Source organism: Salmo salar, chromosome 19 (assembly GCF_965601325.2).
Source record: "Salmo salar chromosome 19, fSalSal1, whole genome shotgun sequence".
In the NCBI taxonomy this organism is placed as follows: domain Eukaryota; kingdom Metazoa; phylum Chordata; class Actinopteri; order Salmoniformes; family Salmonidae; genus Salmo; species Salmo salar.
In genome coordinates this window covers 14,876,268-15,164,625 of record NC_138309.1, presented here as the reverse complement: position 1 = coordinate 15,164,625, position 288,358 = coordinate 14,876,268, and the positions used below count along the sequence as shown (strand labels likewise).

Here is a 288,358-nt window from a genome sequence, read left to right as displayed (position 1 = left end):
ACTGATGTTGGGCGATTAGGCCTGGCTCGCAGTCTGTGTTCCAATTCATCCCAAAGGTGTTCGATGGGGTTGAGGTCAGGGCTCTGTGCAGGCCAGTCAAGTTCTTCCAAACCCATCTCGACAAACCATTTCTGTGTGGACCTGACTTTGTGTACGGGGGAATGTCATGCTGAAACAGGAAAGGGCCTTCCCCAAACTGTTGCCACAAAGTTGAAGTACAGAATAGTCTAAAATGCAATTGTAGGCTGTAGCGTTAAGATTTCCTTTCACTGGAACTAATGAAAACCATGAAAAACAGCCTCAGACCATATTTTCCTCCACCACTTTACAGTTGGCACTATGCATTCGGGCAGGTAGAGTCCTCCTGGCATCCGCCAAACCCAGATTTGTCCTTCGTACTGCCAGCTGGTAAAGCATGATTCATCACTCCAGAGAACGTGTTTCCACTGCTCCAGAGCCCAATGGCGGCAAGCTTTACACCACTCCAGCCGACACTTGGCATTGTGCATGCTGATTTTAGCCTTGTGTGCGGCTGCTCTGCAATGGCAACCCATTTCATGAAGCTCCCGACGAACAATTATTGTGCTGACTTTGCTTCCAGAGCCAGGTTGGAACTCTGTAATGAGTGTTGTGACCGAGGAGAGACGATTTTTACGCACTACCCACTTCAGCCCTCAGCGATCCAGTTCTGTGAGCTTGTGTGGCCTACCACGTCGCAGTCTGAGCCGGTGTTGCCCCTAGACGTTTCCAATTCACATTAACAGCACTTACTGAAATAGCCGAATCCATTAATTTAATTTGAGTATCCACATACTTTTGTGTATATATAGCGTATATATGTGTGTGTGTGTGTGTATTATTGTGATACATATTTTATTCATTATTGTGTCCATTGTTTTCAGTCTAATACCGGTTAATAGCTCAGACCAACATGCAAAGAGATGGGTCACAGTCTGTCTTTTCCTAGAATGATTAATCAGATCTGTTCCAGTAAAATGGCCATAACATTGTTTGTTAAAGTTTGCTTAACAAATTAGATATCTCTTTAAAATGTATTCTGTTCCATTCTGTTACTCTTGTTTGTAAGGTTAGTTGCAGCTGGCTATGTCTGGAGACTGGGGAGACCCACCAGATGTTGAAAATGGCTGTCTAGATTATCTACAACGAATTGAATAACTCTTTGATTGTTATTTATCACATTTCCAAATGTCCAAACTTTTAGTAGTTTATAGGTCTGTGTTGTCTGGCCCAGGAGGAGATTGCAACAAGGTCCCAAAAGCTGAGCGATACTCTGAGGTTTTATATTACATACAACATCTCCCCTTAATCAGATTACAGGATATTCTAACCCTAATCTGGATAGGTTTTTTGTTGTTTGCTTGATAGCCACATCATACCAGGGTAACACTGTTAGCCTGAAACAAGCAATGTTATTCTATATGTGAATGACTTGATATGAGGCATATGGAGTAGTGATATTTGCATGAATGTAAATATTCCCTGGTCTTTATGGTGTCATTGCCTGGCCTCTACCTCTCTCTGATCTTCTCTCTGAGTGATAAGGGAGTCATATCTGTGTCTCGTCTCTTCGTCTTCCTTCACTACCCCTCCACACCTCCCCATCCCATCTCCTCCCTTCCCCACCTCCCTCCTCCTTCTCCTCCCTCTCTCATCAGTGCTCTCTCAGACAGTGCCGGCTGGAGTCTCGGTAAACTGGGCGTTTCATCCCATTCGCTCATTATCGCTAAGCCTTCATTGCCAATAATAAAGATTTCTCGGGCTGCTTCACTTTTGAATTTAGAGGAAATTACATTGAACAACAGGGAGCCCATGGCTCTAAATGTTTAATTAGAGTTGATAAACACAAGGGGATCAATCACGACTAGCGAAAAGGGGCTGAGAGAGAGAGGCTGAGAGATAAAAAGAGAGAAATGAGAGAACGAGAGTGGGAGGAGAGAGCGAGAGGGAGAGGGAGAGAAGAGAGAGAGAGGAGGGAGAGAGAGAGAGAGAGAGAGAGAGAGAGAGAGAGAGAGAGAGAGAGAGAGAGGAGAGAGAGAGAGAGAGAGAGAGAGAGAGAGAGAGGAGAGAGAGAGAGAGAGAGAGAGAGAGAGAGAGAGAGAGAGAGAGAGAGAGAGAGAGAGAGAGAGTATATAGTTGCAGTGTTCTTTCTCCCTTTCACCAGTAGCATACAGCTGTAGTGACGTTGAGATACTTCTGCCATCCACTATGGACATTAAAATGCAGCTGCCTTATAGACTCAGACTCTTATAATAAAGAGTGTAAAGAGATGTTGGAAAGGAAAGGATAAAGGGATACAAGGCCAGATGGAACACAATCTGCAGCAAATGATAAAACTGCATGCAGGGAAGTCAGTTGAGGAACTAGATAAAGAGTGTTGGACAGAAAGTAACAGAGAGGAAGAAGGTATTTGCATTTTAAAGATACTTGTACCTGTATTGGCTTGAAACACTTACAGTACATCTACAACATCCAACATATTCATATGGCAGAAATACTGAGAGAGAAAGGAAGGTGAGAAAGTACCTAAGAAAGTTGAAAGGAGCAGAGCAGATCTAGGATGGAAATACTTTTTACAGTCGGTAGACAGAAAGGCAGACAGGCGGGCTGTTGTAGTATATTGCAGGGCGGATGGCACACAGACATGCAGACAGGCAGAAAGACAGAACAGGCAAGCAGGCAGGCAGACAGACAGGCAGGCAGGGAGACAGACAGACATAACAGGCAGACAGGCAAGGAGTTGTGGAGATGGCTGGCTGTGTAATCCTCCAGGGTGCCATGTTTCTGTCAGCCATCATCTGGATGAGTCACAGCTGTGTTCCGGTAAGATGCCGTCACATGCACTCTCTCTCTCACCGACATCACCGTGATTCACCGTGCCTCACAGTCGCAGCATCAATTAGGAGAGAGGTTATACCATGGCCCACAAAATCATGTTCACACTATCGTGCCGAACCTAACCATACAATACTGTATTGGCTCAAATGCCTTCTCCTCAGTCGACTCAGTAGTGTGAAAATGGTATTAGACTCAAACGGACACAGATGTGAAGAGTCTAGCAAGAAACAATCAGGGAGGGACTATATGTGCAGGTAAGATAAACTGTATATCTGGATTAGACATGGCTGTACTCTGAGCAGGTATTAGTCCACAGACAGTTAATACTGATCAAATGATCAAATCAAGTACAGTGGATGACATAATGATGTCAAATTAGGTCATTGTGATTTGAATGTTGTGTCTGCACAATCTGCCGGCAGGGTGGAGATAGAGGACAAGTTAGATAGGTTTGCATTCCAAATGACACCCTATTCCCTACATAGTGCACTACTTATGCGCCCTGGTCAAAAATAGTGCACTATATAGGGAATAGGGTGCCATTTGGGACACAGCGGGGAGATGTGAACTCATCAGTCCAAATGCAGAAGCAGCCGCACTGTTCAGTGTCTCATTTCAAGTGCATAGAGCAGCTATTGGCATTTCTTTGGCATGTTTAGGTAGGCTACCTCCAGGGAATTGACTGCACAACCAAACCCAACAGTAGGCCAAAATATAGTTGGGTGATATGGGGTGACACGTGAAATGCCATGTGTACAGTCGTGGCCAAAAGTTTTGAGAATGACACAAATATGAATTTTCACAAAGTCTGCTGCCTCAGTTTGTATGATGGCAATTTGCATATACTCCAGAATGTTATGAAGAGTGATCAGATGAATTGCAATTAATTGCAAAGTCCCTCTTTGCCATGCAAATGAACTGAATCCCCCAAAAACATTTCCATTGCATTTCAGCCCTGCCACAAAAGGACCAGCTGACATCATGTCAGTGATTCTCTCGTTAACACAGGTGTGAGTGTTGACGAGGACAAAGCTGGAGATCACTCTGTCATGCTGATTGAGTTTGAATAACAGACTGGAAGCTTCAAAAGGAGGGTGGTGCTTGGAATCATTGTTCTTCCTCTGTCAACCATGGTTACCTGCAAGGAAACACGTGCCGTCATCATTGCTTTGCACAAGAAGGGCTTCACAGTCAAGAATATTGCTGCCAGTAAGATTGCACCTAAATCAACGATTTATCGGATCATCAAGAACTTCAAGGAGAGCGGTTCAATTGTTGTGAAGAAGGCTTCAGGGCACCCAAGAAAGTCCAGCAAGCGCCAGGACCGTCTCCTAAAGTTGATTCAGCTGCGTGATCGGGGCACCACATACAGAGCTTGCTCAGGAATGGCAGCAGTCAGGTGTGAGTGCATCTGCACGTACAGTGAGGCGAAGACTTTTGGAGGATGGCCTGGTGTCAAGAAGGGCAGCAAAGAAGCCAATTCTCTCCAGGAAAAACATCAGGGACAGACTGATATTCTGCAAAGGGTACGGGGATTGGACTGTCCAGAGAAGACAAGGTGAGAGCTACCATCAGTCTTGTGTCATGCCAACAGTAAAGTATCCTGAGACCTTTTCATGTGTGGGGTTGCTTCTCAGCCAAGGGAGTGGGCTCACTCAAAATTTGGCCTAAGAACACAGCCATGAATAAAGAATGGTACCAACACATCCTCCGAGAGCAACTTCTCCCAACCATCCAGGAACAGTTTGGTGATGAACAATGCCTTTTCCAGCATGATGGAGCACCTTGCCATAAGGCAAAAGTGATAATTAAGTGGCTCGGGGAACAAAACATCGATATTTTGGGTCCATGGCCAGGAAACTCTCCAGACCTTAATCCCATTGAGAACGTGTGGTCAATCCTCAAGAGGCGGGTGGACAAACAAAAATCCACAAATTCTGACAAACTCCAAACATTGATTATGCAAGAATGGGCTGCCATCAGTCAGGATATGGCCCAGAAGTTAATTGACAGCATGCCAGGGCGGATTGCAGAGGTCTTAAAAAAGAAGGGTCAACACTGCAAATATTGACTCTTTGCATCAACTTCATGTAATTGTCAATAAAAGCCTTTGACACTTATGAAATGCTTGTAATTATACTTCAGTATTCCATAGTAACATCTGACAAAAATATCTAAAGACGCTGAAGCAACAAACTTTGTGGAAATTAATATGTGTGTCATTCTAAAAACTTTTGGCCACGACTGTATGTACATTTGATAAAAGTATGTAAGCATTTCAAGACTGCCATTCAGTTTGTGCTTAGCTGCCATTTCACTTTTTTCAATCTTAATACTAGGGGATAGTTTCATGTTTTAGACATACTTTGAAAATGTTTAAGACATATTTTAGATGTTGATTTCCTTCCAGAAAGCCTCTGATCACGCTTTGCTTGGCGACATCGTATCATGTCACCCCAATCGCCAGCACATATCAAAGACGCGTCAAGAAATTGGTTGCAACTCCATTTTCTTCCTCTTCCTGCACGATTGATAACTGAACGTTCATGGGTATGAACATGACAAGTAAATGTGCCAACAAATAATAAGACAGAAATCATGCAGTCAAGGTAAAAAAATAAATACAAAAAATAAGAAATGAAAGAATGACAGGGTCTGTGACAGTAAATGAACTCTAGTGTTAAGCAATCAGAGCCAATGAGTGAGGTTGAGTTTTCTGTTATTTCATCTTCAGGGACAGACTCCTGAATCCAGTTGACTGAGTCACTAAGTACAACCATTCAAAGAAGCTTCACAAGTTCTAGCCAGAGTTAGAGTTACACCACGAGCGCGTCCCAAATGGCACACTATTCTCTATATAGTGTACTACTTTTTATGGACTCTGGTCAAAAGTAGTGCACTAAATAAGGTTGTGGTGCCATTTGGGATGCACACCTCTCTATCTACATGGAGTTGGCAGAGCTCATTTCTTGCTTGTCCGTCTTAAGAAAATGTCACCCTGGTTTCTGGGTTTCACACAGTATGATAGCTGACAAGTCTGGCTCCGGTACCGCAGTAATGAGCCATGGAGAGAGTGACGACACAATGCAGATTGTAGACACTGACTGGGTGATGCAGCTCTTTGCAATGGTTCGTTAGCTCAGTTTGATGGTTTACCTTGGTTTACCTTTTCAAAATGCCCAAACAACTTTTTTGTAAGCAGAATTCTAGCAATAATATTCAATGACAACCATACAATAGTAATGCATGCCAATCAAGGCAATATATTCTCACTCCGGCTAAGCCATGCATAAGAAGATATTTACATCCCACATATGTGCCTATGCATGTATGAAAACCCTACTCACACACTCATGCACATATATCTACGGAACCATTACACACATATTTGCATGGATACTCAAACATGAACACACCACACACACACGCATACACACAGCATGCCATTGTGGTTGACCTCACCCTGACACAAATCTTGATTAGCACATTCACTCAGACCACATCTCATCCAGACAGAGAGAAAATATAGCATCAATCAGAGAAGGGCCTTCTACAGGCCAAGCTGAGACTGTAAAAATGGCAGAATGATTAAGAAATGCATGCATCCGTTTCCCCAGTGGTGTGCCTCATTTTACAATGATACTATATTCTCCATGCTGGGTCCGAGCATGGAACACAGTACACACACGCACGCAAACACACACAATACTTCTTCTGCTGTGGCGGCTGGCTCTCTTAGTATGGCGTCAGGTTGGAGCCTTTTATATGGCTGATGATTTATGACTATTATCGCCCCAGCGACACCAGAGTTACGACATGTCTGAGGCAGCAGGACTTATGGCAGCTGGCAGGGGTCAATCCACGGGTCAATTGATGGACAGTAGACGCAAATAATATGGAACAATCCTGTATGCTTAAAGCTCTCTGGACATAAATATCTGGTGACACGTCATAATTCTTCTTTGTCAGTATTGACAGACGGAACCGGGGGATGAGATTGGTTGGCTCGCCCTGACGACCGTCACTGGGCGCTCAGACAACACGACTGATAGGTTACAACGCCAGACAGAGACATTTTGAAGGAAAGATTCTACTCGATTCTTGAGGTTTTATTTGACGTACCTGAGAGGTAAAAAATTGGATTCTTTGGCACAGATTCACCAAGGGAATTCTAAACTGAGTCAAATAAAAGCAATATTTTTCTGTATTTGGTTGTGAGGTTTTCCTCCGTCTTCTCTATTAAAAGCCTTCATATTCTCTGTAATCTAATCAAGAGGGAGGAGTGTCTCCCAGTCTCTTTTCATAACTTGCAAATCATTTGCATGAGAGAGCGACCAATTTACATTCCTAATTTGTGTGTGTGTGTGTTTGTGTGTGAAAAAACATTTTCTCCTGGTTCTACTTGATAGTGGTATAAGAAACAAAGGACTGTCTCTCTCCTCTCTCCAACTACTACCCGAGGTGAGTACACCCTCTTCTATGTATTGCTGGCTTCCTACTACAACTGTGTGCTGAGATCTAATGTCGTTCTATGGCACCAGATGTGCCATGACTTAATTGAGCTCTCCTTCTACAGGTCAAAGGTCAGAGGGAGAGGCAGCCCAAATGGCACCATATTCCCTACAAAGTGCACTACTTTTGGTCCTGGTCAAAAGTAATGCAATACAGTGTGTTCGGAAAGTATTCAGACCCCTTCCCTTTTTCCACATTTTGTTATGTTACAGACTTACTTAAAAATAAATGTGTTTTGTCATTAATGTACACACAATACCCAATAATGACAAATCAAAAACAGGTTTTTAAAAATGTTTACAAATGTATGAAACATAAAAAACATAAATACCTTATTTACATAAGTATTCAGACCCTTTGCTATGAGAATCGAAAATTGAGCTCAGGTGCATCCAGTTTCCATTGATCATCCTTGAGATGTTTCTACAACTTGATTGGGGTTCACCTGTGGTAAATTAAATTGATTGGACATGATTTTGAAAGGCACACACCTCTCTATATAAGGTCCCACAGTTGACAGTGCATGTCAGATCAAAAACCAAGCCATGAGGTTGAAGGAATTGTCCGTAGAGCTCCGAGACAGGATTGTGTCGAGGCACAGATCTGCTGCATTGAAGGTCCCCAAGAATACAGTGACCTCCATCATTCTTAAATGGAAGAAGTTTGGAACCCCCAAGACTCTTCCCCCAAGACTCTTCCTAGAGCTGGCTGCCCGGCCAAACTGAGGAGTCAGGGAGGTGACCAAGAACCCAATGACCCAAAAACCCTCTGACAGAGCTCCAGAGTTCCTCTGTGGAGATAAGAGAACCTTCCAGAAGGACAACCATCTCTGCAGCACTCCACCAATCAGGTCTTTATGGTAGAGTGGCCAGACGGAAGCCACTCCTCAGTAAAAGGCATATGACAGCCCGCTTGGAGTTTGCCAAAAGGCACCTAAAGGCCTCTCAGACCATGAGAAACAAGATTCTCTGGTCTGATGAAACCAAGATTTAACTCTTTGGCCTGAATGCCAAGCGTCACATCTGGAGGAAACCAGGCACTGCTCCTCACCTGGCCAACACCATCCCTACGGTGAAGCATGGTGTTGGCAGCATCATGCTGTGGGGATGTTTTTCAGCAGCAGGGACTGGGAGACTAGTCAGGATCGAGGGAAAGAAGAACAGAGCAACGTACAGAGAGATCCTTGATGAAAACCTGCTCCAGAGCACTCAGGACCTCAGACTGGGGCAAAGGTTCATCTTCCAACAGGACAACGACCCTTAGCACACAGCCAAGACTACGCAGGAATGGCTTCGGGACAAGTCTCTGAATGTCCTTGAGTGGCGAAGCCAGAGCCCTGACTTGAACCCGATCAAACATCTCTGGAGAGACCTGAAAGTAGCTGTGCAGCGACGCTCTCCATCCAACCTGACAGAGCTTGAGAGGATCTGCAGAGAAGAATGGGAGAAACTCCCCAAATACAGGTGTGCCAAGCTTGTAGCATCGTACCCAAGAAGACTCAAGGCTGTAATCACTGCCAAAGTATCTTCAACAAAGTACTGGGTCTGAATACTTCTGTAAATGTGATATTTCAGTTATAAAACCCTGTTATTGCTTTGTCATTATAGGGTATTGTGTTTGATGAGGGAAATTGTGTTTGATGAGGAAACAAACAATTGAATCCATTTTAGAATAAGGCTGTAATGTAACAAAATCTGGAAAAAATGAAGGGGTCTGAATACTTTCTGAATGCACCGTATATAGGGAATAGGGTGCCATTTGGGATGCGCAATAGAATGCAGTGCAGAGTGTGTTGATGTTGCTATGCAGGATATTACCATACCCAGTGTTTTGTTGTCATGAGGCTTTTTCACTGGTATCTGTGGGGTAATATCATCTAGGCCTATCTGTCTAGTGTGTTATCATACCCACTACCTACTGCAGGCTGAATATTCACCTGCTGCATTGGTAAATGTTCTAAGTGTCTGTTTTCAAATGTGTGCATTTTCTCTTGTTTATTATTGCCTCTCCCCTCAGCCATCGCCTGAGGCGTTCTTTCTCTCTCTTTAATAATGCAATGGAATGAATGTAAGGCCATTATGTTGCAGCTGCATTGTGTTTAGCCTTTGCGGCATAGTCTTCTCATCTCTCTATCCCTTGTGTCCGTTTAAATATGTGGAGCGAAGGCTATGTACCGGACCTGCAATGGTTTGTGTGTGTGTGTGTGTGTGTGTGTGTGTGTGTGTGTGTGTGTGTGTGTGTGTGTGTGTGTGTGTGTGTGTGTGTGTGTGTGTGTGTGTGTGTGTGTGTGTGTGTGTGTGTGTTTAACTATACATGTGGGGACCAGAAGTCCCCACAAGACTAGTAAAAAAAAAAACATTTGACTAACTGTGTGTGTGTCTGTGTGTGGGCCTGGGTGTGTGTGCCTGGGTGTGTGTGGTGTTTGTATGTGTCCTTTGTAAGTAATTTCAAACCGTTTATCTGTGTCGATACGCATTGGTAGCATTTGTGCTCATGTTGGGTGTTAAATCAAAACACTGCCAAGTCCCTACAGTATGCTTTGCATGAGTAGTGGCAGCCCAGCATCCTTGCATCTAGCATGATCCATGAGGTGAATTAATTGAGTGAATCAAATTTGAATATATAATTTCTAGTCAGGGGATCTGTACAGGTGCTAAAAGTGGTAATGTTAGCTGTAAATACAGGTAATCTAGTAATATGTATTATTAATAATAGTAAATAGAGATGGACTGACTAGTTGTGATAGTAGATGTTGTTGCCTAATGACCGGTGATGTAGTGGTAAAACAAATAGGTGGGTAAACTCTGATCACCATTCCTAACTACACTCTTAGAAAAAAAAGGGTTCTAAAAGGGTTATTTTGGCTGTCCCCATAGGAGAACCACTTTTGGGTTCAATGTAGAACGCTCTGTGGGAAGAGTTCTACATGGAACTCAAAAGGGTTCTTCTACCTGGAACCAAAAAGTGTTCTTCAAAGGGTTGTACTACAGGGACAGCCGAAGAGCCCTTTTAGGTTTTATATAACACCTAACGTTAGTATATATTTTCAAAGTAATTTTTCAGCAAAAGGTGGGTCAAAAGGTGGGTCAAAAGGTGGGCCCCCTCCACAAAAAAGTTGGTTAGCTGTGTTTACTTGCATTTACCCTTCACTACACCACTGCTTATGACAGTCACTAAATGACCCCCTACATTCCAATCTCAGGGTGTACACTCTAAACACGAGGCCACTGAGTTGGTATGCAAAGTGGTATTTCTGAACAGTATAGGCTGTGTATGAAAATACACCAAGGTCCTGCAGACTTACCTGTTGTATTGCATTATATAAGTATCTTCCTAATCGATGAAGAACAGTCAATTTCAATTACCTCAACTAGAGCAAACAAGGGGTTCAGTACAACAACAGAGAGCAGGATTTAACCCCTTACATTCCCCCAGTATACCCATGCACACTCACATTAATTGAGGCCATGTTTTTTTTTTTTAAGTGCCTTATGGATTTTTTGTGTGGACGTGAGGCGACACATTGTGCGGAGAAGAGACTTGGCCTTGCAGCACTTCAAATCTGAATGATTATGTGACTCGCTCATTCCACCATGAACCATCTCAAAAGTCACTCTTACCTCAAACCTTCTCCTTCCTTCTGTCTATGCCCTCACCATCTCTCTCCTTCCCTCTCTCTCGCTCTCTGCACCTCTCATTCTCTCTCTCTATCTATCTGCCCCTCCTCTCTCCTTTCCACTCCTTACTTTTCCAGTAGGAGAGAGAGCTTTCTGCATGCCTTTTCTTTGTTTCATTTGTGTGCTGTTTGTTTGTCTCCCTGAATGACTTTGCCTCATAAAGAATTATTTGTTATTCAGCTCTGTGTCATTCTGAATGCCTTCAGAATGAAACATCCTTTCATATAACAACGAGCAGAGCCTGGTGCTGCTGGGTCTGTGATGCGAGACCCACAGGGATCAATAGGGGGCAGTAAAGAGCTGTGCTCTGAGTGGAACTCTGCCCATTTCATTCTTTTGTCTGCTTTGTATGAGAATCATACTAGAAGATAATGCTTATATAATTTTTCCAGGTATCTTTAAGATTGGTGAACATTTTTTAGCCTCACACAAATAGTTTTTGTAGAGTTAGGCTGAAGCTTGCGTGTTTGTGTGTGACATTTACTTAAGGGGAATTCATCGAAATTAAGTCCCCAGATCTTGATTTTTTTATTTACTCACCTAAGACTAAAGGGTCGGTGTATAATGTAACAATCATTTATATGTGCTACTGATTTTCAAAACAGTGAATATTACACTGAAAATTATTAGATCATTTAAATCAATGGGAAAGCTTTAAGTACATGAAAAGTTGTCTTTGAGAGAAGATTTAGAACAGTGCCACATCAAAAGTACTTTTCCATTGATCAGCTTGAGTGTTTACAGATCTTATCTTCGATCACCAGGGAATCATCTCTGATCAGACAATTACCAAGAAAAAAAATCCCTCTTCAAATCATTTTAGGCCCTCGTAATTGAAATTCAAAAGGCAGCGCCATTGCGGGAAGTTAAAAGGATTGTTGGCGTTAAGACAACCTTACATCAGTCTGAAAGAAATGAGGTGTGTTTGTTTTTTCTCTCTTTTATTCCAGGGAAATGCATTGGCCTTGCGGTCCGTCTCTTTCTCGTTTTCTCTCTGTCTTTTCTCCCCTGTCTCTCTCTCTCTCTCTCTCTCTCTCTCATAAGATCGAACGACTCGTCATCACACTGAGGACGTCTCTAATACTTTCCTTTCCTCTTCAGCTGATGACAGTAACACACATTTGACTTATCTACCCAGAAGGAAATGAAATTAGAATCTTTACAACTCAAAGAGAAATGACCTTCTTTTCATCCCTCTCTTTTTTTAAATTTCAAACAACACATGCTGGTGATCAGGGATGGAGAAGGAAAGAACACAGTACATAGAACCATTTTCATGGTGGTATTTTTTCAGCTCATTGTACTAACAGCGGTCCCCAGGGGGTTACATGGCCCCTCGTGCACCCCCTACCCCCGTTTGGGAACCAGTCAACGTGGGGCCCATAGAGCGTGCAGCATGTCAGATGTCCCTCAATTAATCCACCATTAGGTGCCTGAGATCCGCGACCCACCACGACTTACTGCCTGCCTCCTGGAACCATATGTGAAGCTCAAATCTAATTATTCTCTCCTTTCCCTTCCTCTGAGCAGGAGAGAGGATCCAATGTCAATCCACAGACTTGTAGCTGTGGGTTTGCTGCGATTTCTCCCCTCTCTCTATCTCCCTCCTCCTTTCTCTCCCTCTCTAACCCCACCTCTCCTTCCACTCCCTCCTCTTTCTACCTCTCTCTCCTCCTTTCTCTCTCACACACACATCACACCACTCGCACACTCTCTCAGTCTCTCCTCTCTCTGTCACTCTCTCTCCCATCCCTCTCTCTTTCTCATCTCTCTGTCTCTCTCTGTCTCTCTCTGCCTCTCGCTCTCTAGCTGTAAGTTCATTCGCTGTGGCGAGCAACAACTGTGCAAAGAGGAGGTTTGATCCTGTTGTTGAGCATCGTCCCTCCCTGAGAGGCTGCTGCTGCTGATGCTGCTGCTACTGCAGCATCATCCACCTGCACAACCCCATGGCTGGCTGGCTGGCTGGCTGACTGGCTGGCTGACACGTTAGGCGCTACTGCTACACGCTGGGACTGCGAGGGGGCTGCCTGCGCATGGGGAACACCTGCCTGTGAACAAACGCTGCTGGTCGACGCGCAGGCTACTAACCCCATTGCAATCCACCGCTCTCCACTGTGGACAACACAAAAACAAGGTGATATACCTTACAATCACGGCATGTCTTCTCTGAGGCAGGGGATCAGACACCAGCCTGGCTAGTATCTCTGTGGAAGGCTGTGCCTGGACCAACACTCACAGGGTAAGAGCTTCAACACAAGTGGATATGCCACAATTCCCTCTTCTTCTTTTTTCATCCCAAAAAGAAGTAAAAATTGTGATCAATTTTTATTTTCTTGTTTTTTTTTGGTGCAGAAATGTTTTTTTTCTCTGCTGTATACTGACCAACAGTGTACAAAATTGATGTACATACAAAAGGAGTTTGGTGTTCATTTTTCTTGGTGTTTGTTTTTTTTGTGATTTGTCGTCCCGTTGTGTGTATTGGTGTGTTTGACTGTCTGGTGCCTTTCTTTTTTTCATTGGATTCGTCTCGTGTGGTGTGAGGTATTACCATATTCATGGGACTCCCGCAATTAAATTGCAATCAGAAAAAGGGTCCAGCAAGTAAGGGGGGTTTCATCTGGCGGAGGCGCGAGGCAAGAGCCTCTCAGACCGAAGAGGACAAGGAGGAGGGAGGTGTGGAGGAGTGAGGAAGAGAATACAGATTCATCCAGAGATACTCCGGCCGACCACAGCAGAAAAAAATCATCTGCACAGATTTTCACTCTTCTTCTCCCTCTGTTCCTCCTACTCATCTTTTCATCTCTGCCTCCAACGTATGGTGGTCTAAGTACAGTGGTATAAATCTGTGAGTATTGAAATAAATCAGCTGAAAAATGTGATTCAAGCCAAAGATACCTGGCAGAACTTTGAATAATGTGTGAAAAAAAGCACAGAATATCCATCTGTTAGTGAAAATGTATCTTAGAACTATTCATTGATGAGCATCATTTCTACGTAAAGACACTCTTGGTTCGAGTTTCTATAGGTGAATCAATGATCCTGGTAAGTTTATTCTGTGTATATCTAAGATGGGTGGAAACACCCATAGGGCTGGAGGGTGGATTGATGGGGGTGGATGGATGGGGTTATCCACCCGGATATGGGCTTGTGTGTGGGGGGAGGGGGGGGGGGGGGTACAAAGGCTAGTGTGTGGGGGGTATGTCCCAGCTCTCAACAGCACGGGGGGGGGGGGGTCTTTCAGGCTGCTTTAGAGACCAGAGAGAAGTGGTCCAGCCTAAGAGGAGAGAGGAGAAGCTGGAGAGCTGCTATTGTTGTGCCCCGTGCCTCAGCTTCCTAGTCTAACTGCTGGGTAGAAGAGAGAATGAGAGACACTGAAGGATATGCACCTCTTTCCCCCTCTTTCTTATTTTTGTTTTGTCTTTTATTTTTTCTTTCATTCTTTCTTTCTCTGTCTGTTTGTCTCCATCACCCTGTTTTCCTCAGTGTGGGGGCGAAATTGTGGTTTAGGTAAGCTGAACAAATTGCTGCATGGTTTTCCCTGTGTCATCCTGTTAGTTTTGTCCAGGATTTATTTTGTCTTGGAATAGTAGCTATAGCTGTAGGATGATTTAGCTAAGTACTGTAGGGTGATTTCCCAATTTCAGTTTTTTTGTATCTTTTTAGGGCGTTTTCTTTCAGGTCCAACCAAGAGTGTATTGTAAAATATCTATTTTTTTTATCTTCAAATTGGTTGCTTTGATTATTTCAGTGGTTAACTGTCTAAATGCTTTCCTTTTTCCATCGTTAGTTCTGGTATGACATCCAGGCAGTCATGCATAATGTAATTCACAGACATACACATTTTTTAAGGTTTGAACGGTGAAGTCGGGAATAACAGTTTCTTAATATGTATCTGGAGGTTGTGGAGATGCAGATGAAGTCTTTTTCTTTTACAAAACGATTAATGAAGTAATTGTAGATCTTGATTCAAAAAGATTTTTTTTTTACATCGAATCAATGGAATGATTTTGGATAGGCTTAGTTGGAGCCTGCTATTTGCATTCATGTGAGCAAATCAATTAGTCGGTTGGAATGAAATTGCTTTGACTTATCATACATTATTTATGTCTTCATAGCGGCATTTAATTATTACTTTAATTTGGAAAATGATCTTCAAAAATTCAGGGCCTTTGGTGAATTAACATTTCACAATAACACACCTCACATTTTATATCAACAACACATTTCAAAATGTATTTTATTCAGAATATTTTAAAGAATGATATTATTTCGATTCTGGTAAATTTGTGCAGATTACATTTTCCAATACAAAGATTTAATTTAATTTATTATATTAAATATAGGAATAGTTGGTGTATGTTTTGGAATAAAATCTCAAGTGACCCCTGTTGTCTCTGACATTCAGGACAAAATAATCTTCAAATAGTCCATGTTTTATACCTGCCTCCTGGCATTCTCTCAGTTTGTTTGATTTGACCAGATTCTTTAGGAGGAGGGGGTTGGGTTGACCGTGGGATGTTAATGGGATGTACTAGGGCTATGGTATTTTGGATGGTTTAAAAGGCCATGGGTGGTTGTGGGTGTGACCCTTAACCTCTACATCTCTGTGTTTCCAGGAGGTTTCATTATGTGTGGATATGCTGGTGTGGAGTGAGAGCGAAAGAGAGAGAGCAGGACAGGGCTAAAATGGGCATCTCTTCCTCCTTATGGATCGCTCCTGGAGGACAGGACCACCAGGACTTCCAAGGAGGGCAGGGCTTCAGACCACCTCTGGCCCAGGTAAGAGCATGCTGAGGGGGCAAACGTCCCCACATACCACCCCTTTACCTCTCCTCTCTTATGGAACTCCATTTATTTGACCACTGGCGTGTGTGAGAGAGAGAGATGCAGACTCTTGGAAGAGAAGATTGTTTACACCACTTTGTTCTTTTGGCTTTGGATTGAAAAATGCACTGTTAATTTCTATTTGCAGAAAAACCTTTGATGGGGCCTTGTGTTGTGCTTCAAGGCGTCTTCAATCAATTATGTTGATACAGTGTCTTTCTCTGTGTTGCTTGCCATTGGGACCGACTGAGGAATTTGATGCGGTCACGCTTGCTTGTGATTCCCATTATTGCCTCTCTGTGTTTAAGATTCTCTTCGGTGACGGGTATTCTTGGGTGTATAATACGGATCACGTTGTTATTGCTTAAGAATACGCGTAGTCGAGGAGAGTCCTCTTCTTCTTCTTCGTCTGTCTTCGTCTGCAGCTGAGGACTATTGATCAGATCGAAGCAGCTCAAAGTACCCCCCTACCTGTTTCCTTTTAATACTGAGGAGTTGGCACACAGAAACACAAACCGTAGAGACTGACTGACATCCAGGCCCATTTATCAAGCAAGGAGACAGAGCACTGCCGGCTGCCTATCTGTTTCAGTGATGATTGTGCTGTCCAGTCTTGAGATAGCGTCGACCAACCACTCTCGTCTGCAGGTTTTTTTTTTTAAACCGTCCCCCCCCCACCCTTTTTCATAATATATATACTGTGCTGTTGTCGTTTTGTCACAGATGTTTCAGATTTCACATGTTTATTTGACCATTATCATGTCCAGAATATGAAAGTGTATTTGCATATATTCATGCTGCATTATGTATTTGTATTGTGTGGTAGATATGCTACAGTGAGTGTATATTTCATAGGCTTCTGATACAACAGGATAGTGTTGTTGTGCAGTTATAGCAGAGGTTAGACAGCATGGCCCTGGTCCTCTCTCATGCAAATCTCTCGAGTCTATTTATTATCAGTCGTCCAGACCAAGCATTCTTTTCCTCCTTCTCCTTTTTTATGCAAATTGATTTTGAAATGACATTTATCGCGTTGGGTTTTCCACACGAAAGAGCTGCCACACCGGAGCCCAGACAACAAAATGTCCACCGCTCTAGCGAGAGCTCAATTTATGCATTGGAGGAGAGTGGGTCTCGATAACAATTACCACAGGCTCAAATGGACCATAACCGGGTTTTCCGTGTTATCATATGTATAGTATATGCCATGAATATGTATCAGAAAGTCCCCCTGGTTGGATGCAGGGTGCATTCTGAACCCTAACACCCATGTCAAATCCATTTAAACACCATATAGGAACAACTTAACTTATAGAGCCACACTCAAGATTCCCCTCCCCCCCAAAAAAAGTATATTAAATGTCATAAAAAACAAAATGTATGGTATTTATATTTTTTTTACAAGCATTCTTTGTCTTTTAAGAATAATGAAAAAATCTAGCTATACTAATACCATTTCAGATATTTAAAAGAACACAATTATATGTTAACTGCTTGGCTCGCTTGATAAGTATTACTCTATTTATAATGATAGAAATCCCACTGAATCTGTGTTTGAATGGGTAGGAAAATGAAAGAAACACCAGAAGCTTGGTTGGCCCCATATTTCACCACTATGGAAAGTACAGAGCTGATAAAGATCATATCAGAATGTACTTTGTACATCACCTTCTGTAGTGGATCTAAATTATTTCAGAAAATACATCTACATGGAGAAAGAGAGGGGGTTAGACATATGTCTGATATGTGCTTCAATGAATCTCTGTATTTTCTGTTTTGAAACAAACCAGGCCCTTGCTGCTGACACAATCTTTACCTAACCATGATCACGTGGTGTGGTCCTGATCTCTTCAGCTGCTGAACCATTCTTTACCTATGCCTGCTTTTTGGATTTTCTCTTGTCACGTTTACATTATATTACTAGTAGACAATGTCTATTATCCTGATAGACAGTAAGAATGTCATAGCCAACAGTCAAATGTATAGATTCAGTGAATTGAGCATGACCTTTATTGAACACATCTTCATTTACAAGAATAGTATTATAAATTGATCCATTTTATTTTTCATATATTCTAGCAATGTTCTGCTTTCCTACAAAGTATACTTGCATACATATATGACGTTATACATTTTTTAGAATTACTGCATTCGTTATTATAACAAATTATGAACATCTTTTAAATTCACTAAATATGTCACAGTAATATACATTGGAAATCCAATGACATTAAACCCGATATCTATCTGATAGTTGACATTATTTCCTTTTTAATTTAGGTGTGTTTAATTCATAGCATATCATTATTTTAGTGATAATGTATTACACAAACACAGCTGCAATGTAAACTACAATGCCAATGACCCATGTATTGTAAAAGTGCCTTATTTTATAAATAAAATTTCACAAAAGATACACAACATTGTTCATGTACATTCTTGACATCACATCAACCCAGGGCTGTCTTGCAGTCCTTCAGACAGAGCCTATCTCTGCTCCCTGTTCAGTGATAGCTGATCTACTGTTGGCTGCTATTCTGTTTAGATCCTCTTATCATCCTTCACCAGATTACCTTATTACATCCTATTTCATTTCTGCACCCAGCCGCAGGGCATCTTAGTATGTTTTATCTGTTGTAATCCTGTTAAAGCAGGGTAATTGGAGTACACACCTTACATTAGAGCCAAACGCGTAATGCTTTCTAGGGCCCTAACCAGTATACACCTCACATTAGAGCCAAACGCTTAATACTTTCTAGGGCCTTAACCAGTACACACCTTACACTAGGGCCAAATGCTTAATGCTTTCTAGGGCCCAACCAGTACACACCTTACACCAGAAAGGGAAAGGGGCCAAACGCTTAATTCTTTCTAGGGCCCTAACCATTAGAACCCTTCCTTTATGGTCTTACATGCAAAATACCCAAAGATAGATTTGAAGGTATGATCAGGGATGTATTATATTATGATCAGGGATTTATTATATTATGAACAGGGATGTATTGTATTATGGTCAGGGATGTATTATATTATGATCAGGGATGTATTATATTATGATCAGGGATGTATTATATTATGAACAGGGATGTATTGTATTATGATCAGGGATGTATTATATTATGAACAGGGATGTATTATATTATGATCAGGGATGTATTATATTATGAACAGGGATGTATTATATTATGAACAGGGATGTATTGTATTATGGTCAGGGATGTATTATATTATGATCAGGGATGTATTATATTATGATCAGGGATTTATTATATTATGATCAGGGATGTATTATATTATGATCAGGGATTTATTATATTATGAACAGGGATGTATTATATTATGAACAGGGATGTATTATATTATGATCAGGGATGTATTGTATTATGGTCAGGGATATATTATATTATGATCAGGGATGTATTATATTATGAACAGGGATGTATTATATTATGATCAGGGATGTATTATATTATGATCAGGGATTTATTATATTATGATCAGGGATGTATTATATTATGATCAGGGATGTATTATATTATGAACAGGGATGTATTATATTATGAACAGGGATGTATTATATTATGATCAGGGATGTATTGTATTATGGTCAGGGATATATTATATTATGATCAGGGATGTATTATATTATGAACAGGGATGTATTATATTATGATCAGGGATGTATTGTATTATGGTCAGGGATATATTATATTATGATCAGGGATGTATTATATTATGAACAGGGATGTATTATATTATGATCAGGGATGTATTGTATTATGGTCAGGGATATATTATATTATGAACAGGGATGTATTATATTATGAACAGGGATGTATTATATTATGAACAGGGATGTATTATATTATGAACAGGGATGAATTATATTATGAACAGGGATGTATTATATTATGAACAGGGATGGATTATATTATGAACAGGGATGTATTATATTATGAACAGGGATGTATTATATTATGGTCAGGGATGTATTATATTATGATCAGGGATGTATTATATTATGAACAGGGATGTATTATATTATGATCAGGGATGTATTATATTATGAACAGGGATGTATTGTATTATGAACAGGGATGTATTGTATTATGAACAGGGATGTTATTGTATTATGAACAGGGATGTATTATATTATGAACAGGGATGCATTGTATTATGGTAAGGGATGTATTGTACAGGGATATATTATATTACCATTGCACATTAACTATTGGAATTGCGTTGTCAGATACATATGTACAGAACATGATTAAATTCATGGAACAAACATTAGTGTTTTAGGTAAGTATGAGATCTAGTTCATTTGGATGCTAAATAATGGGAACTGTATTGATTTTCTCTGTCTCTAAAAGTCCTGTCCATACTATTTCTGCAGAGTTGGCGGTTTGACGATGGGACCCACCTAGGTATTAGTCAGGCCTGTTTTCAGCCAGGCCTCTCTCTCTCTCTCTCTCTCTCTCTCTCTCTCTCTCTCTCTCTCTCTCTCTCTCTCTCTCTCTCTCTCTCTCTCTCTCTCTCTCTCTCACTCATTATTTATTTAACACGCTATTAAGGATATGGACTTTAATGACAGGAAACAGTGGTGGTTCATCTGAACAAGGGTTCCCTCTAATTAAATATGCATTTTCATTACAGGTGGATATACTGTATAAGACTGAGGACCTCTAGTCATTTCATTGGATTGTCTAAAATTGGTATGGCTCTAAAGGCAGAGGCAATACTTAATGGATTATATAAGATACGAAAATAATGATGGTCATTGTATAATCATATCCTGAAAAGGATCTTTAGACATCTTTTTCTTCTTTCCTTTTTTCTCCCTCCGGTCTAGTGCATTATGGTAACGACTCCCCATCCTCTTTCCTCCCCTCCCTTCCTCCAGGAACATAATGTGGTTTCCTCAAACAAGATCTGCAGTATTAATCAATTAGAAATGTGCTGCAATAGGAAATGTGCTGCATTTCCGTTTGCCTGCCTGTGCCTCTCACAGAGATGGAGACAGCGAGTACAGGCATATATTCAGATATTATCCTGAGGTCTATTTACTCTAATAAAATACAGAGCTGAGCTTATAGACCAAATACCATTAGATTAATAACTCATACTCTTCTCAGACACACTTTTCTCTCTGAACATTTTGAAGTGTATTTTATTTTATTTTATTTACGTGACGGTAATATTCCCCCTTTTATTTCATGGGGATTCATTTCAGGTGTCAAGAGGAGCAACAGAACAAGTAGTCTTACTTACCAGTATCTTTAATAATGGGGCACTATCAAATTCACTGCAGCTCGTTTAAATACAAGCGACATGAAATGTATCCACATCAGTGGCTCCCCGATAGGAGCTAAGCAATCTATTTAAAAAGCAATTTATTTCTCAGTGTAGCCTATTGGAGATTGCACAGATTGAATGGGGGAGTCCGATCCTCAGTGGACACCCCTTCATCCCATTCCTGAAACGCAATTGCGCTCTCTCAAGTTCTTTATCGCACCCCACTTCACAAACTCTTGTGACTAATATTCTTCGGAGAGCAGCTCAAATAAAAAACCTTTCTCGCCGCATTCAATTCAAATAAACAATCCAAAAGACGATTAAAAACAAAGGCAATAACTCTCATAAACCCAACATTAATAATGCTTCAATCTTGTATAAGATGTCATCAATATACATTTACGGTTAATGCATTCGTCCGTTTATTACAATTTCAATCTTTTAAAAAAGGAAGAAAGATATATTAGTTACATATAAAATGTGTAAACCCAGGGCCCGTAGGTCAAATGCTGAGATGCTTGGCTACTCTGTGGAAGAGGTGGAGTAGACCAGTGGGTGTTAATTGCCAGTTTCAGCAATCATCTCCCGTGATGACAACAGAGCGGGGAGAACCTGCATCACTCTGGACGCATGGCTAACAAGGAGGAGGTGGTCTAATGTCTAGCATCAACCCCCACTCTTCTAACACAGTGGAGCGAAGGAAGGCGCAGAAGAGAGGAGGAGGGGAAGAGGGGAGGACCAGCGGCATGACGGGGTTGTCTCAGGGAAAGTAGAGGGAGGTAGAAAAGATGGAAGCAGTTGATGGCGAATTTGATATTCAACACGCCACTTTTTTTCTCCTGAGAGAATCTTTCAGTGTAGAGCAAAGTTCTTAGCCCTTGTTCCCAATTGGTTCAGAGTGCTCCATCATGGTAAAACCACCGTTGTCACTAAAAACAAACATTCTGTGGTAGCTACATGGGGTTACACTTAGCTACACATAGCCCTCCTTGCTTGGTGACACATTTGTATCTGAAGTGGCAATTTTGGTATCTGATTAGTGTAATGTTTTGCATCTCATAACAAGTCATCATCTTACCACTCACACTACCTGTGGTGTTGCTGAGATGTTTTCCCCAATCATTTCTATTTGAATTAGGTTGTATCATTTTGCACTCTTTTTCCATCACAATAAATTATGTCATGGGGTGAACATAGTCATTCCTATTAATCCTGTGAAAAGAAGGAAATATTTTTAAGCTGGTCTGCTAGAGTGTGTTAACTGGTCTGGTCGAAGTACATACATTTGCATGTGTGCCTCAAATCTGATAGTTGAAATTAGATATTACTTGGTGTTGATCTAACGTTAGATTAATGAACAGAGTTGGTGAGTCAATGTAGGTTGGCTTGTGCATCAGCTTTGGTGCTTTGTTTTGTTAGGTTTGCTTTAAGTTGGTTCCTTTTGCAACGGGACTTGGCCTTAGAGAAGCCATCTGTAAAGTCCCTAGACACCAGCCAGGCCACTTGGCCTTAGAGAAGCCATCTGTAAAGTCCCTAGACACCAGCCAGGCCACTTGGCCTTAGAGAAGCCATCTGTAAAGTCCCTAGACACCAGCCAGGCCACTTGGCCTTAGAGAAGCCATCTGTAAAGTCCCTAGACACCAGCCAGGCCACTTGGCCTTAGAGAAGCCATCTGTAAAGTCCCTAGACACCAGCCAGGCCACTTGCGGGCCTCTGAGCCAGACACCGCCAGGCCCTGGCCTGGGCCTCGAAAGTCCCTAGACACCAGCCAGGCCACTTGGCCTTAGAGAAGCCACATACACTCTTAGAAAAAGACACCATCTAGAACCATAGGAGAACTCTTCGAAAAGCCCTTTTAGGTTTCATGTAGACCCCTTTCCACAGATTGTTCTACAAGGAACACAAAAAGGTTCTACCTGGAACCAAAAGGGGTTTTCCTATGGGGACAGCCAAATATTATTTTTTTCTAAGAGTGTATAGAATCCCTAGACACAAGCCAGGCCACTCACTGGAGGTGTGAACATACACTACATTACCAAAAGTATGTGGACACCTGCTCGTCGAACATCTCATTCTAAAATCATGGGCATTAATATGAAATTGGTCCCTCCTTTGCTGCTATAACAGCCTCCACGTTTCTGGGAAGGCTTTCCACGAGATGTTGGAACCTTCTTCCTGCGGGGACTTTCTTGCATTCAGCCACAAGAGCATTAGTGAGGTTGGGCACTGATGTTGGGCGATTTGGTCTGGCTCACAGTCGGCGTTCCAATTCATCCCAAAGGTGTTCGATGGGGTTGAGGTCAGGGCCCTGTGCAAGCCTGTCAAGTTCTTCCAAATCGATCTTGACAACCATTTCTGTATGGCCCTCGCTTTGTGCACAGGGGCATTGTCATGCTGAAACAGTAAAGGGCCTTCCCCAAACGGTTGCCACAAAGTTGGAAGCACAGAATCGTTTAGAATGTCATTGTTTGCAGTAACGTTAAGATTTCCTTTCACTGGAATTAAGGGGCCTAGCCTGAACAATGAAAATCAGCCCTAGACCATTTTTTCTCATCCACCAAACTTTACAGTTGGCTCTGTGCATTGGGGCAGGTAGCATTCTCCTGGCGTCCGCCAAACCCAGATTAGTCCGTCGGACTGCCAGATGGTGAAGCGTGATTTGTCACTCCAGAGAACGCGTTTCCCCTGCTCCAGAGTCTAATGGTGGCGAGCTTTACACCACTACAGTAGTTGCTTGGCATTGCACATGGTGATCTTAAGCTTTTGTGAGGCTGCTTGACCATGGAAACCCATTTCATGAAGATCCCGACTAACAATTCTTGTGCTGATGTTGCTTCCAGAGGCAGTTTGGAACTCGGTAGTGAGTGTTGCTTTTCAGTCAGGCCATTCTACTGATCATTTTGCCAATGGAGATTGCATGGCTGTGTGCTCGATTTTATACACCTGTCAGCGATGGGTATGGCTGAAATAGCCGAATCCACTAATTTGAAGGGGTGTCCACATACTTTTGTGTATATAGTGTAACTGTCATCTGCTACCACCAAACCCCTCACTGAATTTTGTGTTCAGAAATCACGCTAATCATTTAAGGAAATGTCAGCATTAATATTGCATTTTTGTACGGAAAGCATGACAAATATGTTGATGGATGAGACTCTTGTATCCTCTTCACTTGGTGTGTTTTTGTTTTGTTCAGTTGGTGTTTGTTTTCTATCTGTTAATGAATTGTACTGTGTTAGTTTTGCGTGGTCTGATTGAAATGTTTCTGTAAAATTATTATTTTTATTATTACATTTGTTGAGTCTATTACTGTATTTGGAACATTAAACGTTATTAATAAACATGTCATTCAAAGAATACCGCAGCAACCTATGTTTATATTTTTTTGCTGGGTGTGAGCTCTGCTGAAGCATAAATCAGACATTGACATTCTGCTCCATTTCTGATACACAGAGTTCTGATATAGTGCATACTTAGAATGTATGCGTTTTTTATTTTATTTGACAGAATTTATTTGACAGAGGTTATTCTCCTGTGTATCGCCTGCACCACTCAGACATAATGATTATCTCTGTAATTCAACCAACCCACTCTCTGGACACATGGCACATTAGCTATATGACTCAAGTGTAGCTTGTCCCTTTGACCCTACTCATGTATTGAGTAGGGTGAGCTACTCTCCTGTAGTGGATGGACTGGTCTACTGTACTTCCTAAGCACCGGGAGTCACCAACAACCCTCTAAACACTACTAGTGTGTAAACTTACACACTGCACCTCCCCACTGCAGTCTACAGTACAGCACCACTCAGACTCTCGTGGCTATGGCTACGTCTCAATTGGTGTCCTATTCCCTATGGGCCCTGGTAAAAAAAAAAAGGAGTGCACTACATAGGGAATAGGGTGCACATTTGGGATGCAGCCTGTCTTTGAATGGGGTTTCACTGCAGTACCGAGTGCTCCGGGTGTCATGTAATGTGTGAGCATTTTCTGGATCAAGGAGTGACTCATTGAGCTGACCTGGAGGAGGAATTCAGTGGGAGGGATTTAATGAGACGTCTCCTCTGATGGCGCGTGCATTGACAAGGAGAGGGATGATCTATTCTACAAACATATCAGATTGGTTTGAGTCCCTGTTGACACAGTCACTAATACTGATACGACTGTCCAGGCAGGTATTAGAGGGAACATATGCCCACTCCAATCAATCGTAGGTAAAGAAAAACTGCTATTTGTTAGTCATGAACGTGATCGTGCGAAAGATCCGCCTGCACTGTTGGTTGAGGGACGAGCCTCGTGCACGAGTGACGCCACCTGTCGGAAGACAATGGTTCACACCTGTTAACAAGTGCCTACTCGTCATCCTGCTGGTGGCTACAGAAAAAGAACTGAGTATTGTTCTTTATCAAATCTATCAAAAGAAAAAGGATAACGCCTCACATCGACATAAAGGTTTCTGCTTCCCTCTTGTTGCATACATAAGTGTTAATTAAAGCCACACACCGTCGGTCATAATGGGACCGCAGCCGAGCAGCACAGCTCTCACTAGCAGGTTAAATACAAACAGATGGAGTGTGTGTGTGTGTGTGTGTGTGTGTGTGTGTGTGTGTGTGTGTGTGTGTGTGTGTGTGTGTGTGTGTGTGTGTGTGTGTGACCACACGCTTTTTTCCCAAGCTGGCAAATGAATAAGCAGTTATGGCAGCTGACACACGTTTCACACTGACCTGCAATTAACAATAATACTTCATTTTGGAGTAGGTACAGGAGCTAGGCTGGGCTATACCCTTCTTCGCAGGCGCAGCGGAGCTACAGTTGAGCTACTTGTGTTTAATGAATATTATCTTGGTCAGTGTTTTGGAGGTGTTGTGTGGTCTGCCAGTCCAGTGTGCACGTGGAATCTGAGAAGCTTGTGAAATGATGGAGATGGAAGACAGATTGAGCAAAGGGTTGTTACTTCTAACATGTATGTGACACATACTCTGTGATGTCAGAGGACAATATCGCTAACATGAAGATGGCTTTCCTATATTCAACTACGACAGTGGAGAAAAGGGCAAAAGACATGTTTGACATACACACACACACACACACACACACACACACACACACACACACACACACACACACACACACACACACACACACACACACACACACACACACACACACACACACACACACACACACACACACACACACACACACGAGAGAGAGAGACTCACACACACAGTGTCCTAATGTGCAATGTTGCAGGTTATTTCTGTAATGTTTCATCATGGCACTTGAGTGTGTGTAGATCTGTTATGGCGGATTGCTTCTGTTTGCGCAGGGAACACTTCCAAAATAGAACATTGAAATCCCACACTGTAAGGTTTGGTGTTTCCACAAGTGGTATTTCTGTTTGTCTTTACTTTCCAGCAATGAATTGAATTTTTAAAAAAATTTTCCATTGCTTATACCAGCAATTTAGCCTAGATTTAGGCTTACAATTCTTTCATAGTTTTCATATGTACTTTTGTTAAAACCCGCAACACTGCTCTCGTTCTCCCAAGGCACTCCAACCGTCACATGGCAAAGGGGATCCCAGAAAAGTAACCTTTTATACACTGGGCAACATCAAGCCACACCCTTAATGATCAATTATCGGAACCTCGACAGAGGCACAAGGCTGCAATCACAAAACAGCAAAAGTCCCCCCCACCCCCTTTATATGCTAATGTATTAATAAATGCAACATGCTATATATATATAAGCTTAATTAAAAGAACATCAAACAGACATTTCCTTCTCTTTATTATTTAGAATAAAGCAACTTGAGTGTCCAGTTGCATGTTTCATGGCTATGCAAAGCACTGCAACATATTATTATTGTATGTGATTTTATAGGTGTATACGTAACGTACTGCACAGTATATTCAAGTTGAGATATATCTATCCCTAGCTGTAATAACACTGATTTGATTTGAGGTTGGGGCTCATTTGTATAGACAGTTATTAACTATTCACTGGTGGGAAACAATATGGTGGGGATATTACATTTCTACACCACACAATTATAGTGCGTTTGTTAAATTGATCTGCCAAAAAATCTTGTTTAGCCATGTGCTGAAAGTGATCCTTCTTCAAATAGTATGACAGACTGTTGCCTAAAACTGTCATTGAATGGTTATCATATTTGAATCTAAATAGGAAAAAAAACAAGATTATTGAGGTGATTGTGTGTGATTTCAGTTGAATGTAAAGAAATAAAGAAATATTAGGTTTATACTTTCGAATACTATTTATCTATTAGAAATAAAGTCGTAGAAAGCTACTATGGACCTAGCCTATGTGTTCCTTCACTGTAATCTAAAATTCACAACACAACTTTCCTGAAATTCCAGCAATTATCTTTAGTAGGCTATATGTAGATTACATCCTACAGTACATCCTGTTCATCAGGAGAGGCTGAAATGAAAAAAGAAGTGCATTTTATTAACTATGTAGTTAGCAAGCGAGTAATGTGACACTTCTTTCTAAGTATATACAGTACCAGTCAAAAGTTTGGACACACCTACACTTTATTTTTACTATGTTCTAAATTATAGAATAATAGTTAAGACATCAAAACTATTAAATAACACAAAAAAAGTGTTAACAAATCAAAATATATTTTAGATTTTAGATTCTTCAAAGTAGCCACCCTTTGCATTGATGACAGCTTTGCACACTCTTGGTATTCTCTCAACCAGCTTCACCTGGAATGCTTTTCCAACAGTCTTGAAGGAGTTCCCGCATATGCTGAGCACTTGTTGGCTGCTTTTCCTTCCATCTGCGGTCCAACTCATCCCAAACCATTTCAATTGAGTTGAGATCAGGCAATTGTGGAGGCCAGGTCATCTGATGCAGCACTCCATCACTCTCCTTCTTGGTCAATAGCCCTTACACAGCCTGGAGGTGTGTTGGGTCATTGTCCTGTTGAAAAACAAACGATAGTCCCACTAAGCGCAAACCAGATGGCATGGTGTATCGCTGCAGAATGCTGTGGTAGCCATGCTGGTTAAGTGTGCCTTGAATTCCAAATAAATTACAGACAGTGTCACCAGCAAAGCACCCCCACAACATCACACATCCTCCTCCATGCTTCACGGTGGGAACCACACATGCAGAGATCATCCGTTCACCTACTCTGTGTCTCACAAAGACATGGTGGTTGGAACCAAAAATCTCAAATTTGGACTCTTCTTATTGGTGTCCTTTAGTAGGGGTTTATTTGCAGCAAGTTGACCATGAAGGCCTGATTCACTCAGTCTCCTCTGAACAGTTGATGTTGAAATGTGTCTGTAACTTTTATTTGGGCTGTAATATCTGAGGCTGGTAACTCTAATGAGGTAACGCTGGGTCTTCCTTTCCTGTGGCGGTGCTTATGAGAGCCAGTTTAATCTTTCATCTTAGCGCTTGATGGACCTTCATGTCTTAAAGTAATGATGGACTGTTGTTTCTCTTCGCTTATTTGAGCTGTTCTTGCCATAATATAGACTTGGTCTTTTACCAAATAGGGCTATGTTCTGTATAACACCCCTTCACAACACAACTGATTGGTTCAAACACATTAAGAAGGAAAGAAATTCCACAAATTAACTTTTAACAATTAATTAACTTTTAACAGTTAATTGAAATGCATTCCAGGTGACCATCTCACGGAGCTTGTTGAGAGAATGCCAAGAGTGTGCAAAGCTGTCATCAAGGCAAAGGGTGGCTACTTTTTTGGTTACTGCATGATTCCATATGTGTTATTTCATAGTTTTGATGTCGTCACTATTATTCTACAATGTAGAAAATAGTAAAAATAAAGAAAAACCCTTGAATGAGTAGGTCTGTCCAAACTTTTGACTGGTACTGTATGTGTACTGTGCTTCCCTTTGACACTATAATGAGCATAAGAATCCAAACATCTCATACATTGTGGACCACCACCAACCATTACATGACAATGTAAATGATGACAGTATGCTACACAAAATTGAGGCATCAGTGATTTACTAGTAGCCTCTCTCATCCCAGACCAGGCCAGTACCTGATCATAGGTATTGACGAGGCTCCTATATGAAACACCAGCCACCATGGAGGTGAGTATTGATCCATACAGTCGGATCCAGGACCCAGCAGTGGTACATAGAAGACATATAGCTCTGGGTCTCAGAGTAGGTGCTGATATATGATCAGTTTAGCATTTTAGATCATAATGAATAAGATTACATGGACAAGCACGGACCTGAACCTTGATCAGCACACCTACTCTGAGACGCTTTGTGGCTACAGGGCCCTGGCCTATAGAAATCCAGGTAATTGTGATTGACTGAGGGACAGGGAGGGTCGATGAGTGATTACTTTCTGAGACCCAACATCTGTTCCGTGGCAGGCAGAGGGGAGATCGCTGTGATAACATTTAATCTTGTAAAGGGTCGCACAACCAATTATATTATGTCTCAGTAACCACAGAGCAAGAGATGGATAAGTTAGGATAAAAAAAATATTGATTTGTGAGGAAGAAAATCACAATGTTAGTGGTAACGATGAGGATTAAAAAAATAAACCAAACAAGCTAATTGGAGTTTCTTTATTAGCATATCAGATTTTTTTTATTGTATGCAATATTTTGGATATTAATATATTTGGCTTTGCTCCATGATTACAGTATGTTTACTTTGTAAACACTATAAGACATAGCCATGGTCTGTGATTTATCTTGGAAATATATTAGATAATACAGTCAAAGCTCCAAGGACAACTAATTACAAAATCAATGAAGGAACTGGTGCATGTATCAGCAATTCAAACATTGTATCAAGAAACTGTTAGGTTATATTACAAAGATCAAATTAATTCCTTAAGTAAAGTCAATATCAAGACACTATTGGGTAAAACGCTTTGAGGCACTGTATGACCTCCTCTCCATACTCTATCACTGGGCTATAGTGTATGCAACTACATATTCTATTATATTGCTATATATTCAATCTGTTTCAAGAATGATTCTCTTCTTCAAGGTCACCATGTGCCTTTAGGCTTCTGTTTAGACACACAGATATGTACTTGAGAGGAAGAACAAAAGTATGTGTGTGTGTGTGTGTGTGTGTGTGTGTGTGTGTGTGTGTGTGTGTGTGTGTGTGCGTGTGCGTATGCGTGTGTGTGTTCATGCATGGGCGTGCTCTGTGTGTGTGTGTGTGCGTGCGTGTGTGTGCCTGTGTGTGTGTGTGTGGCGCGCGTGCGTGCGTGCGCGTGCGTGCGTGCGTGCGTGTGTGTGTGTGTGTGTGTGTGTGCGTGTGTGTGTATGTGTGAGGTAAGGTGTCTCTTCTCTTTGTGTTCTGAACAGGGAACGGAGGGGGGAGAGCAGTGAACTGAGCTGAGAGGGCCCAGAAGGACCCAGGGCCTGGGGCTAAGACACCACCCAGGTGGCCTAGGATAAAGCATGTCGTGGAGGAGCCGAGGAAGGGGTCTGGGGCCGAGCCTTAGAGCCCCTCACCTGCTGGGCTGAGAGCCAGGAAATGAGCTTCTGAGATGGGCAGAGATCTGATAGACCTGACCAGAGTGTCAGGAAACCACATGACGGACAGAAAGGAGAGAGGAACAAAAAGAGGGAGAGTAAGTTGATGATGACAGTTCCCTGTAGAGATGAAACTTCTGAAAAGTGTCTGGAAGAGAGATGACACTTCATCCCACATCGCTTGATGGTTTTCAGGGCAGGTTATGGATCCTGTCACACACACACAGGCTGTGTGTGTGTGTGTGTGTGTGTGTGTGTGTGTGTGTGTGTGTGTGTGTGTGTGTGTGTGTGTGTGTGTGTGTGTGTGTGATGAAGTGGGAAGACAGACAACTCCCTGAACACGTTTCTACCCCTCTAGACTCTACCCCTCACCAACCAGTAAATACCATCTATTATTGATTAGACTTATGTTCACTGCTATTAGTAGGCCTATCTCAGATTTTCTAAAGAACCGTAGACATTCAGATGGCTTCAGTGACATGTCTTTGAACTCCTAATGTTCTTTACACCAGCCAAATTAATTTCAGAATGAGATCAAACAGTCAATCAAATGTATTTATTAAGCCCATTTTACATACAGTAAATTGTTGTCAAATGTGCCTTCCAGTAATAAGATGACCCAGCCTGATCCCAAAGAGCAAGCAGTGGTAATTCAGACGGAACTGTTGAAAGGCATTTGCCATGGATTATCATCAATACCTTTCACCTATCGACCAATCAGTATCCAGGACCTAAACTACCCATTTTATAAATGGAGTGGCTGTGGTTCCCTCTTCCTGATAGCTAAAGATCTGAAGCTTCTGCGTATGTGCCAGATTCTCTACTTTACACACAGTCTCTGTTCAACTCCTTCGGCTGCCCAGAGAACAGGCTACTCCTGCGAATTTCACTGGTGAATGGAGAATGGTGCTTTTTAATTAAGTTTGATTAAAGCTGAATCAATGTCTGCAAGATCACATAGATAGTATTGTACATAACAGAACCAAATATAATAGCATAGTATATCTAACATTATAAACTAGGTGGTTCGAGCCCTGAATGCTGATTGGCTGACAGCTGTGGTATAGCAGACCGTATACCATGGGTATGATAAACATTTATTTTTACTGCTCTAATTACGTTGGTAACTAGTTTATAATAGCAAGGAGGTACCTCGGGGGTTTGTGGTATATGGCCAATATACCAAAGCTAAGGGCTGTGTCCAGTCACTCTGTGTCCAGTCACTCTGTGTCCAGTCACTCTGTGTCCAGTCGCATCGTGCATAAGAACAGACCTTAGCCGTGGTATATTGGCCATATACCACACCTCCCCGGGCCTTATTGCTTAATTACTACAAGACAAAAAACACCACCACATTTCTGATGAGATTTTAGGATGATTGTTTGACTGGTTGCATTTTTTTCTCATGTGGCCAAAACTCAACAGCGCGCGCCACTCAGTGGTGGAAAAAGTACCCAATTGTTATACTTGAGTAAAAGTAAAGATACCTTACTAGAAAATTAAGGGAAAGTTACCCAGTAAAATACTACTTGAGTAAAAGTCTAAAAGTATTTGGTTTTAAATATACTTAAGTATCAGAAGTAAATGTAATTGCTAAAATATACTTAAGTATCAAAAGTAAAAGTAATTTCAAATTCCTTATATTAAGCAAACCAGACAGCACAATTTTCTTGTTTTTTTAAATGTATGGATAGCCAGGGGCACACTCCAACACTCAGACATAATTTACAAACAAAACATTTGTGTTTAGTGAGTCCGCCAGATAAGAGGCAGTAGGGATGACCAGGGATTCTTATCTTGATAAGTCTGTGAATTGGACCATTTTCTGTCCTGCTAAGCACTTAAAATGTAATAAGTACTTTTGGGTGTAAGGGAAAATGTGGAATAAAAGTAAAAGTTTTCAAAAATAGAAATAGTAAAGTACAGATACCCCCAAAAAACTACTTAAATAGTACTTTAAAGTATTTTTATTGAGTACTTTACACCACTGGCATCACTAGGCAAAACATGTGCTTTGATTGAAACAAAATACAGGTATCCGGAAAAAAAAATATATAATTAAGGCTTGACACTGAGAAATGTGAAGGGAGGGTTACCACAAAAATGTGTGTGTAATGTCGAGGTAAAGAAACAAGCGCACAGAACACAGATTTTTTGCTCTGGGGAAGAACTTCCAGGGGGTTGAAGGGGGCTGTTACCTTCAGAACCGCAGCTTCTGCCTTTTATAAATTACAATATGTACCATGAAACAAAATGCTATGCAGCCTAGGGGAGGCCAAGAACATCACATCCCATCCCAGTACATTCAACAGCTACAGCTTCTGTTAGGCTTCAATCACCCATTTCAAAGACATATGGAAGACCTTGTTGTGCTTTCACAGCCTAGTTCAAAGACACTGTTCCCTCTCTGTACACTTCTACTGCACAGTTTACCCCCTAACAAGCACTGACACCTCCAACAACCAGCAGAACAACCACCATGGGCATAATGACTGAGAAAAAATGCTTTGTGTCAGCACGGGGCACACAGACTCTAATCTGGCTGCTTGTGATGATGATGATGTGTGTGTGTGTGTAGTCTGCTTGTAAGACTAGTGTCCCGATCCCCCATCCTACAGATTTATGCTTATTTCTAGTTTCTACCCTTTGATGGAAGACATTTATCATCTAGAGAGGGTGGTGCACTCCCTCTCTCGCTGCTCTAACTATGGAGTTCCACTTCCTGCACTGCATTAACCATTCAAACAGGGTATTTGCCCAGCGTGCTTTATTGTAGTTTGCAGATGTATCACTACCCATATGGAAAGAAAATACATTTAAAAATGTCCTGTTATACAAAATGTATTCCATATAGATTGACTTCTTTTTCCAAATGTATATCAGGCATTAATCTTTTCAAATCAAATAAAATTAAATTGTATTGGTCACATACATGTTAATGCGAGTGTAGCGAAATGGTGGTGCTTCTAGTTCTGACAGTGCAGTAATATCTAACAAGTAATCTAACAATTACCCAACAACTACCTAATACACACAAATCTTAAGGGGTGAATGAGAATATGTACATACAAATATATAGATGAGTGATGGCAGAGCGGCATAGGCAAGGTGCAATAGATGGTATAAAATACTGTATATACACTACCGTTCAAAAGTTTGGGGTCACTTAGAAATGTCCTTGTATTTCAAAGAATAGCAAATGTTTTGTCCATTCAAATAACATCAAATTGATCTGAAATACAGTGTGCACATAGTTCATGTTGTAAAGGACTATTGTAGCTGGAAACGGCAGATTTTTTATGGAATATCTACATAGGCGTACAGAGGCCCATTATCAGCAACCATCACTCCGGTGTTCCAATGGCATGTTGTGTTAGCTAATCCAAGTTCATCATTTTAAAAGGCTAATTGATCATTAGAAAACCCTTTTGCAATTATGTTAGCACAGCTGAAAACTGTTTTTCTGATTAAAGAAGCAATAAAACTGGCCTTCATTAGACTAGTTGACTATCTGGAGCATCAGCATTTGTGGCTTCGATTACAGGCTCAAAATGTCCGGAAACAAATAACTTTCTTCTGAAACTCGTCAGTCTATTCTTGTTCTGAGAAATTAAGGCTATTCCATGCGAGAAATTGCCAAGAAACTGAAGATCTCGTACAACGCTGTGTACTACTTCCTTCACAGAACAGCGCAAACTGGCTCTAACCAGAATAGAAAGAGGACAACTGAGCAAGAGGACAAGTACATTAGAGTGTCTAGTTTGAGAAACAAATGCCTCACAAGTCCTCAACTGGCAGCTTCCTTAAATAGTACCCGCAAAACACCATCGTCAACAGTGAAGAGGTGACTCCGGGATGCTGGCCTTCTGTCACGCCCTGACCTGAGAGAGCCATTTTTCTCTGTTTGGTTAGGTCAGGGTGTGACATAGGGTGGGCATTCTATGTGTGATATTTCTATGCATCAGGCCTCCAGTGCGCCTTCCCAGTCCAGAGCTTCTGGCGACAGTTCCCATCCAGAGCCCCCGGCGATGTCCCCCAGTCCGGAGCCTCCAGCGATGTTCCCCAGTCCGATGAGACCTGTTCCAGCTCCACGTAAAAAGCTTCCAGTGATGACCCATGGTCCGAAGCCTCCAGTGATGATCCATGGCACGAAGCCTCCAGTGATGATCCATGGCCCGGAGCCTGTAGTGATGATCCATGGCCCAGAGCCTGTAGTGATGATCCATGGCCCGGAGCCTGTAGTGATGATCCATGGCCCGGAGCCTGTAGGGATGATCCATGGCACGAAGCCTCCAGTGATAATCCATGGTCCGGAGCCTCCAGTGATGATCCATGGCAAAAAGCCTCCAGTGGTGATCCATGGCGCGGAGCCTGTAATGATGATCCATGGCATGAAGCCTGTAGCGACAGTCCCCAGTCCGGAACCTCCTGAGACGGCCTACAGTCCGGAACCTCCTGAGACAGCCTACAGTCCGGAACCTCCTGAGACGGCCCACAGTCCGGAACCTCCTGAGACAGTCCGCAGTCCGGAACCTTCAACGGCGGTCTGCAGTCCAGAGTCTTCAGCCACGGTCTGCAGTCCAGAGTCTTCAGCGACGGTCTGCAGTCCAGAGTCTTCAGCGGCAGTCTGCAGTCCAGAGTCTTCAGCGGCAGTCTGCAGTCCAGAGTCTTCAGCGGCGGTCTGCAGTCCAGAGTCTCCAGCGGCGGTCTGCAGTCCAGAGTCTCCAGCGGCGGTCTGCAGTCCAGAACCTCTGGCGATGATCTACAGTCCGGTTCATCCGGCGATGATCCACGGTTTGGAGCTTCTGGCGATGATCCACGGTTTGGTTCCTCTGGCGACACAAGAGCGAAGGGATCAGCGGGCGGAGTGGGGGCTACGCCCCGTAGAGGAGCCGCCACCATGAGTAGATGCCCACCCGGACCCTCCCCTATAGGTTCAGGTTTGCGGTCGGGAGTCCGCACCTTTTGGGGGGGGGTACTGTCACGCCCTGACCTGAGAGAGCCGTTTTTCTCTGTTTGGTTAGGTCGGGGTGTGACATGGGGTGGGCATTCTATGTGTGATATTTCTATGTTGTTTTTTCCGTTGATTGGCCTAGTATGGTTTCCAATCAGAGGCAGCTGTCTATTGTTGTCTCTGATTGGGAATCATACTTAGGCAGCTCTTTTTCACTCTTTCTGTGTGGGATCTTGTTTTTGTACAGGTCAGTATAGCCTGCAGAACGTGACGTTCGTTTTCCGTTGTTTATTGTTTTGTTTTAGTGTTCTGAGTTAAAATAAAGAAATATCATGAGCACTTACCACGCTGCACCTTGGTCTCCTCATTACGACGGTCGTCACACCTTCTGTTTCTCAAACAGCTAGCTGGTAATGTGTTGCATTCACGTGCTATCAATTGAGCAACCCTCCAAGTCAGAATTAGAAGAGGGAAACTCTGAGATAATGTTGTTGCCCGAGTTGCTTAGTTGTGACGTTTCACAACTGACCTTTTACCTTTTCAACCAAAAGATGACAACACATCCATTTTTGACAACTACAATATGGGTAATGAAGCTTGTTTGACCATATTGTCAATGTTAAGCAAGCTAGCTAACTTTATTATTATAAACAACTTTATTTATTATAAGCAATGTTAGCTAGCTTATCAAGCTAAAATCTTAGAGGTTGAAGAATTGTTACAACCAAAAAGTACATTAATGAAACAAAGTTGTATTTCTGACATCACAACTAGGAAATAGGAAGCTCCGACGAGCATGTGAACGCAGCAATAGTCAAAGTGAAAACATCAAGGATTTTGTCTTGAGGTTGGACAGCGGACACTACTGGGGTGTTCACATGTTATCGGAGTTATCGGAAGTTCATAGTTCTGACTGTGAAGTTTCACTTGAACGACACTCCAAGTTGGAATTACAAGTGGGAAATGTTATTACCCAAGTTGCCGAGTTGTGACGTTTCACCCCTGACCTTTAACCTTTTAAACCAAACGATGACAATAAATCCGTATTTGACAATTATAAACGTAGCTGTCAATATGAATAATGTAGCTAGTTTGACCATATTGTCAAAGTTAATCAAGCTAGCTAACTTTATTATTAGCAATGTATGCTAGCTTATCAAGCTAACTAATATATTTCTCGTTGAATAATAGTTCTGACTTCAAAAGCACTTGAACACAATCATGTTGGATTTATAACTTCCCACTACACAGTTTCCCACTTCCCACGACCATGTGGATTCCCCATAATGGTATCTGGCTAGCTAGGTAAAAGTAGAGCCATTTAATGCACTCTATGGTAAACTAAGGTGACCAGATGTCCCCGATTTTGGTGGCCTGTCGCTGGCTAGAGCTGTCTGCAAAAATGTCCCTGATTAGCCCTCAAAATGAAAAAAAGCTACTCTGAAGATAAATTGAGGCTGATATTTCAATAGTCAAATGCTGTGTCCAATTAGATGTGCATGTAAAAAATGTGTAAATCCCTGTACCAAACTCATTTATGAGAATGTTTGATCAGTGATAGCACCACATGAACAACCATGCCCATGGCCAGCAAGTGCATCCAACAGCATAGACTACCAAACTTCGGGGATCCTAAAATGACAAGATATGCTAAGATTAAGAACGCTGTGGAGCAGTGATCTATTTATGTGTTATAATTAATACAATTATTGAAATGGGGGCATCAACAATCATCAACCCTGGGCAAAGGGTACAAGTCCGACTTAGTAACGGCATTGAGTTTGTGAAGATCGGAACAAAACCCCAGAGACCCATCTGCCTTAAGTACTAATATACAGAGCAAACTCCACTGACTTTTGCCATGTTGTGCAATGCCGTGCTCAAGCATGAACTCCACCTCACTGCTGAGTTTCTCTCTCTTTTCATGATTCACTCGATAGGCATGTTGTTTGATTGGGGCAGAGTCACCAATGTCAATGTCATGCTCTAGTGCGTCTGAGTTGGCACATCTGAGGATAAACCCTGATATTCTAAAAGTAGCGCAACGATATCACCTTTTATCTCCGGAGGTAGGTGTGCCACAAAGACATCAAGGATTTTTTAAATCTCTGAGTTACTCAGCCGTCCCACAGACACAGGGTGTATTGGGCTTTCCTCGTGCTATTGAGGAAGATTATAGTCAACGGTGATGGCAGAGGCCACAGGAAGAACATCACTATCGGTTTCCACCGACTTCTCCACCCGTTCATAGCGGGTGAAGTATGGTTTCAACATGTTCCAGCCAGGGTTTTTTCCTACGCTCCGGTGTGGCTATGATGTAAGGGCCTGAAAAACAAGCTTGTGACCCCAGAACAGGCAACAAATCCAGTACGTGTGTCACCCACATCGAAAGTGCGACTTTGGGCCTGTTGATTGTACCAAACTTTCATTTGCGCCTTCTCCAGATTCTTTCTGGAAAACTCACAGGCTCCATGCAATCTGTATCGAAAAGCAGGAACTCTGGCATGATGTCCAAACACGAGCTCATTCGGACTAAATCCATTCCAGCTGACTACTGACTACCTCATGACTACCTATGGGCCCTGGTCAGGGAATGGCACCCTATGGGCCCTGGTCAGGAAATGGCACCCCATGGGCCCTGGTCAGGAAATGGCACCCTTTGGGCCCTGGTCAGGAAATGGCACCCTTTGGGCCCTGGTCAGGAAATGGCAACCTTTGGGCCCTGGTCAGGAAATGGCACCCTTTGGGCCCTGGTCAGGAAATGACACCCTATGGGCCCTGGTTAGGAAATGGCACCCTTTGGGCCCTGGTCAGGAAATGGCACCCTATGGGCCCTGGTCAGGAAATGACACCCTATGGGCCCTGGTTAGTAAATGGCACCCTTTGGGCCCTGGTCAGGAAATGGCACCCTATGGGCCCTGGTCAGGAAATGACACCCTATGGGCCCTGGTTAGGAAATGGCACCCTTTGGGCCCTGGTCAGGAAATGGCACCCTATGGGCCCTGGTCAGGAAATGGCACTCTATGGGCCCTGGTCAAAAGTAGTACACTATAGAGAGGGTGCCACTTGGATTGCACACCATGACCCTCTCATGAGAGGGTATAACATATAGACAGTAATATTTGTAATATAATATTCAGATCATTGTTCTCTAGCTTGTTGTGCGCTCACACACTGAGCCACCTCTCAACCTTATAGAAGGAGTGTCATCCCATCTCAAGCAGAACTTCAGCTGAGTCATCAGAAACAGCATGCCGTGATTGGAAAGCCATGTTGGTGAGTGGGTGGGTCAGAATCAGCAGAGGAGGTTGTGTGTGTGTGTGTGTGTGTGTCTGTGTGTGTGTCTCTGTGTTTGTGTACGTGTGTTTGAGTGAGAGAGAGAGAGAGAGAGCGAGAGAGAGTATGTGTGAGTATGTGTGTGGGGATTAATAAATATGCATAATCAATTCCTGACCTTCCTTTTGAACTTGAATAGGAAAGAATACATGTTATTCTGGTCTTGCAGCTATCCTCTCAGAAGCAACTTACTACATGTTTCAGTCAAAATAAAACTGAGTGAACAGTAAGGCCGCTTACTGTATTGAAAATGCATTATTTTTCAACTGCAGACAGTATGCATCGCTGTCAGTCAGTGAGTAAGCCTAAGCAACGTATGCTATAAAGTCCTATACAAAAAGCTTTTTATCGATTCCTGTAATGAGAGAAAATAAACGCTTGCAAATGGTCAGCCTGAATTATCTGCCCAGTCGAATGGTCCCCCAAACAATCAGCTCAGATATAAGTGTAGGTTAACTGCTTCAATGACACCTCATCCATTATTTGTTCACTTTATACATGAGCAGGGTGATGGGTAGGCACGGAAATGAACAGCCTTAGCGGCTTGCATTAAAACATCGGCCTTACAAATAAAACAGTATTGGACTCAGGGATGTTTCTGTCACAAAGAGATCTATAAGCAATGTGTTTGGTGTGCTGGACCATACACACACTGCCATGTTCCATCTAATGTGTTCTGCATTGTGTTTGTCAAAGAAACATGAGTTTGCAAAAAACAGGTTATCACTTCAGTGTGTGTGTGTTTCCTTCCAATGCAGTTTTGCAGAGAGGATATACTGTAGCTACAGTACATGGTCAACATAACTGCATGTTGAAAGTAAAGGTACATTTATTTAACATTTATAACGGACACACCACTGGAGGAACACAATGCAGCTGAATGTGAACTCAACATACAGTAGAAGTACAGTAGGTGATACTCCCTCCAATGTAGTAGCACTGGTTATTAAACACATAACATCATGATATAAATTATTTGCAAAGATTACACTGCAGTATTACATTTGCTACATTGATGTCAGAAGTTGGATGGTGCCCAATGGGTGCCATTCTACTACTTCTGACCACAATGTAGCAAATATTATATGCATAGTGGGGAAACAAATACAAACAGAAAGCATTTAAATGGACCCTGCTGACCAATATTATGAGCTTTGAATTTGACAGTTAGGCCTATTGACCTGATATAGCACTTCTAGTCCAGCACTGCAACAAGTGAGCATCCTGAAATGCTTTACATATTGTACCAGAGGAAAAAAGGAGACAGACGGGTTTGCACCTCTTTAAAATCCATTGGGTTGGTGCCTCCCAAGTGGCACAGCGGTCTAAGGCACTGCAATGCTTGAGGCATCTCTACGGATCCAGGTTTGATCCCGGGCTGTGTCACTGCTGGCCGTGACCAGGAGACCGATGAGGAGACACACAATTGGCCCAGCGTCGTCCGGGTTAGGGGAGGGTTTGGCTGGCCGGGAGGTCCTTGTATCATCGTGCTCTAGCAACTCCTGTGGCGGGCCAGGCACATGCACGCTGACACAGTCACCAGATGCACAGTGTTTTCTCTGACACATTGGTACGGCTGGCTTCCGGGTTAAGCAAGCAGTGTGTCAAGAAGCAGTTCGGCTTGGCAGAGTCGTGTTTTGGAGGACGCATGGCTTTCGACCTTCGCCTCTCCCGAGTCCGTACGGGAGATGGGACAAGACTGTAACTACCAATTGGATATCACGAAATTGGGTAGAAAAAGGAACTATATTTTATGACTTCTATTTTAGCATCGTACTCTTCTCATAGAAGGCATAACAACAGCCCAACATCAATGTAGATAATGTCTAAAATAAAATATATGATGAAGAGCATCTGGCTGGACATAAACTAATACTAACATATAAAATAATAGTTCTCAATTTCACTCTAATGCATCTATGTGTTAGTAGGCTAAGGTACAGTCAAGCGCTTTGCTACAATGTAACTTATACACTGTCAAATGCCTGACTACAATGTAACTGACCCTGCCTTGACTTGTTCATCACTTGCTGCACCCCTCCCCTAGTCAAATATCAACCATGCACTAGTCGAGTGTCACACCCTCTCTTCCATCCTCACCCCTCCCCTAGTCAAATATCAATCCTGCACTAGTCGAGTGTCACACCCTCTCCTCCATCCTCACCCCTCCCCTAGTCAAATATCAACCCTGCACTAGTCAAGTGTCACACCCTCTCCTCAAGCCTCACCCCTCCCCTAGTCAAGTATCAACCTTGCACTAGTCAAGTGTCACCCTCTCCTCCACCCTCACCCCTCCCCTAGTCAAGTATCAATCTTGCACTAGTCGAGTGTCACACCCTCTCCTCAAGCCTCACCCCTCCCCTAGTCAAGTATGAACCCTGCACTAGTCAAGTGTCACACCCTCTCCTCAACCCTCACCCCCCCAGTCAAGTATCAACCCTGCACTAGCCAAGTGTCACACCCTCTCCTCAACCCTCACCCCCCCCCAGTCAAGTATCAACCCTGCACTAGCCAAGTGTCACACCTCCTCCTCATACCTCACTCCTCACCCCTCCCCTAGTCAAATATCAAAACTGCATTAATCAAGAGGCACCTTCTCCTCAACACCCAAAATCTACAAAGAAATGGTTCATTTACCAAAAAAAAACTACTTTTTGCAATGGCAATCTCAGTCTCTGGACTTAACCCCATTGAAACCCTGTGATTTGAATTGAAGAAGGCAGTCCATAATTGCAGATGAAGGATATCAAGGATCTAGAAAGATTCTGTATGGAGGAATGGTTTAACATCCCTCCCAAAGTGTTCTCCAACCACATAAAACATTTAATAAAAATGCTCAGTGTCGAACAGGTGATCCAATACTTTTGACCCCTAACTTTTAGAGAATTTTTGTTATTACTTGTGAAACGAAATCTCTTTCTCTGAGTAAGTTTATTTGTGTATAGCTTAATATAGCTAAGTATTTGTCATATTTTTTTATAGTATTTTTTGGTCATCTTTATCAAGGGATCCAATTATTCTGGACCCCGCAAGCTCCTTGCATTTGTAGTTACCAGCCATGGAAGGGGGTGAAAAGACTGCATCTACAGCTGTCAGAAAAGGGAGACAGTAGGCTACAGGATAGGACAGGTCATTTTGTGGGAGGACTTTATGAAAAGATTATCCAGTTGTCTCTAATAAAGACAACTATTAGGACAGAGAGATAATAGCAACATCATTTTCAGTGTGTCACGTTCTGACCAGTATGAGGGTTATTTTGTTAGTGTAGGCTGGTCAGGACGTGGCAGAGGGTATTTGGTTTATGTGGTTCGGGGTGTGTGTATTATGTAGAGGGTAGTTGATTTATGTATTCCGGGGTTTTTTGGTCACTGCTCTATGTTAGTCTATTTCTATGTTCTTTCTAGTTAGTCTGTTTCTATGTTTAGTTAATTGGGGTGTGGACTCTCAACTGAAGGCAGGTGTTGTCTAGTTGCCTTTGATTGAGAGTCCTATATATTAGGGTGTGTTTGTAAATTGTGGGAGGTTGTCTCTTGAATTGCTGTCTTTAGCCTTCAAGTCTGTATTCGTCATCCATCATTTTGTTTTGTTTGTATAAGTGTTTTCATTAAAGTTAATTATGAGCACTCAACCCGCTGCGCCTTGGTCCATTCCAGACGACAACCGTTACAGAACCTCCCACCAAATCCGGACCAAGCAGCGGAGGAAGGAGCAACAGGTGGACTTTGAGGAGCAAAGGGAATTTGAGTTGGACCAACGGGAGAAATGGACATGGGAACAGATTATGGCCGGAGAGGGCCCATGGAGAAAATGGAGCGAAGACCGGGAACACTACAGGGGAACACGACTGGCATTTAAGCTGGAGAGGCAGCCCCAATAATTTTTTTGGGGGGGCACACGGGTAGTTTGGCAGGGCCAGGATTGAGCCGCAAGCCAAATCCCTGTGCTTATTGGGGGCAGCCTATTTTTAGTCAGGTCCCGTGCGTTGGAGTGCTGTGCACGGCGTCGAGGCCTAGTATTCACAGGCCGGTGTGCGCAGTACCTGCGCCCCGCATTTGTCAGGGGAAAGCGGGTATCCAGCCAGGAAGGGTGGAGCCAGTGCGCCTTCACGGTCCAATATATCCTGTTCCCGCTCCTCGCACTAGCCGTGAGGTGTGTGTGTTTCCAGGCTGGCATATCCAGTACCAGCACCAGGCTTCCAGTGCGTCAGCCCAGTCCAACCCGTCCTGTTCCCGCTCCACGCACTAGCCCTAAGGTGTGTGTTTCCAGTCTGGCATATCCAGCACCACGCACCAGGCTTCCAGTGCGTCAGCCCAGTCCGACTCGTCCTGTTCCCGCTCCCCGCACTAGCCCTGAGGTGCGTGTCCCCAGGCTGATACCTCCAGTACCAGCACCACGCATCAGGCTTCCAGTGCGTCAACCCAGTCCGACTCAGCCTGTTCCCGCTCCCCGCACTAGCCCTGAGGTGCGTGTCCCCAGGCTGATACCTCCAGTACCAGCACAACGCATCAGGCTTCCAGTGCGTCAACCCAGTCCGACTCGGCCTGTTCCCGCTCCCCGCACTAGCCCTGAGGTGTGTGTCCCCAGACTGGCAAATCCAGTACCAGTACCACGCATCAGGCTTCCAGTGCGTCAGCCCAGCCTCGAGAGTTCGGCAACAGTATGCAGTCCAGAGTATCCGGCAACAGTATGCAGTCCAGAGTATCCGGCAACAGTGTGCAGTCCAGAGTATCCGGCAACAGTGTGCAGTCCAGAGTATCCGGCAACAGTGTGCAGTCCAGAGTATCCGGCAACAGTGTGCAGTCCAGAGTATCCGGCACCAGTGTGCAGTCCAGAGTATCCGGCACCAGTGTGCAGTCCAGAGTATCCGGCACCAGTGTGCAGTCCAGAGTATCCGGCACCAGTGTGCAGTCCAGAGTATCCGGCACCAGTGTGCAGTCCAGAGTATCCGGCACCAGTGTGCAGTCCAGAGTATCCGGCACCAGTGTGCAGTCCAGAGTATCCGGCACCAGTGTGCAGTCCAGAGTATCCGGCACCAGTGTGCAGTCCGGAACCGAGGGGGTCTGCCTGCGACCCGGAACCGAGGGGGTCTGCCTGCGACCCGGAACTGAGTAAGCCTGACGATTTGGAATTAAATATGATTAACTGTATAACGAATGAGTCTGCCTTCAGCATGGAACGGAAGAGGTCTGCCGATGATCCGGAACGAGGGGAGTCTGCCTACGCCCCGAAACTGATCAAGTTCTGCATTCTGGAGGACAGTAGGCCGGAGCCAAAGCCACCTCCAGTATAGGTGGGTTGGGGAGGGGGGGTGTAGCACAGGTGCCGTCGTTGACGCCAGCCACCCTCCCTTCCCTCCCTTTTAGTATAGGGGTAATTTTCTTTTGTTGTTTTTTTGTGTGTGAGGTGCATCCGGGGTCTGCACCTTTTGGGGGGGGGGGGGGGGGGGGGGGGTAGTAATGTCACGTTCTGACCAGTATGAGGGTTATTTTGTTAGTGTAGGCTGGTCAGGATGTGGCAGAGGGTATTTGGTTTATGTGGTTCGGGGTGTGTGTATTATGTAGAGGGTAGTTGATTTATGTATTCCAGGGTTTTTTGGTCACTGCTCTGTTAGTCTATTTCTATGTTCTTTCTAGTTAGTCTGTTACTATGTTTAGTTAATTGGGGTGTGGACTCTCAATTGAAGGCAGGTGTTGTCTAGTTGCCTTTGATTGAGAGTCCTATATATTAGGCTGTTCGTGTTTGTAAATTGTGGGAGGTTGTCTCTTGAATTGCTGTCTTTAGCCTTCAAGTCTGTATTTGTCGTCCATTGTTTTGTTTTGTTTGTATAAGTGTTTTCATTAAAGTTAATTATGAGCACTCAACCCGCTGCGCCTTGGTCCATTCCTGACGACCGCCGTTACACAGTGCTGTCAAATGTTTATATAATGTAGCCTGTTTCTTTGATGTTTTCTGTCCTCAGACACAGTGGGCCGTAAAAGCCTGTCCAGAGACAAAAAGGTCCCAATGAGTGTCCCAAGATAATATTTTAATTTTATTTATTTAACTAGGCAAGTCAGTTAAGAACAAACTATTATTTACAATGACAGCCTCGGAACAGTGGGATAACTGCCTTGTTCAGGGGCAGAACAACAGATTTTTACTTTGTCAGCTCAGGGATTTGCACTCAAGCAACCTTTTGGTTACTGGCCCAGCACTCTAACCACTAGGCTACGGATTATATGTGTACCTATGTTAGCAAATGTTGTATACAGCTAAAAGTCACACACAATGTATAACCCTATCACAATTGTAGCAGGCCAACCCTGCTGCTGGAGGTCTGTAGGCTTCTGTTCAAGCCCTGCACTGACACATCTGATTCAACGTATCAAACCTAATGAGTTGACAATCAAGTGTGCTATTACTGGGCTGGAATAGAACATTTTGAAATGTTATGAAATAAAGTGTTGATTCTTTGAAGTGAAGTGTTTAAACTTGTTTTAATTGTTGAATCACAGATCACAATCCTGCAATGAAGAGGGGAAGGGGATCTGTCCCTAATTTTGTCTGTGTTGTATTCTAAAATGAGCATTGCCTTATTGTCCAGTTATATGCTCTCCAATCTGTTTTATCAAAACATCAGCCATGTGTACCCATTTTGCAGCTTGTCACATGGCATGCAACGCCAACGCAGCCATAGGCTTACAGCATGTCGGCATTACTGGCCTTATGGGCATGTGCAATGCACCCCTTATCATTGTACATCTGAAGCAGAGAAAAGCTAAACTCACACGTTTACACATACTTGAGTATATGTTGTCAATTTAAAATGATACAGGTAGAAAATATTTATGAGGCTAACCATACCAGATTCTTTCTGGTAATCATGTGGTCCTAGCAGTACCACAGGTTTTTTGACTGAGACTATGGTCCTGTGTTAACTGAAACAATGAAAATGAGTTTAAACCAATAAAACCTATTGACATACAGTACTGTCATTAAAAATACGATGGGAAAAAAACATGACTGTAAAGAATGAATTGTAATAACAAAGGAATTATATTTATATTATTTATTCAAATGTGCTTTTTCCCTGCCAACCAGTTTTGTTTTCTTTGAAAGTTTGTCTATGGCAGCTAGCCTCCCTCAAGGTCTTCCCCTCCACCCCGCGATGCAGACACATTACTTTCTCAGAAAAATATAAGTAAAGGGAGTATATAGATATGGGTTCATACACAGATGGAATTTCATGACTTTTCCATGACTTCTCCATTACATTTAACCAAATTTCCATGACCAAGTATACATGAAAAAGTAAGAATGAATGTGCTGCTCTCTGATTTCATGTACCATCTCCTGCAATTGTACCCTTGAGCAAGGTACTTAACCCTCCACAAAGTAGAATAACTGCACTGTAAGGTTACTGTATAAAGCACATGTAGTCAACCCTCCATCTGGAGAGCTACTGGGTGTGCAGGCTTTTGATAAAGCCCTGAAACACTCCCGAGTCTGCTTACCAAGGTCCTTGTGAGCAGCTAAGTTTTAGAATGTGTTGTGCTAGAATGATGCTGGAACAAAAGCCTGCACACCTAGTAGCTCTCCTGGAGGATGGTTGGCCACCCTTGACATAAAACATTGCAACATTACAACCAATACGACAACAGATCATCGAGTAGTAACAAAGGTTATTATTACTAAAGCATCATTTCAGGTTAAAAAAAATCCATACCAGCATTTGCCAACCTTGATACACTGATCCCTGATCTACTGGGTGAGCAGACTTCCATTCCAGCCCAGCTATCGCACACTTGATTATCAAGTGTTCTATTTGAAACATTGAATCAGGTGTGTTAGTGCTGGTCTGGAACAGAAGCCTGCACACCCAACAGACCACCAGGAGCAGGGTTGGCCTGCCCAGTTGTAATAGGGTCATACATTGTCTGTGACTTTTAACTGTATACAACATTTGCTAACATAGGTACACATATAACTCAAGGTATACAGGATATACCCTCAGTCTGAAGCGATATTCATTGGGACCACTTCATCTGCGGACAGGCTTTCACAGCTCTCCATATCTGTGGACAGAGAACATCACATAGAAGCAGGCTTCATTATAAAAAAAATTGACAGCACTAAATATTATGTTGCTATTATCTCTCTGTTCTATTAGTTTTCCTTACTAGGGACTGGAACTGGAGAATCTTTTCATAATGTCCTCCCACAAAAGGATGGAAGCAAAAGTAATTCCGCTACCTAAGAATAGTAAAGCCCCCTTTACTGGCTCAAATAGCTGACCAACCAGCCTGTTACCAACCCTTAGTAAAGCTTTGGAAAAAATGGTGATTGACATGATACAATGCTATTTTACAGTAAACAAATAGACAACAGACTTTCAGCACGCTTATAGGGAAGGACATTCAACAAACACAGCACTTACACAAATGACTGATGATTGGCTGAGAGAAATTGATGATAAAAATATTGTGGGAGCTGTTTTGTTAGACTTCAGTGCGGCTTTTGACATCATTGATCATAGTCTGCTGCTGGAAAAACATATATGTTATGGCTTTACATCCCCTGCTATATTGTGGATAAAGAGTTACCTGACTAACAGAACACAGAGGGTGTTCTTTAATGGAAGCCTCGCCAAAATAATCCAGGTAAAATCAGGAATTCCCCAGAGCAGATGTCTAGGCCCCTTACTTTTTCAATCTTTACTAACTGTCACACCCTGATCTGTTTCAGGTTTCCACCAGGTGTTTCCTATTTCCCCCCCATTATCCCCTGTGATATTTATATCTGCCTTTTCTGATTTTCTGTTGCCAGTTCATCTTGTTATGTCAGGTCTTACCAGCATTTTTCCCATTTCTCCCATTCTCAAGTTTTGTTTTCTAGTCTTCCCGGTTTTGACCATTCTGCCCAGTTTTTGAACCTGAGTCCGCCTGCTGCTTTGTCCCTGATTGACTTTGCCTTGGATTACGAACCTTTGCCTGCCCTTGACCTGCCCTTTGCCCACTCCTTTGTAATAGTAAAAATCCAGAGAATCGTACTATCCGCCTCCTGTGTCTGCATCTGGGACATATCCTGAGTTGTGATGCTAACGACATGCCTTTGAGTATAGCCAGTGTGTCTATGTATGCGGATGACTCAACACTATACACGTCAGCTACTACTGCGACTGAAATGACTGCAACACTTAAGAGGTGCAGTTCGTTTCAGAATGGGTGGCAAGGAGTAAGTTAGTCCTAAATATTTCAAAAACTAAAAGAATTGTATTTGGGACAAATAATTCAAATAACACTAATAATGTGGAAATTGAGCACGTTGGGGTGACTAAACTGCTTGGAGTAACCCTGGATTGTAAACTGTCATTTTCAAAACATATTGATTCAATAGTAGCTAAGATGGGGAGAAGTATGCACTATCAACAAGCCTGGTCCTACGGGCTTTAGTTTTGTCACACCTGGACTACTGTGCAGTCGTGTGGTCAGGTGCCACAAAGACGGACTCAGGAAAATTGCAATTGGCTCAGAACGGGGCAGTACGGCTGGTCCTTGAATGTACACAGAGAGCAAACAACAATAATATGCATGTCAATCTCTCCTGGCTCAAAGTGGAGGAGAGATTGAATTCATCAGTACTTGTATTTGTGAGAGGTATTGACATGTTGAAAGCACTGAGCTGTCTGTTTAAACGTCTAGCACTCAGCTTAAACACCCATGCAGAGGGGGCATGTCTTTTGGCGCCGGAGGGGATGGCTGACCTTTTACGTGCTCCTAACCAACTGTGGTATTTTGTTCGTTTTTTTGCATTGTTTGTAACTTTTTTTTTTTTACTTATTTTGTAAATAATGTTGCTGCTAACGTGCCTTACGACCAAAAATAACTTCTGGATATCAGAACAGCGATTACTCACCTCGAACTGGAAGAATAATTAGCTAGCGTAGGCTAATGCGATTAGCATTAGGTTGTAAGTAGCAAGAACATTTCCCAGGCCATAGACATATCTGATACTGGCAGAAAGCTTAAATTCTTGTTAATCTAACTGCACTATCCAATTTACTATTAACTATTACAGTGAAAGGATACCATGCTATTGTTTGAGGAGAGTGCACAGTTATTAATAAACAAATTAGGCACATTTTGGCAGTCTTGATACAACATTTTGAACGGAAGAATTTCTCTCCCCATGTTCAAGAATGGCCTTTTTCCCTTTATTCAGATTACAATCGCTCACTTTTGGTTATTTGAAATGAAATCAACTCCAAAATATAGTTATTTTTTAAACAAGCCATAGAAAGTTGGTAGTCATTTCTGTAAATAAAAAAAACTTCTCTGTCGGCCCTGCGTTAAAAAACAATATTGGTTTTAAAGAAAATTGTGATAAATAAAAATATAAACCACCATCTCTTGCGCATGTCATTTTCCTTTCCTAATGCAACCTTATTTACAAAGCGATTATTATTGAGTTTATGTTGTTCCAGCTTGGCACAGAAACGTAGATTCTGCTTACGTTAAGTTTTTACATGTCTAACAGTTAGCCTTATATTGGTCCAGCTTTATACATTCACATGCATCCAGCCTACGTTATGCTTACACATATCTGATGATTAACCCCATATTGATAATGCTCTCTACTTCTGTGAAAACAATATAGATACTGGAAAATCCCCATTATGTCATAGATTTTCTCCTACATCAACAGCCATCACTCCTGTGTTCCAACCAATGGCATGTTGTGTTAGCTAATCCAAGTTTATAATTTTAAAATTGATAATTAGAAAACCCTTTTGCAATTATGGAAGCACAGCTGAAACTGTTGTTCTGATTAAAGAAGCAATAAAACTGGCCTTCTTTAAACTAGTTGAGTATCTGGAGCATCAGCATTTGTGGGTTCGATTACAGGCTCAAAATGGCCAGAAACAAATAACTTTCTTCTGAAACTCATCAGTCTATTCTTGTTCTGAGAAATGAAAGCTATTCCATGTGAGAAATTGCCAAGAAACTGAAGGTCTCGTACAATGCTGTGTACTACTCCCTTCACAGAACAGCACAAACTGTCTCTAACCAGAATAGAAAGAGGAGTGGGAGGCCCCCGGTGCACAACTGAGCAAGAGGACAAGTACATTAGAGTGTCTAGTTTGAGAAACAGACGCCTCACAAGTCCTCAACTGGCAGCTTCATTAAATAGTACCCGCAAAACACCAGTCTCAATGTCGACAGTGAAGAGGCGACTCCTGGATGCTGGCCTTCTTGGCAGAATTGCAAAGAAAAGCCATATCTCAGACTGGCCAATAAAAATAAAAGATTAAGATGGGCAAAAGAACACAGACACTGGACAGGGGAACTCTGCCTAGAAGTCCAACATCGCCTCTTCACTGTTGACGTTGAGACTGGTGTTTTGCGGGTACTATTTAATAAAGCTGCCAGTATATCTAAAAATATTTTTTTTATTATTGTGCCTGCATCTCGTTCCTCGCCCTCTTCAACTCCGCAAATGCTGCCTGACTCCACGCCAATGACGTGACTCTCCGACAATAATTACATTTAGAGGATTGGAGGATTCTAAATTAATATCCAAGGGGCATTTTTCGTTAGTGCAAATCTGGTCTGTGAGACTATCTAAGGGGCTTTTATATAATTATAATGCAGTCCTGCCTCAGCAATAGAAGCACCAAGTCGGTCTCTCCAAATTTGAAACAAACTAAAAGATATTGGGAGCTTTTGAATTCAATAAATGCATGCATGAATGTTAAGGAAAAAGCTTTGGGGGTTACAATAGTTAAAGACTAAGTAAAAATATTTGTGTGGGCATTGTGGATTGGGAGTCGTTTGCTTCATTGGTGTCGGGTTGCTCAGTTGGGTGGGGCCGTTCACTTGCTCTGTTCAAGTGGTTCATTTGACCCGCATGATTGGCATGTTTGAGTCGGGATTGTTTTGTCTGATTCTGTTCTGCCGGATTTTTCTGTTCAGAATCTGTCTGCGTTTGTGCGCAAACACGGCCCATTCAGCTTGATCAGTCAGTCCGAGTTAGGTGTGTCATTCAGTTCATCCTGCTCGCCGGACCGCTCATGTGGAGAAATTGTTCAATCTGGTTCGGTGCATCTGTTTGCCCTGGCTGGCTGGTTTGTTTGGTTCGGTTTGGGGTGGCAACTGTCTGTCCGCATGGTCAAACACAAATTAATAGGAAAATCCTATGATAACGCTCTGACTCGATTTAGTGGAGGTCTGAATGGGTAGGTCACTCGCGATACTGCTTCGACTCGATTTAACCTTTTAGGGCTAGGGGGCAGTATTTACACGGCCGGATAAAAAACGTACCCGATTTAATCTGGTTATTACTACTGCCCAAAAACTAGAATATGCATATAATTATTTTTCCCGGGTTCTGAGAGCCTATGGGAGCCGTAGGAAGTGTCACGTTACAGCAAAGATCCTCAGTTTTCAATAAACAGAGCCAAGAAGCTCAAGGAATGGTCAGAGAGGGCACTTCCTGTATAGAATCTTCTCAGGTTTTGGCCTGCCATATGAGTTCTGTTATACTCACAGACACCATTCAAACAGTTTTAGAAACTTTAGGGTGTTTTCTATCCAAATCAAAAAAGTATATGCATATTCTCGTTTCTGGGCAGGAGTAATAACCACATTAAATCGGGTACATTTTTTATCCGGCCGTGAAAATACTGCCCCCTATCCTAAACAGGTTAAAAGCATATGTGAAACAACTAACTGAGATACACTAAGCTCCAGGAACCGAAGCAGGTGCCTGAACCAGGACCGGAGGGTCCTTGTCCAGTGATACCAGGGGATTTGGTCTACATCCGAGTGTTCCAGAGGAAGTGGAACCAGCCGAGGAGAGAAGGTCCCTATGAGGTGGCCCGAGCAACGCCAACAACCGTCCAGGTGAAAGGAAGCAACACGTGGTACCATCTAAACCACTGCACCAGAGTCCCGGTGAGGAGAAGGGGGCAACCACCAGGCCATGAGGAAGCAGAGGATGCTGATACACCAGACGGGTGTCCAGAGGGAATGGGGGCAGATGATGTCGATATGCCAGGCAGGGGCCAAGACATCGATGCGCCAGGCAGGAGCCAAGACGTCCATGCGCCAGGCAGGAGCCAGGATGCTGATGCGCCCAGCGGGAACCAGAAGGAAGCAGAGGACGAAGCAGGTGCAAAAACCTGCAGACAATGGATATTCTCTTCTGAGGGGCCAGTGAGTCCAGGGATGGGGGGGTGACATGCCTGTTACTCCTGTTTTTATACCTACTATGGCAGATACCCCTGACGGAAGCCCTTTCCAATGGGACAAAGAAATGCCAGCAGAAGAATGGGAAATACTCTTCCCTGAAATCGATGCTTTCTCTGACAGAAGCCCGTTCCAATTGGAGGGAAGAATACCGCCGGAAGAAGGGGAAGGAGATTTCCCTGCAATCGACTTCTCAGCCCTTGAATGGACCTCTGCACAGACAAGTGAAACCAGACCAGCTGAATGACAAAGGAATGCCCTGGACAGCAACATTGACGAACTTAGAAGAAACGGTAACTGACCCACCTACAGCCATACAGCATGCCAAACGTAGAATAAGAAAGCAGGTTTCCTCTGAATCTCCTTTGGAAAAGAGTAGGATTAGTGTTCTCATCTCAGCCCAAATAATGACAGGAATTGGAATTAGGAAATTGTTTACAATCAGGAGAAGCAAACCTTTACCAGAAAGAGCACTATGTGGATGGAACCATCATCCAGTGGTAGGTGACATAATTTGAAGTATTGAAGGGTGTAACTTCAAAAGTAAATAGAGGAATAGATTGACTGATAAATTACTATGAATGACATTAATCAACAGGAAGGGGAAGAATGCGTTATGAGAATAATTAATGAGAGACCAGAAGGAAACAATGTAATGATTATTCTGATAAACCCTAACCCAGAGCCCCTGACAAGACCAAAAAGAGCTACAGCATCAGTAAAACTAATGATAACTATCCAAACAACCCTTACTAGTGTTAGTATAACAACTAGGACAATGGCAGTGCCACAAGAAAGGGACACAAAGAAATTGGACTTCTGTTACCAAAAAGAATGGTGAAAATGAAAAAATCACCTTAGAATTAACCTTTTCACACTTACCAACACACAGGTGTGATCATTCTACAGTGGTCCCTGTAGCATACGATCAAACCGGTGTGATTAGAACGCTTATTTAGAAGGCTTATTTAGAACACTTATTTAAACGGCCAGTTTCGAATGACGCAACAATCAGCATTTGAGCTGGCCACACTTTTTTCAGAAACATTTTGCACAAACACAGTGCTTACAAAGTTATGTCCAAAATGTGAGCAATTTATTTTTGGATGCAAAGTACAGACATTCACAGAAGTGTCTACAGCATAACACAATCATCCAAACCTGAAAAATGTAGGCTACATTTGTCCTAGCACTAACTGAGGAAAGATTGACATAACACAAGCGGTCATTTTTGTATAACTCTCTGTGACAAACTACAATATGAATTAGCTAATATAAATTACTGTTTATAATTAATCACATCACGGGTGAGCTCACCATTGATCAAAATAATTGCGTAAAACACTCTAGAAATCGAAAGTAATCCGACGATGGGTAGTTTCTGCACGCTGCCATGCTTTTATTCCCTCACAGAAACCAAAGATTATGAAAGGAGAAAAGATGAGTTTGGTCTCTTAATAGTATGCATGTTCAAGGCAGGGTGTCGTCCACCATCGTTCACATCCCACCATTCATTTCCGGACGTCCTCAAAAAATGAGTGAACCCTTACTCACCTCATTTTGTTATAACATCTTTGGTCCAACAGATGATTACGTGAAACCCAGAATGCATTGTATGTCAACAAACATGGCTACACACAGCTGGAATTAGCTTAGCTCATCATAATCAGTACAACCTTCAAAAAAGTATTTTACACACATAATATGTGCCCATTACAATCTATGCAAGAATCGGAATGCATGAAAACAATTGGGAAGTGCTTGGGGAATTTTGTCCGGGTCAGAAATGTCCCAAAAATGTATTGTCCGCAAAAGTAAAAATGGCTATTTTTATGTGAATGAATGAGGAGGCGTAACACACCTCAATTCAAACTGTTCTTAGAAAATAAAACTTGTTAGAAAATCATTTGAAATTGAAGTTGAAACAGCCTATAAATAAAAACAGGCTAAGTGCCTTGGTTTGAGGGCAGCGCGGATTAAATGTACTGTTGAGTAACAATCACATTCTGGAACGGAGAGAACGTTCTAACATCACGTGCATAAGAAAACTCACGCTGGGGCGACCGTTACATGGAACCCCCACATCAAAGGCGATCACGACACGCAGGTTAAAATATTTTAGCAAGCTTGCTGTTGCTAGCTAATTTGTCCTGGGATATAAACATTGAGTTGTTATTTTACCTGAAATGCACAAGGTCCTCTGGTCCGCCAATTAATCCACACATAAAACGGTCAACCGAATCATTTCTGGTCATCTCCCTTCCTTCCAGGCTTTTTCTTCTCTTGACTTTATCCTGTTGGGGCTAGGGGACAGTATTTTCACGGCTGGATGAAAAACGTACCCAATTTGAACAGGTTACTACTCTGGCGCAGAAACTAGAATATGCATATTATGTAGATTTGGATAGAAAACACTCTGAAGTTTCTAAAACTGTTTGAATGGTGTCTGTGAGTATAACAGAATTCATAGGGCAGGCAAAAACCTGAGAAAAAGTCAAGCAGGAAGTGAAAAATCTGAGGTTGTAGTTTTTTGACTGTATACAGTGACTTAGGGTTCATTTTGCACTTCCTAAAGCTTCCACTAGATGTCAACAGTCTTTAGAATGGTGTTTGAAGATTCTATGGTGAATTTGATGGGAATAACAGCACAAGGAAGTAGGTGTCCCATTATAAGGCATGGGCTCAGTCACACGCAAGGACTTGGGAGCGAGCTGAGTTCATATTCACTCTTAAAGAGAACGGATAGGTCCGGTTGGAATTTTATTCAAGATATATGATAAAAACAACCTAAAGATTGATTCTATTCATCGTTTGACATGTTTCTACAAACTGTAGTATAACTTTTTTGACTTTTCGTCTGGACTAAGTAAGCATGCGTGTTGTGGATTTGGATAGTGAACCTAATGCGCGAACAAAATTGATTATTTGGACATAAATATGAACTTTATCGAACATTTATTGTGGAGCTGGGGTTCCTGGGAGTGCCTTCTGATGAAGATAATCAAAGGTAAGTGAATATTTATAATGTCATTTCTTAGTTTTATTGACTCCAAGATGGTGGGTTTCTGTTTGCTTGTTATTGGTGTCTTCTGGGCTGTACTCAGATTATTGCAAATTGTCCTTTCGCCGTGAACCTTTTTTGAAATCTGACAACGCGGTTACATTTAGGAGAAGTGTATCTATAATTCTGTGCATAACACTTCTATATTGATCATTGTGCTCGTTCACCGGCTGTTTTGGAGGGAAAACATTTCTCAACATTACGCGCCAATGTAAAATGCTGTTTTTGGATATAAATATGAACTTTATCGAGCAAAACATACATGTATTGTGTAACATAATGTCCTAGGAGTGTCATCTGATGAAGATCGTCAAAGGTTAGTGCATAATTCTAGCTGAATTTCTGGTATTTGTGACGCCTGTCCTTGCTAGGAAAATGGCTGTGTGGTTTTTCTTGTGTTGGAACTGTCCTAACATAATCTAATTTTATGCTTTCACCCTAAAGCCTTTTTGAAATCGAACAATGTGGTTGGATTAACGAGAAGTTTATCTTTAAAATGGTGTAAAATAGTTCATTGTTTGAGAAAATGGAATTATGAGATTTTAGCTGTTTTGAATTTGGCGCTCTGATTTTCCACTGGCTGTAGTCAAAATCAATCCCGTTAACGGGATAAGAACGGGAAGAGGTCCCCTAGAGGTTCATTTGCGATTGGCCACTTTCATAAATTAGGTGCATTACCGCCACTGACCTCGTTCGTCTTTCAGTCAATAACCAGGAATAACCAATGAGGAGACGGCACGTGGGTACCTGCTTCTATAAACCAATGAGGAGATGGGAGAGGCAGGACTTGCAGCGCGATCTGCGTCAGAAATAGAACGGATTTCTATTTTATCCCTTGGCAACGCAGACGCTTGTTGGTGCGTGCGAGCAGTGTGGGTGCAATAATTGAATAACATAGATTTCTACATTTATTTCGCAACGCTCGTGTACGCGACGTGAGCGGTGTAGTCAGCCTGTTAGAGATATTTGGAACTCACGCATGAAAGGGTTAAACATTGACCCAGAGTTTAGGAAAGCATCACAAAATGACTGGTATGAGTGGGCTCAGTACACGGCACAGAAACATAGAATGGATAATTGCATCATATGTAGCAAATCTCCTATGTCAGATCTACTAATAGTACCTGAACCTGCGGCGTTTGAAGAATGTAAAATGTTTTAAAATTATCGATGTAATAACAGAAAATACTACAATCCTTGGTGTAATACAGAATGCAGAAAAGCACTAGGTAGCGCTAAAGGAAATATGGTAATAAATAAAACTTGTGAGGGAGAAAGTGAATGTGCTGTTTATGACATCAGAACAAAATGGGATGGACCTCAAAATGATAGACATACTGTGGTAAATGGAAAATATGAATGCTTCTACAGTTCTCAAGATAAAGGGATAGATTTAGGGAATACAACAGTAGAGTGTCACACCATTTGGGTATTAGAAACCGCAGGGGTTCGAAAATTTGGTGAGAAAGGCTTAATCACATATGTGAGAGGGTCATGCGGAAGAATAACTAATGTAAGTCCATCTTTATCAATGCTAAAAAAACAAGACATAGGCATAGCGGATAGTTTTTGGATGTGTGGGAAAAATAAACTGTTGAATGTTTTACCAGCAAAATGGACAGGACTTTGTACATTTGTTAGCGCAATACAGCAGGTTACCATTACTGATTCACAACAACAGAACAGTCCAGAACAGACTATGAGAGGCACACAGTACTACATTGAGCCATGACTACATGGAACTCTACTCCACATCAGGTAACTGATGCAAGCAGTAAATAAATAAAAAACAGATAAAAATGCACCTTATGGAACAGCGGGGACTGTGAAGCAACACAATCATAGGCACAGACACATGCATACGCACATGATAACATACGCACTATGCACACACGTACACATGGATTTTGTGTTGTAGATATGTGGTAGTGGAGTAGGGGCCTTAGGGCACACAGTGTGTTGTGAAATCTGTTATGAATGTATTGTAATGTCTTTCAAATTGTATAACTGCCTTAATTTTGCTGGACCCCAGTAAGAGTAGCTGCTGCCTTGGAAGCAGCTAATGGGGTCCATAATAAATACAAATATCTGTCCTATCCAGTTGTCTACTCTCTCACTTCTCCGTCAACTGGAGCTGCAGTCCTTTCACCCCCTTCTATGGCTACAAATGTATGGGGCCTGTGCTTTTAATTTGCAATGATACATACATCAAGTAAGCTAGCTAATAGGAAGTTATATCTAGCTAATGATATTTGATTCACTTAGCTATAGAGTAAAGTTATCTAGCAAGCATCTTATACACAGTGGCCTACTAAGTGTAGGTAGCTAGTTAATGTATTTACATGAATAGGTTCTCCCACTGCCTCAGTTTTTTGGGGTCCTTAGAAAAATGAAATAATCTGCTTTTAGCTTGTATTTCGGCCAATTGTGAATAAAAGAGTGCAAGGGTGAGGGGTAAGGAGAACTGTGGCTTGACTAGAACAGTGGTGATAAGTGACCAATGCTAGGGTGAGGGTTGAAGAGGAGGGGTTGACTTTGACTAGTCTCTAGTGTGTTGATATTTGATTAAGGGAGGCTTGAGGAGGGAGAGTGACACTTGACTTGCGCAGGATGAGACGTTTGAGAAGGAGGAATGAGAGTTCCTAATATGTATTCCATACATCAACTTCCGCACGCTGCACGAGGTGGAACTTCGAACGTAGGCAAAAACTGCTTCTCCAATATAAATCCCCGATCACACTTGAGGTGATGTCATGGTGACGTTGGCTTATGCCGCGTTCAAAACAACTTGGAACTCGGAAATCTCCGACTTCAGTACATTCAAGACATCTGGGAACCGTTTTGAAAGGTCATCCAACTCGGAATTCGAACTCGGGCCTCTTTCTAAAGGTCGACTTTCTGACCTAGATTACTGAAGTCATGATTTCAAAGTTCCCGGTTGTCTTGAACACAACATAGCTAAACGCACGTCGTCAAATCAAAGGCAGATATAAAATGTTTTTTTAACGAAAATTAAAACGTGTCCGTTTTTGACTTTCACGGGGTTCGAGTAATAACATGTTCAACTACTTAAGACATTGGCTCGAATCTAAGTTGTGCCTTTAGATTTCTAGAAAACTAATAACAAAGGAAGATTGTTCACTTCTCTCATTGACTTCTCAAAAAACGGCCTAGTCAGTTTGGTCTGTTTCGCAAGCGTTCCCAGAAGTCTCCCCTCTGGTTTAGAAACCAGTGGAAACTCCGTGTTCCAAGTTTCGCTTCTGATTTTTTTTGATTCCTCAATTCCGTATGGTCCTAAACGAAGCAAGAATAACAACAACCAGTCAGTATCATTTCGAAACTAACGTTATCCATATCAAGCTTAGGCTATACATCGCCAAAAGAAACGCCAATGACTTGGTAACACATACTTTAGAAAATATAGAATTAAGACAGATACTAGTCAGGTAGGAGATCCCTAGATAACGTTAGCTGCGCTCGGCTGTTCTGCTCCAAACTATTGTGGCGTTTGTAAATATTGTATCAAGAAATCAAACAGGTCACTGATAGCATACAACATAGTTTGCGTTTCGCACGCCCTTTTTTATTTTGACAACTCACATTTCTTCGAAAGGCAATGTCTAGAATGCTGAGCAAGGATCTTCCGGATATCGAGGTATAAGGCTACTGTAAATGCATTATTATTCTGCTCTATCAAATACTGCTGTATCAGAAACGTTAATTCGCATTTTTGTTGCTGTGTCACTTATCACATGTTGCATGTATTCGATATCGAAACAAGTGTCATTATTGACAGTATAAATGACATTATTGTCATGTATTTATAATTCAGGTGCTTTACCAATACAAAGGGCTTGTTTTGGTATGCTTGTATGAGGAATAGATCTTTATGTTTCCCACTAAAACAATGGTTGAAAAAAATCTGCTTTATCACAGCAACTACCCTATCATACTTGCAAGACAGTTAGAAATAATGGTAAGTTAACGTTGAATAATGGTGTATTGATATTTTGTTGTGGCAGAGATTTTCAGAAGTTTTTTCACTGTGGACAAGAGGGATGCCTTGAAGTTATTGGGGCAAGTTTATCCTGTGGGTGTTGGTTTGTTTTGAGTCAGAGTGTATGCAGTTTGTTTTTGTTATGTGTTTTGGAAATAATATAATAGAATATAATACAATGGGATATAATATAATATTCACATAGACCTTATTGTTTTGCAAAGCAAACAAATGGCATATCATCTGTTGCTTTCTTGAGTCAAACCCAGGCAATGGATGTCTATTGTTGTATTGTTGGTTTTATGCTGCACCTGGTATTGAATCAAAACTAAATTATTTATCATGTTTCCATTATACATGCCCATTTTTCTTCCATTTTATGAAATCCATTACTACTGTGTATGGAATTACTTAATCAATTAAATGATATACTTTATAATAAATACAATAACCACCAACACGCTTGTATATACGAGGAAGGGATCAGTCTAGGAAATCCTATTTTACCAGGAGTATTTCTTATTCATTATGGACGGAATGTACAGTCTATTGAGATAATACCATCCACAAGTGTTCTGTTCTGCTAACTAACACACCATAGAGATCATGTGGACATCACATGGTCATTTTCACTGTTCCCTTCTGCTGCCTGTTCCAGTGGAATGTGCAGGCTATAGGCAAGGGTCAACTTATCACTTCCTGAGACATTGGAGAAAACTTGCTGTTGTCTAATCCGTTGCTGTGTGTGTTGGGACTTGTGCATGCTTCTCTACAAGTGTAAACAAACATTACTTTGCAGCATGTAGTACATAAGAATGTTTGTGAATGACCTGTGCTCCCCAAAGAGCAATTCATTTAAGCAAGTAAGTCATTGAGTACTCAAACTCACATGTTTAAGCATAGTAATTGTAGCGTCTACAATTTGACCAAAAGCACAAAGGGTATGATGATGATTGAGAAATCTAATGACTTTAACTACTTGGCTAGTAGATAATTGAAAATGGGTTAACCATTAGCAAAGAAAATGCATCTGAGGTGCAAAGGTTTTATCCCTGAGTGAACTCGGATTAATGTTTTGCTCTTGAGACTGAGAGCCAATAAGTCAATGGGGTTTTCTGCTGAGGAAGGAGAGGGCCCCAAGAGGTGGGGGTTATCCTGGAACACTAAACACTGTACATTTCTTGGAAGAAAGGTTTTAAGTTTCACATTGCAACTGTCTCTGTCTTTCCACATGCTATTTTTCCCAGGCTAGTGAGAGATGGGTGTGTTCGATCAATTTCATACAACAAGATGACAATGAACTATCAATGATTTTGTGGTTTCAATAGCCTCCACATCTATTAAACTGGTTACTTGTTCTTAGAGACAAAGTTAAGTAAAAATGTGGGTCTGGTTTAGCCATGACTTGTAAGGTTAATGTTTTCCTATTGCTCAACACCCACTGTTCCCACTTCCCTGTAGCTCAGTAGGTAGAGCATGGTGTTTGCAACGCCAGGGTTGTGGGTTTGATTCCCACGGGGGGCCAGCACAGAAAAACAAAAATGTATGAAATGTATGCATTCACTACTGTAAGTCGCTCTGGATAAGAGCGTCTGCTAAATGACTAAAATGTAAATGTGAAATGGGTGGAATAAGTTGAGGAATCCTGAGTAGGCTACATAACTGAAGCTGTTCCATAGGTCTGTGTGCAGTTGTTAAGCAGAATATCAGGGTTTCTGTTGCAGTTCTATATTTATTTCCATGAATCCATTTGGAGTAGTCTACTATAAGATGTCATCCTTTGTATTATGGGGTGGCAGGTAGCCTTGAGGTTGGGCAAATAACCAAAAGGTTGCTAGATCGAATCCCCGAGCTGACAAGGTAAAAATCTGTTGTTCTGCCCCTGAACAAGGCAGTTAACCCACTGTTCCTAGGCTGTCATTGTAAATAAGAATTTGTTCTTCACTGACTTGCTTAGTTAAATAAAAAATATTCTAATGAGCTCTGCCCCTAAAACAGGAGCAAATTTGGTTGGATGGACCAAATCTGTACCAATCGTAGATGTCTATGTTTCCCAAGTTTGGACATCACAGCAAAATACTGTGGAGTTTAGTACAGTACTGTTAGGTTCTGAATAAACAGATTAAAAACTCACAGACAAGAAAATGCTCAAACCAAGTTTATTCACTCACTGGGTTATACAGCTGCAAAGACATGATTACATATATGTATACCCTCTTACTAGGCGGAGTCAACTCCTTGCACAACTAGAAAGCCAAGGCATCTCTGTTGCTAATCAGGAACTTTAATTGGTTCCTCTCACTGGTGTTGTCATGGCCCTGCCTGATGCTAGAACCTCCGAGGGCATGGAAGTCTATGTGTGTGTAATAGGACTGTTCCTTCTCACTTCATATGACTTGACCTCGGGACGAATTCCTCACCCCTCTCTAGCTGTCCTAACTTGTCAGTGACTGAAACCAGACTGTTGCCCTTTGCCTCCCTCTTTAGGAGCCATGATATTTACAGTAACAATAACATGTTTAACAGAATGTAAACTTTCTGCACTCCCCCTTGTCTCACTCAGTAACTTTCCATACACCTAGTTCTCATCCACCCTCCATTGACTCCAACACATACATTCCTTATATATGTAAAGTAATCAATAAGGTCTGGTATGGTAACATGAATACGTATATTTCAAGCTAGAATCCAACGTTACAGTAAAGAAAAGTATAGTAGAATAATGTAAAATCGCCAACCCTAGCCTCTGTGAAGTGAATAGCAAAGCATCTTCCCCTAGAGCCAGTTCAATTTCGACATTATAGTGTTGTTTACCTGAAAAGATCTGATATTATTTAGCTTTTTAGCACACTTTAGTCGCTTGGATCTAGCTGGCTTAAAAAGCCTTGGTTCAACGCTGGACTGAGGGAATCTAATGGAACCTTTTATGAAGGCAGTAGCCACAGTGGAGTGCAGTAAGTCAAACCCTTCATTAGCATCTTTATTCAGGGACTAATGGCAACAGTGACGTGACCTTCTTCCTGCCTCTGCACTTAAAACCATCACTAAACTACTCCTGCCTGCCATTGAAAATGGCTTTTTAAATCTCATTATAATTGCCATCTCTGGTGCAATTAAATACTAAACATTTTTTCTCCTGCCAGCCATCCCGTCCTCCTGTCAGATGTCTTATTTTAATATCCACGGACGGCACCCAGGCACTCATATCAGTTAAATGTGTAGCATGTCTTTTGTGTGCGTGTGCATGTAAATTATTAAAACCTTCCTGGATTTCTATTAGTGTTGATTTTATAAAACCCAGAGTGTGTGTTCCTGTATGGCTCAGTCGGTAGTAGATTAACACGGGTAATCGGGATCCCGAGAGTTTCCCGGGAACACTCTTTGTTTACATTTCCCGAAAAAATAAAATGACAAGACCCAGGAAATACATTTTAAAAATGCCCCAATGTCGCACTAATGCAATTCCACAAAATACACAACATGCTCAGCAGCAGATTAGAAAACATTTAATGGCACGTTATCCAAATAGGTTGTCGCGTGGAAGCTTTTAGCCTACCGTATTTACTTCACACAAAGTCGGCATAATTTAAAAAGCACACACATAATTGATACTGCCGGACTGTACAACCGACCCGAATGCAGTTAATAAACCATACAGGAAACCCCTACAGTATAGCCTACAAAACAACATGTGCCTATTTGAGCTGTCATTGTGACTCTTCAGAAACTCCCAAATTTAATAGGCCTATGCACAATTCACTACATAGGCATCCCTGTCGCATACACGGCATCTGTTAACAATTCAGACAGGCATGAGGGAAACTTCTATCTTCTCCTGTCCCACTGAAACCCAACATCCTGACTCCTGTCTTTCATGAAAATTCCTAACTTCATTCTGTAATCCATAGGCTGCATTATCAAAGCACGTCGCTTGCTTATGCATGTCAAAATAACGCTATAAAATGTTTACCTCTTCTCTGCACTGTCTGGTATTGCTGCCCATTTGAGAGCTTCGGTAGAGAATGTGCCCAACAAACAGTATGAGAGTAGATATGGATATTTTTAAAACCGAGTTGGTCCCGCTTAAGATATTTAAACTATTCCCAGTGTTTATTTCCCGTTATCCATGAGCTGATCTGCTATCTGTATAATCATCAACTCGATTTAGCCAAGTATAGGAGATATTCTGTCATTCGTTGAAGGAGGTTATCTAGCAAGCTTACAACTTTGGTCATTTGACTTTTTTGTTTGACTGCTGTTACAAAGTTTGTGTCCTATACTCATTTTATGTGATGTCGGAGCTCCTGTCTGCCCACACTAGTCGCCGCTCAACTCCATCATCAATTGTGAAGTTGAGTTTAGTCGGTTATGTCGAGATCGCTACTGCTGAAATGCGCTGAATTAATTTAGGAACATGATAACGCTCTGAATTCATGAATGGCCTGTTTCCCAATTCACAACATTGTCATTGGCAATCAAAGATAGTTACTCTATCATTACTAAATATCTGTTTAATTTGCTCTAGAATATTTACATTGTGGCGCAGCCAAGCCGACATGGTGGCGCAGCACCCCTCTTATTTGGGGAGAACCCTGGCATAGTGACCATATCTTGGTTTTGAATAGCTTTAAATGGGCATTTTTTTTTGCTATTTCTTGGGACTCTTGGGATAAATATGAATTATTCCCGGTATTGAAACTTGCTAGATTTTCGGGAAAATCTGAATCCATAGTGTGTAGAGCATGGTGCTTGCAGGGTTGTGGGTTAGATTCCCGGGGCCACCCATACGTAAAATGTATGCACGCATGACTGTAAGTCTCTTTGGATAAAAGCATCTCAAAATGGCATTTAATATTATTATTATAGAAATGGGTATGATTCTTGTGGTAGCAGAGCAGACCCTATGTCTTTCCATAACCTGGTTGTCTGGGAACACTGACTTGCAAATGATGGGTCCAGGCTAGCTATGAAGTGTTACTGAAATGATTTAGGCTGCCTTGGAAGATCCTCGTATTAGTTGGGTTTTTGTCTGAGTGCTGTGGTTGCTTATGAGTTGCTTACATGGTGTAGGAAATGGACATTTTCATTATTTATTGTTTTACATTTAATCCATGGCATCCTCAAGGGCCAATTGGGGCCAACAAAGATAATCTGCCCAGATCTTTAAAAATGCTATATGAGGGTGTGTATTGAAAAACTATTATTGAATGAGGCAGTTTCAGTCCCAGTAAAAGAAGCATATTGTGGTGAGATAAACAGCTAGAGGGAGTTTATGTAAGGCATTTGCTGTGATAATCTTCAACATCTTGCTGAGTGTACTAGGTACGTGGAGGCACTGGTATCATTTCAAACATACACACCCAGACAAGCACATCTCAGAAGTGACACCCAAACCGGTGGACCGGTAATTGCACTCCTGGCCAGGTTTGCTCAGATTGCGCTTTTAATCAATCAACAAAGCAGAGATGATCCTTGGGCTTGTCAGAGAGGCAGAGAGAGAGAGGCAGAGAGAAGGGGGGAGAGAGAGGGGGGGGGGGACTTGAGAACAGCCAGCCGAGACTGTGTCCTCTCCTTTTCCTCCACTGCACAATTTACTGCCACCTCTGTACCCTAGGGGAGGAGAGCAGTCTCACCTGATCACATGTGACCCCTCTGTCTGCTGCAATCTCCGTCTGCAAACTCAATCCCCTCTGTGGAGTTCATACCCTAGCCCAGAGCCCCCCCCCCCCCCCCCAAGACACCAGGCAAGGCAAGGCAGGGCTGGCTTGGCTTGTCTTGGCTTGGCTTGGCTTGGCTTGCTTACACACCCAGATAGCATGTGGCATATTGAACTTTTTTTCTTTCCTTCTCCTCTCCTCATTACCCCTCCCTCCCTCTGCTTCCATCCTTTCCTCAGAGAGCCTCAGATAAGACCTGAGACTAGACTCACTCGGTCATCAAGCCCTGATTTCTTTTACACTTCATTTACCTTCTGCTTCTGTGCTAATTGTTTTCCGAGCCTCAACATGGCCAGGGACACTTTTCAAAGGCCATGTAATGAGCCTTTGGCACATAGTGCCCATTACCAAAATTAAAGCCTGTTACCGTAGCGAGCGCATGGTTTGTTTCAGGCGTCCACAGTATTTGTCTGTCTGTCTGTCTGTCTGTCTGTCTGTCTGTCTGTCTCTTTCTCGCTCTTGCACAGACACACACATGCACACGTACAAACACACAAAATGCACACATAAAACACTATCAACAATCACACGGTAAATGGCAGGAGCCTTTACCAGGGGATGCCTATGCTTTATGAACTATTGTCGTTGGTTGCCTGGTTCGTTTAACTTGGTGCTGCAATGCCGGGAAGTGAGTGCAACTGATCTGTACTCTGGGACTAGCTTCTTTCACTGTAGCTGGCTCAGTCTGTAGGGGCTAGCAGATGGCCTGTGATAGTCTATTTCATCTCTTTTGATTCAGTGTCTTTTAAGTCTGGGAAGAGAATACATGCTGAGTTTGGTGGGAAAGACTGTTACTCTTATGTCAAGAGAGAATGTAAATGCACTATGTACAGTTGAAGTCAGAAGTTTACATACACCTTAGTCAAATGCATTTAAACTCAGTTTTCACAATTCCTGACATTTAATCCTAGTAAAAAATCCCTATCTTAGGTCAGTTAGGATCACCACTTTATTTTAAGAATGTGAAATGTCAGAATAATAGTAGAGAAAATGATTTATTTCAGCTTTTATTTCTTTCATCACATTCCCAGTGAGTCAGAAGTTTACATACACTCAATTAGTATTCGGTAGCATTGCCTTTAAATTGTTTAACTTGGGTCAAACGTTTCGGGTAGCCTTCCACAAGCTTCCCACATTAAGTTGGTTGAATTTCGGGCCCATTCCTCCTGACAGAGCTGGTGTAACTGAGTCAGGTTTGTAGGATCATTGCTCGCACATGCATTTTTTTTGGGGGGGGGGGGGTTGTTGAGGTCAGGGCTTTGTGACGGCCACTCCAATACCTTGACTTTGTTGTCCTTAAGCCATTTTGCCACAACTTTGGAAGTATGCTTGGGGTCATTGTCCATTTGGAAGACCCATTTATGACCAAGCTTTAACTTCCTGACTGATGTCTTGAGATGTTGCTTCAATATATCCACATAATTTTTCCTCCTCATGAAGCCATCTATTTTGTGAAGTGCACCAGACCCTCCTGCAGCAAAGCACCCCCACAACATGATGCTGCCACCCCCGTGCTTCACGGTTGGGATGGTGTTCTTCAGCTTGCAAGCTTCCCCCTTTTCCTCCAAACATAACGATGGTCATTATGGCCAAACAGTTCTATTTTTGTTTCATCAGACCAGAGGACATTTCTCCAAAAAGTACGATCTTTGTCCCCATGTGCAGTTGCAAACTGTAGTCTGGCTTTTTTATGGCGGTTTTGGAGATGTGGCTTCTTCCTTGCTGAGCGGCCTTTCAGGTTATGTCGATATAGGACTCGTTTTACAGTGGATATAGATACTTTTGTACCTCTTGCCTCCAGCATCTTCACAAGATCCTTTGCTGTTGCAATTGGGTTTGATTTGCACTTTTCGCACCAAAGTTCGTTCATCTCTAGGAGACAGAACCCGTCACATTCCTGAGCGGTATGACGGCTGCGTTGTCCCATGGTGTTTATACTTGAGTACTATTGTTTGTACAGATGAACATGTTACCTTCAGGCGTTTGGAATTGCTCCCAAGGATGAACCAGACTTTTTTGTGTCTACAATTGTTTTTCTGAGGTCTTGGCTGATTTCTTTTGATTTTCCCATGATGTCAAGCAAAGCGGCATTGAGTTTGAAGGTAGGCCTTGATATACATCCACGGGTATACCTCCAATTGACTCAAATGATGTCAATTAGCCTATCAGAAGCTTCTAAAGCCATGACATAATTTTCTGGAATTTTCCAAGCTGTTTAAAGGCACAATCAACTTAGCGTATTTAAACTTCTGACCCACTGGAATTGTGATACAGTGAATTATAAGTGAAATAATCTGTCTGTAAACAATTGTTGGAAAAATTACTTGTGTCATGCACAAAGTAGATGTCCTAACCGACTTGCCAAAACTATAGTTTGTTAACAAGAAATTTGTGGAGTGGTTGAAAAACAAGTTTTAATGACTCCAACCTAAGTGTATGTAAACTTCCGACTTCAACTGTATTTATGTGTAATTATTTGGGGTACAGTCATTGTATTGAATTTGAGGGCCAGCAAGGCCAACAGGGAAAAAAGACAGGTCGCAGAAGCCTTAACGTTGATAGACAGGACAGGAGCTGTGTAACTCCTGAATGTAGGAGTGGGTGGATAAAGTGAGTGAGTGGATACATTTAAAGCTATCGTAACATTTTTGCATGCTAGAGCGAAAACCCAAAAGCAGTAGACTGGTCCCAGATAAGTTTGTGCTATCTTATCAACTCCAATGTTTGTGCCGAACAGCTCAAACAGATTTTGGACCAGGCTACAACAGCAGACTTAACTTAAAGGAGAGACACGACACAACCATGTTGGCTGGAAATAGAAATGGTTGGTGTTCTTGGTGTTCTGCTCTGTTGGGTGACATGAATACATGCATGACTTAGTGAGTGGACATTATGGCACAACACCACCACTGCTCTTATGTCTCCACACAGACTGGCCAGGCTGTGCTGTGTGGGAGGTCACACTGGGATCCCACTGCTTTATCTCTCTGTCTCAAGGAGAAAGCTTTATGTCTTTAACCCCAAGTCTACAGCAAGCAGCTTGTCACCTACTCACATTTTGGGAATGGTATGGATAATCTTTATGTGGCTGTTTTGTGTTGAAACTGTATTGAAATGGCGTGCTGTGTCGTGACCGGCTCGTCAGTGCAAAGGAACGAGAGTTCATGTGTGAGATGGTACCTTTTAGATAGGATAGGACTGTTTGCCCTGCAATACAGACAGTACACAAATTCCATAGCTGAATAGATTCATATTTCTGTTGAACGTGCCATTTTTTTTTGTTGCACTGTTTCTCCTCATAAAGGAGAACAAATTATATCCTTGGCCTATATTTAATATTGCTGACCCAAAGGCTGTTGCTCTCTCTCTCTAACGGCAGATCAATATGTGGAAATTCCTTTATTGATTCCAGCAGAAGAGTAAGGATTACAAGCTAGCTAGTTACCTTGGAGGTTCCTCGGACAACCTGATGCTGTAACTTGTCACTCTGATCTTAAAAGCGAGTCTCGGCGCACATTTTTTTTTAAACTTTTTTTTTTCAGTGTCGTCCACGATTTATCAGCATTTCTCTGTTTCTCTCGTCTATCATCCTTGAAATCCAACTTCTCCCACATGGTGACCTCTGACATCACCTACTAAGGAAATTACCTCAAACAGCATTTTGGCAATTAAACGCAACTACAAAACATTATTTAAAAAAGCTATCTATTAATATGCTTTTTGAACACTATAATTTGTTTACAAGCCTGATAGCCGTACTTTTAGTTTATGGTTGACAGCTTGTTGGCCATTAGCCAATCGGGCGTTTCTCAACTTTTTCAAAGCACGTGAATGCATCCAACTGGTATTTATGACTTCACAACTGGTAAATTCCGACCTCCTACTTGGAGTTCAAGGATGATAGACCCGTTTCCCACCAGTAATTACCAGTTGGAGGGCCATTCAAATAGATTTTTCCTAGTCGTATGTGTTAAAAATAGACAACGATAGAGAGATCATCTTCATACCTGTATATATCCCATTATGGCATCTGTGAGTGCACTGGCAGCGCCATTGAGGCCATCTCCATTTTAAAGTAGTCCATTTTATTCTTCTATTACTTCTATGAGTTGGCAAACAAACTGAAAGCGTGTATACTGCCATCTAGAGTGTGTTGTTTGAACATGTATAATGCCAAGTATGGCAATTTACTGCCACCTACAGTTATGGAATGTTTGCTTATGAGTATAATTCATTGGCACCACTCTATGGTGGTAAATTCCCACTTCCCTCTTGGTTACGGACACAGCATTATTAGCGGAGCAGTTGTGCCTGCCCTTTTCTTTCCTAATCAATAGTTGCTTCATTTTGTGCAATAAATTACTTTGACCTTCATGTTGTTGCTATAACAGACCTCCTAGGACTTGTCATGCAAGACATACACCCGAGCTGGAGCTCCTGGGTATGCAAAGCAGTGTGTGTGTGTGAGTGAACCCTATTAATTCTATTAGTATCAACTCTATTGTTTAATTCAGAAAGTAGGCTTCACCTCCGAGTTAAATCTGGAGGCATTAGCTAGCTAGCGCTAGCTCAGTAGTTTACCATGTTTTTGTGACCAACTCAACAGTCTTTACTCCAATCTCAGCTGACTCCTTCTTGCCTACTCTGTCTTTCTCTCTCCTTCTAGGTTCAAAACTATATGGCTGTAGTCCGGTGAGTCATTGTCAAAAGAAACAAACTCGCACACAGCCATCTGGTGCAGTCAAGTGGCTCAGCATTCCAAAAGTATTCACCTGTTTCTACGTCAAGCTAGGACAATGTTCTATTTCATGTTTTTATGGCCCACGTTCAGCCCAGCAGTATATATAATCAATTACATCTCCAATTTACAATGACATATCAGATTGATACATATATGCACTACTTATTATATATACAGTGGGCTCCAAAATTACTGGCACCCCTGACTGGCAATGTACAAACAATACTTATTAACAATAATATAAACAATATAATTATAGAGAGAAACTCAAAATACCAAACATGTGAGAAATACTGTACTTCATTAATGTTTCAATGGAACCCACCAAAATAATTTATTGATTTAATAAAAAATCACTGTCCTCCAAATCAAGGTTTCACAATTAATGGCACCAGTAAAGATTATTGTAAATAACATCTACCAAAATTAAACCAGGAATGAAATGAGGTAACACGCATGCAATATCCCTTTGTCATCCAACACCATGATGAAAACAAAAGAACTGGCAGTTCAAAAGAGACAGATGGTCGTAGACCTTTATAAATCTGGTAATGGCTGCAAGAAGATCCACAAACGATTGAATATACCACTGAGCACTGTCAGGGCAATTATAAAAAAATTCAAAAGATATGGAACAGTTGAAAACCTCACGGGCAGAGGACGCAAATGCATTTTTCTCCCCAGGATAGGGAGGAGGATGGTGAGAGAAGCAACAAAATCCCCAAGAATCACTGTGAAAGAATTGTAGACCTTGGTGGCGTCTTGGGGTCACCAGGTTTCAAAACGCACCATCAGACGTTACAACCACAGGCTCTTTGGAAGTGTTGCCAGAAGAAAGCCCTTTCTGACCCCAAGACACAGACGAGAGCCCTTGGAGTTTGCCAAACATCATTTAAATTATGACTGGAAGAAGGTGCTCTGGCCAGATGAGACCAAAATTGAACGTTTTGGTCAGATACAGCATCGGCATGTATGGCGTCGAAACAAAGATGCTTGCAAGGAGAGGCACCTCGTACCCACGGTGAAATATGGTGGTGGGTCAGTGATGTTTTGGGGCTGTTTTAATACCAGAGGTCCAGGGGTACTGGTTAAGATTGATGACATAATGAATTCCACAAAGCATCAGGCAATTTTGGCTGACAATCTGGTTGCCTCTGCCAGAAGGCTGGTACTTGGCCATAGGTGGACTTTCCAACAAGACAATGACCCAAAACATACCTCAAGATCCACACAGAAATGGTTCTGTGACAACAAAATCAATAATCTGCCATAGCCATCTCAGTCGCCGGACCTCAATCCAATCAAAAACCTGTGGGCTGACTTGAAGAGGGAAGTTGATAAGCGCAAACCCAAGAATGTGAAGGATCTTGAAAGTATCTGCTTAAAGGAATGGTCCAAAATCCCTCCAAATGTTTTCCTTAACCTTGATCAAACATTACAGGAAAAGACTCCCGTGTTGTTATCCTTGCCAGAGGTGGTTGCACTAAGTACTAAATGAGGAGTGCCAATAATTATGAGACCTTGATTTTGGTGAAATGTATTTTGTATTAAATAATTGTATGATTTTGGTTGGTTCCATTGAAACATTAATGAAGTACAGTATTTCTCACATGTTGGTATTTTGAGTTTATCTCTATAATTATATTGTTTATATTTTTTTAAGTATTGTTTGTACATTGCCAGTCAAGGGTTCCAGTAATTTTGGAGCCCGCTGTATATATATTTTTTATGAAACATGGCCTTTTAAAGATTTTTAAAGCAGTTTTATGACGATGCAAGCTAGATCTACTCAGGGTTTTCTAAAGATAGCTAGCTTCAGTTAGCTTTCCATTCCAGTTCAGACTTGATCCGTACTACGACGGTGGATATTGCTCGTCCGCCTGTCGCTAACTCTAGCAGGTTTTTAACTGTGCAAGCATGTCACACGTGGCTAGTCGAATGCCGAACTCTTCATTGAGACAATGCTAAAACATCAATCCATTGCTAAGTCAGTGCCACATTTTCACCTGTGCCTAAATCAAAATGGAAGACATGGTATCTTGCAAATTCAGTTTAGAAGTGCAGTCTTTATTTTGTTAGTTTGATGTGCTTATTAATGCACAGACACCTGTTGTTACTGAATGTGTAATGTGGTAGGTATTTTATAATTTCAAAATATATATATATATATATATATATATATATATATATATATATATATATATATATATATACACAAAAACACATTTGAATAATACCATATTTAATCAGTTGTCAAATGAAGGGGATGATGATGCAGTCTTTCAAGATTGAGGGAATCATTTCATTGGTCGTCAACTCGCAGATCAGACACTTCATCCAGGACAAATGTAGTGAGCCCTGAGTTAGCCTAACCCGTAGCTGGTTAGATCTGAAGGATTCGTTGCCATAGCAATTTACCAGGCTAAAAGCTGAGCCACATTTGTGGTACCGGTTATCCAAAGTTGAACTTAGAGTTGACCAAAGTTACCTCGCTAACTCCTCTAACTACATTCATAGTATAGGGCTCATGTCTCATGACTCCAAGTCTTAACTTGCGCTTCTCAGGTCCTCACTCAGCCCACCATGTTAATCACTGCTTCCAGTTTAATGTGATTTGCCCATTCCCTGCGTCCATCATATACCCCCCCCCCTCCTTCCTCACCTCCCTCACACCCTGGTTGATTTCCTCTGAGGGCTCAGGGCTCGGTCTGCGTTTGCATACCACCGGCCGTTCTGCCTGGCCCGGGCACTTATTGATCTTCCATCTGTTTGGGGCCCAGTGTGATCAGTGTAGAGTGTGAAAGCCAGACACACGCAGGCAGGCAGGCCAGGCAGCCTTCCCTCCCTCTTCCTCCCCAGCGGACACATGCATACTGACGCAGCCAACACTCACAGATGGGCCTTGGTTCCTTGGTTTAGACAAGGCCTTCTGTGCAGAGCGCGTTGAGCGCGGAAGCAGGTCCCCAGTAACTACCCTGCAGTGAGAAAGGTCGCACAAACAGTAGGGGAGGTGTTCTCTTGTATTGTGTAGACACCGGGTGTTTGGGTGACACACATGGCGCATGCGTGCACACATTCTAACACACACTTGACGTGATCATGAGTCTTTTAGGATGTGATCTTAATGGATACAAGTACTGAGCAGCATTGGCAGTTTACTTTAAACAGTAGTGGTATGCTCTGTCTGACTGTTTTAGTTACATGTAGAACCACTGTGAATAAGAGGACGTGTAAAAACACCAGATATCTTAGGGACTATCTCTGGTGTATTGGCCTAGTAGGTATTGATCTAAGTGTAGCGTATGGATGAATGCCTAGTCCTCTTGTAAGCGTTATTGATCCCACTGGCCCAGATGTGTAACATTTGACTTCGCAGAGAAAATCCTATAGCAGCATACTAATAGCATCAACTGTGTATTTATAGAGGGATGATACATATGTTAAACCTTGCTGCGGGTCCATTTACAGGGATGCATGTTGTTAACCTAGTTTTTGCTAAGGTCAGCTATGACAATGAGAACTCTCTGCTCTTCTATGGTGCAGGCCAGGGCATCTCGGTTGTGTGCAGTAGGGAAAACTATTTAAAACGGGGAGATGCTACACTGAACCAGTAAGAACACCCAGTTTTTGTTTATGTTGCAGAACATTTTGCTACGGTGTGCCTTACTGAACACTACCCTGTTTCACTCAATCTAGATTTAAACACCATAGGATTAACCCTGCCTGGTATCCATTTCCCTGTTATTATTCTTCATTTAACCATTTAGCAACTACAGTAGATTAGCCGCTGTCAAACATGGTTAATGTTTCCTGCAACCCTGCCTGGATCTGACCGCCATGGATCTGTTTCTCTTGTACATTTTCCACTTGAGGAGGCCAGGTCAATACAGGGCTGTAAATGGGCTTCTCTGCTGGAGATACAAACACTAAGACAGGTCTATATGCAGTGAGGGAGGGTCTATTTAACATTGAAGACATGGTAATACGATATGTTGTTTTTGTTAATCCTGATATTTCTTTCTGTCGCTCTGTTTAATACATCATGTTGGAGACAAACCGTTTAGGCATGTAAACGTTTCTGGTGATACGAGAGTCACAGTTGTTGAATCTAGTATGTTGTGTTTTAATGTGGAAGCATCATCAGGATTTCACAATGTTTTACATTGACCTTTATAACTAGAAGAAAAAAAAACGTAATCTTTAATAGTTTTCTCTCTAATGCATGTTTGGTAGTGCAGTGTTTCTGGCTAATCAGATTCTTGCTAATCTGGTTAGGTTATTGTTCACAAGAACGTTTGTTAATTCATTCTATGGCAGTTACTCTCCCACCTTTTTGTCCTGCTTCTCCTCTGGGTGTTAAGCACTAATTATGTGTGTTTGTTCCAAATCTTTTGGAACCACTTCAAACCAACTGCCATGCGTTCTAAGTTATGGCCGATGTAATGCTTCTAGATCAAAGCAGCCCCTGCAGTTCTGACAAATTATAGTTGTAAAGGGTGGATATAATATAAACATAGCTATTTTAATAAGATACAGACAGTTAAATCATATGTTTATTGTTATGTTCGTGCTGTCAAAACATCATTGTTCCTAACGGATCCCAAGAGACTTGTCTCCGCTGTCAGAATATTTGTAACTTTCAGTCCTTATTGGTTTACCTTGAGCATGTACCGCTGTCATGTTGCTTTATCTAGACCACACAATGAAAAAATAGTCCCACAGGCCTTAACAGACAATAAAACAAGAAACGCAGCAGTGTAACTACACTTTATTAGGTGTGAAATGAAAGAATTAATAGGAAGATTTTTGGTGTTGCATAAAGTGTGACATTTCATTTAGCGTGGCTAACACAGTAGGGAAAGAGACACAGGTTATGTTAGGCCCAGGCCTGGCCTTTTACAATAACACCCCCATAACACCCCCATATGAAACGGTCTTCTCCCTTCCACCTACTGTGAAAATATGAAAAGAAAAAGCTTAATGTCTTGTCACATAGCTTGTGGGACACTAATTGAGGCTGGATGCTGCTACTTTTGTTGAAAACAAAGGGGGGGGGGGGGGAGGAATGCTTCCATGGTGGATAGGGTATAGACAAAGTGCTACTCAGAGATGCACTTTGAATGTTTTATGCTCAGCATAAACAGAGGGGAGAAATAATATGTTCTCCAAACCATCTGCACAGTACCTAGAGAAATAGACTCCCAAATCTGCTCCCAAAACTCAGCATTTAAACGTTCAGTGGTGGCGAGCTAGCTGCTAGGTCTGGGGGATACACCTGACATAAGACAGCAGAAGCATTTGATAACCAGTAGACTGAATGTGTACCTTCAGATTTTACAAGGCATATTCTTGCCCCCCAAAGCAAACACTGGCTGCCAACATACTCAATTGATTTATCAATATGTCCCAAGGAAAAGGTGTAGACCCATACACTGTCGAAAAAGGGGAATAAATCCAAAACTGAGGCTTAAATGCAAAAATAAAGACATTGTATTGTACTTTAATCATGCTATTGTACTATTTACTTGTTTGCATGTATAGATTTCCTCACTAGATCATGTGACATACTGTATACAATTAACCTCAAATAGAAGCCTTGTTTGTGAGTTCACGATTCACTCTTGATGATGGCTTGATGCCGAAACGTTTGTGTTTTGTTTTTCACCTTTCACTTTTCTGCACAATCAACATTTTGGGCATCACGATGTCCCAATAAAACACCTCTATTTTTGTATTTAAGCCTCAATTTCTAGATGTATTTCTCTTTTTCGACAGTGTGCAGATCTCCATCTTTTCCAGTATTCCCATTTTAATACTTGTGCACCTGGAACAGACATTATTTGGTTTAAAGGACATTTATAGAGCGCAGACAACCTCATATCACACAATATGTATCAACTCTGTAGTTACTGTGAAAACAGTTTGCAGTAATATGAATCCCTAGAGCTGCTTTACATCCTCATATTCACACACAGTGTTTAGAATCCAAGTCCCTGCGGTCTTCGCAGTTTCCCGATCTTTATGAATGATGTTTCATGAATGCGCTATGCTCTACTGTGCACTGCTTAAACTGGAGTGTGTGTTGCATTCATAATGAATATAGTGAAGAGGCTCATGATTGCTGATCAGTGGTAATGCAGGGTGGGGGGGGGGGGGGGCGGGGGGGCAGATTTGATTGTAATGGAAGGTTACACGACTGACGCTTTTGTTGCCACGTGTGAAGATGGTGTTTTGGAAATTTGGTAACAGAATGGCACCAACAGCACAAACCGGCAGGTAGTCTAGCGTTAAGAGTGTTGGGCCAGTTAAAGGTCGCTGGTTCGAATCCCTGAGTCATCTAGGTGAGAAATCTGTCAATGTGCCCTTGAGCAAGGCACTTAACCCTAATTGCTCCTGAAAGTCGTTCTGGATAAGAGCATCTGCTAAATGACTAAAATGTAAAACCGTCATTCTATTACCAGACTTTGCATCTCTACGGTTCGTCAAGGACATTTGTTTTTGTATCATTTTCTGTGGAAATTGTTAAAAGTAGTCCTTGTGCCTATAGTTATATGGTTTATTTAACTTTGCAGTCATTGGTTTTTGTTTGACATACATCTTAAAGTAAAAATCTGAGTCTCAGCATCACTCTGTTACCGTGGAAATGCCCATGGGAAATGCCCATGCTACCCTGAATGTAGAACAATGAAACCTCATTACGCAACATATGCAATGCACATTTAATGATTTTCTTTGGAAGACGTTCATGTTGCTGGTCAAATAATATACTCTTAGTGAATTGATTGGTATTTATTGCTACTGGAAAAAGGGAATACCTGAAAAATAGAGTCATTAGACCTTAAGGACTATTTCAACCTCTTAACAGGGATCTTAGCTAACCGTTTTCTAGGATAACCATCTAAACTGTTTTCTAGGAAAACCATCTAAACCGTTTTCTAGGAAAACCATCTAAGTTTCCGACAATATCTTTTGTGATATAACTGACATAAATATTTTACTTTTGAGGTATAAATCGTTTTTTTCCCCCCTACTTTGTTTGGGGGAAAAGTTAACTTTTTCTCTCACCACCCCCGCCTCCCCCTCTCTCTCCCTCTGTTATCAGAATATCCTGGCCCTGAACCCCCGGGTGAAGAGCCATGCTGATATCTGCTCCACCTCTGCTAAGAAAGCAGAGAAGAAGCACTGGAAAAGAAACCCAGAGAAAGGCTGTGATGTGAGTAGAGCACCCTGAGCTCCCTAACTCTGAACCCCCCCCCCCCCCATCACACACACACACCTACGCACGCACACCAAACAAGACATATGACTGTCGTAGACGTTGTACTGGTTCCAAATTTAGAGAAGCGTGTTTTTCTTGGATCCCCACCTCGTCTGACGAGGTTATCTCAGGTAGCTGTTTTTTAACCTTTGCTTGGACTTATGTCAATGTCCACAGCTGTGTCCCGGACACCCTGATAAGATAACAAACACACACACACATGCATGCTCACTCACACACTCACACACTCACACACACAAGCACACTTCACTGTCACGTCCCTGTCGCACACAAGCAAACACAAAACACACACACAAACACAATTATCTTAGGATTCCAGGCACATGCTGTCAAAGTCTCAGAGAATATCTCCTAAGACCAGCCTCACCGTTTGTTTTTTGGCAGGTGGCTGCAGTCCCTCGTCTGTCCTTGAAGGGAACTGATACGACACTCTGTTTGTCTGTGTATGTATCTGTGTGTATGTGTTTGAGAGTGAGTGTACGTGTGCTTGGAACAGTGGTGTGTGTGTGTGTGTGTGTGTGTGTGTGTGTGTGTGTGTGTGTGTGTGTGTGTGTGTGTGTGTGTGTGTGTGCACATGCATGTGCGTGTCTTTGTTCGTGTGTCTGTGTCTGATGTATACACAAAATAAATTGGGAGATGTTTTGTAGGAGAGATTATTCTCTCTCCCTGCTGACTGCTCTGTGCCTAAGTACAACCAGCTAATTCATCACGCTAATCAATGGTGATGGATTCTCCACTTTATTTAATGTTGAAAAGCTTAATAGTTAGAACATATGGCGTATATGCGTATTTCCAGAACCTATGCACACATTTATGTTCATGGATTGGTGAAGTTCTTTATCTGAAATAACCAAGCATACAGTCTAGTGGTCTACTATAATCATGAGTAAATATGTGGATGAAGTATTTTAGGTTAATGTGATGAATGTTGTCATATCGTTATCAAAGTAACAAAGCAAGATGTCAGCCATGTAACTGAAAGTGTTTTGGCAACACACAGCATTCTCCCTGATCATTCTTCCATCGAAACACCCTTCTCCTGCTAAACCATTATACTCCATAGCTGTCTTTGATTTCTGTTAACGATAGGGTATTGATCGATCCTATGTAACAGATTTATCTGCTTGCGAAGGGCAAAAACAATGCTCATTTTAATTAAGAAGTTTGGTCAGAACCTGGAGCATCCTTATAAGTGTTCTGGGGGTCAGGACGGATGCTATAGCGGTCACAAACATTATGTGCATCCCAAATGTCACTCTATTCCCTATATCAGTGGTTCCCAAACTTTTTATAGTCCCGTACCCCTTCAAACATTCAACTTCCAGTTGCATACCACCTCTAGCACCAGGGTCAGCGCTCTCTCAAATGTTGTTTTTTTGCCATCATTGTAAGCCTGCCACACACACACACTAACGATACATTTATTAAACATAATAATGAGTGTGAGTTTGTCACAACCCGGCTCGTGGGAAGTGACAAAGAGCTCTTATAGGACCAGGGCACAAATAATAATATAATAATAATCAATCATTTTGCTCTGTACTTAGCCATCTTACATATAAAACCTTATTTGTTCATCAAAAATGGTGAATAACTCACCACAGGTTGATGAGAAGGGTGTGCTTGAAAAGAGGCACATTACTCTGCAATGTTGGGTTGTATTGGAGAGTCTGTCTTTTTGTGCCTGTATTTAGTTTTCATGCTAGTGAGGGCCGAGAATCCACTCTTACATAGGTCCGTGGTTGCAAAGGGCATCAGTGTCTTAACAGTGTGATTTGACAAGACAGGATACTCTGAGCGCAGCCCAATCCAGAAATCTCGCAATGGCTTCTGATTTAAATAACATTTTCACAGAACCGCTTGTTGCAGTTTCGATGAGGCTCTCTTGTTCAGATATCGGTAAGTGGACTGGAGGCAGGGCATGAAAGGGATAACGAATCCAGTTGTTTGTGTCATCCGTTTCGGGAAAGTACCTGCGTAATTGCGCACCCAACTCACTCAGGTGTTTCACTATATCACATTTGACATGGTCTGTTAGCTTGAGTTCATTTGCACACAAAAAAATCATACAATGATGGAAAGACCTGTGTGTTGTCCTTGTTAATGCAGACAGAGAAGAGCTCCAACTTCTTAATCATAGCCTCAATTTTGTCCCGCACATTGAATATAGTTGCGGAGAGTCCCTGTAATCCTAGATTCAGATCATTCAGGTGAGAAAAAACATCACCCAGATAAGCGGTCGTGTGAGAAACTTGTCATCATGCAAGCAGTCAGACAAACAAAAATGATGGTCAGTAAAGAAAACTTTAAGCCCGTCTCTCAATTTAAAAAAACGTGTCAATACTTTGCCCCTTGTTAACCAGCGCACTTTTGTATGTTGTAAAAGCGTTACATGGTCGCTGTCCATATCATTGCATAGTGCAGAAAATACACGAGAGTTCAGGGGCCTTGCTTTAACAAAGTTAACCATTTTCACTGTAGTGTCCAAAACGTCTTTCAAGCTGTCTGGCATTCCCTTGGCAGCAAGAGCCTCTCAGTGGATGCTGCAGTGTACCCAAGTGGCGTCGGGAGCAACTGCTTGCACACACATTACCACTCCACCATGTCTTCCTGTCATGGCTTTTGTGCCATCAGTACAGATACCAGCACATCTTGACCACCAAAGTCACAACGCTGTCCAGTACTTAAAAAATATCCTCTCCTGTTGTCCTGGTTTCCAGTGGTTTGCAGAAGAGGACGTCTTCCTTAATTGACCCCCCATAAACGTAACGGACATATACCAGGAGCTGTGCCAGGCCCGCCATGTCTGTTGACTCATCCAGCTGTAATGCATAGAATTCACTGGCTTGTATGCAAGCAGTAATTGTTTCTAAACATCTCCTGTCAGGTCACTGATGCGTCGTGAAACAGTGTTGTTTGATGGAGAAATTGTCTGTATAGTTTTTTGGGCCTTTTCCCCCAGCATTGTCCAAGCCATATCCGCAGCAGCAGGAAGAATTAAGTCCTCCACAATAGTATGGGGCTTGCCTGTCATAGCCACTTGGTCGCTCACCATATAAGACGCTTCTAGCCCCTTCTTATTAATGCTATCTGTTGCTTATATACATGTCTGAATTCTCGCTCAAAAAGCTCCTGTGGCTTATTTTTCAAATGGCATGTTTTGTTTCTAAATGTCTGCGCAAGAGTGAAGGTTTCATCGAGTTGTGAGATAGTACTTTTGCACATATAACACACAGTGGCTGAGGAAAGGCACTACTGCCAATATAAGTGAACCCCAAATCAATGTAGTTCTCATCATATTTGCGCCTCTTCGATGGTCCAATGTCTCCCTGTCTGTTCGGTGCTTTCCCGGGTAATGAGGCAGTAGCTCTTCGGCTGCCCCAGATTCACAACTGTCTGTGTCCATGCTTGCTGGGCTAACAACAAATGTAGAATTACTGATGTTAGCATTGGATGTGCTTGTGGAAGTAGAACAACTTGTGTCGTCGACAGGTGCATGTGTAGTACTGCTGGTAGTAGCAGTACTACCAGTTGAGCTGTTATGTGTCTCAATGGACACAGGCCTTACTTTTTTTTAACCATTTATCAATTTTCGAGCAAACGGAATGAGCAGCAGCTACATTTGGCTACATACGGACTGTTAGTGGAATTCCCGTGGGAAAGTAACGGTTAATGTGATTGGATGTTAATTATTAGACTAGGCTACCTGTATTTGACATCGTGTTGTTATTTCGCTGAACTCTAGATGGTTTAATGTTATTTTTGGCAGTGAAACAAGGCTACTCAGGCGAGGAAAAAAAACCTCACCCAAATGTATAGCCCCGTTGGAAAATATAAATGGACTGTTTGAAAATGTGAAGAAAAAAAATATATGTAGATATTATTTTAATTTTTTAAATGTGAATAACATTTTCATTTGGCCTACCCCCGACGGCATTGCGCGTACCTCCCCTGTATGACTGTTATATAGCCTCGCTACTGTTATTTTTCACTGTCTTTTTACTGTTGTTTTTATTTCTTTACTTACCTATTGTTCACCTAATACCTTTTTTGCACTATTGGTTAGAGTGTGTAAGTAAGCATTTCACTGTAAGGTATACACCTGTTGTATTCGGTGACAAATAAACTTTGATTTGATGCACTTCTTTTGACCAGAGCCCGATGGGCCCTGGTCAAAAGTAATGCACTATACAGGGAATAGGGTGTAATTTGAGATGCACCCATTATTTAGAGGTGGATCTATGAAGAGCCTTCATCCATATAACGTCCTAATGTATGGCTAGGATATTGAGGGATGCAGTTTATGCCAGTAAAGGGGATCTTTGAAGGGGTTCCCTACCTATTTGCGGTGTAATAGCCCCCTTACTAATCCACGGAGCGATACTGCAGGGCAGTCTTCCATGATATCTGGGCATTAAGCACTCAGAAACTCAGACCGATCCAGACTCACTACTATTTTTCTGCTTTGTGATACCAGTGAGTTAGAGCACATTTACTCTCTCTCTGCCCATCCTCCTATCCTCTTAATGCTCCTCTGTGTTCTCTCTCTGATCTGAAGACTGTGCTTTGGTGCCTCTCTCTCTTTCTTCCTCTACCTTTACCTCTCTCTCTCTCTCTCTCTCTCTCTCTCTGGCTTTATCTTTAGCTGACTTTCTCTCTCTCCCCCTCTCTCTCTTTCTCACTCTCCAATTCTTTCTTCACCTCTCAGTTTTTTTTTTTTTTCTCTTTCTATCTTTTTGTATTGCCTCTCTTTCTTTCTCTTCTGTCGCTGTCTCCTCCCTCCTCTCTCTCCATCTTGGTCTGTCTGTCTGTCTCTCTGCTTTGGTGTCTTAGAAGGCCTCTCTGTCTCTACTCCACACCCCTCTCTCTCTCTCTCTCTCTCTGTCCTCTCTCCTCTCTCTCTCTTCTCTCTCTCTCTCTCTCTCTCTCTCTCTCTCTCTCTCTCTCTCTTCTCTTTCTCTTTCTCTTTCTCTTTCTCTTTCTCTCTCTCTCTCTCTCTCTCTCTCTCTCTCTCTCTCTCTCTGCTTTGGTGTCAGAAAAGGCTTCTGGGAGGTTTATTAGGCATCTGAAGGTAATTGCTTTAATGAGACACGATGAAAGCGAAGAGGGCAAAAAATCTACCATAAGTGAATCCTGTCTGGAATTCGTTAAATGTCTTAAATTGCCTTTCATAATCATCACTCAGTACCCCGGTCACAGTCAAGGTCCAATAAAAACAAGGAAAGAAAAAAAAACCAGCATATTTTTAAACGGTTATTTTCATTCCGATCGCAATCAAAGTCTTAAGGAAAGAAATGTAATCTTGCCTTCGTTTTTATATATATATATATATATATATATATATATATTGGTTTTGTTGTGATATGCATAAATTAAAGGGTGATGGTTTCTCTCAGACATTTTTCCAAAATGGAATAACATTTTAGAATTAAATTAAGGTTTCTCTTAGTCTGAAAGTTAAGTAGTATTTATGTACACCAACAACAACAAAAAACAACACTTAAAGATACTGAGGATGTTCTGCAATACAGACAACACATGAGGCTGTCGAACGCATTTATATTGCATTGGAAACTGTCTCCTCCGTAACAGAACTGAAACTTAATTTGTATCAAACTGTTGAGTCCATATAATATCCAACAACATTGATCATGTACATAAGAATGGCTGAAATTGGAAACGCATCTTTGTTTGAGAATTTGAAGCATTCAAGTTTTTGTTCAGTAACAATGATATCCAATGTCTCACCTCTTCAGCGCTAAAGCATCATAATCATAATCTGTGGTCTTTTTGGCCAGGTGTAATCTTTAACAGCAGGTCTTCTCTGCCAGGAGATGTATTGTATTCTAATCTTTACATGTGAAATAATTGTCTTCTCACACAATATTATGGATGAGACCACATTAGTGCTTTTGCCAGGTTTATTTGTCACTATTGAAGGGATTTAAATTGAGTAAAACGAGGAGCAAATGCTCCACTCCATCACATTGTGATAAAAGTAAATGGGTCATGCCTCTAATAGTTCTGCAGTGTGAAGACAGATTGTTCATTAAATGCATTGCATGTCGGAGAAAAAAAGGAGATTCATTTATTTTAAGAAATATATGAAGATATCAAATCAAAAGAAATGGACTCCAAAACTGTTTATCATGCTGCCTCACCTATTGTTCAGCTAATTACTATTTACAACTGTGTGGCTATCTTGTCGTTTTCGTTCAAATAATGTGACGTTTTATTTTGAGAGAACAGAAGAGTATACTTCATCATTGGAGCGGAAGGATTCCATATGTGGCCCCAAGATTTTTGTTGATGGCCTAATGTTGATTTTGGTGTTAGTGAGAGATTAGCTGAGATGAGAGCTGAACATGACATTTTTCGACTTTTTGCGAGTGGAAATTCATCACTCATTTATCTTTTACAGATAAATCTATAAGACAGTCTCTGGTAAATGTGGACACATATTTACTGGAGCATATTTTCCATCATCACTTTACTGATTTAATCCCTGATCTCTTCATCCTCTCAGTCCCTGGTAAGACATGCACCAGCAAGGGGTGATCGACAGGGGGCACTGGGATGGAATATTGACACAGTGGACTGAGTTAAAGTGTGTGTGTGTGTGTATGTGTGTCTTGGCTGGGTTAAAGCAGGTCATTGTGTTGTGAGCAGAGTGGAGCCAGTGAGTCAGATACTGTGTAAACGACTGGTTCGTTATCTCTGACTACCTCTGGATAATTACACGACACTGATCAACCTAGACATTGATTCTCTCTGCCTGATCAAATGTCAGCAGGCTGCAGCACCACATTAGGGTGGAGCACACTTGTGTATGTGTGAGAGAGACAGAGAGAGAGAACACAAAGAGGTGTGTGTGTGTGTGTTTGTGTTAGTCGGGGAGCTGTAGAGTGATATGTATGGGGGTGGTTGTGATCGATGGGCTTTATCAGTTGAAACACACAGACCCCCCTGGTAATCCCAGCAGTGGCCCTCTCTCCCTCCCCACTTCCATCGTAGGATTAACCAGCAGATACATGGAGTATTACAACACAAGCACTACCCTGCCTAAGCCGCTCCTACCGAGGGGTGGGGGAGATTAAATGAATTATGTTAAGATTTGATGTTAATAGAAGCTCCTCGTAATTCTCTTCTCTCTTCCCTCCAAGGACCTTTTCATTCTTCTGAATGTATAATAGAACACTAAGCTTATGGCGTAAATACATTGGCCGTGACATAATTGGAATATAATATTCTCCCCTCCTAACATTTTGGAATGTGTTTTATTAGGTATATAATGGTAGGTACTGTAGGTGTGTCTGACATTGCATTTGAATATTTGTTGTTTAGATAGCTCTGCCTGTCTGTTTTAGTGCAACTTTGAGGGGGCTGGTAGGTAGGTAGGTAGGTATGTATGTTATGGGGTTTAAAATCTTATGGTAGACATAAAGAGAGGTGGGCTATATCTCTCCTAATGGCCTGAGATTAATCACCGTTATCTGATATGAAAATTCATAAATCTCACAAGACAAGCTAATAGCTGTGTTCCGCTCCGTATGGGAATCCCCCGAGGTCTCATAGCTAACTGGCACGTGCTGCTGCTAGAGTGGAATGAATATTTGACAAAGTTGTGGTGTGAAGTGTGCCATACAATATGTCAGATTCAATGCCCTTTATGTATTCCACTATTGTGCTCTTATGTTGGTAGCTTGACGGTTAACATGAGGAAAATCAATCATTATTTCCAAAAAGGAACGATAGCTTAACTACCCTTAATATACTAAACTTTTGTTAGTTCTTCACTCAGCTCTACAATTTTTTTACAGTTTCGATATTAGTACCCTCATAATGGTATGACGTTCTGATATGTTTGTGACACATTCACAACACTTTAGAATGAATATGGCTTATTAATGCAATATTCCATCCCTTGCCCAGAGGACAGATAAAAAAATATATAGTTTACACAAATTGTTTTTGAAACATTTCCTTGGCATTCACACACGCTCAAACAATGCAAATAATGACACATTTCCATATCATTTAATTTTTATTGTTTGAACAACGAAATGAAAGAAAACATTTGTTAATCCCATTGAATTATTGAAATACTTCAGTGTAGACATTACGAGAATTCAATTGGGAAAATCACTGACTTGCACTTTGGTTTTCAATCATGTAAATTAGGTGTCAATAAGAATTGAAGAGCTTTCCTAATTATTAGGTGTAAAATGCAGGCCTTCCATATTTCGTTTTGTGCGAAGAACATTACCACCACAGGGCTCACGTTATAACCAATTCCAGTAGAAACACTTTAGTGAGATAATCATTATTTTTATGGATAAAATCCCTTCCCTTCCTCCCGGTATATGTGTGTTAGTTTCACACATTTTGTGGAAGCTCTAAGATAATATCGATCTTGTAATGCAGCAATAGTTTTAATAACCAACCTAGCTACAAGTCAATGGGTATTTGAATTGGATATCCTCAGGCTTTGCCTTGCAAGTAGTTTGCTGAACAAACGTAATTGCCGTAAACGGCCATGCCATCATCCACCATTGTACATAATTGATATACAAAATAAACATCACTCCATTTATGTAGTAAAGGCTGTCGCTCATAGAGGAGTGATGGTACTGTGTACAGTCATGGTGCAAATCAGGTATACATAGACACTACACAGTATGATGATGTTATGTCATCTAGAGGACAATTTAGCACTGCAAGGTCTGCGGCTACCTGACTTTCTTTGCTTTGTTGTGGTACTGAATGGCAGTAGGCAGGGTTGGAGAGTTGATTGTGATGTTAAGAATGTGTTATTAAAGACAAACATCCGGGCCTGTATGATCCAGCTCTTGAGTATGAGTAAGGGATTAGACCCTGTGGCCTGTGGTCACTGAGTGGGGTCTGAACACACACACACACACACACACACACACACACACACACACACACACACACACACACACACTTCTTGAGAAGGGAGGGAGATTAGGCTGAGCTGAGTGGTTATCTGGCCGGTGGCGGCAGGAGGGCAGAGGTTCCTTCCTCGCTAATTGTCAGCATGTCAATAACGTCCAGGCTTCTCTCTCTCTCCTTGGCTCAGTCTGTCCCCTACCCCAGGCTCATCTCCGCTCCGGAGGGGTCCCGGGGATTTGATAGGGCCGATGCCATGACAACGGCTCACCCCAACCCCAAGAGAGGAGGGTGATGACGTGCGGTGGTTTAAATGATGTGCTGGACCAATAACATTGCAATGTCAGTATTTGATGATTCATTCACAACAAAGTCAGGGTTTTGGAGATAAAGTGCAATTTGCATAAAGAATACATTTTATTCTCTTTTCCTAAAAGCTTGGTGTGCTGCGATGGTATTGAAGTGGATTAAGACAGAATCCAGGGTATTAGCCCTACGATCAATGAAACGCATCAGACACCAAACAGACAAACAAACAAACACTCATCCTTCGCTCCCTCTCTCTCTCTCTTTCACACACATGTAGAGCTGCGTGACGCTGGAGAACAATTTTGATGACATCAAACACACAACTCTGAGCGAGCGCGGAGCACTTCGGGAAGCAATGAGGTAAGGCTTCAGCCGCCGGGTCACCATGGCAACAGTCACAGATGTGGCAACGATGCAGGGGGAGGAGGGGATTAAAAGTCATTCTTCATTATTGGACGAATGAGTTTATTGCCACCATTCAGCTTTGTACTCTCTGAGGTATTAATTTGTCAGTGGGAGAAACCTCTTCCCTCAGATGCTAAACTAGTGGCCGGTGGTTATTACACACACACACACACACACTGGTCACACGATACCCAATTCATATATACAGGGCCTTCAGAAAGTATTGATACACCTTTACTTATTCCACATGTTGTTGTTTTACAGTCTGAATTGAACTTTTTTTTAATTCACCCATCTACACACAATAATACCCCATAATGACAAAGTGAAAATATGCTTTTAGACATTTTTTGCTAATTTATTGAAAATTAACTATAGAAATATCTCTTACATAAGTATTCACACCACTGAGTCAATACTTTGAAGAAGCATCTTTGGCAGTGATTACAGCTGTGAGTCTTTCTGGGTATGTCTCTAAGAGCTTTCCACACATGGATTGTGCAACATTTATCCATTATTCTTTTCAAATTTCTTCAATCTCTGTCTAATTGGTTGTTGATCATTGGTATACAACATTTTCAGGTCTTGCCATAGATTTTCAAGTAGATTTAAGTCAAAACTGTAACTCTGGAACATTCACAGTCTTCTTGGTAAGTAACTCCAGTGTAGATTTAGCCTTGTGTTTAGGTTATTGTCCTGCTGAAAGGTGAATTATTCTCCCGTGTCTTGGTGGAAAGCAGACTGAACCAGGTTTTCGTCTAGGATTTTGCCTGGCCTTAGCTCCATTCGATTTATTTTTTATCCTGAAAAACTCCCCACTCCACAACGATTACAATCATACCAATAACATGATGCAGCCACCACTATGCTTGAAAATATGGAAAGTGGAACTCAGTAATACGTTTTATTGGATTTGACAAAAATTGCTTTGCCACGTTTTATTTAGTGCCTTGTTGCAAACTGGATGTATGTTTTGGAATATTTTTATTCTGTACAGGCCTCCTTCTTTTCACTTTGTCAATTAGGTTTGTTTTGTGGAGTAACTACAATGTTGTTGATCCATCCTCAGTTTTCTCCTATCATAGCCATTAAACTCTGTAACTGTTTTAAAGTCACCATTGACTGGTGAAATCCCTGAGCGGTTTCCTTCCTCTCCGGCAACTGAGTTAGGAAGAACGCCTGTGTCTTTGAAGTGACTGGGTGTAATGATACAACATCCAAAGTGTAATTAATAACTTCACTATGCTCAAGGATTTTCAATGTTTGCTTTGTTTTTTGTTTTTTATCTACTAATAGGTGCCCTTCTTTGCGAGGTATTGCGAGGCACTGGTCTATCTGGTTGAATCTGTGTTTGAAACTCACTGCTCGACTTAGGGACCTTACAGATAATTGTATGTGTGGGGTACAGAGATGAGGTAGTCATTCAAAAATAATGTTAAACACTATTATTGCACACACAGTGAGTTCATGCAACTTATTATGTGACTTGTCAATTACATTTTTACTCCTGAACTTATTTAGGCTTGCCATAACCTGAACTTATTTAGGCTTGCCATAACAAAGGGGTTGAATACTTATTGACTCAAGACATTTCAGCTTTACATTTTTAATTAATTTGTTTTAAAAAAAATTGAAAAACATAATTCTACTTTGACATTATGGGGTATTGTGTGTAGGCCAGTGACAGAAAAATCTAACTTTAATACATTTTAAATAAAGCGTGTAACACAACAAAATGTGAAAAAAGTCAAGGGGTGTGAATACACTGTATGTATGTATTCTAAAGGCTTATCCTATATAACTACTGCTGTACACACCTTTTCTATTCATATAATGTCCATACTCTTTATACACACCATCACAATCATATATATATATATATATATTCTGGACTTTGACATTGCTCATTCAGATTTTTCTTAATTTCTTAATTTTTATTTTGGGGATTTGTGTGTTTTGTTGTATTACTGCACTGTTGGAGCTAGAAACATAAGCAAAACATTTGCTAGATATGTGTACGCGAACAATAAAATGTGATTTGATACACACACACACAACGAACACACACAACGAACACACTGTCAATGTTTAATTTGTCCCACCAAAGCGCATATCCTGCGATGATATTCAAAGACTTAAAGATGTCTAGCATAAACTCAGCAAAAAAAGAAACATTCCTTTTTCAGGACCCTGTCTTTCAAAGATCATTTGTAAAAATCCAAATCATTTCTCAGATCTTCATTGTAAAGTGTTTAAACACTGTTTCCCATGCTTGTTCAATGAACCAAAAACAATTAATGAACATGCACCTGTGGAACTGTCATTAAGACACTAACAGCTTACAGATGGTAGGCAATTAAGGTCACAGTTATGAAAACTTAGGACACTAAAGAGGCCTTTCTACTGATTCTGGAAAAACACCAAAAGAAAGATGCCCAGGATCCCTGCTCATCTGCGTGAATGTGCCTTAGGCATTCTGCAAGGAGGCATGAGGACTACAGAAGTGGCCAGGGCAATAAATGGCAATGTCCATACTGTGAGACGCCTAAGACAGCGCTACAGGGAGACAGGACGGACAGCTGATCATTATCGCAGTGGCAGGATCGGTACATCCGAACATCACACTTGCGGGACAGGTACAGGAGGGCAACAACAACTGCCAAAGTTACACCAGGAACACACAATCCCTCCATCAGTGCTCAGACTGTCCGCAATAGGCTGAGAGAAGCTGGACGGAGGGCTTGTAGGCCTGTTGTAAGGCAGGTCCTCACCAGACATCACTGGCAACAACGTCACCTATGGGCACAAACCCACCGTCGCTGGACCAGACAGGACTGGCAAAAAGTGCTGTTCACTGATGAGTTGCGGTTTTATCTCACCAGTGGTCATGGTCGGATTCGCGTTTATCGTCAAAGTAATGAGCGTTACACCGAGGCCTGTACTCTGGAGCGGGATCGATTTTGGAGGTGGAGGGTCCTTCATGGTCTGGGGCGGTGTGTCACAGCATCATCGGACTGAGCTTGTTGTCATTGCAGGCAATCTCAACGCTGTGCGTTACAGGGAAGACATCCTCCTCCCTCATGTGGTACCCTTCCTGCAGGCTCATCCTGACATGACCCTCCAGCATGACATGCCACCAGCCATACTGCTCGTTCTGTGAGTGATTTCCTGCAAGACAGGAATGTCAGTGTTCTGCCATGGCCAGCGAAAAGCCCAGATCTCAATCCCATTGAGCACCTCTGGGACCTGTTGGATCGTAGGGTGAGGGCTAGGCCCATTCCCCCCAGAAATGTCCAGGAACTTGCAGGTGCCTTGGTGGAAGAGTGGGGTAACATCTCACAGCAAGAACTGGCAAATTTGGTGCAGTCCATGAGGAGGAGATGCACTACAGTACTTAAATGCAGCTGGTGGCCACACCAGATACTGACTGTTACTTTTGATTTTGACCCCCCCTTTGTTCAGGGACACATTATTCAATTTCTGTTTGTCACATTTCTGTGGAACATGTTCAGTTTATGTCTCAGTTGTTGAATCTTATGTTCATACAAATATTTACACATGTCAAGTTTGCTGAAAATAAATGCAGTTGACAGTGAGAGGACGTTTCTTTTTTGCTGAGTTTAGATTGGCTGTTGTTGTTGCTCAGGATTGTTTGATGTGAGCTTGAATACAGCAATTTGTTCCATCAATACAGTGAGGTGAAAAAAGTATTTGATCCCCTGCTTATTTTGTACGTTTGCCCACTGAAAAATAAATGATCAGTCTATAAATGTAATGGTAGGTTTATTTGAACAGTGAGAGACAACAAAAAAATCCAGAAAAACACATTGCATTTTAATGAGGTAAATAAGTGTTTGACCCCCTCTCAATCAGTAAGATTTCTGGCTCCCAGGTGTCTTTTATACAGGTAACGAGCTGAGATTAGGAGCACACACTTAAAGGGAGTGCTCCTAATCTCAGCTTGTTACCTGTATAAAAGACACCTGTCCACAGAAGCAATCAATCAATCAGATTCCAAACTCTCCACCATGGCCAAGACCAAAGAACTTTCCAAGGATGTCAGGGGCAAGATTGTAGACCCACACAAGGCTGGAATGGGCTACAAGACCATCGCCAAGCAGCTTGGTGAGAAGGTGACAACAGTTGGTGCGATTATTCGCAAATGGAAGAAACACAAAAGAACTGTCAATCTCTCTCAGCCTGGGGCTCCATGCAAGATCTCACCTCGTGGAGTTGCAATGATCATGAGAACGGTGAGGAATCAGCCCAGAACTACACGGGAGGATCTTGTCAATGATCTCAAGGCAACTGGGACCATAGTCACCAAGAAAACAATTGGTAACACACTACGCAGTGAAGGACTGAAATCCTGCAGCACCCGCAAGGGCCCCCTGCTCAAGAAAGCACATATACATGCCCGTCTGAAGTTTGCCAATGAACATCTGAATGATTCAGAGGACAACTGGGTGAAAGTGTTGTGGTCAGATGAGACCAAAATGGAGCTCTTTGGCATCAACTCAACTCGATGTGTTTGGAGGAGGAGGAATGCTGCCAAGAACACCATCCCCACTGTCAAACATGGAGGTGGAAACATTATGCTTTGGGGATGTTTTTCTGCTAAGGGGACAGGACAACTTCACCGCATCAAAGGGACGATGGATGGGGCCATGTACCGTCAAATCTTGGGTGAGAACCTCCTTCCCTCAGCCAGGGCATTGAAAATGGGTCGTGGATGGGTATTCCAGCATGACAATGACCCAAAACACACGTCCAAGGCAACAAAGGAGAGGGAGCTGAAGGTCGAATTGCCAAACGTCAGCCTCGAAACCTTAATGACTTGGAGAAGATCTGCAAAGAGGAGTGGGACAAAATCCCTCCTGAGATGTGTGCAAACCTGGTGGCCAACTACAAGAAACATCTGACCTCTGTGATTGCCAACAAGGGTTTTGCCACCAAGTACTAAGTCATGTTTTGCAGAAGGGTCAAATACTTATTTCCCTCATTAAAATGCAAATCAATTTATAACATTTTTGACATGCGTTTTTCTGGATTTTTTTGTTGTTATTCTGTCTCTCACTGTTCAAATTAACCTACCATTAAAATTATAGACTGATCATTTCTTTGTCAGTGGGCAAACGTATAAAATCAGCAGGGGATCAAATACTTTTTTCCCTCACTGTATATGTTTTATTTAAAATGCACATGGAAGTGGGGGCATGCAATAATTACATTGTTCCAAGGATGATTGAATGAAGATTTAATTTTGTCTGCTTTAGATCACTTCAGATATGCATTGCTGTTTAGCTGCATTCATGTTAGACAATTTAACACGTTTAAACATATTTGAAATTGTAGAAAACTGGTTTTACTGATGGAAGACACTTAATATGATTATTGTAACAGTGTCTGTTTTCCATGATCTAGTTAACCCATACAGTCTGAGGGTTATGAATGCCGTTTTTATTTCTTGTGTGATCTATGCATTTTGATTTAATGTATGTTTCATTCCACACTGTAAAACCAAGTGTTTAGGATCTGAACACATAACTCAACACTTTTCTATAACACCTTTTAAATGCGTTAAGGTATTTAGAATTTCAATGGAAACGTGTCACAATGTTTAGATCGTAAACACCAGAATATGTTTATTCACTGTAACAATTTTTAAACACGGAGATGTTTATTCAGCACAAGGTGTTTAGGTTTTAAACACTAAACACTGGGGGTGTCGTTTTAACCCTGTAGGGTGTAAAGCTGTATTTGCATATTTCCCAGCATGCCTTTTGAGTGAATGTTATAGATTGTTAGTGATAGAAGGCCTTATGAAATGTATAATATGTGGTCATAAAGGGTTTACTTTTAATTGAAACGCATTCACGTAGGCAATCACTTGTTGACGGTTTCAGGAATAGAAGTTATTGAATGCAACAACCATGTCTTAGTTATAGTCTGGTTATCCTCAACATTGTGGTCTGAAAATCCTTGCTCATGGGCCACAGACCTGCAAGTCACAATAACCTGGTTTGTGAAGTGATTAGTAACTACTATTAGAATCCAGCCAGAGGGAAGATATCCAACAATTTGAATATTTTATCACCCACAACCTGCACTCAGAATGACTAAAAAGAAACACTTAACAAGAATACCTAAACCATCTAAACTGGTACAACCATTTCAGTACCGGGTGCAATAAGTCCAACCCCTTACAGATTGGATTAGTTTACAAAAATGTAAGTTATTTATCTTTGTTTAGTATAAGATCAATTAATCAATATGCATGAGGAAACATAGATATAAAAAAAACTATTCTAAAACTCAACAAAAAGCATGCTGGGAAATATGATAATGAGGCCTCTCCCACGTCCGTTTCACTCTGAGAGAGTTAACTGAAATTAACTCAAGACAGTCAACTAACAACAACACCACGCAATTGAAATTATTTCTTCAATTAAATGTCCTGTTCAATTGTGCTAAAATCCCATTTTATTGGTTGCATACACATTCTGTATTTAGCAGATGTTATTGCGGGTGTAGCGAAATGCTTGTCTTCTTAGCTCCAACAGTGCAGTAATATTTAACAATACACAACAATACACACAAATCTAAAAGTAACAGAATGGAATAGAGAAATGTAGAAAGATTAGTCTGGAGTATAAATATGTATATGTTTTTTTCCCCCTCATCAATCTACACACTATACACCATAATTTATTAAATATAAAAAACTGATATTACATTTACATAAGTATTCAGACCCTTTACTCAGTACTTTGTTGAAGCACCTTTGGCAGCAATTACAGCCTTGAGTCTTCTTGGGTATGATGCAAAACGCTTGGCACACCTGTATTTGGAGAGTTTCTCCCATTCTTCTCTGCAGATCAAGCTCTGTCAGATTGGATAAGGAGTGTTGCTGCACAGCTATTTTCAGATCTCTCCAGAGATGTTCGATCAGGTTTAAGTCCGGGCTCTGGCTGGGATACTCAAGGACATTCAGACTTGTCCCGAAGCCACTCCTGTGTTGTCTTGGCTGTGTGCTTAGGGTTGTTGTCCTGTTGGTAGGTGAACCTTCACTCCAGTCTGAGGTCCTGAGTGTTCTGGAGAAGGTTTTCATCAAGGATCTCTGTACTTTGCGCCGTTCATCTTTGCCTCGATCCTGAGTAGTCTCCCAGTCCCTGTCGCTGAAAAACATCCCCAAAGCATGATTCTTCCACCACCATGCTTCACCGTAGGAATGGTGCCAGGTTTCCTCCAGATGTGACGCTTGGCATTCAGGCCAAAGAGTTCAATCTTGGTTTCATCAGACTAGAGAATCTTGTTTTTCATGGTCTGAGCGTCTTTAGGTGCCTTTTGGCAAACACCAAGTGGGCTGTCATGTGCCTTTTTACTGAAGAGTGGCTTCAGTCTGGCCACTTTACCATAAAGGTCTGATTGGTGGAGTGCTGCAGAGAGGGTTGTCCTTCTGAAAGGTTCTCCCGTCTCCACAGAGGAACTCTGGACCTCTGTCATGGTGACCATCGGGTTCTTGGTCACCTCCTCTGACGAAGGCTCTTCTTCTCCACGATTGCACATTTTGGCCAGGCGGCCAGCCTAGGAAGAGTCTTTGTGGTTCCAAACATCTCCCATTTAAGAATAATGTGCTCTTGGGGACCTTTTAATACTGCAGAAATGTTTTGGTACCCTTCCCCAGATATGTGCCTTGACACAATCCTATCTCGGAGCTCTATGGACAATTCCTTTGACCTCATTAGGGTTGCACATTTTGGGGAATATTCAGAGGTGGAAACTTTCCGTGGCAATTAACAGGAATATATGGGAATTAACTGAAATATATGCAAATTAAAATGAATATAATTTAAATGTAGATGTTTTTTGCATTGGATATATTTACCATATCATATTACCTTATCATGAGTAGACATAATTGCAAATGATTAAATCCTTCCAATATAAATAAAAAAAACAATTTAATTATGAATTGAATTTTAATTAAATTAGTTGACTCTTCACATGGGATGATTTCACTGAACAACAAAAGAAAGGGAATAATGAATGATCCCCAATGATCCATCGCATCTCCCAAAAGCGTTTTCATCATCTGTAAAATGATAGTCTAGAAACTAAAGCTTTGGTCGTCTTCCTCATGCTTCCATGTCTTCTCCCTGGACCACCTCTTGACCATCAGACTCTGAGGCCTCATCTTCACTGTCACTTTCCAACCTTGTTGAGGATGGCTCGTTGGCAGTCTCAAATTTGCCCGGATCGCCACCAATTTTTCAACCCTTATATTGGTCAGCCTGTTGTGTGCTTTGGTGTGTGTGTGTTCCCAAACAAGGATCACCTGTACTGACCTCATCTTCTGGATGATAGCGGAGTGAACAGGCCGTAGCTGGGGTGGCTGAGGTCCTTGATGATCTTCTTGGCCTTCCTGTGACACCGGGTGCTGTAGATGTTGTGGAGGGCAGGCAGTGTGCCCCCAGTGATGCATTGGGCAGACTGCACCACCCTCTGGAGATCCCTGCAGTTGTGGACGGTGCAGTTGCCGTACCAGGCGGGGATATAGCCCAACAGGATGCTCTCAATGGTAAAAAGTTTGTGAGGGTCTTGGGGGCCAAGCAAAATTTCTTCAGCCTCCTGAGGTTGAAGAGGCGCTGTTGCGCCTTCTTCACCACGCTGTCTGTGTGGGTGGAGCATTTCAGATTTTCAGTCATGTGTACGCCGAGGAACTTGAAGCTTTCCAGCTTCTCCACTGCGGCCCTGTTGATGGGGGATGGGGGCGTGCTCCCTCTACTGTCTCCTGAAATCCACGATAAGCTCCCTCATTTTTTTGAAATTGAGGGAGAGGTTATTTTCCTGGCACTACTCCTCCAGGGCCCTTACCTCCTCCCTGTAGGCAGTCTCGTCGTTGTTGGTAATCAGGCCTACCACTGTTGTGTCGTCTGTAAACTTAATGATTGAGTTGGAGGCGTGCGTGGCCACGCTGTCATGGGTGAATAGGGAGTACAGACGGGGGCTGAGCACGCACCCTTGTGGGACCCCAGTGTTGAGGATCTGCGTAGTGGAGGTTTGTTGCCTACCTTCACCACCTGGGGACGGCCCATCAGGAAGTCTAGGACCCAGTTGCACAGGGTGAGGTTTAGACCCCCAAGCTTAATAATGAGCTTGGAGGGTTTAAAGCTGAGCTGTAGTCACTGAACAGAATTCTTACATAGGTATTCTTCTTGTCCAGATGGGATAGGGCAGTGTGCAGTGCAATGGTGATTGCATCATCCGTGGATCTATTGGGGCAGTATACAAATTGCAATGGGTTTAGTGTGGTGGGTGAGGTGGAGGTGATATGATCCTTAACTAGCCTCTCAAAGCACTTCATGATGACAGAAGTGAGTGCTACAGGGCGATAGGCATTTAGTTTAGTTACCTTCGCATTTTTGGGTGCAGGAAAAATGTTGGACATTTTGAAGCAAGTGGGGACAGGAGTAGGTATGGTGACAGACATTCCTAACACTGATCTGAATAAAAGGCATGTGAAAGTCACATCAATTTCTGATGACTAAATGCACTCCAAAGAGGACGATGGGAAAGTTAACACTAGTGTTTAAATTCGGAACACTTCGGAGATATAGGTGTTCTCCTGGTTGGAAACTGACTGGAAAAAAAGCTTACTTATGTTTAGTTTTGCATTATAAATGGCAGTGTTTAAGATGCGAACACTTTTTATGTTTTAAACACAGACATTTAGGTTATAAACGTGTCACATGTTTCATGGTTTTACAGTGTACTGTTCAGCATGCATTAGACTATAAGCTTTCACGCTATGATCAGATGGCATCAGAGTAGAAAGCAGTGTGTAGGGAGGAGACCATCTCAGTTAATCCCCTTAGCTTCATTAAAACCAGATAGAATAGGATTAGAGAGCTGCATGTAAATGAACATAATTCCTGGAGAAATTGAAACAGCTCCGAGATAAATGTATCATCAGGGAGACACAAACATAATCAAAATAGAAATGAATTAAATTCCCTTTATGAAGAATCGCCTGTTTATTAGCCAGAATTACAACTGAACGACAATGTACCAATTGGTTGTACCAATAGTTCGGATTATCATGTCTGTCTATGTTCTCTCTCTCTGTACATCCTTTTTCTTTATTTCTTTCTTACTTTCTTTCACCCTCTCTTCCTCTCTCCATTTATCTTTCTCTCAAACACACACAAAGCTGAGAAGTCATTTCAGCCAGGCAAAGCTGCCCTCCTATTTTGCATTCAGCTGATTGTGATTCCTCCTCAAAGGACCCCCTACTGAGCGTAGCAGCACAATTTGATGAAATATTCAGGTTTCCTAAAAGCTAATAATGTAGGACATCAAAGATCAATGCGGGAGCCTTCATCTGCTACTGATCAGAGGGATGTAAGGCTGTCTGTGCGGTGGTGTCCTGGTCCTTAGGACTGTGTGTGGTGTCTCTGTGCGCGCGTGTGAGGTAGACCGACTTCTGACATGTGCCTTCATTAGGCCTAGCTGAGAGAGGAGAGAAGGCCCCTTGCTCCCCTAACAAACAGGAATGCTATGAATACAACTACACAGGGACATGGCTTGCATATTAAATAAATAGGCCAACTTCTATTGTCACATGAAGTGTATACCAGAATCTCAGCTTGTAGCAATATATACAGGATAGTAATGCAGTAACTGCATAATAAGGTTGTACAAGCACAATAAGAACATGTAGCTGCATAATAAGGTTGTACAAGCACAATAAGAACATGTAGCTGCATAATAAGGTTGTACAAGCACAATAAGAACATGTAGCTGCATAGTAAGGTTGTACAAGCACAATAAGAACATGTAGCTGCCTAGTAAGGTTGTACAAGCACAATAAGAACATGTAGCTGCATAATAAGGTTGTACAAACACAATAAGAACATTTAGCTGCATAATACGGTTGTACAAACACAATAAGAACATGTAGCTGCATAATAAGGTTGTACAAGCACAATAAGAACATGTAGCTGCATAATAAGGTTGTACAAACACAAGAACATGTAGCTGCATAATAAGGTTGTACAAACACAATAAGAACATGTAGCTGCATAATAAGGTTGTACAAGCACAATAAGAACATGTAGCTGCATAATAAGGTTGTACAAACACAATAAGAACATGTAGCTGTATAATAAGGTTGTACAAACACAATCAGAACATGTAGCTGCATAATAAGGTTGTACAAACACAATCAGAACATGGCTAATTGCCAGTTACAGCATAGGCATATTCCATGGTTACTGCTCAGCTAACCTCTTGAAATAAATGTTATCAAATTGTATTGGTCACATACATGTGTTTAGCAGATGTAATTGCGGGTGTAGCGAAATGCTTGTACTTCTAGCTCCAACAGTACAGTAATATCTAACAATTTCACAACAATACACACAAATCTAACAAATCTCATTAAAGGAATGGGATTAAGAATATATAAATATTTGGACGAGCAATATAATGGCACAACACAGTATATTTATATTTTCTTTATAGTCATGTCATATACTCGTATTCAGGTTATTACCGCTTGAACAACCTGGAACAAATACAATTGGGAAAGAATATAACCTCCTACATTTTGCCATTATTGATTTATATCTGCTTTTGGTCAGTTGTACACTACAAATACATTCCATGATACTTATATTCGTTTTTTAATTTGACAATGGTACTGTAAACAGTTTGCTTAAGCAACTGTCCTTGTACTCAGTTAGATTCTGGTCTCTCAATGTCAATGAACAATATAGAGACTGCAGTGTAGTGTACAACCAACCAACAGCAGATATATAAGTCAATAATAGCAAAATGTTGGAGGTTATATTCTTTCTCAATTGTATTTGTTCCAGGTTGTTCCATCGGTAATAGCCTGAATACGAGTATATGGCACGACTTTAATTGCTTGAGTTAACAAGGTTAGCTCCACTCCACCACCTTTAAGGTGAAGCAAATCAGAGCTGGTATATTCACTGCCTATCCCCATAAACCTTTCACCCAAAGTCTAGTGCCAGAGTATACATCTAGGCAATAACAGCAATATTGGAGTGGATATAAATTGTAAATCCTTAAATTATGTTTTTTCAGTGTGCTGAGTGACTTTATAGGGGTCGGGAGACCCCGCTCTTCAAAGAGCATATTTCCCCCAAAATGTCAGAGAGAATGAGGGAAGTGTAGGACTAATGGATTACGATACAATACATCCCAGTTTGTGAGAGAAGATAGATATCTCATCACCTGTATCGCTGCCTGGCGGTGATAACAGAAAGAGCGACGTTCAAGCTACATATTGTGTGGGTGGCAGGTAGCCTAGCGGTTAAGAGCGTTGGGCCGGTAACCGAAAGGTTGCTGGTTCAAATCCTCCAAGCCGATTAGTTGAAAAATCTGTCTGCTAAATTACTAAAATGTTAAATGTGTGAGGGATATGCAGCCAGGAAGCAGTTCTAAAATGTTGATTCTTACTAAACTATACCTCATTGATTTGTAGAGGGTCCGCAATCCAAAAATATATATTTTTATGCTATTTAGTATTTATTCATTTATAGACAATACGAACAAAAACAAATGTGTCAGCTTTTAGGCCACCCCCGTCAGTGTGTATTTCCAGTGTGTATAATAAAACGCATATAGTCCTCCAGTCATTAATGGTGACACAGTGGCACACATGCAGTAGTGTCCTTATCTAGTAGTCCCTATGCCTTTAAAGGTTAAAGGTTGATTCTCTCTAGTCTATGCCCAAACTGAACAGAACACTGGCTCTTTTTCACTGGTTACTGGGGTTGTTCCGCATTCCACAAGAGAGTCCACCTGTTAGCTGTGTTCATAGTGCCTTTCATTCATTCCATTCTAACCCTTTACTGGTAACCCTAGTAGCACACAGTAGTCTGGGTGAGGTAAACCACCTCCACATCCTCCCCAGAGCTCCTGTGTCCCCTGGGATAGTGGGATAGAACGGAAGGTAGAGGGACAGAGGGTTTGTGTGGGTGTGCCCTTACAGAAAAAAACACATGAATTTCACGTGATAACAAGCAACATGTGATAATGTGAAACTACACATGTGGAAACATGATCTCATGTGAAATAAACTCAGCAAAAAAAAGAAATGTCCCTTTTTCAGGACCCTGTCTTTCAAAGATAATTTGTAAAAATCCAAATAACGTCACAGATCTTCATTGTAAAGGGTTTAAACACTGTTTCCCATGCATGTTCAATGAACCATAAACAATTAATGAACATGCACCTGTGGAACGGTCGTTAAGACACTAACAGCTTACAGACAGTAGGCAATTAAGGTCACAGTTATGAAAACATAGGACACTAAAGAGGCATTTCTACTGACTCTGAAAAACACCAAAAGAAAGATGCCCAGGGTCCCTGCTCATCTGCATGAACGTGCCTTAGGTATGCTGCAAGGAGGCATGAGGACTGCAGATGTGGCGTTAACGGCAGGCACTGCGACTCACCGAAGCATACCTCAGCGTACCGCAGGCTATACTGCAGTATGATGCAACTTTTAAATGAGGAACCACTATGCGTGTGTGGGGCACGGGGTCTCGTAGGTCAATGTGAAGGTCAGAGTATGCCTCCGCATCCACTTGAATTGCAGAGATGCTGTATATTCACATTATACACTCCCAATACACATCACACACACGCATGCGCACACACACACACACACACTTTCTCTGATCAGTGTAAAGGGAAAAACTGTCGGTCATGGGGGGAGGAGGAGAGGGCAATATCATGCGGTGTCCCTACGCTGAAGGATGGCTGTCGCTGCCTTAAATGAAAGAGTGTGACTCTGAATCTGTGTATGTACTGCCGCCCATCGCTCATCTCCTTCCCTTTGATTTGCTCTTACTGTACTCCTTTCCTCTGCCTGCTAGTGTATGGCTATACTGTGCTATGAGTGATGAACTAGCCAGTGAGCACTATGCTGTGGATGCAGCCCGGGCCTTGTTGAATAGCTATATGAATTTCAATTGCAGTTCAAGAAAACACAGAGACCTTGGGTGGACTTTGAACGACCCGTGTCAATGCCCCATCGTCGGGAAATGATGGGTATTTCTTTATTTGATTTATTTCATTGTTGGAAACCTGGAAATCAAGGCTGAAACATTAGAGAAATTGAGAAGTGTCCCTATTCAGGTTTCTCATTTTCAAACAATGACAGAATAGAATGAAATTTGTATCATTTAAGAATAGGGCATATCTTTTTTTTCTTTTTTTTCTCTTACAATATTGAGACCATATTTGTTTTTGCTGCCATTTTTCAATTGATTAAATTCCTGTATCCATCCCCGTGGGGCATATTTGGATGGTATTTGAAAGGCCTTCTCAGCCGTGTGGTCATAACCATTATCTTGTCAAACGACTCTCTAAGATGAAAATCGTTGTCTTGTCTTTAGCTCTGTATTTCATTAAAACCCACTCTCTTTTTATTTAAATGTTTCGTTTTCCATCTGGGTGTTATTGCCTCACTCCCATTTCACCCTCTGGTATGTAGGCACTTAGGAAACTTAAAACAAAACATTTGCACATTTAAAAACACACACATCATGCCACACTCCCTCTGCAATCATTCTATCTGTAATGACATTCTTGCAAAGTGTGGGAGCTAGAAAAATATCCTCATCTTAAAGTTAAGCAACGTAAAAAGTGAACTGTTAAATAGTATGGGTCTAAATATATATATATTTTTTGAAAACGTACAATTTTCTTCATGCTGTGCTCCACTGCCATGCCATGGTTCTGTCCTACGCACAGGGCACTATCATCACTAAGGAATCAATATCATCCACAGGAGGCTGCTGAGGGGAGGACGGCTCATAATAATGTCTGGAACGTTGCGAATGGAATGGCGTCAAACACATGGAAACCATGTACGATGTATTTGATATCATTCCACTGATTCCGCTCCAGCCATTATCAGAAGCCCGTCCTCCCCAATAATGTGCCACCAACCTCAGTGCAGCAAATTTTGGGTCTTTTGAGTGGAAATTTGGTGAGAATTTTGTACAACTTCAGGCGCATGTTTACAATGAACACTGAAGCTGTACTCTTACAGTTTGACAGTAGCCAATAGGCTATTGTGGCTATTTGAGGACAATGTAGGCCAACCAACAAAACCAATGGAGTGAATCCCAGAACATTTTCACATGGAAATAGCTTTTGATTTCTATGATATAGCCTACAGTAGCCTATATGCGGTGTTCAATGCAGGGCTATTGCATGAAACGTTGAAAAATGTTTTTACATTATGAAGGGTTTGACATGAGTTCATGATTTTTTACTTAGTCTGTAACACCATGGGCAAAATAGGTGACTGTGCATTGTATTGTGTTGTATGATGCAATAAATAACTTTACAAAATAAAAGTTATTATTATTACCATACAGAGAATTAGACAATGTAGGCTAATCCTCTGCATATTGGTTTATTTGCATATTCAAGCCTGTCTCAAAATGAAACACTTACCTATTAATTAAGACTAAAGATTTTTACCTGACTGGCTTTTCAGACATCTTGAAATATAGCCTACAGGTGTTGTGCTCTTGTAGGAAGCAGAAACTCCACATTGCTGACCTATACTAATCTATAACTCGGCTAATAACTCGCTAACTAGCAAAGAATATCAACAAATCTGCACATGCTTGGCTCTGCGGTCTGATCTGATATGAAGAAAAAAAACGTGTTCACTCGCGGGTGATTGAAATACCGCTCGTGGGCTACCCCCGCAAATATTGCGCTGTGGCTCTGGCTTTGCCTACAACAAAATCACAGACTCAATCTTGCAAAGTTAGATTTGGTTTGGTTTGTTGCATTGAAAAGGGGTTATTTAATGTTGATTCGATCACAGGAAAAACGTTGAAAAATATAGTGCAAACTAATTGGGCGAACTCCGTGAAGTTCAATCTCTTGCGTTTCTGTGCAGTCCTGGAGTAGGTGCGCGGCTGCGCACGCGCGCAGTTTAGAGGGAACATTGCGCTGGACTCTGCCCACACACTCACACATACTTACACTGACATCCCAACACACACATACACACCCACTAAATACGCCCACACACATAGTACACGCACACATGCATACTGATTACACACATTCACACTCACCACATACACTGCTGCTACTGTCTATCCTGTTGCCTAGTCCCATTACCCCTACCTATACAGTATGTTCATAGCTACCTCAATTACCTCCATGCTTCTGTTACTTGTTATTCATTTTTCACTGTGTATTTATTCCTCATGTCTCTATTTCTATTTAATTTTACTTATTATTTTAATCTTAAACTGCATTGTTGGAAAGGACCCGTAAGAAAGCATTTCACTGTTAGTCTACACCTGTTGTTTACGAAGCATGTGACAAATACTATTTCATTCCTACTGTCTCTCCCTGCCTGTGATCTGACCTAGGGTCCGGAGTTAGTAGCCTGCCCACTGTGTTCAGTGGCTGCTGTAGCTCTCGTAACGCTGATCAGGTGTCAGGGCTATTGGGCTAGCTGTGGGATTATTACTGACCACATAGTCTGTGTAGTGTGGAGCTCACATCATCAAATCACTTACTGCTCTCTGCTGTCCTCTGCAGTTGGCAACTATTATCATCATTGGAGTCTAAATGATATTAAGTCTTTTCCTTCACATCATGAGGAAAGAAATATGTGTCGAAGATAGTGTGTTGGTGAAGTCAGTGAGAGAAGCAAGATTTGAATGATTTGATTTTGTTGAATGGTGACTTGCTTGATGATTGTGTGGCTTGGTTGATTTAGTGTTTCTGTTTTATTCTCACAAACACAAAGCATTACTGGGGCAGCAGGTAGCCTAGTGGTTAGAGTACTGGGCCAGTAACCAAAAGGTTGCTAGATCAAATCCCTGAGCTGTCAAGGTAAAAATCTGTCGTTCTGCCCCTGAACACGGCAGTTAACCCACTGTTCCTAGGCTGTCATTGTAAATAAGAATTTGTTCTTAACTGACTTGCCTAGTTAAAAAAAAAAAAAAAATTACTATTGTGTTTAATTTGGATAATGAATGTACTTTTTAAATTGTTTCTTTTAATTGTTGATTTGAATATTAAGTATATTTCTCTCATTCCCCCACCACCACTCCCCCGCCCCCGATAAAAAGCTAGACATTTAATTGCAAGAACACTTTGACAGTTAAAGCAATTAAGGTGACAGGTGAGTGTGTTAAAAGCAGGATGTTCATTATAACCCCATACCTGTCTGTCCTGACAGCTCCTTAAATGCCTGCTGCTCCCACCCCTACCACGGCTCCACCGTGGCTCCTTTCATTTAATTTAACTCCCAGTTTCCACCATTTAGGGGGGAAAATGTGTCAATGGAACCCACATCGGTCTGCCATTCTGTGTCAGGAAGTGCAAACAATGCCCTAAGCTTCCCAGTTCTTTGCATTCGGGTCAGCGGAATATGACTGCTGTGTCTTTCACTGAACGATTAATGGGGTTGAATTGTAGATATCCTGGTGAATTACATTACCTTGAAAACACAAGGTTTTCTACGTGATCTGTTTGCGCAAGTTTCTGTAGTTTATTTTGATTGGGCGACGTTTGTAGATTTGGGAAAACGTCACTTGTTTAACGATATAATTATAGTTATTGCTGACTAATAATAGGAAGGACGAATGTAATTTTTTTTTAACATGATGGCATAATTCTCCCCTTCTCACTCCCTCTCTTCTCTCTCTCCATACACCCCTTCCTGCCACTCTTGATGGAGGTGACAGAACAGAAGTGGGGGGTGAAGAGCAGGCCTACACTCCTCCCTCCCTCCCTGTGTTATGCATTGTGGGGGTATTGTGTACAGCTGTTGTATATCCCCTGGCTGATCTGAGGCAGACCTCAGCAGGACAGCATTGACAGCTGTGACGGCTCGGCTGGTAACCGCTGGTACCCTGTGTGCGTGGCGTAACCTCACCTCACCTCACCTCACCTCACCTGGGTCTGGTTCTGATACATGCTGAGAAAGAGACAGAGAGAGACAGACAGAGAGAGAGAGACAGAGAGAGATTATGGGCTGCAGGCCTAGTTTCCTTGTGTCCTTGTGCAGCTAATAACAATAATTATGTACACAGCATATGTTAATATCTACTATACTAATGTTATACTGTACTGATACTTGTACTGAACTGTAAAAGCAGGCAGCGTTACTATAACTGCTGTCCATGGTGCTGATAGTGTGGCCTTGAATATGGTTATGAGCCTCCGATTATCTTGTGTTTTTTCAAATGGTTTTATCGAATACTTTATGGTTTTCTAAGGCTATAGGCAGTGCCTACAGGCAGTTGCAATATGTCAGATTTCACATAATATTACCAGGAGCTGCAGTTCGGTTCTGTGTAGTCTGTCAAAGGCTTCTATTGTCCACCTAATTGTCAGTTGACATTTCTCTTCCTGATTGTTATAGACATCAAATCAGTGGCGTGATAAGACTGGAAGGTATTATTTTCCGTATTACCTCCTCATCATGAATATGAATGCAAACGACTAATTTCACAAAGATAACGGTGAACAGCTCTGTGTGTAGTGACAAAATAATTCTTTGAGGGAAAAGCAATCATTTAAATTGCAAACCCCTTAGAGGTGTGTGGGGCTTTATTGAATTGCACATTTCTGTTGCTAGCTAATAATAATAGAAACAATGAATTAGGAGATTAGGTACCTGGCACATATTGACGATTCATAAAGTGCAGGAATCCACTCATCATACAGAGCATTCAAAGCACTGATTATTAGGAGAAGAACAAGGAAAGAAACAACACAAAGCTAATCAGCCCACGTTTTAATGGGGGTGAGAGGGAGTGATAGGTCTATGTTGTATTAAAACTGTGTAGTGACTGTGTTCTAGAGAGTGTAACGCAGGTGCGGCTGCCTGCTGTACCTCCTAGATAGAGGAGAGAGAAAAAGTCCTCCTTAGAGAAGCTGTGTGGTGTGTAGCTCTGTGTGCCCCAGTGTATTGCTGTGACCTAGAGCGATTCTTGAACAAATAAGATTGCCTTTGTGTGTGCATTATTTTCTGTTGACATTTGCTAAGCGCTAGCCAGGGCTGCTGCTGGCCGGGGGAGATAGATAGAGGAGGGTCTATAATGTGTCTGTATCGGCCCAGGCTCTTTAATGTTACCTTGAGAAGAGAGGATATATATATATATATATATATATATATATATATATATCTAGAGAGAGAATATTTTACTTTGACTTTTTCTTGTTTTTTTTTCTTTCACACCAACAATAATCTATCGGAGAGGCGAGACAGTCGACTGAAGGTGCCCTCCCTCCCACAGATTTTCATTTATGTATCTGTTAGATCTCATCTTTATTAATGCCTTGATGCAATTTCACCTGGAGTGAAAACACAAAAGCTATAATGTATATTTTTACAGGAAATGTATGCTATATTAATATTTGAGAGGGTTGCACATTCAAATAGGTCAGAAATGTGAGTATTATGTATTCTGCATTGTTTTGACGTGTGTGTGTGTGTGTGTGTGTGTGTGTGTGTGTGTGTGTGTGTGTGTGTGTGTGTGTGTGTGTGTGTGTGTGTGTGTGTTTGTCGATGCCAAACCCACCACTAGTGTGCGTGACCAAAGATTTCTATTTTCATGTGATCTGACCATAGCACCGCCTGGAGTTTGATAAACGCCATTGGCACTTGGTTTGGAACCGGTGCTATGAAAATAGAGCTCTTTGGCATTGAAAAACAGAAGCATATTCATTAAAGTACCTCATACCTAATTATGGTGGTGGGTCTTTGATGTTATGGGGCTATTTTGCTTCCACTGGTCCTGGGGCCCTTGTCAAGGTCAATGGCATCATGAACATTACCAGGTACCAGGACATTTTATTGAAAAACCTGGTTACCTCTGCCAGGAGAATGGCACTTGGCTGCAAGTGGCTCTTCCAGCAAGACAATAACCCCAAGATCCACAAAGAAATTGTTAATTGTCCACAAAATCTACATCCGGACTTGAACCCCATTGAAAACATGGTTTGAATTGAATCTGTATGGAGGAATGTGTTCTTCAATCTTCTAAAATCTAGAAAAGGCTCAGTGTCATTATCCTTGCAAGGGTAAGGTTCTGAAAACAGGGGTGGCAATCATTTTTACCCCAATCTTTTCTTATTGAATTTTTTTACTTGTCAAACACAGTCTGTTTCTCTGAGTAATTGTATTGGTATAAATTAACACAATTCACACAAAATAATGCATACAATACAGCTCAGTATTTGTATTATTTATTTTATATGGTCTTTTTTGCTCATCTTTATCAAGGGTGCCAATAATTATGGACCCCACTGTATATATTGTGTGTGTGTGTGTGTGTGTGTGTGTGTGTGGCTCTTCCTCTCTCCGAGACCCCTCAGTAGCCCGTCCTCCAGTATTAATCATTGACCTTCAGATTACAACATGATTCAAGCTAATTTCTCCAGAGCCTTTCAGCTCTTTGCATTTCGTGTATGTATGTCCTTCCCTCTACCCCATTCGGCCCCATTCATTGTGCTCCGTCTCCAGTTATTCTTTGGGCTGAGATACACTGCCGCAATTTCCATTATGCTATGGGCTAAAGCATCATTTATTGTCAAATGAAAAAAATGGGTCAACAGTGATGTCAGCTGATGATCAACCACCCAGGTTTAATAAAACATCTTGCTGTGGTGCGTCTGTGTGAGTGTATGTGTGCATTGCGTGTGTGTGTGTGCACGTTGCGAGTGTTCATGCACTGCGTGTGTGTGTGTTCAGGGCCGTGGCGGCCGTCTACCTGGCTACAGCCCCTCTATAATTGCCCTGCTGTCAGGGTGATAAGTGGTATTAATGGCGGACTGGTGCACTCTGCTCTGCACTGAGCTCAGGGAATTGCAAGTTGGGATTATTATAGGTGTCTAGCTGGAGTGGGGGGGGGGGGGGGGTTCTGTCTCTCTCCTCTCTCTCTTCTTCATCTCACTCTTTTTTCTCTTTTCTGACTTTCATTTTTCTTTTTTTCTCTTTCTCTCATTCTTCTTTCTCATTTTTTTTCTTCCTATTTATTTTATTTTATATCTTTCTCTCACTGTTATTATTACAGTTTCAACCACTCTGTTTTCAACCTCTCTCTCTCTCTCTCTCTCTCTCTCTCTCTCTCTCTCTCTCTCTCTGCCTAATCATCTTGAGAAAAAAATGGAAGACTCCCTTCATTATTTCATTACTCACACATTTAACAGCTCACTAACATAAACTTTTTTCTCATCCTGTTTTGTAGGTGCCTGAAATGTGCAGATGCCCCATGTCAGAAAAGTTGCCCTACCAACCTGGACATCAAGTCATTCATTACCAGTATTGCCAACAGGGTAAATGTTCACTTCCTTTCCATTCTAAATCACACAAATGTGTGGCTCAGTTGGTAGAGCATGGTGTTTGCAACACCAGGGTTGTGGGTTCGATTCCCACGGGGGCCAGTACGGGGGGGGGGGGGAAATACAAAAAAAATGTATGAATTGAAATGTATGCATTCACTACTGTAAGTCGCTCTGGATAAGAGCGTCTGCTAAATGAGAAAAATGAAAATGTAAATGTAAACAAATGATTAATATGAAAGATTTGATATGCCAAATTGTTAATCAATTTATTAGTGTCTTATCATTACTATTTTTACTAAAACATCTGTAATATCACTTAGAAAATCTAAATATAACACAAAAGACTGTGATTGGTGTAGACATGGGCTTGGTATTTGATTGGTTGAGATATTGGCTTGGGATAATTAGATCCCCCAGCCCAGTAACAGACAGCTGTATTCAGAGAGAGAGAGAGAGAGAGCCCCAGACCTGAGCTCAGAGAGGAACAGCTCTAATTGATGTCTTCTGCCAGGGTAAAAGCAGTACATGGTATAAATATAGCCCTATATGTTGCCTCCATCCATATGATCAAGGAGAGACACTCACACACACAGCCTCACACTGGCATGCTGAATTGCTATTTAATGATGCTCTGTAAACAAACCTGCATTATATATGCTGTGTCTGATAAGAATAGTTGTTTACAGTGAAGTTATAGGACGTTGTGAATGGGATAAACCTTATAAAACAGATAAAATCAGTCATTTCAGTGTCCTTGTAGATGAAAGTGGTGAAATAAACAGTTAGGCTACCTCAGTGTTGTTATAGAGGGAAACAAATATGAAAGGGTTTTTAATCTAGGACTCCTCCTGTCATTTCATGATCTAATGTATACCTTAGACTAGCTAATATTATATGTGTGGGCAACATTATTTGCATGGCATAATAGGTGCATAGTACTGTTTTTACATTTCTGTTATTGTTTCTTGTTGGAAAACCCAAACGACCAGAGGGATTTGAACCAATATTGTCTCCTTGCCTCTAGCTACTTTTACTTCTATGACTGTTAATTTTCAATGGTAGGGAACTTTATAGGGATATTGAGGCTTTTACTTAAGCAGGAAACTCATTATCATTCAGATATGGCATATTTTTATTGATATAATATTTGACAAATAAAGGTGATTATTAGGTTTACACAGAGAAGGAAGCTTAAATCTTGAATATTTACTGCAATACAACAGTGTCTTCGATTTTGATTGGCTCCACATTTCCCTAATAAAATAACTTCATAATGGAGTTATGCTCTCTTTAATGAAATGTATTGTAGGGTTTCCTATATTATCCTTGCCAGTGAAAATTAAATTAATGATAAAGTGTTATAGAACTGTTATGAGTTCTATCAAGTCTGTTGCCATTCTAAATGAGAATTATTCTTACATTTCTGTTATTTAGTTTTTAAAATACTATTATTCTTCAGTTTCAATATAAACTACAATATACAGTACCAGTCAAAAGTTTGGACACACCTACTCATTCAAGGGTTTTTCTTTATTTTTACTATTTTCTACCATGTAGAATAATAGTGAAGACATGAAAACTATTAAAAAGCACATATGGAATCATGTAGTAACCAAAAAAGTGTTAAACAAGTCAAAATATATTTTAGATTTTAGATTCTTCAAAGAAGCCACCCTTTGCCTTGATGACAGCTTTGCACACTCTTGGCATTCTCTCAACCAGCTTCACCTGGAATGCATTTTTAACAGTCTTGAAGTAGTTCCCCCATATGCTGAGCACTTGTTTGCTGCTTTTCCGTCACTCTACTGTCCAACTCATCCCAAACCATCTCAATTGGGTTGAGGTCAGGTGACTGCAGAGGCCAGGTAATCTGACACAGCACTCCATCATTCTCCTTCTTGGTCAAATAGCCCTTACACAGCCTGGCGGTGTGTTGGGTCATTGTCTTGAAAAGCAAATGATAGTCCCACTAAACGCAAACCAGATAGGATGGTGTATCGCTGCAGAATGCTGTGGTAGCCATGCTGGTTAAGTGTCTACTTACCACCACACACCGATGCTGGCACTAAGATTGCACTCAACGAGCTGTATAAGGCCATAAGCAAACAAGAAAATAAAAATACAAAGCTCTCCCTAACCCTCCATTTGGCAAATCTGACCAGAATTCTATCCTCCTGATTCCTGCTTACAAGCAGAAACTAAAACAGAAATTACCAGTGACTCGCTCAATACGGAAGTGGTCAGATGACGCGAACGCTACGCTACAGGACTGTTTTGCTTGCGCAGACCAGAATAATAGTTCCGGGATTCATCCAATGACATTGAGGAGTATACCACCTCAGTCACCGGTTTTATCAATGTGCATCGACGATGTCGTCTCCACAGTGACCGTACTTACATATCCCAACCAAAAGCCATGGATTACAGGCAACATCCGCACCGAGCTAAAGGCTAGAGCTTCCGCTTTCAAGGAACGGGACACTAATCCGGACGCTTATACGAACCATCAAACAAACAAAGCGTCAATACAGGACTAAGATTGAATCGTACTACACTGGCTCTGACGCTCATCGGATGTGGCAGGGCTTGCAAATTATTACGGACTAGAAAGGGAAACCCAGCCGCAAGCTGCCCAGTGACGCGAGCCTACCAGACGACCTAAATGCCTTTTATGCTCACTTCTAAGCAAGCAAAACTGAAGCATGCATGAGAGCACCAGCTGTTCCAGACGACTGTGTGATAACGCTCTCGGTAGCCGAAGTGAGCAAGACCTTTAAACAGGTCAACATTCACAAAGCCGCGGGGCCAGACGCATTACCAGGATGTGTTCTCAAAGCATACGCGGACCAACTGGCAAGTGTCTTCACTGACATTTACAACCTCTCCCTGACAGAGTCTGTAATACACACATGTTTCAAGCAGACCACCATAGACCCTGTGCCCAAGGAAGCGAAGGTAACCTGCCTAAATGATTACCATGAAGTGCTTTGAAAGGCTGGTCATGGCTCATATCAACACCATCATCCCGGAAAACCTAGACACACTCCAATTTGCATACCACCCCAACAGATCCAAAGATGACGCAATCACACTCCACACTACCCTCCACACTACCCTTTCCCACCTAGACAAAAGGAACACCTATGTGAGAATTATGCTAATTGACTACAGCTCAGTTTTCAATACCATAGTGCCCACAAAGCTCATCACTAAGGTAAGGACCCTGGGACTAAACACCTCCCTCTGCAACTGGGTCATGGACTACCTGATGGGCTGCCCCATAGGTGGTAAGGGTAGGCAACAACACATCTGCCAAGCTGATCCTCAACACAGGGGACCCTCAGGGGTGCGTGCTTAGTCTCCTCCTGTACTTCCTGTTCACCCACGACTGCATGGCCAAGCACAACTCCAACACCATCATTAAGTTTGCTGAGGACACATCAGTGGTAAGCCTGATCAACGATGAGACAGCATATCGGGAGGAGGTCAGAGACCTGGCATTGTGGTGCCAGGACAACAACCTCTCTCTCAACGTGAGCAACACAAAGGAGCTGATCGTGGACTACAGGAAAATGAGGGCCAAACATGCCCCCATTCACATCAACGTGGCTGTAGTGGACGGGTCGAGAGTTTCAAGCTCCTTTGTGTCCACATCACCAAAAACTATCATGGTCCAAACATACAAAGACAGTCGTGAAGAGAGTACGTCAACACCTTTTCCCCCTCAGGAGACTTAAAGATTTGGAATGGGTCCCCAGATCCTCAAAAAGTTCTACAGCTGCACCATCGAGAGCACCTTGACCGGTTGCATCACCGCCTGGTATGGCAAGTGCTCGGCATCTGACTGTAAGGTGCTCCATTTGGCAGGCGTACGAATTTCCAAACGCCTGAAGGTACCACGTTCATCTGTACAAACAATAGTATGCAAGTATAAACACCATGGTACCACACAGCCATCATACCGCTCAGGAAGGAGACACATTCTGTCTCCTAGAGATGAACGTACTTTGGTGCGAAAAGTGCGAATCAATCCCAGAACAACAGCAAAGCACCTTGTGAAGATGCTGGAGGAAACAGGTACAAAAGTACCTATATCCACAGTAAAACGAGTCCTATATCGACATAACCTGAAAAGCCGCTCAGCAAGGAAGAAGCCACTGCTCCAAAACTGCCATAAAAAAGCCAGACTACGGTTTGCAACTGCACATGGGGACAAAGATCGTACTTTTTGGAGAAATGTCCTCTGGTCTGATGAAACAAAAATAAAACTGTCAGGAGGAATGACCCAAAATTTACCCAACTTATTGTGGGAAGCTTATGACCCACTGGGAATGTGATGAAAGAAATAAAAGCTGAAATAAATCATTCTCTCTACTATTATTCTGACATTTCACATTCTTAAAATAAAATGGTGATCCTAACTGACAGGTGTCATGGCTGTCAAAAGGAGAGGACCAAGGTGCAGCGTGTGTGTAGTTCCATATATTTATTTTCTCTGTGAAACTATGCAATACATCAGATAAACAACAAACCATGACGCAGAGGAGAAACAAACACTACTCAAAAATAATCACCCACAAAACCCAGGAAGAAAAACCCCTACTTAACTATGATCTCCAATTAGAGACAACAAGGACCAGCTTCCTCTAATTGGAGATCATCCAATACAAACCAACATAGAAATACAAAAACTAGAACCTAAGAACATAGAAATAGAACACATAGAATAAACCCCCCTGTCACACCCTGACCTACTCTACCATAGAAAATAACAGCTTACCATGGTCAGGACGTGACAACAGGGAATCTTTACTAGGATTAAATGTCAGGAATTGTGAAAAACTTAGTTTAAATGTATTTGGCTGTATGTTTTGATCCTTCGATGTCAGCTCTTCCTATCATTGTGAAGGTGTATGTAAACTTCCGACTTCAACTGTATATACTAGGCGGTGTCAGAGACTCCAGTCACCCAAGTCATAGTCTGTTCTCTCTGCTACCACACGGAAGGTTCAAAAGGCTCCTTAACAGCTTCTACCCCCAAGCCATAAGACTGCTGAACAATTAATCAAATGTCCACCCGGACTATTTACATTGACACCACCCACCCTTTCTTTTTACACTGCTGCTTCTCGCTGTTTATTACCTATGCATAGTCACTTTACCCCTACCTACATGTACAAATTACCTCGACTAACCTGTACCCTTGCACATTGACTCGGTACCAGTACCCCCTGTATATAGCCCTGTTATTGTTATGTAATTTTCTTGTTACTTTTTTAGTTGATATTTTCTTAACTTAATTTTTTTTCGAACTACATTGTTTGTTAAGGGCTTGTAAGTAAGCATTCCACGGTAAGGTCTACCTACACCTGTTGTATTCGGCGCATGTGACAAATAAAATTGTATTTTATTTGAGAGTTGTACTGGTGTGTATTCTCTGAAAGTAAGGCAAATCTATTGAAGTCTTTATATTCAATCCAGGTTTCTCTGAAAATTGAATATTAAGTTATTCATCACCAGAGGTGTAGAGGGGGACCTGAATCAGTGATTTTGACCAGATAGACAGATCACCTGCAGAGATAGAGCACCTTATGTATTCGCCTATGGTCATAACTGTTTATAACTATAATCAAAAGGACCTTAGATATATGCTTAGATCCAGTCAAAACAGTTCATAAAAGTCTGTCAGTACTATGAATACTTGGTAGAACTGTAATACAAAAACCAGATACCCTCTGAAAGTACACACAGTTGCTGTAGTACGTTTGTGTTATCCCCTAAATTATTATATGGAAAATGTTATATAAATACCAAAATTACTATAATATCATCCAATATTCTATATGTGCCACTTGTTTTTATATTTTGGGTGCTATACCATTGGTTTGAAGTGACAGAGGATTCGGTCAAGCTTTTTGAAGCAGTTGTTATTATCACATAAATATGACAAAATAAAAATTTCCTTCCAAATCCTGAAAACTGCCTGTGTGTTCTGGGTGTGTGCCTGTGTGTTCTGTGTGTGTTCCAGAACTACTATGGGGCGGCGAAGTCGATCTTGTCAGACAACCCCCTAGGCCTGACTTGTGGCATGGTGTGCCCGACCTCTGACCTCTGTGTGGGGGGCTGTAACCTCTACGCCTCTGAGGAAGGACCAATCAACATCGGAGGGCTGCAGCAGTTTGCCACTGAGGTATGAGTGTTGTAGTCCTCTTTAACCAGTTCTGTAGTCCTAATCAGACTCACTTGGACACATAACTTGAGCTGCTTGATTCACCTCGATACACACTGACAGGTATTCTGGACATTCATTTGCATCACATTATGAGATACGAATGCGTTATATGTTAGAAATGAGGCATACATAACACATTTTCTTTCACTTATGTGAAAGGATATACTTTTTCACATAATTTTAATTGGTCAATGTCTTTGCCAGAATGAAACAAGGTTGAGCTCAAGCCACCCCCTCACACACATCCAGTTTGAGAAGTCTGACAAGCTGCTACCTGTACAGTTAGTAGTGATGGTCTTTTTATACATTTTAGAAGGAGTGCCGAGGATAAGCAGTGTACACTATATGTTGAGACACATCAGGTGTATGGGTGGATGGATAGGGTGTTTGGCTGCAGGACTGTGTTAGGGCGAAGCCATTGAGTAGGTGTATTTCTGACTGGGTATCAAAACCAGCCAGCTGTTGGTAGTTAGCAGTGAGTGCCTTTAACAATGTGATTGTTACAGATACACGGTCTGGTTATAATTGATGTTTTAACATTTCTGCTGTAACGTTGTGTGTACGTTTACATCTATTTCACATGTAAATGTGTACATAGAATATATACAGCAACAGCATTATCTTAACACATGTTGCAACATTGTTATACCTCAGTGCAGTCTTAGGCATGTGTTTTGAGGTTTTTAACATACACATTATCCTGGATCTTCAGAACAGCTCAAGCAATTACCATATTTTCTTACTCACTACTGCACTGTTATCCACTGATATTGTATTTGTATATGTCATTATGTTAAACTGCTGCTTCTCTGCACTCTACTGTACTACCCAGGTCTTTATTCTGTACTGTACTACACTGCTCTTTACTCTGTACTCTACTGTACTACACTGCTCTTTACTCTGTACTCTACTGTACTACACTGCTCTTTACTCTGTACTCTACTGTACTATAGTGCTCTTTACTCCATACTCTACTGTACTACACTGCTCTTTACTCTGCACTCTACTGTACTACCCTGCTCTTTACTCCATACTCTACTGTACTACAGTGCTCTTTACTCTGTACTCTACTGTACCACACTGCTCTTTACTCTGTACTCTACTGTACCACACTCCTCTTTACTCTGTACTCTACTGTACTACACTGCTCTTTACTTTGCACTCTACTGTACTACCCTGCTCTTTACTCTGCACTCTACTGTACTACACTGCTCTTTACTTTGCACTCTACTGTACTACACTGCTCTTTACTTTGCACTCTACTGTACTACACTGCTCTTTACTCTGCACTCTACTGTACTACACTGGTCTTTACTCTGCACTCTACTGTACTACACTGCTCTTTACTCTGTACTGTACTACACTGCTCTTTATTCTGTACTCTACTGCACTACATGGCTCTTTACTTTGCACTCTACTGTACTACACTGCTCTTTACTCTGTACTGTACTGTACTACCCTGCTCTTTACTTTGTACTCTACCGTACTACCCTGCTCTTTACACTAGAGGTCGACCGATTAATCAGAATGGCCGATTTAATTAGGGCCGATTTCAAGTTTTCATATCAATCGGTAATCGTTATTTTTGGCCACCGATTTGCCGATTTTTAAAAACAATTGTTTTATTTATTTTTTATAATATTTTTTAACTAGGCAAGTCAGTTAAGAACACATTCTTATTTTCAATGACGGCCTAGGAATGGTGGGTTAACTGCCTTGTTCAGGAGCAGATTTTTACCTTGTCAGCTTGGGGATTCAATCTTGCAACCTTACGGTTAACTAGTCCAACGCTCTAACCACCTGCTCTACATTGCACTCCACGAGGAGCCTGCCTGTTACGCGAATGCAGTAAGAAGCCAAGGTAAGTTGCTAGCTAGCATTAAACTTATAAAAAACAATCAATCAATCATAATCACTAGTTAACTACACACGGTTGATGATAGTACTAGTTTATCTAGTCTGTCCTGCGTTGCATATAATCGATGCGGTGCGCATTCGTCATAAAGGACTGTCGTTGCTCCAATGTGTACCTAACCATAAACGTCAATGTCTTTCTTAAAATCAATACACAAGTATATATTTTTAAACCTGCATATTTAGTTAATATTGCCTGCTAACATGAATTTATTTTAACTAGGGAAAATGTGTCACCTCTGCAACAGAGTCAGGGTATATGCAGCAGTTTGGGCCGCCTGGCTCGTTGCGAACTGTGTGAATACTATTTCTTCCTAACAAAGACAGCCAACTTCTCCAAACGGGGGATGATTTAACAAAAGCGCATTTGCGAAAAAAGCACAATCGTTTCACGACTGTACCTAACCATAAACATCAATGCCTTTCTTAAAATCAATACACAGAAGTATACATTTTTAAACCTGCATATTTAGCTAAAAGAAATCCAGGTTAGCAGGCAATATTAACCAGGTGAAATTGTGTCAGTTCTCTTGCGTTCATTGCACACAGAGTCAGGGTATATGCAACAGTTTGGGCCGCCTGGCTCGTTGCGAACTAATTTGCCAGAATTTTACGTAATTATGATATAAAATTGACGGTTGTGCAATGTAACAGGAATATTTAGACTTAGGGATGCCACCCGTTAGATAAAATACGGAACGGTTCCGTATTTCACTGAAAAAATAAACGTTTTGTTTTCGAGATGATAGTTTCTGGATTCGACCATATTAATTACCTAAGGCTCGTATTTCTGTGTGTTTATTATATTATAATTAAGTCTACGATTTGATATTTGATAGAGCAGTCTGACTGAGCGGTGGTAGGCACCAGCAGGCTTGTAAGCATTCATTCAAACAGCACTTTCGTGCGTTTTGCCAGCAGCCCTTTGCAATTCTTCAAGCATTGTGCTGTTTATGACTCCAAGCCTATCAACTCCCAAGATTAGGCTGGTGTAACCGATGTGAAATGGCTAGCTAGTTAGCCGGGTGCGCGCTAATAGCGTTTCAAACGTCACTCGCTCTGAGACTTGGAGTAGTTGTTCCCCTTGCTCTGCATGGGTAACGCTGCTTCGAGGGTGGCTGTTGTCGTTGTGTTCCTAGTTCGAGCCCAGGTAGGAGCGAGGAGAGGGACAGAAGCTTTACTGTTACACTGGCAATACTAAAGTGCCTATAAGAACATCCAATAGTCAAAGGTATATGAAATACAAATCGTATAGAGAGAAATAGTCCTATTATTCCTATTATAACTACAACCTAAAACTTCTTACCTGGGAATATTGAAGGCTCATGTTAAAAGGAACCACCAGCTTTCATATGTTCTCATGTTCTGAGCAAGGAACTTAAACGTTAGCTTTTTTACATGGCACATGTAGTGTAGTACAGTACAGTACAGCGTACTTTTACTTTCTTCTCCAACACTTTGTTTTTGCATTATTTAAACCAATTGAATATGTTTAATTGTTTATTTGAGGCTAAATTGATAGTATTTATGTATTATATTAAGTTAAAATAAGTTAATTCAGTATTGTTGTAATTGTCATTATTACAAATAAATTAAAAAAATTTGGCGGATTAATCGGCATCGGCTTTTTTGGCCCGCCAATAATCGGTATCGGTATCGGGGTCGAAAAATCATAATCGGTCGACCTCTACTTTACACTGCACTACACTGCTCTTTACTCTGTACTCTACTGTACTACCCTGCTATTTACGCTGAACTCAACTGTACTACACTGCTCTTTACTCTGCACTCTACTGTACTACCCTGGTCTTCACTCTGTACTGTACTGCACTGCTCTTTACTCTGCACTCTACTCTACTACCTTGCTCTTTACTCTGTACTCTACTGTACTACACTGCTCTTTACTCTGTATTGTACTGTACTACCCTGCTCTTTACTCTGCACTCTACTGTACTACCCTGCTCTTTACTCTGTACTGTACTACACTGCTCTTTACTCTGTACTCTACTGTACTACCTTGCTCTTTACGCTGTACTCTACTGTACTACACTGCTCTTTACGCTGTACTCAACTGTACTACACTGCTCTTTACTCTGCACTCTACTGTACTACCCTGCTCTTTACTCTGTACTGTACTGCACTGCTCTTTACTCTGCACTCTACTGTACTACCTTGCTCTTTACTCTGCACTCTACTGTACTACCTTGCTCTTTACTCTATACTCTACTGTACTACCCTGCTCTTTACTCTGCACTCTACTGTACTACCCTGCTCTTTACTCTGTACTGTACTACACTGCTCTTTACTCTGTACTCTACTGTACTACCTTGCTCTTTACGCTGTACTCTACTGTACTACACTGCTCTTTACGCTGTACTCAACTGTACTACACTGCTCTTTACTCTACACTCTACTGTACTACCCTGCTCTTTACTCTGTACTGTACTGCACTGCTCTTTACTCTGCACTCTACTGTACTACCTTGCTCTTTACTCTGCACTCTACTGTACTACCTTGCTCTTTACTCTATACTCTACTGTACTACCCTGCTATTTACTTTGTACTCTACTGTACTACCCTGCTGTTTACTCTCTACTGTACTCCCCTGCTCTTTACTCTGTACTGTCCTACACTGCTCTTTACTCTGTGCTGTACTGTACTACACTGCTCTTTACTCAGCACTCTACTTTACTACCCTGCTCATTACTCTGCACTCTACTGTACTACCCTGCTCTTTACTCTGTACTGTACTACACTGCTCTTTACTCTGTACTGTACTACACTGCTCTTTACTCTGCACTCTACTGTACTACACTGCTCTTTACTCTTCACTCTACTGTTCTACACTGCTCTTTACTCCGTACTCTACTGTACTACACTGCTCTTTACTCTGTACTCTACTGTACTACATTGCTCTTTACTCCGTACTCTACTGTACTACACTGCTCTTTACTCTGCACTCTACTGTACTACACTGCTCTTTACTCTGCACTCTACTGTACTACACTGCTCTTTACTCTGCACTCTACTGTACTACACTGCTCTTTACTTTGCACTCTACTTTACTACACTGCTCTTTACTCCATACTCTACTGTATTAAACTGCTCTTTACTTTGCACTCTACTGTACTACCCTGCTATTTACTCTGTACTCTGCTGTACTACACTGTTCTTTACTCTGCACTCTACTGTACTACACTGCTCTTTACTTTGCACTCTACTTTACTACACTGCTCTTTACTTTGTACTCTACTGTACTACACTGCTCTTTACTCTGTACTGTACTACACTGCTCTTTACTCTGTACTGTACTACACTGTTATTTACTCTGTACTCTACTGTACTACCCTGCTGTTTACGCTGTACTCTACTGTACTACCCTGCTCTTTACTCTCCTGTACTACCCTGCTCTTTACTCTGTACTGTACTACACTGCTCTTTACTCTGTACTGTACTGTACTACACTGCTCTTTACTCTGCACTCTACTTTACTACCCTGCTCTTTAGTCTGCACTCTACTTTACCACACTGCTCTTTACTCCGTACTCTACTGTACTACACTGTTCTTTACTCTGTACTGTACTACACTGCTCTTTACTCTGCACTCTACTGTACTACACTGGTCTTTACTCTGCACTCTACTGTACTACACTGCTCTTTACTCCATACTCTACTGTACTACACTGCACTTTACTCTGTACTCTACTGTACTACACTGCTCTTTACTCCGTACTCTACTGTACTACACTGCTCTTTACTCTGTACTGTACTACTCTGCACTCTACTGTACTACACTGGTCTTTACTCTGCACTCTACTGTACTACACTGCTCTTTACTCCATACTCTACTGTACTACACTGCACTTTACTCTGTACTCTACTGTACTACACTGCTCTTTCCTCCATACTCTACTGTACTACACTGCGCTTTACTCTGTACTGTACTACACTGCTCTTTACTCTGTACTGTACGACACTGCTCTTTACTCTGTACTGTACTACACTGATCTTTACTCTGCACTCTACTGTACTACACTGCTCTTTACTCCGTACTCTACTGTACTACACTGCTCTTTACTTTGCAGTCTACTCTACTACACTGCTCTTTACTCTGTACTCTACTACACTGCTCTTTACTCTGTACTCTACTGTACTACACTGCTCTTTACTCTGTACTCTACTGTACTACACTGCTCTTTACTCCGTACTCTACTGTACTATACTGCTCTTTACTCTGTACTGTACTACACTGCTCTTTACTCTGTACTGTACGACACTGCTCTTTACTCTGTACTGTACGACACTGCTCTTTACTCTGTACTGTACTACACTAATCTTTACTCTGCACTCTACTGTACTACACTGCTCTTTACTCTGTACTGTACTACACTGCTCTTTACTCTGTACTGTACGACACTGCTCTTTACTCTGTACTGTACTACACTGATCTTTACTCTGCACTCTACTGTACTACACTGCTCTTTACGCCGTACTGTGCTGTACTACACTGCTCTTTCCTCTGCACTCTACTGTACTACACTGCTCTTTACTCTGCACTCTACTGTACTACACTGCTCTTTCCTCTGCACTCTACTGTACTACACTGCTCTTTACTCTGCACTCTACTCTACTACACTGCTCTTTACTCTGCACTCTCCTGTACTACCCTGCTCTTTACTCTGTACTGTACTACACTGCTCTTTACTCTGTACTGTACTGTACTACACTGCTCTTTACTCTGCACTCTACTTTACTACCCTGCTCTTTAGTCTGCACTCTACTTTACCACACTGCTCTTTACTCCGTACTCTACTGTACTACACTGTTCTTTACTCTGTACTGTACTACACTGCTCTTTACTCTGCACTCTACTGTACTACACTGGTCTTTACTCTGCACTCTACTGTACTACACTGCTCTTTACTCCATACTCTACTGTACTACACTGCACTTTACTCTGTACTCTACTGTACTACACTGCTCTTTCCTCCGTACTCTACTGTACTACACTGCGCTTTACTCTGTACTGTACTACACTGCTCTTTACTCTGTACTGTACGACACTGCTCTTTACTCTGTACTGTACTACACTGATCTTTACTCTGCACTCTACTGTACTACACTGCTCTTTACTCCGTACTCTACTGTACTACACTGCTCTTTACTTTGCACTCTACTGTACTACACTGCTCTTTACTCTGTACTCTACTACACTGCTCTTTACTCTGTACTCTACTGTACTACACTGCTCTTTACTCTGTACTCTACTGTACTACACTGCTCTTTACTCTGTACTCTACTGTACTACACTGCTCTTTACTCCGTACTCTACTGTACTATACTGCTCTTTACTCTGTACTGTACTACACTGCTCTTTACTCTGTACTGTACGACACTGCTCTTTACTCTGTACTGTACGACACTGCTCTTTACTCTGTACTGTACTACACTAATCTTTACTCTGCACTCTACTGTACTACACTGCTCTTTACTCTGTACTGTACTACACTGCTCTTTACTCAGCACTCTACTTTACTACCCTGCTCATTACTCTGCACTCTACTGTACTACCCTGCTCTTTACTCTGTACTGTACTACACTGCTCTTTACTCTGTACTGTACTACACTGCTCTTTACTCTGCACTCTACTGTACTACACTGCTCTTTACTCTTCACTCTACTGTTCTACACTGCTCTTTACTCCGTACTCTACTGTACTACACTGCTCTTTACTCTGTACTCTACTGTACTACACTGCTCTTTACTCCGTACTCTACTGTACTACCCTGCTCTTTACTCCGTACTCTACTGTACTACACTGCTCTTTACTCTGCACTCTACTGTACTACACTGCTCTTTACTCTGCACTCTACTGTACTACACTGCTCTTTACTCTGCACTCTACTGTACTACACTGCTCTTTACTTTGCACTCTACTTTACTACACTGCTCTTTACTCCATACTCTACTGTATTAAACTGCTCTTTACTCTGCACTCTACTGTACTACCCTGCTATTTACTCTGTACTCTGCTGTACTACACTGTTCTTTACTCTGCACTCTACTGTACTACACTGCTCTTTACTTTGCACTCTACTTTACTACACTGCTCTTTACTTTGTACTCTACTGTACTACACTGCTCTTTACTCTGTACTGTACTACACTGCTCTTTACTCTGTACTGTACTACACTGTTATTTACTCTGTACTCTACTGTACTACCCTGCTGTTTACGCTGTACTCTACTGTACTACCCTGCTCTTTACTCTCCTGTACTACCCTGCTCTTTACTCTGTACTGTACTACACTGCTCTTTACTCTGTACTGTACTGTACTACACTGCTCTTTACTCTGCACTCTACTTTACTACCCTGCTCTTTAGTCTGCACTCTACTTTACCACACTGCTCTTTACTCCGTACTCTACTGTACTACACTGTTCTTTACTCTGTACTGTACTACACTGCTCTTTACTCTGCACTCTACTGTACTACACTGGTCTTTACTCTGCACTCTACTGTACTACACTGCTCTTTACTCCATACTCTACTGTACTACACTGCACTTTACTCTGTACTCTACTGTACTACACTGCTCTTTACTCCGTACTCTACTGTACTACACTGCTCTTTACTCTGTACTGTACTACTCTGCACTCTACTGTACTACACTGGTCTTTACTCTGCACTCTACTGTACTACACTGCTCTTTACTCCATACTCTACTGTACTACACTGCACTTTACTCTGTACTCTACTGTACTACACTGCTCTTTCCTCCGTACTCTACTGTACTACACTGCGCTTTACTCTGTACTGTACTACACTGCTCTTTACTCTGTACTGTACGACACTGCTCTTTACTCTGTACTGTACTACACTGATCTTTACTCTGCACTCTACTGTACTACACTGCTCTTTACTCCGTACTCTACTGTACTACACTGCTCTTTACTTTGCACTCTACTGTACTACACTGCTCTTTACTCTGTACTCTACTACACTGCTCTTTACTCTGTACTCTACTGTACTACACTGCTCTTTACTCTGTACTCTACTGTACTACACTGCTCTTTACTCCGTACTCTACTGTACTATACTGCTCTTTACTCTGTACTGTACTACACTGCTCTTTACTCTGTACTGTACGACACTGCTCTTTACTCTGTACTGTACGACACTGCTCTTTACTCTGTACTGTACTACACTAATCTTTACTCTGCACTCTACTGTACTACACTGCTCTTTACTCTGTACTGTACTACACTGCTCTTTACTCTGTACTGTACGACACTGCTCTTTACTCTGTACTGTACTACACTGATCTTTACTCTGCACTCTACTGTACTACACTGCTCTTTACGCCGTACTGTGCTGTACTACACTGCTCTTTCCTCTGCACTCTACTGTACTACACTGCTCTTTACTCTGCACTCTACTGTACTACACTGCTCTTTCCTCTGCACTCTACTGTACTACGCTGCTCTTTACTCTGCACTCTACTCTACTACACTGCTCTTTCCTCTGCACTCTACTGTACTACACTGCTCTTTACTCTGCACTCTACTGTACTACACTGCTCTTTACTTTGCACTCTACTTTACTACACTGCTCTTTACTCCATACTCTACTGTATTAAACTGCTCTTTACTCTGCACTCTACTGTACTACCCTGCTCTTTACTCTGTACTCTGCTGTACTACACTGTTCTTTACTCTGCACTCTACTGTACTACACTGCTCTTTACTTTGCACTCTACTTTACTACACTGCTCTTTACTCTGCACTCTACTGTACTACACTGCTCTTTCCTCTGCACTGTACTGTACTACCCTGCTCTTTCCTCTGCACTCTACTGTACTACACTGCTCTTTACTCTGTACTCTACTGTACTACACTGCTCTTTACTCTGTACTCTAGTCTGTACAGCATTGTACTCTACTGTGCTGCTCAGTGCTGTTTTTCCCTTCATTGTACATTACATGATTCTGTCTCTACTAAGTCCCCATAACGGGTGAGGGAGTGGTGGGCTGCAGCATCAAGCTCAGTATTAATGGTACCTCTCAACCCGTTGTTATGGCGTCGGTACAGCCCTCTGCCAATAAAGTCAAAATTCTCCCCTTGTTTATCATCCAAGCCTAACCTTCTGGTACGATAAACATCAGATTCACCATTAGAAACCGGCTGGTGGAAAGAGATGGGGGGAGGAAATAGAAGTAAAAACCAGGGAAAAGACAACAGAACAGAGAATTATGCAAGATGTCAAAGTCAACACAAATGACTTAGTTATGACCCAGTGTAAAGCAGACATAAGGAATGGGAGAGTCTTTCTTTCATGTCTAAAACATATAGGCTGCAGGAGTCAATGCCAACTGAAATTCATTTTACTGTATGTTCTAAAGAAAAAGGACTAACAAAGAAGGGAAATGGAAGAAATACACAGTGCCAAGAAGTCCTTTAAAGGAATACTGTACATATCGATTTTAGTGGTAAATAGATATGAGAGATGTGTTGATGTTCTTCATGTGCCATGACTGTTATCACTGATGACAGGAGTCTGTGTAATGCTACATGTTTTGAACTGCTATACGCTACATTTGTTTCATCATGTGTACTCCTATCTTTTTCCCCTAATTCTTCCTCATGTTGAATAATGATTAGAACATCAAGTGTGTGTGTGTGTGCGTGCGTGGGTGTGTGGGGTGTGTGTGTGCGTGTGGGCCTGCGTGTGTGTGTGTGTGATTATGTGTGTGTGTGTTCATGGTGTAGCTCCGAGATAATCAGCATATCTGTTCCCGTCATTGTCGTGGTGAGCTTTATTTAGTTCCATGGTAACAGCTAATTAAAGTGAAATGTCAGAGATAGTGTGTGGGCTTGAATTGCTGCCTTTGACCCACACATCGTCTTGTAGGGCTGCCTGCTGCTAAGGATGCATTTCCTCTACAGTAACGAACTCTTTCATTCTGGAGAGAGTTCAACAAGACGAGTACATTCTGAGGAATGGATGTAAATGTTCTTACTTATTCTACGTACTGTAGATGGAAGGAATCTTATGGAAGGAATGGTTCTGCAGGTATATGAAAGGAAAATAATTGTGAGCATGTCACTTTACCTACGTCACCATTATGTAACTGTAACCAACTGTACTGTAGATGTGCTCAGCCCAATTAAATTGTACTATTCCGTAGTTCAAGGTAGAGTACATTCATAGACAACACAGAGCTACTGAATGAAGAACGGCATAACGAGATCACTTTGTATGAGAGGAAGTCAAGATGACAAAACATGTGCCTGTATACACCTTCAGCAGAATCTGTTGTGACGTGGATGATTATCTTTGCATGTTAGTCTGTTCATTTCCCTCTATTGCTGTAGAACAATGAGACAAACACACATAACGAGAGGAAGGTTGGCACGCGGCATTGCCAGGGGTTGGATTCTTTAATCAGTGCGTTTATAATCCTCTCAGGTACTGTATATGCCATGCGTTTAGATCCTGTTCTTTAGCTACAGGAACGGAGTACAACAGTACAACAAAACAGTTCATTTCTAGCCATCTCGTACACCTTCCGCCTCCTGCCTTCTTCCTATCAAGACTAATCTAGTAACACATCTCAGAAAGCAAGAGAAGCTCACGGTAAAGTTTCATTACTTCCTGAAGGATAAAAGGCACAATTACAAAAGCCTTCCGTCCTCTCCCTTCTCTTCTCTCTCTCTCTCTCGCTGCCTGCCACATCTGCTGTGACTACTATACATCTCTATCATGTGGCAGCTCTCCTCTCTCCTTAAATGTGAAAGGTCAGGGCGGTTATCTAGCAGATAATTAGATAAGCTCAGGAAGAAGAGAAAGAGAAGGGGGCTATCTGGGCGATCGCTGCTCAGCTTCTATCAGCTCCATTCAGCCTGCGCTCCATGCTCCTAGCTCTAGTCCTCTCAACATTACTGATAAAGTCAAAGCCACCTTTCATTTAGGCTTTATTCTTCTCCTAATCTTATAGTGGATATAAGCGTATTAGTGTCTACCAAGAGTCTGGCACTGAGGTGTATAATATGGCCTGAATGACAGTGTTACTGTTAACTCTCAGTAGTTCAGACAGACCAGAGGGGAGTTGTCTTGTGAAAGCAGTATTGATGTGTCCAGTTTGTTATGATGATAAGCACTGGGCAGGGGAGTCATGTTTCATCCATTGATGCTGGATGATGCTTTTGATTGATGCTTCTGTATGCGTGTGCTGTGTGCTTATTGTACCCAGTGCTACCCACACATATAAGATGTGAAGCAAAGCTAGCGTCGCAGCAGTTTGTCACAAGTAGTTTGGTGTTCAATTAGTGTTCAATTAGAGTGTGAGAAGAATTAGAAAAACAGAGATGGGTGTTTTGAATAACAAGGCCTCGGAACTGCTCTTAAGCACTATTAAAAATGCATTGTCATGCAGCAATTTGGGCTTCACAGTTCATGAAACACATGAATAACTAAATGAATATCACCTATAGCTCAGGCATAATATTGCAGTAACAATTCGAGGCTTCATGTATTGATCTAGATCATCTTATTAAGGAGACAAAGTATCCTCACTCTCATTTCACCCCTAATTATGGATATGTTGCTGCTACAACATTCTCTTTCAACTGTTTGTGTTGCAGTAGTCTATATTTGTCTTGAAAATCATCAGTGAACATGGTGCGCTACAGAAGCTATCTGATTAATGTTGTTTTCTCTCCATATTATTTTAGTAGATGACTCTAGGGCTAGTTATTTAACAGCCAGTGTGGTGTAGTCCCAGAGATGGCTTTTAGTTGGGCAGACCATGTTCTAATTTGATTGGAGTTTTGAACCGTTTTGTATGTGCAATCGAACACTTTGCCTGATTTTAGCATGGCCAGGATAAAGGAACACGCCTGCCATACAGTCAGTCAGTCTAGACAGGCATTGGCAGACATTGCTAGTACTGGATGGGGATAAACCAAGCATGAATGAGTAGAACAAATGACACAGGACGAAAGGATTTGGAACTGGTTGTGGTTCATTAATGATGACCTACAGTACATTCGGAAAGTATTTAGACCCCTTGGCTTTTTCCACATTTTGTTACGTTCCAGTCTTATTCTAAAATTAATTAAATTGTGTTTTTTTCAATCTACACACGATACCCCATAATGACAAAGCAAAAGCCATTTTTTTTTATTTTAAATATACATTTACAGAAGTATTCAGACCCTTTACTCAGTACTTTGGTGAAGAATATTTTGCAGAGATTACAGCCTCAAGTCTTTTTGGGTATGACGTTACAAGCTTGGCACACCTGAATTTGGGGAGTTTGTCCCGTACTTCTTGGCAGATCCACTCAAGCTCTGTCAAGTTGGATGGGGAACATTGCTGCACAGCTACTTTCATTCACGTCTCTCTAGAGATGTTAGATCGGGTTCAAGTCCGTGCTCTGGCTGGGCCACTCAAGGACATTCAGAGACTTGTCCCAAAGCCACCTTCGCCCCAGTCTGAGGTCCTGAGTGCTCTGGAGCAGGTTTTCATCAAGGATCGCTCTGTACTTTGGTCCATTTATCTTTCCCTTGATGCTGACTAGTCTCCTAGTCCATGCCACTAAAAAACATCCCCACAGCATGATGCTGCCACCACCATGCTTCACCATACGGATGGTACCAGGCTTCTTCCAGACGTGACGCTTGGCATTCAGGCCAAACAATTCAATCTTGGTTTCATCAAATCATAATCAAATCCAATTTTATTTGTCACATGCCAAGAATACAACAGGTGTAGACTTTATGGTGAAATGTTTACTTACAAGCCCTTAACCAACAATGCAGTTCAAGAAATAGAGTTAAGAAAATATTTACTAAGTAAACTAAAGTGAAAAAAAGAAAATCTAAAAGTAACACAAGAAAATTACATAACAATAACGAGGCTACATACAGGGGGTACCGGTACAGAGTTATCAAACCACTGAATCTTGTTTCTCATGGTCTGAGAGTCCTTTAGGTGACTTTTGGAAAACTCCAAGCGGGTTGTCATGTGCCTTTTATTGAGGAGTGGCTTCCGTCTGGCCACTCTACCATAAAGGCCTGATTGGTGGAGTGCTGCATTGATGGTTGTCCTTCTAGAAGGTTTTCCCATATCCACAGAGGAACTCTGGAGCTCTGTCAGAGTGACCATGGATTCTTGGTCACCTCTCTGACAAAGGCCCTTCTCCCCTGATTGCTCAGTTTGGTTTGGAGGCCAGCTCCAGGAAGAGTCTTGGTGGTTCCAAACTTCTTCCATTTAAAAATGATGGAGACCACAGTGTTCTTGGGGACCTTCAATGCAGCAGTTTTGGTACCCTTCCCCAGATCTGTGCCTCGACACAGTCCTGTCTCGGAGCTCTACGGACAATTCCTTCAACCTCATGGTTTGGTTTTTGATCTGACATGCACTGTCAACTCTGGGACCTTATATAGAGAGGTGTGTGCCTTTTAAAATCATGTCCAATCAATTTAATTTACCACAGGTGGACTCCAATCAAGTTGTAGAAACATCTCAAGGATGATCAATGGAAACAGGATGCACCTGAGCTCAAGTAACTGTTTCATAGCAAAGGGTCTGAATACTTATGTAAATACGTTTTTTGTTCGTTCTAAATTTGCTAAAATTTCAAGATACCTGTTTTCGCTTTGTCATTATGGGGTATTCTGTGTAGATTGACGAGGAAAATAGTAAATTTAATCAATTTTAGAGTAAGGTTGTAACGTCACAAAATGTGGAAAAAGTCAAGGGGTCTGAATACTTTCTGAATGCCCTGTATATTCCACAAGGAATTGAATGGTCTAAGTAAGCAAGCAATCAAGCAAGTACGTAAACCAAACTCCCTCATGTGTCTGTTATCACCTCAGATCTTTAGTAAGATGGGCATTCCTCAAGTGAGGAACCCAGCTCTCCCTCCTCCAGACCAGATGCCTAACAGCTTCCACTCCAAGATCGCTCTGATTGGCTGTGGCCCGGCCAGCATCAGCTGTGCTTCCTTCCTGGCTCGCCTTGGCTACGATGACATCACCATATTCGAAAAACAGAAGTGGATCGGCGGACTGAGGTAAAACTTCAACATTTTTTTTTTTTTTTCAATGGCTAGTAACATAACAAAATAACAAAAATGTAATCCAATAATGCTCCCAAAGTGTTTGTTTAATAGGACTAGGACTTTGACCCCAACCTGGGCCTTCATAAGGGCAAATTAGGAACTCAATATTAGGAACGTGTTCTTAATGTTTGGTATACTCAGTATATATTGTCACAATATACCGTGTGTTAGTGAGGGTTTTCAGTGAATTTATGTAAATGACAATGCTCATCTTCAATTCAAATTCTCAGCAACAAAAGAGTGATCAAATTAAGATCCTACTTTTGTATTAATTCGCTTCCTGGGCAGCAATTAGTCAGTGGTGTAACTTAAAGCCAGATCTGTGGCTCCTTGTCAACGCTTGCGGATATGCATCTGTAATTCATCTAAATTCATGTCCTTTTGTGTGGGGCATTTACCACTAAAGGGCATTGTTGATCATGGGTCTGCTGGATCAATATAAAGAACATTGTATAAGGTCACAGCTGCTAATGAGAGTTTTGGTAATTGTGAATATTCATCTTTCAAATGCCTGAGTTTGGATTGGGTTACCAATTACCTACCCAGGCCTTTAGTACATTTTACATTTTAGTCATTTAGCAGACGTTTTTTGACTTCTCCTAGGAGTCCTGCAAATGTCCACAGTGGGTTTCACGTACTTCGAGGGCCAACAGGGAATAAAATTAATAATTTGAGGTTGGTTCAGGGAGAGGTTGGACATAGAAGCAGGATAATTCTGATCCAGAGAAAGTAGAAAAAGTGAATACAAACCCAAATCATCAAATGAAAATAAGAAAAAGGAGTTGGTGTTGCAACAGTATAGAGAATCCTCTTCCCTGTGTCTATCTATTTTTTCTTCCTCACGCCTAACTTTTCATATTCCTCTGAGAGTCCTTTCTCTGTCATCCCTCTTCTTCATCCTCCTCCTCATCCGCCTCATCCTCCTCCTTTTAGTCCTGCTCCTCCTTCCCCTTCTCCATCTCCCAGTCACGTTCATTCTTCCTCTCTCTCTCTCTCTCTCTCTCTCTCTCTCACAGCTCTGCGGAGATCCCTCAGTTCAGGCTGCCATATGAGGTAGTGCACTTCGAGGTGGAGCTGATGATGGATTTGGGCATCAAGGTAATGAGTCCCCCACCTCCCCTCCCACTCTCTCTCCATCTCCCCCTGTCCCCTCTCTCCCTCTCTCTCTCTCCCTCCATTCCCCTGTCCCCTTCCTCGTTTACATCAGAGACTAGCACAGGCGACAGGTCTGGGAGAAGATCAGCAGCCCAAATGTCAGGCACATTAATAAAGAACAATTAAAAGCTGCATCAGGCCGGGCAGGCTCCAGGCTGCTGAGACCGTGTGTCTCCGGCACCGGCTGCAACTTGGGGCGATGCTCTAGCTTGTCTGTCTGTCTGTTGCTTGAATGCCACAGTGGTGAGAAAGGGCAATCGATAGTCCTTACCACGGCGAGCTAGCCAGCCACTGCAGACCAGACCAGACCAGACCAGACAGCACCTGCTCATGATTCATTTTAAACCAGGAAACAGATTTGGTTGCTGAAAAGATTGGAGGGAGTGGAGTGAGGGGAGTAGTTAGAGGTGAGGCATTTACATGTCTATGTGATTCGTCCTGCTCTGTTCTGTTCTGTGAAAAGATAAATAGTAGAAGTGAAGAATTTGAAGAAGACTTATAATCACATAAAGAGTGAATAGCGTCCCAAGTTAGGTCATTTTGATTGTTGGTACAACTCATTAACAGAGATGCTCATCCAACCGGAGTGTTAAGCCAAGTGTTAGAACTTAGGGTTTTTGATCATCAAGCATTTTACGTACAACATTTATTATAATTATACAATAGATTATCCGTTGAAATGTTCTTAGAGCTGGTGCTCCCATTATAACTAATGAGTTGTGTTGTATATTGTTTCAGGTGGTGTGTGAGAAAGCCCTGGGCCAGGACGGGATGACTCTGCTCTCTCTGAGAGATGAAGGTTACAAAGCTGTCTTCATCGGCATTGGTTGGTTATTCATTTATTCCTTTTCTTCTTGTCTTTTCCACCCTCTCTCTGTACATATGTACTCTCATACCAATATGTTTGAGCAAATGTAAAGATGATGTGGGTTGTATTCATTGGCCACCAAATAGAAGAAAACTGACTGATGCATGGAGTGACTACATGAACTTGTCCAATAAGAATAGCTTATTTCTGTTTTCCGTCGCAAAACGTTTTGTGGTACCGGGTGCACTAATGAAGTCAACCGGGGGGGAGAGCCTTTGGTACCACAGCAGTCAATTTCTGTAATAATGTGACACTCAGTGGCCCGTAGGGATCTGGTAATAAGTAGTGCAATATATAAGAAATACGGTGCCATTTGGGATGCGTCCTCTGTGAGCTGGCTGCTCTTTCAGAGGTCCTGCTTTAACCCGCCTCACAGCGTCAGCCTCATTCACTTGTCATTTGTTATTTCTGTGTGCGATACTGTGTCCCAGCATGGTAAACTAACAGTGCCCGTTGTGAGGCCCGCTGGGGCGCCACCGAGCATGCCACGTGCCCCCATCAAATATCTACCCAGAGTCCCCCCTGCTGGGTTATCCCAGAGCTCTGATTCGCTGACCCGGAATACTCTTTAGCGATACACCTCACCACTGGCACGGAATGCTAACCTGATGTCAACCCTCACACGCACACAGACACACTCAAGCCCGCACACACGCCCCGACACGCACGCATAAATGTGCGCAGGTACGCACACACACACACACACACTCCCTCGTCAGGGTCCGAGGGCTTTTTACAGTCTGTGCTCTCCCTCTTTTACCCACTCATATATCTGCAAATGAAATCCATCGTGACCCGTGACCTGTAGAATCAATTGAATATCTGCTACAACCTTTCAAAATAGACGGTCTGGTCTCCTTTTGCTATTTCAGTCTCATTTGCTTGTCTATTTGTACCTTTCAGAGTCTAGCTGGTCCATTAGTTTATGGAATGTTGAAACAATTGGTGGAGGATTTACTTTCTTCTGTGGCTGTACGTCAGTTGTTGCAGTGTTTGAGAAAGACAGAGAGTTAACATTAAATGTTAACTCTCTCTGTCTTTCTCAAACACTTAATACCTCTATGAACCTGTTATCTTTCTGGCTGAGCTTCATTCAAATGCTCCCGTTTCTCATTAGAATCAAAGAAGCACTCCGTTACATAGTGATGACTTGCCTTAACTGAAGACTTCTTCTGCAGAAACAAATATATGCCAAAATGAAAGAAACGCGTTAAGGGAGTAATAATATTGTTTTTATTTTTTCTATAGCAGGCAAATAAATGTAGCTATCTTGTAGCTGTGTGGATCTGGGGAACTCAAACGTTCCTTGAAGCTGTCTGTCTGTCTGTCTGTTTGTTTGGTTTTACTGAACTAAGACAGAATAAAAAAGACTCCTATAATTCATTGTTTCAAAATGCTCAGAGTCATTTGATAGTGGACTCCCTAATTACGGAGAGTCGTTTATTTAAAACCATTTTTTTTTCTCCTTTTCCTCACAAAGGGATGTAAAGGAATTTCAATTCCCTATGAAAAATTCAAGCGGAAGTGTGTTTGCAATTAATTTCTGTGATTTCATACTAGTCCTTTACAGGCTTTTTAAATGTCATCCTCCGACATGATTGACATGCTAATTTTTCGCTGGCAGTATGCTGAACGGAAGGCAGGTTGAGGGAGAGAGATAAGGGCATTGTTTCTGAGCTATAAGCTTAGGAAGCCAGCTCAAAGGTTCATTTGGTTTAAACAGTGGATTAACCCTTTATCCTCCGCTCTACAATGTGATCTGTGGTGGTGAGGCTCAATTGTCTTGGTTCTCCTTTGATTTCTGTGGTGTACGGAAAATTCCATCCCTTCTTTGGTGTTTTTAAAGACAGCAGCTGTTTCCGCATATTTCTGAAAGGCTGGAAGGACAGATGAACGGACCGTCCATTGATTGGATTGGCACATCTTGAAAAGAGGGGTGGAAGAAATAAGTTGATGTAAAGCAAAGAACAAGCAGGGAAAGTGATAGAAGTAGTTTTGAATGGTTTAAAAGGGTTCTGATCATTTTTAAAGACAGCTTTTGATTTTAAAACATTGGAAAATCAATAGCTGATGTTGTTGGATAGTAGACAGGACGATGCCGATCGGGGCTGATTTTCGATCAGAAAGTCAACGTCAAGTTGTGTCAATGAATTCGCACCAGAAGGAAAACTTGACATAATTAATAACAATTGATTGAATGTATATATTTATATAGAAACTCATCTCTTCCACAACAAATGTGTAGCACTACCAATTTATCTTTTGAAATGGTACCCTTTACTGCGTGTGAATTATTATGTCTCACTATGAGTCCAGCATAAGGCTTATCTATGTGAGTACCAGTGGCTTCCATAAGGTGTGGCGGAGGTGTCCATATTCTCCCTCTGGATGTGTCCCTTTCTCCCAGTGACAAGGTTAATGGATCCCAGTACAGAGGGCAGTTATGGCTTCAGAGGTCTTGATTTATGTTAAATCTTAATGTACTTAGTGTGCCGCTGCATTATTTAACAATCTGTCCTCGGTGCTTGATCATCATAAGGGTGAACGAGGTCAGGGAGTGAATGTGCACTCCCCTCCTCCTACTCCTCCTTCTCCCCCTTGTCCCTTCCTTTTTTGTATTTTTCTTTCTCTCCATCTCCCTCTCTATCTCTCTCTCCACCTCCCTCTCACTTTCTGTCTCATGCTCTCTCTCTCCCTCTGTGTCCCCCTCTCTCTGTCCCTCTTTTTCTCTTTCTCTAGTCGGATGGCAACTGATAAGGTTTGATTAATGAGAGGAGGCCCCGGCGGCGAATGAAAAACATCTGCAACAGAGGATGTATTCTATATCATATTCTTAATATGAAAAAAGGGGTAGGGTTCACTCCACTGTACATGGATGGCCTGCCGAGGGAGTGAGAGAGTAAGAGAGAAACCGATAGAGGAGAAGGGAAATTAGATGAAATACATGGCAAATGGAGCCACATTACTTACAATCCACTTTGTCATGATCGTCTACTGCAAGGGTTTTTTGTTCACGTGCTTTGATTTGGTATTGAATACTAATGATGACTATACAGTGCATTTGAAAAGTATTCAGATCATCAATCTACACACAAACCCCATAATGACAAAGTGAAAATAGGTTTTTAGAAATTTTAGCAAATGTATACTGCTCAAAAAAATAAAGGGAACACTTAAACAACACAATGTAACTCCAAGTTAATCACACTTCTGTGAAATCAAACTGTCCACTTAGGAAGCAACACTGATTGACAATAAATTTCACATGCTGTTGTGCAAATGGAATAGACAACAGGTGGAAATTATAGGCAATTAGCAAGACACCCCCAATAAAGCAGTGGTTCTGCAGGTGGGGACCACAGACCACGGCTGATGTTTTGGTCACTTTTGAATGCTGGCAGTGCTTTCACTCTAGTGGTAGCATGAGACGGAGTCTACAACCCACACAAGTGGCTCAGGTAGTGCAGCTCATCCAGGATGGCACATCAATGCGAGCTGTGGCAAGAAGGTTTGCTGTGTCTGTCAGCGTAGTGTCCAGAGCATGGAGGCGCTACCAGGAGACAGGCCAGTACATCAGGAGACGTGGAGGAGGCCGTAGGAGGGCAACAACGCAGCAGCAGGACTGCTACCTCCGCCTTTGTGCAAGGAGGAGCAGGAGGAGCACTGCCAGAGCCCTGCAAAATGACCTCCAGCAGGCCACAAATGTGCATGTGTCTGCTCAAACGGTCAGAAACAGACTCCATGAGGGTGGTATGAGGGCCCGACATCCACAGGTGGGGGTTGTGCTTACAGCCCAACACCGTGCAGGACGTTTGGCATTTGCCAGAGAACACCAAGATTGGCAAATTCGCCACTGGCGCCCTGTGCTCTTCACAGATGAAAGCAGGTTCACACTGAGCACATGTGACAGAGTCTGGAGACGCCGTGGAGAACGTTCTGCTGCCTGCAAGATCCTCCAGCATGACCGGTTTGGCGGTGGGTCAGTCATGTCCGTAGAGCCCCGAGACAGGATTGTGTTGAGGCACAGATCTGGGGAAGGGTGCCAAAACATTTTTGCAGCGTTGAAGGTCCCCAAGGAAACGGTGGCCTCCATCATACTTCAATAGAAGAAGTTTGGAACCACCAAGACTCTCCCTAACTGAGCAAATGGGGGAGAAGGGCCAGGGAGGTGACCAAGAACCCGATGGTCACTCTTTCAGTGGAGATGGGAGAATCTTCCAGAAGGGCAACCATCTCTGTAGCACTCCAGCACTCCTCAGAGAAGGCACATGACAGCTTGCTTGAAGTTTGACAAAAGGCACCTGAAGGACTCTCTGACCATGAGAAACAACTCTTTGGCCTTAATACCAAGCGTCACATCTGGAGGAATTTGGGCACCATCCCTACGGTGAAGCATGGTGGTGGCAGCATCATGCTGTGGGCATGTTTTTCAGCGGCATGGACTGGGAGACTAGTCAGGATTAGAGGTCGACCGATTAATCGGAATGGCCGATTAATTAGGGCAGATTTCAAGTTTTCATAACAATCGGTAATCAGTATTTTTGGCCACCGATTTTTTTGATTTTTTTGTTATTTTTTGGGGGGGGGGGGGGGGCATTTTTTATTTTTTTATTTTTTTACACCTTTATTTAACTAGGCAAGTCAGATTAAGAACACATTCTTATTTTCAATGACGGCCTAGGAACGGGGGTTAACTGCCTTGTTTAGGGGGGATTCGGGGATTTGTTTTTGCAACCTTCCGGTTACTAATCCAACCCAACACACGATGAGCCTGCATGGCAGGCTGACTACCTGTTACGCAAGGGCAGCAAGAAGCCAAGGTAAGTTGCTAGCTAGCATTAAACTTATCTTATAAAAAAACGATCAATCTTAACATAATCACTAATTAACTACACATGGTTGATGATATTACTAGTTTATCTAACGTGTCCTGCGTTGCATATAATCGATGCGGTGCCTGTTAATTTATCATTGAATCATAGCCTCTTTCGCCAAACGGGTGTTGATTTAACAAGCGCATTTGCGAAAATAGCACTGTCGTTGCACCAATGTACCTAACCATAAACATCAATGCCTTTCTTTAAAATCAATAAACAAGTATATATTTTTAAACCTGCATATTTAGTTAATATTGCCTGCTAACATGAAATTGTCACATCTCTAGCGTTCATTGCACGCAGAGTCAGGGTATATGCAACAGTTTGGGCCGCCTGGCTCGTTGCGAACTAATTTGCCAGAATTTTACGTAATTATGACATAACATTGACATAACATTGACATAACATAACTCGTAAGCATTCATTCAGACAGCACTTTCCTGTGTTTTGCCAGCAGCAGTGTTAAAAGCTGTTTATGACTTCAAACCGGGTGGGTATAATTTGTGGAACGTTCCAACAGGAATCTATTCCAAAAACTTCGTAAATAACAAGGTTGCCAAAAAACAACGCATACAAAGTTGTATAGCGGCAGAATAAGATACCGGGTAGTGAGTGGTCTATTTCATTGCGTTTTTCACTCATCACGTTTATTCCGAAAAATGTCTGTCCTCACTCTGGTTGCCTATAGACAAACATTAAGAATAAGCTACGTGGTGAGTTGATGCCTATTCGGCAGCTAGTTAGCTAGGTTTGTATGCGTTGCTACTTTGTATGCGTTGTTGGTTGGCAACCTTTTACTTTACGTTTTTTGGAACAGATTCCTGTTGGAACATTCCACAAATTATACCCACCCCTTCAAGCCTGTCAACTCCCAAGATTAGGCTGGTGTAACCGATGTGAAATGGCTAGCTAGTTAGCCGGGTGCGCGCTAATAGCGTTTCAAACGTCACACGCTCTGAGACTTGGAGTAGTGGTTCCCCTTGCTCTACATGGGTAACGGTGCTTCGAGGGTGGCTGTTGTCGATGTGTTCCTGGTTCAAGCCCAGGTAGGAGCGAGGAGAGGGACGGAAGCTATACTGTTACACTGGCAATACTAAAGTGCCTATAAGAACATCCAATAGTCAAAGGTATATGAAATACAAATCGTATAGAGAGAAATAGTCCTATAATTCCTATAATAACTACAACCTAAAATTTACCTGGGAATATTGAAGACTCATGTTAAAAGGAACCACCAGCTTTCATATGTTCCCATGTTCTGAGCAAGGAACTTAAACCTTAGCTTTTTTACATGGCACATATTGCACTTTTACTTTCTTCTCCAACATTTTGTTTTGCATTATTTAAACCAAATTGAACCTGTTTCATTATTTATTTCAGGCTAAATTGATTTTATTGATGTATTATATTAAGTTAAAATAAGTGTTCATTCTGTATTGTTGCAATTATCATTATTATAAATACATATAAAAAAAAAAATATATATTTTTTTTTTAAATCGGCCGATTAATCGGTAGCAGGGGTTTTTGGTCCTCCAATAATCGGTATCGGCATTGAAAAATCATAATCGGTCGACCTCTAGTCAGGATCGAGGGAAAGATGAACGTAGCAATGTACAGAGAGATCCTTGATGAAAGCATGCTCCAGAGCACTCAGGACCTCAGACTGGGGCGAAGGTTCACCTTCCAATAGGACAACGACCCTAAGCAGACAGCCAAGTCAATGCAGGAGTGGTTTCGGGACAAGTCTCTGAATTTCTATTGAGTGGCCCAGCCAGAGTCCGGACTTGAACCCGATCTAACATTTCTGGAGAGACCTAAAAATAGCTGTCAGCGACTGATCCCCATCCAACCTGACGGAGCTTGAGAGGATCTGCAGAGAAGAATGGGAGAAACTCCCCAAATACAGGTGTGCCCAAGAAGACTTGAGGCTGTAATCGCTGCCAAAGTTGCTTCAACAAAGTACTGAGTTAAGGTCTGAATACTTATGTAAATGTTCTACAAACCTGTTTTTAATTTGTCCTTATGGGGTATTGTGTATAGATTGCTGAGAATTATTATTTTTTGAAATACATTTTAGAATATGGCTGTTAAGTATTGGAAAACGTCAAGGGGTCTGAATACTTACAAAAAGGACTGTATAGTCAGGTAGAGTAACACTGCAGGGAGGGGTTTGGAGAGGGTCAGTTTAAACCCAGATGAATAGGTTTAAAGGTAATGTCCTGTAACTTCACGTCCCTGTTGTTGTTTAGCTGCATATAGTGGTTTCAATAATGGTGCTATAGTATTTTGTTTGTGTTGATCACAAATGCTATTTTGTTTGTTTGCCACATATACTGTTAATCCAAATATGTTTTATTTCTGTAGTTTAACTTTTTATAGAGATACTGTATGTTTGTAGTATTCGAGCAGTTCCCAGAGTCTAATTTCTTTGGATTACTACTGCTGCAGAATTGGCTGCCCCAAATGTTTTAACATAAAAGCCTTCTCCTAGAAATGAGGGACACTACTCACTTGTCTTTCTTAGTGGAATGTGCCCATTGTTTCATATACTGTAACCTTACATTTTTAAACACTGTTATAAAACTACTCTGCTATGTGTCACAATTTACCCTCCCAGTCACCATTACTCAGCAATTCATATCCATATTTAATGAGCCCTCAGCCGTGATATACAGTAATATCCCCATTAGGAGCCATGCATTTTAACAAGTTGGTTAATATAAATATATACCAACATACTGATATAGTTAATGTTACAATATTGCACCAAAAAGGTTATTGCTATATTATTTCAGAGTGTGTAACTTTCCAATTCTTCTCAGTGGCTGCATTTACACAAGCAGCCCAATTCTGTTATTTTGCCCAATTTTGGACAAAAGAGCTGATCTGATTCGTCAAAAGACCAATTAGTGGGAAAATATATGTTTAAACGCAGCCAGCAAGTCTCAGTTTCTACTATTGTGTTAGATCTGAGCCTTGTTCATATCAATGTGACAAGATTGCTTGTGGTAAAATAGAGGCTTTGTCAGGTATTTCTAAGGCATAGATTAAAGTATTGTCCCTGTAAAATATATCACAGTGATAATTGTAGGTCAAGGTTTAGAACTCAGTACTCAACACAATGGAACCAATACAAAACCATTTCAGTCCAGTGTAGTTTTTCACTGGATTGACATGACAGTAGCGGGGCTCCCATGTGGCGCAGCGGTCTACGGCACTGCCTCTCAATACAGACACCCTGGTTCAAGTCCAGGCTGTATCACAATCGGCCGTGATTGGGAGTCCCACAGGGCGGAGACAATTGGCCCAGCGTCGCCCGTGTTTGGCCGGTGTAGGCCGTCATTGTAAATAAGAATTTGTTCTTAACTAAAGTTTAAAATAAAAAATAAATAAATAGAGAGCTCTGTCTTCCATAGGATTGTAGAAAGTGTCACCAGTAGACGAGGAGTGAGAGAAAAGAATAGTTGGACTTAAGTAAAGTAAATATCAACTTTGTTAAAAATACACATGTATATTCATCACAGTGATTCAGGGGTAACATTAAAACAGAATAATATTCCCCACCAACATTCGACAACTACACAGAAAACCCTCAAATTGCGGAAATAAGTAAAGGAAATCAATGATGACAGTATAGTCAGAACAGCAGAAAGATGAGCGGTTGAGTTCAAATCCCAGCTGGGGTCATTTTGAAAAGTCCGTGCTAAGTGACAATGTCAAATGGAATCATATTGTCATTGGTTAAAGATTTGTTTGACACAATTTTATCGGAACAGCGTACCACTTACTTTAAAACCCCCATATAATTTCATTCCCAAAAAAGTGTTACATTTAGAGTTCATTATGTTGAGGAGAATAACATATTTTCACCTCGCATATGGAATTGCAGATTCACATGTGAAAGTTTTTCGTATGTGAAAATCTAACTCTCACATGTGTAATTGCGTTTTCACGTGAAAAATGTTGACATTTTCCATCCCCATGTTGTCACATTTATTTCGAATGAGATCATGTTTTCACATGTGTAGTTTCATGTTATCACATGTTGCTTTTACATGCTGTCACATGTTATCACATTAACTTCACATAATATCATATGTGATCACATTAAAGTCATGTGTTTTTTCTGTAAGGGCTTTAAACTTTCAGGAATTTACATAATTCTGTCTGTGCCAATTTTTAATTTGTTGCTATAAAACTATTCTCAACTACGTTGCTTTACTTCTGTGTCGTTTTGTCACCAGGTCTTCCACAGGCTAACAGACATAAAATATTTGAGGAGCTGTCGATCGACCAAGGCTTTTACACCTCAAAGGATTTCCTACCTTTGGTCTCCAAAGCCAGCAAAACAGGTAAACACTGCAGCCAATAGAACAAGCAGTGACAGCTCCAACTAAATTGTTTCTTTTTTTAAAGATTTCATTTATACTGAAAAATATATGTAAAGGCATGTTTCCTAAGCTAAAATAAAAGATCCCCAAATTTTTCATACACACAAAAAGCTTATTTCTCACAAATGTTGTGCACACATTTGTTGCATTTCTCCTTTACCAAGATAATCCATCAACCTGACAGGTCTGGCATATCAAGAAGCTGATTAAACAGCATGGTCATTACACAGGTGCACCTTGTGCTGGGGAAAATAAAAGGCCACTCTAAAATGTGCAGTTTTGTCACAACACAGTGCCACAGATGTCTCAAGTTTTGAGGGGATGTGCAATAGGCATGCTGACTGCAGGAATCTCCACCAGAGTTGTTGTCATAGAATTTAATGTTAATTTCTCTACCATAAGCCATCTCCAACGATGTTTTAGAGAGTATGGCAGTACTTCCAACCGATCTCACAACCGCAGACCATGTGTAACCGCGCTAGCCCAGGAACTCCACATCTGGCTTCTTCGTCTGCGGGATCATCTGAGACCAGCCACCAGCCTCCTCACATGGGTCTTGACCTGACTGCAGTTTAGCATCGTAACAAACTTCAGTGGGCAAATGCTTACCTTCGATGGCCACTGGCACACTGGATGAATACCAGTATGAATTGTACAGAGCAGATGGCAGACAGCATGTATGGCGTAGTATGGGCGAGCGTTTTACTGATGTTGTGAACATAGTACCCCATGTTGGCGGTGGGGTTATGGTATGGGCTGAAATAAGCTACGGACAACAAACACAATTGCGATGGCAATTTGAGTGCACAGAGTTACCATAACAGGATCATGAGGCCCATTGTCGTGTCATTCATCCGCCGCCATCACCTCATGTTTCAGCATGATAATGCACAGCCCCATGTCGCAAGGATACTCACCAGACATGTCACCCATTGAGCATGTTTGGGATGCTCTGGATCGACTTGTACGAAAGTGTGTTCCAGTTCTCGCCAATATTCAGCAACTTCTCACAGCCATTGAAGAGGAGTGGGATAACATTCCACAATCAACAGCCTGATCAACTCTATGCGAAGGAGATGTGTTGTGCTGCATGATACACAAAAAACAGATACTGACTGGTTTTTGATCCACTACCATTTTTTTACTTACAGTATCTGTGACCAGCAGATGTATATCTGTATTCAGAGTCAATTAATGTATTTCAATTGACTGATTTCCTTTTATGATCTGTAACTCAGTAAAATCTTAATAACAAGTGCATTTTATGTTTTTGTTCAGTGTAGTTTTCCCACAAGGAATTAAACACTTAGACATACAGTACTAGTCAAAAGTTTGGACACACCTACTCATTCAAGGGTTTTTCTTTATTTTTACTATGTTCTACATTATAGAATACTAGTTAAGACATCAAACTGTGAAATAAGACATATGGAATAATGTAGTAACCAAAAAAGTATTAAACAAATCAAAATATATTTACTCTTGGCCTTGATGACAGCTTTGCACACTCTTGGCATTCTCTCAAACAGCTTCACCTGAGTGCTTTTTTAACAGTCTTGAAGTAGTTCCCCCATAGGCTGACCACTTGTTTGCTGCTTTTCCTTTACTATGCTGTCCAATTTATCCCAAACCGTCTCAATTGGGTTGAGGTCGGGTGATTGTGGAGGCCAGGTCACCTGATGCAGCACTCCATCACTCTCCTTCTTGGTCAAATAGCCCTTACACAGCCTGGAAGTGTGTTGGGTCATTGTCCTGTTGAAAAACAAATGATAGTCCTACTAAGCGCAAACCAGATCGGATGGCGTATCGCTGCAGAATGCTGTGGTAGCCATGCTGGTTAAGTGTGCCCTGAATTCTAAATAAATCACAGACAGTGTCACCAGCAAAGCACTCCGATGCCATCACACCTCCTCATCACACCCATGCTTCACGGTGGTAACCACACATGTGGAGATCATCCATTCACCTACTCTGCGTCTCACAAAGACACGTCTGTTGGAACCAAAAATCTAAAATTTGGACTCATCAGACCAAAGGACAGATTTCCACTGATCTAATGTCCATTGGTCGTGTTTCTTGGCCCAAGCAAGTCTCTTCTTTTTATTGGTGTCCTTTAGTAGTGGTTTCTTTGCAGCAATTCGACCATGAAAGCCTGATTCACAGTCTTCTCTGAACAGTTGATGTTGAGATGTGTCTGTTACTTGAACTCTGTGAAGCATTTATTTGGGCTATTTCTGAGGCTGGTAACTCTAATGAACTTACCCTCTGCAGCAGAGGTAACTCTGGGTCTTCCTTTCCTTTGGCGGTCCTCATGAGAGCCAGTTTCATCATTGCGCTTGATGGTTTTTGCGACTGCTCTTGAAGAAACTTTCAAAGTTCTTGAAATTCTCCGGATTGACTGACCTTCATGTCTTAAGGTAATGGACTGTCGTTTCTCTTTGCTTATTTGAGCTGTTCTTGCCATAATATGGACTTGGTCTTTTACCAAATAGGGCTATCTTCTGTATACCACCCCTACCTTGTCACAACACTACTGAATGTCTCAAACGAAGGAAGAAGGAAAGAAATTCCACAAATTAACTTTTAACAAGGCACACCTGTTAATTGAAATGCATTCCAGGTGACTACCTCATGAAGCTGTTTGAGAGAATGCCAAGAGTCTGCAAAGCTGTCATCAAGGCAAAGGACGGTTACTTTGAAGAATCTCAAATATAAAATATATATTTTGATTTGTTTAACCCTTTTTTGGTTATTAGATGATTCCGTATGTGTTATTTAATAGTTATGTTGTTTTCGCTATAATTCTACATTGTAGAATGAGTAGATATGTCCAAACTTTTGACTGGTACTGTATATATAATCTCAAAATCAACACAATAAATGATCAGATTGTAACTCCTTTTCTCTTCTCCCGCTTTTAGGAATGTGTAGCTGCAAGTCTTCCCTGCCAGAGCTGCGTGGCACGGTGATTGTTCTGGGTTCAGGAGACACAGCTTTCGACTGTGCCACTTCTTCCCTGCGCTGCGGTGCCAAGCGGGTCTACGTGGTGTTTAGGAAAGGTTTCACCAACATCAGGGCTGTCCCCGAGGAGGTAGAGACAAACAAGAAGAAAGGAGAGCAAAGGAACGAAAGGATAAAAGAAAAGACGTTGACAGAGAGAGATCGCTAAATGTTACCAGTGTACCAGATGCTTAACTTGTTTGAGAAAGATGGAGAGAGAGAGAATGACTGAGGGAGAAAGATAGACAGAGAGTTAGTGTTAGGGAGAAGGCTAGTGAAGAGGAGAGAGGACGCTGTCTTTATTAAGCTGTCTGTGTGAGTGTCCTCTCCTTGGCCCTGCTGACATGTTTTTTAAGCCGCTTTTTTTCTGGTTTATTACAAAGGCCTGTCTTAGGTTCTGGAGGGCGATAACTGTCAAAAGCTCTCCGCCTGCACACACACACTGCCGTGAGCCCCAGACGGACTCACTGGCATCTGTCCCTTTCTAGTAGCGCTGCCACAAAGGCGAGAGGAAGGATATCATAGGCAGTGCTGTTGCTATTTTCACTGTTCCTTCAAAAGATATCCCTGCATTTGAAGCATGACATTGACTCGTATACTCCCTTCAGTCTTGATTCTTATCAACTTTTGATGTGTTAGACCATCAGTAAAAGTAGCACTTGAAGTTAAGATGCATTCTTCAACTACCGTATATTAGTTATGATTGCGAGTGTGATGAAAAGTTCAAGGTGTCTTTCTGTCAATGCTATTCTAGTTGAGAGTTGAGCTTGACAGCACAGTTCATTCTAGAATCATCGTCCAACGGCATCTTTAGTCATGCGTCGTGTCAGAGCACACCTCTTGCTGCCATAGTAACGCCAAAAATAACCCTAACGAAATGAGAAAAGTAAGGTGATTATCAACAGCTGTTTGCTTTTCCCCGCAGAAGCAGACAGTTAAGCTGCTAGCATCGCCTCACACTAATTAAGTTTGTTTATAAGGTATATTAAGTTTAGGCCTCTTGTAGGCGTCAGTAACCTTCACATCACATTGAAAAAAGTTCAATATTGTGTGAAGCATGAGCATTGATGTCAACTGAGACAATTTCTGAAAACTGTGGGAGAAAGGGAAGCTATTATAGAAGCAACCCACCCCCCTTCCCTTTTGTGCACATCTCAGGACTGGAAACGTAATTTCAATGACTTTGTTGTAGATGGGGCTTTTTTTCATTAATCCGTATGAAATTGAAGGTCTTTGAACAAAGCAGGAAAACTTCCTAGTGTCTTCTATTGTGTGCCGTTGTAATGTGTGAGACTACAAAATATATTTTCCAGTCCTGACAAACCAAGGGAATAAAAAAGTTGTACCTTGGGCTTGATAATTAAACATATTTTTGTCCAGTTTTAGATTAAAATGACTTTGCATTTGACGAGAAATATTGTGATAAAAAAATTATAATCTTTGATACATAAAATAATTCAACACAATTCAAGCCACAATTTCAAGATGTAACCTGTCGATGACCCATCACCATTGACCCCTGAGCTCTATATTTCCCATACATATAGATGGAGCTGGCCAAGGAAGAGAAGTGTGAGTTCATGCCCTTCCTGTCCCCTCGTGAGGTCATCATGAAGGCAGGTCGCGTGGCAGGAATGGAGTTCTGTCGTACGGAGCTGACAGACGAAGGTGATTGGATGGAGGACGAGGATCAGATCATACGCCTCAAGGCCGATTACATCATCAGTGCCTTCGGATCCATGCTGAGCGACCCCAAAGGTATCAATCATAGTCAAACTTTATTGAAAGTGCATTGAACATCACAACAATGTGTTGGGTGTGCTTTACAAACATGTTCTACAGTAAGTAAAGGTGCCATGTGACCATTGACTAACCGCCATCCCAGTAGTCTTGCTATTGATACACAATAATAATACCTTTACTCTGAATGGAACCAGAGTTTTGCCATATGAGTAGACTCTTTGACAGCACAGTCCACTGTTATAGTTTTTATCAACTCTTACAAATATCCTCAAATTGACTGTTTCTCTGAAGAGTTTGTGTTGAATGTTGTCTACATTATTGCTTTAACAACAGCGTGAGGATGTTATCCTTGAGCTGCATTAAACAGAGTCAGACAGACAGACAGAAAGCCTGGCGAACAATCACAAACCATTACGTTGATGGTACACCTGGATCTCCCCTTTCTCCTGGAGATTTCTCATTATACGAGCGAAGACAGTGGTCCTGTTTGGATAGGACTGTCTTACTTATCATTGTTTAGCACATTTGGAGTAGGACTTAAGACGACACTCATCACATTGTTTTGCTCATCATCATCTACACAAAATATGCCTTGTGTGAGGCTCTAATTTAGATGAGTGCCGGTGATGAGAACTCAATGTACTTGGGTTTTGAGGGTCTTGTGTGTGTGTGCGTGTCTGTGCATGTTAGCGTGCCTGTGTGTCTGCCTGTATGTGAGTGTTTACAGAACCTTGTCAGGGGGTTGGAACATAATTAGAAATAATGTGTAGACTGAAAATTGACCTCAAGAAGCAAAAACAGATATAATATTTGACTAAAACATAATTTCAAACCTTGCTTACATTTGAATTCGATCACTTGTCTCTCTATTATTGGGAATACTTGGGAACAGATTAAAAAAAATGTAAATCACTTGATGCTGATTTCCTGGTGTTGTTAGTCTTTTATGTCCAACTATATATATACACAGTACCAGTCAAAAGTTTGGACACACCTACTCATTCAAGGGTTTTTCATTATTTTTACTATTTTCTACATTATAGAATAATAGTGAAGACATCACAACTATGAAATAACACATATAGAATCATGTAGTAACGAAAAATGTGTTAAACAAATCAAAATATATTTTAGATGTTAGATTCTTCAAAGTAGCCACTCTTGGCCTTGATGACAGCTTTGCACACTCTTGGCATTCTCTCAACCAGCATCACCTGGAATGCTTTTCTAACAGTCTTGAAGGAGTTCCCACATATGCTGAGCACTTGTTGGCTGCTTTTCCTTCACTCTACGGTCCAACTTATCCCAAACCATCTCAATTGGGTTGAGGTTGGGTGATTGTGGAGGCCAGGTCATCTGATGCAGCACTCCATCACTCTCCTTCTTGGTCAAATAGCCCTTACACAGCCTGGAGGTGTGTTTTGGGTCATTGTCCTGTTGAAAAACAAATGATAGTTCCACTAAGCGCAAACCAGATGGGATGGCATGTCACTGCAGAAGGCTGTGGTAGCCATGCTGGTTAAGTGTGCCATGAAATCCAAATAAATCACAGACAGTGTCACCAGCAAAGCACCCCACAACAGCACACATCCTCCTCCATGCTTCACGGTGGGAACCACACATGCAGAGATCATCCGTTCACCTACCCTGTGTCTCACAAAGACACGTCTGTTGGAACCAGAAATCTCAAATTTGGATTTCCACCGGTCTAAACTTATCCTCTGCAGCGGAGGTAACTCTGGGTCTTCCTTTCCTTTGGCGGTCCTCATGAGAGGCAGTTTCATCATAGCACTTGATGATTTTTGCGACTGCTCTTGAAGAAACTTTCAAAGTTCTTGAAATTCTCCGGATTGACTGACCTTCATGTCTAAAGGTAATGGACGGTCGTTTCTCTTTGCTTATTTGCCGTAATATGGACTTCGTCTTTTACCAAATAGGGCTATCTTCTGTATACCACCCCTACCTTGTCACAACACTACTGAATGTCTCAAACGAAGGAAGAAGGAAAGAAATTCCACAAATTAACTTTTAACAAAGCACACCTGTTAATTGAAATGCATTCCAGGTGACTACCTCATGAAGCTGTTTGAGAGAATGCCAAGAGTCTGCAAAGCTGTCATCAAGGCAAAGGATGAATCTCAAATATAAAATATACGTTGATATGTTTAACACTTTTTTTGGTTACCATATGCGCTTTTTCATAGTTTTGATGTCTTCACTATTATTCTACAATATAGAAAATAGTAAAAATAAAGAAAAACCCTGGAATGAGTAGGTGTGTCCAAACGTTTGACTGTGTATAATAATATATTATTATTATAATAATATTATAATAATATACACTGCTCAAAAAAATAAAGGGAACACTTAAACAACACAAGGTAACTCCAAGTCAATCACACTTCTGTGAAATCAAACTGTCCACTTAGGAAGCAACACTGATTGACAATAAATTTCACATGCTGTTGTGCAAATGGAATAGACAACAGGTGGAAATTATAGGCAATTAGCAAGACACCCCCAATAAAGGAGTGGTTCTGCAGGTGGGGACCACAGACCACTTCTCAGTTCCTATGCTTCCTGGCTGATGTTTTGGTCACTTTTGAATGCTGGCGGTGCTTTCACTCTAGTGGTAGCATGAGACGGAGTCTACAACCCACACAAGTGACTCAGGTAGTGCAGCTCATCCAGGATGGCACATCAATGCGAGCTGTGGCAAGAAGGTTTGCTGTGTCTGTCAGCGTAGTGTCCCGAGCATGGAGGCGCTACCAGGAGACAGGCCAGTACATCAGGAGACGTGGAGGAGGCCGTAGGAGGGCAACAACCCAGCAGCTGGACCGCTACCTCTGCCTTTGTGCAAGGAGGAGCAGGAGAAGCACTGCCAGAGCCCTGCTAAATGACCTCCAGCAGGCCATAAATGTGCATGTGTCTGCTCAAACGGTCAGAAACAGACTCCATGAGGGTGGTATGAGGGCCCGACGTCCACAGGTGGGGGTTGTGCTTACAGCCCAACACCGTGCAGGACGTTTGGCATTTGCCAGAGAACACCAAGATTGGCAAATTCGCCACTGGCGCCCTGTGCTCTTCACAGATGAAAGCAGGTTCACACTGAGCACATGTGACAGAGTCTGGAGACGCCGCGGAGAACGTTCTGCTGCCTGCAACATCCTCCAGCATGACCGGTTTGGCGGTGGGTCAGTCATGGTGTGGGGTGGCATTTCTTTGGGGGGCCGCACAGCCCTCCATGTGCCCGCCAGAGGTAGCCTGATTGCCATTAGGTACCGAGATGAGATCCTCAGACCCCTTGTGAGACCATATGCTGGTGCGGTTGGCCCTGGGTTCCTCCTAATGCAAGACAATGCTAGACCTCATGTGGCTGGAGTGTGTCAGCAGTTCCTGCAAGGGGAAGGCATTGATGCTATGGACTGGCCCGCCCGTTCCCCAGACCTGAATCCAATTGAGCACATCTGGGACATCATGTCTTGCTCCATCCACCAACGCCACGTTGCACCACAGATTGTCCAGGAGTTGGCGGATGCTTTAGTCCAGGTCTGGGAGGAGATCCCTCAGGAGGCTATCCGCCACTTCATCAGGAGCATGCCCAGGCGTTGTAGGGAGGTCATACAGGCACGTGGAGGCCACACACACTACTGAGCCTCATTTTGACTTGTTTTAAGGACATTACATCAAAGTTGGATCAGCCTGTAGTGTGGTTTTCCACTTTAATTTTGAGTGTGACTCCAAATCCAGACCTCCATGGGTTGGATATCCATTGGATTTCCATTGATTATTTTTGTGTGATTTTGTTGTCAGCACATTCAACTATGTAAAGAAAAAAGTATTTAATAAGATTATTTCTTTCATTCAGATCTAGGATGTGTTGTTTAAGTGTTCCCTTTATTTTTTTGAGCAGTATATAATATGTATATATATTAGTATTATTTTTCTATAAATTTTTTTGTTCAGAAAATATGTGGGGGCCAAACCTGGAGGGCACCAGTAGGGGAGCCCTCGTCTAGGATATTTTTTTTTGAACCCACTTGCTTACAAGACAACGCCTGTCTTTTTGTGTGACACTGTCGCCAGGGCAGGTAATTAGATTGCGTTGAGAAAAGGCCATACCTGCTATGATTTTCAATTAGGCTGCTATTGAATAAACAGAGGTGGGTATCGCAGGAGGGCCACAAACGCCACACACTGTCCAGAGTCACCCAACAATGACATGAAATCACTGTAATGAGTTTCAAGCTCAGACGACCACCCAGTGTGGTCCACACGTGCGCACTCACACACACACACACACACACACACACACACACACACACACACACACACACACACACACACACACACACACACACACACACACACACACACAGTACTCGGCGATAGAGCGACAGAGCTTTACAACTGGTTACCCAGCTAGCGCTGCCATTAGCCAACCTTGCGATGCAGCACAGATGCACAAATACATAGTTGGGGCTACCTAAGCAGGCAGAAACTGAACATGTTTTACACGCATTCATAATCGGTCGTGATGGTGAAATACACATCTACTCAACCAAGTAATTAAGATAAAGAGAGAGTGTGAGAGACTCGGTGTAGACCGAGTTCCGCTGATGTTCTTGCCTGACTGTGTCTATCTGACTGTGTCTTATTGATTTTATAGATGGGGTAAAGGCTTGATTGACTGATTGTTATCGTAATCTGCTCCACTGATTCGGTCTACCCACTTCCACCTCTTCACAGCTCAAATGGATTTTATTATCCATTTTGTTACTCTTTTTGCGTGTCAAAAGGCACTCTATTCTTTCATAGTGCACTACTTTTGACCAGGGTCCATCAAGCTCTGGTGAAAAGGAGTGCACAGTAAAGGATGGCATTTGGGACGCGGACTCTCTCTCTTCCTCCCCCCTGGTACTATGGTTGACCTGTTGCTAAAGAAACATCCTTAGAACCTGCTCCACATCCCCAAAGGTGTCGTCGAGTGCTAAGGAGGGTATTGTTATGATTAGCAATTAATCACCAAGGTTAATTAAAACATGAGGAATTACTGATAAGAGCCTGAATTAAATGGGGTGCATGACTCCGAGCAAACTAGTTTAATTTGATAGGATGATATTTCTGCCAAACCTGATTGCCTGCATATTTAGGAAGGAATTGATCCGTGCCTTGGCATGCGAGTTTGTGTGTGTATGTGTGTCAAGCGTGCTTGCAAGCGTGTGTGTGTTTTGAGTGTGTGATTTCATCGTACAGAAACAACAAATGCTGAGAAAAGAATCCCCAGAGTAGTACAGTCAGAATGATCCTTATTCTTGAACTATAAATCACTTATCCACTTAAGTATGTTGTCAGATCCACAGAGGATGTTCCGCTTGGCAGTGAACACAGCTGTAGGATGAGTTAGCAGTTAAAACCTGGCCTGTATAGTCTGGTGGGCTGGACCCAGTGTGCGTCGCAAATGGCACCAATTTCCCTATGTAGTCAACTGCTTTTGACCAGAGCCCTATGGGTCCTGGTTAAAAGTAGCGCACTTTAAAGGGAATAGGGTGTAATTTGGGAAGCAGACTCAGTTCTGGGAGGGAGGGAGGGAGGGAGGGAGGGAGGGAGGGAGGGAGGGAGGGAGGGAGGGAGGGAGGGAGGGAGGCAGCCATTATTGCACCCATGCATCCTTCCTGCATTGGTCTCCTTCCTGTTGTGTTTCATGGAGGGTGGGTGGGGAACTGGAAACATGATGCACCCACCTCCTCTGTTACGAAAAGTGTGTGTGTGTGTGTGTGTGTGTGTGTGTGTGTGTGTGTGTGTGTGTGTGTGTGTGTGTGTGTGTGTGTGTGTGTGTGTGTGTGTGTTTCTGTGTGTGTGTGTGTGTTTCTGTGTTTCTGTGTTTCTGTGTTTCTGTGTGTGTTTCTGTGTTTCTGTGTTTCTGTGTGTGTTTCTGTGTTTCTGTGTGTGGGAGTTTGCATGGTGTGCATTCATGCCAAAGATGTATATAAACCCTGGATTGCTGATGCTATGTGTTAGCCAATGAGAAGCTTTGAAGCCACTGGTCGGCGATATAAGCACTTCCCCATTAGTACTTTCTAAAAAATTATACTTTATTTTTTATTTGTATGTTTAGCTCATTGTGTAGGCCCTAGCTACAGCAGTTATACCTAGCTGTTATTAGGAGGGATGCAGGTGTTGTGTAGGCTCTAGCTACAGCAGTTATACAGTGAGGGAAAAAAGTATTTGATCCCCTGCTGATTTTGTACGTTTGCCCACTGACAAAGAAATGATCAGTCTATAATTTTAATGGTAGGTTTATTTGAACAGTGAGAGACAGAATAAGAACAAAAAAATCCAGAAAAACGCATGTCAGAAATTTTATAAAATGATTTGCATTTTAATGAGGGAAATAAGTATTTGACCCCTCTGCAAAACATGACTTAGTACTTGGTGGCAAAACCCTTGTTGGCAATCACAGAGGTCAGATGTTTCTTGTAGTTGGCCACCAGGTTTGCTCACACCTCAGGAGGGATTTTGTCCCACTCCTCTTTGCAGATCTTCTCCAAGTCATTAAGGTTTCGAGGGTGACGTTTGGCAACTCGAACCTTCAGCTCCCTCCACAGATTTTCTATGGGATTAAGGTCTGGAGACTGGCTAGGCCACTCCAGGACCTTAATGTGCTTCTTCTTGAGCAACTCCTTTGTTACCTTGGCCATGTGTTTTGGGTCATTGTCATGCTGGAATACCCATCCACGACCCATTTTCAATGCCCTGGCTGAGGGAAGGAGGTTCTCACCCAAGATTTGACGGTACATGGCCCCGTCCATCGTCCCTTTGATGCGGTGAAGTTGTCCTGTCCCCTTAGCAGAAAAACACCCCCAAAGCATAATGTTTCCACCTCCATGTTTGATGGTGGGGATGGTGTTCTTGGGGTCATAGGCAGCATTCCTCCTCCTCCAAACACGGCGAGTTGAGTTGATGCCAAAGAGCTCCATTTTGGTCTCATCTGACCACAACACTTTCACCCAGTTGTCCTCTGAATCATTCAGATGTTCATTGGCAAACTTCAGACGGGCATGTATATGTGCTTTCTTGAGCAGGGGGACCTTGCGGGTGCTGCAGGATTTCAGTCCTTCATAGTGTAGTGTGTTACCAATTTTTTTCTTGGTGACTATGGTCCCAGCTGCCTTGAGATCATTGACAAGATCCTCCCGTGTAGTTCTGGGCAGATTCCTCACCATTCTCATGATCATTGCAACTCCACGAGGTGAGGTCTTGCATGGAGCCCCAGGCCGAGGGAGATTGACAATGTCACGCCCTGACCTGAGAGAGCCTTTTTATGTCTCTATTTAGGTTTGGTCAGGGTGTGATTTGGGTGGGCATTCTATGTCCTTTTTTCTATGTTTTTGTATTTCTTTGTTTTGGCCTGGTATGGCTCTCAATCAGGGACAGATGTACATCGTTGTCACTGATTCGGAGCCATATTTAGGCAGCCTGTTTTCCTTTGGGGTTTTGTGGGTAGTTGTTTTCTGTCTTGTGTGTTCACCTGGCAGAACTGTTGGCTTTCATTTTCTTGTTTTATTTAAAGTGTTTCATTATAATAAGTTATGACCACTTACCACGCTGCATCTTGGTCCCCTCTTTCAGATGATCATTACAGACACTTCTTTTGTGTTTCTTCCATTTGCGAATAATCGCACCAACTGTTGTCACCTTCTCACCAAGCTGCTTGGCGATGGTCTTGTAGCCCATTCCAGCCTTGTGTAGGTCTACAATCTTGTCTCTGACATCCTTGGAGAGCTCTTTGGTCTTGGCCATGGTGGAGATTTGGAATCTGATTGATTGATTGCTTCTGTGGACAGGTGTCTTTTATACAGGTAACAAGCTGAGATTAGGAGCACTCCCTTTAAGAGTGTGCTCCTCATCTCAGCTCGTTACCTGTACAAAAGACACCTGGGAGCCAGAAATCTTTCTGATTGAGAGGGGGTCAAATACTTATTTCCCTCATTAACCCCTGTGCGGCCTCGACATCCAGCGAAAAATCATATCGCCATTAGCATTACAAAATGTTATACTTTTTTTTTCAATTTTTTGTTCAAATTATATCGTTTTATAGATACACCTCTCCTGAATCGAACCACGTTGTCCGATTTCAAAAAGGCTTTACAGCAAAAGCAAAACATTAGATTATGTTAGAGGAGTATATCGTAAAAGTAGCCACATAGCCATTTTCCGACCAACCACATGCATCACAAATAACCAAAAAACAGCTAAATGTAGCACTAACCTTTGACAATCTTCATCAGATGACACACCTAGGACATCATGTTTCACAATAGATGCAATCTTTTGTTCGATAAAGTTCATATTTATATATAAAAACAGCATTTTACATCGGTGCGTAACGTTGACTAACTATTTTCCCTCAAATGCATCCAATGAAACAGCGCTACAATTTACTAAATTACTATTCGAAAACATTTTGAAAATGTAATATTGTCATTCTAAGATTTATAGATGAATATCTCTTGAAAGCACCTGTAATGCCAGATTTAAAAATAACTTTACTGGGTAATCACACTTTGCGATAAAAGGGGATGCGATACTCAGAACAATAGGCTAGCAATAGCAATAGGCTAGCCATCTTGGAACAATCGCATATCAAATCTAGTCTTGTATACTATTGTCAATAATCCCTTACCTTTGATTATCTTCATCCTTAGGCACTTCCAGGAATCCCTGGTCCACAACAAATGTATTTTCGTTCGAAAAAGTTAATCCTTTATGTTCCATTAGCTTGTTCTTGTTAGCGCGTTCTGAAGGCTGAACCAAAAGTTCCGACGTGCGCGGGGCTACTCTTTCAACAAAATGCATTTTTTTCTTATTTAGGTTCGTTCAAACATGTCAAACGTTGTATAACAAAAATCTGTAGGGCCTTTTTCAACGAGAGCTCCAATAAGATTCGAGGGGGACGATTGCATTGTGTTTCAAAATGTTTCGAAAGGGGAGGGTAACCAGGGGCGCCGGCGTCATAATGGTGATGGCCCTCTCCATGTGACCACGTTCCACAGCGTGTCATTCTGTCAGTATTCACAGTAGGAGACTCAAATCACTTTGTAAAGACTGGGGACATCTAGTGGAAGCAATAGGAAGTGCTCAATGAACCATAGCTCACGGTGTGATTAATAGGCAACGTGATGAAGTTGAGTTCGCAATTCAGAATTCCACTTCCTGTTTCGATCTGTCTTGGGGTTTTGACTGCCATATGAGTTCTGTTATACTCACAGACACCATTCAAACAGTTTTAGAAACTTTAGGGTGTTTTCTATCCACAAGTATTAATTATATGCATATCCTAGCTTCTGAGTTTGAGTAGTAGGCCGTTTAAAATGGGCACACATTTTTTTCGAAAATCGCTGTAGCGCCCCCTATCCTAGGGGAACGCCAAGAGGTTAAAATGCAAATCATTTTATAACATTTTTGACATGCGCTTTTCTGGATTCTTTTGTTGTTATTCTGTCTCTCACTGTTCAAATAAACCTACCATTAAAATTATAGACTGATCATTTCTTTGTCAGTGGGCAAACGTACAAAATCAGCAGGGGATCAAATACTTTTTTCCCTCACTATAGCTTGCTGTTATTTTGAGGAATATATATGTTGTGTAGGCTCTAGCTACAGCAGTTATATCTAGCTGTTATTATGAGGGATATAAACTCAGCAAAAAAAGAAACGTCCTCTCACTATCAACTGCGTTTGTTTTCAGCAATCTTAACATGTGTAAATATTTGTATGAACATAACAAGATTCAACAACTGAGACATAAACTGAACAATTTCCACAGACATGTGACTAACAGAAATTGAATAATGTGTCCCTGAACAAAGGGGGGGTCAAAATCAAAAGAAACAGTCAGTATCTGGTGTGGCCACCAGCTGCATTTAAGTACTGCAGTGCATCTCCTCCTCATGGACTGCACCAGATTTGCCCGTTCTTGCTGTGAGATGTTACCCCGCTCTTCCACCAAGGCACCTGCAAGTTCCCGGACATTTCTGGGGGGAATGGCTCTAGCCCTCACCCTCCAATCCAACAGGTCCCAGACGTGCTCAATGGGATTGAGATCCGGGCTTTTCGCTGGCCATGGTAGAACACTGACATTCCTGTCTTGAAGGAAATCACGCACAGAACGAGAAGTATGACTGGTGGCATTGTCATGCTGGAGGGTCATGTCAGGATGAGCCTGCAGGAATGGTACCACATGAGGGAGGAGGATGTCTTCCCTGTAACGCATTGCCTGCAATGACAACAAGCTCAGTCCGATGATGCTGTGACACACCGCCCCAGACCATGACGGACCCTCCACCTCCAAATCGATCTCGCTCCAGAGTACAGGCCTCAGTGTAACGCTCATTCCTTCGACAATAAACGCGAATCCGACCATCACCCCTGGTGAGACAAAACCTTGACTCATCAGTGAAGAGCACTTTTTGCCAGTCCTGTCTGGTCCAGCGATGGTGGGGTTTTGCCCATAGGTGACGTTGTTGCCGGTGATGTCTGGTGAGGACCTGCCTTACAACAGGCCTACAAGCCTTCCGTCCAGCTTCTCTCAGCCTATTACGTACAGTCTGAGCACTGATGGAGGGATTGTGCATTCCTGGTGTAACTTGGGCAGTTGTTGTTGCCATCCTGTACCTGTCCCGCAGGTGTGATGTTCGGATGTACTGATCCTGTGCAGGTGTTGTTACACGTGGTCTGCCACTGCGAGGACGATCAGCTGTCCGTCCTGTCTCCCTGTAGCGCTGTCTTAGGCGTCTCACAGTACGGACATTGCAATTTTTTGCCCCGGCCACATCTGCAGTCCTCATGCCACCTTGCAGCATGCCTAAGGCACGTTCACACAGATGAGCAGGGACCCTGGACATCTTTCTTTTGGTGTTTTTCAGAGTCAGTAGAAAGGCCTCTTTAGTGTCCTAAGTTTTCATATCTGTGACCTTAATTGCCTACCGTCTGTAAGCTGTTAGTGTCTTAACGACTGTTCCACAGGTGCATGTTCATTAATTGTTTATGGTTCATTGAACAAACATGGGAAACATTGTTTAAACCCTTAACAATAAAGATCTGTGATGGTATTTGGATTTTTACGAATTATCTCTGAAAGACAAGGTCCTGAAAAAGGGTTGTTTCTTTTTTTTTTTTTTTTATGTGTTGTGTAGGTCTTGCCCTAGCTGTTATAGCATACCAGGATATGCTAATAATTGCTCAGAATGGATGATTAAACATATGGATTATATGGAAATATATGGTAACACAACATGCCATATTAAATATTCTGCTGAATATACCAATACACATTTTTGTACAGTATAATGAGGTATGTGTCTTCTTCTACTGAGTGAATGGGCAAAAGCCCAGAATTTCTACTGCAATCATCTTGACACCATTTTGTTTCCTCAATTTCTTTTAAGTGAGTCTGTTCATCACTATGGCAGGACGATGGTGCTGTGTTTATCCCCCATCAGTGTGTATGATAACATTCACCGCATCATATATTGTCATGTGTGTGTAACACTGCAGCAAGACGGCCGTTACATGACAGCCGGTGTTCCGCTCTGAGGAGTTTGACACGCCAAACACACGGCAACTCTCTACACATTTTCTACTGTCCTCCCCTTATGGAGGAATTCAACTTCAATAGTATGGTTGCAATAAAAAATAGCCGGCTCTCTCTGTATTCTTATTTGTGTACTTTTCCTTGTATTTTGGGCGTCAAATGAAATCCTTTCCCCATTGAATAGGCTGGGAAGGTGAAACTTTCCCCCCTCCCTCTAGTAATTCTAATAGAGTGTAATAAATCTTGTCCAACTCGCAGATCTGTATTTAAAAATGTCCCTTCTGATAGATGCAGGCCATCTTCCATGCTGAAAAGCATTTAGTCTGAAAGATGAATTGTATAGGTGAGGTAGAAGAAAATGAGCTTTTTTTATAATGTAGATCAGTTTGACAGAGGATCTCTGGGCTAACATTCAGCTAACGTTGAATGAATGCCTCAGGAGATGTTACATTAACCTAGCCGAGAGTGAGGGAAGAGACAGAGAGCGTGAATCCCCTGCTGTCATCGGTCTTGTCACAGACTTCATATTGCTCTCTGTATGGTTTGTAGTCCATCACGGTCACTCACTCTCACTCCAATTTTTTTTTCTCTCGTTCTCTTCCTCTCTCTCCGTTCTCTCTTTTTCTCTCTATCTCTATCACTTTCTGTCGTCTCTCGCCTCTTTCTCTCCCTTTCTCTCTCTGTCGTTCTTTCTTTCTTTCATTCTCTCTTTCTATCTCTGTCACACAAACACGCACACACACACAAACACACACACCCCACACCCAGTGGTGGAAAAAGTACCAAATCGTCATATTTGAGTAAAAGTAAAGATCCCTTAATAGAAAATGACTCAAGTAAAAGTTGAATGTCACTCAGTAAAATTCTACTTGAGTAAAAGTCTTAAAGTATTTGATTTTAAATATACTTAAGTATCAAAAGTAAATTAAACATATATTCTTATATAGTGTCAAAAGTCTAATTTAAAATTCCTTATATTAAGCAAACCAGATGCCACCATTCTTGTATTTTAAATGTATGGATAGCCGGGGCACACTCCAACACTCAGACATAATTAACAAACAAAGCATGTGTGCTATGAGTCCACCAGATCAGAGGCAATAGGTTTGACCAGGAACGTTCTCTTGACAAGTGCGTGAATTGGACCATTTTCCTGTCCTGTGACGCATTCAAAATGTAAGAGTACTTTTGGGTGTCAGGGAAAATGTATGGAGTAAAAATAACATTATTTTCTTTTGGAATGTAGTGAAGTAAAAGTAAAAGTTGTCAAAATTATAAATAGTGAAGTAAAGTACAGATACCCCCAAAAAACGACTTAAGTAGTACTTTCAAGTATTTTTACTTAAGTACTGCCCGCACCATCACTAACTGTGGATCCTCTCTCCCCTCTCCTCCAGTGAAAGAGGCCATGGCTCCGGTGCGGTTGAACCGCTGGGGTCTCCCAGAGCTGGACCCAGAGAGCATGCAGAGCAGTGAGTCCTGGGTGTTTGCTGGGGGCGACGTGGCAGGACAGGCAAACACCACCGTGGAGTCAGTCAACGATGGCAAACAGGCATCCTGGCACATGCACAAGTACCTACAGGTGTGTCCCCAGCCCCAGGGCTGTGTTCTACACACACACACACACACACACACACACACACACACACACACACATACAGAATGTCACAACGCTTTCAACATACACACACTAGGGAGGAGGAGAAGGAACTAGAAAAGGAAAGATGGAGGCTTTAGAGAAAGCTAACGTTTCACTGACGATCAACTAAACCCTCACTTTTTGAGAGTGACTATAAACATTTACACAGTATCAATGTTCAGTACTTCATCTTCTAGACTTTCATTTGTTTCCTTTTCTTTTCCTCAATAACAGCATCCCCGTGTGTAGATTCATGAATGAACCAAGGCAATTACATCACTTCTCAATTAGCAGAATATGTCAATATTGAAATAGTCCCGATACAATATTAGCTCTTTCCGTTGTGGATTAATTCATGTCTTCTGTGGGTTTGGAAAGGAAGCCAAATGATACATCATCATCATTACTACATTCACCTCGAACACTCAGCATGTACACTCCGTACTGTACTGCACGCAGCACTTACTGTGGTGAACACTAAGTGAATGAGTCAAAGTGCAGTACAGATGGGTGTGTGGTGCACTAGTCTGTGTAAAGGCAGGATCAGAGAGGACTCTTTACTGCTCCTGCATGTAATAACAGAGACAGTGGTTGATTCCCAGCCTCCAATTCTCCCAGCGTGCCGGCTTGTCTTCCTGAGGTGCCTGACCTCTTCTACATCCCTCCATCCTCCTCCCCATCCCTCCATTTCCCCTCAGATTATACTGCAAAGTGCAGCGCTTGGCAGACCGGGGCCCGGTTCAGATGCAGGTTAATTGTAGTAATGTAGCCGTGTTCAGTGCAAAGCATAGACAAGTGTTTATTTGCAGATTAAATGCCACTTGTAACTAGAAAGGAAGCAACAGTAGATTGCTTGGTTTTGTACAGTAATCGACCAAGGAAGAGGAAATGAATTCAGGCAATTTGCTGGAAAGGGTCAGCAATTAATATCTGAGCCATTCAGGGATTCCTTGAACTGTGTGTTCCACGTTCAGGATAATAGTGTGTTTTATATCAGAATGTGATATTACTGTGTCATAGGTCTCCCTTTCGATCAGTGCATTTAGGCTGTTTTCAGTGTATTTTTGCTATCATATCATGTGCATGGTTGAATTTAGACCTTATTTATGCAAGGAATTCTGGGAACTTAGTGCTGCATGGGACACCTGGGTGAGAGGTTGTTTTTTACTCTAAAATATTATCTATATACTTATATGAATGAGGTCAAGCGTATATTCGTTCACTACCATATGAGAGAAACCAGTTTCAAAGTAGAAAAGGACTCGTCCCAAATAGCACTCTTCCCTATGTAGTGCACTACTTTTAACCAGGGACTATATAGGGCAGGGCACTCCAACCCTGTTTCTGGAGAGCTACCCTTCTGTAGGTTTTCACTTCAACCCCAGTAGTAACTAACCCGATTTAGCTTATCAACCAGCTAATTATTAGAATCAGGTGTGCTAGATTAGGGTTGGTGTGAAAACCTATAGGACAGTAGCTCTCCAGGTACAGGGTTGGAGAGCCCTGATATCGGGAATATGGTGCCATTTGGGATTCAGATAAGGAGACATGTTGTGGGGAAGACGACGATCCAGAACATGTCAACATCTTGACAGCTAAAGCTGTTGTTGGTTGGAACTCTGGAACCCCCCAGTATTCCTAATAATCACCATCTTTTGTATTTACATGTTCCCCGCTGCTGTTTTCCCCCGTGTTGCTTGGCGTGTGTTTGGCGTGTATTCCTCCACATGCCAAACCCCTCAAAGGGGAACACCGGCTGTCATGTAACAGCCGCCTTGCCGCAGCATGACACACACACACACAAATACATACACACACAGCGTGACACCTCCTCATTCATTATGCGGCGGTGACATCATTACAAAAGCAATCAGAGACTGTGATAAACGCTGGGCTAATTAGGAGGAGGAGAGGAAGAGACTGCTGGATGGATGGATGACTGTTGTAGGTTTCACTTTAGGGATGCGTCCCAAATGGCACCCTATTCCCTATATAGTGCATTACTTTATAGGATACCATTTGGGACATTGGGTGCCTAGGGAGGATGAGGAGGCTGCTGGGTATATGACTGCTGTATGTTGACTTTTGTCATAATACCAGTGGTTATTTTCGTTATCTCACAGCTCTGTCAAATCAAACTTTATTTGCCACATACGCCGAATACAACAAGTGTAGACTTTACCGTGAAATGCTTACTTACAAGCCCTTAACCAACAGTGCAGTTCAAGAAGAAGAAACTATTCACCAAGTAGGTTAACCTCTCTGGGCCAGTGGGACGTTTGCGTCCCACCCTAGTCAACAGCCAGTGGAATCGCGTGGCGCGAAATACAAATACCTCAAAAATGCTATAACTTCAATTTCTCAAACATATGACTATTTTACACCATTTTAAAGATAAGACTCTCGATAATCTAACCACGTTGTCCGATTTCAAAAAGGCTTTACAGCGAAAGCAAAACATTAGATTATGTCAGGAGAGTACCCTGCCAAAAATAATCACACAGCCATTTTCAAAGCAAGCATATATGTCACAAAAACCAAAACCACAGCTAAATGCAGCACTAACCTTTGATGATCTTCATCAGATGACACTCCTAGGACATTATGTTATACAATACATGCATGTTTTGTTCAATCAAGTTTATATTTATATCAAAAAACTGCTTTTTACATTAGCATGTGATGTTCAGAACTAGCATACACACCGAAAACTTCCGGTGAATTTACTAAATTACTCATGATAAACGTTGACAAAATACATAACAATTATTTTAAGAGTTATAGATACAGAACTCCTTTATGCAAACGCTATGTCAGATTTTAAAATAGCTTTTCGGCGAAAGCACATTTTGCAATATTCTGAGTACATAGCTCGGCCATCACAGGCTAGCTAATTTGACACCCACCAAGTTTGGGGCAACCTAAACTCAGAATTACTATTAGAAAAATTGGATTACCTTTGCTGTTCTTCATCTAAATGTACTCCCAGGACTTCTACTTCAATAACATAGGTTGGTTTGGTTAGGGTTGGTGTGTCAACTACCTCCGTTTTGTATGTGCGTTCAGATCTCAGTATCCGAAGGGTAATCCGCGAGCGCATTTCGTGACAAAAAAATTCGAGCATGTCAAACGCTGTTTAAAATCATTTTTTATGCTATTTTTCTCGTAAAAATAGCGATAATATTCCAACCGGACAATGTTGTATTCATTCAAAGACTGAAAGAAAAAAAATGGAGAAGTCTCGTGAATACGCATCTCAGTCTCACTGTCCCCAGGCATGCCACTTACAAACTCTGCTGCTGTACTTTGCCCAGAGACAGGAGACACGTCATTCCGCTTTCTGAATGCTTTAGAGAGCCAATGGAAGCCTTAGAAAGTGTCACGTAACAGAACAGATGCTGTATTTTCGATAGAGATGCAACAGAAGGATAACAAATTGTCAGACAGGGCACTTCCTGCATGGAATCTCCTCAGGTTTTGGCCTGCCATATCAGTTCTGTTATACTCACAGACACCATTCAAACAGTTTTAGAAACTTTAGAGTGTTTTCTATCCAAATCTAGTAATTATATGCATATTCTCGTTTCTAGGCAAGAGTAGTAACCAGTTTAATTCGGGTACGTTTTTTATCCGGCCGTGAAAATACTGCCCCCTAGCCCCAACAGATTATCCTCTCTAGGGTATGTGGGATGAAATCGTCCCACCTACTCAACAGCCAGTGGAATCCCGTGGCGCGATATTCAAATACCTTAGAAATGCTATTACTTCAATTTCTCAAACATATGACTATTTTACACCATTTTAAAGACAAGACTCTCGTTAATCTAACCACACTGTCCGATTTCAAAAAGGCTTTACAACGAAAGCAAAACATTAGATTATGTCAGCAGAGTAACCAGCCAGAAATAATCAGACACCCATTTTTCAAGCTAGCATATAATGTCACATAAACCCAAACCACAGCTAAATGCAGCACTAACCTATGATGATCTTCATCAGATAACACTCCTAGGACATTATGTTATACAATACATGCATGTTTTGTTCAATGAAGTTCATATTTATATAAAAAAACAGCTTTTTACATTAGCATGTGACGTTCAGAACTAGCATACCCACCGCAAACTTCTGGTGAATTTACTAAATTACTCACGATAAACGTTCACAAAAAAACATAACAATTATTTTAAGAATTATAGATACAGAACTCCTTTATGCAATCGCTATGTCCGATTTTAAAATAGCTTTTCGGCAAAAGCACATTTTGCAATATTCTGAGTAGATAGCTCGCCATCACGGGCTAGCTATTTTTGACACCCACCAAGTTTGGCCCTCACCAAACTCCAATTTACTATAAGAAAAATTGGATTACCTTTGCTGTTCTTCATCTAAATGTACTCCCAGGACTTCTACTTCAATAACATAGGTTGGTTTGGTTCAAAATAATCCATAGTTATGTTCAAATATCCTCTGTTTTGTTCGTGCGTTCAAGACACTATCCGAAGGGTGACGAAGGGTGACGCGCCCGACGCGTTTCGTGACAAAAAAAATCTAAATATTCCATTACCATACTTCGAAGCATGTCTCGTAAAAAAGCGATAATATTCCGACCGGGAAACCCTGTTTTCGTTCAAAGACGAAAAAATTAAAACATGGTGTCGGCTCGTGCACGCGCCCCAGTCTCATTGTTCTCTGATCGACCACTATCCAAATGCGCTACTGTTTTTCAGCCATGGCCTGCAAAGGCATCATTCAACGTTTTGCCGCCTTCTGAGAGCCTATGGGAGCCGTAGGAAGTGTCATGTTACAGCAGAGATCCTCAGTTTTCAATAAAGAGAGTGTAGAAGGCCAAGAAATGGTCAGAGAGGGCACTTCCTGTAAGGAATCTTCTCAGGTTTTTGCCTGCCATATGAGTTCTGTTATACTCCCAGACACCATTCAAACAGTTTTAGAAACTTTAGGGTGTTTTCTATCCAAATCAAACAATTATATGCATATTCTAGTTTCTGGGCAGTAGTAATAACCAGATTAAATCGGGTACGTTTTTTATCCGGCCGTGCAAATACTGCCCCCTACCCTAGAGAGGTTAAACAACACAATGTAACTCCAAGTCAATCACACTTCTGTGAAATCAAACTGTCCAGTTAGGAAGCAACACTGATTGACAATAAATTTAACATTCTGTTGTGTAAATGGAATAGACAACAGGTGGAAATTATAGGCAATAAGCAAGACACCCCCAATAAAGGAGTGGTTCTGCAGGTGGAGACCACAGACCACTTCTCAGTTCCTATGCTTCCTGGCTGATGTTTTGGTCACGTTTGAATGCTGGTGGTGCTTTCACTCTAGTGGTAGCATGAGACAGAGTCTACAACCCACACAAGTGGCTCAGGTAGTGCAGCTCATCCAGGATGGCACATCAATGTGAGCTGTGGTAAGAAGGTTTGCTGTGTCTGTCAGCGTAGTGTCCAGAGCATGGAGGCGCTACCAGGAGACAGGCCAGTACATCAGAAGATGTGGAGGAGGCCGTAGGAGGGCAACAACCCAGCAGCAGGACCGTTACCTCCGCCTTTGTGCAAGGAGGAGCACTGCCAGAGCCCTGCAAAATGACCTCCAGCAGGCCACAAATGTGAATGTGTCTGCTCAATCGGTCAGAAACAGACTCCATAAGAGTGGTATGAGGGCCCGACGTCCACAGGTGGGGGTTGTGCTTACAGCCCAACACCGTGCAGGACATTTGGCATTTGCCAGAGAACACCAAGATTGGCAAATTCGCCACTGGCGCCCTGTGCTCTTCACAGATGAAAGCAGGTTCACACTGAGCACATGTGACAGAGTCTGGAGACGCCGCGGAGAACGTTCTGCTGCCTGCAACATCCTCCAGCATGACCGGTTTGGCGGTGGGTCAGTCATGGTGTGGGGTGGCATTTCTTTGGGGGGCCGCACAGCCCTCCATGTGCCCGCCAGAGGTAGCCTGATTGCCATTAGGTACCGAGATGAGATCCTCAGACCCCTTGTGAGACCATATGCTGGTGCGGTTGGCCCTGGGTTCCTCCTAATGCAAGACAATGCTAGATCTCATGTGGCTGGAGTGTGTCAGCAGTTCCTGCAAGGGGAAGGCATTGATGCTATGGACTGGCCCGCCCGTTCCCCAGACCTGAATCCAATTGAGCACATCTGGGACATCATGTCTTGCTCCATCCACCAACGCCACGTTGCACCACAGATTGTCCAGGAGTTGGCGGATGCTTTAGTCCAGGTCTGGGAGGAGATCCCTCAGGAGGCTATCCGCCACTTCATCAGGAGCATGCCCAGGCGTTGTAGGGAGGTCATACAGGCACGTGGAGGCCACACACACTACTGAGCCTCATTTTGACTTGTTTTAAGGACATTACATCAAAGTTGGATCAGCCTGTAGTGTGGTTTTCCACTTTAATTTTGAGTGTGACTCCAAATCCAGACCTCCATGGGTTGATAAATTGGATTTCCATTGATTATTTTTGTGTGATTTTGTTGTCAGCACATTCAACTATGTAAAGAAAAAAGTATTTAATAAGATTATTTATTTCATTCAGATCTAGGATGTGTTGTTTAAGTGTTCCCTTTATTTTTTGAGCAGTGTATAAATCGGCTGATTAATCGGTAGTGGCTTTTTTTTGGGTCCTCCAATAATCGGTATCGGCGTTCTAAAAGCATAATCGGTCGACCTCTTGTTTGTACCATGATAGTTTGTTGGTGATGTGGACACAAATGAGCTTGAAACTCTCGACCCGCTCCACTACAGCCCCGTCGATGTTAATGGCCTGTTCGGCCCGCCTTTTCCTGTAGTCCACGATCAGCTCCTTTGTCTTGCTCACAGTGAGGGAGAGGTTGTTGTACTGGCACCACACTGCCAGTTCTCTGACCTCCTCCCTATAGGCCGTCTCATCATTGTCGGTGATCAGGCCTACCACTGTAGACACACACCCCCACCCCTCGCCTTACCAGAGGTAGCGTCTCTGTTCTGCCGGTGCATGGAAAATTCCCACCAGCTCTATATTGTCCGTTTCTTCGTTCAACCACGTCTCGGTGAAACATAAGATGTTACAGTTTTTAATGTCCCGTTGGTAGGATAATCTTCATAGTAGGTCATCAATTTTATTTTTTAACGATTGCACATTGGTAAAGAGAATGGAAGTCATAGGGAGTTTACTCTCTCGCCTCTGGCTTCTCAGAAGGATCCCCGATCTGCGTCCCCTTTTCCGCCGTCTTTTCTTCACACAAAAGGCGTGGATCTGGGCCTGTTCCAGTGAAAGCAGGATGTTCTTCTCGTCAGACTTGTTAAAGGAAAACGTTTCTTCCAGTCCGCGGCGAGTAATCGCTTTTCTGATGTCCAGAAGTTATTTTCGGTCATAAGAGACAGTAGCAGCAACATTATGTACACAATAAGTTAAAAAGTAAGTTACAGAAAACGCAAAAAAAAAGAAATGCACAATTGGTTGGGAGAATGTAAAACGTCAGCCATGTTCTTCGGCGTCATCTTTACGATCTGTCGATCTGTTACTAGGATTGCAAAATTCTGTTCAATTCTGTTCCTGGAACTTTCAACCCTATTCCTGTCGTTATCTCATGGTACTGTAACTAGATGTTTTGTCCTTTCAGTCTCTCCACGGTCAGATGGTGTCCAGCGTCCCCCAGCTCCCTCTCTTCCACTGTGCCATCGACTCTGTGGACATCAGTGTGGAGATGTGTGGGATCAGGTTCCCCAACCCCTTTGGCCTGGCCTCCGCTCCCCCCACCACCAGTACAGCCATGATCCGCAGGGCCTTCCTGGAAGGATGGGGCTTCGCTCTCACCAAGACCTTCTCTCTGGACAAGGTACTTACGTCTACTCAGCTTTATATTAGTGTGTTGGTGTCTATTGGGCATTAACCAGGGATACGCTGCATCTTTGTTCTGTAGCTGGTACCATTTCATTACAGGAGCTGTATATAGATATTAAATTCAAGTGAATAAAAGAAAGTAGAAAAAGTAAATGTAAAACAAATCACAAACTTCACCAGATGATGCTTTCACTTGCCATTTATTTTCAATATAGCTGATTCATGTAATTTCACTGACATTCTTTATATCTTGCCCTACCGACGACATCAGCCACGCAGCTAATTTGTGACTGGAAACCCACATTGCCTCACTGAGTTTGTAAATGATACCTGATGAGAAAGCATGAGGCGAGCGTGGCTGTCCCTGTTTTGATGAAAACATATCACTGCCTCCATCACTTGTTTTCTGGACTGCCCCTTTGTCATTTTGAAAAGGTAAACTTTCGGTTTCTTTTTAGAGAGAGAGAGAGAGAAAGATTTAGAGAGCAGAAAGTGAGAGAAGCAGAGCGAGAGAAGGAGCCTGGATATATGGGCTTGCTACTGTTGCTACTAGAAGTTCACCTCTGCTGGCTTTTGAATAAGCTTAATGTACCATGCCTGGACTTACCAAGGGAGTTCAGAGAGAAATCATGGTCAACCTGGGTATAGGATTGTTGTATTATACTCTTTTCCTAGGCACTTTGCTCTCAGCTGAAGCATCAAGATTGACAGCTGCACATATGATAATGATTCAGCCTCAGAATATGTTTATGTAAACCCTTGTTTTTTTAAAGAATTTTACACATATGTGTTATGCCCCCCCACCCATCCCCTTCACCACATCCTCCCTCTTTCGCATTCTCTTGACATTTGTAGATGCCAGATTGGGGTCTAATATACTGTTGCAGCTATTGGCTGTCAGTGTAGTGCCAAAATACCAGCTGATATCTCAGTAAACAGAAATCATATTATTCCTTATTGTGTGCTTTGCTGGTTTAGATTGTTCGGGGAGCTTTCTTTAGGGAGAGTGATAAAGAAGTTCTTAATGTCAATATGAATGAAACAGGCGGCTCTCCTTCAGTATCGTTTCAACTTAAACACAGATTACCTATTTTTTTTAATATCCTGTTTCTTTGCTCGATGGTGCTGTTCACTGCTGGCTGCTCCTATCATAACATTACAATGTGTTGCCATTGATAGCGCTTTGAGATGCACAGTGGATTGCTGGGTGAATATGAGGATCGTCATCCTGGCTGTTTCTAGGGCTTGTGTAAAAAGGAAAAGAATGTGATGTGAATTAACCAGATATTATAAGGCCCAGCATAAGGAAGAGAAGGGAGAGAATAGAACAAAGCTAGGGAATCTACCGTTAATCTGAATTAATTAACTGTGTTGCATATGAAAAAAATGCCACGAGGCCAGTGTTTTGGCCTCCTCTTCCTCTCTGTGAACTGTGAGAGCTCTGTCTGAAACAGGGGGAGCACGGGGGCCAGTGGGCCACTGTCTCTGTCACCCCAAGCCTCTGATCTATAGCCCCGTTTCCCTCCTCAGGAGTGACGAGTACATTTTTCCTTACGTTGTACCAATTACCCAGCTGTTAAATCCCTGTGAGTGATACATGGTGCTATGTTTCAGAGTCTAATTACCACATCTCTAGATGGATGTCAGTAATACGCACACACACACACATTTACGTATATATGCGCGTGCATACACACACACATTGCCGAGGTCGTTACAGCAGGATAGTTTACCTGTAATAGCTAGGGACCATACTGTCTCAGTTAATCATTTGACTGTCTCAGGGTGGTAGAAATCACACCTGTAATTGGCTGAGCCCTGATGGGTACAGTTTCTGCCTGGTCCTAGAAGCTCCCGCATTGAAGTTTAACTTGTGCCAAAGTACAGAGTCACAGGTCAAGAAGATAGTGATGATGTTTCAAAGAGAAGTTGCAGGTGTTGTGTACTTTTTCACAAGTATTTTTTTTTAAAGTGTTTCATAGAACTTATCTAGTGCATCCAACAAACATAAGCAACTTCCTCTCAACAACAATGGAATAATGCTTTGCATTTACTTCAAAAGCAATTAAAGGGAGAGATAATAGCAGACCTCCCTACTCCACATTTACAACATTACACAAACGTGTCCTTGATGAGGTGGCAAACAGTAACTACATCTCCATGGTAACCCTAACATTGTTAACACATGTTATGGCCCGACATTGACGCACGCACGCACGCACGCACGCACGCACGCACGCACGCACGCACGCACGCACGCACGCACACACACACACACACACACACACACACACACACACACACACAGTTCCACAGGCCTCTGCTTCATGCACTCTGTGAATCTAACTCTACAAATTAACAACACAGTTTAATCAACTGCTCCAGCATCTTTATTAAGAGTAAGAGGTGAGGAGGTTGTGTTCTGCCGATGCCACACAGATTCTCTGATGGTTTTAACCACTATTAAATAGCATGGAGCCGTGCGTGCGTCATGGTAATTAGCATGTTATTCATCCTGTAGGAAGTGGACTGGCTTTTGACTCATATAATAAGCTTTACTGCACGATTCAGACTGTTTGAACCATCAGTTGTAGGAAAAGTGCATGATGCATTCTTTGAAGGCCAATAAAACTATAATAATTGATGTATGTTTTCTTGGAATATACTGTAAATCAGGATTTCTCTGCTTACTTAGAATCAAGAAGGTCCTTAAAGGCACCATAACATGCTTTAATTTCAAAACCAGCTCTTGTTTTCTATATTCATGCAAAGTCTCAGCTTAATCAAAACGTTTTTACCAAACAAACACTGAGAGAATACATTTTCCAGTTTTCCAATACAAACAAAATGATGTGCTGATGCATGGTATCACGCCAAGTAACACTCAGATAAACTCACAGCGAGCTGTAGCTAGGCATCGGAAGGAAGGATGAGTTTGATGAGATTAGGAGACGAAGCTGATCTCTGGCACATACACTACATGACCAAAAGTATGTGGACACCTGGTCGTCAAACATCTCATTTCAAAATCATGGGCATTAATATGGAGTTGGTCCCCACTTTGCTGCTATAACAGCCTCCACCCTTCTGGGAAGGCTTTCCACTAGATATTGGAACATTGCTGCACGGACTTGCTTCCATTCAGCCATGAGCATTAATGAGGTCGGGCACTGATGTTGGGCGATTAGACCTGGCTCACATTCGCCGTTCCAATTCATCCCAAAGGTGTTTGATGAGGTTGAGGTCAGAGCTCTGTGCAGGCCAGTCAAGTTCCTCCACAAGGATCTCGACAAACCATTTCTGTATGGACCTCCCTTTGTGCACGGGGGCATTGAATCTGGAAAGGGCCTTCCCCAAGCTGTTTCCACAAAATTGGAAGCAGAGAATTATCTAGAATGTCATTGTATGCTTTTGCGTTAAGATTTCCCTTCACTGGAACTAAGGGGCCTAGCCTGATCCATTATTCCTCTACCACCAAACTTTTCTGTTGCCACTGCATCGGGGCAGGTAGCGTTCTCCTGGTGTCCGCCAAACCCAGATTCGTCCGTCGGACTGCCAGATGGTAAAGCGTGATTCATCACTCCAGAGAACGCATTTCCATTGCTCCAGAGTCCAATGGCGGCTAGCTTTACACTTCAGCCAACACTTGACATTGCGCATGGTGATCTTAGGCTTGTGTGTGGCTGCGCAGCCATGGAAACCCATTTCATGAAACTCCCAACGAACAGTTCTTGTGCTGACGTTTGGCAGTTTGGAACTCGGTAGTGAGTGTTGCAAACAAGGACAGATGATTTTTACGCACTATGCGCTTCAGCACTTGGCGGTCCCGTTCTGTGAGCTTGTGTGGTCTACGGCTGATCGGTGTTGCTCCTAGACTTTTCCTCTTCACAATAACAGCACTTACTGTTGACCGGGGAAGCTCTAACAGGGTAGAAATTTCATGAACTGACTTGTTGGAAAGGTGGCATCCCATGACGGTACTGTGTTGAAAGTCAATGAGCTCTTCGGTAAGGCCATTCTACTACAAATGTTTGTCTATGGAGATTACATGGCTATGTGCTTGATTTTATACACCTGTCAGCAGACGGGTATGGCTGAAATAACTGAATCCACTCATTTGAAGGGGTGTCCACATACTTTTGTATATATAGTGTAGTTTCTCTGCCCTCTGAGCCATGCAAGAGGTAGTCACCACTCCTTTGATCTCCCAATTAAATTAGATATTATAACCGGTAAACATGTAACTAACTGTAGCTAATGAGGCTGTAGTCATCTGTATTTTCCTCTTCATCTACACTCATACAGGCACTATACAAACTCCACTTCCTCTCTAATTTGCTTGTTAAATGAATACAAACTGCTGGAGTGTGACTGCATAGTGCGTTCCGATGCCAGGTCTTTTTTGCTGCTTTCTATTCCACATCATAGATTTTCAGATCGGTAGTAAAATAAACAGGTCCTAAGGCAAACAAAGGATAATGGCGCTTCACTGCAGAGCGGGAGGGAGGTTGGGGAGGTAATGTCTAGAGCTCTTATTATTATTATTCACATTTAAGCTTCACAAGTGGTTCAGCTGTATGATGTTGCATTGGCTACAGGCTGTGGATGGTTAGATGTTACTGTATATGTCTGGAGGAGTTCTTCATGAACTTCAACCCTTTGTCTCTCTCTCGCTCACTCTCTCTCGATCTCTCACTCTTTAGCAGGCTCACGATCTCTCTTTATCTCATTTACTGACACACGCGCGCACACACACACACGCACACACACACCCACACACACACACACACACATCTACACACAAATCCACACCTACACCTAACCAAAAAAGACTTGCAAGCTGCGCAAGCTTACCCTAATTAACCGTCGGCTTAATTAGACGATTCACTGTGTAATTATCAAGCAATTAGTCAACACCTCTCAGATCTCACGACTGCTTTGACAGCCATGTTTCTCTACCACCGATTCTTGTCAAAATCACCTACGTTTGATTTAACTTGTTTTCATTTTAATGTGAAACTACATGTGCACTAGCATGAAGCAATCATTACTGATGAGGGAGGACACATGTTAGATATAATGACACATGGAAGATAGCGGATTTGGTGTGTGTGGGGTTCATCTTCCCTGGAACAACAGGAAAGTTGGAAGTCAGTGTGTAGCAGGTCTCTATCGGGTTAGACAGAATGGGGAGATTTTCTGCTTAACAATACATGTGATACTTTCTACGTAAGTCACTCCTTCAATGTCAGTGTCTGTGGCAAACACAATGTACAGAGTTGCTTTTTGATTCAGACCTTGAAAGCTCATTACTACTGTGACTGCGTTATCATAGTTAATGGTTAGCTAGATATTACCTATGGTTGTTATTAGTGTAAGATATGTAGCAGTAGCGATGTCTGTGTGTATTAGCCTTTGAGGGACTATAGGGGAGGAGGGAGATAGCAGAGAAGGAGTGAATGGTGAAAGAGACTAATGACCAAACTGACAGACAATATCCTTCTTCATTTATCACAGCCGACTAATATCCTTTGGCTTTGACATTCATTTATTTAGTCCCTGACAGGGCCATTCTGTCACCTACACAGTAGCATCAGTATGATGCTGCTAGCGGGTGTAAAAAATTATGTGTCCAGTCCAGTTAAAGCACTAATATACATTTTGATACTTTAACAGGTTACAGAGTACGCTGACTCTCTGTACTGCTCTGTTTTATTCTTATTTCTTCAGTTTGCACCGTCCTCACAAAGGGAAAGTCAAGGTCTTGCTGTATCTTGGAATGTGTTTTTGTCAATGCATCAGGGTCGTTGGAATGAAAGACTTACTGAAGCTGCTAGGGAGAGAATGATAATTGTGAGAGATTATACAGTTTATCAAAGTTCCTAGGGTGTACATTTGTTAGTTAGATGTTGTAATGGATTCAAGGTTTCTGAGTTTTATAATTGACAGGTTACAGATAGGAGATAATTACTGCGGAGGAGGCTATCTCTGTCAGGTATCTGAACTGGCATCAACAAGGATAAATGTACGTACCGTGAATACACACACAACATTACACTGAATGCTTTGCTACCAAGGCCCATCTCGTGTAGGAGAATAGTGTATGCCCACTTGCTGACAAGCCCCTTTCCCCCCACCTCCAGTATTTGTGTGTGTGTTTGTGTGTGTTTGCTACCATGGCCCATCTCGTGTTGGAGAATAGCGTAGGCCCACTTGCTGACAAAGCCCTTTCCCCCACCTCCAGTGTTTGTGTGTGTGTTTGTGTGTGTGTGTGTGTGTGTGTGTGTGTGTGTGTGTGTGTGTGTGTGTGTGTGTGTGTGTGTGTGTGTGTGTGTGTGTGTGTGTGTGTGTGTGTGTGTGTGTGTGTGTGTGTGTGTGTGTGTGTGTGTGTGTGTGTGTGTGTGTGTGTGTCTAACACAGTAGGCACAGTAAACACCAGCAATAAATGATGGCTTAGCAAGTGTTCCATCTGCACTTGGGGGATGAAGATGAATGATGATCACAACTCCTCAGAACTGCTACATGGCCTTTTTTATTTCCCTCTCTTTCATTTTCATTTTTTTCTCTCTCTCGTTCCCTTGTTTATGAAGTTTCCTGTTGATGGGTCAGTGGCTGGCTGCAGAGGGGGAGGGGAGAAGTGAGCGGGCAGCCCTTTGATTTTGCCTTCATGACTGTTTATAATGATTCATGTGTGGACTCCCAAATGGCACCCTATTTCTTTTAGTGTACTACCACTGACCAGAGTCCTATTGGAATAGAGTGTCATTTGGGATGCAGTTTTGGTAATAATGGAATCAAGAGGCTCTGGTTCTGCTACATAACATCATGCTAGCATAGCGATACACACAGTCTACCCAAAGAGCTTCTATCCATATTATGCTTATAGATGTTTTATATCCAAAAAGACCGATGCTATGTTTACACTTTTACTAACTGAGAATTCTCAACTCCACAATATGTACATCACATCTTAATGGAGTTGAGTGGCGATGAGTTTTGGGAGAGTGTACATCTGACTACATCGAGTTGGTATCAATCGATACTTGTGAAAATGTCCATTCTTTAATGTGTACCTTGTGCCTATGTTTGTCCTGTGTAAAGATGTTATTTTATTTTGGTGGTGAAATGAGTTTTTTATAAAAACTTAATTCTATGTTACCTCTGTAAAATTGTGCCGTATAATGCACTGTTTTCCAATGGAGTATGAAGTTTATGACTGCAAACATGCACTACCATTCGATACTTTTATAAATATCAATTGTTTAACACTTACTGTGTACCAGTGCTCGTCCTTGATTCTTATAGATTTGCCAGTGGGAGTTGGAGTCCATTGTTTTGGGGAAAAAATGACATTCCAATCTGCCATGCAATGACGGGGCTCCTTCGATAACAAACAACGACTCCCTTGGCGGAGGTTGCGTAAAATGCTATTATATTAAAAACAACAGATTGCAGCAACCAAGGAAAAGAAAGCCTTTACACAGGACATACATGGGTGCGCATTTAAGAATGGACTGATACCGACTCGATGTAGTTGGAAGTAAATTCATCGCCACTCAACTCCATTGTATCGTGGAGTTGAGAATTCTGAGCGACACTTTTACAACGCATTTCATTTTGGTTTTATCTCACTTTATCTCACTTTATTTGGATAGTTTGGATATTCCATCTGTAGATGATCTACAGGCGTCTTACTATCAACAAACTATCTATTTATAAACAACCACTTGCTAAGGTTACAGTTAGGGTTAGGTTCAGAATAACACTGGAATGTCTGAGAATGCCGCTGGAATATATAGCGACCGTTTTACGGGCTCCTGACCAATTCTGCAATTTATTATATTAGCTGATCTTAACTACATAATGTTTCCGCCATCATTTCCTATGACTGAAAAGAGCTCCTGGACATCAGAACAGCGATCACTAACCTCGATTTGGATGAAGATTCATACTTCAATCAGTTGGCGGCGCAGGACATACTGCTCAGCCCGGACAAGGCCCTAATCCCAGACACTCGGAAGAGAAAGAGACGACGATACAGAGGCTGACGTGCAGGCACCATGATGAAACTACAGTACAGCGGCGAGTAAATAAAACCACCTCTACCCTCTGCTCTATTGGCAAATGTAGAATCACTGGGGAATAAACTGGAAGAGCTCCTTTCGAGACTATCCTATCAATGGGACCTGAAGAACTGTAATCCTATGTTTCTCAGATACTTGGCCATGTAGGACATGGATAATATTGTAGCTGGTTTTGCTATGCTTCGGCAGGAGAGAACGGCAGCGTTGGGTAATCTTTAAGGGGTGGTGGTCTGTGTCACTTTGTTAACAACAGCTGGTGCATAATCTTTAATATTAAGGATGTCTCGATGTTCTGCTCACCTGAGTTAGAATACCTCATGATAAGCTTTAGACCATACTATTTACCAAGAGTGTTTTAATCCATCTTTTTCATAGCTGTCTATTTACCACCACTCATCAAGCTGTATAGGGCCATAAGCAAGCAAGAAAATACTCATCCAGAGGTGGCGCTTCTAGTGGCCTGTGATTTTAATGCAGGAAAACTGTAATACGTTTTACCTAATTTCTACCAGCATATCACCTGTGCAACTAGAGGCGAAAAAACATTAGATTACCTTTACTCCACACACAGGGACGCATACAAAACTCTCCCTCGCCTTCCATTTGGCAAATCTGACCATAACTATATCCTCCTGATTCCTGCTTACTAGCAAAAACTCAAAAAGGAAGTGCCAGTGACACGCTCAATATGGAAGTGGTCTGATGATGCGGATACTAAGTTACATGACTGCAAAGCTACAGACTGGAATATGTTCCAGGACTCATCCGATGGCATTAAGGAGTTTACCATATCAGTCACCACAGTGACCATACGTACATATCCCAACCAGAAGCTATGGATTACAGACAACATCTGCACTGAGCTACGCCCTCTGACAAACCATCAAACAGGCAAAGTATCAATACAGGACTAAGATTGAATCATGCTACACTGGCTCTGACGCTCATCGAACGTGGCAGGGCTTGCAAGCTAATTCGGATTACAAAGGTAAATCCATCTGCGAGCTCCCAGTGACGCGAGCCTACCAAGCGAGCTAAATACCTTCTATGCTCTCTTTTATGCAAGCAACACTTAACCATGCGTGAAAGCACTAGCTGTTCAAGACGACTGTGGGATCACACTCTCTGTAGCCGATGTGAGTAAGACCTTTAAACAGGTTAATATTCACAAGGTCGCAGGGCCAGACAGTTTACTCAGAGCATGCGCTGACCAGCTGGCAAGTGTCTTAACTGACATTTTCAAACTCTCCCTGACCCAGTCTGTAATACCTACATGTTTCAAGCAGACCACCATTGTCCCTGTGCCCAAGAATGCCAAGGTAAGCTGTCTAATTGACTATCACCTGTAGCCATCATCTGTAGCCATGAAATGCTTTGAATGGCTGGTCATGCCTCACATCAACACCATCATCCCAGACATCCTGGACCCACTCCAATTTGCATAACGCCCCAACAGATCCACAGATGATGCAATCTCTATTGCACTCCACTCTGCCTTTTCCCACTTGTACAAAAGGAACACCTATATGAGAATGTTTTTCATTGACTACAGTTCAGCGTTCAATGCCATAGTGCCATCCAAGCGCATCACTAAGCTAAGGACCCTGCGACTGAACACCTCCCTCTGCAACTGGATCCTGGACTTCCTGACGGAATGCCCTCAGATGTTGATGGTAAGCAACAACAATGCTGACCCTCAACATGGGGGCCCCTCAGGGGTGCATACTTAGTCCCCTCCTGTATTCCCTGTTCTCCCACGACTGCGTGGCTGTCTCATCGTCATCGGTGATCAGGCCTACCACCATCGTGTTGTCGGCAAACAACACCATCATATTGTTTGCCGACAACACGATGGTGGTAGGCCTGATCACCGATGACGATGAGACAGCCTATAAGGAGAAGGTCAGAGACCTGACAGTGTGGTGTCAGGACAGCAACCTCTCCCTAAACGTCAGCAAGACAAAGGAGCTGATCGTGAACTACAGGAAACGAAGGGCTGACCACGCCCCTAGTCATATTGACAGGGCTGTAATGGAGCGGGTCGAGAGCTTCGAGTTCCTCGGTGTCCACATCACTAAGGATATATCATGGTCCAAACACACCCACAGCATGATGCTGCCACCGCCATACTTCACCATAGGAATGGTGCCAGGTTTCCTCCAGACCTTCATGCTTGGCATTCAGGCCAAAGAGTTCAATCTTCCATCAGACCAGAGGATCTTGTTTCGCATGGTCTAAGAGTCCATGAGGTCCCTTTTGGCAAACCCCATGCGGGCTGTCATGTGCCTTTTACTGAGGAGTGGCATCTGTTTGGCCACTCTACCATAAAGGCCTAATTGGTGGAGTGCTGCAGACATGGTTGTCCTTCTGGAAGGTTCTCCCATCTCCACAGAGGATCTCTGGAGCTCTATCAAAGTTACCATCGGGTTCTTGGTCACCTCCCTGACCAAGGCCTTTGTCCCCCAATTGCTCAGTTTAGCCGGGTGGCCAGCTCCAGGAAGAGTCTTGATGGTTCCAAACTTGTGTTCTTTGGGACCTTCAATGCTGCAGACATTTTTTGGTACCCTTCCCCAGATCTGTGCCTTGACACAATCTTGTCTCGGAGCTCTACGGACAATTCCTTCGACCTCATAGCTTGGTTTTTGCTCTGACATGCACTGTCAACTGTGGGACCTTATATAGACAGGTGTGTGCCTTTGCAAATCATGTTCAATCAATTGAATTTACCACAGGTGGACTCCAAACAAGTTGTAGGAACATCTCAAGGATGATCAATGGAAACAGGATGCACCTGAGCTCAATTAACAGTCTCATAGCAAAGGGTCTAAATACTTAAGTAAATAAATAATTTTTGTATTAATATTTTATAAATGTGCAAAAAAATTCTTAACCTGTTTTCGCTTTGTCATTATGGGGTATTGTTTGTAGCTTGATGAGAAAAAAATATTTAATCAATTTTAGAATAAGGCTGTAACGTAACAACATGTGGAAAAGGGGATGGGGACTGAATACTTTCCGAATGCACTGTATCTACCTCAGTTACCTAACACCGCTTCACATCGACTTGGTACCGGTACCTCATGTACATAGTCAAGTTATCATTACTCATTGTGTATATGTTATAACTTTTATTATTACATGTTTTACTGTTCTATTATTTCTCTATTGTCTTTCTCTCTGCATTGTTGGGAAGTAAGCATTTCACTGTTAGTCCACAGCTGTTGTTTCCGAAACATGTGACATACATTTTGATTTGGTAAGGGTTAAGGTTAGGGTTAGACTAGGGATCGGGTTGGTAGATATTGAAATGTTTCTGATATTCTGTAGAGCATCTACAGATGGACTATCCAAATAAAGTGTTACCCAGTTTTTTTCTATCCAATACCAATGACATAATTTAACGTCTACATGTTATTTTTAGCACTAATATTGCACAGAGAGGTTTTACTTCAAATTCCAACATCAAATACTTACAGTACCAGTCAAAAGTTTGGACACACCTACTCATTCCAGGGTTTTTCTTTATTTTCACCATGTTCTACATTGTAGAAAAATTGTGAAGACATCAAAACTATGAAATAACACATGCAATCATGTAGTAACAAAAAAAGTGTTTAACAAATCAAAATATATATTATATGAGATTCTTCAAAGTAGCCACCCTTTGCCTTGATGACAGCTTTGCTTCTTCTAGTGCAGTCGGAAAAACCATCAAGGCTATGAGTTACCAGCCTCAGAAATTGCAGCCCAAATAAATGCTTCACAGAGTTCAAGTAATAAACACATCTCAACATAAACTGTTCAGAGGAGACTGCATGAATCAGACCTTCATGGTCGAATTGCTGAAAAAAAAAACTACTAAAGGACACCAAAAAGATGAAGAGACTTGCTTGGACCAAGAAAAATGAGCAAATTACATTTGACCGGTGGAAACATGTCCTTTGGTCTGATAAATCCAAATTTGAGATTATTGGTCCAACCACAGTGTGTTTGGGAGATGCAGAGTAGGTGAACGGGTAATCTCCATATGTGTGGTTCCCACCTTGAAGTGTGGAGGAGGAGGTGTGATGGTGTAGGGCTGCTCTGCTGATGACACTGTCTGTGATTTATTTAGAATTCAAGGCACACTTAACCAGCATGGCTACCACAGCATTCTGCAGCGATACGCCATCCCATCTGGTTTGCGCTTAGTGGGACTATCATTTGTTTTTCAACAGGACAATGACCCAAAACACATCTCCAGGCTGTGTAAGGGCTATTTGACCAAGAAGGAGAGTGATGCAATGCTGCATCAGATGACCTGGCCTCCACAATCACCCGACCTCAACCCAATGAGATGGTTTGGGATGAGTTGGACCACAGAGTGAAGGAAAAGCAGGCAACAAGTGCATTATGTGGGAACTCCTTCAAGACTGCTGGAAAAGCATTCCAGGTGGAGCTGGTTGAGAGAATGCCAAGAGTGTTCAAAGCTGTCATCAAGGCGAAGGGTAGCTACTTTGAAGATTCTCAAATATAACATATATTTTGATTTGTGTAACAATTTTTTGGTTACTGCATGATTCTGTATGTGTTATTTCATAGTTTTGATGTCTTCACTATTATTCTAGGGTTGAAAAACCCTTCAATGAGTAGGTGTGTCCAAACTTTTGACTGGTACTGTAAAAACTAGCTGTTCTTTTTGAGCACATTGTATTAGTTCTTGCTGTTCTATATCACGCTTAAGAAGTTCCCATGCATTTTACCCTCAGTCCGATGTCGATCTTTACTGGCAGACATGCCACTCTGCCTCTGAATGGTAAAATATTTGACTTGGTATTAGCTCTAGTCTGTGGTCTAATGTGGAGGATTATCTCCTTTAAGTCTGTATGTACTGCTCTTGACCTCAGAGAGAGAGAGAGAGAGAGAGACTTACTTCCTTCCTTCCCCAGGGCATCAAAACATATGTTGTAAAATAGACAATAATTTAATATCACAGGAAAAAAGAAAGAGGACATTAAGAAAAAGAAGAATGTATTCACTTAACAATTATGGCCATTACCCCCAACCTCTCTTAGCAGTAATGACAGTCCCAATGTGGTTCAAATGATTTCTGTCTCTCTCAAATATTCAACACATACAAATACATGGCTAAAAATGGAATATGATACAATGAAAAAACTGTAAATGTGTCGTGATGCAGGTGTTTAGATGTTGTACACATTAAATGTTGTCTCTCTCTTTCTCTCTATCGTTCTTTCTCTCTTCTCACGTTCTTTTTCTCTGTCGCTCTCCCTCTCTCTCTCTCTTGAATTCCAACTGTGGAAAGGATTTACCATGATAAGGCCATTGAAGCAATGACCGTATAGCTGCTTGTGTTAATAATCACAGAATATAGCTAAAAATCACAAGAGGGGCTTTGTTGGTGTGTATGTGTGTGTGTGTATGTATGTATGTCTCTGTGTGCGTGCGTGCATCTGTGTCTGTGTGCACGTGCGTGTGTGCGTGTGTGTCACAGACGGTGCAGTCCACTGCATTTGATTAGTATTTCTCGCATGTGTTCCTTTCTCAAAAGGCTGCTTGCTGTACTGGGGGGATTAGAGACCTGTGTAGACGTGATAAAGCCAAGTCGGCCCCTAAACATAAACAGACCTGTTAACCAATCACATGAGAGAAAGGGAAGTCAGCTCGCCTCGCTACCGTTGTCCATTTCGACACGATCCTTCTTGTCAGGGGACAGCAAGGTAGCCCTGTTTCCCAACCAGGCAAGGAGTCCTTGAAATTAAAGAAGTAGTCACAGACTGCTCAGCAGACATTTTAATCCATTCACTCAATAACAAGTAAAGGCCTTCCGGTCACACCTGGACCGGACTTACTATTTTCTACATGGTCTAGCTAGCTGGACAATTCTGTTCAAATGAAATGTATTTTGTTATGTAACACGGAGAGAGTGAGAGAGAAAGGTGGAAGAGGAGAGAGAGAGAGTTGGAGGAGAGAGAGAAAGAAAGGTGGAGGAGGAGAAGTAGGGGAATAGCCTTATCTCTTGCCACTGTATGTGGCACCTGTGTCTCGGTGGCATGCTGTTGCTCTCCCTTTGGGCAATTTTCATGGTTTCCAGTAGTTTAATATTAAAACTCATGTTCCGCCCTGTCTTGATAATAAATAAGCCCAGCAGCGTAATGTTCCCTGGTCACAGTCTTCATTAAATAGCAACTTGTAGATCCGCCCCAAGCCCTGGGGATGGCTGCCTCAATTCTCCACACTCGTCCGCCCCCCCCCCCCCCTTTTTTCTTATTTCTTTGTCACCTGAGGGTACCACCACACTTCTATGATAAAATGGGGAGAGGAAAAACACTATTTATTTTCAATGTTTCTGTACAAATTAGGAGCAACTTCTTCAAGCTTCTATAAGACAAATATTATATTACTCCTGGATAGACATAGACAAATCTGTGATTACCTATATCCCTAAGTAGATTTGACTCTACAAACAACTGTCCAAGCTAACGGTTGAGGGGAATGTAGAATATGTGAAATCCTATAGAACCAGCTATAGTGTGATTCGTTATAGTGTGGAACACTTGAACCGACAGCACCGTTTGGCAGATAAAGTGTTAAAAAGGGAACTCAGATTGTGGCCATGCTGCGTCTTATTACAGACATGCAAATTAGTACTAATTACAGCTAATTAATGTTTTTTGTCTATGTAGTTCGAAAAATGTCCAAATGTTATGAAATTAAGTTACCATGCTATTATCTTAATTGTTTGCATTAAGGTTGTTCCCTAAATATATATGTAAATGAATTCAGCTTCGTTAATGGTTACTTTCTAATAGGCATTAGTTAATTAGGAAAATAATATGTGTAATATTAAATATAATGTAAATTCAACTTTAGATATGGTAAAAAAAAAATGGAATCATCTCTATTTAGATTTAATCAAGCTATTAATTACAATTGTACCCAGTTTATTCTGCACAGTATTAAACATAATAAGTTATGTCCTCAAAAGGCCAAATATGAGGTCAATATACAGTGCAAGTTGCAACACAATGCAAACCAAACAAGCTAGCTACTGTACAGGATCTGCACTGTACCTTTTCCCCTAATACTGTACACTGAAGGCCAATTGTTTGTTGTTCTACACATAGTGACCTTCTATTTGTAGTACTTGTATGTGTTTTGAGATGTGCCAAAGCCATCAGCAGGTTGGTCAAAGCATTAGCTTGGTGTAAGCTGCCAGCTGCCTCCCCTGGCCTGGACTGGCCCAGGCTTGGATGTGATGTGTACTGTACTCTGATTACACTTCCAGGGGAGGACTTCACAAAAATGCTGTTCCTTTTCTCTTCCCTTGTTCCCCTTCACAGGAATGTAATTACTGCTGGACATTATGGCCGTTTGGCAGATTTTTTTTCCATGAACCATTGCCAGGTTTGGTGTGTGTGTGTGTGTGTGTGTGTGTGTGTGTGTGTGTGTGTGTGTGTGTGTGTGTGTGTGTGTGTGTGTGTGTGTGTGTGTGTGCGTGTGTGTGTGTGTGTGTGTGTGTGTGTGTGTGTGTGTGTGTGTGTGTGTGTGTGTGTGTGTGTGTGTGTGTGTGTGTGTGTGTGTGTGTGTGTGTGTGTGTGTGTGTGTGTGTGTGCGTGCGTGCGAGAGGCTTCTGAAGGGGTGAGGGATCTCAAAGTGCTCATTCAGCAAAAAAAGACAACCTTATGCTACATAAAACACAGAGAGAGACAGAGCTGCCTACTGAGATATATTATTAAATCATTTCAAGCTGATGAATTAATTCCTTTATTTTGTAATGTAAAAGCTTTTCTTTCAGTGTTGAATGCACTTCATCATCTGGGTTGTATTTCTAAAGAGTTGCTCCGGTCAGTATCTGATTAAATATGAAGTTAGTTCAGACTACAAAGCCCCCTGGGATGAAAAAAAACAACAAAAAAACATTATTGAGTTTGTGTCATGTATTTTTATAAAATATTACTGTAATTGTCTTTTTTTATGGTGTTTTACAAAAAACAAATATGAATTTAGAACGTATGACTGGTTACAGGACTTCCAACTCCTTGGAAGAGATCCATTGAACAACTGAAGTAAAAGCTAGGACTGCTCGGATATTTACTCCTACCGCTGTAGATTTATGAAACTGTACGTGTAGGTAATTACATATATTTAACAGAGCCACTTTGAAATGGCCTGCAGAAATATAAAAGGTCTCATCTGAAGAGTACACGTGTAAGTGTGCTACTGAATAAAATGAGTTTACTATAACATTACAACCACTTTAACATCATTGTCTTGCTTTCTTGTTCCCTAGGTTTTAGTCACTTGGAGGTGCACTAAAAAGGGTTTACTTTATAACATTGTTGTGTTGCTTTCTTGTTCCCTAGGTTTTGTTCACTTTTGAAGTGCACTTAATGGTTTTACTCTATATAACCACTATAACATTGTTTTGTTGCTCTCTTGTTCCGTATAGGACTTGGTGACCAACGTGTCTCCTCGTATCGTGCGTGGGACGACCTCAGGCCCCATGTTCGGTCCGGGACAGAGCTCCTTCCTCAATATCGAGCTGATCAGTGAGAAGACTGCTGCCTACTGGTGCCAGAGTGTTACCGAGCTCAAAGCTGACTTCCCCAACAAGGTAAGTTACTGCCCTATGGGCCTTGATCAAAAGAAGTAGACTATAGGGACTAGGATGCCATTTGGGACACACTCCCACAGTATATCTGTCTAATGAGCTTGTATTGAAACAGCAGAAGGGAGTGCCATTCGTTCAAGGGGCTGCAATGTATTGCTTTGTTTATGCTGGATACTGCAATGACAATGACAACATGCTTTTACCCTGCAAACAAAAATTGGTCATTAGGAAGTCCCCGGAACGTCACGAAATGGTTGGCTTAAGTCATGAGGACGTTGTGTCATGGTCCTGTGAACATTTTTAGGATGTTCTTGGGATGTTGTGTCATTGTAACCTGGAGGTTCTGTTTAGTTCCCGGTTTGTTCTGGGGACGTCCCCATTTCGGAACTTTGTTTCATGGTCCTCCATGGGATCATGACACCACATCCCGAAAACATCCTGAAAACATCCTTGGGGACATCCCCAGAACAAACCGGGAACTAGACAAAACCTCCAGGGGACCATGACACAACGTCCTGACCACTTTAGGCAACCATTTTGTGACGTTTCCGGGGACGTCCATATGACTCATTTTTGTTTGCAGGGACGTTTCCTCGGGACCATCACGCAATGTCCTGAAGACCAGTAAAATGACAGCCCTGAAAACGTCCTTAAAAGATCCTGACATGGTCCTCAGTGATGTGCTGGTAACTTACAGTGATTTACACAAATGTCCCCCAGGGAATGTTCCCTTGGGACCATCATGTGACGTCCTCTTGACCATAATGAAACGTCCCCTTGTGGTCATTGAATGTCCCATATATAACTTCCTATCAGGACCAAATAGGAACATTTTCATAAAATACCTTATAATAACATTATACTGTGACCAAACCGGGACCTGTACTGAATATCCTCTTATGGTCCCGAGGTTAACGTCATGTGTTAATGTTCCAATTAACAGAACATCAGAGGGATAACTTCTCGCCAAAACCCTTAAAGGGACCTAATGGGAACGTTGCCTAATGTCATGAGTACGTTCCGTGTTTGCTGGGTAATTTGTTAATTTCTAAGAGTTTATTGTTCTCCAACTTTTGGAAACTCCAGATGTACAGTATCAAAGGATTCATTGATGTTCCCCTGACCATTGTTAATGAAAGTCTGAGAGGAATAATGTCACTGATGCCCTGCATTCACTTCAACAGCTATTGTTAGGTGGATGAAAAAAGATAGTGTGAAATGCCTCTTGTGGTTTTTAGATCAGTCATAGTGTGTTTCTCCTCCCTAGCCCTTTCACAGATCCAGAATGAAGCAGGACAAAGCACTGAGCTCCGTGTTTCCCTGTAAATTAGCGCTTCTGGGATATGTTTCATTGGAACACAAAGGAGCACGTGGGGTGCTATGCCTGTGTGTGTGCGTGACCAGACTGAGCTCTCTCTCAAACTGTACCATGACCTGTAAAGCACACAGACAGAGTACGTTTTTTTTTACCTGACAAACAGTGCACCAAAGGAAATACTGGCCTATTTGCCCTTCCAATTACCCCAATAGCACCTAGCTTTTTAGGTCAGAGCAGTCTGGACAAATAGCCCCGATTGAGGTGCCGTCCACCAAGTGCCAAATGTGTTCTCATTATCCCTAGTGGTGCTAATGGAGTGGAGTTAAGGAGAGGGGGAGGGAGCGAAAATTGTCGCACATTTTCCCGTGGGCTATCGGCTGATTCGGCTCTAGGTGACAGTTTCCAGGTGATGTCCGGTATCTCCATGGATACCATGGTGTTGTTAGCGGTAATGGGGAAGAAGAAGTCATTTCTGTAGTGTATAGCTCAGGGCTCCGTGGCTCTGTGGTTGAGCTGATAATAACAAGATGATCCTCTCACACACACAAAGATGCGCATGGACACGTGCATGCACGCCCATATTCAAGCACACACATTCACACACACACACACACACACACACCACCAGTGCCATAGCCGTTGAGATACCAAACAACATCAAGGACAACTATTCAGTATAATGGTACATTTTGTGTGCTTCATCTGTAGTTACAGTTTCTCTAGCCACACGAGGAGAAACTAGCTAAGCAGAGACATCGTACCCTCTCATAACATCACCTATGAAAGTCTAATATTCCTGTATACAGAAAGCTCCAATATGACTAATATGTCAAGCAGGGCCTGCATATTGGCCATGGTAAATGTCATGGAGTCAAGGGGAGCTTTCACTTTATTTGCACAGTTAAATCTAGGTCTATTTAAACCTTCATTAAACCACAGCAGGGCTGGAGTTGCGTCTTGGTGTGTGTCTGTCTGGTATGGTGGATTGAGGAACCTTCATGCTGTACCTGGCTAGAAGGAGATTTATATCTACTGGATATTTGTCGCTGGAGGGGGCTCAGCCTTTCTTTTTAATGTCCTCCCCTGGATCCTAACTCTGTTTTTAGAAGGCCTGCTGTTGGAACGAGTAACATTAACTGTCTTTTACAACTTTAATACGTAGTACAATAATATAGTTTAACAGTTAATATCATGGCAAGAAGAGAGGAAGCTGTACAAGGCGGTCACAGTACTTGATTAATAGCTACTTAGCATCAGCGTTTACTTTTAATTCCTTATAATGTTGATACAGAAGGAAAGTTGTAGTGTGATCTAATTCAACAGAGATGTGACCTTTTTTCTGTGATTTTCTCTGTATAGACATACAATAAACTGACCATGAACACACACACACTCACACAGTTTCCAGGCAGTTATAACACAAAGCAGGCACATCAGATATATGTGGTCAGAAATAATGTTCCTCGATATCTCCAGAAGACGCCCCTCTGCCTCCCAGCCAATGGGGGTAGTAGCTCTTACCTCTTTGTGGATTGGACCCATCGGGTATCCTCAGCATCATGCCTATACATCATGGTCCTTTTTATTTCTGTGATTACTTAAAACCGGGAGGCAATATTAAGAAGCAGGGGCCTATATAACCTGTTTTATAGAGGGCTTATTGTATGTCTGGAGGAGAGAGACCTAGTCTAATCCACTCAGAGCCTCCTGCAAATACATGTGTAGGATCTTAATTTGATCTCCCTGTTGCAAGAGAACTTTCCTGAAATGCAGGACATTTTAAACTTGTAGCGTATCTAAGGTTTAAAAAGGCTTCTGAAGTTTGTAATTTCCACTTTTAAATTTCAGACTTGATTTTCCCTAGCAAAAATGTATCATAATAATCCATATCTCCTTTTCCTGCAGGATAATTTTCCTGCTGTAGCAAACTGACTCAAATTAAGATCCTACATCTGTACCTCTCTCTGGTGTTTTTATTGTTTTAATAACACTGGCAAGCACACTGGATTTGTCCTGATCTTATAAAATTATAAATATTGATTTTGTGACTGAGGGAGGACAATGCCGGTGCTTCTTAAAGATAGGATAATGGCTGCTCCTCTCAGATCTGTTTTCTAATGTGTTGAAATGAAACTTTTAGTTTGAGCCGCAATGGATTTATCACTCAGTTTTATATTATTCTTCTCTTCTTTTCTCTTTGTTCTTCTCTCTTTCTCTAGGTCATTATCTCCAGTATAATGTGCAGCTATAACAAAGCTGACTGGACAGAGCTTGCCAAGATGGCAGAGGTAGGTCTTAGCAATATTGATTTCTTTCTTCAAATGTAAAATCCTAAATGCTGGCCAGGAATGGTTATAACATTATTTCCGGTACTGACATGTTTATAATTGTCACGACTAGCATAGCTTCTTTCTCTGTGTCCCTCACTTGGGTTATATTTGTGGAATTTGATTTAGATCTTCAGACCAGGCAGAAAGCCACATCCACTGCAAGTGTTTAAACACCCCAAATATTGAATGAGAGGGATGTAATCCTGGATTTGGAGTGGGTGCAACATTTAGTTAAATGTTTATCTGCCCTAAACCTGTGGTAGGCTGCCAAGTGGCTGTAAGCAAGGAGACAGATGACACTGTGGGAGTGAAACAATGAGGGAGGGAGGGAGGGGAGGGTGGGAAAGGAGGGAGGGAAAGGAGGGAGGGAAAGGAGGGAGGGGATGTGGATATGGAAGCTTTTACAGGCCAGACATCTTCAGGCTCACCCATATGTGAGGTTGGAGTGCTCCAACTCTCCCCCCTTCCCCTCTACCCTCCCTCTTCCCCCATTCCCCTCCCAAAGCTTCTTAAACACGTCCCTGATCGCATCAAACACTGACACTGACAAGGACAAGGTGTTTCAAACATGTGCTACATGGCTGTGGGGTTTCTTTTTTTTAACCAACAGAGAACTGATCTAGCAGTGTTCTCTTTTGTGTTTCAGGGCGTTGTCACACATCGTTCTGAGCTATAGTTCCAATCACAGTTTGATTATTTGTTTGTTACAGTGTATTTTTTTGCCAAATGTTAAACGAACTGAAATGCCTAAAGAAATTGATGTGCTCATGCAACCATTAGTTTCATACATCTATGATCATCATGGAGCATCACATGCGGGAAGAAAACAGTGAAACAGCCGCTCTAACTGAAACGTGCATTGAATATTAATTAGCCTACATGTATATCCCTGGTCTCCGCTAATATGCATAGGATGCGCTCAGAAATGAGCTGCTACTCACAAAATGTTTCAGAGATATCAAGTTATGATAATGCGTGCATTTTTATGAAATGCTCACATTCAAACAACCAACAATTCTGCTCGCCTCTGGTTCCTTTCCTGTGTTTGGTCCGGACTGCGTTCACACCTGCAGCGAACCGTACCACGGTATGAATGATAACGGACTGAGACCACCCTTTTTCAGCGAACCACAGTGCATTGTTTGGTGCGTGCCTGAGTGTACATGGAGTGTTCACACCAGTCTAAATGAACCAAACTAAGGGGGCAAACACACCAGAGTTTGGAGAAACCGCTCCAAAACAATTTGGTGTGAAAGACCCCTGAGATAAACTGAGGCACTGTAGGCATACCGTGGTTACGTCAAGTTTAGCAACTGCTCAACTAATCAGAGTTGACTCGCATATCTCAACCGCTTAATTGTGCTAAAGGAAAATGTCAGAATGCAAACAGGTTTAACAGCTCAATGTGTTAATGCCGCTATTGATTTCATTGATGCGCCACTCTCTCTCCTACCTCATTTAAAACAACCTGTCAGGCTTCCCCCTCCATCCCCACCTCCCCAACCATCATCATCACCATCAGATCTCCTAGAATATATTTGATTTAAAGTATGTGGTATGCAATTGTATTTTCCTTCCCTTCTCCCTCCCTTAATAAACCCTCCCTCCCTCCTCGTCTCACTTTAAGAATATTATTATCATAGTTATTCACTTAGCATGCCTCCTTATCCATGAAGAATTTATACAGTCATAAAATAGGATTGAGGATAACCCAGTGAAACCAGCTATGCAGGATAAGTACCTTGGCTAGGACTATGTCTGTGATATTGCACTTAGTATTTGAACCCTCCTCCACCCATTGTACCAAGGCCAGATCCCTATACACGTCTCCGCAGAAGAACCCAGAGAGGTCCGAAGGGTTTAAAGATGCCCTCTAGCCATGACTTTACATGGGGAATATTTCATTTTATTTTCCTTCTGTGAAAACCCCTTGTTGCAACACCAGCACAGATGGGAGCAGTAGGGGGATATAGTCTAAATCGGGAGGTTGGAAAGAGAAGGGGTTCGGTTTGGTGAATGGTCCAGGTTCGGCAGCAATACACCTCAGGAGGAAGAACCGTTAGAACCGCTCTTTTATTCTTCTTCATCACATCTATTGTGCGTCTATTTAACTACCTGTAGCAGTGGAAATATGAAATAAAAGCTGTGTTGCTATGGCAACTCCGTTTTCAAGGAAAGTCAACCATTCATTTCCACTTTGAAATCTGTAAGAGAACACTTAACACTGTTCCTTGCCTAAGGGTACTACTTAAAAGTCGTTTTTTTTTCTTCCTCGCCCTCCTCCTTACTGAAGTGTCAATCTGAAGTGAAACATTTCCCTACTTTCAACTGTCACTCCAGTTCAGTCAACTTTCCTCTTTTTCCCCCCTTTCATTTCTCGGTTAGAAATTCCCAGCTTTGGAGAGGAAAGGTTGCATCATAGCCATGTGCTAGAGGCTACAATTCCTAATGTAAAATTCTTACTGTGAGACATTCCTATTTTATTCAATACAAAACAGATAAGAGAAGAAAAAATGGAAACATTGGATGGTGGTGGTCTATGAACGCCTTAACATTAGAACTGCCAAAGCCGACGCCCACTGCCGTTGGATTTTGTAATTAAAATAGATCTGTCATTTTGAAGGCGACGTCCTGCTCCATCCCTGACCTTTCCTAAATATTTGTATTTTACATAGCTCAGTTGTCAGAATTTTTAAATCCCTAAAGGAAAATTATTTAGGGGCTGCTTATCAATTATTATTATATATACACTACCGGTCAAAAGTTTTAGAAGGGTTTTTCTTTATTTTTACTATTTTCTACATTGTAGAATAATAGTGAAGACATCAAAACTATAACATTTCACATATGGAATCATGTAGTAACCAAAAAAGTATTTTATATTTGAGATTCTTCAAATAGCCACTCTTTGCCTTGATGACAGCTTTGCACACGCTTGGCATGCTTTCAACCTGCTTCACCTGGAATGAAGCTTCAGTCTTTCCAACAGTCTTGAAGGAGTTCTCACACATGCTGAGCACTTGTTGGCTGCTTTTCCTTCACTTATCCCAAACCATCTCAATTTGGTTGAGGTCGGGGGATTGTGGCCAGGTCATCTGATGCAGCACTCCATCACTCTCCTTTTTATTTTTTTTATTTTTAAGGGGGTGGATCAGCTTTAATATTGAGGATAGATTGTTGCTTCCATCAATGTAATTGTCTGCATCATTTCCAATCCCCCATATATTTTTGGGGCAAATATCTACATACATACATGCATACATACATACATACATACATACATACATACATACATACATACATACATACATACATACATACATACATACATACATACATACATACAGTTGAAGTCGGACGTTTACATACACTTAGGCTGGAGTCATGAAAACTCGTTTTTCAACCACTCCACAAATTTCTTGTTAACAAACTATAGTGTTGGCAAGTTGATTAGGACATCTACTTTGTGCATGACACAAGTAATTGTTTACAGACAGATTATTTCACTTATAATTCCCTGTATCCCAATTCCAGTGGGTCAGAAGTTTACGAACACTTTAGTTGACTGTGCCTGTAAACAGCTTTAGAAGCTTCTGTTAGGCTAATTGACATCATTTGAGTCAATTGGAGGTATACCTGTGGATGTATTTCAAGGCCTTCCTTCAAACTCAGTGCCTCGTTGCTTGACATCATGGTAAAATCAAAAGAAATCAGCCAAGACCTCAGAAAAAAAAGTCTGGTTAATCCTTGGGAGCAATTTCCAAATGCCTGGAGGTACCGCGTTCATCTGTACAAACAATAGTACGCAAGTATAAACACCATGGGACCACACAGCCGTCATACCGCTCAGGAAGGAGATGCGTTCTGTCTCCTAGAGATGAACGTACTTTGGTGCAAATCAATCCCAGAACAACAGCAAAGGACCTTGTGAATATGCTGGAGGAAACCGGTACAAAAGTATCTATATCCACAGTAAAACGAGTCCTATATCGACATAACCTGAATGACCGCTCAGCAAGGAAGAAGCCACTGCTCTAAAACCGCCATAAAAAAGCCAGACTATGATTTGCAACTGCACATGGGGACAAAGTTTGTACTTTTTGGAGAAATGTCCTCTGGTCTAATGAAACAAAAATAGAACTGTTTGGCCATAATGACCATCATTATGTTTGGAGTAAAAAGGGGGAGGCTTGCAAGCCGAAGAACACCATCCCAACTGTGAAGCATAGGGGTGGCAGCATCATGTTGTGGGGGTGCTTTGCTGCAGGAGGGACTGATGCACTTCACAAAATAGATGTCATCATGAGGGAGGAAAATTATGTGGATATATTGTAGCAACATCTCAAGACATCAGTCAGGAAGTTAAAGCTTGGTCGGAAATGGTTCTTCCAAATGGACTATGACCCCAAGCATACTTCCAAAGTTGTGGCAAAATGGCTTAAGGACAACAAAGTCAAGGTATTGGAGTGGCCATCACAAAGCCCTGACCTCAATCCTATAGAAAATGTGTGGGCAGAACTGAAAAAGCATGTGCGAGCAAGGAGGCCTACAAACCTGACTCAGTTACACCAGCTCTGTCAGGAGGAATGGGCCAAAATTCACCTAACTTATTGTGGGAAGCTTGTGGAAGGCTACCTGAAACGTTTGACCCAAGTTAAACAATTTAAATGCAATGCTACCTAATACTAATTGAGTGTATGTAAACTTCTGACCCACTGGGAATGTGATGAAAGAAATAAAAGCTGAAATAAATCATTCTCTCTACTATTATTCTGGCATTTCACATTCTTAAAATAAGGTGGTGATCCTAACTGACCTAAAACAGGGAATATTTACTAGGTTTAAACGTCACAAATTATGAAAAACTGAGTTTAAATGTATTTGGCTAAGGTGTATGTAAACTTCCGGCTTCAACTGTTTATATATATATACATAAATGTTCATACATATACCCACTTTTTTTTAATATACCTTTACTATTCCCTGCAAACCCTACCACCCCCTCCCAAATTGGAGTAAACTAATAAACAATAACACTTATGCTTCTACCTTCAGTTTATACATATTTTACACATTTTACAGACACAATCTATTTTACAATAGTTATATATTTTTGGTTTTTAGTCCTGGCCTTCCTCTGTTTCTGATGCCCATCTAGTTTGATTTCCACTTGTAACTGTGCTAGTTCACAAAAGCTCCAGACCTATACACATTTTACAGACCCCGTGTGTTTTACATTTGGTATCTTGTTGTTATTAGTCCCACCCTTGAGCTCCATTCAACCCCTCCCATCTATCTCTTAACACCATCCATTTTGGATTTCTATTTGCCATATATTTTTTAACTGTCCTGTGATGCTTCACAAAAGTACTGAACCTTTCTATTCTCATAGTTTCTACAGATTGTAAATTAAAGATGAAAATGTGTGCTAAAATATTTATTATGTTATTGATCGATTGACTATGACTTCAAATCACCCAGTATTTCTATCTTCAGTGTTAGTTCTAGGTAAATGTTGCGATTCTTCAGCCATTCCTGGACCTGTGACCAAAAACGAGCTACATATGGACAGTACCAAAATAAATGATCTAATGACTCTGCCTCCTCACAGTAAAATCTGCAGAGCTGGGAAGATTGTATCCCCCATATTTCTAGCATTATTTTGGTTGCAAGATTTTTGTATTATAATTTAAATTGAAAAATGCGAAGTTTTGAATCCTGTGTCATGGAATCGGTACGTCGAAAATCTCTTCCCAACTATTTTGCAATTTATATGGCACAGCTGTCAATTTTCTGATCCTTAAATGAAACTGGTATATATTTAAATTTATCACAATTTTCTTTAACCATTTTTGGCCTTTAATGCAGGGCCGACAGACAACTTCCTTACTTTTACCCCTTCCACTTGCCTCTTCCATTTTTGTGGTAATGCTTTAATTAGTTGGTTGTAATTTTTGGGTAGAGCAGACTGTTACCTGCATGTGTGACATAACTCCACCAGTCCTATTTATGAAGATTATATATATAAAACAATAATAATATCAAGTAGTATATTTGAGTTTAACCACAATATTTGTTGTATTATTTGTTCTGTCTTTTCTGGTGGATTAAACTGAAATTGCAACCAACTTTCTAAGGCTTGTTTAAAAAAATTACGATATTTTGGAGAAGATTTCATTTTCATATACCCGACAGTGAGCAGTTGTAATCTGAATAAAGGGAAAAAGGCCATTCTTGAACATGGGGTGAGAGATTCTTACTAGTTTACTAGAGAACCATTTCGGATTTAAGTATAACTTTTGTGTGACTGATGCCTTTAGTGAGAGGTCTAATGCTTTAATATTTAATTATTTCTGCCCTCCAAATTCATATTCATTATATAAATAGGCCCTTTTAATTTTGTCTGGCTTGCCATTCCAAATAAAATTGAATATTTTTTTGTTCATATAATTTAAAAAGCAGGTCACTAGCTGTAGGCAAAACCATAAGCCAATAGATAAACTGATATGACTAAGGAGTTAATCAGGGTGATTTTTCCACAAATAGACAGGTATTTTCCTTTCCATGGTAGCAAGATCTTATCTATTTTTGCTAACTTTCTATTAGAATTTATTGGAGTGAGATCATTTCTTTCTTTCTGGATATGTATACTGAATGAATCATCAGCGCACAATGACTCCTTTGTTTTTAAGCCATGGATTTCTAATCCTTTAATATTATTATTGGATCTAATTTTGACAGCTAACTTTTTGATGGCAATTCATAGATATGCCGATAGTGGACAATCTTGTCTTACTCCTCTTGACAGTTTAAAACTTTCTGAGATGTAGCCATTATTTACTATTTTACACCTAGGGTTACTATACATAACTTTAACCCATTTTATAAGAGATTCTCCAAAATTGAAATATTCCAGGTATTAACTCCAGTCATACTTTATCAAAAGCCTTTTCAAAGTCAGCTATGAAAACCAGGCCTGGTTTCCCAGATATTTCATAGTGTTCTATTGTTTCCAGTACTTGTTTTATATTATCTCCAATGTATCGTCCATGTAAAAAACCTGTCTGATTAGGATGAATAATATCTGACAAAACATTTTTAATTCTATGTGCCAAGCATTTAGCTAGAATTTTTGCATCACAACACTGAAGTGGAAGAGCCCTCCAATTTTTAAATGAACTGGATCTTTATGAATACTACTTGGATCCTGTTTCAGTAATAATGATATCAGACCTTCTTGTTGAGTGTCTGATAATCTACCATTTATATAGGAGTGGTTAAAACATGCTAATAATGGTCCTTTGTGTATATCAAAACAAGTTTGGTATAACTCCACTGGTATGCCATCCAGCCCTGGAGTTTTCACGGACTTAAAGGCTTTAATTGAATCAAGAAGTTCCTCCTCTAATTTAGCCTTCACATGAGTCTTTCTGTACAGATGTTAATTTTACATTATTAATAGGAAAAAAATCCATAACATTAGCTTTGGTTAGTGGAGATGGAGGAGACTGAAACGAAAACATATTCTTAAAATACTTTACTTCCATGAGTGACTTCATCATTTGTAACAAGTTTCAATAAAAAATATTTGGTAGCATTTCTATGTTGAAAAATAATTTGGGGCATTTTCCCCCATATTCCATCCAGTTCGCTTTATTTTTATAATATAATCACTCTCCTTGGTCAAATAGCCCTTATACAGCCTGGAGGTGTGTTGGGTAATGACCCTGTTGAAAAACAAATGATAGTCCCACTAAGCCCAAAACAGATGGGATGGCGTATCGCTGCAGAATGTTGTGGTAGCCATGCTGGTTAAGTGTGCCTTGAATTCTAAATAAATCACAGACAGTGTCACCAGCAAGGCACCCGCACACCATAACACCTCCTCAGTGCTTCATGGTGCGAAATACACATGCGTACATCATCCGTTCACCCACACCACGTCTCACGAAGACACGGCGGTTAGAACCAAAAATCTCCAATGTCCATTGCTCGTGTTTCTTGGCCCAAGCAAGTCTCTTCTTTTTATTGGTGTCCTTTAGTAGTGGTTTCTTTGCAGCAATTCGACCATGAAGGCCTGATTCACACAGTCTCCTCTGAACAGTTGATGTTGAGATGTGTCTGTTACTTGAACTCTGTGAAGCATTTATTTGGGCTGCAATTTCTGAGGCTCGTAACTCTAATGAATTTATTCTCTGCAGCAGAGGTAACTCTGGGTCTTCCATTCCTGTGGCGGTTCTCGTGAGAGCCAGTTTCATCATTGCGCTTGATGGTTTTTGCCACTGCACTTGAAGAAACTTTCAAAGTTATTTTTCCAGATTGACTGACCTTCATGTCCTAAAGTAATGATGGACCGTCGTTTCTCTTTGCTTATTTGAGCTGTTCTTGCCATAGTATGGGCTTGGCCTTTTACCAAATAGGGCTATCTTCTGTATATGTGTATATGTCATCAAGGCGAAGGGTGGTTATTTGAAATATAAAATATACTTTTTGGATTACTGCTTGATTCCATATGTGTTATTTCATAGTTTTGATGTCTTCACTATTATTTTGCAATGTAGAAAATAGTCAAATAAAGAAAAACCCCTGAATGAGGAGGTGTTCTAAAACTTTTGACCGGTAGTGTATATATTTTCTACAACTATTACTTCATTAAAATTAAGGGGGCCACGAGCAATGCATTTTTTTTGTCTGCTTGTCCCTTTGTGGTGACAGAAAGACAGACAGACAGACAGACAGACAGATAGACTGTATCTGTCCTTAAGGCACTTTTATGGCTCATATCTTGTTCCTAATACCCGTGGAGATCACACCAACATTGATGCTCTAGAGTCTGTGACGGTGCTAGGTTATGTTTCCCTTATCAAGTTGTGGGTTGATAATCCATGTCAAAGGCAGTGTCAAGTTGCATAAATATCTGCTTGGGGCCTCTGGCTTGGTTATGGAGTGTATCCGTCCAACCTCTAGAAGCTCTCCTCTCTGCTTCTTGGTCTCTCCTGGATCATGATCCCTATGTACAGTATCTGTCCCATATGGCACCCAATTCCCTTAATAGTGCACTACTTTTGACCAGAGCCTTATCGCCCCTGGGACAAAGTGTATAAATATTAATGCAATGCTTGGCCTTTATTTCCTATGCACATGGCCTGCTTCATAAATTGCGCATTTACAATTTATACAGCAGGAGTAGAGCCTAATTCATAATTGGGTTAAAGTGTATCTATACTTCAGTCTGTGCTTCAGTCTCTCTCTCTCTCTCTCTCTCTCTCTTTGTGTGTGTGTGTGTGTGTGTGTGTGTGTGTGTGTGTGTGTGTGTGTGTGTGTGTGTGGTGTGTGTGTGTGTGTGGATTTGACGGGTTTAAGATGCTTACAGCTTTGACAGTGTCGTCCCTTTTCTCCAATGTTCATTCTTTTTTGTTATTTCATGTTTTACCTCAATGATTCTGGTGTTTTTTATGCTAAAAAAATATCAACATTTGCTAAAACTGCATCCAAATCTCAGGAAAGGCGTCTGGGTATTCATGCCTTCCTTCCCGTCCATTCAAATCATTGACTCACGTTCCTGACTCCAGTCACTGTTAATGGACAGGGTCAGCATATGCCTCGCTGCTTTGCCTAGCTTTGTTCGTTGCATTGAGCTGATTTCATATTTTGCACATGCGCATTGCCTAAACATGTTGTGTGGATAAGCCTGGGGTAAGCTCTGCACATTTGGGCGTGTCTACATAATTTGGTGCTCGCATCCCTCGAACTGAACAAAGCTAACTAGGTCCATGTTAGATTTCCATGGAAAACTTGGTATAATTCAGAGGGAGACCAACACCTACACTTCCTGATATTCATGAGGGGAAGGTTACAGAAAACTATCCGATCGAATGCATCACACTCGGCCTGACAGACACAGCAACCTGGAGCAGACAGCCGATCAGAGATGAGAGGAGAGGAATGTCTCTCTCTCATTCTTTCTCTGTCTCTCCCTCTCTGTCTCTCTCTCTCTCAATTTAATTTAAATTCAATTCAAATTGATTTATTGGCATGGGAAACATATGTTTACATTGTCAAAGCAAGTGAAATAGATAATTAACAAAACTGTCTCTGTCTAGCTGTTTCTCTCTCTGCTCTCTCTCTCTCTCTCTCTCTCTCTCTCTCTCTCTCTCTCTCTCTCTCTCTCTCTCTCCCGTCTCTCTCTGAGCTGGGGGGATGGGATGAAGACATGTCTAACAAACAGTCTCTGCTCTGTGTTCTCTGTTGTGTACATGATACACTCCCCTCATCCTTGGCTCTCTAAACTGAGCCCACAATATCAAACACCTCCCCCAACCATCTTCCTTCACATATCATCGCAAAGTTTATTATGATCTGAAATGAGAGAGAGCGAGAAAAAAAGACTATAGAACAAAATAAATCCTCCGGCCACCCCCTCCCTTTTCTCCATGAAGGGCTTAAGGAAGAAGGGTGAAATTAAACATGATTGATAATTGGCTTTGGGGATCCCGATGCATTATGACCATGTTGTGACTGCGTTTGGGCCTCAATTGACCATGAAATGTGCACTTTGTAAGGCTAAAATGTTTATTATTCTTTTCTCTCTCTCTAATGGTTGTCAGTCTGAGGCCAAATCATAAATCCGCAGCTGGAGACTCTCTGGCAGGTTTGTGGAGCTGTTTGTAATTGTTTAAATCCCTCTTGTGATGTGTTTTAAAGCCCCCACGGAAACGTAATTGCCTGTCAGATGCCTTTCCGGCTCAGCCGTTGCTTCTCTCGCCGCTCTTCTCTCGATGCGTTTGCTCGACGCCCCAGTCTCTCCTCTCTCTCTCTCTCTCTCTCTCTCTTCTCTCTCTCTCCATCAGTCCATGTTACAGTGTCATCTGATGCCGATCCATGCGGAACAGTTATAATTTGTCTCATCTATTTTAGGGCCCTTTTTTTCCAGTCTCCATTGTTTTGCATTGAATTGCATTTCGGTAAATGTACAGTGTGTGTGCATCTTCAGTACATCTGCAAATCCGCATCCACTTCATGCTGTGGTGTTGGTGCGTGATAAATGGAATATCAATCCGACATGGTGTAACACTGAAATGCACGCAAGTGAATGAATTGTTAAAAGATCCATCCCTTAACCGAATTCATGGGAGAACATTTTGGGGTATGAAATCTGCCCAGGTTTTTGACATGAACAAGAAATCAAATGCACGTGAATAATATTGTAGCTCTTGGTTTTTCCAAAAAAAGGAAAGGTGATGGCATCTTCCATTTTAAAAAATGTGTTCATGGTGATCATTTGTATAAAAAAAATATTTCAAAAATTGTGATAATGATCTGGTTCTGCGTGTGTTATTCCTTCAACAGGCCTCAGGAGCTGATGCCTTGGAGTTGAATCTGTCTTGCCCACATGGTATGGGGGAGAGGGGCATGGGACTGGCCTGTGGACAGGTAAGCCCTCAGCTCAACTACTGTGTGCCTCTGTGAACAAACACCTTTTTGACTGACTGACTGAAGACTCAACTCTACTACTGGCGTTACCATAGTGCACGCCTCACTGACTTCTCAACTGCTGTAAGCCTCAGTGCAGACTCAAAGACCGCACTTGACTACAAGTTGAAGTATCGACTACACACCTATTTTTGTGAACATCTGGTTAGATACAGCTCTTATAAAATTGAATGATCACACTGTTGAATGATCACCAGACAGTCTGCTTTCTAATGGACTCTGCTCTGTCACAGAGAAACACTATTCTACCACTACAGCTGAGCGGAGTCAACAACTCCTCTCTGTTGCTCTGCTACTGACTACTTCTGTACAATGCCATGGTGGTGACTGATAAATAGCATTCATCATATCAGTAGTTCATTACATCAGCAGTGTGGAGGTAGTTCAACATGGCTGATTTTAGAAGATTTTCTGATCGACTAGCTGTAACTCGGACTGTCTGAATATCTCAGTGTGAGAGTGATTATATTCAGGGTGTGTAGAATCAGACTCGAAGGTGGAGCTATCCACTTGGGTGCTTTTCCCAGTGTAGGAGGAGTGAAAGGGGGTGCGTGATCTGGTACGAGGTGGGACGCAGGCAATGAAAACCACTGAAGGAGTGGGTTGGAGCGTTTATTCTGGTTTAATGGAGGCTGACTCCACTCCAATGGAGCGTTGATTTCTCATCAGCGCCCTCCTAAAATACACATCTTTCTATAATTTCACATTTAGTTGAAACATTTAATGATTGTAATAATCCATACGGGACAATCCTTCTCTATCTGACTTGGCTTCTCTCAAATGAGATGCTGCATTGTCTGAGTTTAATGTAGCGTTTGGTTAAACGGTTTGAGTATGTGACTGTAGTCAACACTTCTATTTGTTCGCTTGATGCATGTCATCAGTATGGAATATGAGATGGGATGGGCAGATCAGTCACCAGGGAATATAATGTACGTTTAAATTAGCCTTTGGCTGTTTGACACGTTACTGCTCTTTTATTTGTATCTTTTATTTTTTTAAGGACATTGCTTCTTTTATTATTTTTCTTCTGCTCTTAACACCAACCGTACACCATGTTGTCCTCCGGTAGACGACCACACACATCACCTCACACTGTCTAAACTCACCGTTTAATGTCAGAGACGTTATGTGAGAACCTTCTTTTGCTAGCAGCATATCTAAATGTTTACACATTAGCCTGTCTCTCTGTGAGGGTCAGTTGTGCTTTTGACTTGAACACGTGTGACACGGCCTGTCATCTAACTGCTCGTAGCCCGGCGGTGCGGTGGTCAAGTCAGTAACAGGACTCTCTAGTCTACCTACCTGACTCTCTAACACCACCGTGTCTTAACGTTAAAACAAGGTCATTAAAACGCAGAGTAGTGCTGCTCTGGAAGAGGATGAAAGGGGCCTTTTAAAAGCCTGGCTATCACAGAGTATGACACCTCTCCGCTCAGGAGGTTAATACTAACCCTCATCAGTTTACAGCATGGCAGGCAGGCTGTTCTGACTTTTAACGGGGGGAAGAATATGTCAAAGAGTTTGAGTATACAATACTATCTGAAGACTGATATTCCGTACGCTGATGGTATTGGGATATTGCAGCTTTACAGCTGTAGTATGCTGTAGTGTAGCTTGTATATCAATCCTGCCTAGAGTTGATCTCAAGATGCTCTGAGCCTCCGCATTTTGGATGGGAGCAATACAATGTATCCTTAGGCACAGGATACCATGCCCTCTCAGTGTATGTGGATGTACAGTACAGTACGCATGTATATTGAGTGGGAGAGGAAGGTTTAGCTTGTAGCTCAACATCACTAATGATGAAACAAGTCTGCTATAAACAACACAGTGACTAAAGCAGTGTGTGATATACAGTACAGTAAGTGATGAGTGCTGTTACTGTATGTGCCTGAAACAGCACACAGCAGGTTCCTATGCCACAACCTAACGGCCTTAGTTATCTGGATACGGATAAAGGCAAAGAAAGGAAAGCTGTGATTTTCAATCTTACCATCTTGACTTGAGTCCCACCCCAGGCCCGCGGTGGAGAGGGGAATGAATGAAACGAACGTACGAACGAACGAGTTCCCGTCTATAACCGGGGAAGGAGACAAAGCTATTTTCTCTCACAGTAGCCGTAAATTTCCAGAGTTATATCCCCTCTGCCGTTAGATTTCCTGCTGTAAGACAAAAAGCTAATCAAAGCCATGTGCCCGCAGGCAGGTAACCTCGGAGTGAACTAAAGAGAGAGAGGCAATATCATTCCATCACACCCCGCCGCGCCGCGTGCGTGGCGGCCGTGCCACCTCTCAACGCAACAGCGGGAAAAACATTTGTTCTGACGCTATGGAAATGGTAGGGAAATCTCATTTGAATGTCTTATTAATATGCAATTTCAATCAGTCATTCACAACGGCTCACTCGAATTGTATAACTAACGGTAGCTACTGTACTATTATATTTTTGAAGATGAGTAGTTTAACATTTTGTTGTAAAAAAAAATAATAATAATCTAATTCAGAAAGGAAACACCACGTGTACGTTTAACCCTTTATTAGAAAATATTACAACGCATAGTCTTGGCATTAGGGCTCCGCTCCTTCAGGGTAGTTCCAGAGCTAAGCATCATTTAAAGATGCTAAAATAACTACAGGAGGTGAGCACGATATGCTATATAGAATGTTGTGCATTTCAGACTGAAGAACCCATAAACGCCATCAAACAGACAGCCTATAGGAAGCGTAATGTCAACCCAGCGCTGTTGCCTTAAGTTAACTCAAACTTGTGCTACTGAGAGAGGAGAGATACTCTTGATATGCACGGTGGTCGCTTCTCCGTAGGCCATGAAGAGTAGGCGGAAAGATGGATCCCTGAGCAGACTACCCACCAAAGGGTCCTGACAGCCGAGATTAATTGAATCCCTGCTATTGGACCATAATAAAGAAAGGCTTCCTTTCCAAACGGAAATTTGGAATAGAAAAGACATATATGGTTATATAACAGAAGACATCATATGGAGGGAAGACCAGACAATGACTGCTGCAGTGGCCATGACATAACATTAAATTGCATAACACGAACAAACCCCCAGAACTGAAAACTAAAATGCTAGCTACATATAACCACCTGTGCTATCCAAATAGCCTAATGTCACTACTGATACATGCACAGCGTGCACAGTGAAAGTGACGTGATAATCTAAAACCTAGGCCTACAATATAGAGTATCTGAGCTGAAGCTTACGCCTAATAGTATACGCCGGTAAGTCATGAGAGAAGAATAGATGACGACCTGGTAACGAGAAGAAATGGGCCCCATAGATTACTAGAATAAGCCTGCATATTATTGTGTCTGAAATAAGCTCTCTGACAGAATGTTTACATTAGAGGTGATTGACGCTTGATCGTCAACAGCGGATCGCCATGTGGGTGTTTAGCAGGCCCACAGGATCTAGGTAATGCTAGAATCAGGAGCCAATCCGCATGGCTGGAAGCTGAAGCAAGCCTTGGTTGTTCATCGCACCGCGATACAGCGTCAGCTTCCCCACTAAGGAATGAAGGAATGTAGACTTTGGTTCCGTTATCTCATATCTCTTATTCACGTTTGACTCAGCAACCACAGGGAAGTAATTTCTCCCTCCTTCCCTTCCATAACACTCCTCTATACATCCTCTTTTCCCTCCTTCCCTTCCATAACCTCCTCTAGACATCCTCTTTTCCCTCCTTCCCTTCCATAACCTCCTCTAGACATCCTCTTTTCCCTCCTTCCCTTCCATAACGCTTCTCTATACATCCTCTTTTCCCTCCTTCTCTTCCATAATGCTCCTCTATACATCCTCTTTTCCCTCCTTCTCTTCCATAATGCTCCTCTATACATCCTCTTTTCCCTCCTTCTCTTCCATAATGCTCCTCTATACATCCTCTTTTCCCTCCTTCCCTTTGATACCGCTCTTCCACTCCTCCGATTCACAAATTAAAACCGAAGCCTCCTCCCCGAGCTATATTCAGCCCCCTTTGAACATGCAGCCTGGTGACAAGTAGCTTCCATCATACCTACACGACACACACGCACACACGCACGCACGCACGCACACACACACACACACACACACACACACACACACACACACACACACACACACACACTCACCCGCTCTCCCGTTGAGAGTCTGGGGTTGTTAACGAGAGAGCTGACCTCTCGTGACCTTGCTCTGTAAAATTAAAATTTCAGGTGTAAGCCTGTGGTAACCCACCCTCCTCTCTGGCGGGCAGGGCTGTCTCAACAGCCCTCACCCCCTCCGCAACCCTGCCTGGGGGTGATACACCTCCCCTTCTCCTCCCCCTCTACACACACACGCTCCTCCGCTGGGGCCGCCCGTCGTGCTGAAACTAATCCGCATGCCAGCTTGCCCCGCGGAAACAGCTCACCGGGAGAAAGGAAAAGAAAGAAATACATAAAAAATGTCCGTCAAGTACCCTTTCCACCAACTCTTTTCATTTCATACTAGACCTCCCCTCCTTAACGGCTAGTGCCCCTTATTTGATTTTCATCATCATGGACCCTTCTGTACTGTTACAATCAGTCAGTCAGTCAAGAGGGATTAGTGTTTTGGAATGTGTTCATTCCGTTCTGATGGAACCTGGAATGATACAATCCTTGGTGTGTCCCATCACTGGTGGTCCTGCTCTCTTCTGGGAATCATGCCCGTTGTAGAATCCACAGTATGACGCCTGCGTGTTTTTCATGTTGACAGCATGTTTGTAGCTCGTCACACCCTCCGCTCCCTCTCGTCACACCCTCCGCTCCTTTCAGGTAATGGTCTCAGAGCGCAGAGGTACAACAGGGTCTGCTCTAAGACCTGCTCTCATAGAGGAGAGACACAGAATGTCTCCTTTGCCAGAACCAGTAACAGGCCTGTCAAACAGGTGCTTCGTCTCTCCAGCCAAGCAGAATATGCTGTACAGCCAAACTGCAGTAGGAGGGGGCTTAGGTTTTGCCACCTCTGCCCCTCCCTCCTCCCTCTGCCCTCCACCCTTATGCTCCCCCCACGGCCTATGTCCCCCACAGACTGGAGTGCTAGCTGGCCTGGCCCCCATCTGCTGTGTAATAAGCTGTCTGTCAGGGGCCCAGGCATGCCTGGCAGGGAGAGCTCCACCTCTGTGAGAGCAGGGTTCTTACAAGCAGCATCTGGTTGGGCAATGGTGCTTGGCTGGAGGCCATGACCCAGCCTCTTGTGCTGAAGTAGCCATAATGCAATTTCCCATGACCCTCTGGGAGGATTGGTATTAGTCCCTCTTCTTCCTGTGTGGCGGCCGGGGCTGCCTGGTTCGAGAATATTAGAGAGAGTATCTCAGTCTCTGCTCTCGCTCTTTCTCAAAGAGAAATATTATCATACACATCAAGCTAATTAGTATTTTATTTTTATCCCAAAATAATCAGCTATTCTATGACTACAGCCAATGCCAATTGCATCCATGACACGAATACATGTAGAATCCACTGAAGGTCCTCTTCATCGAAGGTTTAGCTAGTAATTACATCATTGTAGCACAGTCTGCATATCCACTCATTCCCCTCTTTAAACACTGATACTTACTCAACCTACAAATCAACCTAGAAATACATCCACTGCTTCAAGTATTTCTGATACATTGGCTGGGTGCAGGATCAGAAATATCTATCCAATGAATCTCCCCAGGAAAGCAGCCAGCGCTATCAACCATCTCTAGGGAGCCCAGATATAAGGCCTCTCTCTCTTTCTCTCTCTGTCTCTCTCTATCTGTCTTTGGCAGGCAGGCAGGTAGATGGGAGTGGACTGGTTGAACCCTCCTCTCCACTCTTGTTTATACACTGTTTGTAAGTCTTGAATAAATCAAGGCAAATTGCTATGGATGGTACTTGCTAGAGACACAAGTGCATAAATCTAATATCTTATCCAAATCCTGGAAGTGAATTGTATTGTCTCCTATGGAGTAACCTTCCCTATACCCTCTTGTCCACCCTTAGAATACATTTGGCATATTTTTAGGCACCAATGTGATTATATTCACCCCTATTCCCCTCCCCCACACCTCACCCCTATCCCTATCCCCATCCCCGACACCTCAACCCTCCCCCACACCTCACCCCTATCCCCTCCCCCCACACCTCACCCCTATCCCCCCACAACTCACCCCTATTCCCCTCCCACACACCTCACCCCTATCCTCCCTCCCCCACACCTCACCCCAATCCCCCATCCCCGACACCTCAACCCTCCCCCACACCTCACCCCTATCCCCTCCCCCCACACCGCACCCCTATCCCCCCACACCTCACCCTTATCCCCCCACAACACACCCCTATTCCCCTCCCACACAACTCACCCCTAGTCCCCCTCCCCCACACCTCACCCTTATTCCTGACACCTCACCCCTATTCCCCCTCCCCACACCTCACCCCTATCCCCTCCCCCCACACCGCACCCCTATCCCCCTACACCTCAACCCTATCCCCCCACACCTCACCCCTATCCCCCCTCCCCCACACCTCACCCCTATCTCCATCCCCATCCCCGACACCTCAACCCTCCCCCACACCTCACCCCTATCCCCTCCCCCCACACCGCACCCCTATCCCCCCACACCTCAACCCTATCCCCCCACACCTCACCCCTATCCCCCCACAACTCACCCCTAATCCCCCTCCCCCACACCTCACCCCTATCCCCCATCCCTGACACCTCACCCCATTCCCCCTCCCCACACCTCACCCCTACCCCTCCCCCCACACCGCACCCCTATCCCCTTACACCTCAACCCTATCCCCCCACACCTCACCCCTATCCTCCTACACCTCACCCCTAGTCCTCACCCCTCCCCCACACCGCACCCCTTCTTCCCCTCCCCCACACCTCACCCCTATCCCCCCTCCCCCACACCTCACCCCTTCTCCTCCCTCCCCCACACCCCACACCTCACCCCTAGTCTTCTACCCAACACCTCACCCCTATCCCCACATCTCACCCCTTCTCCCCCCTCCCCCACACCTCACCCCTCAGTGCCACTCTTATAGTATATGTTCAGACGCAGGCCAAATATCATTCTACAAATAGCTGTTATTTTTGATGTGCTACTGAATCACACAGCATGACCTGGAAATAGAAAGGAAATATTCAGTCAGAGGGAAATGTATTTTCTTTCTTTCAGGACCCTCCATTTTTTTATATTTTTTTACAAATCTATTTATTGCTAATGGTTTAAAAAATAAAACGCTAACCTTTTGTCCGTATGAGAGACTGACCTCAGTGCTCAATCTACTTTGCACACAGACCTTGTAAATATCACTTCTTTATACAGTAGAGTAAAACCCTTTGCTCAAGGCTGTATATACCAACAGTTATTGGATATGTCAAAAAATAAGCCCATTTCCTCTGAAATAAAGAGATGATGGAGAGAGGATCAGAGAGAGAGAGATGACTGCGTGAGAAGAGGGCTGAGAGAGAGAGAGAAAGAGAGAAGAACGGGGAAACAAAATGAGGTGAGAGAAGAAAGGCACATACAGACAGATGAAGAGAGGAGGGAGGGCTGACTAACAGTGAAGTACAGAAGCAACGGGAGGTACAAGAGCCTCTGTAATAATAACATGCTCTATAGAGCTATGGTCAAAAGTAGTGCTCAATATAAGGAACCGGGTTCAATAGGGGGCTCCAAACAACAAATGATTAACGGATTTGAAGTTGGGTTTAGATATCTGTAAAACAGAGAAATACTGACTAAGCTTTATAATAAGCTTCACCATTACAGGCATGTTGAAAGGGATGATGCTGATACATTTGATTTTGTATTAGATTTTCTGGGGGGAAAAACCCTAAACAGATCCTCTGCCCATTGGTAATGCCACCTCATCAGCCAACCGGTTTTAGATGAGACGTGCTAATGATTTAACAGTGTGACATCCATGTGAAAACCGAGTCGGCATCCCAAATGGCGAATTACTACTTTTCACCAGGGCTCATATACAGAATAGGGTGACATTTGGGGCAAACCCTAACCTGAATAACTTACCGTAGAGGGGCTTGTTCAGAAACCATGACTATTTTCTACCCATCCACTCCCAAGTTCCAACAGATAACAGACCGGTAGCATTATGCAACTCCAACCCCTTCTCTCACCTCACTCAGTCGGCTACACTCGTTTACCACCATCGCCATCCCTCTCTTATTGTCATTTATTTGTCTGTTTGTTCCTCAGGATACAGAGTTGGTGCGTAACATCTGTCGCTGGGTGAGACAAGCTGTCAAGATCCCCTTCTTCGCCAAACTGACCCCCAACGTCACCAACATTGTGGATATAGCCATGGCAGCCCACGAAGGTACGCCAACTAGCCCCACTTACTTAGGGTAAGTCCCAAATGGTACCCTATTCCCTATGTAGTGCACTACTTTTGACCAAACCCCTATAGGGCTCTTGTCAAAAGTAGTGCACTAAGTAAGGGCATAAGATGCCATTTAGGATCAACCTAAAGTCACTGTTCATTGAATATACTGTACTCAAATGATCTGTTGTTGTTGTTGTTTTGTGTCTTTTTGATGTTCATTTAGTTTTTTTAGAGATGGACTTACATGAACTGTGCATAATAGTTTTGTCCTGACCACCCTAGAATGGAACTGGTAGTTTACAGTCAGCTAGCTTCATGTAGTGACCGTAGCAGCCTCATATGAACGTGTTCTCTTTCTCCCACAAAACACTTCTGCATCATTTTCGTTTGAAAGCCAAGTGATCGACACAACCCCAAACAACATAGAGACACTAATGGAATTACTTGGCACATTGAAAGTCCACAGGCATCTAAACAGACGCCCTGCTGTGCTCCACAGTGCACTGCAGGACCCTTTAAGGTGCTGGTTGATTTGGCCCTGGGTTTGGCTGGCGTAGCCGAGCCCTATGCCCGTTCCCCCACAGCTAATGACTAAACGTGTCCCTGCAGGTGGTGCAGATGGCATCACTGCAACCAACACGGTATCTGGGCTGATGGGGCTCAAGGCAGACGGCACTCCTTGGCCTGGCATTGGCCGTGGCAAGAGAACCACATATGGTGGCGTGTCTGGTAAGTGTTGTCTGACTTGCTGCTTTTCCCTCTGCTCCCCCCAACCACTCCCTCAGGGCCGGAACAGCCAGAATGTGTGTGTGTGTGTGTGTGTGCGCATGTGCGCGTGTGTGTGCGTGCGTGCGTGTGTGCATTTTTGCTTGCGTGTGTGTGTGCCAATATGTGGGGGTTTAAAGGGGTGTGCTGTAGTTTAAATGCTGTAGTCTTGGTCCACTCCACTGCTGTTTTTATGGGGCTGTGCTTTGCGAGACACTGAGGCTCTGAGGCTGGACACTGTCTCTAATAGCAGTGACAGATGGACCAGAATGAGTCTGAAAGTGCTTCTAATGCTTCCTCTGCTCTGCTCTACTGGGATGAAATGGGAGAGGCTGAATAAAGAAGGACTGCAACAACCTGCCACAATCATTCTGAGAGGGACTGAGAGCACCCACTTTTCTTTTTACAGTTTGAAATATTGTTTTAGACAGAGTGAGATATTTGGAAGGTGTGTGTACAAGCAAATGTTGATTATTTGATGTGGAAACTTGATGTGTAATTACCAGAAAAACTTTTTGTTTTGTTTTGGTTAAATGTTTTTCTGTGCACTGGAATATTCTGGTGGTGTACTGGATATTGTATTAGGATCTTATGTTTTAATGTGTTTTACAGTGTTACTGTCAGTCTCATGTAAGCATCTCTTTCTCTCAGTAGGATGGAAGTTTCACCGTCAATCAGGTTTCCTTTATTGTAAAGAAACCTTGAAATCACAGCCAATGAGGAAAAGCCTGGCTTATAATAGTTTTTTGCTCATTGTGCAGTATGTCAAGCATTAACTTGGTTCTCAGTCTCCATCTGTGGTAATTACACACATTCTATGGAGATAAAAGCAGTATTTAGGCAGACTATGACAGGTATGGTCAATCTCTGAAATGCCGCTCTCTCTTGAAGATCTGTTTCCTGATATCGTATTCTTCTTCTCCCATAGCGTAACCGTTTGATTATCGTATCCTGTAAAGAAGGAAAGTGTTCTTACTTGCAAAGCCTTTTGGGTAAAACACGCTCATTCTCATTTTCAGTCTGTTTGAGTGATGTGACACATGTATTGCACAGGGACTTGAAACAAAGGAGCCAGAGGTTGCTATGAGATATTGACTTTGTCTGTGAAAGGGAAATCTCTTTTATGAAGCCGTTATAAAGGGAAAGAGATCTACTGCCTTCGAAAAAGAACACACTGCCCCTCCTAATCTTCTCAGATTTGATGTATTTCAGATGAACATGCCTTTTGGAGTTAGTCACTCTGTGTCATGTGGAAGGTGTGGCCTATAAAGAGGCCACATCAAATCGCATTATACTGTCATTGTAATGATCTTATATGATGGACAAATACAACTATATGAGAATTACTGTACTGTAAATGTGCATTACTGTTTGTCTTCGAAAAGTGTTCTTTAGTTTTCCTTGTTTCCTTAATTTAGACCGATCCCCACTCTCATATCACCTCACTTACCTATTCTCCTCATATCACCTCACTTCCAACCAATCCTGGTTTGAGAGAACAACAGAATGTAACCCTCCTATTGGTGGAGACATAGTACACTGACTGACTCAATAATGCATGGAGATACTGTTTCTTACCTTGGCCCTCCGTGTACCTCACTGTTCCACAACCCTACTGCTGGCCTGTTGGCTGTTGCATTGTTATTGTCATTTATGAGATAGCAGCATTATCTTATGACACTGCCCTTCAGTGTGACTAGGGTCACTATTGTGTCCATAAGAAAGTCTTGTGTGAACTGCTGTGACCACGGCTCTCTGATGTTGGACCCCCCCTTTCTTCCCCCCTCTTTTCCTGCCTTTCGCCTTCCTCCTTTCTCTTCACTCCAGTCTCACTCTCTCTCTCTCTCTCTTTCTCTCTCTCTCTCTCTCTCTCTCTCTCTCTCTCTGTCTTTTTCTATCTCTATCTCTCTGCCCTCATCCCTATTTTCTCTCAGCTCGATTTCAGTCCCTAGCCTCAGCCACCGTATCAACGTCAGTGAGAGGAGAAAAAAGAGCCTTAGGAAGGCAATGTACATTAACAATTTATAGGGAAACTATTGCAGCAGTATTTTATATATATATATATATATTTTTTTTTTATGACTCAATGTCATCTTTTTCCCATTTAAGCCATGGCTGCCGGCTCCTGTGAGAATCCCCCAGGAGTTGGGTGGTGGTGCAGGGGCACCAGTGGAGAGGCAGGCAGGCATATATCACCTACCAACACCGCTGCAGGGACACTGGGCCCACCTTCTCCCCTCCTCCCTAATTCTGTTCAACCAGAGAGCAAAGCAAGGCCAAGTGAACAGACTGTTAGATAATGTACAGTAGGCTACTACCTTTTACAATACCCTAGTAAAGTACTTCAATAGAGCCTACTATACAGTATTTTTTATACTTTATGCTCAGTGTAAATGAGTGGGTGTGTGTGTGTGTGTGTGTGTGTGTGTGTGTGTGTGTGTGTGTGTGTGTGTGTGTGTGTGTGTGTGTGTGTTCGGTGTGTGTGTGTTCGGTGTGTGTGTTCGGTGTGTGTGTGTTCGGTGTGTATGTGTGTGTTCACTGTGCGTGTGTCAGATCAGATGCTGTTTAGACTCACAGTTGATCCAGTGTGTGTCAGATCAGATGCTGTTTAAAGGCTTATCTGTCAGGTTTTCCCTGACGTTCTGTTATACCCCCCCCCCACCCACCCCCACCTCATATTTACTACACCCAACGCAGAGCCAAACAGACACAAATGTCAACTGCTCGGTTTGAAGTCTAGCTCCACGTAAAGCTTGACATTTCACCAGGAAAACACAATTTTTCCTAGACGTACATGTTTCATTTTTCACGTTGTGTTTTGTTTGGGTTTTTTGCACCTAGATGTTTTTCACCTGCCACAAAGCAAGTCAATAAAGGGACTTTGATCTATACAGTATATGATAGGTTCTGCTTTCAACTAAACATTATAGCCACTGCCTTCAGTTGGTAATGGTGTTTTCCAGGTAAGCTATGTTTGTTTTTGTTGATACATTTATATAAATGGACGTTTGGCAAGTGCATTTGTTCCATGCAGTCGATTTATCAAAAAGGATATGTGATGCCCTTGCACTGCTTTGTAGAACTTTCAGAGATTACAGCATGAAAAAGATTTTGCCCTGGGCGGGTACTAACACTGGGATCCATAATCACTTTCCCTTTCTCAATGGCTTAAAAGTCTGTATGTTCCTCATCTTCTCCATCTACTACACCTGCATTGATCTGAAAGAACTGACCAGGTGAAAGCCAGCCTAATGATGAGCTTCTACCATATTGTTTTCACCTGTCAAGTATTTTCCAATTAGTCCAGATGAAGGCTTGTCGGCGAAGAGAGGAGAGGAGATACTTTTTTAGAGAATTGAGAAGAAGGCAGTATCTTGAAGTGAACCAGGCCACTCCAAGGGTTAGCTAGCAGAATGGGAGGTATGCTCAGGCATAACCACAGCTCATTTCAGAGGGATTATTTGAAGTGGGTTGGGAGGACGAGAGAGCGAGAGACAGAGAGAAGAGAGAAATAAAGAGGAAGAGAGAGAGACCCCACAGAGCACCAGGACAGCAACACAATTAGACCCAACCAAATCATGAGAAAACAAAAAGATAATTACTTGACACATTGGAAATTATGAATAAAAAACTGAGCAAACTAAAATGCTATTTGTCCCTAAACAGAGTGTACACAGTGGCAGAATACCTGACCACTGTGACTGACCCAAAATTAAGGAAAGCTTTGACTATGTACAGACTCAATGAGCATAGCCTTGTAATTGAGAAAGGCCGCCGTAGGCAGAAATGGCTCTTAAGAGAAGACCGGCTATATGCACACTGCCCACAAAATGAGGTGGAAACTGAGCTGCACTTCCTAACCTCCTGCCAAATATATGACCATATTAGAGACACATATTTCCCTCAGATTACACAGACCCACAAAGAATTCGAAAACAAATCCAATTTCGATAAACTCCGATACTGTGTCTATTGGGTGAAATACAACAGTGTGCCATCACAGCAGCAAGATGTGTGACCTGTTGCCACAAGAAAAGGTCAACCAGTGAAGAACAAACACCATTGTAAATACAACATATATTTATGTTTATTTAGTTTCCCTTTTGTACTTTAACAATTTGCACATCGTTACAACACTGTATATAGCCATACAATGACATTTGAAATGTCTCTATTCCTTTGGAACTTTTGTGAGTGTGATGTTTACTGTTATTTTTTTTATTCTATTTCACTTGCTTTGGCAATGTAAACATATGATTCCCATGCCAATAATGCCCTTTGAATTGAATTGAATTGAGAGAGATGCGGAGAGAGAGTAACAAAGAGGAGAGAGACAGAGAGAAGGAGAGAGACAGAGAGAAGGAGAGAGACAGAGAGAAGGAGAGAGACAGAGAGAAGGAGAGAGACAGACAGAGAAGGAGAGAGACAGACAGAGAAGGAGAGAGACAGACAGAGAAGGAGAGAGAGACAGAGAAGGAGAGAGAGACAGAGAAGGAGAGAGAGACAGACAGAGAGAGACAGAGAGAGAAGGAGAGAGACAGACAGAGAAGGAGAGAGACAGACAGAGAAGGAGAGAGACAGACAGAGAAGGAGAGAGACAGACAGAGAAGGAGAGAGACAGACAGAGAAGGAGAGAGACAGACAGAGAAGGAGAGACGGAGACAGAGAAGGAGAGACGGAGACAGAGAAGGAGAGACGGAGACAGAGAAGGAGAGACGGAGACAGAGAAGGAGAGACGGAGACAGACAGAGAGAAGGAGAGAGACAGAGAGAAGGAGAGAGACAGAGAGAAGGAGAGAGACAGAGAGAAGGAGAGAGAAGGAGAGAGACAGAGAGGAGAGAGACCGAGAGAAGGAGAGACCGAGAGAAGGAGAGACCGAGAGAAGGAGAGACCGAGAGAAGGAGAGAGAGACCAAGAGAAGGAGAGAGAGCCAAGAGAAGGAGAGAGACCGAGAGGAGAGAGACCGAGAGAAGGAGAGAGACCGAGAGAAGGAGAGAGACCGAGAGAGACCGAGAAGGAGAGACAAAGAGGAGAGAGATAGAGAAATTCTTACTTGCAAGCTCTCTTCAACAGTGCAGTAGACATCAGAAATGTTCACAAATAAGTAACAAAAACTAAAATAATAGTTTGGAAATATATACACAGTAAGAATAGTACAGTACACTATTTTTTATTTATAACACATTACTCACAGTTTACAGAACATAAAGTAAACAAAATAAATATACCCCAGCCTCCTCCTTTTTCCCCATTATTCGTCTGGCTACGTGATGTAACTAACTAGAAGGTGAGAGAAAGACAGAGGTTGGTGGTTGTGTTTCTGCTCCGCTACAGTCTTTCTGTAATCTAGCGCTAAGTACAGTACACCTCTGTCTCTGTGTCAGTGTGTCCTTGGTAATAAGAGGTCTTGGTGTTTCGCTCCATGGCTGCAGCATTCTACGGAGGAGAGAGAGAAACAAAGAGAGAGAGAGTGAAAGGGAGAGAGAGAGTGAGAGAGAGAAGCGGGTGGGGGAGAGGAGTAGTGATTGTCATTCTGGAGGGCTCTGCTGCTCTGCAGACGTGAGCGCTGGGTAATGATGGCGGGGGAACGGGGCTGTGCCGGCTGAGAGAAGAACAGGTTTTGGCTGAGGGGATTGGTTCCTAAGCCAATGCCTAATTCACAGATCCTATGTTAAGCCACATTATCTCTGCCTGTATGAACTAATGTGCCGAGATGCCCCCTAAACATTTTCCCTGGGATGAGATGGGAATCATGGGATGGAAACCGGGAGAGGAGTTAGCTAGCGTTAGACACATGTCGGTGTTTGAGGCATTAATGCCCAACTCCCTCCCCCTCATCCTGCCTTTGTAGTCAATGGCATCCATTTGCAGGTCATAACACATAACGTTAATGTTGGAAGGCCTCGGAATAGCCGAACAAGTTCTTTATATTTACATTTTTATTCATCTCCAGGAGAGAGGAGACACACACACACACACACACACACACACACACACACACACACCACACTGACATACACTCTCAAACACACACAGAGCCACAATACATAAACACACTCACTCACTCACTCACTCCCTCACTCATACACACTCACACACCCACACACAGAGCCACGGCACACACACAGCCAGCCACAGTACAGTAAGTCTGATTAATTAAAAATGCAGTGCTGGTCAGCGCCGTGACTACCTGATTGACTTCTCAGCCGCTGTCAAGATTTCAATATCATGTTAAATATTTTCTAAAGGCCAGAGCCTTAAATCTCAGGGGCCGGCACTAGACAGCGAGCTGTGAACGTAACCATAGGCTAACTGCTAATGATAAGAATAGAGGGTGTGATGAGGCGTCTGTAATACAGTCATTGGATTAGGCCATCAATCACCCGGCATCTCCGGGGACAACGGTGAGGAGGAGACCAAATGGTGACAAGAGAAATTAGGAACAGAGCATGACTGGAATATTTGTTTTCCCTCCTATTTCTTTCTTCTCTATCTCTCTTACACTTTATCTTTCTCTCTCTCACACACTCTTTCGGTGAGCTCTCTCTTCCTCTCCCTCCCTCGCTCTCTCTCTCTCCCTCTTTCTCTCCCTCTCTCTCTTGCTCTCACTCTCTCTTCCTCTCTCTCCCGCCAACCTCTCTCTCTCTCTCTCTCCACCTCTCTCTCTCTCTCATTCCGTTATCTGCTGGTCAAGCTGTATTTCTCTTGAGATGCACAGGAAGCCGTTCTACCCGCCAGCCCCTGGAAACAGAATGCATTCTCTCCTCATGATTGGATTGTGAAGGCTCTACCCATAATCCCTTTGGCTTTTATTTAAGCAAAATATGTTCACAAGGCAAGGAAACACTGTATAGTATGTGCACTATGAATATTATCCCTAGATTTTTCCTTTAGAACCAAAGCTCCATTATAAGCTATTAACCAATGACTGCTATTTCCATGCAGTTTCTGAGGAAAACATATTTTGGAGTATCTGTTCAGAGAAACCCCAGTGTGTCCTGAAGCCCTGGGTTAAGGTGAGGTGGATGGAGCTCTCTGATTGCTCACAGAAAATGTATTATTGACTAGCATGCACTTTGCAAACATAACAGTTAGATTACCACAGCTCACTGTCTACTTCTGTGACTATCTAAATACTGTGTCTATCTTGGCTTTCATCACAAAATATTTATATTGACCATTCAAGCTGCTCTGAGTACAGCCCTTATATAGAAAGTAAACGCTTGTATAGAAAGTGTTTTTTATTCCATAAACATATGTATTTATAATGCCCATTATATACAGGAGATTACATACGGTATTGTATTTTCCTGATGTTCCCTAGTAGAGGTCCATAATTGTCTGGTCTCTGTTTCCGTACCTCTTCTTCCTTATCTTCTTTCTCTCCATTTTTTTTGTACAGCAGGACCATTGTCTTTTTTTAAATCTGCAATATGTTACTTTTTGGGCTACCTGACCAAATTCACATAGAAATGTGAGTTGTAGATCTGTCATTCTCATCGAAAGCAGTTCTAAGAAGCTATTTCTATGCTTCCCGTTCTTAAGTTTTGTTTTTGCGTCTTTTACTTTTGGTTTTGTACACCAGTTTCAAACAGCTGAAAATACAATATTTTTGGTTATGGAAAATATATTTCGCAGCAGTTTAGATGGTGCAATGATTCTCTACACTGGACTTGCTTGTTTTGTCACATAAAATGAAAGTAGGCAAACTATTAGAATTTTACTAACCAGGAAATTGCGGAGTGATTTCTGCATAGTGCATCTCTAATGTAATCTGACATTTACTGTTAGCAACTCAGTATTTTTCCCACTGGCGTATTTTTACCTCTGTGGTACACTAAGTCTTAATTTCCCACTGATAAGTTCTATATTATTGAGTGTAAGAACAATAAAACAGTAATTTGATTAATGTTATTTCCAGACTACACATCTAGATCTGTGATAATTGAGCTGGTTAGGCGTTCATTGTCTGCTGTGAGAACTACTTTTCTTCCCTCTCTCTCTTTCTCTCATTTTACCTCAGTTGCAGCAAATTCATTGCCACAATGAAAAAAAAAGAGCAGTAAAAGAAATGCATTTATTCACAGAGTATGCAAGGAGCACCAAAGGGGACTAACTCAGGGTAACAAGTGCTATTCAATAATCCTAAATATTCATTGCTATCAGTTTGCTATATTTTAAGTTTCATGCTTATTCTACCATAACATGTCTCTTACAATGCTGTGCACAGCGCTGTAAGCACACACCACATCATTTATTGATGCCATACAGCCTTGCAGCCTCTTCACGTGTCCTAACATTGTTTACCATACTGCTGTATGTCTATGGAGGGGAGAGATGGAGGGAGAGAAGACATGCCTGTTGTGAACTTGCTCTGAAAGAATGAGGATGTTCTGTTACTGTTCACAGAGTTCTCTGTAATATTTTGAGGCAGATGATGCTTCAACTGTTATTTCCACATAATATTTTTCCTAGGTGTGGGCAAATATTTTTGATTCACTGTTCATTTTTCTTTGTGCATTATAAGAGCAGTTATTGTTCACCAGATTCTACAAAGTTACAAAGACCTCCTGCCCCCCCCCCCCCCCCCCCCCCCCCATCCAAATATTGAATAGCTAGCCCTCTGCCTTATCTTAACCACCCAAGCCATGGCCTGTTCACCCCGCTACCATCTAGAAGGGGGAGACAGTACAGGTGCATCAAAGTTGGGACCGAGAGACTGAAAAACAGCTTACATCTCCAGGCCATCAGACTGTTAAATTGTCACCACTAGCCAGCCTCCACCCAGTACCCTGCCCTGAACTTAGTCACTGTTTCTAGCTGGCTACCACCCGGTACCCTGCCCTGCACCTTAGAGACTGCTGCCCTATGTCAATAGTCATTGAACACTGGGTACTTTAATAATGTTCGCATACTGTTTTACCCACTTCACATGTACAGTGCATTCAGAAAGTATTCAGACCCCTTGACTTTTTCCACATTTTGTTATGTTATAGCCTTATTTTAAGATGGATTCAATAATTTTTTCCCACAAACAATCTACACACAATACCCCATAATGACAAAGCAAGAATTAGATTTTTGCAAATGTATAAAAAAAAAACTGAAATATCACATTTACATAAGTATTCAGACCCTTTACTCAAGCACCTTTGGCAGCGATTACAGCCTTGAGTCTTCTTGGGTATGATGCTACAAGCTTGGCATGCCTGTATTTGGGGAGTTTCTCCCATTCTTCTCTGCAGATCCTCTCAAGCTCTGTCAGGTTGGATACCAGCTATTTTCAGGTCTCTCCAGAGATGTTTGATCGGGTTCAACTCCGGACTCTGGCTGGGCCAATCAAAGACATTCAGAGACTTGCCCCGAAGCCATTCTTGCGTTGTCTTGGCTGTGTGCATAGGGTCATTGTCCTGTTGGAAGGTGAACCTTCGCCCCAGTCTGAGGTCCTGAAAGGTCTAGAGCAGGTTTTCATCAAGTATCTATCTGTACGTTGCTTCGTTCATCTTTCCCTCAAGCCTGACTAGTCTCCCAGTCCCTGCCGCTGAACAACATCCCCTCACAATGATGCTGCCACCACCATGCTTCACCGTAGGGATGGTGCCAAGTTTCCTTCAGGCGTGACACTTGGCATTCAGGCCAAAGAGTTCAATCTTGGTTTCATCAGACCAGAGAATCTTGTTTTTCATTGTCTTAGTCCTTTAGGTGCCTTTTGGCAAACTCAAAGCAGGCTATCATGTGCCTTTTACTGAGGAGTGGCTTCCGTCTGGCCATTCTACCATAAAGGCCTGATTGGTGGAGTGCTGCAGAGATGGTTGTCCTTCTGGAAGGTTCTCCCATCTCCACAGAGGAACTATGGAGCTCTTTCTGAGTGACCATCGGGTTCTTGGTCACCTCTCTGGCCAAGGCCCTTCTCCCCCGATTGCTCAGTTTGGCTGGGCAGACAGATCTTGGAAGAGTCTTGGTGCTTCCAAACTACTTCCATTTAAGAATGATGGGGGTCTCTGTGTTCTTTGGGGCCTTCAATGCTCCAAATCAATTTAATTTACCAAAGGTGGACTCCAATCAAGTAGAAACATCTCAAGGATGATCAATGGAAACAGGATGCACCTGAGCTCAATTTCGAGTCTCATATCAAAGGGTCCGAATACTTATGTAAATAAGGTATTTCATTTGTATTTTTCATACATTGCAAAAAATTCTAAAAACCTGTTTTCGCTTTGTCATTATGGGGTATTGTGTGTAGAATGAGAGGGGAAAACATTTTAATCCATTTTAGAATAATGCTGTAACGTAAAAAAATGTGGAAAAAGTCAAGGGGTCTGAATACTTTCCGAATGCACTGTGTATACACTCATAGAAAAAAAGGTGCTATCTAGAACTAAAAATGGTTCTTCGGCTGTCCCCTTTTGGTTCCAGGTAGAACCCTTTTTGGTTCCATGTAGAACCCTTTCCACAGAGGTTTCTATATGGAACCAAAAAGTGTTGGGGACAGCCACTGAACCCTTTTGGAACCCTTTTTTCTAAGAATGTACTGTATTATATTCAGGGCTCGTCCTATCTACTGCTACACACACCTTTTCTATTCACATACTGTCCATCCTGTCTATACACACCATCATATACAAAAATATAGACCCTATATGCAACAATTTCTAACATTTTACTGAGTTACAGTTCATATTAGCAAATCAATTAGGCCCTAAACTATGGATTTCACATGACTTGGAATACAGATATGAATCTGTGGTCACAGATACCTTCAAAAAGGTTGTGGTGTAGATCAGAAAACCAGTCGGTATCTGGTGTGCAGTGGGACATCTCCTTCGCATAGAGTTGATCAGGCTGTTGATTGTGGCCTGTGGAATGTTGTTCCACTCCTCTTCCATGAATGTGCAAAGTTGCTGGATATTGGCGGGAACCGGAACACGTTGTCGTACACTTCGATCCAGAGCATCCCAGACATGCTCAATGCGTGACGTCTGGTGAGTATGCAGGCCATGGAAGAACTGGGACATTTTCAGCTTCCAGGAATTGTGTACAGATCCTTGCGACATGGGCTGTGCATTATCATGCTGAAACATGAGGTGATGGTAGCGGATGAATGGCACGACAATGGGCCTCAGGATCTGATCATGGTATCTCTGTGCATTCAAATTGCCAATAAAATGCAATTGGGTTCGTTGTCCGTAGCTTATTCCTGACCATACTATAACCCCACCTACACCATGGGGCACTCTGTTCACAACGTTGACATCAATGAAACGCTCACCCACACGACGCCATAAACATACGTGGTCTGCAGTTGTGAGGCCGGTTGGATGTTGGAGGCGGCTTATGGTAGAAAAATTTACATTAAATTATCTGGAAAAAGTTCTGGTGGATATTCCTGCAGTCAGCATGCCTATTGCACGATCCCTCAAAACTTGAGATATCTGTGGCATTGTGTTGTGTGACAAAACTCCACATTTTAGAGTGGCCTTTTATTGTCCCCAGTTCAAGGTGCACCTGTGTAATGATCATGCTGTTTAATCAGCTTCTTGACATGCCAGACCTGTCAGGTGGATGGATTATCTTGGCAAAGGAGAAATGCCCACTAACAGGGATGTAAACAAATTTGTGGACAAAATTTAAGAGAAATAAGCTTTTTGTGCGTATAGAAAATGTCTACTCTGGGATATTTTATTTCAGCTCATGAAACATAAGACCAACACTTTACATGTTGCCTTTATATTTTTGTTCAGTATATATCTAAGGGATAATCCATGAGGGGCTATGCGTTGTATGGATAATAATGAACGACATGGAAGGTGTGTTACACGAATCGCTAGCAGAGTGGAACTGACCTTCCACAGAGTTTTGTTATTTTCCAGAGAACGCCAGGAACCCCGAGTTGATTATCCCTTTTATGCCATGGCTATAATTTAACACATTTGCCAAATAGAAATGTGTTCATTTTCTGTTAGAAAAGTGTTCAACATCCACTGAAATAGCGAGCAAGTTTACTAGATACTGTAGCTACAGTAGTTGGCGTGGTAACCAAACAAACAGACTTGATAGTTTAGCTAACTAAACCATCAGTATAATTGAATTCAACAATGCCAGTACTGTTTTGATTTCAACTTTTGCTTTCAAAAGCAGCTCAAACATAGAACATGTAAGAATGAATTATAGCCATTGAATTCTACTTATTAAGCAATAAGGCCTAAGGTGGTGTGGTATATGGCCAATATACCACGGCTAAGGGCTGAACTTTTGCACGACGCAGCGGGGAGTGCCTGGACACAGCCCTTAACCGTGGTATATTGGCCATATGATATTTCTTAATTCCTTTATTTAAATTTGAGGGATTGGTGTATATTGTTTTGTATTATTAAGTATTACTGCACTGTTGGAGCTAGAAACATAAGCATTTCGATGCACCTGTGATAACATCTTCAACTTATGTGTACGCGACCAATACATTTTTATTTGACCTTGCTTACTCTTTAGCCATTATAATCAAGCCAGAGAGGAGACAGAGGTCTTTGCCTAGCATTGGGTCCTCTCTTGGTCCTGTGTGTGTTATGAGTGTCAGACAGGATAGGAGCAAGTTTGTGTGTGTGTGTGTGTGTGTGTGTGTGTGTGTGTGTGTGTGTGTGTGTGTGTGTGTGTGTGTGTGTGTGTGTGTGTGTGTGTGTGTGTGTGTGTGTGTGTGTGTGTGTGTGTGTGTGTGTGTGTGTGTGTGTGTGTGTGAGAGGGGATAGATCCAGAGGCAGTGGCCGGTGGCCTTTGCAGACCCTGAATACCAAATGCTGGTATCAAACTTCTGCATTATGCATCTTTAAAGCCCCACACAAAGATAGCCATCGCTGCTATCTATCGGACTGAAACCCACCCAGTTGCTTTGTAGCCTACCGCCCAGACAAAAAGGCCACACAGTCAATGAAGAGGCTTCCATTATTATTCCATACAAATGTAAAGTTCTAATAAATGGATTAATGTGAAAGGAAGGAAAGAAGGTCTAGTATTTGATGGGGGTTGTGTAGTCAGTTCCAATCATGCCCTTCAGTTCACCTTCTCATATTCACTGTTATTACTTATCCATCCATCTCTCACATTATACTGTATGTCACATGTCCAGATATTTGATGATCTGGTTTGGGAAATTATCTGAGACATGTTTGAACCACAACAAATACTGAAACACATGAATATTGTATGCAATTCCAAACGAATGGCAATATTGTATATCTTATGAAGCACAATTGATGTTTCTACTCACTCTGCTCCAAACAAGCTTGCACTATGCAGGCCTCTAGCTCCTATTAATATACTGTAGATCTAGACTCAATAGCCATGAACTTAATTGCTCCTTTGGATGTGTATTTTCTCCCTCTAGTTGGATGAAAAGCAGCCGATTCTGAGAAGCAGCAGATACTCCTGCCTGATTCCTACACATCTGTCTGTCTGTCGGTCTGTCTAGAATTATTCATCAAAAGTAGCAGGTGTATCGTGAGCCGCATGTGTAAGCAGCCATCGTGTATCACTAGAGAGAGAAGATATTTATATACAGTGAGGGGGAAAAAGTATTTGATCCCCTGCTGATTTTGTACGTTTGCCCACTGACAAAGAAATGATCAGTCTATAATTTTAATGGTAGGTTTATTTGAACAGTGAGAGACAGAATAACAAAAATATCCAGAAAAACGCATGTGAAAAATGTTATAAATTGATTTGCATTTTAATGAGGGAAATAAGTATTTGAACCCCTCTCAATCAGAAAGATTTCTGGCTCCCAGGTGTCTTTTATACAGGTAACAAACTGAGATTAGGAGCACACTCTTAAAGGGAGTGCTCCTAATCTCACCTTGTTACCTGTATAAAAGACTCCTGTCCACAGAAGCAATCAATCAATCAGATTCCAAACTCTCCACCATGACAGGGGATCAAATATTATTTTCCCTCACTGTATATATACTACCGTTCAAAGGTTTGGGGTCACTTAGATATGTCCTTGTTTTTGAAAGAAAAGCACATTTGTTGTCCATTAAAATAACATCAAATTGATCAGAAATGCAGTGTAGACATTGTTAATGTTGTAAATGACTATTGTAGCTGGAAACGGCTGATTTTTAATGGAATATTTACAAAGGCGTACAGCGGCCCATTATCAGCGACCATCACTCCTGTGTTCCAATGGCACATTGTGTTAGCTAATCCAAGTAAAAATGCTAATTGATCATTAGAAAACCCTTTTGCAATTATGTTAGCACAGCTGAAAACTGTTGTTCTGATTAAAGAAGCAATACAACTGGCCATCTTTAGACTAGTTGAGTATCTGGAGCATCAGCATTCACAGAACAGCTCCCTTCACAGAACAGCGCAAACTGGCTCTAAACAGAGTAGAAAGAGGAGTGGGAGGCCCGGTGCACAACAGCAAGAGGACAAGTACATTAGAGTGTCTAGTTTGAGAAACAGACGCCTCACAAGTCCTCAACTAGCAGCTTCATTAAATAGTATCCTCAAAACACCAGTCTCAACGTCAACAGTGAAAAGGCGACTCCGGGATGCTGGCCTTCTAGGCAGAGTTGCAAAGAAAAAGCCATATCTCACACTGGCCAATAAAAATAAAATATTAAGATGGGCAAAAGAACACAGACACTGGACAGAGGAACTCTGCCTATAAGGCCAGCATAGAAGGCCAGCAACATCTGGAATCATGTAGTAACCGTAAAAGTGTAGTAACCAAAAACCATGTAGTAACCAAAGAAAAATAAATCTAAATATACACTGCTCAAAAAAATAAAGGGAACACTTAAACAACACATCCTAGATCTGAATGAAAGAAATAATCTTATTAAATACTTTTTTCTTTACATAGTTGAATGTGCTGACAACAAAATCACACGAAAATAATCAATGGAAATCCAATTTATCAACACATGGAGGTCTGGATTTGGAGTCACACTCAAAATTAAAGTGGAAAACCACACTACAGGCTGATCCAACTTTGATGTAATGTCCTTAAAACAAGTCAAAATGAGGCTCAGTAGTGTGTGTGGCCTCCACGTGCCTGTATGACCTCCCTACAACGCCTGGGCATGCTCCTGATGAGGTGGCGGATGGTCTCCTGAGGGATCTCCTCCCAGACCTGGACTAAAGCATCCGACAACTCCTAGATAGTCTGTGGTGCAACGTGGCGTTGGTGGCTGGAGCGAGACATGATGTCCCAGATGTGCTCAATTGGATTCAGGTCTGGGGAACGGGCGGGCCAGTCCATAGCATCAATGCCTTCCTCTTGCAGGAACTGCTGACACACTCCAGCCACATGAGGTCTAGCATTGTCTTGCATTAGGAGGAACCCAGGGCCAACCGCACCAGCATATGGTCTCACAAGGGGTCTGAGGATCTCATCTCGGTACCTAATGGCAGTCAGGCTACCTCTGGCGAGCACATGGAGGGCTGTGCGGCCCCCCAAAGAAATGCCACCCACACCATGACTGACCCACCGCCAAACCGGTCATCTTGGAGGATGTTGCATGCAGCAGAACGTTCTCCACGGCGTCTCCAGACTCTGTCACGTCTGTCACATGTGCTCAGTGTGAACCTGCTTTCATCTGTGAAGAGCACAGGGCGCCAGTGGCGAATTTGCCAATCTTGGTGTTCTCGGGCAAATGCCAAACGTCCTGCACGGTGTTGGGCTGTAAGCACAACCCCCACCTGTGGACGTCGGGCCCTCATACCACCCTCATGGAGTCTGTTTCTGACCGTTTGAGCAGACACATGCACATTTGTGGCCTGCTGGAGGTTATTTTGCAGGGCTCTGGCAGTGCTCCTCCTGCTCCTCCTTGCACAAAGGTGGAGGTAGCGGTCCTGCTGCTGGGTTGTTGCCCTCCTACGGCCTCCTCCACGTCTCCTGATGTACTGGCCTGTCTCCTGGTAGCGCCTCCATGCTCTGGACACTACGCTGACAGACACAGCAAACCTTCTTGCCACAGCTCGCATTGATGTGCCATCCTGGATGAGCTGCACTACCTGAGCCACTTGTGTGGGTTGTAGACTCCGTCTCATGCTACCACTAGAGTGAAAGCACCGCCAGCATTCAAAAGTGACCAAAACATCAGCCAGGAAGCATAGGAACTGAGAAGTGGTCTGTGGTCTCCACCTGCAGAACCACTCCTTTATTGGGGGTGTCTTGCTTATTGCCTATAATTTCCACCTGTTGTCTATTCCATTTGCACAACAACATGTGAAATTTATTGTCAATCAGTGTTGCTTCCTAAGTGGACAGTTTGATTTCACAGAAGTGTGATTGACTTGGAGTTACATTGTGTTGTTTAAGTGTTCCCTTTATTTTTTTGAGCAGTATATTTTATATTTGAGATTCTTCAAATAGCCAACCTTTGCCTTGATGACAGCTTTGCAGACTCTTGGTATTCTCTCAACCAGCTTCACCTGGAATGCTTTTCAACAGTCTTGAAGAAGTTCCCACATATGCTGAGCACTTGTTGGCTGCTTTTCCTTCACTGCGGTCTGACTCATCCCAAACCATCTCAATTTGGTTGAGGTCAGGGGATTGTTGTGGCCAGGTCATCTGATGCAGCACTCCACCACTCTCCTTTTTGGTAAAATAGCCCTTACACAGCCTGTTGGTGTGTTGGGTCATTGTCCTGTTGAAAAACAAATGATAGTCCCACTAAGCCCAAACCAGATGGGATGGTGTATCGCTGCAGAATGCTGTGGTAGCCATGCTGGTTAAGTGTGCCTTGAATTCTAAATGAATCACAGACAGTGTCACCAGCAAAGCACCCCCACACCATAACACCTCCTCCTCCATGCTTTACGGTGGGAAATACACATGTGGAGATCATCCGTTCACCCACATCGCGTCTCACAAAGACACGGCGGTTGGAAACAAAACTCTCAAATTTGGACTCCAGACCAAAGGACAGATTTCCACCGGTCAAATGTCCATTGCTTGTGTTTCTTGGCCCAAGCAAGTCTCTTCTTCTTATTGGTGTCCTTTAGTAGTGGTTTCTTTGCAGCAATTCAACCATGAAGGCCTGACACACACAGTCTCCTCTGAACAGTTGATGTTGAGATGTGAAGCATTTATTTCTGTGAAGCAATTATGTGGGCTGCAATTTCTAAGGCTGGTAACTCTAATGAACTTATCCTCTGCAGCAGAGGTAACTCTGGGTGTTCCATTCCTGTGGCGGTCCTCATGAGAGCCTGTTTCATCATAGCTCTTGATGGATTTTGCGACTGCACTTGAAGAAACTTGAAATGTTCCGAATTGACTGACCTTCATGTCTTAAAGTAATGATGGACTGTCATTTGTCTTTGCTTTTTAGAGTTGTTCTTGCCATAATATGGACTTGGTCTTTTACCAAATAGGGCTATCGTCAGTATACCCCCATACTTTGTCACAACACAACTGATTGTCTCAAACGCATTAAGAAGGAAAGAAATTCCACAAATTAACTTTTAAGAAGGCACACCAGTTAATTGAAATGCATTCCAGGTGACTTCCTCATGAAGCTGGTTGAGAGAATGCCAAGCGTGTGCAAAGTTGTCAAGGCAAAGGTTAGCTATTTGAATAATCTCAAATATAAAATATATTTAGATTTGGTTAGTACATGATTCCATATCTGTTATTTCATAGTTTTGATGTCTTTACTATTCTTCTACAATGTAGAAAATAGTAAAAATAAAGAAAAATGAATAGGTAATCTAATACTTTTGACCGGTAGTGTATATATAGAGGGAGGGAGAGAGTAGATAGATAGATAGTAGAATATGTAGAGGGAGAGTGAAAGAATATTTAGAGAGAAAGAGTAGATAGAGAGAGAAAGAAAGAATTGATATAGAGAGATAAGGCTCAGCTTGCTGCAGTAACTGTGTATCACGGATTCCCTCTAGCTCTCCCTACTGGAAAACATGCATGTGGCTATGGCTGTATCTGAGCTGATGCAAAAGGCTGTGTTGAACAGATGTTTGTGTGTTTGTGTCTGTGTGTATGGCTGACACACCATACCCTGATGTTGGATAGACAGACGGGTTGTCAGAAGCCCAATGATGAGGAGGATGACCCAGAGAAAGATGTGTTGTTCAGAGACAACAGGACCTGTCGCTTCACTGGAGAGAGATGAGGAGGGGAGGAGAGGAGGGCTATGACAACAGGAGCTGTGCGTTGTGAAGGACAAGCAATAAGGTGTGAAACAATAGGAACAATGTTCAGGATGCTGGTCTTTTGTCAGATTGGAAAAGCAGTGAGAGACCAGGCTTTAAGTCTTGGCAAAACACACATGCACGTAAAGACGCACAAACACACACATTCACATACACACACACACCAGGGTATCAGAGAAGCTGGACCTGTGGAGTGAATAGTGTGAGTGTTGAATCCTCCAGCCCCTTTCTGCTCATCCATTACTAATACAATGAAAGGCTCCACTAACCCCACAGACAAAGACCAGGCGTCTCATCTGGAAAGTGATTTGCGCTGGCAAATAAATTCCAGAGGCGTATGTTGTTGTGAGTGTCACCCAACATAATACTCACAGCAGTGTGCGGTGCTGCTCTCCCTCCCTGACTCACTCCCCCTAGGCTAAGTTGACTGTGATTTGCCTGAGTAGATTAGGTGGCTTTAGGTGGCGTCAGATTGCATTTTGATGGGATACAGTGTTGAATGGTGTTCAGGGAGATAAAGATGTCGCTCCGCCGAGGTGAGATGGTCTGAGAGCGGAGGAGAGAGGGGGGAGGGAGAGAAAGGGGGAGGGAGAGAGGAAAGGACCGAGAAAGACAGGGATGGTGGGGTAGAGAGCTGATTAGAGAGAGAGAGAGATGGAGAGAGAGAGACTAAGAGAGGAAGAGGAGCGGACAAGCTTTTTGTAATCCATAACGCTCATATGGTCCAGGCAGCTGGCTGGATTAGCCTGAAAAGCATGTCATATTGGCGCTGACAACAGTCTCTTTCACAACAGTCTCTTTGACTTGGCTGAAGCCAAGCTGACGCTCTCCAGCCACCATGTCTATAGCAGCGTCCCAAATAGCACCATCCCAGCTAACAATTCTACAGAGAGAACGTTTTTGTAATGTTACACATAATGTTCCCCTAATGTTTGAGTGTCCAGTTTCCTGTTAGTTAGGGGAACATTCTAATTTAGAAAAAAACATCTGAGAACCTTTTTAGCATGTTTTGGTGTTAAAGTTAGGAGAAGATTACCTTAATGTCAAACAGAACTTATCTAGAATATAAGAATATCAGAATATACAACATTAATGTTCTAGGTGCGTTTTATGGGATGTTGCAAGAACATTCCTGTGTCCAGTTTTTTTTTAGGGTTAGGAGAATATTCCATCAACGTCCTACCAAACATACACAGAATGTGGTTACAATGTTCTCAGAATATAAGAAATTAATGTTCTAGACAAGTTTCATGAGAATGTTGCAATAACATTCCTATGTCCTGTTTAAGGGTTAGGAGAATATTCCATCAATGTCCCACCAAACATACACAGGAAATGGTTGCCATGTTCTCAGAATATAAGATATGAATGTTGTAGACACATTTCATTTGACGACATAGGGACAGGGTTGGGTAGGTACTTTCTAAACTTAATCTTTTACAGTTACTAGTTACCTGTCCACATTTTATCAGTAACATAACTTTTGTATTATCCATATGCAGTAATGTAATCTAATCTGATTACTTTCAGTTACTTTTAGATTACTGTCCCTTTAAGAGGCGTTAGGAATATTACCAATTGAACAACATCCATTGCAGGATAAATCAATGTTAGAGTTTACATAGTTGGCCATAAATGGATGTTGCATTTTACTTTAAGGTTTGGTTATATAGGCTTCTTCTAACCCATTGCTTTCTACTACAGATAATAATATGATTAGGCTATATATTTCCAGTTATTTCAATTAATTTAATAATCATTGATCTTCAAGAAGAGGACTTGGAAATATGAAAATATAGATTAGTCAAATTGTATTACCTTAGCATAACCCAAAAACGAAGTACTTATTTAGCCTACCCTGTTTTTTATGATTTTGTTGTCATGGAGGACTGATTGGGCTCATTGCTTCAAGTTGGAAAAAGAATGCTGCTCTCATGGAATGGCATGCTTTGAGCACTACTGAGAAGTGTTATTAGCATGTGCGAAAATGAATGCCATATGCTGCATTTGCTGTAGGCCTATTGTTTACGTTTTTGTTGGTGACACTTTGATATCGCGATAATTTGCAGCTCTTTAAGTGTGAGAGTTTGAGCATGTGTCCGTTAGGGGAAGAAAAATCTATCAGCACGAAGACAGTTTGGAGCACAATACCATGGAGGAGTTTAGAAGAGAGGTACTCCCTCAAACTTGTATTTCATAGACTGGGATTCAAACTATGCAGCTTTTGCAAGAGCGCATTTTTCTCAGGTTGACGTTTATTGTCATGAGTCTTGCCCTGGAGGCAGAACTGAGCGGTTTCCGCTAGATGGGCCAGCTGCAAAGTCAAGATTGGCTATTTCTTAAAAATTCATGAAAACAAACATTTGCTTTTTGGTCTTAAGGTTAATGTTAGGCATTAGAGTTAACAGTTTGGTTAAGGTTAGGGTTAGCTTCAAAATGACTTTGTGGCTGTGCCAGCTAGTGACCACTCTGCAGAGCTGCCTCCAGAACATGAGTTGTCTCAATAAATGCAAGCTTGCACATTTTCACTGACTGTTCACTGGTCGCAAAAACAATGATGAATAGGCAGCTTAAACTTCTTCAAATAATTTGACATTTTTGTCATTTAGAAGACACTCTTATCCAGAGAAACGTACAATTAGTGCATTCATCTTAAGATAGCTAGGTGGGACAACCACATATCAAAGGCAAGTGTTGGTTCTGGAACGTTTGTATTTATGGATTATTTAAGATACTCTTTGAAGAGGTAGGGTTTCAGGTGCCAGGACAGAGAAGCGTTTGGACTGGGCTGAGCGGGAGCTGAGAGACCAGGGGGCCAAGAGACCAGAGGTGGTTTGAGCATAGCCTGAAGGTAGGGAAGGGCAGTACCTCTTGCTGCTCTGTAGGCAAGCGCCATGGTCTTGTTGTGGATGTGAGCTTCGACTGGAAGCCAGTGTATTGTACGGAGGAGTGGGGTGAGATGGGATAAGCGGGGAGCCCAGCCATCAGCAAATTGCAGTAGTCCAGATGGGAGATGACAAGTGCCTGGATTAGGACCTGTGCTACTTCCTGTGTGAGGTGAGGTCGTACTCTACGGATGTTGTAGAGCATAAACCTGCAGGAGCGAGTCAGTGATTTTATGTTTGCAGAGAAAGACAGGGAGTTCTTCCAGGGTCACGCCAAGGTTCTTTGCACTCTGGGAGGGCAACACTGTGGAGTTGTCAACCCTGATGGAGAGACCTTTGAGTGGGCAGGCCTTTCCCGGGAGGAAGAGCAGCTCCTTCTTGTCGAGGTTGAGATTGATGTGGTGGGCCAACATCCAAGCTTAGATGTCTGCCAGGCACGGAGAGATGCATGTCGCCACCTGGGTGTCAGAAGGGAGGAAGGAAGTAGTTGAATGGAATTATAGACGTGACCATGTGAGGATATGACGGAGCTGAGTGACTTTCTCTATAGAAGGAAGAGGAGAGGGCCTAGAACCGAGTCCTGGGGGACACAAGTAGTGACAGTACGTGGTGCAGACACAGATCCTCTCCACGTCAACTGGTAGGAGCGGATGCAATCCAAGAGTGTGCAGAGCCTGAGACGCCCAGCCCTGAGAGGGTGGAGAAGAGGATATGATGGTTCACTGAGTCGAAGGCAACAGATAGATCTAGGAGGATGAGGAAATAGGAGGGAGAGTTAGTTTGGCAGTGCGGAGAGCCTCCGTGACACAGAGAAGAGCAGTCTCGGTTGAGTGACCCGTCTTGAAGCCTCTAGTTAGGGTCAAGAAGATATTTCTGAGAGAGATAACGAGAGTTGATCAGAGACAGCACGCTCAAGTGTTTTGGAAAGAAAAGAAAGAAGCGATACAAGTCTATAGTTTCTGACATCAGATGAGTCGGGTGTTGGTTTTCTTGAGAAGGGGAGCGACTCTACCCATTCTGAAGTCAGAGGGGACACAACCAGTGGTCAAGGATGAGTTGATGAGGGAAGTGAAGAATGGGAAAAGGTCAGGGTCGAGTGGGCAGGTTGTCGAGCGGCCAGACCTCACTAGTCGCTGGATTTCATCTGGAGAGGGGAGAAAGAGGTCAAGGCATAGGGTAGTTCTGTGTGAGTGGGACCAGTGGTCTCAATAGGCTGAGTGAATGAGAAGCGAATGTCGTCAACTTTCTTTTCAAAGTGGTTGACACAGTCGTCCGCAGAGAGGAGGGGTGGGGTGGAGGATTAAGGAGGGAGGAGAAGGTGGAAAAAGATTTCCTAGGGTTAGAGGCAGAAGTGGAAAAGGGTTTCCTAGGGTTAGAGTCAGAAGGTGGAAAAGACTTTCCTAGGGTTAGAGGCAGAAGGTGGAAAAGAGTTTCCTAGGGTTGGAGGCAGAAGCTTGACACTTACAGTGATAATAAGTGGCTACAGATGAAGAGAAGGCAGAAAGTAGGGAGTGAAAGGATGATAGGTCCTCCGAAAGTTTAGTTTTCCTCCATTTTCGCTCAGCTGCAAGCAGCTCTCGATGAGTCGCTCAGCCAACGAGCAGGAGGGGAGGGTCGAGCCGGACGGGAACAAACCGGACAGTGTGAGTCATAGGATGCGGAAAGGAAGGAGAGTAGGGTCGAAAAGGCAGAGACAGGAGGGAGAAGGATTTAGCAGAAGGGAGAGATGATAGGATATAAGAGGAGTAGTGGGAGGGAGAGCGAAGATTGTGACTGCGCATGACCATCTGGGTAGGGGTTGAGTGACTAGGGTAGGAGGAAAGGAAGACAGAAAATTAAACAAAGTAGTGATCAGAGACCTGGAGGGGGGTTGCAGAGAGATTAGTAGGGGAACAGCCTCTAGTAAAGATGAGGTAAAGCATATTGCCTGCCTTGTGAGTTGTAGGGAATTGGGAAATGGTGATGAGGGTAAAGAGAGAGTTGGAAAGAAATGAATGAAAGACAGACATCGGGAGGTTGAAGTTGTCAAGTACGAAGAGTGGTGAGCCATCGTCAGGAAATTAGCTAATCAGGGTGTGGAGCTCATTGAGGAACTTTCCAAGGGCACCTGATAGGCGATAGATGACAACAATGTTAAGCTTGAGTGGAGAAGTGACAGTGACAGCATGGAATTCGACCATTATTGGGTTAAAACACACATCTTAATTTGTCCACAACAACCACAATTCATAAGGCGCAAATAGCTGTACTGAACAAAAATATAAACGCAACCTCTAAATTGTTGGTCCCATGTTTCATGAGCTGAAATAAAATATCCCAGAATTTTTCCATACGCACAAAACATATTTATCTTTTGTGCACAAAAGAGTGAACATTTCTCCTTTGCGAAGATAAACCATCCACCTGACAGGTGTGGCATATCAAGAAGCTGATTAAACAGCATGGTCATTACACAGGTGCACCTTGTGCTTGGGGCAATAAAAGGCCACTCTAAAATGTGCAGTTTTGCCACACAACACAATGCCACAGATGTCTCAAGTTTTGAGGGTGTGTGCAATTGGCATGTTGACTGCAGGAATGTCCACCAGAACTGTTGCCAGATAATTTAATGTTAATTTCTCTACCATAACCGCAACGTTGTTTTAGAGAATTTGGCAGTACATCCAACCGGCCTCACAACCGCAGACCACGTGTAACCATACCAACCCAGGACCTCCACGTCCGGCTTCTTCACCTGTGGGATCATCTGAGACCAGCCACCCGGACAGCTGATGAAACTAAGGAGTATTTCTGTCTGTAATAACACCCTTTTGTGGGGGAAAACTCATTCTGATTGGCTGGGCCTGGCTCCAAAGTGGGTGGGCCTATGCTGTCCCAGGTCCACCCATGGCTGCACCCCTGCCCAGTCATGTAAAATCATTAAATTAGGGCCTAATGAATTTAATTAAATTGACTGATTTCCTTATATGAACTGTAACTCGGTAAAATTGTTGAAATTGCTGCATGTTGCATTTATATTTTTGTTCAGTACAAATGAAAGGAAAGGTGAAAGGGATAAGTACCTAAGAGAGCAGCAGTGTGATATCCATATCGCCCGTAGGCTACACCACTGCTGTCGTTCTTACCTCCAAGCCTTTATTGAAGTTGGATAATCTTTGGATTCCAACAGCATTTGCACCATTGGAAGACAGCTTGGACTGTAGCCTAAAAAAGCCTATTCTTGCTCTTTTGCCGCAATAAGCTTTGGTGTCATCATATTGGTCTCTAATTTGTAGTCAGACTCGCTCAGGTGGAACAAACTTAAACTTTCGCCTTTTTTCAGTGCTGATTTGAATGTTTTTGAGAAAGCAGAAAGGTGACAAATAATTTTTAATTTAAAAAGTGTATGTAATCTGATTACAATATTTCTGATGGTAACGTAACGGATTCAAGTTAGTTTTTTTGTAATCAGTTACATCTAACGGATTGCATGTAACCCTTTGCTCCCCAACCCTGTATAGGGAATAGGGTGCAATTTGGGACACGGCCCATAGCAACAACTCATTACAGAGTCACAGGAACAGCCTTCCAAACCAAATATACGCCAAACATGAGCTGATTTGGCTGTTACAATTGATTTGCCATGCAATGTTGTGGTGAAAGTATGGGGGTGGTATTGAAGGGATAGGGGGTAGTGGGTTAGCTATGGTTTGTTGTGGAAATGAGCAGGAGGAAGATACTACAGTACAAGAGGACAGAAGTATTTGGTGGATGTTACCAGTGGAGACTTGATGGAAAGACAGAGGTCTCAGAAACCATAAATACAGTCATAGAAACATATAGGAACATGCAGGCTGTGTTAACGTGCACAACTTGAGATATGAAGTTCTCTCTTGAACTTCTGCTATTTACAGATGCCTGCACACGTTAAAGGGCATCAGTCAGCCACACATGGAAGACAGCAACACAACCATATCCATGAATTACCCCATACTGTCATTAAGAAGTCTGACTAAAAGAAAAAACAAGAAGTGTCTTCTTTTCCCAGCATGTCAAAGCCCTAGAAAGCTCCGCTCTTCATGAATCTTCTAATGTTACACCCCTTATTTATTTACCTGTCTCTCCCACCTCCTGAATGAATTAAAGCCTCCAGTCCAATCCCACTGACAGATGGAGCAGTTTATCACATTAGATTTAACCTCATTTAGCAGGCAGGCTTTTCTTCCCATTGATCAGACACAGACATTGTCTACACTTATTTAGATCCAGAGACTGGAAGTCCCGCGCTATGGTAGGCCACGGGGAGAGTGAGCGATAGAGTGAGAGATGGAGAGGGGAGACTGGAACATCCCGTGCAATGCTAGGCCACAGGGAGAGAGGCAGAGAGACAGAGAGAGCGATAGAGAGTGAGGGATGGAGAGGTGGGGAGTGACATACAGAGCGAGAGACATACAGTGAGGGAAAGATTGCGACTGCACCCTGTAGTAGCCTTAACAGTCTGTATTAATGTAATACCCTGGGAAGATAAATGACAAGATATTCACTTCCCTCCATATTTCAAAAGACAGTTGGTGCAATACAGGCCTTTCTGATTCCCTATCCTCACTCTTATTTTCCCTCTTGCTTGTAGTCTTCTTATCACTTACGGTGAACTAATCTCATTTTTCCAAGATGGCGTAGCTGTCAGACGTCTGTTTTTGTTTTGTCCCGTCCCGTGTATGTATTGTTTTCTTCGTATATATTTCGCATAGATTTTTTATATTTTTAATCTCAATTTCCATCTACGGACTGAACATACTCTTCTGCAACCCGACTCACCCAATGTGGTATGGATCTGCTATTTTTTTATACTTTAGAACAGGAACCCCCATCAGTAGCTAGCCAGCTAACTAGCGACTAGCTAGTAGTCAGTTAGCCACTGCTAGTGGTCATCACCGTTAACTCGGACATCAGCCAGCCTCAGCCTGGTCAACTCCTGCCAGCCTGCACAGCACGATATCTACCCAGAGCATATCGGACTGCTTTACTCTACCACATCTCCGGATTTCTAACGCAAGCTCTGAACCTTTACACCGGATCATCGCAGCTAGCTAGCTGCTATCCGAGTGGCTACTCCTGGCTAACGTCTCTGTCCCAAAGCGAGCACCAGTTAGCCTGGAGCTAGCCTCAAGCTAGGCCCATCTCCCGGCTAGCCGAAAAGATTCCATCAGCCAATTCCTGGGCTGCAATACCTCTTTTGCCAATTGGCCTGGACCCCTTTACTGCCGACACGGTGCCCCGCCGATCCACGCCGACGTAACCGTCTGAGGGGGTTTCTACAGGCTCTTCCATTGCGACGTCCCCTGCAGGCCCATCTGCTAGCCTGCCAGCCCCGGCCTGCTAGCTGTTTGAATCGCCGTGTCTCCAGCTCGCCTAGCTACTCACTGGACCCTATGATCACTCTAGATGGCATGTGTGATCACTCTATGATCAGGCTACACATGCCTCTCCCTAATGTCAATATGCCTTATCTACTGCTGTTTTGGTTAGTGATTATTGTCTTATTTCACTGTAGAGCCTCCAGCCCTGCTCATTATGCCATAGCTAGCCCTTTTGTTCCACCCCCCACACATGCGGTGACCTCACCTGGCTTAAATGATGCCTCTAGAGACCAAACCTCTCTCATCGTCACTCAATGCCTAGGTATACCTCCACTGTACTCACATCCTACCATACCCTTGTCTGTACATTATGCATTGAATCTATTATTCCGCGCCCAGAAACCTGCTCCTTTTACTCTCTGTTCCGAACGCACTAGATAACCAGTTCTTATAGCCTTTAGCCATACCCTTATTCTACTCCTCCTCTGTTCCTCTGGTGATGTAGAGGTTAAGCCAGGCCCTGCAGCCCCCAGCATCACTCCCATTCCTCAGGCACTGTCATTTGTTGACTTCTGTAACTGTAAAAGCCTTGGTTTTATGCATGTTAACATTAGAAGCCTCCTCCCTAAGTTTGTTTTGTTCACTGCTTTAGCACACTCCGCCAACCCGGATGTCCTAGCCGTGTCTGAATCCTGGCTTAGGAAGGCCACCAAAAATCCTGAAATTTCCATCCCTAACTATACAATTTTCGGAACAAGATAGAACTGCCAAAGGGGGCGGAGTTGCAATCTACTGCCGAGTTAGCCTGCAGAGTTCTGTCATACTATCCAGGTCTGTGCCCAAACAATTTGAGCATCTACTTTTTAAAAATCCACCTTTCCAGAAACAAGTCTCTCACCGTTGTCGCTTGTTATAGACCCCCTTCAGCCCCCAGCAGTGCCCTGGACACCATATGTGAAATGATCGCCCCCCCCCCCCCATCTATCTTCAGAGTTCGTACTGTTAGGTGACCTAAACTGGGACATGCTTAACACCCCGACCATCCTACAATCTAAACTAGATGCCCTCAATCTCACACAAATTATCAAGGAACCTACCAGGTACAACCCTGAAACCAACTTGCCCTCTAAATACACCTCTGCTGTCTTCACTGCCTCATTGCCTGTGTGCGTAATGGGTCAGCGGTCAAACGACCACCCCTCATCACTGTCAAACGCTCCCTAAAACACTTCAGCGAGCAGGCCTTTCTAATCGACTTGGCCTGGGTATCCTGGAAGGATATTGACCTCATCTCATCAGTAGAAGATGCCTGGTTGCTCTGAACTGGATGTAGTCTATCACAGTGCCATCCGTTTTGTCACCAAAGCCCCATATACTATCCACCACTGCGACCTGTATGCTCTCGTTGGCTGGGCTTCACTACATATTCGTCGCTAAACCCACTGGCTCCAGGTCATCTATAAGTCTTTGCTAGGTAAAGCCCCACCTTATCTCAGCTCACTGGTCATCATAGCAACACCCACCCGTAGCAGGTATATTCCACTGGTCATCCCCAAAGCCAACACTTACTTTGACCGCCTTTCCTTCCAGTTCTCTGCTGCCAATGACTGGAACGAATTGCAAAAATCTCTGAAGCTGGAGTCTTATATCTCCCTCTCTAACTTTAAGCATCAGCTGTCAGAGCAGCTTACCGATCACTGTACCTGTACACAGCCAATCTGTAAATAGCACATCCAACTACCTCATCCCCATATTATTACTTACCCTCTTGCTCTTTTGCACCCCAGTTTCTCTACTTGCACATCATCATCTACACATCTACAACTCCAGTGTTAATGCTAAATTTTAATTATTTTGCCTCTATGGCCTATTTATTGCCTTACCTCCCTACTCTCCTACATTTGTACACAATGTACATAGATTTCTATATGGTGTTATTGACTGTACATTTGTTTATGTGTATCTCTGTGTTGTTGTTTTTGTCGCACTGCTTTGCTTTATCTCGGCCAGGTCGCAGTTGTAAATGAGAACTTGTTCTCAACTGGCCTACCTGGTTAAATAAAGGTGAAATAAAAAAATACAAATACCGGTACGCGTTAGCCAAGTCCATCAACAAAAACAATTGGACCCGTCCCTAGCTAGCCCCTACACATCCGCAGGTATACATGTATGTAAATGGTGATTTCTGCCACTGTTTCTGTATTTATGTTTCTGTCTACAGGAAACGCCATCCGGCCCATCGCCCTGCGTGCTGTATCCGCCATCGCCAAAACCCTGCCTGGCTTTCCCATCCTGGCCACTGGGGGCATCGACTCAGCAGAGTCTGGTCTGCAGTTCCTTCATGCTGGAGCTTCTGTCCTGCAGGTAACGGCTCTGCAACCATCTACCTCTCTCTCTACCTCTCTTTCTGTCTCTTCACTTCTCCCTCACCGCTCTCTGTTTCTCTCTCGTCTCTACCTCTGCAGGTAACAGCACTGCAACCATCTCGCTCTCTCTCTCTCTACCCCTCTCTCTCTCTCTCTTTCTCTCTCTACCCCTCTTTCTCGTTCTCTCTCTCTCTCTACCCCTCTTTCTCGCTCTCTCTTTCTCTCTTTACCCCTATCTTTCTCTATCTCTCTCTATCTCACTCTCTCTACCCCTCTCTTTCGCTCTCTCTCTACCCCTCTCTATCTCTCGCGCTCTCTCTCTATCTCTCTCTCTTATCTCTCTCCCTCTCCAGCTCTCTCCCTGTTCAGTGCTTCTATGCTGCTAATACAGAGATCGCACTGCCATCTGGCCTCCACCATCTCACCATATACCATTTATACTAGGGGCGGCAGGTAGCCTAGCGGTTAGAAAGGTCACTGGTTGGAATACCTAAGCCGACAAGGTGAAAAATCTTTTGATGTGACCTTGATCAAAGTACTGGTCCCTAATTTGCTCCAGGTGTGTTGTATTACTATGACTGACCCTGTAAAACAACACATTTCACTGAACCTACAGTTGAAGTCGGAAGTTTACATACACCTTAGCCAAATACATTTAAACTCAGTTTTTCTCAATTCCTGACATTTAATCCTAGTAAAAATTCCCTGTCTTAGGTCAGTTAGGATCACCACTTTATTTTAAGAATGTGAAATGTCAGAATAATAGTAGAGAGAATTATTTATTTAAGCTTATTTCTTTCATCACATTCCCAGTGGGTCAGAGGTTTACATACACTCATTTAGTATTTGGTAGCATTGCCTTTAAAATTGTTTAACTTGGGTCAAACATTTCGGGCAGCCTTCCACAAGCTTCCCACAATAAGTTGTGAATTTTGGCCCATTCCTCCAGACAGAGCTGGTGTAACTGAGTCAGGTTTGTAGGCCTCCTTGCTCGCACACGCTTTTTCAGTTCTGCCCACAAATGTTCTATAGGATTGAGGTCAGGGCTTGGTGATGGCCACTCCAATACCTTGACTATGTTGTCCTTAAGCCATTTTGCTACAACTTTGGAAGTATGCTTGTGGTCATTGTCCATTTGGAAGACCCATTTGCGATCAAGCTTTAACTTCCTGACTGATGTCTTGAGATGTTGCTTCAATATATCCACATAATTTTCCTATTTTGTGAAGTGCACCAGTCCCTCCTGCAGCAAAGCACCCCCACAACATGATGCTGCCACCCCCGTGCTTCACGGTTGGGATGGTGTTCTTCGGCTTGCAAGCCTCCCCCTTTTTCCTCCAAACATAATGATGGTCATTATAGCCAAACAGTTCTATTTTTGCTTCATCAGACCAGAGGACATTTCTCCAAAAAGTATGATCTTTGTCCCCATGTGCAGTTGCAAATCATCGTCTGGCTTTTTTATGGCGGTTTTGGAGATGTGGCTTCTTCCTTGCTGAGTGACCTTTCAGTTATTGTCAATATAGGAATCGTTTTACTTTGGATATAGATACTTTTGTACCTGTTTCCTCCAGCATATTCACAAGGTCCTTTGCTGTTGTTCTGGGATTGATTTGCACTTTTCGCACCAAAGTACGTTCATCTCTAGGAGACAGAACCCGTCTCCTTCCTGAGCGGTATGATGGCTGCATGGTCCGATGGTGTTTGTACAGATGAACGTGGTACCTTCAGGCAACCAGACTTTTGTTTCTGAGGTCTTGGTTGATTTCTTTTGATTTTTCCATGATGTCAAGCAAATAGGCACTGAGTTTGAAGGTAGACCTTGAAATACATCCACAGGTTCACCTCCAATTGACTCAAATTATGTCAAATTATGTCAATTAGCCTATCAGAAGCTTCTAAAGCCATGACATCATTTTCTGGAATTTTCCAGGCTGTTTATAGGCACAGTCAACTTAGTGTATGTAAACATCTGACCCACTGGAATTGTGATACAGTGAAATAATCTGTCAGTAAACAATTGTTGGAAAAATTATTTGTGTCATGCACAAAGTAGATGTCCTAACCGACTTGCCAAAACTATAGTTTGTTAACTAGAAATTTGTGGAGTGTTTGAAAAACAAGTTTTAATGACTCCAACCTAAGTGTATGTAAACTGTATCTGGTGTATATGACAATAAAACATATAGCTGTATTGTTTTTTACTAGTTAGCAGATTCAGACTTGACAAACTGTACTGTTAAGTATACTTTACCTCAAGCTGGGCCGCTGGCTGTGAAAATCATTGGTTGCGTTCAATACTCCATCTGCTGTGTGTATTTACATGTGTTACACTGGTTTGGTTTGTGTTGTCGTGTAGCTGTTATATTGGTCTGTTTGATCATGTTATCAAGCCTCAAACACACTGCTAGGCAGGCACCACATTGTGTTGCTATGGCAGTATACAGACCAAGGCCAAGAATTCCTTTCTTCAACTTTATTACTTGAATATTCCCTCAACTTTTGATATTTAAATTGGGAAAGTGGGTTTTTAACTTCACTGTTCATTTAACTTCCCTCAGTGGTTCGTGCCTAGGGAGTAATCAGCAACAGAATCAGCATGCAAATTGAATCACAATCTGTGAATAAATGCATCCACTCTTTATGGTTTTCCCTTTCTAGATGATTTAATATTTTGGTAATACCACCCCTCCACCTGCGCTGTCAAATCTTAACACAAGGGATCTGAGGAGTCTCAGCACATGCAACCAGAGATTCCTCCCACTGAATTAATGGGAAAAGTTAATTACAGAATTAAAAAAATAACGCTCTCGATGAAATCAGAATGCCATCTATTTAGGGAGAAGTGTTCTGTCTTTTGAAAAGCCTTCATTTGTATTCCATTGAGCGCGATTCAATCATCATTTGAAATTTCATTCATTTGTATGCTTTTTACCTTGATAAAAGAGAATACAAGTTTGTCGTTGTAATTATACAGTTTAATGGATGGATTATAAGTTAGCTTCAGATAAGTTTGGGTAACTTTCTGTGGTTAAGAGATGCTTGTTTTTTTTTCGTGTGAGGGGGATAGCACAGAGGTGTTTGTAATTTTGGTCTAAATGGAATCATACACATACAGACATATTTTAGTCCAAAAGTAATTCCGATGACGTCTTTCCCATGGCCTGAACACATTTATCAAAAGGCTGTGTGGATCTGTATTTGTCTGGTTTTGTCAGACATACAACAGTAAGATGGTGACTGCACACACGGTAGAAAATTAATATGAATTGCCAAGGAAATTAGCAGTGAAAAGGCATTGAATGCAGAATGGGTCTAAAACAATATGTTGTAATACCTGGCGGTTACAATCAGCACGTCTTGTCACTCTGAAGTTGAAAACTGAAGAACGATGGTGGGTGTTGAATATGAGAATCACTGCTATGGGCTCTGTGGATTCTACTGTATGTAGTACAGGAAGAGAGACATACTGTGTTGTCTGAAATAGACCATGATTGGTTCTGAGATGCATCAGACACATTCTTCTCAGAACAAACAATGTGATGAAGTCCATTCAGGAACTACCCATCTCTCATAGACCCATCATTGCTTCTTGGTCTTGAAGATTTTATAAAGAGGTTGTTGCAAAGGGAAGCCTTGAAAGTATGCTTGTCATTTACAACACATGATGAGAGCAGTGCTTCAAGGTCAGGCTTTTGTTATGGAGACTTAGACACATCGTTTTGATTGATTTCTAGACTGATAGTATAATAATGTTTCTTATGAAAACCTTAACTGAAAAGCCAGGTCAGTGAAAACCCAGTGAATCTACTTAAAAAAAAGTTTTGTAAACCATTATTTGACAGACATTATAGCTTTGAGAAGGAAACATCCAAAAATGTTGCATAGCTAAAATATATCCTTGTGAATTCACATACTGTAGTCAGGGGTTGATGAGATCCACTTGTAAATCGATACTTCTTAGTTAATTCATTCACAAAAATATTAATTTGCAATGACCCTGGAGGGGTTCTCGCTCCCCTTCTCTCTTTTCTTCTTGCTCTCCTTCGCCATGTAACTATCAACTACTACATGTGTGCAATATTCGTTTTCTCATATGCCCTTTACTGCACCAGTACGATGAGAATAAGATCCATAACGTGCATCTTATAATCACTTTCTTGTATTCAATGCAATAATTGATTACCTTGGTCTTTAATAAAAGCCCAATTTAAATCTGATCAATGTTATAAAGTAGCAATGTGCTATCCCAGTTATCTCAGTTATTTTTTGTGTGCTATCCCAGTTATCTCAGTTATTTTTTGTGTGCTATCCCAGTTATCCCAGTAATTTTTTTGCTATCCCAGTTATCCCAGTTATTTTTTTGCTATCCCAGTTATCCCAGTTATTTTTCATCATTTCGATTGCATTATGAAGTTGCTGCTTTGTTATGGTGATTTGGCCAGTGATGGAGATTCAGACAGTTATTTTATTGACATGTCTTTTAGAAGGAAATGGAGCTATATTTCACTGATGACCAACCAGTTCGATTTTAATGACCCAGGGTGACCATTCCCCTTGTCCTTGGTGCACGTCAACAGTTCTGAACTGCCATGAAAGACCCATTGTCAAGTAGCTAACATGACTTGTTGTGTGAGCCCAGTAAACATCAGGAATTTGTAATAGTACCTTTTGAAAACATCCAAACGTTGCCAGCATGAGTGAAAGGAATAGCAGTCCATTCAACATGCAAACTATTCAACTCTTCAGAGGAAATGTTACGTTTCTGTCCACCTCACCACAACCCCTAACTGAACTCTACTGGAAATTGCTCATATTCATTGACTTGTAAAAATGTATTTACTTTCCCCCCCAGACTTGGTTTCTCTTTTACCTGAAGATCAAGACTAAATATCAGTGGTTAGGATCTAAGTATCAGGCATAGGAGCTGAAATCAAAAGCACTGAGGTTGGTTCATCCATAGTCATTGTAGCATTTGAAAGCTGAATGAATCGATCTTTCTTTTGGCGAAGACGCTGTTGTACTAAATGCCAGGATTCTATCATCGGGAATAAAAGAGCTGACAGAGTCAGAGAGAAAGAGAGGGACAAAAAGAAAAAGAGGGAGAGGTCGAGAGGGAGAGCAGGGAATCTAAAAGCATTTCAGATCTCAGAAGGAGTTGAAATCAATGCGTAGCCCCAGTTTTCAGAGCAGATAAAAAGGACCTGCTGTCTCAATTGCCTGAAAACTACTTAGAAATTCTCACTTCGATTTATTTCAGCAGTCGGCTACATTAACGCTAAATGCAGCACGCGAAGACATCACATACTTTGATGTTCTGAGCAAAATGAAAAGCACTAATGGACATTCTCCTACACACACACACACACACACACACACACACACACACACACACACACACACACACACACACACACACACCACACACTGTAAGGCCCAGATTCAGCAGTAGGACTCTGAAGATATAACATAATTTCTTTCAAAAAGCAAGCTCACTGTCAATTTACTTATTATAGAACATATTCTGTGATAATGTAATGTGCAGTGTGTGTGTTTGGTGTGCGCTTGCTCATGTGTACATTAATGTATTTTCCGACCATATTCGACCAATAAGCCTTTACAGGTGGACTGATAAGAGAATACTTGCTACAGTACATCACAGTACGGTAAACTGCTGTACCTAGCCATTTAATAGAATGTGATTCATATTTACTCTCTAATGGCTCTCATAAAGAAGACTGTCCTCAGATTTCTGCTGACGGCTCTCTCCTCCGTGGGTGGACGGACAGTATTTAACGCATGTTTTTCTCAGGAGAGACCTGCTCTATTTCCCGCTGATGTAATGTAAGGTGGTGGAAGAGCACACAACAACACATTTCCAGCCCCATGTTTTAGTTTTCCTTCACCACCACTCTCCTCCAACAACAAGCATTTGCATATTTTTTGCAGATATATACAGTGCATTCGGGAAAGTAATCACACCCCTTGACTTTCTCCACATTTTGTTGTGTTTCAAAGTGGGATTAAAATCGTAATTGTTGGGTAACGATCTGCACAAAATACTGTGTATTTTCAAAGTGTAAGATCAATGCTAACATTTGTAAAAGATTATGAAAAGTAAAACACTAATATATCTTGATTCCATAAGTATTCAACCCCCTGAGTCAATACATGTTAGAATCAGCTTTGGCAGCGATTTCAGCTGAGTCTTTCTGGGTCTCTAAGAGCATTCCACACCTCGTTCAAAATTCTTCAAGCATTTGTGGTCACTTTTGATAATGGTGTTTTCCGCTAATGGAACATTTGCCCTTATAGCCTACTACCATGTGCACATTGCCGCGTTTATAATGTGAAGAAATAGCCTAAGACTTTATCAACATTTTAAGCTAAAAGTTATAATCTGTTGCGTCAGCCACATTGCATAAAAACGTTTTTTTGATGCTAGTGGTTGTATTAGTTTGGGATCTATATCGCATCCCACAACTGTTCCAAACTGTTTGGAATATATATTTGTCGCACAGAATAGAATAGGTTGACTTTTGTACTATGGGGGATAGTAGATTGACATTGGCTAGTGCTTTTGCTGTTCTTTATGTCTACTCATCTTGTTGGCTGACGAAAAGTAAATGTGGACAGTTCATCCAATATCTTCAATATGCACCTCGGAATTGGATAAGGACACGCACAGTTGCGTCCCCAATGTGTCGGTCTTAACTTGTAGCCTGTGAGAAAGACCCAATCATGTGACGAAGAGCCGTGTGAGTGAGAGACTCTTCGGAATGCGCAGCACACTCAGGGAGAAGGGCACAACGCAACACTCCGGGCCGCAAAAGGCATGGATTTTTTTAAGGGTGCATTACGGCCACAAAGGGGATGCCGTTGTGAAATTCGAGGCATTATCAAGTGCTTGTCAAATTGTGAATGAGAGACTATTGGAGTGTGAACATCCTGCAAAAAAAAAAAAGCAGAGCTCATGCCTGTTCAAGCGACTTTTTCAAATCATCATTAGAGTCTCAGCCTTACAATGTATTCAAAATCAAAACATGTAGCCCAACATTTGTAGAACAACTAAAGTTACATTAATAACTTAATATATGATGTATATAGAAGTACCTTTTTCCTTGTTAACCACTCAACACAGAATAGCCTCGTGAGCACTCCCTCAAATCGTTTGGAGAAAATGTTTATATTTTATTTAGCTTTGTTCAATTGTATTCGTCATACTATAAAATAATATAAAGTAATGCCACAGAATTATAAGCAAATCTTGTCTGCTAAATGAACTAGTGTAGCCCACGGCCATTTGGCATAGCCACTTCAGGACCTAACATAAGGACAACTCAGAGTATGCTTTTCTGTTCTTCTGAAATATTCTACATTTTCATCATATCATGCTTCTTTAGACCTGTCTAAAATACATAATGGATTTATTGTGAAGGTGTAGGCTATATTACATGGATTTATTAGACTTTTTTAAATGGCTTGTAGGCTATGTGTGAAAGCCAGGAGATGCTAAATGTGTTTGTTAATTAACGGTCAATTACCGTGAGACCGACAGTTATTTGCTTGACACTCACCGGCTGATGAAATTTGGTGACCGCCACAGCCCTAGTTGATCCATCCTAAAAAAAAAAAATTCACAGCCGTTAATTAAACTCTAACTATTTTAGTTACCATTGGCCTCATGGTGAAATCCCTGAGCGGTTTCCTTCCTCTCCTTCAACGGATATGGAAAGGACACCTTTATCTTTGTAGTGACTGGGTGTATTGATACACCATCCAAAGTGTAATTAATAACTTCACCTTGCTCAAAGGGATATTCATGTCTGCTTTTTTTTTGTTGTTCATCTACCAGGTGCCTTTCTTTGCGAGGCATTAGAAAACCTTCCTGGTCTTTGTGGTTGAATCTGTGTTTGAAATTCACTGCTCGACTGTTGGACCTTATAGATAATTGTACGTGTTGGGTACAGAGATGAGGTAGTCATTCAAAAATCATGTTAAACACTATTATTGCACACAGAGTGAGTCCATGCAACTTATTATGTAACTTGTTAAAAACATCTTAACTCCTGAACCTATTTAGAATTGCCATAACAAATTGGTTGAATATTTATTGACTCAAGAAATGTCAACCTTTCATTTTTTTTTAGGAATTTGTAAAAATGTCTGAAACCATTATTCCATTATTTTACATTATGGGGTATTGTTTATAGGCCAGTGACAATAAATCTCAATTTAATCAACAAAATGTGGAAAAAGTCAAGGGTTGTGAATACTTTCTGAAGGCACTGTACATGTTGTGTCTTTACCTTCTAGAATGAGTAGTGTATAGTCCTAATAACTGACATATTTTCCCTGTGAATCACTGAAATGTAATGCATGTCCACAGTTGTTTCCCCCTCCCCCCTACTATTTGTTGTAACGATGTAGACATCTTTATCAGAAATGTATTCTGTGTTATTTAGTTGGAGCACGGCATATAGGGGCAGGCAACAAGCATCTTTTTTCTTTTAACAAGCAGCGCTATGCAAATCAGAATCCTAATGAAAGCATATCTCTGAGCCAAAGCTTGAGAGAATAAATGCCTTAATTTTCACAACATGGGGCCAGTCGCTGGTGAATTTACTTTCTGAAATACACAAATGACACAGCAGAACAGATTCACGTTCATTCCCCCTCTAGAAATAATTTGTTATGACTATCTCAGAGCAATGTAAAACAACATTGACAAAACCTCACCCCACTAACCTAACTCAAGCATCTCAAGTAGTAGTGCTGATCTAGGATCAGTTTTGTCTTTTCGATCATGATGATTAAGAGTATATGGACAAGAAGGACCTGATCCTAATCAGCACTGATACTCTGAGACGCTTTGTGAAAACAGGCCCCAACCTCAGTCTGGTCTGTTTGATGTGGTGTTCCCCTAGGTTCAGTACTCGGCCTCGTTTTAATCCTGGAGTCAGATCAGTGCAGGGCGATGTCAGCTCAGCTCAGCTCATAGATGGCGGTGTCTGATAAGCACGTCGTCTTATCTCTCCGGCTGCTCTAAGACTCACCGTGGCACCGTGGCTTCTGTCAAAATGAAGTAGTGGAGACAGACAGACGCACAAAGACAAGGTTTCCCAGTGTGTGATGCAGATCAGATAGTCTCTCTCTTTGCTGAAGGAAGGAAAGAGAGGATAAACCATGTGAATGGGGCTCACCCAGGAGTTTCACTACACGCCTGCCTTTCACCACTCTGCTCTAACTGACTGCTGCCGTGATCAGCCTTATTCCATCTGACTAACCTTTAATTAAATAGATGGATTTCATTGTAAATGAGTGGAAACTGTAAGCAGTGTGTAGGTAGTGTGGTATCTGAGACCTATAAAATGCTGGCTTGGACCCATACTCGGTCCTGGGCCTCCCCTGTGTGCACGTTTAGTTTTTTGCTCTAGCACTACACAGCTGATTCAAATAGCCAACTCATCATCAAGCTTGAATGATTTGAATCAGCCGTGTAGTGCGAGGGCCCCAAGACCAAGTTTGGGAAACCCTGTACTAGTGTATGGGGGAATTCAATACTCTGTGTTATGTAATTCCGAATTACATATTTATGTACTTTGCACTGTGCGCCCAAGTTAGTGTAACGGTTGCCGAAACGTTGGTTATGGAGTTTATCTAGAGCATATATAGTGTGCAACTTTCTTTGTATATTTTCATACAGTTGATTCTCCACTAGTCAGCACCACTACGAACATTTATAGGGTGTGCGTCAGCTCATGCTTTTCACTGGACCAAGTTATTGTAATAACATCATTAGTGTGTGTGTGTGTGTGTGTGTGTGTGTGTGTGTGTGTGTGTGTGTGTGTGTGTGTGTGTGTGTGTGTGTGTGTGTGTGTGTGTGTGTGTGTGTGTGTGTGTATTTGTTTGTGTGTTTGTGTGTGTGAGCGTGCATGTGTGTGTGCGTGCATGTGTGATTTTCCGCCACTAGGTGTGCAGCGCGGTGCAGAACCAGGACTTCACTCTGATCGAGGACTACTGCCTGGGTCTAAAGACCCTGCTCTACCTGAAGAGCATCGAGGAGCTACAGGACTGGGATGGCCAATCACCTCCCACATTGCGCCACCAGAAGGGGAAACCTGTCCCGCGACTGGAGGAACTGGTGGGCAAGGTGAGTGATTGACAGCTAATCCAACCATTAGCTCAATCTACCTGTACACATTAGCATTGCACTGTGACTGCACTTCCCCTTCGCTACTCCTACACCCCTCCATTTACTTGGTCCTATTATCAGCTTGGTCCTCTTGGTCTTGGTCCCTTTACCCATCCATTGTAAACCAGACATCATCATTTCAACAGCAGACGACATGCAGGCTTTTAGTTACTGCATTACTAGTATTACTGCGACACATCTGTACCTGTGTATTTACATCACACTATTGGTGGCAGCCTGGACTTTATCACATTGCAATTACTGTATTGTCCACACTGAATGTTAAGTGCTCTGTTCTATTCAGAGCTACAGCTGATTTCAAGGCTGCTGTTTTGTCTTCCAGCTACCAGAATCTGACTCACTGAAGGAGCTCACAGATCAACCTTCTGAGGGATGGTTTAATATCAGATTTGAATCAAAAGAGGCGGCTTTGTCTGAAATCCCCTCCTATAATAACTTGGCTAAGAGCAGGTGCTTTAGTCACTGGTTCTGGCACTAATATAAATGGCCAGACATGCCTATGATGAATAGCTTAGATACTATAAATTCAAATTCAAAAAGCACAGGCGGTGAGGAAAAGTCCTAATGGTTTATTATTGTTAGTTTACTTTGAAATAGAACATCAATCATTCTCGGAAAACGATTTGTACAAGCGCCGTCTTAATCCAATGCCAGTCGTTCATAACACAATACAAAATAAAAAAAATCTCAAATCAAATTTGACAAAAGGCAATTGTCAAAACATTCCCTCTATTAGGTTTTACAGTCCACAATTCTGCATTTCTACAATCTCTGTCATATTTATGAGAAAAAGAGAAAATAAATGTGAAGTGGCCAGAATGAATGTAAATGAGGGAAAATACAACTTCAGTAAACTCTTTTCAACGTTCCAAATTAGAGGTGGTTATCAGATCACAGGCGTGTGGGTTCTACACCAACCGAGGGAAGGCTTTAAAGCTCCCAAACGCTCCAGATTTACTACAGTCCTGACGACGGGACATCTCACCGCATCGCAAATGCAACAGTTTAAATGCTAATGCTAAATGAGTGGAGGAGTGGAGGATGAGAGAGGAAGGAATAAATGTGTAGGAGGTGAGGAATATCAGAAAATTGGAAACAGTAATTCCCTCATCTGTTGCTGTATAGCTCTCCATTGTTGTGGGGAATTGTCAGCACAACAACAATTATAGCAGAAGAGGTAGTGGTGTTGTCTTGAAGCTGAGAGAGGAGAAGGTAGAGCGGGGTTGTGGAGTGTGTGTGTGTGTGTGTGTGTGTGTGTGTGTGTGTGTGTGTGTGTGTGTGTGTGTATGTGTGTGTGTGTGTGTGTGTGAAGCTGTGTGTGTGTGTGTGTGAAGCTGTGTGTGTGTGTGTGTGTGTGTGTGTGTGAAGCTGTGTGTTTGTGAAGCTGTGAGTGTGTGTTTGTGAAGCTGTGTGGTGTCATGTAGAAACATTGTCCCAGACATGGAGAAGCAGCCTGTAGCCCACATCTCCCTGGGGCAACGTGGTGCTGGATACACTGACTGATACTAGTGCACGGTGACACCAGGAAAGGACAAATCACTCACATCACCGGCTCTCAGCTCTCAGGCGACAACATTAACTAGAGTAGTTTTTATACAAAAGCTTTGTTCTGGCTTTTACTTAGAAGGAAATAAGGCTTTGTGGACTCTTTTGGACGTTGCTTTTTTTTAAGGTCAATTCTCAGCTCTCACATAAGTCTGTATTACATAGTATGAAATAGTTCTGGGCACGGTTTCCCAAAAGCATCTCAAGGCTAAGTTCATTGTTAGAGCCTTCGTTAGGAGCATCGTTAAATCTCCAAGGTGTTTTCCAAAACCAGAGTTATTAAAGTTGCACTTGAAAACGCTCGCAATCTAACTTCTGCCTCAGACCACTCGTAGAACAGCTGAGTAATATAACTTCTGCCTCAGACCACTAGAACAGCTGAGTAATCTAACTTCTGCCTCAGACCACTAGAACAGCTGAGTAATCTAACTTCTGCCTCAGACCACTCGTAGAACAGCTGAGTAATATAACTTCTGCCTCAGACCACTCGTAGAATAGCTGAGTAATCTAACTTCTGCCTCAGACCACTCGTAGAACAGCTGAGTAATATAACTTCTGCCTCAGACCACTAGAACAGCTGAGTAATATAACTTCTGCCTCAGACCACTCTTAGAACAGCTGAGTAATCTAACTTCTGCCTCAGACCACTAGAACAGCTGAGTAATCTAACTTCTGCCTCAGACCACTCTTAGAACAGCTGAGTAATCTAACTTCTGCCTCAGACCACTCGTAGAATAGCTGAGTAATATAACTTCTGCCTCAGACCACTAGAACAGCTGAGTAATATAACTTCTGCCTCAGACCACTCTTAGAACAGCTGAGTAATCTAACTTCTGCCTCAGACCACTAGAACAGCTGAGTAATCTAACTTCTGCCTCAGACCACTCGTAGAACAGCTGAGTAATATAACTTCTGCCTCAGACCACTCGTAGAATAGCTGAGTAATCTAACTTCTGCCTCAGACCACTCGTAGAACAGCTGAGTAATATAACTTCTGCCTCAGACCACTAGAACAGCTGAGTAATATAACTTCTGCCTCAGACCACTCTTAGAACAGCTGAGTAATCTAACTTCTGCCTCAGACCACTAGAACAGCTGAGTAATCTAACTTCTGCCTCAGACCACTCTTAGAACAGCTGAGTAATCTAACTTCTGCCTCAGACCACTCGTAGAACAGCTGAGTAATATAACTTCTGCCTCAGACCACTAGAACAGCTGAGTAATCTAACTTCTGCCTCAGACCACTCTTAGAACAGCTGAGTAATCTAACTTCTGCCTCAGACCACTCTTAGAACAGCTGAGTAATATAACTTCTGCCTCAGACCACTAGAACAGCTGAGTAATATAACTTCTGCCTCAGACCACTAGAACAGCTGAGTAATCTAACTTCTGCCTCAGACCACTCGTAGAACAGCTGAGTAATATAACTTCTGCCTCAGACCACTAGAACAGCTGAGTAATATAACTTCTGCCTCAGACCACTCTTAGAACAGCTGAGTAATATAACTTCTGCCTCAGACCACTCGTAGAACAGCTGAGTAATCTAACTTCTGCCTCAGACCACTAGAACAGCTGAGTAATATAACTTCTGCCTCAGACCACTAGAACAGCTGAGTAATATAACTTCTGCCTCAGACCACTAGAACAGCTGAGTAATCTAACTTCTGCCTCAGACCACTAGAACAGCTGAGTAATCTAACTTCTGCCTCAGACCACTCGTAGAACAGCTGAGTAATATAACTTCTGCCTCAGACCACTAGAACAGCTGAGTAATATAACTTCTGCCTCAGACCACTCTTAGAACAGCTGAGTAATATAACTTCTGCCTCAGACCACTCGTAGAACAGCTGAGTAATCTAACTTCTGCCTCAGACCACTAGAACAGCTGAGTAATATAACTTCTGCCTCAGACCACTAGAACAGCTGAGTAATCTAACTTCTGCCTCAGACCACTCGTAGAACAGCTGAGTAATATAACTTCTGCCTCAGACCACTCGTAGAACAGCTGAGTAATCTAACTTCTGCCTCAGACCACTCGTAGAACAGCTGAGTAATATAACTTCTGCCTCAGACCACTCGTAGAATAGCTGAGTAATCTAACTTCTGCCTCAGACCACTCGTAGAACAGCTGAGTAATATAACTTCTGCCTCAGACCACTAGAACAGCTGAGTAATATAACTTCTGCCTCAGACCACTCTTAGAACAGCTGAGTAATCTAACTTCTGCCTCAGACCACTAGAACAGCTGAGTAATCTAACTTCTGCCTCAGACCACTCTTAGAACAGCTGAGTAATCTAACTTCTGCCTCAGACCACTCTTAGAACAGCTGAGTAATCTAACTTCTGCCTCAGACCACTCTTAGAACAGCTGAGTAATCTAACTTCTGCCTCAGACCACTCTTAGAACAGCTGAGTAATATAACTTCTGCCTCAGACCACTAGAACAGCTGAGTAATATAACTTCTGCCTCAGACCACTAGAACAGCTGAGTAATCTAACTTCTGCCTCAGACCACTCGTAGAACAGCTGAGTAATATAACTTCTGCCTCAGACCACTAGAACAGCTGAGTAATATAACTTCTGCCTCAGACCACTCTTAGAACAGCTGAGTAATATAACTTCTGCCTCAGACCACTCTTAGAACAGCTGAGTAATCTAACTTCTGCCTCAGACCACTCTTAGAACAGCTGAGTAATCTAACTTCTGCCTCAGACCACTCTTAGAACAGCTGAGTAATATAACTTCTGCCTCAGACCACTAGAACAGCTGAGTAATATAACTTCTGCCTCAGACCACTAGAACAGCTGAGTAATCTAACTTCTGCCTCAGACCACTCGTAGAACAGCTGAGTAATATAACTTCTGCCTCAGACCACTAGAACAGCTGAGTAATATAACTTCTGCCTCAGACCACTCTTAGAACAGCTGAGTAATATAACTTCTGCCTCAGACCACTCGTAGAACAGCTGAGTAATATAACTTCTGCCTCAGACCACTAGAACAGCTGAGTAATATAACTTCTGCCTCAGACCACTCTTAGAACAGCTGAGTAATCTAACTTCTGCCTCAGACCACTAGAACAGCTGAGTAATCTAACTTCTGCCTCAGACCACTCTTAGAACAGCTGAGTAATCTAACTTCTGCCTCAGACCACTCTTAGAACAGCTGAGTAATCTAACTTCTGCCTCAGACCACTCTTAGAACAGCTGAGTAATCTAACTTCTGCCTCAGACCACTCTTAGAACAGCTGAGTAATATAACTTCTGCCTCAGACCACTAGAACAGCTGAGTAATATAACTTCTGCCTCAGACCACTAGAACAGCTGAGTAATCTAACTTCTGCCTCAGACCACTCGTAGAACAGCTGAGTAATATAACTTCTGCCTCAGACCACTAGAACAGCTGAGTAATATAACTTCTGCCTCAGACCACTCTTAGAACAGCTGAGTAATATAACTTCTGCCTCAGACCACTCGTAGAACAGCTGAGTAATCTAACTTCTGCCTCAGACCACTAGAACAGCTGAGTAATATAACTTCTGCCTCAGACCACTAGAACAGCTGAGTAATCTAACTTCTGCCTCAGACCACTCGTAGAACAGCTGAGTAATATAACTTCTGCCTCAGACCACTCGTAGAACAGCTGAGTAATCTAACTTCTGCCTCAGACCACTCGTAGAACAGCTGAGTAATATAACTTCTGCCTCAGACCACTAGAACAGCTGAGTAATATAACTTCTGCCTCAGACCACTCGTAGAACAGCTGAGTAATCTAACTTCTGCCTCAGACCACTAGAACAGCTGAGTAATCTAACTTCTGCCTCAGACCACTCTTAGAACAGCTGAGTAATCTAACTTCTGCCTCAGACCACTCTTAGAACAGCTGAGTAATCTAACTTCTGCCTCAGACCACTCTTAGAACAGCTGAGTAATATAACTTCTGCCTCAGACCACTCGTAGAACAGCTAAGTACTTCGTTAGATGCTTCTTTAACCTCCCACGTCACTTTATACACAGAAGATCACTGCTAAACATAGAATCACATGGTTTATCCGTCTCTATGTGACCACCGATAACCTCAGAATAAAGTTGACTATAACAAATACAATGTTGCTAATGTCTTTGCAATTGATACAAGCAAGTGAAATATAAAAAGATGCTTGAAATGAAAATAGAGATGACTGCACTCAAATATAAATACAGTAGGCCTATTTTAATCGTATTGAAATACATTTCATGTTCAATCAATTGAGTTCTATTTTTCTTCTTCTAGGCTACTGCCTGTAACTTGTTTCAATATATTTAATGTTGTGTATAATAACATGTGTGCAATGATGTGCCAAATCTGTGATTTTGTGCATTTTTGTTGGTAAGCATTAGAATAAGCCACCTCAGTATTTGCAGCCGTAGGTAGTAATACACTATATATACAAAAGTATGTGGACACCCCTTCAAATTAGTGGATTCGGCTATTTCAGCCACACCCATTGCTGGCAGGTGTATAAAATCGTGTACACAGCCATGCAATCTCTATAGACAAACATTGGCAGTAGAATGACCTTACTGAAGAGCTCAGTGACTTTCAACGTGGCACCATCATAGGATGCCACCTTTCCAACAAGTCAGTTCATCAGATTTCTGCCCTGGTCAACTCTAAGTGCTGTTATTGTGAAGTGGAAACATCTAGGAGCAACAACGGCTCAGCCGCAAAGTGGTAGGCCACACAAGCTCACAGAACGGGACCGCTGAGTGTGGAAGCGCTGAGCTCGTAAAAATTGTCTGTCCTCGGTTGCAACACTCAAACCAAATCAAATTTTATTACAACGCATGCGCCGAATACAACCTTACAGTGAAATGCTTACTTACGAACCCCTAACCGACAGTGCAATTTAAAAAAAATGCGGATAAGAATAAGAGATAAAATAACAAGTAATTAAAGTGCAGCAGTAAAAAATAACAATACAGTTGAATTTGGAAGTTTACATACACGTGATGTCAAGCAAAGAGGCACTGAGTTTGAAGGTAGGCCTTGAAATACATCCACAGGTACACCTCCAATTTACTCAAATTATGTCAATTGGCCTATCAGAAGCTTCTAAAGCCACGACATCATTTTCTGGAATTTTCCAAGCTGTTTAAAGCCACAGTCAGCTTAGTGTATGTTAACTTCTGACCCACTGGAATTGTGATACAATGAATTATAAGTGAAATAATCTGTCTGTAAACAATTGTTTGAATAATTACTTGTGTCATGCACAAAGTAGATGTCCTAACCGACTTGCCAAAACTATAGTTTGTTACAATAAATTTGTGGAGTGTTAGAAAAACGAGTTTTAATGACTCCAACCTAAGTGTATGTAAACTTCTGATTTCAACTGTACATGTAGGTAGAGTTTATTAAAGTGACTATGCAGAGATTACAACAGAGAGTGACAGTGGTGTGTAGAGGGGAGGGGGGGGAGGCAATGTGAATAGTCTGGGTAGCCATTTGACTAGATGTTCAGGAGTCTTATGGCTTGGGGGTAGAAGCTGTTTAGAAGCCTCTTGGACCTAGACTTGGTGCTCCGGTACCGCTTGCCGTGTGGTAGCAGAGAGAACAGTCTATGACTAGGGTGGCTGGGGTCTTTGACAATTTTTAGGGCCTTCCTCTGACACTCCTGGTATAGAGGTCCTGGATGGCAGAAAGCTTGGCCCCAGTGATGTACTGGGCCGTTCGCACTACCCTCTGTAGTGCCTTGCGGTCGGAGGCTGAGTAGTTGCCATACCAGGCAGTGATACAACCAGTCAGGATGCTCTCGATGGTGCAGCTGTAGAAGCTTTTGAGGATCTGAGGACCCATGACAAATCTTTTCTGTCTCCTGAGGGTGAATAGGTTTTGTCGTACCCTCTTCACAACTGTCTTGGTGTGCTTGGATCATGTTAGTTTGTTGGTGATGTGGACACCAAGGAACTTGAAGCTCTCAACCTGCTCCACTGCAGCCCTGTTGATGAGAATGGTGGTGTGTTCGGTCCTCTTTTTCCTGTAGTCCACAATCATCTCCTTTGTCTTGATCACGTTGAGGGAGAGGTTGTTGTCCTGGCACCACATGGCCAGGTCTCTGACCTCCTCCCTATAGGCTGTCTCGTTGTTGTCAGTGATCAGGCCTACCACTGTTGTGTCATCGGCAAATTTAATGATGGTGTTGGAGTCGTGCCTGGCCACGCAGTCATGAGTGAACAGGGAGTACAGGAGGGGGCTGAGCACGCACCCCTGAGGGGCCCCTGTGTTGAGGATCAGCGTGACGGATGTGTTGTTACCTACCCTTACCACCTATGGGGCGGCCCGTCAGGAAGTCCAGGATCCACTGTTTTCTAAACTGCCTCTGGAAGCAACGTCAGCACAATAAATGTTTCTTTGGGAGCTTCATGAAATGGGTTTCCATGGCCGAGCAGCCACACACAAGCTTAAGATCACCATGCACAATGCCAAGCGTCGGCTGGAGTGGTGTAAAGCTTGCCGGCATTGGACTTTGGAGCGGTGGAAATGCGTTCTCTGGAGTGATGAATCATGCTTCACCATCTGTCAGTTCGACTGACTAATCTGGGTTTGGCGGATGCCAGGAGAAGGCTACCTGCCCACTGTGCCAACTGTAAAGTTTGGTGGAGGAGAAATAATGGTCTGGGGCTGTTTTTCATGGTTCGGGCTAGGCCACTAAGTTCGAGTGAAGGGAAATCTTAACGCTACAGCATACAATGACATTCTAGACGATTCTGTGCTTCAGCTGTGTTGCAACAGATTGGTTAAGGCCCTTTCCTGATTCAGCATGACAATGCCCCTGTGCACAAAGCAAGGTCCGTACAGAAATGTTTTGTCAAGATCGGTGTGGATGAACTTGACTGGCCTGCACAGATCCCTGACCTCAACTCCATTGAACACCTTTGGGTTGAATTGGAACGCCGACTGCGAGCCAGGCCTAATTGCCCAAACATCAGTGCCCGACCTCACTAATGCTCTTGTGGCTGAATGGAAGCAAGTCCCCGCAGCAATGTTCCAACATCTAGTGAAAAGCTTTCCCAGAAGAGTGGAGGCTGTTGTAGCAGCAAAGGGGGGACCAACTCCATATTAATGCCCATGATTTTTGAATGAGATGTTCATCGAGCAGGTGTCCACATACTGTTGGTCATGCAGTGTATCTCTCTAGGAGCTCAGTATTGTGAAATAATTATAATGTTATGGTAATATTTGAATTGAGAAAGCTAATCCGAGAGCAGCACTGCCTTTCTTTCGATCCTATCAGTATGACACATGCTTCAACGGCGCGCTTAGCGACCGTTCTCTCTGCGTGGTGTTTTAGGAAACGCATGTTACATCTTCGGCTGTTGTAGGAAAGATGCATTGTTAAAACAGGAAAATATCGGTATCAGGAAACCGGGTCCAGGTCTTCTACTTTTAGTTGGGAGATTTCAGACGTTGCGTTACAGTCGGCCAAAAATATGAAGTTTTTTTTGTTTTGTTTTTGTATCGGTGGATAGGTACAGGTAACTGCCAAAGTAAAGGAAACGCTTGAGTAAATTAGGGATTTGAAGCATATTGTCTTCCACACAGGTGTGGTTCCTGAGTAAATTAAGCAACTAACATCCCATCATGTTTAGGGTCATGTATAAAAATGCCCAGTTGCCCATTATTTTGGCTACCATGTCTCGAAGAAGAGATCTCAGTGACTTTGAAAGAGGAGCATAGGGGGTTTGAAAAATGAGCATAGGGGGTTTAAGTGTGTGTGTGTGTGTGTGTGTGTGTGTGTGTGTGTGTGTGTGTGTGTGTGTGTGTGTGTGTGTGTGTGTGTGTGTGTGTGTGTGTGTGTGTGTGTGTGTGTGTGTGTGTGTGTGTGTGTGTGTGTGTGTCAAATCAAATGAAATTGTATTTGTCACATAAACAACTGGTTTAGACTAACAGTAAATTGCTTACTTACGGGTCCTTTTCCAACAATGCAGTTAAAGATAAGCAACATTTTTTTTAAATGGTGTGTGTGTCTCAGTCACCAGATCTCAACTCAATTGAACTCTTATGGGAGATTCTGTTGCAGCGCCTAAGACAGCATCTTCCAACACTATCAACAAAACACTAAATTATGGATTTTTTTTATGGAAGAATGGTGTCACATCCCTCCAACAGAGTTCCAGACACTTGTAGAATCTATGCCAAAACACATGGAATCTGTTTTGGCGGCTCGTGGTGGCCCAACGCCCTATTAAGACACTTTATGTTGGTGTTTCCTTTATTTTGGCAGTTACCTGTAGATAGGAATGCCTCATAGCGTTCATGGAGGCCTGGTGTACAGAGCCAGCCTGGGCCCTGTCTTTGACTTAGTGGACAGTATAGATAGAAAGTGACATCTCACCTGTGTTTGTGTGTAGGGCAGCTGTTGCCGCGAGGCAGAGGAACAGTGGCATTGACCCAATGAGACAAATACACCAAGCACATCATGGGGGGGGGGGGGCAGGATCACATTACTTACAGTACAGTCAAGACAATGGTTTGTGTTTGTGTATGTGTGTGTACGTGTTTAACTATAGTAAGCTGTACGAGAGTGTGGGTGGGTGTGTGTGGGTGGGTTTGTGGGTGATTGGGTGGGTGGGTGGGTGGATGTGTGCATGCTTCAGAAAGTCAGACTCAAAGGTAGAGTAGTCGGAGGGGGAAAAAAAGGTTTGGTAGAGAGACAGTGAGGCTGTGTGTGTCAGAGTGCACAAGACATTTGCGAGAAAGGTAGAGAAAGAAACCTCAAATGGGAAAAAAGAGAGGTAGTTAGCGAGAGACGGAGCTCATAAAAGAGAAAAAGAAAGTGAGAAGAGAAGTCACTGTCACTGCAATTCCCGGGAATGTCAGTTGATAAAAGGGGTAGGAGCGTTCAGCTAAAGACATCTTTTCTCTCTCTCTCTCACTGTTAGTATAAGTAGTGTGAGAGAATGCTGTCTCAAATAGTCTGCCTCGGTGGCAATCCATGCTCTCTCATGGGATGATCTATCCTTATTTCACCGTTTAGAGTGTGGAGTCCAATTTCAGTGAACTTCAGTCCTTCATAAGTAATTTAAGAAGTAGACTGAAATTACCTCAATGGTAAATCAAATAATTATTTTGGCTGTGCTTCAATAGTGGGTGGCTACATCAAACAAATTCATTTTTTGGGCTGTCAACACAGGTTCATGTACAGCTGTTTGCACACAGTCAACAGTCTTGGCTGGACTCTGGAACATGCATATAACATGCCAGACATAAAATCCCTGCTACTGCAAAAATAATACGGATCATTTATTCAACTTTTATAGCGCTTTTCAAAGAATAGCAAAGTGCTTTAAAACACAAAAAAAGACTTGAAGAACAACATCACAACATCATGAGATGGACAGTCATTATAAAGTTCATGTCTTGAGTGGTCATCTGAGGAAAAAATGAAAACATTTGTAATAAATAAATAAAGAGCATCATGTCCAGGGGGTGTACTTGTCCATCAAGCTGCCTCACGCTACAGAAACAGACTAGTCTTACTTTACTGCAATTAAGAATGCACTAAGCACACGCCTGATATGCAGTACATACTGGGTCACAGCATCAGCAGAAACATGGAGTGCATGGTGCAAACTGAAGTGCAGACCCATCACTCTACTGCATGGTGATTGCAACCCTGTGAGCTGACAGTAACAGTTAGGCTTCTGAGATGCTAGCTAACGTGTGAAGCTAACATGTGCTCCGTGTGGGACTGCTCATGCCCTAGACGGGAGGCTCAGCACCACAGGTATTTGTTAGGCAGCAGGCTGGCTGGAAAAGGCGATGAGACCCACTACTGGGCCGACACAGGGAGGGAGAGCTCCACAGTCCCCTAGAACTAGCCCAATGTTACCTCTTTGTGGTGTCTCTCCTGGTATCTCCACCCCCACACAGCCTCCCAATCCACACAGTCGCCTCCTCCTCTTTCTCCTCCTCCTCCACCTCCTCCTCTCTGCTGGTGCCAATGCCAAACAAGGGGTGGGAGTGAGAGAGGTGTTGCTGGCTAGGCTACCCCTGAGCTGCTGCACAGTTGGGGAGGGGGGTTTTAAATAGTGGTTTGGCCGTCTACACGGCACGGCAGAGTCTGGTTGAGCTTGGCAGGCCTGCAGGGGTAATGAAGCCTTGGACCAGCCTGACCTACCCCCTCTCTACTGGGGGCCTGCCTGGCAACACTCTGGCTCAGGTGAGGTGGTGATGGGCTGATATTGGGGGTGGTGGAAGGGTGCTGGCTGGGGAGGGGGGTGGTCCTGACTACTCTGATGTTCAATTACTTTATTGAGGGAAAGTTGATTGTTGAAGTATTTTCGTAGATATTTAATCCAATGGCAGGTAGTCTAGCGGTTAAGTGCATTGGGCCAGTAACCGAAAGGTTGCTGGTTTGAATCCCCGAGCCATCTAGGTGAAAAATCTGATGATGTGACCTTGAGCAGGGAGCTTAACCCTAATCGCTCTGGATAAGAGCATCTGCTAAATGACTCAAATGTAAAATGATGATAGTGCACCTTGCTGCCCTTTTGATTGTTGGCACTGATAGAGAAACCACAATATGCCTCTAAAAGGCACAAAATACAGCTATTTGAATTGTAGATTGTCAAAGTTACCCAGAGTAAGACTACCTTTACTTGACACATTTATTAGTCGTATGTACAGGATACACATGGTATACAGCGTCCAATGAAATGCTTACTTGCAGGTTCCTTCTCGACAATGCAACAACAATAATAAACAATCAAATATAAGAACATAAACATAAGGTAAATTACTTAGTAGAACAGAATACATTTTTTAGCATAATTATAATACAAGAAGGCACAATTTATTGTCCAATATTTACACGTGTTTTGGAGAAGGGGTGATTCTGGGGCAAGTGTTTCATTTAGCAATCACAATAAGAGTCTGAGCAGCAGTTGTGATGGGCGTGTGTGGATGAGTGTACGTCTGTGTGGGTGTGAGCTTGAGTGAGTGCATTTGTGCTAAGGTGCAGGTGGTCAGTCCAGTTCAAGTGTTCAGCAGTCTGATGGCTTGTAGATTGAAACTGTCTCTGAGCCTGTTGGTATCAGACCTCACGCTCCGATACCGTCTGACCAACAATAAGGGAGTGAACAGCTCGTGGATGGTATTTATGTGGTCCTTGATGATGCTGCAGACCTTCCTCAGGCACCGTTTCCACTAGATGTAAATGTCCTGACATTGTTGTCAATTAAAGGTAGGATCAGATTTAAATACAGATTAGGTATCCACTCACTAGCCTTTAAATCCCTCTCCCAACGTGTTCAGTACATCAATTACACCCACTGTTTATTCTGTTTGAACCTGATGTGAGTCCAGGTGTGGGCTGTGGAATCCAAACCATAATGTGGCTGCATCCAAAATGGGACCTAATCCGTAATCCTGGTCAAAAGTAGTGCACTATATATAGAATTGGGTGCCATTTGGGACACAGCCTGTGGTAAATGTTATGAGAAGTGAAGGGGGAGTCAGCCTGTCCTCCAGACCATTAGCCAGACCGTCCTCCCCAACCAGAGTATAGATGTACAGTTATTGCCACGGCTGTCTGCTTCCTCTTTGGGATCTTTCATTAGGCCGCCCTCATATTCGGCCCCTGAGACAGAGGCCAAATCATGTCTCTGAGCCGCTTGTGTGTTTGTTATTAGGGACCTCTGGTGGGCGGGCAGGCTGGCTGTCTGGCTGGCTGGCTGACTGTCTTTCTGACTGTTGGTGGGGTTGACAGTGAGAGAAGGAGAGAAACCATGCTGTTTACACCACGCTAGGAGAGGCAATGTCCGGACATGTTGGTCTGACCAAATATCAGCTACCATGTCTCAATGTTCAGTGCCTTCATTGTCACCCACAATGAAATCGGGGAGGGAACTGTGGATCTGTCTCCGTTCGTTCGTTCGTACATTAGTTTACCAATATCTCAGACAGCACTGGGCCGATTTTGACGAAATAGGCGGAAGCTATAGTAATTAACAGAAATTTGGACATTTGGAAACCAAGCTTACTCGTCTGTATTTTGTGGAACTTGTGTGGTATAATGCGGCCAAATCAGAATGAATTGGGACAAAATTGGTTTGCATATTGATAAATGTTAACGAACATGCAACACAAGTCAACAAGTCCTTTGCAGGAACTTTTTAATTGCCACTTTGGGGTTTTGGAGATGAGTTTCACCCACACAGTTTTTACATGGGAGGTGATTTTCCGACCTCTAAAACTGTGATCTGTACCGACACACAAGGCAACAGACTCCTCTCCACTCACAGCGTCATTTAGGAAGGCAGAATTGATGCACATACAATACAGCTTATTCATTCCTCCTGCTACACTGCTCTCTTGATTAACAGTTTAAAGAAACAGAACAAAATACAACACACAAACAAATCAAACTGATGACAAGTTATTGTGTTTGTTTGTTTACCTGTTAGGGGGAGGAACACACTGGCATCCAATTAAGGGTTGTTGTGTGATTGTTTTAAGACGTGGCTGGCGCTCGCTGCTTGGCAGTTTGGGTGAAAGACTACGGCACCCAACGTACCCAATCTCTCTCTCTCTCCCTCTCTCTCTCTCTTTGCTGTGGTTGGTGTGGTGGGCCTTCATCTCTGGTTGTGGTTTCCCCAGCCCCTTCCTTCCACTCTGTGGTTTATAGTCATGGACCTTAGAGGCTAAAATACATTTTAATGTTCTGTTATAGCAGGGGGAAAAGAAGAAGAAGAAGAAGAAGAAGAGGAGGTAGGGAAAAAACAAGAACAGAATAACTGTTGGATTAGAACCTATCTGGTATTACTGTGCCTGGTTTAAATTAATGAGGGCTGAACACACAGATATATACATTTAGGTGTTCACGTTTAATTATGGCACATTGTAAGCAGTAGTTTAGTGAGGATGAATCACCCAGTTTTCATGCTGCCGGGGTTGTTGTTGCTTTTCTTTTCTTTCTTTAGACTTGTGGCCTGATCTCTTTTCTTAATGGCAGCGTGTATTTGAGGGAGCAATAAGCCTTAATGTTGTTAGCAGATACAGTAGAGAGGCCTAGCTCACAGAGGGTTGGAGGGCTTCTCCTTTGGAGTGTGGCCTGGCAGCACAATATGCATAAGGGAGTGCTTTCCAGTGTTATGACCTTGAAGTCTTTTCATGTGGATGGCCTTGTGTGGACGGACGAAAGAACAGGCAGACTGCCTTGAGATTCCTTTTGAAACTTAAGGGCACGATAGGGTAGCGGTGTATAATTCCTGTAAAAGTCAGACTGCACATACATCTAATGATTTGGACATAGGCTGTCCTTATGTGAAATGTCCTGGTGTGTCACGACGTATGGATGTTTAGAGGTGGTTCAAATTGAATGTGTGGTATTTCATGTACAATTAAAACCTTTGCTACTTTTTAATGTTATGCACACAATGTGGGCATATGATATTTATCGAGCTTAGAGATGATCTCATTACCATATGAAATTGAAGAAGAGAGAGAAAAAAATCTAATTAAAAACAAACTGCATTAATTTGAATAAATGGTTCAATGAAAAGCGGAAAAACATGTCACGCACACCTGTTTTTCCCGAGGATCTACTAATAAAAGTTGCAATGTGTTGCCTACTAACCATCTGTACTTTGGTTTACTTCGCTCACCGGTTTGGAGGTGATATTTGGAGAACAGCTGTGGATGAGAAGACAGAGAAAGACAGCAATACAATCTGTGATCTCTGTTTTGTTATGGTCTCTCAGAGCACAGAAACACATTGCTAGCACATTAAATATTAAGTATGTTTGAAACTGAGTCAGTGCAGGTGTAGTTTTTAAATCAATTTACTAATTTTAGCAACGACAGAACTAGTGGCAACACAAGTTAATTTTTATTTGCTTGCATGAATAAATGGAGTTACAATAGCTTGATATGCCAAGGAGACTAATCCTGAGCCTAACTTTCAGAGGAAGCACACCTGCTAGTATTCACAGATAGCTTCTCAGTAAAGTCTCTTATCTAATAGTCGTGCTGGATAATGCAGGAGGAGCTCCAGTAGAATTGCTTGTCTCATGATAACTTTTCTGATATATTTCAAAAATCTGCTTGTTAAAGGAGGCAAGTTGAAACTGAGACAGAAAAAAAGTGACATTTCAAAACCTGAATCAATGTTGATACTTTGAACAGCTTGGTCTTAGCTCATTTCCTCTGGTCAATTTGGAGATGTGCGGTTGAAATGAATTAGTGGCACCCTAGGTATGGGATTGGCTTTCCACACGGCCTCAGTGGCATGTTGTGTTGGAGCTTGCTTTGCCTGTCTGGCATCACTGCAATTTCCATACACACACACACACACACACACACACACACACACACACACACACACACACACACACACACACACACACACGGCAGACAAACAGCCTGCCAGCCTGAGCTTAATCCCCTCCTATGTTGGGGCCATAAGTATGTGGGATTCTGCCTTCAAACCGTCATGAATATGGTAATCTAGAGGAATCACAACAAGCAGTTACTTCTCCACTTAAACACTTGCCAAGAGATCGCAAGGGGCCTGTGGTGGACGTCTTTCTACAAGCACACACAAACATATGTACACGTACACACACAATTGGGTAGGGCTATGGAGATGTATGGATAAAGACAGAGTGATCTCTCTCCCTTTCTCTCTCTAGCTATCGCGCGCTCTCTCTCTCTCTAGATATCTCTCTTTCTCTGTCTTTTTCTCTCTCTCTGTGTTTCTCCCCCTCTGTCTCTCTCTCTCTGTTTCCTCCCCCCTCTCTGTATCTCTCTATCTCAGTTGCACTCACACAAACTGTCCTTGTTAAGGATCAAAGACTCCTCTGGCTCAAGTAACATCTGAATATCAAAAGTGTACCTTTGGTCTTTGCTATAGGCAGGCACAGATTAAAGGGGACATGTGCTTAATAATAATAATAATTTATTCAACTTTTATAGCGCAATTCATTACATAAAGAAATCTCAAAGCGCTGTAAAGCAACAACAAAAAACAAGCCATTTAAAAAGAACATCAATAATCATCATGAGTAGATTGACGGTCAAGAGACTGAAGGTTGAGAAAGTTCATGGCTTGATTTATATTTTGTGTTTATTATGGATCCTCATTAGTTCCTTCCAAGGCAGCAGCTACACTTCCTGGGGTCCAGCAAAATTAAAGCATTTATATAACATTTTTAAAACATTACAATACATTTCATAACAGATTTCACAACACATTAAGTGATCAATGAGGTCACTGTAGTAGTAAGGGCCCCTAACTGTTGTCCGTTTTAATTAGAATGGAAAATATTGATTCATCAGGCAATTTTTATTTTAAAAAATTGTCTGTGCATGGTTTTTGGAAGATCAAGACTACTGTTTGTGTGAAAGTCCCAATTATCTATGAAATACAACATTGATGCTTGAAAATGAGACATGACTTGATGTTTGTAATGTGATATTAGTTATATCAGACAAACATGAATGACCATACTGTTCACAGAGAACTATGACTCCAAGTCCCACATCTATACAGCAGAAAGGCTGTACAAGGGCTGTAGCTGAATTTGGATGAAATTGTACACCCTTGGAAACTCATTTTCAAAGATTTTCTCAAAAAACAATCATAAATTTGTATTTTTTTCTTAGAGAATGTTATTGTGTTTCGGCTGTTATTCTTCTCTGAAACAAAATTGCCCATTTCAGACAAGCCTTTAAGTGCTTTAGGTAATGTTCTCCTGTAGCTGCATCACCTCCATCCTGCCAACACGTTGTTTTCAAGGGGAATAGCTCGCAGACAAGCAGCAACCATTTTGAGTGAGCAAGCAATTCCTGTTCATTGACACGGTAATGTCTTAAGCCAGGAAGGCGAATGAATATTTTTGCAAATATATTGCATGATTTTACAGTAGAGGGCCTACAGGAGATGCAAACGGGAGTAAACCCACAACAATAATCTCCCTGAAAACCACCCTCCATGACCGCCATCAGCTTGTATTTCACTTTTAAAAGCCAAACAATTTTTCAATATCACATCCGATGCACTGCACAGCAGATGGGGAAAGAGATGTAATTTCAAACGGGAACTGAAGCAAATGTGGTTTTATTGTACTTTTTAGTTTTTGACTATTTTTTTCTTGTTTTGGGGGAAAGTGGGTCATTCACTTGTAATCCTGTACACTTGCTGTGGTGTACAGGAGGAGAAGAAAAAAATCTAAACGCTGTACAACACTCAATAAGCCCAGGGGACACCTCCAGCTTGATACAGTTAATGTGTAAATGTTGGCCGAACGGATCTCATTAATTTCCCAGGATGAAAAACAGTGGCCACTACTCCAAAGCAAACAGTGTTCCTTTAATGCGGTCAGTCTGTGGGTCTTTGAGCTCCCATCCTCATCTCATCCTCATCTCATTCCTGTCTCATCCCTGTCTCGCTGTCTGTTTGTTCTCATCTGATGCTTCTAATGAGGCACATCAGTGATGCTTCAGTACTCTGTACTGGAGGTGCAGCTTAAAGACTCATCAGCACTAAGTAGACATACAACCTCTCTCTTAGGTAAAGAAACCTGTCAACATATGGTTGAAGAGGACACAAGACAATATTACCAAGAGATACAAAAGATTGATACAAGTGAAATGGCATTGGTAGACAATAGATGCATAAGACGTCATTGGTAAAACATTTAAATAAATTCACTCCTACAAATTGTAATTTATTACTTTGTTATTGCTAAGATAATTGGAGAGTTATGAATAAGTAAAATGCTCACATAGAACCATATTAAACTATCAAAAACCATCAATAACATGGTCACATCTATCTTTAAACACTTTTGATTAAAACCAAAATTACTTTTCTAAATGAAAAAAGGTGGTCAGTCATATTTTACCGGAGGAATAAACTAAAATTGATTTACTACAACGAGTTTCACACAAAAAAGCTATCCTGGAAAGCCAATCATTTTTCTGAATTTCACTACCTCCAATATTAAGTTACAACTGAAGCTGTTAGAATTTAACAACTAACCTTCAGCCTTCTATCAATCCTACTTTAAGAGTTTACCCAGCTTTGGACCCTATCTGCTTGAGAAGAAAAAGGTTTTGGCCGACTACAAGAAGGCAGTGAGAGACTACGTTGAGAAGACCACAGTAGTGGAGGCCAATGGCACCAGAACGTACACCCCCAAGAGACCAGTCCCAGCTGTCAAGGTAAGAGAGAGGAGAACACACCTTAGTTCTCCCATAAAACTTTGAAATATGTTTTTGAGGTACTGTAGAATGCATGCCCAATATATTGCTTCATTCTTAGTAGTATGCTAGTGTAGATATTGGAACAGATGCCTAGATTTAGCCATAATGTTTACAAGGCATGTAAGATACAGTACATGACTGAGACCGGGTCATTAGATCAATGTGTGTTGCCATAGAGATCCTATATATATCTATAATATGTTCTGTATGTAATTATTTTGTGTTGCCTTGTTCCCAGGATGTTATAGCCAGGGCTCTGAAGCACATCGGTGCATACGGGGAGCTGAACAACACAGAGCAGGTCGAGGCTGTTATAGATCAGGAAATGTGTATCAACTGTGGCAAGTGCTACATGACCTGCAATGACTCTGGGTACCAGGTACATACTGCACTGTACATCCCCTCCATTTGTTTGAAGCACACGCTCACTCAGAGACACACGTACTCGGGAACAAGTCTAATCAAAGCCTGTTTAAGGACCAGACTGGCCCTTACTATCTCCTGAAAAAGAGATGCCTTGTGACAAGGCCTAGTTTTCATTATAGTCACAGTGACGCACATTAGTCTCTCGCTCTCTCGCTCTCTGTGAAAGTACCTCTGTCGGAGGAAGGAACACTATGACAGTTTTATTAAAGAATGAATCTCCTCTTCTTCCCTGGTAAATAAATGTCCCCATTATCTATCAGCAGAAGTATTGATGAAGTAGCGCGGACTGTTCTATTAGAGCTCATTGTCTGTGAGTGGATCTCTGAGAGGGATTATATGTTATTAATGGTGTCTAATGAAGACCGGCATTCATCAGGATAATGTGTCTCCATCAAATAGGTGGCTCCACACAGACAGACACTTTTTATATATATACAGTACCAGTCAAAAGTTTGACACATCCTACTCATTCCAGGGTTTTTCTTTATTTTTACTGTTTTCTACATTGTAGAATAATAGTACAGACATCAAAACTATGAAATAACACACATGGAATCATGTGTTAAACAAATCAAAATATATTTTATATTTGAGATTCTTCAAAGTAGCCACCCTTTGTCTTGACATCTTTGCACACTCTTGGCATTCTCTCAACCACTTTCATGAGAAATGCATTTTAATTAACAGGTGTGCCTTGTTAATTTGTGGAATTTCTTTCCTTCTAAATGCGTTTGAGCCAATCAGTTGTGTTGTGACAAGGTAGGGTTGGTATACAGAAGATAGCTCTATTTGGTAAAAGACCATATTATTGCAAGAACAGCTCAAATAAGCAAAGAGAAACAACAGTCCATCCTTACTTTAAGACATGAAGGTCAGTCAATCTGGAGAATTTCAAGACCTTTGAAAGTTTCTTCAAGTGCAGTTGCAAAAACCATCTAGCGCTATGATGAAACTGTCTCTCATGAGGACCGCCACAGGAAAGGAAGACCCAGAGTTGCCTCTGCTGCAGAGGATAAGTTCATTAGAGTTACCAGCCAGAAATTGCAGCCCAAATAAATGCTTCACAGAGTTCAAGTAACAGACACATCTCAACATCAACTGTTCAGAGGAGACTGTGTGTGTCAGGCCTTTATGGTCGAATTTCTGCAAAGAAACAACTACTAAAGGACACCAATAAGAAGAAGAGACTTGCTTGGGCCAAGAAACACGAGCAATGACATTAGACCGGTGGAAATCTGTCCTTTGGTCTGATGAGTCTGTGTGGCATGTGTGGTTCCCACCGTGAAGCATGGAGGAGGAGGTGTTATGGTGTGGCGTGCTTTGCTGGTGACACTGTCAGTGATTTATTTTGAATTCAAGACACTCTTAACCAGCATGGCTACCACAGCATTCTGCAGCAATGCGCCATCCATTCTGGTTTGCGCTTAGTGGGACTATCATTTGTTTTTCAACAGGACAACCAAGACGGAGAGTGATAGAGTGCTGCATCAAATGACCTGGCATCCACAATCACCCGACCTCAACCCAATTGAGATGGTTTGGGATGAGTTGGACCGCAGAGTGAAGGAAGGCCAGCCAACAAAAGCTCAGCATAATATGGGAACTCCTTCAAGACTGTTGGAAAAATTTTCCAGGTGGAGCTGGTTGAGATAATTTCAAGAGTGTGCAAAGCTGTCATCAACGCAAAGGATGGCTACTTTGAAGAATCTAAAATACAAAATATATTTTGATTTGTTTAACACTTTTTTGCTTACTACATGATTCCATGTGTGTTATTACATAGTTTTGATGTCCTCGCTACATTTACATGTACGTCATTTAGCAGACGCTGTTATCCAGAGCGATGTAGAAAACAGTGAAAATAAAGAAAAACGGTTGTTTGAGTAGGTGTGTCCAAAATTTTGACTGGTACTGTATATATATATATATATATATATATATATATATATATATATTTATTTTTTTTCATTAATATTGCATACAGGGTTAGATGTAGATGTCCCTTGAATGATTTTCACAACAATATGTTGAAGACATCTGTTGTAAATATGTATGTATTTTATGATTGCGCATGAACGATAAACATAAAGGGGTAAATTATGTATCAGCATGATGAATTGGCGGCAATATGCAACACCATGCAGTTTCTATGAGGGCAATTTATACATTTTCAGAGCAAGATGATTTAAATAGAACTCAATATTATTACAAATCCCCACTGTGTAACATAGCTACCTGTGATAACAGAATACACAATATGCCTTGTTTGATGTAACAGTGCAGAACACATTGGTCTACTAGCTACATAACATGGATTCATTGCGGGGCTTCCTGTGCTAGCCTAGCACGCTAAAACCATGTCTATGATGGTCCATGGCAGCCATTCCAAACCTTATAGCCTTTGCTCTCTCTCTCTCCCCTCTCTCACGCTCTCTCTCTTTCCTCTCTCTCTCTATCTCTCTCTCTCTCTCTCTCTGCAGGCTATTTCGTTTGACCCTGAGACCCATTTCCCTATAGTTAACGACAGCTGCACCGGCTGCACTCTCTGTCTCAGTGTCTGCCCTATCATCGAGTGCATCAAAATGGTTACCAGGACAACACCGTATGTGCCCAAGAGAGGCCTGCCTCAAGCCGTCATGCCCGTATGCTGAAACTAAAGGATGGAGAGAAAGAAAGAAGAAACAAAAACGTCCACCAATGTCTGTTTGACAACATCGATTCCTCTGCTTTGTAATTGTGCTGTGAAAAATTACCTTGATTATATGAAAATAATTATTAGTGTGGAGAAATAATTGCCTTATATATTCCCAAGCCAATTATCTACAAATAATCATCCGGATGGCAAAACGTTGCATTATTTCTAAACAATGGTGGTGTGGTGATGTGTTGTTGTTTTGTCGTTGAGTTTTTTTTTCTCTTCCCCGTTGTGTCAAGGCTGTGATAATGAGAGTGAAGGTGGAAGAGAAAGGAGGGAGGGAGGAAGAGAAAGGAGGGAGGGAGGGAGGAAGAGAAAGGAGGGAGGGAGGAAGAGAAAGGAGGGAGGGAGGAAGAGAAAGGGGAAGGCAGAAAATAATGGATGTGTATGCGTCTGGGCTCTATCTGACAAACCGACGCACCAATGCTACATTTCCTAACAAGCATGCGTGGATTGCAGTCGAACCACAAGCCCAGAGCTATGAAATTAGACATGTTATATGTTGGGAGGGATAATCAGAAGGACAAGAAGTGGTAATGAACAAAGATGAATAGGTGATCGTGACAGCCTGAGGTATTCCGCCTGTGACTGTCCAGACAATCTCCTCTCTCTCACACCACATCAGAACTGGAGGTCATTGTTTCATTTTTATCAAGCACTGCATCTGTTTAGTTTGGTTCCTCCAAGTGTTAGCTACAAGCTAGCTTTACTTTTAGTTTAACTTGCCTTACACCAAAGCTTAGAATGTATTCTACTATTGCTACTAATACTATTTGCATCTGTCTGTGGTTATGTGGATTACACATTGATTGTGTTTACTGTTTTTTGTGTGTTTTTTGACCATTTCTCTTGATTTGGGTGTGTAATTGTGAAATCAAGGATCTTTGTTGTATTACGGGCCAGGGGTTGTTGTAACTAAAAGGTCAGATCTTCCTGTGGCTGTTTCCAGTTCAGTAGATATGAAGAATAGCTGTGATTCACTGGGAGCTCACTAAAGGTCAGCTGTGACTAGTCTCATCTCAATAAGTACCTGCTACTCACCCATGGTTAATGTATACCCACACTACCATTCAAAAGTTTGGGGTCACTTAGAAATGTCCTTGTTTTTGAAAGAAAAGCTAATTTTTGGTCCATTAAAATAACATAAAATTGGTCAGAAATACAATGTAAACATTGGTAATGTTGTAAATGGCTGAAAACGGCAGATCTTTTTTGAATGGAATATCTACATAGGCGTACAGAGGCCCATTATCAGCAACCATCACTCCTGTTTTCCAATGGCACGTTGTGTTAGCTAGTTTATCATTTTAAAAGGCTAATTGATCATTAGAAAACCCTTTTGCAATGATGTTAGCACAGCTGAAAACTGTTGTTCTGATTAAAGAAGCAATAAAACTGGCCTTCATTAGACTAGTTGAGTATCTGGAGCATCAGCATTTGTGGGTTCGATTAGAGGCTCAAAATGGCCAGAAACAAAGAACCTTCTTCTGAAACTCGTCAGTCTATTCTTGTTCTGAGAAATGAAGGCTATTCCAAGAAATTGCCAAGAAACTGAAGATCTAGTGCAACGCTGTGTACTACTTCCTTCACAGAACAGCGCAAACTGTCTCTAACCAGAATTGAAAGAGGAGTGGGAGGACCCAGTGCAAACCTGAGCAAGAGGACAAGTACATTAGAGTGTCTAGTTTGAGAGACAGGCGCCTCACAAGTCCTCAACTGGCAGCTTCATTAAATAGTACCCGCAAAACACCAGTCTCGACGTCAACAGTGAAGAGGCGACTCCGGAATGCTGTCCTTCTAGGCAGAGTTCCTCTGTCCAGTGTCTGTGTCATTTTGCCCATCTTAATCTTTTCTTTTTACTGGCCAGTCTGAGATATGGCTTTTTCTTTGCAAATCTGCCTAGAAGGCCAGCATGTTTTCAAACATTTTTAAAACTTGCATGCCATTTAAAACATCTACAGTATATTTACATGCAGTGACCTATTATTAAAAAATGTTTTTAAAAAAATTAAATAATACATACTAATACATACAGGAATACCTACCCAATACTTACCTGAATACTTACCTGAGATCCAAACCGCCGTGTAACCGGTGTGTCGCTGCTCTGGAGAAGAGCTGTGCGTAATATTCTTTGTCCGCTCCTGTTGGACGCTGGAAACAAACACAAGCAACATCCACAACAACTCAACCACCTACTCCTGAAGAGCGAGTTTCTATACCCTATTTTTTTCTAATATAGAAATAAATCCCTCCTCAAACCCTTACCCTAAACCGGGTCCATATCCTGTTTCCAATCCTACCCCTTAAACTGGGTTCGTATCCCTTACCCAATCCTACCCCCTAAACCGGGTTCGTTTCCCCTACCCAATCCTACCCCCTAAACCGGGTTCGTTTCCCCTACCCAATACTACCCCCTAAACCAGGTTTGTATCCCCTACCCATCCCTTCCCCCTAAACTGGGTTCGTATCCCTTACCCAATCCTACCCCCTAAACCAGGTTCGTATCGCCTACCCAACCCTACCCCCTAAACTGGGTTCGTATCCCCTACCCAACCCTAACCCGGATTCATATCCCCATCCATACTCCCTATACCGGGTTCGTATCCCCTACCCAACCCTAACCCGGGTTCATATCCCCAACCCTACCCCCTAAACCAGGTTCGTATCGCCTACCCAACCCTACCCCCTAAACCGGGTTCGTATCCCCTACCCAACCCTAACCCGGGTTCATATCCCCAACCCTACCCCGTAAACCGGGTTCGTATCCCCTACCCAACCCTAACCCGGGTTCATATCCCCAACCCTACCCCCTAAACCGGGTTCGTATCCCCAACCCTAACCCGGGTTCATATCCCCAACCCTACCCCCTAAACTGGGTTTGTATCCCCTACCCAACCCCTCCGTCCCTCCCTCCTGATTTTAGTTTGATCTTTTGTCTTTTTTCTTTACATTTAATTATCCAATAAAGCTTGTTTTAATAAAAATCAAGTCGCAGAAGACAAAAGGAGAACTGCAACACCCCTGAGAAGAGGGGTAGAAAAGGGTTACAAGCCCAAGTCTCTTACGTACTACAGTTTAAATAAAAGAGCTCTGTACTATCCGTTCAAACCCTAGTCCTACCTACCTACAGGTTATGGAACATTTGCTATTTTAGTATTTGTCCAGTAGGTTTCCTCAAGGGGGAAAAAAAACACTTCTATGTTAATGCTTAAACAAAAACACTATAGTAAGTGCTACAGTAATGTCCACAAAACACTATAGTCCACAAAACACTACAGTCCACAAAAACACTACAGTCCATTCCCTCTAGCAGTATTAACATTGTCATTAGACTTAAACACCATATTCACACTATTTCTTCAATCTAGCTAAAATCGAAATGTTTGCCGTTATTCAACCAGGCATGTCATTGAGAATTCTCTTTTACAATAACGACCTGTTAAGATCTAGATGAAGTTTCCAACGAGGCCTCTGAGTGGATGGGGCTGGGTGTGGTCATGTAGTTGAACCAATACTTACCTTCTATCTGATAACCACTATCTGTCTGAAAGTTAGAAGCTCCTAAAAGGTTTCATTAGGAATATTTACAGCAGATGATGAGGTCCCTACCTTTGTCTATTGCCATGTCCACTACCACGTCTAGACTTTTGAATGACGGAAACACCTCCTATGGGCCCTGGTCAAAAGTAGTGCACTACATAGTGAATAAGGTGCAATTTGAGATGCACTCCTAGTTAACAGTGGATGGATGTGGTACTAATATCCTCTAGCCTACACAAAATGGAGACTGAGTTTATCAAGCCTAACAGGCAAAACAAGACAGGGTTCACAGCCGGGGTCGGACATCAGCGAGCATCCAGCATCCCCTGAACACTGAACAGAGTTTGGGGGGTTATGGGGTTAGTGTAAACTGTGTAAATGTTTACTTCTGGCATTCAGCGTGCAGCAAGATAATTAGAATGGCATTTAGCACACCGCTGGAGCCGACCGCTGATGTCTAGCCTGGGTCCTCTCCTGCCTTCCTTTCAGCAGTACATCATTAAAAATCAACATGGTATCAATCCTGGGCCTGGGGCGTGAACTCCAGGGCAGCGTGAACCATCATCAGCAAACAGTACTGTGAGTGGAGTGGGTGGTGTGGCATAGTATGCGCTCAGTGAGATGACACACACACACAGTATCGCCTTGGCTGGATGACAAGTTTTCAGCTATAGGCTACTATATGTGAGTGACGTGACAACGGTTAACATCCCCTTCTGACCCCAACACATCCCACAGCAGGTCATCATATCTCCATCTCCAGCTTGTTAAAACAAAATGGATGTCAAATGTTCTGTCCACAAATAAGGGTGAAATCTATCCATGCAATCAAGATCAACATGGTATGCCTAGCTATTAAATGATGATCAATGCAATGTAATATAATGTATGTCTGCCTGCCTATATAATGTACGGTCCGCCCGTTATCCAAGAAAGCAGAAAAAAAGACCTATTAGATTTAAGACGCGATTTCATCTGCACTTGAATTAAATACACAGGAGCCGAGAGGGAGAGCTGTTGGAGCATGGCATGTTATGTAAATTGGACCTGTGGTTATTTTAGCTGAGGTCAAACGTGGCAAGCCGGGGAAGGAGAGAGAAATGGCTGAAACATGGGTTTTAACATAAGACCAACACTATTTAAGTTTTCGCATTAATGCAGGCTGGGATATTGATCCATTTATACTGAATTTGGAATGCAGTCAAGAGTCAGAGGAATCCTCATTAGACCCTACAGTTCCCTATAGCGAGCTGGCTGACAGCCTCAGGAATACTAGAAGCATACTAGTAGCCTAATACTGCCACAGGAATACTAGAAACATACTAGTAATACTGCCTCAGGAATACTAGAAAAACACTAGTAATATTAGTAATACTACCTCAGGAATACTAGAAAACACTAGTAATACTAGTAATACTGCCACAGGAATACTAGAAACATACCAGTAGCCTAATACTGCCACAGGAATAGTAGAAACATACCAATAATACTAGTAATACTGCCTCAGGAATACTAGAAACATACTAATAATACTAGTAATACTGCCTCAGGAATACTAGAAAAACACTAGTAATACTGCCACAGGAATACTAGAAACATACCAGTAGCCTAATACTGCCACAGGAATACTAGAAACATACTAATAATACTAGTAATACTGCCTTAGGAATACTAGAAACATACTAGTAATACTGCCTCAGGAATACTAGAAACATACTAATAATACTAGTAATACTGCCTCAGGAAAACTATAAACATACTAATAATACTAGTAATACTGCCTTAGGAATACTAGAAACATACTAGTAATACTGCCTCAGGAATATTAGAAACATACTAATAATACTAGTAACACTGCTTCAGGAATACAAGAAAAACGCTAGTAATACTGCCTCAGGGAGTGTGCACACATCTATCATTGACATTTGTAGTCATGATACCCTATGGTTCATATTTCCTGCAGAGTTACCTTGGACATCCGTCACATCAAATTTGACGTTTTCGCACACAATGACTCAAGGTTTTGGAACAAGTTGAGGGACGGGTTAGATTTTGACATTGGGGTGACGGACGTACGGATAAAACATCTAATGTGTTGTTTGATTCATGAGTTTGAGTTGACATTTACAATGCAGTTTCCCATCTTTTGTAAGGTGGGGGAAAAAGTGTGCTTTCAAAGTTTAGCTACATTTGAGTTTTGTTGAATTGAATTTTGTAGCTACTAGACCTTCCTATTTTTTATTGCTGCCTGTCGTGGCTCAGATGCCATAGCAACAAATAATTTACACTTTAAACACATCCGGCAAGAGCCCCCCCCCAAAAAATAATAACAATTGGGGCTGGAGTGACTGGAGTAATGGCTAGCATCCCTGCTAGTATCCCAAGTGGGGTGTCCAAAACTTTCCGTGCCAAACCTCCATTCATCAGGTTGCTGCAATGTAATGAACAAAAGCATTAGCTCAAAGCTGTTGTATTTGCTCCTCCTGCGCCGTTCGATACAATATCTCACACCTGTCCATATCTTGCAGAGGGGGATGGTGCTGAGAAATCACAATGTCTGACACTAAGGGACTTCTGGGCCACAGTGATGGATGAACGAGGGAGACCTCAGTAACCAAGTTCTAAATGGTCTGTATTGAAGAATGTCCCTTTTTCCCCCTCTGGCGTTAGACCATCAACCCCTTATTCTACAGTATGCCATATGATTAAGTCAACAGGCTGTCAGCGTCGTGTGGTTCTAAATACGCTGGGGGGAAACAACAGACTGAATAGTAAGGAGACACAAGGGCCTTCGTCTATCGCTGGCTCTTGTAGCAGTTTTCAATGTGAACTTCAGCACAAAGGCACGTTTTGCAGTGTTATTGTTAAAAACCATCCTTTGTTCTGTGCTTTGCTTTTGCCTCCATGGAGCGAGGAGGAGGTTGACGTGCATTGTGAATTTTCTCTGTGGCAGCGTACTCAGCGGTGCCTTTCAGAAGTGTCGTGGAGGGGGCAGACAGAGCAGCGCGGAGCAGCGCGGAGCAGAATACAGCAGCCCTTCTAAAGGATACGCTCCCTGAAACATGTATAGTAATAGACGATCCACTCTACTGTGTAATAATCAATTTGATTTTGGGGTGTGTGTACTGGTGTGTGTGTGTGTGTGCGTGGTCTGTGTGTGCCAGTGCAAACAGACACAATCTCCTCGCTGTCAAAAGGAAGAGGCAGAGATGGTGGCCCGGAGTAATCGTCAATGTGAAAGTTTGGCTGCTTCCATCAATGCCTCTCCTTTCTCCTCCCCTCCTCTCCCCATCAAATGTTTTAGGAAATATCAAGATTTTCTATTGGAAAATATTTTTGGGGAGTGTGTGCATGTATACGACCACCCTGACATCACATTGAGGTTGTGATACAAAGCCAAATGTATCCCACTCCTATACGTACAACATCCTTCTCTAGAATGATACATTGGACAATACATTATTTGATGATTCTGTATTTTCGAAAGATACAAGTTCAAGACAGAACTCATGTCTACTAAATATTTAGAGTGAGTATACAGTATGGATGCAATCACCTTGGAAGCGCACTATGCAAAACTGTAAGTGGAGAAACCAGAAATAGAGTGCCTTCAGGAAGTATTCATACCCCTTGACTTTTTCCACATTTTGTTGCGTTACAGCCTGAATTTAAAATGGATTAAGAAAAAAAATATGTTATGTCACTGGCCTACACACAATACCCCATAAAGTCAAGGTGGAATTAATTATGTTTAATTAAAAATGAAAAGCTAAAATGTCTTGAGTGAATATGTATTCAACCCCTTTGTTATGGTGAACTAAAATAAGTTCAGGAGTAAGAATTTGCTTAACAAGTCACATAAATTGCATGGCCTCACTCTGTGTGCAATAATAGCGTTTAACATAATTTTGAATGACTACCTCATCTCTGTACCCCACACATACAATTATCTGTAAGGTCCCTCAGTTGAGCAGTGAATTTCAAACACAGATTAAACCTCAAAGACCAGGGAGGTTTTCCAATGCCTCACAAAGAAAATAACCTATTGGTAGATGGGTAAAAAAAAGCAGGCATTGAATATCCCTTTGAGCATGGTGAAGTTATTAATTACACTTTGGATGATGTATCAATACACCCAGTCACTATAAAGGTACAGGCGTCTTTCCTAACTCAGTTGCCAGAGAGGAAGGAAACCTCTCAGGGATATCACCATAATGCCATATGGTGACTTTAAAACAGTTACAGAGTTTAATGACTATGATAGGAGAAAACTAATGATGGATCAACAACATTGTAGGTACTCCACAATACTAAACTAAATGACAGAGTGAAAAGAAGGAAGCCTGTACAGAATAACAAATAATCCAAAACATGCATCCTGTTTGCAATAAGGCACTAAAGTAAAACTTCAAAAAATGTGGCAAAGAAATGAACTTGATGTTCTGAATAGAAAGTGTTATGTTTAGGGAAAATCCAACACAACACACTACTCTTCATATTTTCAAGCATGGTGTTGGCTGCATCATGTTATGGGTATGCTTGTCATTGGCAAGGGAGTTTTTTAGGATACAAATAAACAGAAGAGAGCTAAGCACAGGCAAAATCCTAGAGGAAAACCTGGTTCAGTCTGCTTTCAACAGACACAGGAAGACAAATTCACCTTTCAGCAGGACAATAACCTAAAACACAAGGCCAAATATACACTGGAGTTGCTTACCAAGATGACATTGAATGTTCCTGAGTGGCCTAGTTACAGTTTTGACTTAAATCGGCATAAAAATATATAGCAAGACTTGAAAACGTCTTTCTAGCAATGATCAACAATCAACTTGACAGAGCTTGAAGAATTTAAACAAGAATAATTTGCTAATATTTTACATTCCAAGTGTGCAAATGTCTTGGAAACATACTCAGAAAGACTCACAGCTGTAATCACTGACAAATGTGATTCTAACATGTTTTGTCATTATGGGGTATTGTGCGTAGATGGGTGTGAGAAAAAAAAATATTTAATACATTTCGAATTCAGGCTGAAACACAACAAAATGTGGAATAAGTCAAGAGGTATGAAAACTTTGAAGGTACTTTATGTATTCACATAATATACATCTTCATTCCCATTGCATATTTTGTATTAGCAGTTTCTGTATAACGCTTTTTACTCACATGGAGTTACACTGATAGTTATATTGTATGGTGTGTATTCAAGACAACAATGAACCATTAAATATATATTCTGTTCGGCCTCCCCTGTTCGCTGGGGCAGTACGGACATGTTTAACATGCATGGTTGATATGTGCTATTCTCTCTTTGCATTCACAGCCAATTCCCTATCCAGCCCTGCATAGCATTTCCTTGCTATCCGGATCCAGCTCCAGACTACTTCCCTCTCCTCTCTAATTGCAATAAGAGAATTATGCACTTGGACTTTGGCCAGCCATGCAAGATTAAATTATTCATAAATGTTAATAGGCGTACCGTCCTCCTCGTAGCTTCCCCTTCCCCCCAATCTCCCATAGCCATGCTCTCTCTATCTCTAAACATGCTCAAAGGACAATATTGACCTTTCCATTCGAGCATGGTATCAGGAGGTGGACTGTATTAAAACCAATAATTATATATACGTCATCTCAGAAGTGTATTTTTCTCCTCTGAGACATGTATATCTGCCAACCAACACAAAGGCTCCCATACTATACATGGAGGAGGACAAGGATGTCCACAAATAATAGTAGCCCACATCAGAACTTTGATTGCAGATGGGACATTATTGGTAATTATCCAGCCTGCAATTATTACATGGAAGTGTGAATAATCCTCATTTGTCAAACATTTGTGTCATTAGAGGTCTTCACTTTGCCAAAGAGGAAGCACACAGGAGTGGGAACAAGGAAAAGCAGCTGAACAATGGAATAAAGGAGGCCAAAGGACAGACTGGAGCAACAATTCTCAACTAACGACTACTCGTCTGTCTGGAGAGAACTTCAAAAGATCACCAATTACAAACACAAAGCCCCCCATGCATCAGACGACCCCGTACTGCCGAATAAACGAAACCATTTCGACTGCAGATTCGAATCACAAAGGACCCTCAACTCTCAGGACACCGCCCCCCCCCCCACCCCACGGCACACCTTCCCAAGGTCCCCTCACCAACTCCATCTGCCAGTGGATCACTGACTTCCTGATCAACAGAGCACAACACAAGAAGTTAGGAAAACACCTCTCAGACTCTCTATCTCTCAGCATTGGAGCGCCGCAACGATGTGCTCCCCCCTCCTCTACTCACTCTACACCAACGACTGCACCTCCAAACAAGGCATCTGTCAAACTACTCAAGTTTGCTGATGACACTACCTTGGTTGGTCTCATCTCCTGACCTCTTCCATCACCGCCTGGTTCAGGAATGCGTCTGCCCGCCCCAAGGGCAATCTGCAACTCATTGTCCGGTCTGCCACCTACCCTCTATCGAGGACCTGCATGACTCCTGGGTAAGGAAACGTGCAGGAAAGACCATTGTTGATCTCTCCCACCCCGGACACCCTCTTTTCCAAAACCTCTCCTCTGGCAAACGGTTCAAGGCCTGGTTTCCCAAAAGCATCTTAAGGCTAAGCTTATCTTTAGAACCTTCATAGGACCATCATTAAATCTCCAAGCTGTTTCCCAAAACCACTACAACAGCTAAGTGCGTCATTAGATTTCTTTTCACAGAAGATCTCCGCTAAACATTGAATCAAGATTTTTATCTGTATGACTGTGAGCACCGATAACGAAGTTGATTACAAAGTTGCTGAAGTCTTTGACATTGTTATAGACAAGTGAAGGATAAAGTGATGCTTTAAATGAAAACTGAGATGACTGTATTGAAAGATAAATTGACTACATTAAAATGTAAATAGGCTACATGAGCCTATATACAGTGCATCCAGAAAGTATTCCGATCCGTTACATTACAGCCTTATTCTAAAATGGATTACATTGTTTTCCCCCCTCATAAATCTACACACAGTAGCCCACAATGACTTGCCTAGTTAAATAAAAAAATATGCCAATGTTAAAAAAAAAAAAAAAAGGAAATATCACATTTACATAAGTAAATTACCTTTTACTCAGTACTTTGTTGAAGCACCTTTGGCAACGATTACAGCCTTGAGTCTATTTTCAGGTCTCTCCAGAGATGTTCGATCAGGTTCATGTCCGGGCTCTGGCTGGGCCACTCAAGGACATTTAGAAACTTGTCCCAAAGCCACTTCTGCATTGTCTTGGCTGTGTGCTTAGGGTCGTTGCCCTGTTGGAAGGTGAACTTTCACCCTAGTCTGTGGTCCTCAGCGCTCTGGATCACGTTTTCATCAAGGATCTCTCTGTACTTTGCTCCGTTCATCTTTCCCTTGATCCTGACTAGTCTCCTAGTCTGAGCCTCTGAAAAACATCCCCACAGCATGATCCTGCCACCAACCTTGCTTCACTGTAGGGATGGTGCCAGGTTTCCTCCAGACGTGACGCTTGGCATTCAGGTGCCTTTTGGCAAACTCGAAGCAGGCTGTCATGTGCCTTTAACTTAGGAGTGGCTTCCGTCTGTCCACTCTACTATAACGTCCTGATTGGTGGAGAGCTGCAGAGATGGTTGTCCTTCTGGACGGTTCTCCCATCTCCACAGAGGAACTCTGGAGCTCTGTCAGAGTGACCATCTGGTTCTTGGTGACCTCCCTGACCAAGGCCTTTCTCCACCGATTGCTCAGTTTGGCCGGGCATGCCAGCTCTAGGAAGAGTCTTGGTGGTTCCAAACTTCGTCCATTTAAGAATGATGGAGGCCACTGTGTTCTTGGGGACCTTCAATGCTGCAGACATTTTTTGGTACTGTCACGGATCCCTCCGGAACTGTGTCATTATGCACACCTGGTCCCTATTCCCATTGATTAGTAATTGTATAAGTGTGCCCTTTGCTCACCATTGTCCTGTCGATTACAGAATAATCAAACTTAAAGGGAGACAGCGGGAATGGTCCGTCCGATGACGCCGGGACTGGTCCGTCCGGCGCCGCCGCAACTTCAGCAGCTGCAACTGGGCCGTCCGATGTTGCCACAACGGGTCCGTCCGACAACACAACTTCAGCAGCGGCAACTGGCCCGTCCGACAACTACGCAACTTCGGCAGCTGCATCGGGTCCTGATCGACCCGCACTGCGTTCCTGTGATCGTTCTCGAGGCCGGTGTTGTTGCGCTGCTAGTGCAGCATGTCGGAGGGGGGTAGTGTCACGGATCCCTCCGGAACTGTGGCATTTCGCACACCTGGTACCTATTCCCATTGATTAGAAATTGTATAAGTGTGCCCTTGTTCACCATTGTCCTGTCGATTATTGTTACAATGTCCATTGGTCGTGTGAGTACCTGTGCTGTGTTGTTTTGGCTTTCGTGCCGCTTGTATTGCGCAGATGAATACGGGTCTCATCCCGTGTGGTATCATTGTGCGCGTGTGTTATTTATTTGAGGTACTCCTCATTCTTTTGTTTGGGTTTCAACCCTGTGTTTTGTACATGTGTTTGTTTGGTCTTCGTCCCCCACTGTAATTTGGGTAAATAAATAAAAACTATTACGCATTCCTGCGCCTGTCTCCCGATCCCTTTATACCAACGTGACAGGTACCCTTCCCCAGATGTGCTGTGCCTCAACACAATCTTGTCTCGGAGCTCTACGGACAATTCCTTCGACCTCATGGCTTGGTTTTTGCTCTGACATGCACTGTCAAATGTGGGACCTTATATAGACCGGTGTGTGCCTTTCCAATGTCCAATCAATTGAATGATTAAGATGATCAATGGAAACAGGATGCACCCCAGCTCAGTTTCGAGTCTCATAGCAAAGGGTCTGAATACTTATGTAAATAAATTTGCGAAATTATCTAAAAACCTGTTTTTTTGTCATTGTGGGGTCATTATGGGACGTCAGGTAGCCTAGTGGTTAGAGCATTGGACTAGTAACCGAAAGGTTGGTGGATCAAATCCCTGAGCTGACAAGGTAAAAATGTGTCATTCTGCCCCTGAATAAGGCAGTAAACCCACTGTTCCTAGGCTGTCATTGTAAATAAGAATTTATTCTTAACTGACTTGCCCAGTTAAATAAAGGTTTAAAAAATTGTGTGTCGATTGATGAGAAAAAAATATGTAATACATTTTAGGATAAGTTTTAACGTATCAAAATGTGGAAAAAATAGAGGTGTCTGAATACTTTCCGAATGCACTGTATATACCGTATATTCTTCAGGGATCTCCAGTGATCTTCAGAGATTCACTCACAGCAGCAGAAGAAGAACAAATGATAATTGAGGAAAGTATCTCTGAGGTAAAAGTGTTTTCACACATCTTGCTAATGATTGAATGGTTGGGGTTATCCTAATAGGGTGCTAGGTATGTGTCATACAAAACGTTACACTAATATGTCTGTCTCTGTCTCTCTTTCTCTCTCTCTGTATCTCTCGCTCTCTCTTTCTCTTTGTCAGTTGAGTCATCAGTTAATTGTGGTGTAGGATTCATTAGCTATGTTTAATTAGTAATCACGTAAAATTTCATAGCAGAATTTTGCGTCCATATAGAATATAGTCATCCTCGAACAGCCTGAAGCTGTACAAAGAATAGAGTGAAAAGTTGTCGCTTGAGACTCGAGTACTTGAACCCTTCGCTGTAGCATGCCTTTAAGCACTGACATTGCATGAATTCTCAATATAGTGAATTACATCAAACCAATACTCGCTCTCTGTAGTCAGATGCCATGCCTATTTCCCATGCCTATGTTTGACATTTCAAGAAAAAGGTAAATAGCAACGTAATATCCTCTGAAAATCCTTGACAGGGTAAACCCTCACACTAACTCTGTGGCTATGCATGCATAAAGCACAAAGCCAGTGGCCGACTACAGACGGCAGGCGGCTGACATTTTGATTATGATATTCTGTGTGTGATAACATGCTAATTCCAATGATGCTGCAGGAGCCGAGCCCATATGTATATTCTCTCTCTCTCTCTCTCGCTCCACTCTCTTCTAGCCAATGATGCATGATGCTATCTATTACACCGCTGTATGTATTAGCATTTTTGGTCCGAGGCAGGCATTTTAATAATGCCACAACAGATGATATCCTGTAGGGAGGGATGGTATGTGTGTGTGTGTGTCCGCGGGTGTGTATGTGTGTGTGGAGGTTGCTGGTGACAGAAAAAAGCACGTCAGAACACACAGATGTAACCGTTTCTTTCATTTAAAACAGGGACGGATTTGGAGAGAAGGGCAGTGAAGTGAATTTTAATGGTCTATTCACAACGGTCAATGGTGTGTTTCACAACACCTTGCATAACTAACCCTGCAATTGGATATAGTGGCAAATGAGTACATATAGGGTTTAAGAAAGACAGACTGTATTCCCTGCATCATTTTATAGGATGAAAGTGACAATGACCATGGAGTCTAATTAGCATACTAGCACAATGGCAAAATGCAGGCAATGGTGTGGAGCAGATATGATGCAGAATCTTGACCTCTGTAATTGCTACAGGCAGGATGTTCTCATGGATTTTTGAAACATTTTTTTTGCTGTCGCTATCCTTGAAAGAAAAGCATAAATGAATTGAGAAATAACAGTGTTATCATGTCTGGAAGTATGATGAAGGCCCCTTTGATGGCCAGAGCTTGACTAAATAATTGCACAAAAGCATGCAAGCATGCACACACACACACATACACACACACACACACACACACACACACACACACACACACACACACACACACACACACACACACACACACACACACACACACACACACACACACACACACACACACACGTATTCGCACACACACGGGCACATACACATGTACACATGCATACACACACACACGTATTAGCGCACACACACACACACACTCTCTCTCCACATCAAGGGGAGTGGGATGGATTCGAGCGAATATACACTTCCCCAGGATGAATATGTTGAATAAATGTATAAATTATTAATTATATTTTTCATGATCTATAATTTTTTATATGTCATTAGCTTACTTGCACATGAGGAAATTAATATTACGATAAGCAATTGATTCAAGATTTTACATTGAATTGAATTAGTTTAAAATGGTTACACAAAGATAATTGTCACCCTAAAAACTTTTAGAAAACCCTTTTTATCGGCCTAGCCTTAATCAAAGAAGAGTACCTATGTGTGTTCATTTCTATGCTTCAGCCTCACATCATTCAGAGAAAGAGTCAGGTCTGAGTTGAGGTGAGGGGGAGGCTGTGTGGGGTGTGGAGGTGAGGTGTGGGAGGGGGGGTTGATGGCTGCACTGGGGTTGAGATGGGATGAAGTGAGGGGTGGATGGGGGTGAAGTGAGGGGTGGGAGGATGTGTGTATGTGTGTATATGGAGGCTGGAGGCGGAGGTGAGGGGTGGGGCAGAGGCTGTGCAAGTCCGTCCATCAGTGTAATTGTCTCTTATTTTCAGCCTGGAAAAAAAGCTTGGTCCCTTTTGTTATTTCACAAAGGGCCCCATCCTCTTCCTCACAGCGAGTCCGCTTTGAAGAACACAGTACCTGGGAGAATTACCTTGACACTGGCATTCCAGGAGGCAAAGCTTTGATCAAAACATCTCTTCCCCCTCAAATGTCTCTTTAAGGCCATGTCTATCGCAGGTACGTGTGTGTGTGTGTGTGTGTGTGTGTGTGTGTGTGTGTGTGTGTGTGTGTGTGTGTGTGTGTGTGTGTGTGTGTGTGTGTGTGTGTGTGTGTGTGTGTGTGTGTGTGTGTGTGTGTGTCACCACAGACGTCTCCCTCCCAATGCACTACTAGCACAGCTGTCTTGTCAAGCACTTGTAATTGCTTTTCCTCCTTCACCTCTCTCTCTCTCTCTCTCTCTCTCTCTCTCTCTCTCTCTCTCTCTCCTCTCTCTCTCTCTCTCTCTCTCTCTCTCCCTTTTTGTCTCTCTCTCTCTTTCTGTCTGTTTGTTGTTAACTTGGCCACCATGTTAATCCCCTTGACAAAGTCGATTCTTCACCGGATGACAGAGTTCCCAGAGTTTCCCTTAACACCGGCTTCTCTCGCTCCCCTTGTATTAGCTGTTGGCAGTCACTTCTGTGAATGAACCTCTTCCTTTCCTTGTCTCTGAGGCCATGGGGACGTGTTTGATAGCATTCCTAGTATACTAGCTACTACCTGTACTTGAATGGAACACACTAAACAAAAAACAGTATTGTGTTTTTTGTTTAGAGACCTAAGACAACAACATAGCATGGCAGCAACACATGACAACACAGCATGGTAGCAACACAACATGGCAGCAGCAAAACATGGTACTGACATTATTGGGCACAGACAACAGCACAAAGGGCAAGAAGGTAGAGACAACAATACATCACGCAAGGCAGCCACAACTGTCAGTAAGAGTTTCCGTGATTGAGTCTTTAAATGAAGAGATAAAACTGTCCAGTTTGAGTGTTTTTTGCATCTTGTTCCAGTCGCTAGCTGCAGTGAACTGAAAAGAGGAGCGACCCAGGGATGTGTGTGCTTTGGGGACCTTTAACATAATGTGACTGGCAGAACAGGTGTTGTATGTGGAGGAGTAGGTATCTCAGATAGGGGGTAGTGAGGCCTAAGAGGGTTTTATAAATAAGCATCAACCAGTGAGTCTTTCGACGGGTATACAGAGATGACCAGTTTACAGAGGAATATAGAGTGCAGTGATGTGTCCTATAAGGAGCATTTGTAGCAAATCTGATGGCCGAATGGTAAAGAACATCTAGCCGCTCGAGAGCACCCTTACCTGTCGATCTATAAATTACGTCTCTGTAATCTAGCATGGTTAGGAGGGTCATCTGAATCAGGGTTAGTTTGGCAGCTGGGGTGAAAGAGGAGCAATTACGACAGAGGAAACCAAGTCTAGATTTAACCTTAGCCTGCAGCTTTGATATGTGCTGAGAAAAGGACAGTGTACCATCTAGCCATGCTCCTAAGTACTTGTATGAGGTGACTACCTCAAGCTCTAAACCCTCAGAGGTAGTAATCACGCCGGTGGGGAGAGGGGCATTCTTTTTACCAAACCACATGACCTTTGTTTTGGAGGTGTTCAGAACAAGGTTAAGGGTTGAGAAAGCTTGTTGGACACTAAGAAAGCTTTGTTGTAGAGCGTTTAACACAAAATCCGGGGAGGGGCCAGCTGAGTATATTAAACCTCATTCGACTAAAGCAATAGATTAACATCAATGGTGTTGAAGTAGGAGACACAATGTAGAATAGATAATGTGAGGGAAATATTTTGGCGCATGTAATGACGTCGTTGCTATGTGATGTGCATGAAACATACAGACATGCCTGTGTTGGTGTTGGTAAATGTGCTCTGCCACACTCATAAGTAGATATTCACTAGGTATTGTATATTCAATAGGTATTGTATATTCAATAAGGTATCGGTCCTCGGCACAGTCCACACTCTAGTACCTCTGACCACCAACCCCTATTCAATCTCACTCGTCACAGGGAAGGCAGGATACTGTTGTTTTAGAAATCATGATTGAAATGGAGATGGAGTCTTTTTTCATTCGTTTCCCCCTGCCTAAGTTCTAACTGGGAAGCTTCCAAAACAGAACAATATACTGTATCTCTGTCTCGTGACTTCAGATAATTCCCCCAAAACCTGTTATATTGCGTACCGTAGATACACCCTTACAGAAATTAGCCCCAACTGCTGAATATATGTGGCTGAGGCAGTTAGGACTAAATCCAATAGCTGTATAAAAGTATAAAATCTTATTTGCTTCCTTAATAGAATCATCCTGTGGGAAGGAACTAGGATGTCTGTGGCATCATGTCTTCAATAATTACATTTCTCCATCTTCTCAACTGAGTCTGGCCCTCTGCCCGGTGGTGCCACCGAGCATCAGTTCAGGGTTCGCTGGGTGCCTGGCTACCAGCCTTCCCTGTCAAGGGTTTTGCCCAGGCACTGCATTATCCAAATCATCCAAACCTGCCGGAATTAAATGGCCATATTTTTTTGCAACACTAAATGAGGGTGATGTTCAGAGGAGTGTGTGTGTGTGTGTGTGTGTGTGTGTGTGTGTGTGTGTGTGTGTGTGTGTGTGTGTGTGTGTGTGTGTGTGTGTGTGTGTGTGTGTGTGTGTGTGTGTGTGTGTGTGTGTGTGTGTGTGTGTGTGTGTGTGTGTGTGTGTGTGTGAGAGAGAGAGAGGTTCAAATGAACCAAGGGCCCCATCATGGCTTGCATTTAGTCAGGCAATGCCATTGTTTTTAGCAGATTTGTGGGGAAAAGCCTTTTAGCTGCAGCTAATACCACAGTGTGCCCAAAAAGCCATAAATGAATGAACCCTGGCTGGCGCTACCTTCCCTCTGCTCTGGAGCCGCCGGGGCCTGCAGGATGGAGCGTCCTCCCTTTTAGAGCACAGACAGGCAGCATAAAGCAGATGCTAGCAAAGTGGTCCCCTGATAGACGGTGCTGATAAATGCTAATGGAAGTGATTAGCTCACAAGGCAAATGGACCACTCTTTGGGGCTCTGGGAGGCTCTGGGAGGCGGTGTGGAATTATTGGCAGGCCCATTGACCACAGACACAACAGTTACAGGGACAGCAGGTGGAGTGATGCATTACACCCTGGTCTAATGTTTAGCTCAGGTGCTCCTGACATTAACGTTCCAACATCATCAACATCACTAAATATCATCACCATAGTCATCATTACCACCAGCATCATCATCGTCAGCGTCATCATCACCACCACCATCATCATCATTACCATCCATCACCACCACTGTACAGTGGCTATAAAGAGACTCAATGTTTGTATGAAATCATGAAATTATCTTTGCTTTCTGTGAAATTGCAAGTTTGACTACCGTAACAAAACATATAAATCACTCCACCTGATGTCCCTGTGACTGTTCCAAGTAATGCTTCATCTGTGGAGTTCATATGAAAACAACCCAACAGCCCTGTGTCCTGTTTTTAGCAATAAGAACCACAAAACCCCCCAAAACAAATGTATCCATAGCGAACAATAACAATAGGTAAAAGAACTGGGCATGTGGTCAACAGTGTGTTCTAGAATCTTCTCGCCGAGCCCATCAATCCCCTTTAGAGCCCTGTGTGGTGTAAAGCTGTCTCTGTGGTGTTGGACTGTGGAGAAGCAGAGTGAAGCAGAGTGTCATTATGGTGTTGTGGACCACAGTGGGCCTGGGCCTAGCAGAGGGGACAGACTCAATGTACTGTGGGATGATGTACAGGCTGCAGCCTGGCAAACTGAGACACTATGCTGTGTAGTCAATGACCCTTAGACGTCTCAGTACTTGGAAACCAGAAGGATAAAAGGCCACACGACTGATCCCCCACCGCACCGCACCGCTGGAAGCTAGGGGAGAGAGATTGGGAGAGGGAGGGAGATAGGGACAGAGAAAAAGAGGGGAAAGGGTAGAGGGAGGGAGAAAGAAAGAAAGAAAGAAAGAAAGAAAGAAAGAAAGAAAGAAAGAAAGAAAGAAAGAAAGAAAGAAAGAAAGAAAGAAAGAAAGAAAGAAAGAAAGAAAGAAAGAAAGAAAGAAAGAAAGAAAGAAAGAAAGAAAGAGAAAGAAAGGATGAGGAGAGAGAGTGCAAGCATGGGATGTATGAAACATAAGTGAGAGATGGAGACATGAAGAGAGTGAAAGAGATAGAGACGGAGAGAAGGAAGGCAAAAGAGAGGACAGAGTGCAAACGGGAGATATGAGAAATAAGTGAGAGCTAGATTGAGAAAGGATAAGAGAGAGAGATATGGAAAGAGATAGCGAGAGGGAGAGAGAGAGGAAGAACGAGATTGAGCGATGAGGTAGAGGTAGGAGGGATAGTGTGCCCATGCTGTAGTGTGTGTACCCATGCTGGGGGATCCATCCCTCCCTGTGGGGATGAAGAATGCCCCTGGGATTATCCCCTAGGCTCACTGTTCAAACAGCCCTCGCAGCTCCACTGATTTAGCTGCGGACATGCACACACACATGCACGTACGCATACACACACATGGCTCTGGAGTGTCACACACTTGCCCTGCACTCCACGAATTCCCGCTCTGCTATGCCTCCCCGATGCAGGCTATACTGACAGAAATCTGCGCAATAACAGTGTGAGTTGAATGAGACTGTGTGTGTGTGTGTGTGTGTGTGTGTGTGTGTGTGTGTGTGTGTGTGTGTGTGTGTGTGTCTGTCTGTCTGTCTGTCTGTCTGTCTGTCTGTCTGTCTGTCTGTCTGTCTGTCTGTCTGTCTGTCTGTCTGTCTGTCTGTCTGTCTGTCTGTCTGTCTGTCTGTCTGTCTGTCTGTCTGTCTGTCTGTCTGTCTGTCTGTCTGTCTGTCTGTCTGTCTGTCTGTCTGTCTGTCTGTCTGTCTGTCTGTCTGTCTGTCTGTCTGTCTGTCTGTGTGTGTGTGTGTGTGTGTGTGTGTCACACATGCATGTCTGTGAGAAGAGAAAAAGAGAAAGAGAGGATATATCTGCATTGAACATGGTGTTTTGTCTTGATTTTGTTTTCGCTGATGTTGTCATAGCATCCCCACAGTCTGACTAT

General features: G+C 42.3%; 1 protein-coding gene and 1 long non-coding RNA gene across 6 annotated transcripts; both read left to right on the top strand.

Annotated features, from left to right (window-relative positions):
* The first annotated feature begins 12,678 nt into the window (after positions 1-12,678).
* Positions 12,679-18,290, top strand: LOC106578503 (uncharacterized). 2 transcript variants are annotated; one of them, XR_001322471.3, is made up of 3 exons: positions 12,710-13,284; positions 15,662-15,824; positions 16,018-18,290. It is a non-coding gene; the product is annotated as an uncharacterized LOC106578503 (long non-coding RNA). The 2 variants fall into 2 exon arrangements; XR_001322470.3 differs by having other exon boundaries at positions 12,679-13,284; positions 15,662-18,290.
* A 39,608-nt stretch (positions 18,291-57,898) lies between these two features.
* On the top strand, positions 57,899-269,068 carry LOC106578501 (dihydropyrimidine dehydrogenase [NADP(+)]). Of its 4 annotated transcripts, none has more exons than XR_014381606.1 (23): positions 57,899-57,964; positions 76,824-76,934; positions 86,497-86,579; positions 107,906-107,993; positions 114,031-114,192; positions 129,029-129,225; positions 130,290-130,371; positions 131,167-131,254; positions 140,420-140,527; positions 143,488-143,657; positions 145,114-145,324; positions 158,303-158,487; positions 166,186-166,401; positions 182,943-183,107; positions 186,642-186,710; positions 198,102-198,185; positions 206,462-206,582; positions 207,198-207,317; positions 235,970-236,112; positions 246,045-246,267; positions 264,930-265,082; positions 265,363-265,503; positions 268,031-268,175. XR_014381606.1 is itself a non-coding variant. In XM_045702118.2 (23 exons), exons 1-23 carry the CDS (start codon positions 57,899-57,901, stop codon positions 268,199-268,201), a joined length of 3,114 nt encoding a protein of 1,037 aa, XP_045558074.1. In that variant the 3' UTR covers positions 268,202-269,068. The 4 variants fall into 4 exon arrangements, 3 of the variants coding, with proteins under 3 accessions (XP_045558074.1, XP_014012850.1, XP_082821768.1); XM_045702118.2 differs by having other exon boundaries at positions 246,088-246,267; positions 268,031-269,068; XM_014157375.3 differs by lacking the exon at positions 57,899-57,964 and adding an exon at positions 58,237-58,921 and having other exon boundaries at positions 246,088-246,267; positions 268,031-269,068.
* Positions 269,069-288,358: the final 19,290 nt, after the last annotated feature.

Coding starts and splice junctions, on each gene's coding strand:
- LOC106578501 (XM_045702118.2), top strand. CDS start 57,899: ATGAGAGTTCCTAATATGTATTCCATACATCAACTTCCGCACGCTGCA. Junction 57,965..76,823: donor CACGAGGTGGAACTTCGAAC/GTAGGCAAAAAC, acceptor CTCTGTTATCAG/AATATCCTGGCCCTGAACCC. Junction 198,186..206,461: donor TGGGACTGGCCTGTGGACAG/GTAAGCCCTCAG, acceptor TTTGTTCCTCAG/GATACAGAGTTGGTGCGTAA.